General features: G+C 32.1%; 8 protein-coding genes and 1 long non-coding RNA gene across 19 annotated transcripts; 4 read left to right on the forward strand and 5 right to left on the reverse strand.

The window, feature by feature from the left end:
• The first annotated feature begins 5,014 nt into the window (after nt 1-5,014).
• On the forward strand, nt 5,015-12,912 carry LOC127732204 (uncharacterized). The gene is made up of 6 exons (XM_052241285.1): nt 5,015-5,756; nt 8,904-9,071; nt 9,613-9,698; nt 10,820-10,911; nt 12,019-12,128; nt 12,522-12,912. Exons 1-6 carry the CDS (start codon nt 5,373-5,375, stop codon nt 12,834-12,836), a joined length of 1,155 nt encoding a protein of 384 aa, XP_052097245.1. The 5' UTR covers nt 5,015-5,372; the 3' UTR covers nt 12,837-12,912.
• A 31,846-nt stretch (nt 12,913-44,758) lies between these two features.
• LOC127732203 (tRNA (guanine(10)-N2)-methyltransferase homolog) lies at nt 44,759-71,121 on the reverse strand. Of its 2 annotated transcripts, XM_052241283.1 has the most exons (13): nt 70,986-71,120; nt 68,827-68,904; nt 67,244-67,317; nt 66,775-66,856; nt 65,197-65,289; nt 63,629-63,769; nt 60,301-60,361; nt 57,866-57,961; nt 55,431-55,679; nt 54,609-54,681; nt 48,815-48,946; nt 47,418-47,538; nt 44,759-44,954 (listed from the first exon to the last, which is right to left on the reverse strand). In XM_052241283.1, exons 1-13 carry the CDS (start codon nt 71,082-71,084, stop codon nt 44,814-44,816), a joined length of 1,440 nt encoding a protein of 479 aa, XP_052097243.1. In that variant the 5' UTR covers nt 71,085-71,120; the 3' UTR covers nt 44,759-44,813. The 2 variants fall into 2 exon arrangements, with proteins under 2 accessions (XP_052097243.1, XP_052097244.1); XM_052241284.1 differs by lacking the exons at nt 44,759-44,954; nt 47,418-47,538 and adding an exon at nt 47,545-47,654 and having other exon boundaries at nt 70,986-71,121.
• On the forward strand, nt 71,097-84,561 carry LOC127732205 (proteasome inhibitor PI31 subunit-like). 2 transcript variants are annotated; one of them, XM_052241286.1, is made up of 7 exons: nt 71,097-71,269; nt 75,397-75,546; nt 78,385-78,464; nt 80,616-80,810; nt 82,618-82,767; nt 83,447-83,506; nt 84,435-84,561. In XM_052241286.1, the coding sequence occupies exons 1-7, from the start codon at nt 71,138-71,140 to the stop codon at nt 84,484-84,486; spliced, it is 819 nt and encodes a 272-aa protein (XP_052097246.1). In that variant the 5' UTR covers nt 71,097-71,137; the 3' UTR covers nt 84,487-84,561. The 2 variants fall into 2 exon arrangements, with proteins under 2 accessions (XP_052097246.1, XP_052097247.1); XM_052241287.1 differs by lacking the exon at nt 71,097-71,269 and adding an exon at nt 73,624-73,866.
• A 7,898-nt stretch (nt 84,562-92,459) lies between these two features.
• LOC127732207 (uncharacterized) lies at nt 92,460-99,090 on the reverse strand. Of its 2 annotated transcripts, none has more exons than XR_007996125.1 (2): nt 98,995-99,090; nt 92,460-92,921 (listed from the first exon to the last, which is right to left on the reverse strand). It is a non-coding gene; the product is annotated as an uncharacterized LOC127732207 (long non-coding RNA). The 2 variants fall into 2 exon arrangements; XR_007996126.1 differs by lacking the exon at nt 98,995-99,090 and adding an exon at nt 93,172-93,351.
• Nucleotides 99,091-99,095: 5 nt separating this feature from the next.
• Nucleotides 99,096-165,693, reverse strand: LOC127732201 (trafficking protein particle complex subunit 9-like). The gene is made up of 24 exons (XM_052241277.1): nt 165,593-165,693; nt 160,236-161,039; nt 154,976-155,121; nt 153,925-154,059; nt 152,656-152,780; nt 151,752-151,820; nt 137,802-137,873; nt 136,952-137,150; nt 135,643-135,736; nt 134,820-134,996; nt 133,777-133,919; nt 121,880-121,965; nt 120,355-120,481; nt 118,507-118,717; nt 117,396-117,484; nt 110,848-110,997; nt 108,587-108,642; nt 107,833-107,975; nt 106,287-106,397; nt 105,513-105,657; nt 104,170-104,263; nt 103,103-103,201; nt 101,979-102,088; nt 99,096-100,462 (listed from the first exon to the last, which is right to left on the reverse strand). Exons 2-24 carry the CDS (start codon nt 161,012-161,014, stop codon nt 100,301-100,303), a joined length of 3,522 nt encoding a protein of 1,173 aa, XP_052097237.1. The 5' UTR covers nt 161,015-161,039; nt 165,593-165,693; the 3' UTR covers nt 99,096-100,300.
• An 8-nt stretch (nt 165,694-165,701) lies between these two features.
• On the forward strand, nt 165,702-185,177 carry LOC127732202 (uncharacterized). 4 transcript variants are annotated; one of them, XM_052241282.1, is made up of 5 exons: nt 165,702-165,768; nt 169,628-169,749; nt 177,998-178,643; nt 180,132-180,380; nt 183,968-185,177. In XM_052241282.1, exons 2-5 carry the CDS (start codon nt 169,629-169,631, stop codon nt 184,446-184,448), a joined length of 1,497 nt encoding a protein of 498 aa, XP_052097242.1. In that variant the 5' UTR covers nt 165,702-165,768; nt 169,628; the 3' UTR covers nt 184,449-185,177. The 4 variants fall into 4 exon arrangements, with proteins under 4 accessions (XP_052097242.1, XP_052097238.1, XP_052097240.1 ...); XM_052241278.1 differs by having other exon boundaries at nt 169,628-169,740; XM_052241280.1 differs by lacking the exon at nt 165,702-165,768 and adding an exon at nt 176,491-176,537 and having other exon boundaries at nt 169,628-169,740.
• Nucleotides 185,178-192,434: 7,257 nt separating this feature from the next.
• Nucleotides 192,435-218,690, reverse strand: LOC127732216 (tumor protein D54-like). 5 transcript variants are annotated; one of them, XM_052241307.1, is made up of 8 exons: nt 218,550-218,690; nt 208,837-208,976; nt 207,844-207,992; nt 206,098-206,157; nt 203,413-203,472; nt 199,850-199,951; nt 198,791-198,851; nt 192,435-195,965 (listed from the first exon to the last, which is right to left on the reverse strand). In XM_052241307.1, exons 1-8 carry the CDS (start codon nt 218,587-218,589, stop codon nt 195,849-195,851), a joined length of 729 nt encoding a protein of 242 aa, XP_052097267.1. In that variant the 5' UTR covers nt 218,590-218,690; the 3' UTR covers nt 192,435-195,848. The 5 variants fall into 5 exon arrangements, with proteins under 5 accessions (XP_052097267.1, XP_052097263.1, XP_052097265.1 ...); XM_052241303.1 differs by lacking the exon at nt 218,550-218,690 and adding an exon at nt 209,968-211,105; XM_052241305.1 differs by lacking the exons at nt 203,413-203,472; nt 218,550-218,690 and adding an exon at nt 209,968-211,115.
• Nucleotides 218,691-218,860: 170 nt separating this feature from the next.
• On the forward strand, nt 218,861-229,190 carry LOC127732217 (splicing factor 3B subunit 6-like). The gene is made up of 4 exons (XM_052241308.1): nt 218,861-218,948; nt 221,922-222,040; nt 226,837-226,975; nt 228,016-229,190. The coding sequence occupies exons 1-4, from the start codon at nt 218,922-218,924 to the stop codon at nt 228,103-228,105; spliced, it is 375 nt and encodes a 124-aa protein (XP_052097268.1). The 5' UTR covers nt 218,861-218,921; the 3' UTR covers nt 228,106-229,190.
• A 28,014-nt stretch (nt 229,191-257,204) lies between these two features.
• On the reverse strand, nt 257,205-262,387 carry LOC127732210 (alpha-2C adrenergic receptor-like). The gene is made up of 2 exons (XM_052241293.1): nt 262,234-262,387; nt 257,205-259,053 (listed from the first exon to the last, which is right to left on the reverse strand). Exon 2 carries the CDS (start codon nt 259,041-259,043, stop codon nt 257,640-257,642), a length of 1,404 nt encoding a protein of 467 aa, XP_052097253.1. The 5' UTR covers nt 259,044-259,053; nt 262,234-262,387; the 3' UTR covers nt 257,205-257,639.
• Between the last annotated feature and the right edge of the window lie 16,891 nt (nt 262,388-279,278).

The raw sequence follows: 279,278 nt of genomic DNA on the forward strand, positions 1-279,278 counted from the left end.
AGATGTCCTTTATATGAATTTGGTAGTTTTATGACAGAGGACAGTGCTTAATGTTAGGTTGAAGAATATAAATTTTGTGAGTAAAACATCAAACTGGATAATTATTGAAGACAAATTTGTAACACCTGGTAAAAGAAGGTGTATAATTTTAATAGATAACTTGTAATAAAGTATTGTCTATTGTACAAAAACCCTGCACAATTTATAAATGGACTAGAAGGTGTACAGTAAATAAATATAAATTTTACATTTAATGAGTTACCATGGCAACAAGCCTTGACGAAATCATTTTACTTTATAAAATGTCTTGATTTTCCATTGTGTAAGTCAATTTTCTAGTGTATTCTAGATTGGAAAAAAATGTGCAAACCCAAGAAACAACCTTATTTTTGATGAGATTACGTCAAAAGTTATATTAAAGCTTCTCATAAATTATTTTGTTAATTCTTGGCTGTGCACAGTGTTTCCACAATGGAATTTTTGATGGAAACTGCATAAATTCTGTATTTTCCAATGTTTTCATGAAAACAGTACATATTATGACATAATTGTGACCTCATCAGATAGAAAATAAATATATTCTTATAAGTGACAACTCTATGACAGTGGCCTAGTGTTGAGTTTCAAATTTTCACCATTGCTACTTTCAATTTATAGCTATAAATATAAGATGTTGCATCTTTAAATTATCCTAAAGAATAAACAATGAATCCCATTTCAAATCATGCATATTCAAGGGGCCTGATGGGTTATTTTCGTTCTTCGTGATCGGCGCATTTTCGCTATCGTGATCTGTTTTTCTACAGATTTTTTTTTTTTTTTTATATATTTCGTGGTCCGTGATCATGGAAATTTATTTTCTGTGAATCGTGATTGACAAGAAATCAACTCGTGAATCGTGATGAGACCCCCCCCCCCCCCCCCCCCCCCCATCAGGCCCCTCATATTCCTGAGTCCAGATAAATGTTAATCTAAATTCCTGTAAAATCCAAGAGTGAACAAAGACCTAGCTGTGTGGTATCCAGTATTCTGAGAGTATATATATTGCATGGCAATTCAATAGTCCCGTAGTGATTGAAAAATTCATGGTTTCAGAACAAAATTTAAACTTGATTGGTTACTTGTCATGTACATGTTAAAACCATATACAGTCAAACCTTGTGTCAAAGTCAAGGGACCAGACAATAGTATTCCAATTATGCAGGTTCAACTCATCCAATGTTGAGTGTTGTCATAAATTTAGAATGAATGAAATATGGCATGACATTGCATAAACTAGATATTTTGAACAGTGTGCCTTTTTTAAATGAAACTTTATGGGTGTGTATTCTGAATCTTCATATGTTTTGGTTATTCATTAAATTTTAACACTCAAGGACAGGTTACAATACAATTCACAAATAAAATCAATACACAAATATTTACAAAGGTCAGTCCTATAAAACAGGGACGAAAGATACCAGAGGGACAGTCAAACTCAAAGATCGAAAACAAACTGACAACGTCATGGCCAAAAATAAAAAGACAAATAGACAAATAATAGTACAGATGACACAACATAGAAAACTAAAGACTAAGCAACACGAACCCCGCCAAAAACTGGGGGTGATTTCAGGTGTTCCAGAAGGGTAAGCAGATCCTGCTCCACAAGTGGCACCCGTCGTGTTGCTTATGTTATTACAAACCCGGTAAATAGTCTAATTCGGTAGGTCACATTCGTGAAAAGGGAAGGGTATTGTAGTTACGACATAAGGAACATATCCGATAGCATCTGTGAAACGGTTATAAATTATGAAATCACTCGCAAGTTCAGAAAAATTACTGATGATTGAGAGTCATCCTCTTTGCATTCAATTATTATGTACCAAATATAAAAACAGTGTCTTCAAACATGACAAAAAATGTGAGGAAAACTGATTTCTTGCATAATTTTCCAAGGATTACAACGTTTTAACTCTTAACAAAAATTTCAGACTAATACAAAATTCTAACTTAATCTGTAACTTCTGTCATGGTTAAAAACTAATTACTATATATATATACCAAATATCAAATCAATATACCAGTGGCTGATCCAGAAATTTTCATAAGTGGGGGGGCCCACTGACTGCCTAAGAGGGGGCCCGCTCCAGTCATGCTTCATTATTTCCCTATATAATCAACCAATTTTTTCCCACAAAAGGGGAGGGGGGCCCAATCCGCCTCTGTATACATTGTATCTTCAAGCAAGACAAAATAAATGGAGAATATGTCCTTGGGACACAGATGATGCCCCTTCTTGCATATATATATAAGGCTATTATTAAAGGGGCAAAACTCAAGAATGGTAAAAGTGCAGACACCACTGAATTTGAACTTCCACAAAACACAGATCAAGTTCAAAGTTTCATAACATTAGGTTAAGACAAAATAAAGTTATAGAACAGAAACCTATTTTAGGATGTATTGGTTTACGAACGGACGGACAGGTGTAAAACTGAATGCCCATTTCCCTAGCCAAGAGGGGGGGGGGGGTGGGGGGTGATGACAGAATGCAAACCTACAATCTGTTTGACTTTCCTGGTTGCGGGCCGGAATTATTTTTGAATAAGGGTTCAATACTGACGTCTCCAAGAAGGCCCTTCAGCACTTCATATATATATATATATACATGTATATGCATGTGTGAGCCAAAATTTGTTCCCGTGAAAAAAGTTCCAGTGGAACTTATATCACAGGAAATATGTTCTGGGAGAACTTTTTTCACAGGTAATTTCTATATAATTTGTTCCATCTCTATAAAATAAGTTCCACACTTTACCTGGTGAAATAAGTACCAGGTTGGTGAAATTTGTTCCTTACCTGGTGAAATAAGTTCTTAGTTTGTGAGATTTGTTCCTCACCTGGTGAAATAAGTTCCTTGTCTGTGAAATATGTTCCACTGGTTAAACAAGTTATCCTATATACTGAGCATTTGTCATCAGTGAGTTTAAAGTTATCATTCAAGTGCATTATAAAAGTGTAAACCATCAAGTTTGGATCCTATGGAGTATAGCAAATGTTTAATTATATACTCTGTAAAAAATATCTTGATACTTTTGAACCAGATTAGATTAGAACAAGAAAAATCATTCAGAAAAAAGTATAGTTTAAGAGGAACATATGTACTAATTTGAAAAGGACAAAGTGACTTGATCATTTATAAATATCAAAAGACATGTAGAAAAAAAAGACACACTCTTTTGAAACTCACTCACAGTGCCATGTCCTAAGTATATGTATGACTAGAACACGGGGCCATGACAGTTAACAGGAACCAAGGAGGAATACCGCATAAAACATAAATACAAATTATGATACATTACCATTGCTTTTATTTCTTATCTTCATCCTATAGTTACAGTCATGCCTTCAATTGCAAATGTATCCCATGCAAGTACACTCAGTACAGCATTTAGCTTGCATTATAATTTAAGTTTAACAAGAAAATGTTTCGGTGTGCAATAATGATTAAGGGGAACTTATTCATTAGTTTCTACGAAATATTAATATGTTCGTTTAAAACTAATGTCACAGGAACTTTTTTTAAACTTTTGATATGAATTGAAACAAAATTCATGGAGCTATGATTTTTGTTCCGGAACTTATATCACATTTGGCCAAAAAATTAGTTCCGGAACAAATTTTACAGTGCTGGAACATAATTTCTGTGATATAAATTCCAGTGGAACATATTTCCTATGAAATTTGTTCCAGAGGAACAAATGTCACACCGGAACAAATTTTTTGTTACACATGTATATACAATTCAGTCAGGGGTAAAACTTATACAATTAAATTTTATTTCTTTAAAGAGGTAAGCATTTTAAAACACTTAAATAGTCAATTTGTAAGATTTACATTTTTTATTTTAATATTCGCAATCTCCCCTTAATCTTCTGGAAAAAAATAAATCATTCAAGTAATTTTTGTTACAACCCCTAAAATTCTCAAGTTTTGGATTATAAAAACAAAACTTTTATTTTGCCTGGTTTGCTAACACTTTTTAAATAGAGTTCAACCTTTCATCTCATGATTTCAACAAAGAAACTATAATTGCACAAAGATGTTGAGTAACTGAGCAAGGCCTTCAAAATTACAACCTGGAGGCTTGTTAATAAGCAGTATTTGAAGAGAACAGACAAATCCATGAAAATATACTAATACATGTACATGTATGTTTTTGATTAATAAAGACAACGTACTGCAAAAGAAAAACAATTAAACACTCTATTAGATCAAAGCTTCATTAGCAGTCAAACGAATTTCAAGGAAAGAAAGAAGTATGCCTTTTTGACTTGTATAAGTCAAACAAATCTGAAAAAGTCTAACATTGTCTAAGGGATATTACTAAACCATTAAGATAATTTACCTCTACCAGTAAATAAAATACATTTAAATATTAGAAAAAAAACCTGACTGCAATTTGATTGATCTTTGCAAGTTATATTAATTTCATGAAGCTACATATATGTATTACAATGTAATTGCTCTCAATTCAAAATTTGTCTGAAAGAGCTTTTAGAGATTCACCTAATTTTTTACAAAATAAATCAAAAGGTTTTTGAAGGTATTGGTATACTCAACATGCTCAACATAACATTTGAAATTATTACAATTTTAATCTAATCTGTAGGGCTATTTATATAGGAAAAAGGGCTATTTAATGCAAAAATATAGGGATTGTAGCCAATAGGACATTTTTTAAAATAAGGATTTTATTATAGCTTTAGAAGTCCTGCACTATTGACATGAATAACTGAGATTGAGCATCTGATTTTAAAACAAATTTTCTTTTTTTAAATTGTTTAAATGAAGTCAGTTTTCTAAAGTTGTTCTTCTACTGTTCAGTGCATGTGTGACTTGATATGCATGTGCTAGCAGATATTATATATTGTTGTTTGACTCCAATGATTGTAATTGTGAATGATTTTTACAAATCACACCAAAGTTGCTGATTTGATCTATTCTACATTAATTTTGTGAAGGTGTTTGTCAATAATAGTGTGGCCATGAATGCAGCTGAACAATTTCTGGTTTGACAGTTCATAAGGAATCAAGGATACATGACTCCTCCCTCTGGGCATCAAAATTGCAGCTATAGCAAAAAAGTATAATTTACTAAGCTTTAAATTTGTAAATTAAATTTCACATTTAGCTTTCATTGGATACATATTTTGATTATATCTATACAGCCCTCCCTATTATTAAGATTAACTACATGTATCAGTGGACCATACATGATATTTAAGAGATTGAATTTTAGTTCCTATACCATAATTCGAGAATTTCTCTCTAAAACACAGTTGTAAAAAAAATTTGTACCTGAATATTATTTGCATCACTGTCTTGATATGTCGTCTGGAAGCTTCGCTAGTCTCTCAAGTTCTGAAGATGATGATATTCCTCAAAGTAAAATCATTAATACCAGTACTGCCAGTTTCCATCTCCAAATGGAGAACTCAGACTCCGGGTCTGATGAAGGTTCTAAAACAGTGGAAGATACATCTATACAGGAAAAAGGTCCTTCTGAAAGTCCTCTCCGTAAGAAGCAAAGGAATGCTCTGTTGGCGCCTCTGGATTTGTCGACCCCTTCAGTACAGTTTATGCCTGGAGCATGTGGTGGACCAGCAGATATCGACACACCAACTTCAGTTATTCGAAGAAGAACTTCAACACCTATCTCATTTAACACCAGCACTGCACACAATTATGTCAACATGGAGTCAGTAAATGAGGTAACATTAAGTTAAATTAGTTGTCACTATCTTGGATAATTCTGACTTCTGTATACAATGTGTGTAACTCACTAACTGTTCATTATACTTCATAATGCATGTATTGTATATATCAGTCACTGACACTAAGTTGAGTATAAGTTTTAACTTGCAATTTAGTCATTAATTTGAGAAAAATCTATCCAGGGGCATACTGATGTGTGAATGAGTCCAGGTAACTCGATCACCTTGATTTGTGTATGAAAGATAATTATTATAATATCTGTTTATATCTGGTCATGTACATGTCCCGCGGTTTTTTGTAATGTTGTTATAATAACAGTGTAAGTTAAGACCAAAAAGTAGACAAGGAAAACACTTTATTATATTTACTTGTCAATTTCTGAAGATACTATTTTCTGTCATTTATTTTATAATTCACACCCATTTAACAATTATAATAGTGTATAGTATATGCATCATCTCAATCTATCAAATAGGATACATTATCTTATTGGGCTGAATAATAATATTTTAATGGTATTTAGTTTGACTTCGCACCTTTTCGGTTGCCTCGAGGTTTTTCCATATAGCACTGTTCAAATCGTCATTGCGGGATTTTCAAATCCGCAAAGAAGAAATTTTCAACAACACTGTCAACACGACAACAGTCACTTCAAGTTCATCATGAGACTGATTTTCGATTTGGTGACCGTATTACTTATAATTCTCTAGACATAACACAATCATTTATCTTTTGAATCTCATTCTGACATTCATGCCCAATTTTCTTCCCAAAACCCAGTCCAAATAATATTATGACGTCTTGAAAGGCTATTATACTTTTTGCTTTGACGCCTTACAGCGGTCGTTGTAAGTCGTCAAAGAAAAAAAGTAAAATACATTTTCAAGAGGTCATAATAAGTTGGACTACCCAAAATCTATCAAAGGAGGCCGGCTAGGGGGCACTTAATTGTTTTGAAATACCTGGGAACACGTTACAATATATTTTGTCAATAATGACAATATATATGTTCCTGGAAATACGGAAACAATGTCACTGACCACACTAACAATTGGTGTCTTTTTTATGTGATGGTGTAAAAGTGGGGAGGTCGTGCAAACCCACTCGTTTTCTGTGGGAAACAGGTCTGGAGCAAATACATGTTGGAGTAAGTCTGTAAACAACTATAGAAACAATCAGCTACAGTACATTGCATTAATGTTTAAAGACTTTAAAGTCTGAAGATGTATGCGGATGCTGATATTGGAATATTAGCCACTTAGGCACTTGGTCAAATTGGCACCCAAAATAAATGCTCACAAACATCTTTTTAATTAAACCTGCCACATTCTTTATGAACGTGTCCCAAGTTAGAAACATGTAGTTCAGTAGTTGTACATGTATAGTTGGTTCATGACTGTTATATTTGTTTTCGTAAATTGTTTTGCTATTGACTATGCTGTTATTGTTCTCAATTGAATTGTTTCACATTTTTCAAGTTTGGGCCTTTTATAGTTACAGCCGACCATAGAGCATGGTTTTTGTCTCAACTTGACGGAGTCAAAAAGCGAGACATAGGTATGCTGTTTCAGGTGTCAGCGGCGTCAACAATGTATTAGTTTGTGATTAGGTGTAGTTTATGGTGAACCACAAGTGATACATTTGTAGGTCAATCATATTTGGTATACAGTTGTATCAGCATTAGCACATCTCATTTCCATGGAGATTATTTGGCCCTGCCCCCTCAGTCATGGTCTATTGACTTTGAAACTTTTGCTTTTTTTACATGTATTAGTTTGTGATAAGGTCAGTTTAGGGGGATCATTAGTGGTAGGCCAATGTTAATTGGTATTCAGTTGTGTAAACATTAGCACATCTCATTTCCATGGAGAATATTTGGCCCCATCCACTCAGTCATGGTCTATTGACCTCGAAACTTTTGCTTAGTTTACATGTATTAGTTTGTGATTAGATCAGTTTAAGATGAACTGCTTATGTTAAGTCAATGATAATTCACAGGTATGCAAATTTATTGGCATTTGCAAGTATCGTTTCCATGGAGATTATTTAGCCCCATCCCCTCTTCATGGTTCATTGACTTTGAAACTTTAGCATACAATGTATATAGTTTACAAGTTAATGTTTGTGGTTAGGTTTAGGTTTAAAGGGAATGACTTACATGACTTATAATAAGTCAATGCTATTTGGTATGCAGTTGTGTTAGCATTGGCACATCTCATTTACATGGAGATTTTTTAGCCATGTACATGTACTTCAGTCATGGTTCATTGACTTTGAATATTTGCATAACTTATTCAATATGATAAAGATTGCTATTTTAATTTCCACATTTGCATAATCAAAATTACAAAAAGGTGCGACATATCTCTGTGATAACAGTTTATTTCTTGTTGAAGGCTTATGGTTGCCTATAATTGCTTACATCCACTTCATTTGAACTTTTGTGGATAGTTGTCTCATTGGCAATCATCATGATCATATCTCCTTATTTTTGTATTATGGTTTGCAAGTAAAGTATTGAAGACACCATTTTTTTGCCATAATTTTTTCAAAAATAATTCACTTTGTTAAAAAATATTTGGTAATATATTATATAAGTTCATAAGTTTTTAACAATGTTTAAAGTGATAACCAATCAAAAACATTTTTAATAGAGTAATGAGAAAACTTTAAACAGAAAGCCAATTATTGTGTATTTTGAATTCTTACTTTTAATTACAAGTGCTGAAATTTTAAAGATTATTGGATAATTGACTTTTTCTATAGGTACCTAATTGACCAGGTGACAATATGACTTGTACCCATGATATTGGTATACATTCTAATTCATAGTGATATTTATTTATAGATTAAGAAGGTTAAAATCAACAATGTGGTATTTTTACAAAAAACAAAGGTATCCACCAAAGACCAACTGATGTCTATGCAATTACACATGTACTAGCCATAGGTCACCATACTTCCTTCATTATAGAGTAATTTTTGAAAACAGTTCAAAGCTATATAGTACATGATATATATATATGTACCATACATGTATATTAACAGTAAATCAAAGTTAAAAAGGCATTGATATGACAGAATTTTAGACTATTATATATAATGTATATTTACAATCTCTCAAAAAGTTTCATTTTATTTAGCTAATGAAGAAGATGATGGATTCCCAAACAGAAATTTTGATGAAGACCTTGACTGATCAAGGTGAAAAAATTGAAGAATTACATCAATTGTTACGGAGAATCGATTTGCATGCAGGAACTCAGAGAAAAGGAAATAAAACAGCCATCCATGTTCCTGCACATATAAAGGTATATACCATGTATACATGTATATATTTATAAAAATGAAGACAATATATTTATAAAAATAAATATATTGTCTACATTTTCTGATTTAATTATTAATAAAAAAATCTATCAAATAATATACATGTACATGTAAGTCATGCAATTCACTTAGAGACATGCCATTGATAGAAGATTGAGGAACACATACATGTACATGTATGTCTTTTTAGTTTTCTCAGCTCATATACTTGCTTAACCTGCTTAAAATCTGTAAATATACCTTATACATGTTATATGTATGTTCAACTGTCTGGCAAAATATATACATGTAATCATAATGTTTCAAATAGCCAAACATTGCAAAGTATATATTTCAAGTATTGGAAATCCTGGATCCCCCTGTCCACCCTTCCCTTTGCATAGACCAAGTTTTACAAATATAATATGCAATGTTCCTGATATAGACCAGTTTGAAAACATATAAATTCCACATATGATCTCCTGTCGGTACACATTTGTTCAATCAAAATAGTTTAAGATTTTTTTATGTTTTATTTTGCAGCAAGCTGTTCGTGATGCTTATAGGCATAGCACTACAGAAAACAATTTAGTCTGGACATGTAAAACAGCAGCTGGTTCTATTTTGAAGTAAGTTATAGTAATTACATGTACATGAATTTGACATGACTAGGCTGATTCTTAGGATAATGGTACTCAATGTACTATCTTTTAATTGTTTTAAAATTTTATGGAAAATACTGTAAGTTAACCACTGCCAATATGAATTAAGGAGATGCAGTGTGATTGCCAATGAGAAAACTAACAAATAGAGTTCTAATGAAGTGAATTTTACCATCAATAGGTTACCATTTATCAATTCTTAAACCTTGAGCAAAACCCATACCATATAGTAAGCTACATCTTGACAAAATGTGAAGCAATTGTCCTGATTTATGAGAAAGTAATTAATGAAAACAAATTTGACAGACAGTAACCAAGGACAACAATTAAAATCTGGCTCTTGAAATTTGCTGGCAGATATAGTAAGTCAAGTTTTAAAAAAAAACAACATTAAAGCAAAATATTTTTGACGATTCAGTAGTCCATTTTAAAAATACAATATACATGTATTATAACACCTGAGTACATACATTTTTAAACAGCTTACATTCTTGAGTGAAAGCAAATTTGGTACTTATTTAAGATAAGAGCAACTCAATAAAGTAGAATCAAGCTTACAATTGGTGTAATTTGAGAATAAAATGTTAATGTTTTCTATACATGACAAAATCATCAGAAAATAAATCATGTTTCCCCAAATTGCACAAATTGTACTAAGCTTAAATTTTTTAGGGTTACTTGACAGAGGCTCAGAATTTCCTACCATAGAGTAGGTAACCTGTCCAAAAAATAAATAATTCTAACCCTAACAACACTTTTTAACATCCAAGCCTGATTACATTTATATAGTTTTTCAAATAAGCTTTAATATTAATAGTCCATTTTCATACTTGTTTACTCCTGTTCAAAAGTGTTGTTAGACTTAGGAGTAAAAAAAGTATGAAAATGAACTATTACTATTTGTCAAAAGCTGATTCATGGTAAAAATCATTTTATGATCCATGCATGATTGAAAAATTAACTACATTTGTACTTTTATCCCTATAAATACCATTTATTGGTTTAAACTGGTATTTCCTCAAACCATTAGTGTTTTCCTAATATGCAATTACTTGGCCAATATATATTAACCTTTAATCTTCTTCTAGGTATTCCTCAGGAGAAAACAAAGAGTTGTCTGAGGCTATATGTGTCTATGTCAAAGGACAATATCCCACAACAGAAGAAGGTGTTATTAAAAGTAAGTACATGTGTTTTACAATAATAATGCAAATTTACTATGATATTTATGGTATATTTAAAATAATGTATGCCCTTGCTGCTAGTCAAGGGGCATAAAAGTTTAACCCTGTCACTAAGCTACATTGGAATTTAGTTTTAATCAAATGGTATAAAAAATTTACACAAGTTTTTTTACTACAAAACATAGTTCAGGTTCTAATTTAAATGGCATCCCTTTCACTTTTCTCCAGGTATTCCCCTTTATTACATATATGCAAGTGGGAAGTGGAGCATCTTTGTCCCATTCTTTTATTTTATATGGAATTCCAACATGTAAATCATTTAAACAGTTAAATTTTTATATGAAATCCATTCTTTGATATCTGGTAATTTTCCCGCATTTTAATCAAACGATTGAAACCTTCATTTATGTAATAGAGACGAAAAATAATTGCAGGAAAAAACAACAGAAAAATAATTCAAAACAATTTTTATATTTAAATGAATTAGCCAATCAAACAATGACTGACTTATTTTCTGTTTGAAATTTTGCATATTTATATTGATTTAATATTATTAATTAGATTAATTAGTAAATAGATAGATTAAGTTAGATTAAAAGGGCAGTAATTCAGTTTCTGATTATATTTTTGGGTTATATTGTATACAGCTGATTGTGCTATTTACAAATACTTCTTAAATGTCAAAAGAAAACAAAATGGGAGTACTTAATATTGAAATTGAAAAGGACAAAAAACTCAATGATGAGCTATTCCAATAACAATTCCCCTTGGCGGGAAAAGGAGGAATGCTATTTAATTTTTAGACCCCTCCTTTAGGAAAATTTTGAAAATATATGCCCCATCAAGTAAATGTCTTTTCTTCCAAGACTTGCCACCTATGGAAAAGATTCTGTAGTAATACCACTGTAATGACTGTCATTTAATCTAATTTACACCAGCATCAAACAGAAAATGAGTTGTGACTACCCCCACAACCTTTAATTTCACATTAAAATTTTACCAAACCCCCAACAGAAAAAAAAATTGTTAGTGTTCCACCCTTAGGTGGGAAATTTAAATTGAATAGTCCTATTACTGACTTGTACATTATATTCACTTTTCAGCTGGTATTGAGACATATTTCAATACCATAAAACAGAGGAGACAAATGGAGGAGGATGGAAAAAAGGCCTCACACAACAGAAAAATGGTTTTGTATGGGAGAAAGAACAGGGTAAGTACAAAACATTATTGTCACACTTGAGGAAAAAACACATGTGCCTTATGTTATGATCTAAAATTTAATGCCAAATTAAGAGTTTTGACCCCAATTTCATGGTCCACTGAAAATAGAAAATCATAATGGGAGCAGAGTATAAATGTACTATGAACCCATTTCTTGTTTTCTAATGCAGCTTAATTTCATTCATAGTCACAGGGATAATCACACCTTTTAGTTATTCTTTTAATATTAATTATTCCACAGGATATTTTTTGGGTCATTCGTTAGAATATATTTTAACATATGATTTTGATAAGTTAGAATTACTGCATGCAGAAAATTTTGCTTTTGTCTCATAGATATCACTAGTCAAGTTAAATCAAATTAAACAATTTTTTATTACAGAAGCTTCAAAATAGAGTAAAGGCCCTTCAAGCCAAGAAACTGCCAGTGTCGGAAGAGGACAAATTAATGAAGGCCATGAAAATAGATTTCATGTCTAGTGAGGACAGCGATTCTGAAGATGAAACTCGCCTAATCACAAGACCTCTGACTTGGCTGTCTAAAGATTTTAAATCTTACATGGATAAACTAGACAGTAAATACCAGAGACAGCTCAATGCACAGGGCAAAAAGCTGAGGTCTAAGAGAGTTGTTGGCAGGCCATCAGAGAGGCCTTGTCCCAAGAAATCTCCAGACCTTGCATGGGTTTTTGCTTAAGGGCATTTGACAAAAAAATAATCTTTAAATTTTGAATAGGGCCAATTCAAATGTACACTTTTGGAATTTGCAAAGAAAAAAATACTTTCATGATTTACTTTAGAATTATAGTTTACATGTTTTATATAAAGATTACCGGTAGATCAGTTTAAGGGGAACCTCTGAAAATAAGTCAAACGGAATATTATGGTTTATTGAATTTGACTTTGATTATTTTTTTAAGTATACAAGATAAATTATTGCTATTTAATTTCAACATTTGCATTTTACTATCAAAATTATTTACAGGTGCAACAAATCTGTGTCATCAGATTATGTTATTGTGTTTGGTTAACCTACATATTTTTTTTTTTTAAATTAACTTTCTTTTACCTTTTCTAATTAATTAAATGCTGAATAATAATTTGGGTGTGGCTCATTTGAGTGTCTCGGGTATTTGCTGTCTAGATTTTCCATGTAAGATTTCACCACATTATTTATATCTCTTGGTCAATGGGAGATAACTTTTTATATTTAACAGTTTACCAAATGTTATTTCTATTTAAGAGTTAATGAACAATTCATATTAATAAACTTATTATTTTCGTCAATTGTCCTAGTACATTTAATATTTGATAATTTTGTGCTTGAAATCATATAATTTTGTCGATAAAAGTTTATTTGTGTGCTATTTTATTCAATTGAACATATTTGAAAAATTTACTTAATGTTTAATTATTTTTGACTTGCATACAGCATTTGGGATGAGATCCCATAAAATTTTAATTAATGTCTGAGCAGCCTGATTGGTTTTGAAATTAGCAATTATGTTTATGTTTGTTGTTTTTTGCTTTTTGATGTATTTGTTTTTTTTTTTAGATTGACAAATAATGCTAGCAAGGGAGATTATTCATAAATAATTTTATGATGACAAACTTGAAAAAAAAAGCTGCTTATGTTTGCTATTTGTTATAACCTTATTGTAATGATTCTGAAACAAGCAAACTTAACTAGTAAGCATGTTGCTTTGCCACATACCATTATTTTATTAACTAGTTTGAATTTGATGTAGAACTGAACTTATTTTAAAAAAAGTGTATTTTTATATTTGTTTGCATAGTAAAATTGTAGTTCATTGATATAACAAACATTCTGACAGTTTTTTTTTTTATTGATAATCAAAACAACTCTGTTTTGTCAGTATCTGAATAAAATTAATTTGATAAAGACTTTGTTTCTTTTATTGAAGTATATACAAAGGGAGATAATTCAAAATTGTTTTTTATTATTCTAACTTGGTTAGAAGTGATAAAAATAACTATGCCCAAGACAGGATGACAATAAGAAAATGCAGGAAATTGTTGTGTATGATTATGCTTTGTCCAACAGTTTTTGTTATCTCCTGTATTATATATTGTAAAAATCCAAATCACACATAGAGATAGCCTTGTCCTGTAGTTTATATCTAGATTTTGTGTTATTTGTTTGTCTTAAATTCTAAAACTTCAAGTTCTTATATAAAATCAGAGGCATTGGCATTATTTACATATAGGTAAAGACATACTTACAAACTGGTATTAAGCTTTGCAAATGAATGACTTATGTTCTTTGGATTATAGTTGTAGTTTCATCTTTACAGGCTTCAATGGTACTGACAAATCATACATTTGCACATTGCCATTTGAAACCACAAATATTATTCTACTGTTATTTAACAGAGGAACAATCCATGCCTTTCACATCTTATACTTTGTAAATATGGATAAGAAAAGTTGGAGGATCCATGATTTGTTTCAATATAAGATATTTCCAAACCAGATATTTGAGTTAAAGTAAAAAAAAAAAAAAAACCCACACCCATCCTCCAGTAAAAAAAATCAAGCAGAGAGAAAAATTCTGCCTTTTCTTTATTTTTTATTTCCATGATTGTTTTGTAGGTACCTCAGATATACAGGATTTATGTTGACTTTAAATTGTATTAAATATGATGGAAGTTCTAATCTAAATAAGTCATAAACAAAACAAGAAATTTATTTGAATTTACATATAATTAAATTTTAAGAATATTTCATAAATAATCTTGAAATTTATTTGAATTTAATTTTTTTATTATACTGGAAATTTAATTCTTATTAAATTCTATATTTATTCAAATTTAATTTATATTAAAATTTCTTTAAAATTGAAATTTATTGAAATTTAATTTATATTAAAAATTCTTTAAATTTGAAATTTATTCAAATTTAATTTATATTAAAAATTCTTTAAATTTGAAATTTATTCTAATTTAATTCATATTAAAATTCTTTAAATTTGAAATTTATTCAGATTTAAAAATGTCTTTAAACTAGGTTGAAATTTGGGAATTTATTTGCTTTATTAAATTTAGGTTAAACTTATGTTAAATTAGAAATTTTCCAATGAAGTAAATGCATATAATTTTTTTCTATTTGAAATTTAATATGCATAAAATATGCATTTAATTTCCTATTAAATGCATCATTTCATGCAGTGTTGTTTGTGGGTATTTTGGCGATTTACTTTTTTTTTTTTTTTTTGTTTGTCTATTTCTTATTCAGCTGAGCAAAAAAAAAACATAAATTGATCAGAGGTTACTTAGTTTTTTTTCTGGTGTAAAGTCAATTAAACTACCGTATTTCCCATACAATGTAGTCATATGTGTTTAACATATCTTACTTATTTCTAAACGGACAATTTAAGAAGGTTCATAAAGAAAAAAATATGTTTATTTCCATAGAAACACATACACCGGTTTAGATGGACTTGGTAATTATTTGTAGGTTCTTTTTTGGTCATATTGCTCTTCATACTTTTCGGTTCTTATACATCCTTTGGTTTCACATATCCGGCTTGCAACTTCCGAAGCAAGGTTGTCGGCTCTCCGGACATTCCCGAAGTCCTGCATTGATTGCCGAGTTTATGAGCTTCGGTCCTTGCTTGGAAGTTGATCCGGCTTGGAGCGTTCCGGATGAAGGTAAATCCATAAAAATACTTTTTTAGAAAATCTATAAAATGTTATTCTTATTTTGTAATGTGCATTACACAAAAAAATAATAAAAGTGATAAATGAAGTTATTTTTATCCTTTGATGATATAACAATGTCAATTGTTTATTACCACATAAACTGATAAAAAATATAAACAACACATAATAAATATCATGCACCCGAAGTGCTTTTCTGGATTTATCTTCATCAGAAAAGATCTAAGCCGTTTTTTTGACAGCTGAGGACCTATAAAAACCGAAACAATTAAAGAGCTATATGACCAAAAGTGACCTAAAAATAATAGCATAATCCATTTTAGGTCAACTTTGCGTGAGGGAGTTGAAATCTTAGTTTCTTGATATTTTTTAAAATTAAGAACAGGACAATTTAAGAAAGGTTTGTTAAAAATCATGTAAGTACCGAAGCACCGAATACTGAGCTGATAATACTCTCGATGACCGATAGTCCAACAGCAGCGGCATCGACCCAATGCTGTAAAATTGAAAACAGCGCTTTATAAATTTCATGCATCCAAGCTGCTTCCTGAATTTACCTTCACTAGGAAAGTTCTCAACCGAAATTTGAAAACCAATGCTGTATAAGAATAGGGCTCTTCACGGATAATTCGGCCATATTGGATAGGGGGCAGATTTTCATAATGGAGGTAAAAATGGTGTGAAAAATTCGGGAAAACCACATTAAAACAGAACAGTTGCTTGGAAACATGCATAGGATTTCCCATACTTTCATACTATTTCCACCTCTTTCAAAAAAATCTGCCCCTATCCAATATGGCCGAACTAACCGTGAAGAGCCCTATTGTGTTTTAGTAGGTACATCTTATCATTTTGAGCCCCCTCCAGGTTATACATTATCTATTATGGTTATCAAATAGAATAATAGGATAATTAAAGACAATTTCTGCATTTTACCCTTATGGTCTATTTTCTAGCATGGGGACATGTTTCTTGACTGACTCACAAGTAGACACAAACTCTATACTAAATCCATTAAGGGTCATTCATACCAAGTTTGGTCGGTATTAGTTTAGTAGTTTCTACGGAGAGGATCTTTAAAAAAAATTCAAAAGACAATAGATGAGGGATGCCAAGTGATGACAAAAGCTCACATTGGTTTTTTGGCCATTTGAGCTAAAAACGTGAATTAAAAAGACCATACTGCAGTCGCTCATACCATTAAAAAGAGATTTAAGGATAAAGGACATAAGTGACTAGCCATGATATTTCCACGCTTCCATGCAGGTACCTAGGCTAAAATAGGTTTATTACATAGTTATCAAGTACAGACTAAGTTAAAACATCCTGTTAATTTATTTTGACAGAATCAAAAACAGGGTCAAAAATCCAAATTCTAAATACCCAATAAGATTCAGCATATTACAGAATCCCAAGAATTCAAGACTTTGAATTAAACCCCATTGAAATTGGTAAAAAAATAAGCAATTTATACAAAGTATTACACATGTATTATTTTTGGCCCCTTTTAACTAAACCATTAGGATCATAACCCCTAAAATCAATCCCAAACTTTATTTTATAGTATAACACCTTGTGGCACAATTAAATAGCAATCTATAGACTAAACTCAAGTTATTGTCCAGCAATCAGAAAAATACTAGTTTTTTTCCCCTTTCGGCACCTTATTATTGAACGGTTTGTACCATGACCCCCAAAATCAATCCCAACTTTCTTTTTGAAGTATGGAACCTTGTGGTAACATTTCAAAGAGGTCCATACTCTCATACACAAATTATTGCCCAGTAACATGAAAAATGCTTGTTTTTGGCCTTTTTTGGTCCCTTATTCCTAAACAGCTACGATAATAACCCCCAAAATAGATCCCAACCTTCCTATTGTGGTATGGAACCTTGTTCTAAAATTTAATAGAGATCCATAAATATTATACACTAATACCCAAGTTATTGTCTGCGAACCAGAAATATAATTGTTTTTAGCCCTTTTTTGGTCCCAAATTACAGCTACGACAATAACCCCCAAAATCAATCCAAACCCTCCCATTGTGGTATGGAATGCTAAAATATCATAAAGATCCATACACTTATACTCAAGTTATTGTCTGCGAACCAAAATGTTTTCGGACGCCGACGCAGACATCGTCATAACATTATACAAACGCAAAAAATGTTGCGGTCGTATAAACATAATTATTTATGAGATACATTCTAGTATCAAATAGAGTAAATGGAGACAATATGATAAGGTAAAAAGATATATTTTTATATTTATCGGTAGTTTGTACATTTTTCCTTTGATGTGTACTCGCGGATAATGTCAGTATCAGTGGACTGGTCGTGATAAAAAAAATATTGGGTCAGTTCGCAATTGGCATGCGAAATGCACCGCGTAAGGATTTACTTTCCCTTTCATTCACAAAATCGGACGTGTTTTTTTTTGGCAGAAACGCACGAGTTATTTGGTGAATGAAACATGCACTTTTCCTTTTTTTAATGATTGTGTTATCCGCAATATCATTAGTAGCCTGTCTTACTATTCCGATCTGAGTTTTCATTTATAAGCTTGAATGTTAAATAGTCTGGTGCTGTTCCAAGGTGTCTTCTTTCTCTGTTTCTTGAGAAGGATTTGTTCAACCTGTTCAGTCACTATTAAGTGTTACAATTCATATTTAGACGCAACACATAAACAGTGACCAAAAAGATATCGCTATCGCATGAGAGAAGCTAAAAAAAACAAATAAAACATACATTTTCGACATTTGTTGAGGGACTATCATATGAAATTAAGGAGATGTGGTTTCATTGCCAATATCTACAGTAAACAGCTATTTATGATAAGATAAAAGAACAAAAAATGCGAACAAATTCAGATGCGGATACAGGATTTTGAAAAAGAGGTGCCCGAGGGTCCCAAACTAGACAACGTTTGGAGTGGAACACGTTAAAAGTCTGCATTAACCATGAAAATAGCTCCATAAGGGGTGGCCCGGCCGCCTGCCTACTCCGCCATTTCCGCCTCTGATATTAAATGTTACCACAAGGCCTTCAATGTTCCTTTTTTTTGGTCCGGGTTGAAAAATAAATGACATGTCTTTGAAAAATCACGAAAAGCGAAAGTAAATATACCAAATTGAGTTTGAAATGATTATGAGGTCGACAAGAAATGAGCTTTCAGATAACTTAGTCCGCATAGCCATACAAACTCATTGCCCACACCTGAAAAAAAATCATTTAAGTGTCTGCTTAAACAGTTCTTTCCTAATCCTAAAATCAATGTGATCGTCTTCAAGATGAAGGCTGAGCGTACAGCGATAAGATAAATGTAATTTGTAAGCAATTTATACAATATCAAGCAAGTCGATAAAAGATTTTATTTCTAAATTAATGACAAATCTGCTGATTCATATCATATCGTAGCTTACTATGCTATGTGCAAAGAAATTTGACTTACCGGTATGTTAACATTATATTTTGCATTGTTTAATGCATGTTCAAAGTAGAATTAATAAAACACATGTAATAATTCATTTTCAATACTTTGTGCAAGAGAACGTCATATTTACTCCACTGTGACTAAATTCCAAATGACGTAATGCAGCCTGTGGCGTCAAGTGTGATTCGACGCGATAAAGTAGTTCGTTTGTTTATTTTCTCTATTATTATAGTTATTTTCTTTTTTGTTTCTTCATATGTACCGATAAAAGAATAAAGGACTTTTAATTTTGTTTTTGAAACTGCATGGCTTCGGGCTCACCTGATATTTTCCGTGATAAAGTCAGTATCAAAAACAAAAAAAGTTCTTTATTCTATATATATTAAGAGTAAAATTATGCCAGACAGAAATTACAGAACATAAAGCATCCATATACAAAATATGAAGTATTAGATTCTTTTTCCTTTAGAAATAATAAAATAAAAACACCACGATCACTACTTCGAAATGGTTAGCGTCGTATTTGCATCAATGGAATAATTCGACTGCATCTGAATAGTTGGCTAACCGATTATAAACTATTCATTTTAATGACTGTGGAAAAGACTTTTGCCTACATCATTTCTTCCTTTGAATGAATACGTTGTTTCCTAATGTTTTTGGACTACCTGCATATATATGCAGGTTTTTAAACTATCATTACCTCTCTGCCATACATGCAGATTGCTGTGGTTACCTGTTTAAATGCATCACCACACTTATCACTAAACAGACGAAGCAAGTACCTGCCTGATTAGTGGCCTGTCAAGCCTGAGATTACTAGAGGAATACAAATTTTTATATCATTAATATGTCATCTTTAAGTTGACCATAAAGAAAACTGTTCTAGTTTAGCTTTAAAATTTGAATAACGCCAGTGTCTATACGTGACCCCTCGTTGTAGACTACTGTTCTGCAAGAATGATACCAAGTTACGATTTTCTATACTTTCCTCTCAAATCATTTGATATTTGGCTTTAGTATGATAGGGTACTTAGTTTTACTGAAGGTACGTCAAAACAAAACACTTTGTTACCTCATATTAGGATATTTGTTGATCTTGATAATATGACGGCCATCTTAGATAAATCCGCCATATTGAAATTTAAAGTTGGGTTCAAAGCTGGTCTTGTTCTAGACACCCAGCACTACTACCATGCTAAATTTGACCTTATATAAGATATATTTGTTGATTTTGATATATTTTGACAGCCATCTTGGAAATAGCCGCCATATTCAAATTCCAAGATTGGTCCATAGTTAATATTGTTTGAAACACCCAACACTACTACCATGCCAAATTTGTTGCTTTTATCATCAAACCTAGAATTTTGTCACCGATCTGAAGGTCTATAAATAGATAGAAAGTTTAAAAGCAGAAATAATCAGTAAGCCATAGTTATACGTCAAATATTGCTGAAATCGTCAGATGACTCCTTATTAGAGTTATTGCCCTAAAATGATGATTTTTACCAATTTTTTTATTTGTTTGCCTATGATGCTGAAATTAGAATAGATAGATAGAATCTGAAGATAGCAAAAATGTTCAGCAAAACGAGATCTTCAAAGAATTTGATTTTGGTGAAATCATTGATCAACCTTTTATGGGAGTAATTGCCCCTTAATGAGGATTAATACCATGGTTTACGTCTTTGCCTTTTATATTACAAACTATGTTCTATAGATAGAAATCTAAATAGCAAAAATGATCAGTAAGACAAAACAAAATGGTCAAAGTCATTCTTATAGGAGTTATATATTGTCCTTAAATGACGACTTTCACATACTGTATTGCAAACTGTAATAGAAACTTTAAAAAGCAAAAATGATCTATAAATACGTAACCATGACTGAAATCATCAGTTAACTCTTTATTGAGGTATTGCTCTTTAATGATGATTTTTACCATAAGGTGGCCATTGTGGAAGATGCAGTTGTGCAACACAGGCTCTTTAGAGCCCTAATTAATCATTTTGTCTGGTAGTATTTGGATTGGCTTATTAATAGTTTTAAGCAAATGTAAGATGTTTATTATCCTTGTATTGACGTAGTTAATCTTATTTACTTGGAGAGCTCTGTCTGTTTATACTGTTTATGACGTTGCTTTATCCATTTTAAAATGGAACTACATCTGAAATTCTGCAGGGTTGTTATAAAGACTTCCCTGCTATACCGCTCCGAAATTTGTTAATCTAAGTTTGTTACTTTTGATAGCTGATAATTTATCAGTGATATCATAATGTTAGAACAGACTTAGTTGACGCTTGTGGTATATCAGTGTCAAATATACCGGACATATATATTTTTTCAAAAGTGTTATATGATAGCAATTTTAGACTGGGAAATAAAATAAACAATTTCTACAACTTTAATCATTTAAGATTTAGACATATATACTAACATTAAGTGTAAAATATCGGCTGCAACTCAAATGATTAGATTTTCTTATTGAGATAATTGAATGAGCACACAAAAATAAATGCATGATAGCCAATTAGCCCGACAACAGACAATTTCCTTTGCATATAATCTGTTTTATTTCGAAGAGTAACCTTTGTCACATTTTTTTATATAAATCATAAATATTATTCTATTCTATTCAAATCTCGATTCCTATTTAATATCAAATCAATATCTTAATAACATTTGTGTAGTAGATCAATTAAAAATACAAATGGCCAATTTTCATTTGTAATTTAGAAATTAACTGTATAGATTGATATGTCTACCATAAGTACTGAAACTAATAAAAAGAGTCAGATTAAGTCAAATGAGAATGTTCAAGCATATAATTAGAGTAATAGTTTGCTGTTATAAACCGTATCTCTAGTTAGAATTGATTTACCTGATAAAACTTTGTTCTCGTGCGACATTTATTTTTAACAGTTCAATAACCTAATATAAATTTCTTTCATATAATATACTGTTTCTACATCAACTTGACTGCAATAACACACCAAAAAAGGTAATAAGGCTAATAAGTGTCATAATGATTAGTATTTCGTTATTAGTGGTTGACAAAGTATACGGACTTTACTCTGAAATTTGATAGAAGTGTCAATCGATTTGTTTTAATAACATGTATAAATTCGGTTCAGTTTCTGACATTTTGAGAAGCACGAAGAGGTTAACACTTCATTAAGGATTGTTTTCAGCAGAGTTTTGTCAAATAATTTTATTTATTATATTATAAACATTCAATTCAGTTTATTTGGCAAATTTCTACCGTTTTCACGTTTATTTGATATTTATCTACTTTATTGCTTTTTTACAATGCCGTTCAATTCAATTCTGTATCTTCAGGATTTTAGTTTCAATTTAAATTTTCTATCAATTCTACATACAATAGCAAGTTTTTGTCACTGAAATATGTGTTCCCACAGAAATGCAAATGTTTATTGAATCAAATAAACGATAATGATTTCAAAATTTAGTCATTCACCCTTACAGAATATTTCAAGCTTTGGTGACTGTCCTTTAAAATTGATTGCTAGCTGCATTTATAAATCGACATTTATTTCATATAGAGAACGATGGTAAAGTTCAATGGTCAAGCTGAAAACCAAACCTATGAATTGTAATGGTCAGAATCATGACTTGTTTGATTATGGAATAGCAGTGTCAAATATAGCTCACAAATTATTTTTTATCAAAAGTGTTGTATTTGAGCAATTTAAGAGCCTCATCAACACTGGAAAATTAGGTAATTATTTCTATAATTTCATCCATATAATATACTGTTTATGCCATCACTTTGAATGAAATATCACACCGAAAATGGTAATAAGGCTAATCAATGTCATAATGATTAGAATTTCGTAATTAGTGATTGACCAGGTATTGGGACTTAACGCTATAATTTGATAGAAGTGTTTATCGATTTGTTTTAATATTATGTATAAATTCGGTTCAGTTTCGGACATTTTTTAGAAGCACGAAGAGGTTACCACTACATTAAGGTTAGTTTTTAACAGGGTTTTGTCAAATAATTTTATTTATTATATTATACACATTCAATTCAGTTTATTTGGCAAATTTCTACCGTCTTAACATTTATTTGATATCCATCTGCTTTTAAATTATTGCTTTTTTCAAAATACCGTTCAATGCAATACTGAATCTTCCGGATTTTAGTTTAAATTTAAATTTTCTATCAATTTTACATACATAAAGTTTTTGTTACCGATATATGTGTTCCCTCAGAAATGCAAATGTTTAGTTAAGAGTCAGACATATATATTAGAATCTTGTGTATAATATCAGCTGCAACTCAAACGCCATTTTTCATTTGTAAATAAAAAATTAACAGTTTTCATTGATATGCCTACAAGAACTCCTGATAACAATAAAAAAAAAAATTAAGATTAAAAGTCAAAATTTAAAATGAGAATGTACAAGCATATATCATAGTCAGAGTTCGTATATATCATATATTAACATACATCAAGGAAAAAAATATAAATTTGAAAAAAATGGATTTCTAAGAATTTTTTTCTGCAAATACATTAAAGTCAAATGGATAATAGCTGCATTTGATAATTGACAGTGATTGTATATAGAGAAAGATGGTAAAATATAATGGTCAAGCTGAACACCAAACCTATTAATTGTAATGGTCAGACATGGTCAAACATGAGATTTTGTTTGAGATAATTGAGTGGGCATACAGAAATAAATGCATTATAGCCAATGAGAACAATAACAGTTAAATCCATTTGCATATAATTTGTTTTTATTAAGACGAGTTACCTTTGTTATGTTTTTTTTTAAGTTACCGATACAATTTATATATGTAATTCTATTCTAAAAAAATCTAGATTGCTATTTAATATCAATATCTTAATAACATTTGTGTAAAAGATCAATTTGAAAACACAATATGCTCAATTTCATTCATGTAATTCAGAAATTAACAGTTCTATTTAATATGTCTACCATAATTACTGATAACAATAAAAGGAGTAAGACTAAAAGTCAAATGAGAATGTACAAGCATATAATAAGAGTAATGCTTTGCTGTTATAAATCGTTTTTTAAGCTAGCATGGATTTACCTGATAAATTAAAAAAAATCTCAAACTTCGTTTTCGTGCGAGTGTTTCTTTTAATCAGATAACAGTTCAACAAACTAAAATAAAATAAATTTCATTCATTTAATATACTGTTTATGCCATCACCTTGACTGAAATAACACACACAAAAAAAGGTGATAAGGCTAATAAGTGTCGTAATGATTAGTATTTCGTAATTAATGATTGACCACTTCGTGGCTTATGTATTAGGACTTAACTCTGAAATTTGATAGAAGTGTTCATCGCATTGTGTTGATTAGATCTATAAATTGGGATCAGTTTCCGGCATTTTGAGAAGACACGAAGAGGTTTACATTTAATTGAGGTTTGTTTTAATAGGGTTTTGTCAAATAATTTTATTTATTATATTATACACAATCAAACCAGTTTATTTTGCAAATTTCTACCGTCTTCACATTTATTTGATATCCATCTGTTTTATTTCTGTATCCTCAGGATTGTAGTTTTAATTTAAATTTTATATCAATTTTACATACAGTAGTGAGTTTGTGTAAATAAAGGCAACAGTAGTATTCCGCTGTCCAATAGTCATGATTCGATAAAGCAAAAACAAATCCGAGTAACGAACTAAAACCGAGGGAAACACATTAATTGTAAGCGGAAAACAACGGAACAACTGAAACTCTGAACAACAACAAAAGCAAATGCGAACATACATAGAAACGGAGTGTGTGATAACAACAGTTATATTCCTGACTTGCTATAGGACATTTTAAGAAAAAATGGTTTGGTTGAACCTGGTTTTATAGCCAGCCAAACCTCACGCTTATATGGCAATGTTAAAAATACAGCTAAAATGACAATACTACATGACAGGAATACAGTACAAACAAACACAAGAACAATAAGCACAGAGAAATACATAAATAAATAATATAATAGAACATTACAACATGTAAACCGCAGAATAACAACGGACAACTTCAATGAATTTACGACAGCACACCAGGATACCACAAAAGAAATATAAACTACGCGTCACATGAATGGACCAACGTCACAAAAAGTGACGTATTTTTTGTGACGTGTATATTATCACAGGTAAATTTCTAAAAATAAAATAGATTTGTTTAATTTATAGACACTTAATTACAAGAATATAAATTGGGATTGAGTTTTTAATGGTGTTATTTTATGTATTTTTTAACCATGACAAGATTATTAAAACGGAATTGTGTTTGTAATGGTGTTATTATTTGTATTTTCTAACCATGTTGGTTTTTCTTCTAAATCAAAACTGTGTATAAACAAAAAAATTCCTGTGCATATTGTTGTTTTACACTCAAAATCATACAAATGGAGTTGCCGATTTTTTAACTTAACTTTTACATACATATAGAAAATAAAAATAAAAATAAAATAACTGTAATATAAGGCAAGATCATGTAAGACCAAACAGTAAACACAAATGAAATCAAACAACATAAAACAAAAACCCTGTGTACGAATCACGAGTAACTCGACTATACTGACAAATAAGACATATGTGAAAAGTACCGAAAATACAGAATTCAAACCACAAACGAAATAAATAGACAACAACACAGCACAAAATGACCCACCGGACCCACACGTATAAGAAAGTAACAACAAAATGCCCGAAAGCGGGATATATAAATACCGAACCACGTCGTCTCTAAAAGCTAACATAAGACATAACAAAATATCCAACCGGACTTACAAAAAACACATTATAAATAAATACATGAATGTTGGATATATAAATACCGAGACACGTCGTATAGCAATGCGAATTCACACTCGGCAAAACCGTCATTTTCGGGAATAGGTCACGTTTGGAACTAAGCAGACCAGACGACGTAGATGGAAAACCACAATCTTAGACGTGGTAAAAATGTCGTTAGTTAGTTTAGACACAAACACATCGTATAGATCACCCAATTCGTGATAGTGTCCTTAAAATTTACGGAGTGTCATTTTTAATCTTTCCTCCTCATGACACTGTTGGAGCAGTTTCTGCGTAAGGAGATGTAACCATGATATGCGTTCTCTCAAGAATGTTCAAGCATACAATAAGAATAAATCATATTTCAAGTTAGCATGGAATTACTTGATAAATTAAAAAAATCTCCAATTAAGTTTTCTTGCGACAGTTTTGTAATCGGATAACAGTTCAACAAAGTAATATAAAATAAATGTCGTCCATATCATGGACATATTCACTGTTTATCTCATTAACTTGATTGAAATAACAAAAAAAGAATTTCATAATAGATATTTGACCACATCTTAATATAGATATTAAGACTTAACTTCGAAATTTGATATACTAGTAAGTGTTAATCGAATTGTTACACTAGATGCAAACATTGGGTTCAGTTTCGTACATTTCAAGAAGACACGAAGAGGTTTACACAAAAATATGGTTGTTTTTAACAGGATATTCAATTTCAATTACAGGGTAACTTGTTTAAAAAATGGTTCGATGACCCCGCCTGCCAATCAACATGGACGACATGGTTAAAAATAGAACAAAGGGGTTAAATGCATGTTTTGTCTATCATCTAGGAAACAGCTATCAATAGAGAAAATCTGACTGGGCAAAATTGTTCAACATATTGAGATCTACCTATTGTCTATTTATATCAAAACTGTCAGAACACTTTTAAAGGAGTTATTGCCCTTAAATGATGCATTTTACTATTCATGTTTTCATCTTGCAAATTGTTATTGGAAGGGAGAAACTTTTTCCAGCAAAAAAGATTAGCAAGACAAGATCTACAAATTAGTTTTCATTAATAAAATCCACCGAAGACTTCTTATTGGCGTTTTTGTCTAATATCATAACTATAATTAATAGATAAATACTTTCTAAATAGCAAAAGATTACTAACAAGATAAGATCTACAAATAAGTCAACATGGATAAAATCGTCAATCGACTCCTTATTGGAGATCATGGTCTTTAATGACAATTTTTACCATTTTTTTGCTTTTTACCTTAAAATTATTATCTTGAAAACTATAAAAGATATATCGACACTTTAAAAAAACAAAAAAGATAGGCAGGATCTACAATAAGTCAAATTTAAGAGAAATCATTAGTAGACTCTTTATAGCGGTGATGGCCCTTAAATGACGATTATGTTTACTCTTGTTTTTGTGTTTTGGACAAAAACTAAATAAAATAGAGAGAAACTGTTACAGTAAACATTAAAAAAATGATCAGCAATACAAGATCAACAAAAAAGACATTTTTGTCATAAATTCTATTTTGTCCACAATATTGGAGTGTCATGGTTGAAGATGCACTGAGACCTAGGTGAGCGACACAGACTCTTTATAACCTCTAGTTTCCTAATCTTTTAATAACTTATCAAAGATACAAGCCTCATAATGTGGTACGCCAGACGTGCGTTTAGTCTACAAAAGACTCCTCAGTAGTTTATATATAACTATGAAGAAACTGCTACACTGAAACGATCAATGAATTTTTGATAGATACCATGAAGCAAAAACCGTTAACTATTCCTGAGCACCTGAGTTTACTCCCGAATGCTTGAATTGATGCATGGGATTATTCTATTTCCTATTGTTTAGAGTTTAATAGTGAAGTTGTTATAATAGAAACATTCTCCGGTACCATATATTAACTGCAAAACTAACGTAAAAAGCTGGCAGAGTTTACATTTTCCTATGGTATTTCTCATTGTTGTGTTTATTGTTACCACTGACATATATTCTCGTTTCCAAAAAACAGGGAATTGCGGTAATGAACTTTTCTACTTGTTAGCACCCATAGTTAAACATTGACCGTTTATAGTACCCATTACCTTCTCATGTTAGATTAAAATTGTACTTGATTAAATTTGTTATTTTTCTTCAACTTTTTTTTTCGTTTTCGCATCTGGCCTTATCAGTAACAGAATTACACAATTTATATACTTTATTATGTTATAATATTTTGGTTTGTAAAAATGATATGGTCTGCGATATTTTTTTCCGAGTTTCTGCTCCACAAACAAACCTGTCAAGCTCTTGTCTTTTTCTAATAAAACTTTTGAAAGTTGTTGCACCAAATGAATGTGTGTTTATGTCATGATTCAAAGAGATTGTAAAACGTTTCTGCTTAAACGTTATGAAATTATTTTTTTTACAAAACTGTTTAATAATTTTTACTGTACATGACCCCAATACTTTAAGGGGACTATCATTTGATATTCGACAGAAATACATGATGATTTTGAAAAATAAATATTTTGATTCGTTAGAAATGAAAATTAATAACCGTGCCAAAAAAAACGAATGAAAATAACTGTTTCACACAACAAAATTCAAGACATAGATATGGTCTAAAGTGAAAAAAGATTTTCTCGAAAAACACCCCTGAAAATAAATCGAGACTTGGAAAAAGTAAAAATGAATATTCTGTTAGAAAACATCCTTCTCCCCTCCCTCTGACCCTAAATATAATATGATCGCCCCCTTATTGAACACTTTACCAAATCTGTTAAATGGGCATTGATCACCCTTCTGTAAATCCCGAATCATTGACCCGACTGTCAAGATTCCGACAAACAAAAACGTCTAACTATCAAGTACTGTTATCCATTTATTGTCATCTGTTATTGAAATTCTGAGTATGTAAATAAAAAAGATAGGCCCTCAATTTATTCCAGTTAATACTTTGTGTACAAGCTTTTCTTAAATTTTTGAAAACAATAGTATAACAATGCCATAAATGTCATGTCATTCACTAATGTCTTGTAAAAAATGTATGTATGCACTGTAGTTTGAACACCAAAAAGATCAATAAAAAATTTAAAAAAAATACTTTGTGTATAAGAATATGCAATAGTAAGTAGAAACACTCAATTTTTCTTTACAGATATCATTATGCCACCAAGAGATATGTCTGCATGGAGGAATAGGTTTGGTCAAAGTGTTAGTGATTTGAAGCTTCTACAAGGAATACATGAAAAAAGTTATTACTTACCAAAGAAAATGTTTCCCGAGGAAACTCATATATTCTATATATACGTTCAACCAGTTCTTATAATCTTTCTTATAATCTGGTTGGTACTATCTGTGAAACTTATTTGGAGCAAGAATTTCATTAAGCAGTATGGACTCATGACAGCATACACTAGTCTTGATATAGTTGCATTAGCGCTACAAGACTTGTTTTTGGCAGTCTTTCTTTCAAGAAAAGAAAATCATGTGCCGTATGAATGGTGCTACGCTTTTGAGGCAATTGCAATATATATTCCAGGAAGTCTACACACGGTTTCAACTTGGTTAAAATTGGCGCAGTCAATACGCGTGTTTCTTGTTTTCTATAAGCCATTGCACGTTAATTCCATTCTAAGTAAATATAAGATAACTGTATATATTCTGTTAACCACCATTTCTGCCTGTGTTATTAACGCGGTACTGTTCGAAATCGAAGTCAATTTTGAAAAAACAATGTTGTTAGACAGAACCACAGGGAAAGTCGTAGAAGTTTGTCGAGATGAAGATTATTTTAAACTGCAGTTGGAACACTCGATAAATTCTAAAGGTGTATTTGTTCTACATGTTGTCCATGAAATTTTTAAAGGGGTTTTGCCATGTTTTTTAATGATAACTCTTACTGGAGGAACCATTTTTTTGCTAAGAAAACAACAAAATATACGGAAAACTCTCAACCAACAACAGACGAATAGACAAGAATCAGAAGAAAGACTGGCAAAAGTGACTATTGCAGCTTCAGTAACATACACAATCGTTGTCTTGCCATCATTACCTATAACCTTCATTTTGTATTTTTATTCAGGTTCATATAATTTCGCAAGTATGCTTAAATTCCTGTCCATAATACACACCGGTTTTATCATATGCAATGTACCGATTACATTCATTCTATATAACTGGCTTTCAAGAGACGTTAGAGAAAAGATTATCAAATTGAGCAATCGTTTATGGAAGTTTCCTTGTTGAATTTTTTGTCATCTTGAATACCAAGCTAAAAATGTTAAGAGTGTTTAACTGTTAGTAAGTGTACCGCCGTCTACATAGAATAATGGGTTATAGGTTGCAAATATTTTAAATCCTAGCGCCGCATGTTATTTGGACCTATAAGTCTGGAATTTTGTCAATGGCTGTCTCTATTAATATCTTAATTTCTTATGACTTTAAACAATTTCACAGGTCTGTTGTAGTACCTTAGACATCTTTTTACTAAATTTCTAAATCGTGATTTCTAAAATTAAGGCACTTTTTTGCGTTTGGCTTTATCTTTTTAGATGTCTTATTTAAAATTGTAAGATTATACATTTTCTCAAATATGCCTGACCTCATATGTTCTGGATAAATTTGAGACGAAAAAATATATAAGGGTCTGTATGGGGGGCTCTTCATTTCTGTATTCTTTAATTTTTTAGACCATTTTTCTCTATTCTTTATAAATTTTGCCTGTTATTCTCTATTCTTTAAATTCTAGCACCCCATTATTCTCTATTTTTTTTTTACCTAGTTTTCTCTATTATTTATTTTTTTGGCCCTTTATTCTACATTTTGCCTATTATTATCTGTTCTATAAACCCCATCCACACCCTAATATATTCTGGACATTTATCTGCCATCGTCATGATTATGCTGTGCACGTTTTCCACTACTGGTCAATAATCGAACACCCAATCATGTGAGGCCTCACTATGCTATTTTTTACATCTAAAAATGTTGGAGGGTTCGTGTCATCACACCATTATTTTTTTCTGTTTTGTGGAAAATTTTATTTATCTTTTTATCTAATTATTTCTCCCGATGGTGATGTCTGCCCTTTTATACTTTTTAAGTAATGTGTTTGATATTTAGACAAAACAACAGAAAGTCATGTTAATAAGACGAAAGAAAATTCTGATACAAAAAAAAAATTCTTCTGTACTTTAATGAGAAATATTTTTTTAACATAAAAAAAATCCCCATATATACACGTGTAATGAGTAACTCGACGTGTGCCACTAGAGGAGAAGGAATTGTTTATCCTTCCGGAGCACATGTGGTATTGTTCATGTTGCCCAATATTTGATTTTCTGTGAAGTTTGTATTCATTATTTTCACTCGACGTGTGCCACTAGAGAAGAAGGAATTGTTTACATTTCCGGAGCACATGTGGTATTGTTCATGTTACTAAATCTTTGATTTTAGTGTAGTTTGTAATCATAATTGTCACTCGACGTGTGCCACTGAAGGAGAAGGAATTGTTTACCTTTCAGGAGCACATGTGGTATTGTTCATGTTACCCAATCTTTGATTTTCTGTGAAGTTTGTAATCATTTTTGTCACTCGACGTGTTCTACTAGAGAAGAAGGAATTGTTTACCTTTCCGGAGCACATGTGTTCTTGTTCATGTTACTCAATCTTTGATTTTTTGTGTAGATTGTAATCATTATTGTCACTCGACGTGTGCCACTAGAGGAGAAGGAATTGTTTACCTTTCCGGAGCAGATGTGGTATTGTTCATGTTACTCAATCTTTGATTTTTTGTGTAGATTGTATCATTATTGTCACTCGACGTGTGCCACTAGAGGAGAAGAAACTGTTTACCCTTACGGAGCACATGTGGTATTGTTCATGTTACTCAATCTTTGATTTTCTTTGTAGTTTATAATCATCATTGTCTTTTATTCGTGTTCTTTGTCCATAGAGTGGTCTGTTTTATTGGATATTTGATTGGTCCTTGATATCTTATCTTTCTTTCTACTTAAGTCAGTTTTTTAACTTCCATTTTATAAAAATGTTAGCTTGAAGGTACTCCTAATTGCACCTATTATGACAGTTGTTTTTAACAAAGTTCATTTGAGAAACAGAAAAAAGTTTCCAATTTGTGTTAGTTTTGTAGATTATTTACTAAATATTTCCAAAATTTTAATTTTGAACCCATACTTAATCATGGAATAATGGGTTTCAACCGACCTCCGAACGACCCATTATTCTGTAATGAGGAATATATCTAAATTACATATATGCTTAACTTCATGTAAGTAAAAATAGAATAACTAACGTATGCCTATGACATAATTTGATAGCTCATTTTTAAAAGTTGACTTTTGTGGACGTCGCATGCGACGTTTCCGTAAATTGTACTTTTCTCAATGGATACTTCATCTGTTGATATATAATGTGACTGTTTTGTGTATATTTATGCATATGCAGCTATGTCGAAAGAATTGTATAGTGTCAAATTATAAAAAATTTCTTACACAACTTGAATATAAAAATGATTTTGTGCTTTCACATTTCACTTATAATTAGTTCATTCCTGATATTTACACGAACCAATTTGTTATCAGACCTCAAATGACTTTCGCGTGATCTTCATTCATAGAAACTATAAATACTTGAGCCTTCATGCATAATATACTAAGTTATTCAGTTTAAATGCTGGCATAAATATTGTCGATTTCAACTATTTTTTTCTAAGGACTTTTTTTAAGGTGTTTTTTATTTTACACTTTTTTTTCTTAAGTGGTAGAATTCCACCCTCTGCTGTGGTTGATTTAACTTACTTCCTATAGCAGCGATCACACTTTGCTCCTTTGGTCTAGATTATGAGCCGTCATTTATTTCTTTTTTTAACTTAGTTGTCATTCGCTTGGTTGCTGGACTATGCAGATTTTTTTTTCTTCATTTTTTTGCGTGAACTCCTTTTAAGAGATATGGCATAGAAAGGCGGAAACTAATTAAACGTCATCAGGGTGTTTATATGTACCAATAAAGGCTTCTGGGTAATGCGTTGTTATCTGTTGTTTGATTTTGTTAAACTTTTCAGTCCTCGACAGAGTCGTGTTTTGTTGGTGTGTGTGGTCTGTGTTTCTGTTCAATATTTTTTGTAAGACTTGTTATCCTTGTTATGTTTTAAGGGGCTTCGGTGACCGAGTGGTCTAAGTGGTCGAACTACTGTATCATTAGCCTGTCAACACTGAGGTTCTGAGTTTGAATCTCGAAAGAGACAGGTCACCGTCAGCTATGGACTCCAATCTTAATTGATAAGAATCATCAGTTTTCCAACATATTTATAGTAGATAACGTGAAAAAAATTACAATTGTACCTTAAACTTAGTTCTTGCTTTGTTTGTTGGTAGTGCCAGTCAAACTCATAGATCGAAAACAAACTGACAACTAGGGGTGATATATATTCAAATATTCAAATTGTTAATGTTATTGTTCTGCAAAAACATTAACCATTTGAATATTGCTTTACCAACAAACAAAACAAGAAATAAGTTTAAGGGACAATTTATTAACTTAAACGTTATTCAATGTAGATATGTACTTCATTGGTTGTCTTTTGATGCTGAACATGACGTTTGTTTTTCTTTTATTGATTTCGACCTACAATATTGAAGGTAATTGTCCTTGTGATGACTACAAAACAAACCAATATTGGAAATCCAAAGGGTAAATTATTGTACTAATATATATAGTTATGATGTTGTGGGCTCAAGGGGCTTTTGGCAGACTGTGGTGCTTTTTAAAGTCAATGCAGAGTGCTTCCTCGCATTCAGGACACCAGTACGTGGACGATGTGATCGCATACAGCACATAGTGATGCTTTTGTAGCAATTGATTGAGTTTTTCTTCTGACTTAGTGTGTACTTTCTTCATATTATCTACTGTTTGTAATGTTTTGTTTACTTATTGAATTACTGTCAAACTTTGTAATCCTGAACTCAATTGATCCTTAATTAATAAAATAAATGAGATTGTATTGCATTGTAATTTACCATACCAGAGTGTTTGGCACTGCATGTAAACAGTGAGAAATGAATGAATACTTGTATTTTTGTAATAGTGATGAAGTAGTCTAAGTAGTTCATCTACAGTTATCACTAGCCTGTCCACACGGAGATTTGTAGTTTGAACCCCTATAAAAGAGAGCCGAAAGATACCAAATGGACATTCAAATGCATAAGTCAAAAATAAACTGACAACGCCATGGCTGAAAAAAAATTACAAACAGACAAACAAGAGTACACAAACAAAACAAAGAAAACTAAAGACAGAGCAACACGAATCCCACCCCAAACTGGAAGTGATCGCAGGAGCTCTGGAAGTGATCGCAGGAGCTCCGGAAGGGTAAGCAGATACTGCTCCACATGTGGCACCCGTCGTGTTGCTCACGTGAGTAAAGACCTGGTGATAAGTCTAATTCGGTAGGTATTAGATATAATACTTATACCGTTTTTAAAGATTGTGTTGCTAAATTATTGTTGTGATGTTAACTCAATGAATGCTAGCAAAACAAATGATTTTTTTACTCATGTTAATGTTTAATCGTAAATTGAACACATGCATATTCCATGAAAAACATTATACAAAAACAAAATCAAATAACGTTTACAGAAACATATAGAATATCAGTATATTACATATAGATAATATACTATTTCGTCTGCAATAGAGTTTTAAACACGGAACAGTGCACTATTTTTTATAAATCCCACAAAACATCATAACACATGTAAAAAAAAAGATTTTAAGTCTACGCAACTTCCTGTTTATTTTATATTATAAGAAGGAAGTTAAAAGTCTGAAACAATAATGAGTTCTTTTGCAGTCGATCTAATGAGTGAAGAACGTTTGGAAAATGCGATCCGATCAAATGATCTAACATTACTTCAAAACCTGTTGAGTCAAGGTGTAGAAATAAACATCAAGATAACAACGGCAATACAGCATTTCATGATGCTATTAGAATGGATGCGCACATTGATATTTTGAAAGTACTACTTTTAAAGGGTTCAGATGTAAATATTGTTAACAAGACACATTTTTCATCAATTTTGTTTGCAATTGTTTATGGATCTGACGATATCATTTACAATCTGTTTGCTCTTGACCATATCCATGTTGTTAATTATGATGACCCCAATGAAAACTCATTGCTACATTTATTGCCTAAGCGGAGTAATCTCACAGAAAGTTTTATAGAATCCCTCAAAGATTTTCAACTTGACATAAATACGACCAATAAATTTGGTGATACTCCTATTCACATAGTTTGTAAAGCCATTGACCGTTTAGGAAAGGGTCGTGTAGCTCAAATGAAGTTGTTTCTGAATGCATTTAACGGGCTTGACCCTTTGGTTGGAAACAGCGAAGGAGACACCTTTTTGCATAGTTTTTTCGAGTGTATGCAATTAATGGATGACAATGACGTTGATTTTATTGACTGCCTAATTGGCGGTGGGTTCCGTCATATTACAAAAGAAGTAACGGCAAAGTTGTTTGAGTACAAAAATAATATCGGAAACACCCCGCTTCACATATTAACAATGAATGGTGTAGTACAAGAACGACCGGGTACAAGTCTTATAATACTGCAAAATTGTTTTTCAGCCGGAGTTGATATCAATTGTATAAATAATCTAGGTGAAACCGCTTTACACTTACTTATTCAAACCCAAGACCTGAATACACTTTTAAAAAGCAGAATAAACAAGTTTTAAAATGTTTAATTGAGAACAGGGCCGACATTAATTTACAAAACGTGTTTGGTATTTCACCAATATTTCAGTGCTACACTGGTGACGTCAGGTCTGTTCTATTGGAAATGGAAGCAGACTTGAACACACACGACAAATTTGGCAGAACGCCGCTTTTGGCAATGTTTATATACAAACCATCTGCGGAAGACATTGAAAAATTACTCGTTAGAGACGTGTGTTTAAATCAAAGGGATTTTCATGGTAATAATGCATTACATTATGCCGTTTGGCATGAATTGGATTTAGATGCAATCCTTTACATGATCAATAAGGGTATTGAAAGTACCAAAGACAAACAAGGAACTCTACCATGTGAACTAGCTTTACAGCGACAAAACAGGGAACTATATTGTGTATTGTCGGATGAGGGCAAAATTATATATCAGAGATATATGTTTGAATTTCCAAAGCATGTTATCGAATACAAGGAACTGGTGAGAGACAATTTCGAGAAAATTGCATGTGTTTCTAGATGTTTGTATTTAAGCTCTACTGATGTCTTTACTGAGCTGTTTTGTTTACCGTTTATTGGTAAGCAATCTTGTGAAGAGGAAGCGAACCTTATCAGAAGTCATGTAACCAATTTGATTTAAGAAATAGGGAGAAAACTTGAAGGTCGAGAAAAAATGTTTTCTAACTATATTGTTCTGTCTGGAAGTATTGGAGAGGGAACTAAAATATGCTATCCTGACGAATTTGACTTCGTGTGTATTTTAGATATGTTTGGGAAAGTTTGTGAAATAGATAAGGGATTCTGTGGGGATTTAGAATGTACCAGATTAAAATTGAAAGAAAACACGGATCAAAGCAACCTTCGATGGTTTTTCGACAGAAAAGGCCGCCTCAATGTTAATACAGTCCGAGTTCGTTTCGCACAGCTTGTGAAGGAAATATTATACGATCAAGAAATATGGACTTCCCCATACATTAGTTTACATTTCGTAACTAATCAACATGCTATAGACGAAGAAATACTTCCTACTTGTCAATTCTCGATAAATTGGGTAGGTCATCGATATAAAGATATCATTATAAAAATTGATCTCGTTCCAGCTTGTCAGATAGCAAATTATTGGCCAGAAAACACGGATTTTCAAAAGTTATCATGCAACGTTGACAAGTTACAAAAAGATGGTTGCCTACTTTTATTTCAGTGTACAGACATATTTGAACAATCTGAAGTTAAACTACGTTTATCAGCCTTACCTGCCGAGAAAAAGCTCATGCAAACTATCTCGAAGACCGCAACTGATGGTTATATGTTTTCTAAACTTCTTTGTACCGATTGGGTCTGTTCAGCGATTGTAATAGGTCAAGAATCTTTCATGTTAAATGATTTCATCACAAGTTATATGTTGAAAAATTGTACATTTCACGTTTTTCATGACAACAAAATGAAAGGAATAGCAACTGAAAATGTCAAATTGCTTACTGTTCAAATATTTAAAACGTTACTATCTTTTTGTGAAACTGGTATCTTTCCAGCCTTCATATTTCCCTTCCAAAATATTTTTACCTTCCAATGTAAGCAGCCTATGGAGTCGATTCGAAAGGAATGTATTTATAGGGGTATATGTGCGAAAATAATACTCACTATTCTTGGAGAAAAACAAGTATTTACAGAACTTAGTGATGAAGACATATTATTAAGTAATACTATTCTAGAATCCGGTTCAGACGATGAGTTTTCCTTGAACGACTGCCAAGATGCTGTTGAGCCCTTCGAACTCTTTTCGAACCATTCTGACTTTGAAGGTGAAATTTAAAAACATGTTAAACACAACTTGAAATATTACTCCACTTAATGTAAATATTTATTTTGAATAACAGCAATGTTTCATTGTAGCAAATAACAAATTAACCCATGAAGACAAATATCATTAGAAAAAAAGAACAAAATTGTAGATACACATGACATACATGACTCTCTTTAAAACTGGGAATTAAAACCAGATGCTTTAAAATTGTAAGCTCCTCCTGTGTCATTATCAATATGGTCGTGGTTTCTTTGTAGCCATAATTAGATGTCAGTGAATTTCTGGACAAAACTATTCTAGTTCAAATAATCAACAACCATGACAACGTGCAACATACAACAAGCAAATGATGATATGGATCATAAAATAAAATTGATATGTTTAGTTTGTAAATAACTTTGACACAGTAGGGGCCTTTTTTATTTTTTGGTGGTGGGGGTTCTGAACTCGGATCCCGCTTATTGTTTTGTTAGATTCCAGTATCCCGCTTATCCTTTTCACAACAACGCTTGTAATTTACTTATTCCGACAGAATCGTTTCCCGTTTTCACGTTCAATAATTTTACTTTCATGTGTCACGCTTACAAAAAAATCGGCCAATCCCGCATAACTTTCAGACCCCAAGGAGACCCACAGAGAAGTGTGCGTGACTGCAAAATATATCTCTCAGTAAAGTCCGAGTGATTAACACAAGCAGGTCAACATAAAAAATAAAAATAGTTTTGCTAAAACATTAGTTGTTTCTTTTTCCTTAAAAGGGTAGCGATTTGGCTACAGTTCGGGTTAAAATTTACAGTTCTGAAAATTTAACGAACCATGTAATTCACTGCATATTCTGTTACTTGTTAACAAAAAGGTAAAACATGCTACACCAAGGAACAAGTGATTAGTATGCTGGAGTTTCATATTAAATTTTGTTGAATTTGGAGGTAAAATTTTTAAACAAATTGTCGGCATTCCTATCAGAACGAACAGTGTGCCTCTTCTTGTCCATCTCTTCCAATTTTTATATGAGTCGGAGTTCCTTGGACACTTGTTAACAACAAGAAGATCAAAGATGCCAGATCATTTAATTTCACATTCAGATATATTGACGATGTTCTTTCCATTAAGAATCCAAACATTTCTGATTGATAGAAAATAAAAGGATATGGAGTAAATGTACATGGGACAAAATCGCACACAATACATAGAAAAAATTAAAAAAATTCAATGAACAGGGCTTTTATTCCTGTTTTTCATCTTGACAGTTGCTGTAGGGTCTTCAACAATGAACGAATCATTAGTACCCCACAACAAGGTCAAGACGGCCCCTAGCGTCGACTTAAGCGGTACCATCAATATATTCTCTAGAACTAGAAATTAAAGAAACATCAGACACGGCTTCCTCTTCTTCATTTTTAGACTTATACCTTGAATTTGACATACGCCGTCATCTGAGTACAAGAATCTATGACAAACAAAACGATTTTAATGTTGAAATTATAAATGTCCCCCACTTTAGCAGCAATTAATATACCAAATCCACCTGTATATTAAATAGACATTTCCGAACTCATTCGGTATTCAAGATATTGCAGCTCATACTCAGACTTCATAAAACGTCACCAGTGTGCATGTAGAAAGTCTGAAAAAGTTCATCTGAAGATACGTATAACAAGACATTGATGATAAATATTCGTATCAACTTCACAAATGATACATGATGGTCTTGAAGTATAGATTCTAGGTACTGAAGTTGTTTATCATTTTAATCACATGTTATAGTATTCGTTTTTGTCTTTGAATATTTTAACCTTTACTGTTAAGTCCATTTTTATGGTATATACTTTTAATGTGGTTAGATATTTATGCATCCCGCCATTGTGTTATAGTGCTATGGTAATTTTATTCTTGTCTTTCATTTTTGCTTATGTACTTTGTCTAAAGAGTGTCTATATGCCTTTTATTTTTATTTGTTGAAATTATAATAGTTTTTTTTTAAAGTGATTATGGTTATAACACAATGTTGACTGCCGTACCCCAATTTTTGACATTTTCACCAATTAGTCTGGTTGTTTATTTATGACTTTTGAACACCGGTATACTACTGTTGTCTTTATTACTCACACATTAAAAATAATGGAATTATATGCGACTGTCATACAAGTGTAGACTATTTTAAAACATTGTTAGAAAAATACATCTCTCACTATTTTTATCTTTTAAATCAGAGAAAAGAACATTTCTTATTATAAAATATTTTATATTGGACAATCCCGTTATTAAAGTAAGAGATAACCATGCAGAAATATTGTATTAATTTTACAATAAACTAGTTGATATGAAACATATCTAAACGTTTGTTTAATTGCTGTTGATATTGTTTTAACTGACTACATGTAACTGCCTATCTGAGACACCAAGTACTGTCTGGTGAATTTTTTATTGTACATATTTGAATAAAATTTCATCAAGAGAAAAAAATCATGGCTTTGATGTATGCCTTTTTGTATTTCTTTGTTATATTTGTTTGTTTTTATAGTGATTAAGATGATAACACAATGTTGACTGCTGTACCCCTATTTTTGACATTTTTACTTATTGTGTCTGTTTGTTTTGTTCACGTATCGTTGTCAATATAATGGAATTTGATGCGACTGTCATACAAGTGAGAGGTTAAGCTAGCTATAAAACCAGGTTCAATCCACCATTTTCTACATAAGAAAATGTCTGTACCAAGTCAGGAATATGACAGTTGTTATCCATTCGTTTGATGTGTTTGAGCCATTGATTTTGCCCCTGATTAGGGACTTTCCGTTTTACAGTTAAGTCTGCTTCATATCTTGACTTACATCTAGAAATTGACAATGAGGGTCGGTTGAAAACAAAACTCCAATGGTGAAGTTGAAATCATCGTCCGTAAATTTTACGGACGCCATCACGAGTTGGTTGACCGTTATTGAATATCCGTTTCACAGATGATATCGGATATGTTCCTTATGTCATAACTACAATCCCGTTCCCTTTTCACGAATGTGACCTGCCGAATTTAACTATTTACCGGCTTTGTAATAACATGAGCAACACGACGGGTGCCAGATGTGGAGCAGGATCTGCTTATTCTTCCGGAGCACTTGAGATCACCCCTAGTTTTTGGTGGGGTTCGTGTTGCTGTTGTATCGCTATTTGTGACATTTTTACCTATTGTGTTTGTTTTGTTCACACATCGTTGTCAATATAATGGAATTTGATGCGACTGTCATACAAGTGAGAGGTTTTTAGCTAGCTTTAAACTAGGTTTAATCCACCATTTTCTACATAAGAAAATGCCTGTACCAAGTCAGGAATATGACAGTTGTTATCTATTCGTTTGATGTGTTTGAGCTTTTGATTTTGACATTTGATTAGGGACTTTCCTTTTGAATTTTCCTCGGAGTTCAGTATTCTTGTGATTTTACTTTTTTTGTATACTGAAGGTCTTGAGTTCGATTCCCGGCATAGACACTGGATATTTAGTGGATTTTTTCTACATACAATTTTGAAAGTGAGTCTGTATTCCGCATAAATGTTGCTAAGTTTTATTGTGTGTTTGGCATTGCCCCCAAAATGTGCAAAAGAACAAAAGAAAACATGCAGAACAAAGAAACTGAAGGTGGGGATGTTAACGCAAAAGCTTAATAGTAATACGTGTAGCTCATCAACTAGACTGCTGTTATAATTTTTACCAATCTATTATAGTTTTTGAGATGATAGGCATAAACCTGAAAATTCAAGGTCATGTTTTAGTAGGTATTCTCATAATTGTGAGACCCCCCCCCTCCCTCTCCTCGACCAGATTTTACATCATTTATAATGGTTTTCAAAATAAAAGACAAAAGGACAATTAAGGAGAATTATTGCATTTTACCTTTTTGGTCTATTTTAAGGCATGGGTCCATGTTTGTTAACGGACCCAAATAAAAACAAAAACTATTTACTTGGATCATTGATCCCAAGTTTGAGGCCCCTCATGGGGATGTCCCAGTAATCACATAATCACAAATGGTTTGCCAATATTATCACACAATCATTAATTTTTTTTTTTAAACAAGATAATCAAATAATCAACAATACAGTCCCATATTATCAAATAATCAAATAATCATAAAATATTTTGTCTGGTTATAAAATAATCACTATAAAAACGGCCAGCCAAGTAATAACATAATTAAAAACCCATGAGGAAGCTCAAGTTTGGTTGATATCAGTACAGAATAAACTGCTTCACCTAGCGCAGCTGGATACGACCGCAGAGGTCCAATCCTGAACAGTTGGGGCAAAAATGGACACAATATTCAAGCTTGATACATGTCTGAATTTGGATTGTAATTAAATATTTGACACATTATAGGTTTCGGACACAGAATAAATGTAGTCAAAGAACTTGAAATTGGTTGTATGATTTGAATTTATATTCAATTGAAGATTTCTTGCTGTTGTGCAATACACTGTGCTGTTGCGCAATACTTAGTAAATATGTTTTCAGACTATATACAAAGAATTAGAAAAATAAATTGTGACCCCCAATTTTTTTCTTTAGAAAATTGACAATTTCTTAAATCTTGAGGAAAGCAAATTGCCCCCCCCCCCCCCCCAAATAAAATAAATAAATGTGGATAATGTCCACATGTGGACACAGATGATGCCCCCGCTTGCATATCATATAGTAATAAAAGGACATAACTGAAGAACAGTAAAAGTGACACTACCCAAATTTGAACTTTATTTGAATTTTGTGGTAATAAGCATTGTGTGTAAGTCTCAGAACATTTGGTTGAAGCTAACTTAAGTAGAGAACAGAAACTAAAAATTCAGCAATTTTTCTATTTGTAAACACGCATAACTCTAGAACGGTTGTGTATAAGTTTTATAACATTTGATAGACACAAACTAAAGTTAGAGAACGGAAATGAAAAATTCAGCAATTTTTATGTTTATAAAGGGACATAACTTAAGAATGGTAAAAGTGTCGCCACCTAATTTCGTACTTAATCTGTATTATGTAGTAATAAGCATTGTGTATAAGTTTCATAACATTTGGTTGAGGCAAACTAAAGTTAGATAACGGAAACAAAAAATTTGTACTTGATCTTAGTTTTGTGGTAATGAATATTGTGTATAGGTTTCATAATATTTGGTTGGGGCAAACTTAAGTTACAGAATGGAAACTAAATATTTTGCAATCTTTTGATTTATAAAGGGGCATAACTCAATAATGGTTAAAGTGACACTACCCAAATACAACTTGATCTATGTTTTAGCAGTGGAAGTCAAAATAAAACATTGCATTGTATAAAGCATTGATTGTAGTTGATTCAACTATAATCATGGACAAAGGAAGATAACTCCAATTTTAAAGATAACTTGATATTTAGAAGAAAATAAAGTTTGCAATTTTTCCATTTATAAAGGGGCATAACTCTAGAACGGTTGAAGTGATGCCACCAAAATTCAAACTTGATCTGTGTTTTGTGGTAACAAGCATTGTGTATAAGTTTCATAACATTTAGTTGAGGCAAACTTAAGTTAAAGAACGGAAACTAAAAATTTTGCAATTTTTCCATTTATAAAGGGGCATTACTCTAGAACGGTTTAAGTGATGCCACCAAAATTCAAATTTGATCTGTGTTTTGTTGTAATAAGCATTGTGTATAAGTTTCATAACAATTGGTTGAGGCAAAATCAAGTTAGAGTACGGAAACCAATTTCGGGACGTACGTACGTACATACATACAGACGGACAAGGGTAAAACTTAATGCCCAACCGCATAAAAAATTCACCCCCCCTCCCCCCCTGCCCTTCCAAAAAAAATTAATTTTGAAGAAGTTTTCTTTTTGTAAAATGTGGTACAAATTAAGAGACATCCATACACTTAAACACAAGTGATTGTCTGAAAACTACAAAAATGCTTGTTTTAGACCCTTTTTGGCCCCTAATTCCTTAACGGTTGGGATCATCACCCCTGAAAACCAACCCAACCTTCTACTTGTGGTATTGAACCTTTTACTTAAATTTCATAGAGATCAATACACTTAAACTAAAGTTATTGTCCGGAAACCAAATGTCTTTGGACAACTCTAATGCCGCCGCCGCCACTGCCGCCGACGACGACATGATACCAATATACAACCGCAAAAATTGCAAAAAATTTGAAAAACTTTACGATGGACCACAGATGAGGAATGCCAAGTGATGACAAAAGCTCACTTTGGTATAGGCCAGGTGAGCTAAAAAAGTGAAGTAAAAAACCATACAGCAGTAGCTGATACCATTAAAATGAGATTTAAGGATACAGAAAATATATCACATGGAAATTACAGAACATAAGGAATCTTTATACTTAATTTGAAGTTTTATGGTAATTGTTCATTTGAAATAAAATAGAAAAACAAAGGATATGGAGTATCCATTCATGACACAAAATCAGAACATGCACAAGCTTGATAAAAAAACATCACCACCACTGATTACCTTCTCTTTGTCTTGCATTCAGCCACAGGCCAGACAACAATCATTATTAAAAGGCAAAGAACCCCGTAATATGATTTGGTCTTGCTGCTCACAGTATGTTCTTCATATTTATGCATGTAAAAGAGAAATTTTTGTCAAATTTTTCCAAGAAACTACTTCTTCTTTGCTCTTCACATTGATTTTCATATAGGAAATATTTTATGCATTTTGGCAGCAACTACAAATCAATGCTTCTTGCTCTTTGATACCAAGATAAATATTGGTAAGCTAAATGATGTAAACATCCACTGACTTTGTTTTGTATGCTTCCCCATTTCTATTCTCAATTTTATTTCATATTATTTGGTGTAAGTATTTCCTTTCACTCAAAATATAGAGCAGGAGAATAAACAAGTATGCAGTAAATCGCACTACATCTTGTTCAATCTTATGGGTTTTTCCAAGAAAAATGTAGGGGGAAGGGTTGTACAACACTTTTTTTAATTCCCCAACACCCAAAATTTTAATTTTTAATTGTTAAAAAAATACTTTTGCTTCCACCTCTATAACCAACAGAAAAAAAATCATGCCATGACCAACCCTCCAATATATCTGTCCCTGGAATAGCTCTATCTGTCTACAAACAAAATATGAGATTCAATTTTTCAAGCAATTTTAATATCACAGATAAAAGACTTCAGTTTTGACAAATTATGTATCATTTAGACTTGTTGTCTGTAATGTATCCTCTACTGATTGTGTATTACTTTGTGATTTTTTAAAATATAAGTCTCTAAATGGCTTGTTGTCATAGTGATCAACTGGTATCTGTGCTGTTGCCATGTCTTCATCCTACAGTAAAAAAATAATTATCTGAATTATATAGCTAGCCTTGGTGATGGTTTTAATGTAGCTTTCTGACCTCCTGTACAATATTAAAAGTCATGGAATTGATACAAAAAACTGATGACCTAATAGTTAGAAGCATGTGGATTCATGCAATGCAACATAGACCTAAAAAAGCTGGATCAGCACGGATGTGTACTACTTAGGATTGATATAAATATATCAAATTAATCATTCATATGGGGATCAACTGTGCCCCTCTGTTTGCCCAGATGTTCATATATTCTTTTGCTGCAGACTTCATATTGGGGCTTCTGAAGTAAAACAAAAAGATACTTGCATTAACCCTTAACTTCATTGTTAAGGTTCATGTGGATCCTTTGGCTAAAATGACTGCATTTTCACCTCAAAATTTACTCTGAGTACAGACAAACCTGTGTATCTGGAAAAGTTTTAAGGCATAGCATGCCCTAGATAAATAAAATTCAAATATATTTTATGTTTTAGAAAATTAAAAACTTAACAGGATTTTGCAGTGCACTTTTTTTTCATTCCTCCAGAAGGTGCCAAAATAAATTAAGTTGTGAAAGAGGTTTGAGAACTTCCCCACAGGTAATAATTGAAGTGAACTGTATTGATTGACATGGACAATAAATGGACAATAGATACCTGACAATAATTGGTGATTTAAACTGTGTACCTGAGTGGACCATATCAAGTGAAAATCAACTGTTAGTTAATTTTATCATCTTCTGCAGGGATGAAAAAAAGTGCACTGCAAAATCCAGTTAAGTTTTAAATTTTCTAAAACATAGAATGCATTTGAATTTTGTTTATCTAGGGCATGCTATGCCTTAAAACTTTTCCAGATGCACAGGTTTGTCTGTATTCCGAATAAATTTTGAGGTGAAAACGCAGCCATTTTAGCCAAAGGGTCCACATGAACCTTAAATTATCTAGATAACATCCTTTCTCTGAATATTTCATAAATTAAAGACTATTTTGACTGTACCTATCTCAATCAACTTGATAAAAAGGATATAATAGATATAGTACCAGTCAAGTCTGCATCATATCTTGTCTTACATCAAGAAACTGACAATGACAGTTGGTTGAGAAATAAACTTTACAACAAAAGAGACAATTTCAATTTTCCTATTATGAACTTTCCATTTCTGTGAAGCAACATTCCAGTGACACCTGCATATGGAGTATATATCTCCCAGGTGATAGGATATTTCAGACGTTTGTAGTAAAACATTAGATAAATGAACATAAACATTTTAGCAGGTAGTTTCTGTCACCTGTAGTATTTCTTGATAACAAAACTGTATGCATGCTCTACTCAAATTTTAAAGTGTCAATTTATACTACGTTAATAAACCTTATCCATGTTTTCCTGACTCTGGGTGCATCTGTGACAAAGTATAAGAGATACACCACAAAATAGGCATCCTTTTTAGTCAAATGTTCAATACACAAATTTTAAGCAATTCTCAAAAATCAAAACGAATTAAGCTGAAGGGGGTGTTAAACACCAACAAACAGTATTATTAGTAACATTAACTTTAAAATTAGTAATGTCGAATTTCAACGTTAGGCATACTGTACTTAAGTATCAGACCTATTATCATTTTCAAGGACAATTGGAAATGATTCACATTGGATTATCTCCCATTAACCAGAAAAAACTCAACTGAAATAATTTAAACGTTTCAAGTGGGAGATTTAGCTAGCTATTAAACTAGGTTTAACCCAACATTTTCTTTTTCTGAAAATTTCAGTTGTTTTCACTTGTTCTTTTGATTGATAGCATTTGAATTTGTCCGTTTTTATGGATTTCCTCTTTTTGAATTTGCCTTCGAGTTCAGGATTTTTGTTATACTTTTTTCCATTGCCAATTACAAATGCATCTAATAAGTCTGGGATATCATGATATGTTTATTAGTTGTTATTGGCTTTGAACTAGCTTTCAGTAAATGTGTGTATTTGGGTGCTTTGTGTCTATTGTTTTTATGTTAGTGGTTTTTGTGCCTCATTCCAATCTTTTGAGTTAAGCCAATTGCGACAGATTTTCAGTTTGTTCTTATGTTTGTTGTTACACCACTGCTCGAGGTGGAATGCTCACAAACATCTTTAACTCTGCCATATTCTTTATGTGCCTGTCCCAAATAAGGAGCATGTAGAACAAAGGTTGACATCGGTTAATGTTTGTCATATTTGTTTTTTGGTAAATTGGTTTGTTATAAATAAGGCCATTAGTTTTCTCGTTTGAATTGTTTTACATTTTTTGAGTTCTTTTGTAGCGGACTATACGGTATGGGTTTATCTCATTGTTGAAGGCAGACTGTGGCCTATCATTGCTTACTACCACATGTGATAGCATTTTGTATGTAATATAAATTTCAATATTTACCTTTTAATCACTTTATTAGCTACATATATGCACCATGTAAATTTTACACTAACCTTGAATTCTTTGCACTTAACCATGGTTATAAGTCTCCTAGATATTCTAGTTGATAATATTTGTTCACAATTAGAATCCAGTCTAAGACAGGGGTGTGTTGGCAGGTTTTCTTCTGTATAACTACAAGAGAGTAAACAATTAGCCATATAAGACTTTAATGCATTCTGGGTAATATTTCTTCACAATAAGGATCTAGTCTGAGACAGGGTTGTGTTGGCAGGTTCTCTTCTGTATGACTACAAGAGAATAAACAATTCTTATGCTATCATGAAAATGTTTTAATTAATAGCAGTTCTCTGTAACAACCAAATATATTGTGTCCCACATAGTCACAGATTTTCATAAAATTTATTTGCTGATAGCTATATATAAACATATCATTATTCATGTTATTATGATGACAAAATTTTTGTTTATATCATTGTTGTTATGGTAACCGGCTCAATAGGAAATGTGACTAAATTGAAGTTATTTTCAGGCAATCATTTCAGATGTTGTTTGGTTATTTTTGTCATTGGGGTTGCTGTCTCATTGAGGCATACGCCACATCTTCTTTTATGCAACTTATTAAGTATTATTATCTAGGTATGTTGACTGATCCAAATCGTCCTGATGATTTAACAGAGCTTTAAACTTTACCTATAACACCTCTGATTTTTTCATTTTTCAGTTATTAACACCACTTTTGGCAAACTTCATTAGATTTGTACTAATGAAAATCCTTCATTCTTTGGTACATAATGTAATTTAAGACTTATTGCAATGTTTTTTTTCAATGCGAATAATGGGACTTGGTGGGTATTGCAATAATAAGAAATCGCATTCTGATATCTGATACTTGTATCTGTAAGGAGATTTTCCAGAAATCGCAATAATTTATATAATACCACATTTTTGTCCAATCTTAAAAAATTTGATGTCTGATACTTATATCTGTATGAAGATTTTCTAGAAATCGCAATTATTAATACCACATTATTGTCCAATCTAAAAAAATCGCAATAAGAAATGCACACAATAATTTCTCAATTTACAGTATACAAGCCTATAAGTATATTCAAAGGATTCCTCATTCAAGTATATTTATCCGCTATTCGTTTTTTTATGGCAAAATTTTGAATTGATTTATAGGTATATGCTCATATTCAAAACATTATTAATGAAATTTACTTGTGAGCGCTGAAGGGTGAATAATTGCTTTCATTTTGCAATGTAAACTTAAAATTAAATATTGAATTGTATTTAGCAATGGAACACATCTCGGCAACATTTTGAATTGTCTTCCTTCGCCCATAGGATAAAGCTATTACATTGTAAGCCAATTACACAAGGGTTTTGATTGCATCAAATGCAATCTTAACCCCAATGAAGAAGTAAATTTCTAATGACTATAAACCTTTCTCTGCTAACAGGGAACCAGAAAACAACTCTGCCATTCATGTTCAGGAACCTTGCAGCAAAGTTTAACAAATCTTTAAAGATATCCGCCATCTGGTATTCAACACGTTGTGGAATGTGTCCATTCTTACTGGAAAAAATAAGGAGATACCTTTATTTATGTACATGTATCATCAAATCATAACAATATGTAATCCCAATCAGAGGCAAGGTCAATTTGGTCATATAAAAGACAGGAAAAGTGTTGTGTGGTAAAAAAAATTTGAAAATAGGAAACAAGATTCATATTTAATGTTAGTCCTTTAAGTTTGTTTAAATATCATTAAATTAGTAAACACTGTTGTAGAGGACTGCATGACACAGGGGTAAATTCAGAGTCTTAGGAAAAAAAGGGGGGGGGGGGGGGGGGGGGGGGCTAATTGTCAAAAAATGTGAAAAGAAAATTTGATGATATTATGCTCTCTAACTCTTATTGATTCCACCACTGGGACAAATATAAAGATATCTCATTGAATTCATACCATAATTGTCAACATGATCATTAAAAACACCAAATAAAAGTCATGCAAGTACAAATTCTATAAATAAACTCAACATAGATATAAGGATTTTAATTTTTTACACCTGACATGCGTCGTCTACAATATTTGTCAAATCAGCAAAAGGTAGCAATAACTTTCTTTTTTTTTTATATTTTTATTTATTTTCAACAAATTATTGTCTTTCACTTTCTTTTTTATCTTTTGTAACAAAATTTATAATCCCAACAATTTATTAAATAAACATCCTGAATGTTCTTTAATTCATGAAAGTTAAATGGAAAAAAAAGGTTTAAAAATTTCCCTTTTAATTTGTCAATTTATTTAAAGAAATTAAGGATAAATGGATAATTACATACAATTAAAATGATTTTACCTTGTCTATTTTCTTACATTATGTTGGCAAAACAAATAGTAAATCATCCTCTAATCTGATAAGGTATGAAAATTCATATTTATTTAAATGCATGATTTTCTATCTTTCTTAGTTGGGGTAATTATTTCCCAAAATCCTGCTTTTTTTCCACTACCCACTTTTTCAGTAATATTTTGCTTATATCCTTTATCCCACATTCTCACTTTTTATATCCCATATCCCCCATTTTTGTTACCCCCAATATCCCACATCCCTACCTTTTTTACACTATACCCAACCTACCAAAAGCATGCCACCCCTCTTATTTAATATCTTTTCATAATATTTCTATATAGACTGTGTGAAATGACTAATGCTGAGAAACCAAAACTCCAGCAGAAATTTTTTAAATCTCATCTATCTTTGTCACATGCATCCAATAAATGTACTTAAAAGTCCAAATTCACTGCCAATAAATCATTCCTTTACTAAATATTCAGTACTATTTTTTCATCTGAATGAGATGATTCACATGAATACACAGTACAGTTATGTACCTATTGACCTATATTAAAACTGTCTTCCTTGAATACTTTATATAAATATGGATCAATATAAAGTCAGTTAATTTTCTCATGGGTTGAAAAATAACAAATATTCAGGTTACTTTAGACTTTAATAAAAGGACATTTATCTGTAACTAGTTCAAACAATGATTTGACATGTTCTAGATATAAGACAACAGTGGAAAATAAAATAGATAAAAATAGCTCTCTTGGTTAACACAAGAAATAATTGATATAAATAGATTTGGTTAAGGCAAGCTACCTGTGTACCCTATTTATCAATGTAACGATCGGTTGGTTAACGCAAATCCCATAGACATAACACAAAATTGGTAGAGTCCATTAAATGTGTAGGTAAATAAATGATAATAATGTATAAAACTGGGCTCATATGAAAGAAGTCTGGTCATGCTTGACATCATATACAAGGGAAAATTGGATTTTGATAAAGCATATTTATTTGTGTCTGCTTTGAAAATAAAAAGTATCTGTTAAGATTTGCTTTAAATAATGTATATGGATTTTAACTATATGGTAAATCTGGAACTAAATTTAAATCTTTTTATCAGGTAAATTGTCTTCATTTATTAGTAATTGAAATTAATTCATAATCATTTTCATGAGTGCAACCTGGGAACCTGGGAACAGTATATCTAACATATATATGTTCCTGGTGCAACTTAATAAAAACATTTTTTAAGAAACTTAAATTCTTGGGGTAAATAGCAAAAAAGTAACATTTTTCTATTGATAATTTACATTCAGGGAAATACAAGATTTGACAGATTTGGGATTGTTTTTCAGTGTAATTGCAGATTTGTAATCAGCTTTTATTGAAATCATGCTAATGGACTTAAGGCTTTCTATTCAAAAATCTGACATAAATAATTTAAGACAAAATGATAAACAAATAAATAAAAATATTATTTTTTTGGTCATTTATCCATGTAGAAAAGTATTAAAAAATACAGAAAAGTGACTTTGTTAACTTTTGTCAGATATTTCAGGGCTATCACTCTAGACATCAATTCTGAATTTCGGAAATATCATTTTTTTCTTTTAAGTTTGACAGGAATTTATGTAGAAAGAGCGTTTCTGAATAATAAAGAAGGGGTCAATAAGAATAACTATACATTTGTGTACTGACAAAATGTTTGGAATGCTTACATGTAAAACCACTTCTGATTGCACTTGTTTATGATATCTTTAATCTGACATATTCAAAGAGCATGAATTTCTCAACTAGCATTTACCCTGTGCAATTTTCACCATTAAAATTAAAATGGTTTGTTCAAATGTACTTTCTTTTGGTGCACAGAAACTTGTTTTAATAATGATTTTCTGTATGGTCTACATCTTGTTTTGCAGTTTTGTTATAAATTGTCACTGTTTTTGGTTTTTTTTTTTAAAGGGGTACTAACTGTCAAATTCATGTTCACCTATTTGACTCAAATTCTCATATTTGATTTATAACAATGTAAAACATTTATCCAAATTATAAAAAGTCTAAAATAAACAATATTACGGGCATGGGCTTGACAATATGTAGCTTTTTTTCGTGTGTATTTTAGTCTAGACACCATCTAATAAACTGTAGAATTGACCCCTGAAGACCTCTGATTGCCATATAAGCGATATAAACATAAATAAAGATAGAAATAGATAGCAGACTCATGCATTGGGATTTTTCTAGGTCTGTTTAATTTCATATTATAGGTTAAAAATATATGTTATTCATCGTTTTTACCTGTATAAGAAAGATTTTTTTTGTGGATCGAATCAGTCAATCAATTGATTTACCTTTGTTTCACTTTCAATGTTGACATTCTTTTCCTTTAAAAAATTGAACACGCACAATGCATGCGGTATCCATCTCTAGCCAAGGGGTTAAATTGAAGTTCACATGAATACGGATTCAATGAGGTCGAATTATTCACTTGCAAGTGAATAATTCATCCTCAATGTTGTTTAGCTGATTTTGACAAAATTGAACCATACTGGCTGCTAAAAGCGATATATTATTTCACTATTTCACTTTCATTAATGATTGAACAAAAAAAATTTTATTGTATATTCTTTATATATCTCGTAGCTAGTGCCCCTTTAAGAAAAAAAGGATTATTACAAAAGACCAAAACAAAAAATTACAAATTTTAAGAAGTACCATCACATTAACATCTATGAACTGGTTTTTACGAAAAAGATATATTTATCTTTATTTGTCAAAGGATCTACTTATCAATAAGGGCTTTTCAAGACTTAAATGCATGGGGAGGATGTGATCGGAGGCAAATTCTAGAAAATTCTAAAGAAAATGCAACCCCTACAATTTATTTATTTGGTTGCCTCCCAACCCCTCAATGTGTTTCAATCTGGAACAGCTCTAATCATGCTAATAGCAACATAGTGGTGAAATTTTGGATTTTACAAATTTATAGTGAAACCATCATAACATCCTTCATACTTATAATACATGTACTTTAGTTTGTATAGCAGTCTCAAAGAAGTTGTTTACATATTTTATACTACAGCTAGAACACTTCCTGTTGATCTTATCTTCCAAATATAGTAACAAAGTGATATTTCATACCATGTTGATTTCATGTCATATCACTTTTCTTCACAATTAGGGGCTCAATCAGGGATGGAAAATAAGTTTTATTTTTTTTTGTTAACATTTTCATTACTAAAATTGTGGCCATTTTTTAGCAGCAGTAAAAAAACAATATCAGATCAATGTCAGAAAAAAATATGATTTTTTTTGTATTTTGAAACTAGTGAAGACCCAGTAAACCTAGTTTCTCCAACAAAAAAGTTAATATTTTTCCATCCTTGACCTAATATTGTTTATCTACTTGTATAAGTGCAATCTTGATCATGAATTTCAGATCATCTCACCAAATCAAAAGCTCTCTGATGGATAGTAATTAAGTCATTCAGGCATATAAGTTTTTAATGTTCATAAAATCCGTAAAACAGTTTCAATATTTACATGCTAATCTATTGAGTTCTATTTAAGATGTATTTCTAACTGGTCCTCCTCAAAAGATCTTAATAGTCTAGTGTATGAAATATTGTTCTCAGTGTTAAATTTATATTAAAATTGAAACTTACAACTAACACTTCCTACAATTAGATAATAGTCAGGAGGGCTGAACAATATATTGGCTTAATTTATCTTGTTCAGCCATACCCTCCTCCCAACACACACACACACTTTAAATTTCTATCAGTGAAATTACAAAAGTATATAAAAGAACATATAAAATATGCAAGATGGTTTGTAGAACCTGTTGTATATAAATGATTATATCAATTATGAAAAAGAAACTTAATTCACATAGGGTAATTCTACAGTAATTACCCTTTGACCCTGATATTGACATTTGTTCTCAAATTTTGTGCTAAATGTCCTGTGGGAAATATTACATCAATATCAGGAGGAGAGTAGATAATGTGATATGAATATGAACCTCGCTTTGTACATGACCAATGCGCTGAGATAATTTTTTACATGATAATTCAGGGAATTCACAAGGTAACAATCCACAGGAAACATGTTCCCCTGCTTAGAAATATTTATCTGAATCAGAGAGCAAACCCTGTAATAGCTCTTACTCCTAATTACTGTATGCTTAGCAGAGAAGCAGCAAATACCAATTTTCAAGTCTTAGGTTTGACACTAAATGTTGTTTGAATCCATCACCTGCTGCATTCAAGGAAAGCATGCTAACAATATTTAAAATTTCAAATGGGTGCCAGCTTAGGTCAAAGTTAACATTGAAACCCTATGGGAAATTACATTTTGCATTTCCTCAAGAATTAACTGATGATTTAGCAGTTAAATGAAAAAAAATCATGCCCTATAAAAAGGGCACTTAAATGGTGTTGTTTTCTTAGGTCCTAATGAACAGTCCAATATTGCCACAAGGGACCAAAAGGGGTTTAATTGGTCTGACTTCCAAAGAAATCTTTGCAAAGAACTACTGATCTAATTGAAACCAAACATATGTTTCTAGTTTATTTTTAATTGAAGGCATGTTTTTGCTATTTAGACAAATAATCTGGGTGAACTATTCAGGCCCCGGGAATCTCTAGTTATCTTACCCATTTGTCCTAATTTTTGCATAAGACATAAAAGATTTCAAATATTTTGCAATTATATCAAAAAAATATTAGATTTTCTTTTTATAATGGAAAAAGTGAATCAAAATGTTAAACAAAAAAGTAAGATGATGTACTGGTTACCTTTTAGAATTTCAAATCTTTTGTAAGAATTATCTCTCGTATTTGCATGCCAGAGGTTTTAAAAATTATCAAAAAAATACTCACACATCATCTGTTACCAAACAATCATCTTTTTCTGTGCCAATTCTTTTGGCTCCCTCTCTTATACCATATGGAGCTGAAATTTTGAATTTTGTTTTCATCAAAGTGAACAGAGTTTTAGAAAATGAACTTTGAACGAAGTGGGAATAAACTGGAAAGATCACTGACATGCTAAATAATACAAAACCTTATGGTCTTTATGTTAAAAACTGTTAATTTTGGAAATTTTTGCTTGCATTTATAATTGCTAATGTTTAATAAAACAGAGGACAAAAATAGCAATTTCAGGAAATGCTACAAACAAATAATGCTCTCAAAATTTAAAATACAAGTTTTTCTTAATGTGACACTTATCCAGTCCCAATTTTAAGAATAACAAAAACATCCCAAAAATTTCTGAAATTACAGTTTGCTAAATCAATTAGACTATTTAAAATTGAATATTGTTTATATTACACAATACATATACAAATTGTATGCCTATCAAATAACAAGCCTGGTTATTTATAGAATTTACTGTAGACAAGTGCTTTGAGTTGGCTTTTTGCCAGGTGAGCAAACAAATCTTTTTTTAATCATATATGATGCAAACAGAAGAAAAAATTATGAAAGAACTATAATAAAATTTATTAAAATTCTATATAAAAGTTTATTACATAAAGACTTGAAGAACTATATAAAAACTTTGAAAATTGTTGACTGCTTAATGTCTAACAACAAGAATTCCATCTTTTTTCAAAATTAATGAATGTTTTTCTGCAGAAAACCAACAAAGTGATAACTAAAGCTCAAATGTATGCTCTAATATATTCAAATATAACTTACGATCAGTAATGATAGCATCAAACATTGGCTGGCATCGCCACATTTTATGTTTCGATGAGTCAGCTACAAGTATGTCTAAATAATGATGACCTAAGCCATACTGAGAAAGGTTGCTTTGGATACTTTCGTCTGCTAATCTCTGTTTCTGATTGTGTCTGCTTGGTCTTGCTTTGGCATGTAAAAGTAAATAGTCAATATCTGTTCCCATAACATATCCACCATGATGAGCACAGGCGACTAACAAACTTCCTGTTGAAAGAAATATGGTGTATGGCTGTATGCTTTATTTTGTTTAAGTTTGAAAATCATCAATACCAAGATTTGTTGATTTTTTAAGGTCAAAATTATTTTAAAAACAAAATAAATGCACATTCCACTTAATTTTACCCTAGAATGTTACAACTGAAGATTTTCAACTCTTAATTCCACTGTTTTTCAATTAAAGGGGCACTAGCTACGAGATATGAAAAAAATTAAAATATGATTTCGTTTGGTTCAATGATTAATAAAAGTGAAATAATGAAATAGTAATTCCTTTTTAGTAGCCAATTTGGTATAATTTTGTCAAAATAAGCAAAGAAATATCGCTGATGAATTATTCACCCGCAAGTGAATAAATCGACCTCATTAAATCGGTATTCATGTGACCTTCAATTTAACCCATTCGCTAGAGATTGTTTACGCATGCATAAGTCGTGTTCAACCATTAAAAGGAAAAGAATGTCAACATTGAAAGTGAAACAAAGGTGAACCATTTAGTTGATTGATTTGATCCACAAAAAATCATTCTTATACAGGTAAAAACGTTAATTAGCTTATTTTTTTAACCTATAACATGAAATCAGACAGACCTGTAAAAATCAAATTGCACGAGGTAGCAATCTATTTATATTTATGTTTATGTTTATATCGGGTTATGTGACTGTTGGTAGTATTCGGAGGTCACCTCGATATAGTTAATTAGATCACGTCTAGACTAAAATACACACGAAATTCTGATATATATTATCCAGTACATGCTTTCTTAACTGTTTATTTCAGACTTATTGTAATTTTGACATAAGTTTTAGTATGTTATAAATCAAATATGAGAATTTGAGTCAAATCAGTGAACGTGAATTTGACAGCTAGTGCCCCTTTAAGAGACATGTCAGTATTTTTTTTTGAGGGGGAGGGGGTGTAGGAGTTGGTGTCATCCCAACTCCCAGAAAAAATGCATGCTAAATCCTGAAATACTGAAAAATAAAGCATTCTTTCCTTTGATTCCAAAAAATTAATCGTTAATTCCAAAATCACAATAAGAGTAAATCCTGAAATACTGCAAAATTAAAGGCCCCATCCTGAAGTTCAGAAAAGGTCCTTTCATCCCTCTATTTTACTGCCACAAGAAATATTTATTTTTCTAATGTTTGTAAAAAAAAGATCAAATAAACAGTTTTCACAAATATATATGTCTCACCTGTTTGACTTAATTATTCTTATATGATTTACATACTACAAATACTTGAATGGGATGTATCCATAAGAATTTCCCCCTGGTGTCAGCTGCCTGGTGTACATTTTGATAGACCATGTGACAGTAATTACTTTCCTACCGATGCTAACACTATGCCAATATCATTGCTATAATAGTATAAGACAAGTTTGAAAGGGAAACAATACTGTGTATTCATTTTTATCGCTATTTTACGAAATTTTCCTTTGATCTTGCTGACTGATAATTTCCTTTTTCAGCGGAGTCGAGTGATATGAAAAATTATCGCTAGAAACTAAGGGGGCATGTGGCGTTGTCAATGAAATTGACAATGTCGTCATAGGTAAAATAGCGATAAACAGATTATCATTGGTCATCTCAACTCGATTGCTTTTCTCACTTTCGCCGTACCGGCTCAAGCGAGAACATCAATCTCCTTGAGATGATCAACTATAATCTATAAATCCAAAGTTCATGAAAATAGTAATGAATCAACTTTATAGGATTGATTGATTGATAAATGGCTGCTTAACGTTCAGTGGAAAATTAAATGCATATTCAGGACGAGAACATGATAATGCGATATGAATATTAACCCTGCTTTGTACAAGACTGATATGGTGAACCATCTTTTTAACGTGCTAGTTCACAAGGTAACAGTCCACAAAACACTACCACAAGACCACCAAGGCAGTCAACATTATAGGAAAAATAAAGACTGTCAATTTTTGGAATTCTTTTACTTTAGGAGTCTCAAACAGTACAGAGCTAGTAATAATTATCCTCTATTCTCAACCTCACCATAACCCATACCTAAACCTAACACTAGCCCTAACCCTTAAACCTAACTTTGACCTAGAACAACGCCTGATCTATTCATATATCCATAAATGAACCCTAAAGTATAGGCACCCTAATTTAAAAGAAGATACAATTAATTTTTTTTCGATTCCATACATACCTGTACCTACAAATGGATCAAATACAACACTGTTCTGTTTCACCTGTCCTAAGTTAGACATGATAAGTGATAATCCAGCGTCCATACTAGTGTTTCCTATAAAACAAAAAATTCTTAGATTACTGTAAAATACTGATTTGTTTTAGTGCATTCATTATAGGGATTGTTGAAAAATGGACACAAATGCTTAATTAATTATCGCAATATCAGGAAATGCTATACTAAACCAAATGCTATAAAAATCTGTAATGTGAGTTTTAATTTTTGCCAAACATATCATGTCGCAATTTTTCGCTTATATAAACACAGCAAAACATTCTGAATTTACAGTAATTAGATGAACTGTTATAATCTTTCAGCCGTCCCAATATAATTAAAAAGAATAGGGAATACAATATATACTAAACTTCTTGTTATAAAATATTCTTCCTAGTTATCAATATGCTGTCATATAATAAAGATCTAATGATTTTTTTTCTAAATTTTAAGTTCTGATGGCCTTTATGGTTGAAGAGGATAACCAATTTCTCTAGTTCTTAACACTGATTCTGTGGAAATTGTAAGGAATTTTTAACAGTTCATTGAAATATACTAGAATTCCATACAAGTTTTAGAATGAATGTCGGGGGGGGGGGATATGTTAATCTGTCCACACTTGCGTCTGCAAATCTTTCTGATCAGACGACACTTTTAGAATATTCAGTACTAAAATGATATCTTTACTAATGATGAGAGGGTGGAGGTCAAGGTTATGAACTTGTGAGATCTGTGAGTTTTTCTTGTTCATTTTATTTTCTTATACACGTCAGTTATAGGAATTGGACACATTATTAGTTTAATGTAAAATGGGTAATTTTTGCATGATGTTTATTTTTCCCTTATTAACATATTTCAAAATCCTGAGTAATGTAAAATCATTATTATTGAAGGAATACCAATTATTGTGGACTGTGGGTATACCTGAACAACAAATTTAAATGTTCAGTAAAGTAAAAATTTTCTACTGGCTTGCCTGCAGAGTTTAGCAAAACCACAAATCAAATATCTATGAAACATCAATTTTACCTCAATTCACGAAAACATGTATCCACGATAAATAAATGCACCCAAGGTACATTTCTTCACAGAAATTTGATCTTTGAGGAAGATAAGAATGAGCAACAAGTAAAATACCAAGCTAAAACATCAGGATAAAACACCAAGATAAACTACATTTTACCAGGTTATAACAACAAGATAAAAAACCAGGATAAAAAACCAGAATAAAACACCAAGATAAAACACCAAGATAAAATACCAGGATAAATACCAGAATAATACATCAGGATAAAACCAAAATACAATGCCAGGATAAAAGACCAGAATAAAACATAAAGATATAATACCAAAATAAAACACCAGTCTAAGTACCCTGATAAAATACCAAGATAAAATACCAAGATAAAACAAATGTATAAAACACCAAGAAAAAATACCAAGATAAAACACAACGATAAAACACCAAGAATAAATACCAAGATAAAATACTAAGATAAATCACCAGGATAAATACCCAGTTAAAGCACCTAGATGAAAAACCAAGATAAAATACCAGGATAAAACACAAGGATAAAACACCAACATAAAATACCAAGATAAACTACCAAGATAAATCAACAAGACAAAACACCATGATAACATACCAAGAAAAAATACCCAGATTAAACACAAGGATAAAACACCAAGACCAAATACCAAGATAAATACCCAGTTAAATCACCCAGATGAAATATTAAGATAAAATACCAGGATAAAACACAAGGATAAAACACCAACATAAAATACCAAGATAAACTACCAAGATAAATCAACAGGACAAAACACCATGATAACAAACCAAGAAAAAATACCAAGATAAACTACCAAGAAAAATCAACAGGACAAAACACCATGATAACAAACCAAGAAAAAATACCCAGATTAAACACAAGCATAAAACACCAAGACCAAATACCAAGATAAAACACCAGGATACATACCCAGTTAAAGCACCCAGATAAAATACCAAGATAAAATACCAAGTTAAACTCAAGGATAAAACACCAAGAAAAAATACCACGATGAAACACCAGGATAAAACACTAATGTAAAATAACAAGAAAAAAAACCAAGAAGAACAACCAAGAAAAAGATTGCTTGGTAAGGTAAGGACTTTGAAATCGCAAAATTTAATCCTTGTGAAAAAAATAAAATTTTACAGTAATCTGTAAGCTAGAAAAACTGCTAGAACATCAAGTTGGTAGTAGAAAAATAGTGTTCTGCATACAAGCAAATTTACTTCATGTTTGTGGTAGTGTAATTCTTAAATTAAATTCCTCTTTTTCAAAGGAATTGTGAACTAAGGGTTTTGTTAGTCACAATTAAAGAGAGACAACTCATGATACAATAGTGCATACCTATAAAATGTCTTTTAGTTAAATGAAACTGTTGAATGAGATCTCTCTGTCCATCTGCTATCTGAATAAAAGTTTAAATTTAAAGATAACCATAATAAAATACCAAAAATTCCTACATTTGTAATAAAATACTGAAAATTTAAAAATTAAAGAATATGTTACCAATGCAATTCCAGATGTAAAAATAAATTGCAAAAACCAGAGATAATTGTTAGATGGTTAGAAAAAATGGAATATAAAATTATGCTGAAATTCAAAATGCATAACTTGATAATTGTGAATATTCAATAGATCATTTCTGTAATTAAATCAAATAAAATACCACTGATGCAATTTGTGAAATACATAAATCATGGTCAACTTCAATCTGGTTTTTAAACTTGCAAGTATAAGGTGTTTGCAAGCATCAATTTTTAATGGACCTGTCAATAAGTTGGTGCCCTATAGAAATCACTCATTTGTCCATCTCTCAGCACTTCAATGTTGTGTGATGAGTCAAGATTGTCTTCAAATTTTCAAATGTTTTTTTTTTGCACAGTGTTAATATAAAACAAGAGGCTGTCAGAGAGACAGCAAACCGGATTTTTCTGCAGAGGTCGAACCCTGAACAGTTGAGCAAGTATGGACACTACATTTAAACTGAAAACAGCTCTGAATTTGGATTGTGATTGAATATTTGACACATCATAGGTTTGTGACACAAAATGAATGTAGTCAAAGAACTGATATATTTGAAATTGGACATTTAAATACCTATTATGGTCCAATATCCAAAATCTAAGTACATATTAGAATCAGCATATCAAACCCCAAGAATTCAATTTTTGATGAAATCAGACAAAAGTTTAATCTTGGACCCTTTGGACCTCAATGTGGACCAATTTGATAAAGGAGCCCACAATCCAAAATCTCTCAATACATGGTTAGATTCAGCATTTCAAAGAACCCCATAAATTCAATTTAAACAAAGTTTAATTTTGGACCCTGATTTGGACAATCTTGAAAACTGGGCCTAAAAATCTAATATTTAAATAGAGTTTAGATTCAGCATTTGAAAGAACCCTATATATATATTTAATTTATGTTGAAATGAAACACAGGTTAATTTTATCCATAATATTTTCAATGCAAATGGAAATAACTCAAACTGGATAAATAGTTCTCTAAAATAAGATATGATGCAATTTTTCAAATTATAATCAATACTATAATAACAACAACCAGTGATGACTAAGTTCTCTAAAATTAGATATGATTTAACACTCAAACATTGTTAGAATCAGCATATCAAAAACCAAAGAATTCAATTTTTGATGAATTTAGGACCCTTTGGACCTCAATGTGGTATTATCTTATTAATAATGAAAAGCTCGACCGTTTACAAGTTTTTAAACAGGAGGGGGGTGGGGGTGACCCAAGGGGACTCGCCTTATATTTCATTTGATTTGTTTTATTGTCCCATACAAGAATATATATGGTTTCGGGGTGGGGATCTTGACCATTTACAAGTTTTCAAAAAGAAGGGGGGTGGGGGTTACCCCCATGGACGTCTTCTATATTTCATTTGATTTGTTTTATTGTACCATACAAGAATATATATGGTTTCGGGGTGAGGATCTTGACTGTTTACATGTTTCAAAAAGAAGGGGGTTGGGGTGACCCCCATGGACTTCCCCTATATTTTCATTTGATTTGTGTAATTGTCCCAAACAAAAATATATATGGTTTAGGGGTGGGGATCTCGACCGTTTACAAGTTCTCAAACAGGAGGGGGTTGGGGTGGCCCCAGGGGACTCGCCTTTTACTTCATTTGATTAGTTTTATTGTAACATACAAGAATATATATGGTTTCAGGGTGGGGATCTTGACAGTTTACAAGTTTTCCAAAAAAAAAGGGGGGGGTTACCCCAGGGGACTTCCCCTAAATTTCAATTGATTTGTTTTATTGTCCCATACAAGAATATATATGGTTTAGGGGTGGGAATCTCAACTGTTTACAAGTTTTCCAAAACCCTTTTTTTTTTTTTTTTTTTAATTCTATATTATTTTATTTGAAATGTAAAATATTTATAATATCTAATTGAACAGAACTATGGTTGTTTAACATAGTACTCTAACATAATTAATAATGTAATAATCTTCAAAATGTCTAATGATATAACTTAATCATTACCACTTAGGAAATAGATAATTTTCAAATAAATCTGTCACTCCAATTTTTATTCTGAGATAAGACAAATCATAACATGATAACAACAGTAAAATATTTAAAAATTCTACTTTTGGATATTAAAAATGGCGATAACTCACAAAGGAGATATACTAAAATCTTGAAAATTAATAGAGACCTTCATTAAGTCCCAGGAAACAACATATTTAAATTTGAAAAAAAAATTGTTAAAGCGTTTTCATGTTATTGTGCTGACACTGTTTGGCAGCCACCCGTAGAACCGCCCAGCCGCCCGCCGTATATCACCATTTTAATAACCGATATTTCCTTCGAAAATCCAGTTAAAAAGGATTAGATTTGTTTTGATTTTTGTGATGATGAGAGACAAAAAAATCTGCATTAAATTCTTTATGTTTATTAATAATAACTTTTTTTTCGCAAAATCTTAACCTGGGATATATCAGAAAATGAACAAACAACGTCAGACTAAAACGATTGATTGATTGGTGTTTAACACCACTTTCAACACTATTGTTCTATTTCGTGGCAGTCAGTTTTTATTGGTAGAGGAACCCGGAATGCCTTGAAAGAGCCACAGTCCTTCGGTAGGTAAACTGTAAATTCTAGTCAATTAAGATAGGGGTCAAGCGCACCTGCAACTTGCAGGATTTGAACTCACAACCTCAGTGTTGAATGGCTAGTGATACAGTAGCTCGACTACTTAGACCACTCGGCCACCGAGGCCCTATACTAGAACAAATATTTACTAAGTTAAAGAAAAATAGTTGATGATAAGGATCATTGTTCTAACACTCCATCCTGCAGAGATAAATATCTGGCAACATTCTTTATGTGCCTTTCCCAAGTCAGGAGCCAGTAATGCAGTGGTTGTTGTTGGTTCATGTGTCTGTCATACTTGTTTCAATAAGTTGTATTGTTATAAATATTAATTAGGTGGTTAGTTTTCTTGTTTGAATTGTTAAAAAAATTTTCATAATGGGGCCTTAATAGCTGACTACACAGTATGAGTTTTTCTCATTGTTGAAGACTGTATGGGGACCTATAAATGCTTATATCCATGTCATCTGGGCTCTGGTGGATAGTTGTCTAATTGGCAATTATACACCACATCTCTGTATTTTTTAAGTAAGGACCTACCCATCTTCCAAAGTAGATTTTAAATGGTTTGTCTGGTGGTTCCGTTTTATTGGCTCCATAGTATTCCAACAGACCAAATGTATTGTCAGGATTCTTCAAGTTTACTTTCCCTTTAAAACTAAATACATCTTCTGGAAGGCTCTAAAAAAGAAAGAAAAAAGTATATTTTAAATAAGTATTAATTAGTTGACACTGGAAGATATTAAAGTTAAAACAAGGATAGCCTATTGCTCTTTGGACATTTCACTTCAAGCCAGCAAAAACTAGACCAGCACTGATGCAAAAATTCCACGTTAATAAATTAAAAAATTTTATTAAGAAACAAAGTTTTCAATTACCTCAGGCAAAGTTGACCTTAGAATGAATTTGGCTATTCCATTTATGTCCCTTTTGGTCATAAAGCTCCTGATAGTTTTTTTTGTAGTTACAAATCCAATTCCTGGATTATAAATGCTTAGAATGCAGTGTCTGATGAAGGTAAATCAAGAATAGAGTTGGTTTCGATAAACACAATATTAAAATCTGATTGAAACATATACAACACAGGGTTCCACAAACAAAATATTCAAGTCAGATCGAAACATACAGCACATAATTAGACAAACAAAATATTCAAGTCAGATCAAAACATACAGCACATAATTAGACAAACAAAATATTCAAGTCAGATCAAAACATACAGCACATAATTAGACAAACAAAATATTCAAGTCAGATCAAAACATACAGCACATAATTAGACAAACAAAATATTCAAGTCAGATTGATACATACAGCACAGGGTTAGACAAACAAAATATTCAAGTCAGATCGAAACATACATTTCCATTTCCATTCCCAATTTTATATTTTAGCACATAATTAGACAAACAAAATATTCAAGTCAGATCTTTTATTAGTCATTTCAAACATAATCATGATAATGTTTATGAAGATCTTTTTTGTAGTCTATGCATGCTACAAGTAGTTATTTATCATGTCCTGAAAACCAATGTAAATAGGCCTGTTTTCATTGAATTTGTTTTCAAATTGAATTTAATGATAATTATTGATGTCATAAAAAGTTTGCAAATACATCAATTTTCAAAAGTTAACATATTTTTTATTTAGTTATTGTATTAACATGATTAACTATGATTTATTGTGATCATAGACATCAAGTACTAATTTGAGATTTTAGCTAGAAATTAGGGCCATTTTCGTATATTTTTCATAGTTAAATGCCTGTGGTGAACTTAATGGAAATAAACTACATTTCTATACTTACAGCACATTCCTATACAAATTTCTATATGTAAAGCTGCTTTACATGTGATAGACTGTGAATCCCAGATCAAGAGGTTTTAAATCCACATTTTTTTTGTCGGAAATATAACTGTCTGATGTAAATAATTATTTGTAAAATAAAAAAGGTTAGTAAAAAATGGTGTCTTGATACACAGGATTTTTATCTCTTCAACAGGAGGACAGAAGGAGATCCCTGAAAATGGGATTATTGTACTCCCAATGGAAGGTTCACATGTATGAAAGCATATACCTATACCTATTTCTATATTTACAGCACATACCTCAATAATCTTTATTTTATCTTGTTGCTGTATCTTCTTGTTATATGTATCCACGTTTATTCTGAATGACTTCTCAGCACTGAAACAGGGTTGCTATATAAAGAAATGGGTAAATAATATATATGATATAAGCAAAAATCTAATACTATAAATTCAGAAATTATTACAAGGTTTTTATTAATGCGAATAATGTGACTGGGTGAGTATCGCAATAATACGAACTCACATTTTGATAACTGAGACCTAGATTTTTTTGTTATCGCAATAATTAAACTCGTGATTTTGTCCATTCTTGAAAAATCCCAATAATAAATGCATGCAATAATTTCTGAATTTTCAGTACTGTCAGTCTTTTGAGCAAAATGTATTCATAGAGTAAGTAGTATTCACTATTTAAAACTTCGTGTTTGAATTCTGAACAAGCAACAAATTACTTTTCAGCCATTTTGAACATATTTATTGTACTGTGTCAAAATATTATATAATGCCAGAAATAAAATATGCATGTTTATTTTTGTTTCCTACATGTATACCTATCCTAAAGAAAATAGTCTTTTTCTGTAAAGCTATGGTAAGAATTAGATACAGATTTTGAAGAAAAAATCACAATTTTTGCAATAAACTTTTTTAAACAGCACAGTTTTAGGTGGCATAACAAGTAGTATGAGTTATGTCACGTGCATGCATTCATATCGGTTAAATCTTACAAAATCTGCATTCAATGAATCAACAGCTGATTATCTTCAAAAATGCTTAGGGGATACAACTCCTCTTTCAACTACTTAATCAGTCAGGTGTAAAATGTATATAAGTAACGTTTGTTATGTATGTCTAAATATGTGACAACTTTACGACAGACATTCTCCATTCGATAACCAGTGGTTATACAGGGCTAACACCATAATTTATATATACTTCCCCTCAGATTTAGTTCCCTGGCCCCCATGCTTGTAAATACAGCAGTATTTTGAAAAATTACAAAAAACTTATAAATGTCCAAGAAATTGTACTTTTTGAGTAGTAAAGACAAACAAAAATGAGAGCAATGCAGTTGGGAGAAATTCCAGATGGGAAGGAACTTCTGTGGATTCAGGATATTTCCAGGGGTACCAATTTGTGGATTTCAAGGTTAGAGGTGAACCATGAATTTAAATGTTCAACGAAGTACAAATATTCCACAAGCTTGTTTGCAGACTCTGGCAAAACAATGAACAAAAATATCCTTGAAAATAAATGAATCCACAGTATTACTTTCTTACTTTAATATAAGATGTCTAAGAGAGATAACTCTACTTCCAATATTAGTTACTTGTATCAGTGTATGATTTACTTGTAGCAGTTTTACCCCTGACCCTCATTAGGGGAGTGTTTGTGTGATACATGTTACTTTTTTAAACAAAACTAATTAGGAAAAAAAAAAATCATTAAGAAATGCACATTTATACCCAGACGTGTTGAAGGCAAACAAAACAATAATATAAACATTTCAACATTTCAACATGATTTTCTAATCGTTCACATATCAAATTCAAAATCTTATATAAGAAAATTTTGAACCCCTGTTCCTTAATTTGTTACCTTAATTTCAGCTGGTATTGTTTCTACTTGTTCGGAAACTTCTTTATAAGTTGCTCCATGACCCCATACTTCGTACAGAGACCTAAAATATACAATCTCAATATTTTTAAGGACATAATTTTATCTTTTTGCGGTGCTAAATGTATTTTTTCAAATTAATAAGTGTAAATACACAAAGTTTATGTGTGTAGTTGTGCCGAAAAAAAATTAAGAAAAAAAAACTTAAGAAAAATTAAATAAAGCTTTAATCGGAAAAAAACCATTCAAATTTACCATCACTTTTTCCACACTTATGCATAACAGAAAATCGTTTACCAGTTATGTGTGAAATAATGTTTAAATTGATTTCTTTGAAGATGTCCAAAAAACTGATTTATTTAATGCAGAGAATGACCAATTGGCAAATAGCCCTCACTAGCCCCTACTAGAATGTGAGATACACATTTGTAAAAATTATTATTTTGCATACTTGATTAGGACTGTTCTACTCATCAACTTTCTAGCTTCTTTCTCTGAATTTAGCTCTACCATCAAATATGGCGACTACAAAATAATGATTATCAAATTATACAAGGTTCATTGTTCAATAATTGAGGTCCATCATTAAAATGGAGGTATCTAGTAATCATGGTAATTAGATAATCAATAAATTTCTGTTAGGGTAATCGCTTAAAGAGTTGTTTTAAACTCCATGAATGTATATGTTTACTATTAGGTGCATTCAAGCAGTATGCATATCTTAAGATAATTGGAAATCCATCTGATAAAGCATCAATACATTGATAAGGTAACTGCACTTTCATCACAAGATGTATGAGGTCATTGTAATCTTAATGAAAAAGACACCCTTCAAATAACTGTCAAAATCTATCTGACAGGATGGCAATCTACGAAGTTTGAGAACTTAATTTTTCCTGTGTATTGGGATGAACTTCAATAGATTGTTTACTGTTTAATAAACAAAAATAAAAGAACAGAGTTCCAATGTCCCCAACGTTGCACATATTTTATCTATCAATGGATCAAGGGCAATAACTAAAAAATGCACTTTTTTTGTTTGTTTTTTAAACTGTTGATAAATATCTTAGAGAAATGAATGCTTCAGAGCAAATTCAATGTGATTTCCAATATAATTAATATTTCCAAGGGGCACAACTCATTAAAATTTTTTGATCAGCATTTATTTTTGAAAGTGTCAAAGACATTGCTGATATAAACCTATGATATAAATTTCATAAAATTCTGGCAAGAATTGTACATATGAGAGGGCTAACAATGCAATTTTCCATATAATTAATATATCCAAGGGGCATAACTCTTCTAAAAATAATTGATCAGCAAAGATTTTTGAACTCATCCAAGACATTGATGATATAAACCTGTAATATAAATTTCATAAAAATCTGGCAAGAATTGTACACATGAGAGCACTCACAAGGCAATTTTCCATATAATTAATATTTCCAAGGGGCATAACTCTTTATAAAATAATTGATCACCAGATTTTCCAACTTGTCCAGACATCGCTGATATAAACCTACAATATAAGTTTTTATAAAAATCTGGCAAAAATTGTACACACAAGAGCACTAACGATGCAATTTTCCATATAATTAATGTTTCCAATAGGCAATAACTCTTTTAAAAAAAATGGATTGGCACTGATTTTTTTACTCGTTAAAGATATCGCTGATATAAACCTATGATATAAGTTTCATAAAAATCTGAGAGCGCTAACAAGACAGGACAGACGGACGCCCGGTATTTCTATGTCCCCAGCAACGCGTTGCACGGGGATAAAAAAAACATATTTTGTCATACATGTAGCTTATATTTTTTATTTGTTGTACTTTATATTAGACGCTATAGTTACTGTAAACCAACTAACTTTGGTGAGCAATATTTTTCTGACTTGGAAAGTAACACAAATATAAATCGTCATGAATTTTTAATTTGAGTCTTAGATTATCATGATTATTCATAAATTGCAGCAAAGCAACTGAAAATAAAGTATCCACAAAAATAAGTTGGTTTACAGATTTAAAGACTTACGCCAGGACTTGAACTACATTTATCTTCTGCCAGAGCCTTTGCGGTAAAACCAAACAATTCACTTATGGCTTTTATCTCCTGAAAAAAAAAACAGAAATAGAAAGGAAGCAGATGTATTTGTTTTGGTAAAACATAAGTGTGCTGTTTACAATCAACATGTTTTTCATATACATGTGTGTACCTATAACAGTTTTCATGGCATGTTATTTGTCACATTGCAGGTATAATTCTTGATAATATACAGTAGAACAGAGAATAGAAACAGGGAATGTGTCAATGATACAATCAGACAACAACATGACCAAAAAGCAAAAAAACAACCCAATGCCACCAATGGGTCTCCAACACAGGGAGAAAATTCCATACCTGGAGGCGGGATTCAGCTGGCCCCTAAATAATTAAGTTTACTAGTTCAGCAAAATGGAGGACATACTAAACTCCAAAACATACAAATGAACCAAAATTAAAAAAAAACAAACAAGACAAATGAAGGCTAGAATTTCCTGACTTGGGACAGATGCAAAAATGTGGCGGGGTTTATGTTGTTATAAATGAGGGCAATAGACCATTAGTTTTCTCAATTGAATTGTTTCATATTTTTCATGTCGGGGCCTTTTATAGCCGACTATACTGTATGGGTTTTCTCGTTGTTGAAGGCTGTACGGTTACCTATAATTGCTTACATCTACTTTTTTTTAACTTTGGTCGATAGTTGTCTCGTTGGCAATCATACCTCATCTCCTTATTTTTATACTTAACATGTTTTTTGAGATCTCAAACCTTCCCCTATACTTCTAGCCAATATAGCTATATAGAATAACTAAACACACAGCAAAATGCACAGTAAAACAGGTATTATTGTTTTTTGAATATTTGACTCTTGTTTTCCAGTTTCATATATATGTTAAAGAAAAATTACAAATTGGTAAATGCTCAACAGGATAGAATCCCTAAAGTGCATACCTTGATATGCAGGGTTATGATAAAAACATAAAATATGAAGTGTGTTGTTGTTGTAACAGTCTTCACATTAAAGAAAAATGTTAAATGCAATAATTCAATTGCCTTATGCTGAATAGCATTATATCATTATATTTTATGTTTTTACGATTGCTGTATATATAATGTACATGTGTATATGTATTGATTCTACCACTGTATCATGAGCATGATGATCCGACAACATGATAAGTGTGACACAATATTTCTCCAAGCAATACAGTTCAATTTCAAAATTTAAAATTCAACTGTCGAGAGTGGATAAAATGTTGTTTTTATTTTGGCATACAATTTGGTGGTAGAATCTAATGATTTTTTTAACGATTTGAAGACAAACTTAATCCTTCTTTTCTAATGATCAGAAAAGATGTGTTCTTTCTATGTGACGTTATCAGGCATGAAGTCATGACGTCACAAGTGGGAATTCAAAGGAAATAAAGAAATTTTAACTTCATAATTGAATTTTAACCAATGAAGAACTGAGATAAAACAAAACCACACACTGAATAAAAAAGAAAAATTAACAGATCAGAAAAAGAATAAATCAGCTAAGAGTTAAGACAGAGAATGAATGATAATTTTGTGTTTGGCTGATGATGGAGTTAATATTATGTTATGCATGTTATAAGGACTGATTTAATTGATTGATTATTGGCTGCTTAACATTCAGTGGCAAATAAGTCATGCATATTCAGGACGATTCGGGCTGATTTGATAATTTATGTAAGTTAACAAGTTGGTTGATTTAAAGTGTACATGGTGTATGCATAATCTTCTCTGACTGCATGTATCAAGTTTAAATGTACAAATAGTTCTACGTTCTGCTAACATGATCCATGTCATTTAATAATCAGTATGAATAACTGTGGTCATCTCTGTTATATCTCATAAATGTAAATATTATGAAAGCAAATTATTTTTGATTTCTGAACCTCCTGGTGTGGCAATCTTATTAAAATTAAATCTCCACACTCACTCACTTCTTTTATTCTTGGTCGCTGCGTTAGACCAAGAATAAAACTAGAGGCTTTAAAGAGCCTGTGTCGCTCACCTTGGTCATACAGGACCAACAAAATTATGTTCACTCTAGGAAAACCAGATATGAAGCTTAAGTTAATCAGTTTTGCCTCAACAAGATAGGATGTTTCGAATTAACTTACAGCATGTCTGAAATCAACATGTTCATTTGCAAATTGCAGCAGATACTTATTGATTTTAGTAGAATTTGATAAACATGTTTTATTTATGGGCGCTGACATCTTTGTTTACATCTGAAAGGAACTTTGTAAAGGGAGACAACTGCGTGTAAAAAATGGCTGGACAAGAAGTTTTATTTTGCAGCGTCATTAATCAATTACGATCGCCTGAAGATGCTCTTGTGACAGTGATACATTGGAATTTAATCTCAAATGAATTTAAATGTTGTGGAGTAGGAGATGATGAGGTGTTCTTTTCGGTGTTGTCAAAATAATTCTATTTTCGCTTTCTTCCATTTCTACTTTCTCTTTGGGGTGCACTAATGACAGGACGATTGCCCGGATAGTGACAGGACGATTGACCGGATGAGATATAAATAGTCAGAACTTTTTTGTTTTTCGGTAGACTTCTTTAATATTTGTAGACCTTGGAGATATTAAACTATGTTTTATGAAAATCAAACAAAAAAAGTGAAAAAAATTATTGTTGTGCAAATAAAGTTGACCGGACGGATTTCACACTCGCCGGTATACGCTATACATGTATTCAACTGGTCGACAACAAGTGTTACTATCTCTTTTGTTTTACAATATATGTCCATGAAATTAAGGAATCTGTGAGATTTATAAATATATTATATGAAAATATAAACTTTATAGTAAAAAAAATTGTTTTTCTGCAAAAAAAGTTGACCGGACGGTATTCACATTCGCCGATATATGCTTTAAATATATTGAACTGATCGACACAAGTGTTAATATCTCTTTTATTTTACAATATATGTCCATGAAATTAAGGAATCTGTGAGATCAAGGATTTGTATAGTGAGATCTCACTATACAAATCCTTGGTGAGATTAATAAATATATTATACGAAATATAAACTTTATAGTAAAAAAAATGTGTTTTCTGCAAAAAAAGTTGACCGGACGGTATTCACATTCGCCGTTGTACGCGTTGATTACATTGAACTGATCGACAAAAAGTGTTAATATTTTTTTTGTTTTACGATATTTTTTCATGAAACTAAGGAATCTGCGAGATCAATAAATATATGATATGAAAATATAAACTTTATAGTAAAAAAATATATTGTTCTTCAAAAAAAGTTGACCGGACGGAATTCACATTCGCCTATGTATGCATGCACACGTATAAAAATTGCGGTTTTTGTCCAACGCAATCATAGGTTTGAACGTTGTTTTCAATTTAGACTTGTATATATATCAATTATATTTGAAAAATGTCTTCAAAAAGACATGCTATTAAACCAATATATAGTAGCACTATAATTTGTGAGATCTGAACTCGTTGAAAGTCAGAGCATATATGACTGAACAATTGAGTAGTTATTTAGGAATTAACCTGTATTATATATTCATATTATAGTAAATTGTGAGTTTTGGTTTTTTTTCCTTAAATTTAATCTTGATATTTAAATCTGAACTATGGTGTGTATTTTAATTATCTTAATTATCTTGTGGTTAATTTATAGTGAGAAGAAAAAATTTTATGGACTTATTATTCTGTTATTTGTAACTTAGCCTGCTTTGTTTGTAAATATTAAATGATTTGGTAAGTAGGTGTGTTTGTTGTTTATACATGAGAACTGTAAGTATCAAATACTCTTGGATAGACATATCTGACTTTTCCAAATATGCAAATCCTAGAAGGGGTCTGACATATTCCCGTACATGGTATATACATTAATACAATTATACCGCGGCTCGTATGTCCTTGGTAAATTGTGATTCTCTGTACAATGTATTATATGTCTCTGTTATTACTAGGTGAGTTAAAACTTAATCTGTAATCTCGCACTTTATCAAATTTCTTCTTTGATTGGATTCTAATTGCCAACTGATTATATAAGGTAATTCAATTAAATGTATTTGATGTCTCAGGTGTGAAAACTTTAATGACATGTTATTTGGCTTGATTGGTGATTACGACAAGTGTCAAAATTAGATAGTAATCTAAATAAATATCAGTACTTCTAGTGTGCCGGTGAACTCACTCAAGTCAACATTTTGGGCTCAAAGTTTTTACTATAAAGTATATATTTACGTATAATATATTTATTAATCTCACAGATTCCTTAATTTCATGGACATATATTGTAAAATAAAAGAGATATTAACATTTGTGTCGATCAGTTCAATATATTTAAAGCATATATCGGCGAATGTGAATACCGTCCGGTCAACTTTTTTTGCAGAAAAACATTTTTTATTACTATAAAGTTGATATTTTCGTATAATATATTTATTATTCTCACAGATTCCTTAATTTCATTGACAAATATTGTAAAACAAATGAGATATTAACACTTGTTGTCGACCAGTTGAATATATGTATAGCATACATCGGCGAGTGTGAAATCCGTCTGGTCAACTTTATTTGCACAACAATATTTTTTTTCACTTTTTTTGTTTGATTTTCATAAAATATAGTTTAATATCTCCAAGGTCTACAAATATTAAAGAAATCTACCGAATAACAAAAAAGTTCTGACTATTTATATCTCATCCGGTCAATCGTCCTGTCACTATCCAGGCAATCGTCCTGTCATTAGTGTAACCCCTCTTTCTCTTTGATGTTTGATTTTGTCCACTTTTTCAAATAATTAATTAAAACATTGGACTATTAAGGACAAAAATTTTAAGACAAAAAAATTCATTATACTGTATCTCTTTCAAATAAAACATCGTAGATTGTACAGTGTAATATTTTTCTACAATGGGTCTCCATTGTAATATCATAAGAGTGTGATATGGAATGACATCATAGTTGGGCATGTGATCTCACAGACGTCATGCTACAGTATTTTCTGGCACACGAAATGTAACTATATTGAATTAGCTGCAGCAAGTGGGTTAAATGAACGAATGAAAATGTAGGCCAAACAAAAATTGACAACAACATTATGACTGGCAAAAAAACCCAAAATAACCGAAAGACAAACATTATCATGATTATGTACTACATAAGAAACTAAAGACTGATCAAGCAACACTATTTCAACTTAGGTGCTTCAAAACAGAAGTAAAGCATAACCTGCTCCACATATTGCATCCTTAAGTGATGTTGCTGATGGCAAGTACAATTGGTGATACTAAGGTTCATCAGATGATCCCTGTCAAAATCTGACAATCAAGGATGAGAAGGCATGGTTGTAATAAGCTACTACAATTGGAAGATATCTGTGGTCATCTGTGAGACAGACATGGCAGATACATGTACATTTGTATTCCATCAGTCAGGGGACTTACTTAAATGAGTGATTTTCTAAATCACTGATTCAAGTAACATTTTGTCCATAAAGGTTGGAAGTAAGGGTTGTCTTTCTTTAATAATCACGTATTTAAGTAGTACAAATTAATCACTAGACTAAGTGATTTAATTTTATTGTAGCTTTAAATATAGAATACTAATGATCCAGGCACTAATTATGTTGTTAAAATTATCAGAACCAACATCTGTGTTGATAGGATGACTGGGTCATGTCAGGTGATGACCTTGTACTAAATCTAGGATAATGACATAAAAATCACTTGTTTAAGTATCATACCTCAATTTCCTTCCAAAAAATCACTTCTTTAAGTATCATTATTTTAATAACCCCCACTAATTTCAACACCCCCGAACAGTGAAATTTTTATCGCGAACAGTAGAATTTTATTACATAATCTATAAGATGAAACATTGAATTTTACAGGAAAATTACTCCCACTGCAGGGAAAAATCTGTTAAGAAAGTATCAGTTCATTATGTAAAGCCATTTTTATAGCATTTTTTCAACTAAAATATAATTTGCAGCTAAACGATTGCACCAAAGGCATAAACCTTGCTGCACAAAAGAAGCAAAAAGTTCATTTTTTTCAATTTTACTAATGAAAAGATATTATCTAAACCTACATGACCTATGTGTTTAAAATTTTGGTAAAACTACAAAATCACAATTTGTGACAAAACTTTGAATTTGCTACTTAAATAAGTGATTTAAAAATCACTTATTTCAATAAGTCCCCTGACTGTCCATATTAAAACAGTCAACCAAATCATGCAAATCATAATGGCATCTATACAACTTGTTGAATTAATCATCAACATTTTCACACTCTTGGCATCTTAGATCCTGGCATTGAACATCATGAACATATGATACGGAAACTTGCAGTCGTCCATCATTGAAGGCCAATATCATGAATTTGTTAACCCCTAAATGTCTTCATTTGATTGCTTATTTTGTTTGGTTACATTTGGAAAAGATTGTCTACATTTAAAAGTAATAAAATTTATAATTTAATTAAATTTATCTCGTATATAGAACATGAAGAATAATTTTTCAGTTTTATTATTTACTATTGTCAGAAAGCAAAAAATCAGAAGAAGAGTGAAATGTTACCGAAAGGTTGGAATGATAATCAAGACATGTATACACTGCAATACAAGGATTCCTCCGACAAAGTTTATATACTAAAGATTATGAGAGTTGATGAAGACTTACTGGTCCATTTCATGGTTAGTATATAAACTTTTATTTATGTAATTTTTGTTCCGCTACTGTTTAATTCAATCCACAATAGACATGATAGACATGATAGACAAGTTTATATTCAAGTTTTTGTGTAACTTCGGAATTAAGTCCCAATATTGAATTCCTGAAATTAATATAACCAGTCAGGGGACTTACTTAAATGAGTGATTTTCTAAATCACTCATTTAAGTAACATTATGTCCATAAAGGTTGGAAGTAAGAGTTGTCTTTCTTTAATAATCACCTTTTTAAGTAGTACAAATTAATCACTAGACTAAGTGATTTAATTTTATTGTAGCTTTAAATATAGAATACTAATGATCCAGGGACTAATTATGTTTCTAAAATTATCAGAACCAGCATCTGTGTTGATAGGATGACTGGGTCATATCAGGTGATGACCTTGTACTAAATCTAGGATAATGACATAAAAATCACTTGCTTAAGTATCATACCTCAATTTACTTTCAAAAAATCACTTCTTTAAGTATCATTATTTTAATAACCCCCACTAATTTCAACACCCCCGAACAGTGAAATTTTGATCGCGAACAGTAGAATTTTATTACATAATCTATAAGATGAAACCTTGAACTTTACAGGAAAAATACCCCCAATGCTGGGAAAAATCTGTTAAGAAAGTATCAGTTCATTATGTAAAGCCATTTTTATAGCATTTTTTCAACTAAAATAGAATTTGCAGCTAAATGATTGCACCAAAGGCATAAACTTGCTGCTTAATACATGTAATAGAAGCAAAAACTTCATTTTTTTCAATTTTACTAATGAAAAGATATTATCTAAACCTATGAGTTTAAAATTTTGGTAAAACTAAAAAATCACAATTTGTGACAAAACTTCGAATTTGCTACTTAAATAAGTGATTTAAAAATCACTTATTTCAATAAGTCCCCTGACTGATAACATAATGATATAGCTACCTCGATAACACTGTTTTAAAGAGATGATATCCAATTTGAATTGTACAAATAATTATAGACATGATAGAATAACCTTCAATGCTAAAAGTTTTCATTCATATAACATCATGTTTTGCTGTGATATGAATTAAGAAATTATGCTCATTTTAACCATGTTAACAATGTTATGCAAATAAATATTTGTCAATATATTTACACCTACTACACTGTACTAGGTGCAAAATGGTGAAAAATATAATCTAAACCATGCTTAAATGAGTACCATGGAGTATAGAGTCCCATATGAAAAAATTATTTCGATTCTAATAGGAAAATTAAGAATTTTTGTATTTCTAAGCTGTTCATAAGGCAGCCATTTTGAAGTGATGAAGCAAAAACTATAATTAAAACCAGCCATTTCATGATTAAAAAGTGTAAAAATACATTTAGCTTACTTTTAGAACGATTTTATGTAATTTGCTAGTAAACAGCACCAACAAAAATGTCCTTTTTGATCTCTGGCGTCATTCAAAATATAACTGACCCATTTTGATTTTGACTTCATGCAAGTCATCAGTGCACAAAGGGGGGGTTCCAATCCAGGATAAAGGGGGGTGGGGCCCCATTCATAAGCATTGATCGTGTAAATGACCTCATGGAACAAGCTTCTCTTACTGTGACTTAATAAAGGCATTTTGATATTTGATATTAAAGTACAGGAAAATGCAAGAATGTGAAAATTGTATGTAGGAATAACTGAAAATACTGTATTTGAAGAGTCACCACTGTGAATTGTGGATTTAAAGGTTGCAAATATCTGTTTTACTCTACATGCTCTACTTGCTTTGCTCCACTCAGTAAAACTGCACTTTTCTGGTAAAATTACCTATTGCAATGGTAGCTCTTCAAATACAGTACTTATTTTCCTTAGTTTTGCAATCTAAAAAAGGTGTATATATAGTGCTGTCATTGGTTTTGATCTGTAAACACATTGGTTTCCATGCAAAAGTTTTGTTCTATTTGACAGATTATTCTGAAATTTTGCACAATAAACCTTGTAACTAATGCAAAGGGTTGTGTTACATATTTATATTAATTGTTTAAAAAATAACAGAGGGATATTCAAACTCATAAGTCGAAAATAAACTGACAACTCGCCATGGCTAAAAAAGAAAAAGACAGACAAACAATAGTACACAACATAGAAAACTAAAGACTGAGCAACGAACCCCACCAAAAACTGGGGGTGATCTCAGGTGCTCCGGAAGGGGAAGCAGATCCTGCTCCACATGTGGCACCAGTCGTGTTGCTCATGTTAGTAGAAACCCGGTAATAAGTCTTAATTTCGGGAAAAGGGGATTGGATTGTAGTTACGACATTAGGAACATATCCGCTATCAACTGTGAAAATGCTGAACACAATTCTGATATCTGTCATGTTAATCACTGTTTAAAATGCTGAACACAATTCTGATATCTGTCATGTTAATCACTGTTTAAAATGCTGAATACAATTCTGATATCTGTCATGTTAATCACATTTATTGAATTGTAATAAAATATATTGTGACCTTCTATAATCAAGGAGATGTGGTATGATTGCCCATGAGACAACTATTTATCAGATTCAAAATAAGATGGATTTAAGTAATTATACTACTTATAGGTCATCATATGGCCTTCAAAATTGAACAAGATCCATACTCTAATAGTCAACTATAAAAGGCCCTGATATGAAAAAATGTGAAACGAAATTCTCAAACAAAACAAAAAAATTCCATTTTTATACACACTATTTTGCTATTAGGATCCCTATGAACAAAATGTTGAGGAAGTATAGATTATTTAAGGTAATTTTTTAAGTTCATGTATTTATAGCTTAAACTTTTCATTGAGTTTTCAGGATATTAAATCCGAGAAGGTTACAAGTATAAACATCAGCACTTCAGACTATACAACTGGTGACCTGTCATCTTTTGATGAGTAAGTATCAGAATAGTAAAGCTACACAACTGGTGACCTATCATCTTTTGATGAGTAAGTATCAGATTAGTAAAGCTGTACAACTGGTGACCTGTCATCTTTTGATGAGTAAGTATCAGATTAGTAAAGCTGTACAACTGGTGACCTGTTGTCTTTTGATGAGTAAGTATCAGATCAGTAAAGCTGTACAACTGGTGACCTGTTGTATTTTGATGAGTAAGTATCAGATTAGTAAAGCTGTACAACTGGTGACCTGTCATCTTTTGATGAGTAAGTATCAGAACAATAAAGCTGTATAAATGGTGAACTGAATAGGAGCATATTAAGTTTGCAGCAGGTCATTTTATATGTAGAGTCCACAATAGGTTGTAACTTGTTACAAATGTGCGTGCAGAAAGGTCACCTCTTCCAGTACAGGCATAGGATTAAGCAAAAGTTTTACATTCATTTCTACTGAAATAAAGTATGATAAAATCAGTATAATATAAGGAAAAGGGACAAAACTAAAATAAAAGAACAGAGTTCCAATGTCCCCCTATTGCACATATTTTATATTTCCAAGAAGCATAACTCTTTTAAAAAAAGTCAATCTTCCACCATTATAGAACTTGTCTGAGATATTGCTGATATTAACCTATAGTATAAGTTTTATAAAAATCTGGCAAGAATTGTATCCGTGAGAGAGCAAACGAGGCCATTTTCCATAAATTTAATATATCCAAGGGGCATAACTCTTAAAAAAGTTGATCGGCCACCATTATAGAACTTGTCTGAGATATTGCTGATATTAACCTATAGTAAAAGTTTTATAAAAATATGGCAAGAATTGTACCCGTGAGAGCGCAAACGAGGCCATTTTCCATAAATTTAATATTTCCAAGGGACATAACTCTTAAAAATAGTCGATGGGCTACCATTATAGAACTTGTCCGAGATATTGCTGATATTAACCTATAGCATAAGTTTTATAAAAGTCTGGTAAGAATTATACCCGAGAGTGCGCTAATGAGGCCATTTTCCATAAATTTATTATTTCCAAGGGGCATAACTCTTTTAAAAAAAGTTGATTGGCCACCATTATAGAACTTGTTCGAGATATTGCTGATATTAACCTATAGTATAAGTTTTATAAAAATCTGGCAAGAATTGTACCCGTGAGAGTGCTAACGAGGCCTTTTTCCATAAATTTAATATTCCCAAGGGGTATAACTCTTTTAAAAGAAGTTGATCTGCCACCATTATAGAACTTGTCCGAGATATTGCTGATATTAACCTATAGTATAAGTTTTATAAAAATCTGGCAAGAATTGTACCTGTGAGAGTGCTAAAAAGACCGAACAGACGGACACCCGGTATTTCCATGTCCCCCACAACGCGTTACACGGGGAACAAAAAAATAACGAAAGGTTTGTGTCAACCATTTTCATAAAAAAAGTTAGCATTTATAATGAAACCGACCATAACATACAGATTACTTATTATTATAGAGTTATCTCCCTTAATACAGATCTACCCATTTAAAATTCGCTGTTCTAATGACTTTTAATCATGACAGAATTAAGACGATATCCCCCAAAGTCCATATGATATGGATTTAAGCAACTTTAGGTCCCCCCTACATCAATAATGAGTAAAAGCCATTTCATAAAGTCTGCTGTAAAATTCCAGACATGACAAAATGTGAAACAATTCAAATGAAAAAATAAACATGTTGTTCACCATTTAGAATCTAACACTACATTCAATATAGATTCTAACGCTACATCCAATATAGATTCTAACGCTACATCCAATATAGATTCCAACACTAAATCCAATATAGATTCTAACACTACATCTAGTGTCATACCATATTTCTCCACTCAAAAGTATCAAATTTTCAAATTTAAAATGTGAGGCTACAGGCGGAGCATTTCAAATATATCATATAAAAAATTTAACTGTCAACAGCGGACAAATATGGTATTGTACTGTATTCTGTGGTGGAATCTGTTTCTCTAATAATTATCTTAGACCCAATGAAAAGCAGAGATCAAGTGAACTACCTTTTAATTATAAAAAAATAATGAACCCTTCGGGAAAAGTATAACTCGGTTAAGAATTAGAAAAATAAATTGATTTAATAATTCTGCTTTATCATGTTTATTTCAGGGCATTTAAACATTTAGGGAAGCTGACAAAGCAGTTAAAAAAGGATATTATTGATGAAATAACAAAATCACCAAAGTCAGGAAGTTCATCTGAACCTTCCAGTTCAAGGCCTCAGAGGTCAAGGTTGCATGATGATGACCATGACCCTTTACGTGTGCCACCAAGACATCCACATAGACAACCTGTTCCTGGATGGTGAGTTTAAAAGGTTATTGTTTCTTATGTCAGAAAAATTTTCATGTCAGCCTAATGACAACCTGTTTATGATATGACCTTTAGTACATTGAACTTAATCCTATCTATATAAACAAAAATTGTATAGCAGTATCTAAATCAAGTGATTCTATAACATTGTTGACAAAGGTATGGAAGAAGTTTATTTAAATTTTAGTTCAGTACTTTCATCATCCACCCTAGGGAGCTCACTTGATACAAGGCTCCAGAAGGGAACCCCCCCCCCCCCCCCACCCCCACCCCCCAATGTCAGAAGGTCACAAAAGTGCTTAAGGTCACCAAGTCACTTTTAAGCAAATTTGACTGGTTAATGGTCATCTTTGGATGCATTGGGCCTTACTGATCTCGATTATGAGACATTTCACCTGCCAAACCTCCTTAAGTCAAAGGTAGGATTAAACCATGTTTAAAGCCACTGATACTCTTTCTGATGACGTCAGTATCAAAAACAAAAATGACATTATTCTATGTATATAGATATATATCAATTATGCTCATATTAGACTTTAAAGAATATGACATATCCAATTAGAAAACATATCTATCTATATATCAAAACATTGTATTTATTTGTAACTCTTAAGTGTTTCCTGATGATTTTTATGCTCCGCCTGCAAAGGGAGAGGGCCATTATGTTTTTTGGTCTGTGCTATCTGTTTGTCAGTCTGTTTGTTGTAATTAAAAATGGAAACAGAAAAATAAAACTTATTTTCATCTTTTAACTAGCCCAAGATTGTAAAAAAAAAGTTATGGGGTGTGAAATTGAAGTTGTTTGAAATATTACTTCACTAAATTTGCTTCTGTCTTTAGCTGTGTATAATACACACTTTTTTACCCCCAAAAAGAAGTTGGTAGAGGGGGTGCGTATTATAATTGATATAATAAATATAGATGATATTTGTGAATTTTTTTTATTATTAATAGCGTTTTTTTTCTCTTCATTATTGTATGTTCAAGACATTTTATTTAATTTCTTTATTTTTAATTTTAAAAAAGTTTGTTTTCCTTCTTTATTGAATACACAAGTACTGGTGTGACATCCTGCATGAGTGAGCTTAAAATGTAATTAAGGATAAAGTATGGGTGTATAACAATTGAATAATCATGTCAACTTTTGACAGGTGTTCAATATGATAACCTCAGGCAGTGCTCTACATCAACATGATCACTGAAAAGGAAATATCGGATTGAAGAGTCATCAAATTTTAGTTACTGCTAATCAACTTTGAAAATGTTTGAGGTCTAATTTCTTTTGTTCCATAACATTCTTATTATTACTTTTATAATATTTGAACAGTATTCAGCTTGGATAAGCTTAGACAAACATTGAAGGGATGTTTAATTAATAACTTTACTTTTATAAAATTAATAAATGTTAATTACATGATAAAAGCTCTACCATTTAATTGTTTGTTACTCTATAATAATTTGATTGAACAATCAATATTATTATTTAGTTTTATCTTTCAATTGACTTAAATGAAGATTAAATACATGGTCTAATTGTTCCCTATAAAAGGCTTTTTACAGTGAACTAGACTTTATTTACTTTTTTTGTTGTTTTACCTTTCTATTTCTATTTTTATTTTTTTTACTAATTACTTTTTTATACCTTTTTTTTTTACTTTTTTTAAAAAAATTTTGTCAAAACTTTTGGAGGGATGAAAAGGGGGTGTATATTATACACATCTGTGTACTATACACGGCTAAATACGGTAATTAAAGACACACAGAAGTGTGCTAGCTGCAAAGTTACAATCTATTTTAGGACAGATCCAGATGATCCATTTTCTGTTGGAAGAGGTGACCTTGACCCATTTGGTAGAACTGGAGGTGGTATGGTGTTTGATCCATTCCATCCTGGTGGTAGAAGAGGGCGACCAGATCCCAGTGCTGGTCTTCCTGGTAGATTACCAAGGTAATAAGACCAATAAAAAATTAAAGTATGAAATACTGTACCGCAGTGAGTCAATTTATCAGTATATTCCATATTTTCTTAGTGATGTAGCCTTTAATGCACGCACTCATCAATCAACATATATATTCAATGAAGTTGACAATAAGTTTATGCCTCTACCAGACCGTGGATATATATCAGATGAAAAATATCATAAACTATGTAATAAAATGAATATGGCAAAGGAAAATCCCTCGGAAGGCTTGTCTATGATTTTGAGTTGAACCATGACAACAAATGAAAAGTTTTTAAAAACATGCTTTTAAAATTTTGGTAGCATTATTTATATGCAGCATTTCCTGACATAGCAATATTTTATTTGCATTTTTTTCTGACCATCTATCAAATAAAATTTTTGTTGCATTTTCCTCAAAACTACAAATTGGAACTTCCTGAAATTTGGTATCAAGCTTGTGAGCATGCTATACTGTGTGACGTGTTTTCATCTCTCATCAACTTCCTGTTTGTTGTAAATTATAATGGGGTATTAGTAGTCGGCAATAACTCACAGTTCAAATCTTTTACTCTTGATCACATTTATGTAGTCAATTGACATGTTAAAGAATCAGACAAATATAACTCTCATGTAAGCGAAACATTTTTTGGCTATTGATATAAAATGTAAATTTCTTGTTTTTAGAGGAGCAGTCCCACCTGGTGCTCGATTTGATCCCTTTGGTCCACCTGGAACTGGTCCAGGGTAAGTATACTATAATTAGAATTTAGTTAACTGTTTTATTGGAAATACATAATAAAAACATATGAGGGAATCAACTGATTCTTTTTCAGCCATTAAAGATCTGCATTTGTATGAATTGTGTGTGTGCTTGTTTATTCTACATTGGCTAGAGGTATAGGGGAGGGTTGAGGTCTCACAAAACATGTTTAACACCGCTACATTTTTGCGCCTGTCCCAAGTCAGGAACCTCTGGCTTTTGTTAGTCTTGTATGTTGTTTTTGTCTCTTTGACACATTCCCCCCATCAATTGTATACCTACTGTAAATATCAATGATTGATTGTTGGTTTTTAACATTACTCTATGCACTCTTACCAATTTCATAGCAGCTAGTTTTTTTGGTGGAGAAAGCTGAAGTACCAGGAAAAAACTACAATCTCCTACTGGAAAAGTGGCAATCCTAGTCATTTAAGATCAGCGTCAAAAACACCTAGACACAAGTGGGATTTGAACTCTAAACTTTTATGTTGACAGGCTAGTTATCACTGTAAATGAATTACGGTTGTCGCCTTCAGACATGTTTAACCCCGCCACATTCTATATGAGCTTGTACCGAGTCAGGAGCCAGTAGTTCAGTGGTTGTCAGACGTAGAACTGTTTCATATTTTTCAGGTCGGGGCCTTTTATAGCCGACTATACGGTATGGGTTTTTCTCATTGTTGAAGGTTGCCTATAATTGCTTACATCTACTTCATTTGAACTTTGGTGAATATATAGTTATCTCATTGGCAATTATACCACTGTTTAACAAATCTGGTTTTGCCCTAGATATTGAACTCAACTGTTTACCAAATCTGGTTATGCCCTAGATATTGAACCCCACTGTTTAGAAATGTGGTTTTGCCCTAGAACCCTGCCATGTACTTTATAGAAACATATTTTATATTTCAGACCTGATCCTGATCACTTACCACCACCTGGATATGACGACATGTTTATGTGAGAGAGATCTGCTAAAAGCAAGACATTTCATTAGTTGTATTTATGTTAAATTGAATATTAAAGTTATAGTTGTTAATGGTCTTCAATTTTATGCACCTGTCCTAAGTCAGGAGCCTGTTGTTCAGTGGTTGTCGTTTGTTGGTGTGGTTCATAAGTGTTACTCGTTTCATGTTTTTTATATAGATTAGACCGTTGGTTTTCCTGTTTGAATTGTTTTACACTAGTCATTTTGGGGCCCTTTATAGCTTGCTGTTCGGTGTGAGCCAAGGCTCTGTGTTGAAGACCGTTCTTTGACCTATAATTGTTAACTTTTTATACATTGTGACTTGGATGGAGAGTTGTCTCATTGGCACTCATACCACATCTTCTTATTTATATATACAATTTGTTTTACTGTGGCAACCTTTGCAAGGAAACTGTTCTACCCTACTCAGTATCTAAATTTTCTTTAACCTTTTCCTCCATAATGACTCCACAGAAACCTCTATATCATTACTTCAGTTGAAACGCTTTGTCTTGGGAAAATTTGTATCAGACTTCATAAAAGATGAATTTTGATAAATTATTTATTCCTAAGCTCAAAAACAAGGGTGCACACACTGAAATGTCTCATGTGCTTCAGTTCATTCTCAAATTCAATATGAAAGTACCGGTAAGTAAGATTCTATGAAATTTTCACTGAAATAAGGTGATTGGTTCTGGAAGAGCTGCTGATACAAGATGTCTTTTCCTTTTTGTAGATATCGAAACGTCCGTGTACTGCTATAGGAAACCCAAAAATCATTTGAATTATAAATAAAATAAGAGCTGCACATTACCAGTACTGCCAAGTTTTCATGAAACAAATGCGTGAGATTTGGCCAAAATTGTAAAGATCAAAGAGAAAAAACAACAGTTCAAAGGAAAATGCCGCCAAATAAGGATTAAAATGTGCGAGTCGCACGCTAATTACGTGCGACTTTGCAGCCCTGCTTTACTATGATATACTATCAACAGATTCTGTGAAATGTTCATTGAAATAAAAAAAAAGGTTGAAAAAGTTGCATCACATGACTCTTTAGAGACATCTGCCTTCATAAAAATAAGGAGACTTGGTATGGCTGCCAATTAGACAACTATCTATAGTTTATCTTCTAAAAGATCAGAGGCAACGATATAAACAACTAAAGGTAACTCTACAGCCTTCAACAATGAACAAAACCCATGGAATACCCTATAATAAAGCTATAATAAAATGCTTCGCTGGGCGCAGCTTGATACGACCGCAGAGGTCGAACCCTGAACAGTTGGGGCAAGTATGGACACAACATTCAAGCTTGATACAGCTCTGAATTTGGATTGTGATTAAATATTTGACACAGCATAGGTTTCTGACACAGAAAGAATGTGGTCTAAGAACTTCAATTTTTTTAATTTACCTATTATGGTCCAATGTCCAAAATCAAAATACATGGTTAGATTCAGCATATCAAAGAACCCCATATATTCAATTTTTGTTGAAATCAAACAAAGTTTAATTTTGGACCCCAACTTGGACAAACTTGAAAACTGGTCCCATAATCAAAAATCTAAACACATGTTTAGATTCAGCATATCAAAGTACCCCAAGAATTCAATTTTTGTTGAAATCAAACAAAGTTTAATTTTGGACCCCAATTTGGACCAACTTGAAAACTGGGCCAAAAATCTAAAATCTAAATACATGTTTAGATTCAGCATATCAAAGAACCCCATATATTCAATTTTTGTTGAAATCAAACTAAGTTTAATTTTGGACCCCAACTTGGACCAACTTGAAAACTGGTCCCATAATCAAAAATCTAAACACATGTTTAGATTCAGCATATCAAAGAACCCCAAAAATTCAATTTTTGTTAAAATCAAACTAAGTTTAATTTTGGACCCTTTGGACCTTAATGTAGACCAATTTAAAAAACGGGACCCAAAATTAAAAATCTAAATACACGGTTAGATTTGGCATATCAAAGAACCCCAATAATTAAATTTTTGATGAAATCAAACAAAGTTTAATTTTGGACCCTTTTGACCTCAATATGAACCAATTTGAAAGCGGGCCCACAAATAAAAAATCTAAATACATGGTAAGATTCAGCATATCAAAGAACCCCATATATTCAATTTTTGTTGAAATCAAACAAAGTTTAATTTTGGACCCCAATTTGGACCAACTTGAAAACTGGGCCAAAAATCTAAAATCTAAATACATGTTTAGATTCAGCATATCAAAGAACCCCATATATTCAATTTTTGTTGAAATCAAACAAAGTTTAATTTTGGACCCCAACTTGGACCAACTTGAAAACTGGGCCCATAATCAAAAATCTTAACACATGTTTAGATTCAGCATATCAAAGAACCCCAAGAATTCAATTTTTGTTAAAATCAAACTAAGTTTAATTTTGGACCCTTTGGACCTTAATGTAGACCAATTTAAAAACGGGACCCAAAATTAAAAATCTAAATACACGGTTAGATTTGGCATATCAAAGAACCCCAATAATTCAATTTTTGATGAAATCAAACAAAGTTTAATTTTGGACCCTTTTGACCTCAATATGAACCAATTTGATAGCGGGTCCACAAATCAAAAATCTAAATACATGGTTAGATTCAGCATATCAAAGAACCCCAATAATTCAATTTTTGATGAAATCAAACAAAGTTAAATTTTGGACCCTTTTGACCTCAATGTGGACAAAGTTGATAACGGGGCCCAAAAATCAAAAATCTAAATACATGGTTAGATTCAGCATATCAAAGAACCCCATATATTCAATTTTTGTTGAAATCAAACAAAGTTTAATTTTGGACCCCGATTTGGACCAACTTGAAAACTGGGCCCATAATCAAAAATCTAAATACATGTTTAGATTCAGCATATCAAAGAACCCTAAGAATTCAATTTTTGTTAAAATCAAACTAAGTTTAATTTTGGACCCTTTGGACCTTAATGTAGACCAATTTGAAAACGGAACCAAAAATTAAGAATCTAAATACACGGTTAGATTCAGCATATCAAAGAACCCCAATAATTCAATTTTTGATGAAATCAAACAAAGTTAAATTTTGGACCCTTTGGACCTCAATGTGGACCAATTTAAAAACGGGGCCCAAAATCCAAAAACTTAATACACGGTTAGATTCAGCATATTAAAGAACCCCAAGAATTCAAGAATAAAACCCCATTGAAATTGATCAAGAAATAAGCAATTTATACGAAGTATCTTCTTTTGCACAATACTGTGCAATTGAATATTTCTTGCTATTGCGCAATACTGTACAATTGACAATTTCTTGCTATTGCGCAATATTGTGCTATTGGATATTTCTTGCTATTGCGCAATACTGTGCAATTGAAGATTTCTTGCTATTGCGCAATACTGTGCAATTGAAGATTTCTTGCTATTGTGCAATACTGTGCAATTGAAAATTTCTTGCTATTGCACAATACTTATTAGATAATAATTTACACATCCTGTTTGGTGTGTATCTCCTACCATATCATTATTATTTGCTTTTAAATATTAATCAGAAATAACCAACTTAAAATGGAAAATTTTAAAAGAAAAAAAAAAGGAAAAAAAGAAAAAAAAAGAAAAAAAAAAAATCCCCCCCCAAATTTTTTGAACCCCCTTATGATTCATCACCCCCAAACTCAATCCCAGCCTTCCCTTTGTGGTATGGTACCTTGCAGTACAATTTCAGAGAGATCCATACAATTGAACACAAGTTATTGTCTGGAAACTAGAAAAATGCTTATTTTTGGCCCCTTTTTGGCCCCCAATTCCTAAACGTTTAAGGCAATTACCCCCAAACTCAATTCCAGCTTTCCCTTTGTGATATGGAACCTTGTAGTACAATTTCAGAAATATCCAAACACTTACACACAAGTTATTGTCACGAAACTAGAAAAATGCTTGTTTTTTGCCCCTTTTTTGGCCCCTAATTCCTAAAATTTTGAGGCAATTACCCCCAAAATCAATTACAGCCTTTCCTTTGTGATATGGAACCTTGTGGTACAATGTCAGAGAGATCCATACACTTACACACAAGTTATTGTCTGGAAGTTACAAAAATGCTTATTTTTGGCCCCTTTTTGGCCCCTAATTCCTTAACTGTTGGTACCATAACCCCCAAAATCAATCCCCACCTTCCTTTCGTGGTATTGAACCTTATGGTAAAATTTCATGGAGATCCATTCACTTAAACTAAAGTTAGAGTGCGAAAACCAATGTGTCTTCGGACGACGCCAGACGACGACGACGACGACGACGACGACGACGACGCCAACGTCATACCAATATACGACCAAAAAATTTTCAATTTTTGCGGTCGTATAAAAAGGACCTGGAAATACAAAATGTTGAACAGTGCAACAGAAAAGTCTCTCTCACAGGTAAATGAAGCAAATGGAATGATTTTAACAGGTTTCTACTTGAAATATTCACCTTTTCCCTATTTGAACTCCTTCACACTGCAAGTGACACTTTTCATCTGTGATAGTTCTAGCAGACAATGTTTTGATCCAAACCATTCCTAACTTTTGAGGTTTCAAAAATATCTGTGGTTGAAAGTATGCTCAGACATAACTCCTGTGAATCTAAGGTACCATTACCTGAAGCAAGCTGTTTCACTGTATCAATATTGATTTCATTACCTTACTACATTTTAAATTTGCATTGTTTAAATTAGTCAGGAACCTGTTTCAGTGGTTGTCGTTTGTTTAATATGTGGTTCTTAAGTGTTTCTTGTTTCTCGGTTTTTATATAGATTAGACCGTTGGTTTTCCTGTTTGAATTGTTTTACACTAGTCATTTTATTGCCCTTTATAGCTTGCTGAGCCAAGGTTCTGTGTTGAAGGCCGTACTTTGACATATAATTGTTTACTTTTTACACATTTGTGACTTGGATGGAGAGTTGTCTCATTGGCACTTATACCACATCTTCTTATTTCTAGTTAGAGAGAAGTGAAAAATACGAAAGGGACATTCATATTCATTAGCCAAAAAAAAATGACTGCCATGACAAAATAAAAATCAAAAGACAAACAACAGTCTACAAAACACAAACATAGAAAACTAAAGGTTCAGCAACACCAATCCCACCAAACACGAAGGGGTTATCTCAAGTGCTCCGGAAGGGTTAGCAGATCCTGCTCCACATGTGGCACCCATCGTGTTGCTCATGTTAGTACAAACCCTGTGATAAGTCTCGTTCTGTAAATCACATTCAAGGAAAAAAAACGTGATTGTGGTGTATACAACAATTGGAACATATAAGTCATCATCTGTGTATAATTTCTGTTGTAACACTGAAAAATATTGCTGATGTATAAACGAAAACAAAAATAAAACTATGCTTTAATAAAGAAAACAATTTATAACAAAGATCAATACATAATTCTACACAAATCCAATCTGATTAAAAAACAGATCCTGTGACCACCCTTCAAGGATATGAAAACGCTGGGTTCTACTTTCTGTTTTGAAGTTTTTCGGGATCCTCTGGTTTTGTCATGATGATACACACCTTCAAAATTTGAAGGCTGACACTTCATTGGCTGATGTTATAATTATCAGAACAGAGTGTTGTCAGATCCTTGTAAGCAAATCGTGGACACAGGATCAGTATTTCATTCAGATTGACACAAATCAATCTCAATATTGCATCATCCCATTGTTCACTATACCGTATAAGATATTTTTAGCAGTATATTTCATAAAAGGTGTATCTTACATTTGAGCTTATTGAAATTCAACAATTCTATAAATATGGGGTATTTAGCTTTATACAAACTGAGTTTTCATTTCAACACTATACTTCTGAAAAATAAGTTTTCACGACAACTTTACACTTCTCCTCGTTCATTCACAAATATTTTGTTTCCTTATTTTTATATACTGTGGATTCATTATAATTCGTGTGATACTAATTTTTGAGGATTTTATAAGTAAAGATGAACTGAGAATTTAAATGAGATACAAATTTTCTATACGGTTGTATTTAGACTTTGGCAAAAACCACATAATGAAAAGTCCTTAAACATACAATATTTTGTACATCCATGAAAATTTGTACCCATGAAAAAACAAATGAATCCACAATAAATTAATAAGCTTTAAATCAGCAATTTATGGCAATAAGGTTCACCTTATACTCATCATATATTCAAAACATGTTTGTATAACATTTGAAAAAGGGTTTTTCATAAGTATATTATGTCAGTTTACAGTCATTTGTATATTTACACTTACCTGTATCTTTTTACCTTATTTCACAACCTTGGTATAATGTTTAACATGAAAAAAAAATTGATATTGAAGATTAGCACTATAAAATGGCAAAGCCAGAAAGTGACCTGGATTCCATTACATATAAATACTACTGACCAAGTTTAATTCAAATACATCATGGTTTATAATAAATGAACATGTTTCTGCCTATATGAAGTAAAATTAATGCCTTATAATTCAGTAATAAAATGCTCCGCAGGGCGCAGCTTGATACGACCGCAGAGGTCGAACCCTGAACAGTTGGGGCAAGTATGGACACAACATTCAAGCTTGATACAGCTTTGCATTTGGATTGTGATTAAATATTTGACACAGCATAGGTTTCTGACACAGAATGAATGTGGTCTAAGAACTTAAAAATTTTTAAATTGGACATTCACCTATTATGGTCCAATATCCAAAATCTAAATACATGGTTAGATTCAGCATATCAAAGAACCCCAAGAATTCAATTTTTGATGAAATCAAACAAAGTTTAATTTTGGACCCTTTCGACCTCAATGTGGACAAAGTTAATAACGGGGCCCAAAAATCAAAAATCTAAATACATGGTTAGATTTAGCATATCAAAGAACCCCATATATTCAATTTTTGTTGAAATCAAACAAAGTTTAATTTTGGACCCCGATTTGGACCAACTTGAAAACTGGGCCCATAATCAAAAATCTAAATACATGTTTAGATTCAGTATATCAAAGAACCCTACGAATTCAATTTTTGTTACAATCAAACTAAGTTTAGTTTTGGACCCTTTGGACCTTAATGTAGACCAATTTGAAAACAGAACCAAAAATTAAGAATCTAAATACACGGTTAGATTCGGCATATCAAAGAACCCAAATAATTCAATTTTTGATGAAATCAAACAAAGTTTAATTTTGGACCCTTTGGACCTCAATGTGGACCAATTTAAAAACTTGGCCCAAAATCCAAAAACTAAATACACGGTTAGATTCAGCATATTAAAGAACCCCAAGAATTCAAGAATAAAACCCCATTGAAATTGGTCAAGAAATAAGCAATTTATACGAAGTATCTTCATTTGCACAATACTGTGCAATTAAATATTTCTTGCTATTGCGCAATACTGTACAATTGACAATTTCTTGCTATTGCGCAATATTGTGCTATTGGATATTTCTTGCTATTGCGCAATACTGTGCAATTGAAGATTTCTTGCTATTGCGCAATACTGTGCAATTGAAGATTACTTGCTATTGTGCAATACTGTGCAATTGAAAATTTCTTGCTATTGCACAATACTTATTATATAATAATTTACACATCCTGTTTGGTGTGTATCTCCTACCATATAATTATTATTTGCTTTTAAATAAAAATCAGAAATAACCAACTTAAAATGGAAAATTTTAAAAGAAAATATAGGAAAAAAAGAAAAAAAATGAAAAAAAAAAAATCCCCCCCTAACCAAATTTTTTGAACCCCCTTATGATTCATCACACCCAAACTCAATCCCAGCCTTCCCTTTGTGGTATGGTACCTTGCAGTACAATTCCAGAGAGATCCATACACTTACACACAAGTTATTGTCTGGAAACTAGAAAAATGTGTTTTTTGGCCCCTTTTTGGCCCCAAATTCCTTAAATATTGAGGCAATTACCCCCATCATCAATCCCAGCCTTCCCTTTGTGGTATGGTACCTTGCAGTACAATTTCAGAGAGATCCATACACTTGAACACAAGTTATTGTCTGGAAACTAGAAAAATGCTTATTTTTGGCCCCTTTTTGGCCCCCAATTCCTAAACGTTTCGGCAATTACCCCCAAACTCAATTCCAGATTTCCCTTTGTGATATGGAACCTTGTAGTACAATTTCAGAAAGATCCATACACTTACACACAAGTTATTGTCATGAAACTAGAAAAATGCTTGTTTTTTGCCCCTTTTTTGGCCCCTAATTCCTAAAATTTTGAGGCAATTACCCCCAAAATCAATCCCAGCATTCCTTTTGTGATATGGAACCTTGTGGTACAATGTCGGAGAGATCCATAAACTAACACACAAGTTATGTCTGGAAGTTACAAAAATGCTTATTTTTGGCCCCTTTTTGGCCCCTAATTCCTTTACTGTTGGTACCATAACCCCCAAAATCAATCCCAACCTTCCTTTTGTGGTATTGAACTAAAGTTAGAGTGCGAAAACCCCTAATTCTTAAACGGTTTGAGCAATAACCCCCCAAAGCAAATCCTAACCATCCCTTTGTGGTATGGAAACTTGTAGTATAATTTCAGAGAGATCCATACACCGTTCCACAGTTATTGTCTGGAAACTAGAAAATGCTTATTTTTGGCCCCTTTTTGGCCCCTAATTCCTTAACTGTTGGTACCATAACCCCCAAAATCAATCCCCACCTTCCTTTTGTGGTATTGAACCTTATGGTAAAATTTCATAGAGATCCATTCTCTTAAACTAAAGTTAGAGTGCGAAAACTAATGCGTCTTCGGACGACGACGACGACGCCGGACGACGACAACGACGCCAACGTCATACCAATATACGACCACAAAAATTTTTTTGCGGTCGTATAAAAAGGACCTGGAAATACAAAATGTTGAACAGTGCAACAGAAAAGTCTCTCTTAAAGGTAAAAATGGAAGCAAATGGAATGATTTTAACAGGTTTCTACTTGAAATATTCACCTTTTCCCTATTTGAACTCCTTCACACTGCAAGTGACACTTTTCATCTGTGATAGTTCTAGCAGACAATGTTTTGATCCAAACCATTCCTAACTTTTGAGGTTTCAAAAATATCTGTGGTTGAAAGTATGCTCAGACATAACTCCTGTGAATCTAAGGTACCATTACCTGAAGCAAGCTGTTTCACTGTATCAATATTGATTTCATTACCTTACTACATTTTAAATTTGCATTGTTTAAATTAGTCAGGAACCTGTTTCAGTGGTTGTCGTTTGTTTAATATGTGGTTCTTAAGTGTTTCTTGTTTCTCGGTTTTTATATAGATTAGACCGTTGGTTTTCCTGTTTGAATTGTTTTACACTAGTCATTTTGTTGCCCTTTATAGCTTGCTGTTCGGCGTGAGCCAAGGTTCTGTGTTGAAGGCCGTACTTTGACATATAATTGTTTACTTTTTACACATTTGTGACTTGGATGGAGAGTTGTCTCATTGGCACTTATACCACATCTTCTTATTTCTAGTTAGAGAGAAGTGAAAAATACGAAAGGGACATTCAAATTCATTAGCCAAAAAAAAAATGACTGCCATGACAAAATAAAAATCAAAAGACAAACAACAGTCTACAAAACACAAACATAGAAAACTAAAGGTTCAGCAACACCAATCCCACCAAACACGAAGGGGTTATCTCAAGTGCTCCGGAAGGGTTAGCAGATCCTGCTCCACATGTGGCACCCATCGTGTTGCTCATGTTAGTACAAACTCTGTGATAAGTCTCGTTCTGTAAATCACATTCAAAGAAAAAAAATGTGATTGTGGTGTATACAACAATTGGAACATATAAGTCATCATCTGTGTATAATTTCTGTTGTAACACTGAAAAATATTGCTGATGTATAAACGAAAACAAAAATAAAACTATGCTTTAATAAAGAAAACAATTTATAACAAAGATCAATACATAATTCTACACAAATCCAATCTGATTAAAAAACAGATCCTGTGACCACCCTTCAAGGATATGAAAACGCTGGGTTCTACTTTCTGTTTTGAAGTTTTTCGGGATCCTCTGGTTTTGTCATGATGATACACACCTTCAAAATTTGAAGGCTGACACTTCATTGGCTGATGTTATAATTATCAGAACAGAGTGTTGTCAGATCCTTGTAAGCAAAGCGTGGACACAGGATCAGTATTTCATTCAGATTGACACAAATCAATCTCAATATTGCATCATCCCATTGTTCACTATACCGTATAAGATATTTTTAGCAGTATATTTCATAAAAGGTGTATCTTACATTTGAGCTTATTGAAATTCAACAATTCTATAAATATGGGGTATTTAGCTTTATACAAACTGAGTTTTCATTTCAACACTATACTTCTGAAAAATAAGTTTTCACGACAACTTTATACTTCTCCTCGTTCATTCACAAATATTTTGTTTCCTTATTTTTATATACTGTGGATTCATTATAATTCGTGTGATACTAATTTTTGAGGATTTTATAAGTATAGATGAACCGAGAATTTAAATGAAATACAAATTTTCTATACGGTTGTATTTAGACTTTGGCAAAAACCACATAATGAAAAGTCCTTAAACATACAATATTTTGTACATCCATGAAAATTTGTACCCACGAAAAAACAAATGAATCCACAATAAATTAATAAGCTTTAAATCAGCAATTTATGGCAATAAGGTTCACCTTATACTCATCATATATTCAAAACATGTTTGTATAACATTTGAAAAAGGGTTTTTCATTAGTATATTATGTCAGTTTACAGTCATTTGTATATTTACACTTACCTGTATCTTTTTACCTTATTTCACAACCTTGGTATAATGTTTAACATGAAAAAAAAATTAATATTGAAGATTAGCACTATAAAATGGCAAAGCCAGAAAGTGACCTGGATTCCATTACATATAAATACTACTGACCAAGTTTAATTCAAATACATCATGGTTTATAATAAATGAACATGTTTCTGCCTATATGAAGTAAAATTAATGCCTTATAATTCAGTAAAAAATAAAGTTTTTATTTCTTTTGAAAATAGTAATTCATGTTGTGTTTGGGGGCTTAAGGCTGTTCCAAAATTTGTCAGGATGGGAGGCAATCAAATTAATTAAATTTTTGTGGTCACATGTGTTTTGGAATTTCGTAAAAATCATAAGTAAAATGAAATTTTTAATTTTATTCTTGGTCAGGGTCTCCCATGCTCCCAATGCATTTGTTTCTGGAACATCCCTTAAAGAATGAAAGTTTATTCATTAAGTTAACACAACAAAACAAAATTAATAGCAAAACTCCTAAACAATAGCAAAGATCAATTTGACAATTAATATTCCAGAGAAACAAATTACCATATTCTATGTGACCTAATTAAAGATACTTTCATTTAAAAAATATAAAACTACTATATATTAAAAATTCTATTGTATAATACATTTCATAAGTTGTTGAAACTCTGTACAGTTAACAATTATAAATGTGAAATAATTTAAACAATTTTTTTACAAAATGAAATATCTCAAAATTTGACCCCTGATTCAAAATTTTTTTACCATAAACCTTGCAGATCTTTTCCTTCAGTGAATGCTTTTTTTTCTAAACCTGACAACTGCCTCAATGGTCATTTGTATGCCTCAAGTTGTGAATTTGATTTCCTGGTCAAACCAAAGACTTGAAAATTGGTATTTGCTACTTCTTTACTACCCATTTGACATTAAGGAATACCAACATTAGACTGGATGGCTCAGAGTTAAAATAGTGTGTCTTCAATAAAAGTCGGAAAGATGGTTGACTAATAGTATACTACTATTACTATTTCTTATTTCCTATCCTCTAACATTCTTTCAAATAACTAATGGTGAATCGACAATATATATAGAAAGGTTTCAATTGACACAATTTGAGCAAGAGTTACTTCCCTTTTCTCACCATGTTGGAGGTTTGTTTGCACAAATTCCTTATTAAATCAGCAAAATTCAACTTGTTATACTGACCGCTAGACTTTAGAAAAAGTTTTTTGAACCTCTGGCCATTGTTAGTCTTGTGTGTCTTTTTAATTTCGGTTCATTTATATGTTTCGGAGTTAAGTGTGACTTCCATTTTCTATGAACTAGTACACATTTTTGTTTAGGGGCCAGCTAAAGCCCACCTCCAGGTACGAGATTTTCTCGCTGTGTTGAAGACCCATTGGTGGCCTTGGCTGTTTTCTGCTCTTTGGTCAGGTTGTTATCTCTTTGACACACTCCCCTTTTCATTCTCATTTTTAATATTTTGAACAATTTTAATTTCTTTTCGCCTTGCTTGATTCACTTCAGATCTTTTATCAGACTTGTTTGTATTATATGTTTTAATTTGGTTAATCAAATAAGAAAATCAACCATTTACACCTCCAGCATGGCAGCCAAGGGAAATAACTCACACTCAAATTACACAAAAACCTTTCTACACAGATTTGTCAGTTTATGGTAGAAAATTAGTTTATATCAAGATTCATTAAACACACTCTGTAAAATTTCTTCAGTACACACTGCTAAATATTTAACTATCATCAGCATATACATTTTAAAGAATACACGGCAAATAATTTATAAAATATCTAATTAATAAAATACCATTTGTATCTAAACAGCGCATGCAGCAGATGAAACTATATGGCAAGATTTGTTTTGTAAAAAATCTAAATATTTAAAATCATCTGTTGATACTGAAATCATTGATATGGCTCAATAAAATGCTTCGCTGGGGCGCAGCTTGATACGACCGCAGAGGTCGAACCCTGAACAGTTGGGCCAATTATGGACACAACATTCAAGCTTGATACAGCTCTGAATTTGGATTGTTATTAAATATTTGACACAGCATAGGTTTCTGACACAGAAAGAATGTGGTCTAAGAACTTGAATTTTTTTAATTTACCTATTATGGTCCAATGTCCAAAATCAAAATACATGGTTAGATTCAGCATATCAAAGAACCCCATATATTCAATTTTTGTTAAAATCAAACAAAGTTTAATTTTGGACCCCAACTTGGACAAACTTGAAAACTGGGCACATAATCAAAAATCTAAACACATGTTTAGATTCAGCATATCAAAGAACCCCAAGAATTCAATTTTTGTTAAAATCAAACTAAGTTTAATTTTGGACCCTTTGGACCTTAATGTAGAACAATTTAAAAAACAGGACCCAAAATTAAAAATCTAAATACACGGTTAGATTTGGAATATCAAAGAACCCCAATAATTCAATTTTAGATTAAATCAAACAAAGTTTAATTTTGGACCCTTTTGACCTCAATATGAACCAATTTGATAACGGGGTCCACAAATAAAAAATCTAAATACATGGTTAGATTCAGCATATCAAAGAACCCCATATATTCAATTTTTGTTGAAATCAAACAAAGTTTAATTTTGGACCCCAATTTGGACCAACTTGAAAACCGGGCCAAAAATCAAAAATCTAAATACATGTTTAGATTCAGCATATCAAAGAACCTCATATATTCAATTTTTGCTAAAATCAAACAAAGTTTAATTTTGGACCCTTTGGACCTTAATGTAGACCAATTTGAAAACTGGACCCAAAATTAAAAATCTAAATACACTGTTAGATTCGGCATAACAAATAAATAAATGTGATCAAAGATTTTACAAATCTAATGCGCCATACTGTGCAATTAAAGATTACTTCTTGAAATTTTTCAATATTTGAAATTTGAAAAAAAATAATATTTGAAGAATAATTCTTTTTAATTTCTGAAATCTGAAATGAGAAAAAATTGATCCCCCCACAATTTCTTTTTATCCCCCCCCCTTTTTTTCCCCCAAAAAATTCTTTCCCTCAAGATATGGTCATAATCTCAATTCAAATTTCCAATGGAGTTGGCAACCATAATTACCCATTTAAATTTACCATAGTGCTAACTTAATCTATTTTATAATAGAATTAAAAATATAGTGTCAAATCTTTCATATGGATTTTTTTGTTAAAAAAAAAGATGCAACATTTGCAGATATTTTTACTGGTCTTCCTTTAGTTATGCATTTCTTTAAACATAATTTAAAAGCAGTGTAAGGGAAGTAACCAAAACGTTGTATTTGGATTACCTCCCTTACACTGTTTTAAATTATCTTTATCGTTCATTAACCATTACTTTATACATAATTTAAAAGCAGTGTAGGGGAGATAATTTCAATGATGTATTTGATTTATCTCCCTTACACTGCTTTAAATTATGTTTTGTACTCAAGTATTTGTCCATTAACCAGGACAACCTTGTTTTTCCCCCTTTTTTGCCCCTTATTCCTAAACGGTTTGAGCCATAACCCCCCAAAGCAAATCCTAACCATCCCTTTGTGGTATGGAAACTTGTAGTATAATTTCAGAGAGATCCATACACCGTTCCACAGTTATTGTCTGGAAACTAGAAAATGCTTATTTTTGGCCCCTTTTTGGCCCCTAATTCCTTAACTGTTGGTACCATAACCCCCAAAATCAATCCAAACCTTCCTTTTGTGGTATTTAACCTTATGGTCAAATTTCAAAAAGATCCATTCACTTAAACTAAAGTTAGAGTGCGAAAACCAATGTGTCTTCGTATGACGACGCTGGACGACGACGACGACGACGACGACGACGACGACGACGACAACAACGACGCCAACGTCATACCAATATACGACCACAAAATTTTTTTGCGGTCGTATAAAAATAAATCAGCCTTAGCTAAACACCAGCATTAATCAATTAATGTGCTTAATTTACAATGAATACATTATAAAAGGGTTTCAAATTTTTATGGATCTTGTTCTTCAGAAAAGCAAAAATGTCTATAGCCAATTCAAACATGAGTGCAAATCAAATTTTCTATGAATAATTCATCTGAATAATTAAGTAGAAATCAAGCTTTTCTAAATAAATGTCATCTAAAAACTTGATAAAATGAACAACTTGAGATTTAAATGGTTAACCTGGTCAATTTCTCAACTACTGTTAACTGAATAAACATGTAACAGCCGTCTATGGTTTCACCCTGTAAACTTCTATGATTGGTGTAAAATGATCTGAAATGTACATGTATGAAGATTTGTATATTTTCCATACTGTGGATTAATTATTTTTTGTGGGATACCAACTTTCCTGGATTTCGTATGTAAAGTTGAACCACAACTTTCAATGTTCAACAAAGTAACAATTTTTCTATAGGCTTGTATACAAACTTTGGCAAAACCACGAAATCAGATATCCACGAATATACAATTTTCCTCAAGCCATGAAAATTGGTCACACAAAAATATATGAATCCACAGCCATCAAAGTAAAATAAAAACTTCAGGGATATAATTTTAACTGACTGGAAGGAAGGAAAATCCCACAGGGGCTATTCCATTAAAATTGATGTGGGACGGTAAGAAGGGAGGTTTCGTTTTTTGATATGAATTGTGGGTAAAATTATGTTTGTTGTAGCTGGATATTGGAAATCCCTTCCTACTCTCACACATCCATTTAAACAGGAATTCCCTTTCACAAATATTACTTTTTAACTGGTTCATTGATATTTGATGACACTTGGCTTTATAAATCAAACCTGGAACAGATGATTTCAACTGTAAAGTGCACATGTCACTTCATGAAAGTTCTCTATAGTCAAAAAATTACTTTTGAACAATTTCATCGAAATTTTGGACAATTTCATTGAAATTTGAAGACACTTGGTTTCATAAATCACACCAGGAACAGACAAATTCAGCTGAAAAGAGAATGCATCACTTCATGAAATTTTTCCATGGTAAAAAAATTAGTTAATAAATTCTATCTATCCTCTTCGTCAACAATCAACAGAATCTTATAACATTTGAACACTATACTTTCTGCGTTAGTCCGTCGAACAGTGAATTTAACATCTAATGTATAATGTCCACTAACATGAAATAGGAATGATGTTGAAAATTTCACAGCACTAGAAACATCAACCTGAAAAATAGTTATGAATTATAGATTAATAGCACACATATTTTACTCTCTAATGTAGGCCTGTACATACAAGTCTGGTACACATACATATTTATTAAGCTTCCTTAAAAATCTTTTCTCTCAAATATGTTATGTTTTTATCTTTCCAATTTTTGGGTATCTAATGTCCTTTAAGAAGGTTGTTTCATGAGCAAGCAATGTTAGCTCAGAAAAAAATCAGAATTGTTTGGGTAAAATATCATGTTTCAGGTGATTTTCTTAAAAAACCTTCCTTAGCTATTTTTTTTCAGTGCACATTTTCTTAAATTATTGAATTGTGCATTTCCTGAACCGATTTTTGTTATATGCTTGTTTTCATATATACCTTTTGCAATTGATACAAAAAAAATAGTTAAACCCAACCACATGTTCATGTGCTTGTATAAAGACAGAAACTATCTCAATGATTGTCTTTTATTATATCTTAATGCTTTTTATGTCTGTTTGTTTTGTTCACACATTGTTGTCAATATAATGGCATTCAATGCGACTGTCATACAAGTGAGAGGTTTAGCTAGCTATAAACCAGGTTTAATCCACCATTTTCTACATAAGGAAATGCCTGTACCAAGTCAGGAATGTGACAGTTGTTTTCCGTTCGTTAGATGTATTTGAACTTTTGATTTTGCCATTTTATAAAGAACTCTAGGTCTTGAATTTCCCCTGGAGTTTGGTATTTTAGTTATTTTACTTTTTGTCATCTAGAGAATTTGGTTTTTATTTCAAATTTGGGTAGCATCAATTAATTTTATTTTTCAATACTCTGAGTGTTTTTGACCTCAAATATATCATATTCTAGACACTTATCTATTGTTAAAGACTGCATGTGGACCTAGTTAATTCTTTTTGTCATTGGGTTGCTGTCTAGTTGGCATGTACTCTTACATCTTATTTTATTCATACTTAATAAAATAAGAATAAAATGACTATTTGCAAACAGTTTACACATGTAAGATTTAAGTTGTCATATGTACAGAGTTTTAGGAACTGTACATTCAGAAATTATTGCATGCATTTATTATTGCCACTTTTGAAGAATGTACAAAAATGCAAGATTAACAAGTGAAACTGCGAGCTTCTGCTCACTGATAATACCCCCTCCGCAACTGGATAATTTTAATAGTGTAAAAATATGTAAGTGTTGGTAAACAGGAAGTTGTTGAGTGATGAATCTGAAAACGTATCACGTGGTATAGCTGACTTATATAAACCCTGAAACCAAATTTCAGAAATCCTTATGAAATAGTTCCTGAGAAAGATGCAACAAAAAATATTCATGGGAGGGATGGACGGACTGACGGATGGACAGATGGTAAAACAGTATACCCCACTTTTATAAAGTGGTAAAAATTCTAAACATATACAGATATATGTTTAGAATTCAGAATACAAGTTATTATTATTGTGATACTCCCCCAGTCGTATTATTTGCATTAATAAAAACCTCGTAATAATTTGTGAACCTACAGTAACTCACATTTGGCACTAAAAGAGAGTCTGTTCCCATTAATGTACACATACTGTCTATTTCACAATTAACTTTACTACAGCATGATACTTCAAGTTCACCTTCACTGGCTTCTAAATCTGGTCAAAATATATTAAACATAAATTGAATGCTCCACTTGTTAAACTTTGAAAACATAATTTCATTTCAATTTGCAAACATACAAAATTAATAAGTAGTTGTTATCAACTAAAAAATTTACCAACTGTCATAGAAAAATCATAGTTAAAAAAGTAAAAACATAAAAAAACGTTTGGTTTTCTAGTTCAGATTTTCCAAACATCCAATTTTCAGTGTACTCATATCTTTATAAAATCAACAAATGAAAATACTGGATTTGGTGTTTAGAGCACAAATTTTATACTGTGAGTACAGAGTAAATTTTAAGACTAACTTAGTAAAGAATTCTACTTTAACAAATGCTAGGCACAACCTTGCCCTTGCATTGAGGTGTCAGAAAATGTTCTATGCACGGATTCATTGTTTTTCTTCTTCTTAGGGTTTGTCAATTATGTATACTGTAATTATTTAGTTGATTTCTGTATGTGCCTGTCACAAGTCAGGAGCCTGTAATTCAGTGGTTGTCGTTTGTTGTTTTATATTATTTTGTACATAAATCAGGCCGTTAGTTTTCTGGTTTGAATAGTTTTACATTTTCATTTCGGGGCCTTTTATAGATTATGCGGTATGGGTTTTGCTCATTGTTGAAGGTTGTACGGTGACCTATAGATAATTTCTGTGTCAATTAGTCTTTTGTGGAAAGTTGTCTCATTGGCATTCATACCACATCTTCTTATTTTTATATGTAAGGATTTTGTGTCAAGAATTAAGTGCCAATCAGGCAGTGGTGAAAACATGACAAACAAAAACCCACTCACGTTGACATTATTTTATGTTCAAATTGTATAATCATGATAATGGTGCACGAATATAACATTTGTTTCCTTTTCCTGTTCTGGTAATTCAAGATATAATTTGGTTGAAATGCACTAGAAATTAACAATTACGAGGAAACTAACTCCATAATTTGCTGTCATTCTAACCAAAAATTATCTAGAGTTTCTCGAATTACCCATTTGTTATGTGACACTTACCTTCTTTCAAGGTCAGCTTAACATCCAATAACATCAGTCTACCAACCAATACTTCAGGATTACACGTATCTGTATACATTTCATCATTTATTCTAATATCTAAACAAAATGCAAACCTATGTTGTGAAATAGTAAAATAATCAAAATACCGAACTCCAAGGAAAATTCAAAACGGAAAGTCCTGTATCAAATGGCAAAATTAAAACCTCAAACACATCAATTGAATGGAAAACAACTGTCATATTCCTGACTTGGTACAGGCATTTCCTTATGTAGAAAAATTGTGGCTTAAACCTGGTTTTATACCTAGCTAAACCTCTCACTTGTATGACAGTCGTATAAAATTCCATTATATTGAAACAATGTGAGAGCAAAACAAACAAACATAATAGGTAAAATTGTCAAAAATGGGGTACAGCAGTCAACATTATTTTATAATCTTGATCACTATAAAAACAAATAACTATTTCAACAAAGAAAAACAAAATGGCATATAGACAAAGTAAATAAGCAAAATTGAAAGACAAGAATGACTTTCTGGACCATGTGTTGTTTGTTGTTGTTTTGTCTTTCTTGGTGCCTTTTTTCGGTGGAGTCGGATGTTAGTGGGTTCAGTTGTACTATTAAGTACTCATGTACTCACTTTTGATGATTTTAACGACTTACAAATATTAAAACTGAAATGTATTGCCAAAATCTTGTGGTGATTTTTCAGATATCTTTAGCTCTATATTTGGGAGGAATTCGAATATAAGATACTACAAATGTCAAAGACAGATTTGATCACTTAAAATGAGAAAAAATCCTATGAAAGTTCTGCATTTAGGGCTATTCCAGGGGGAAAAAAAAATAATGTGGGTGGGAGATGAACAACACTTCTTATACCTAATTACCCTCAATATTTTTATGTTCATTTGTAACAGAATTGTTTTTGCTTCCACACCTAAATGTATTACCCACAGAAAATACTGTGATTAACTCTAACTTACCCCAGGAGACCTGAGATACTGTGATGAACACTATCTTACCCTAGGAGACCTGAGATACTGTGATTAACTCTAACTTACCCCAGGAAACCTGTGATACTGAGATTAACTCTAACTGTTCAATAGTCCATTTTAGGTGTTCTATACTAGCTTTTCCACAACATGTTTCTGATGGCTATTTTTAAGTCAAGGTAATAATGTTTTGTTTTTTTCTAATATTATATACCTAATTCAGGCTTGTATAGGGCACTCTTATCATCTTCAAAACTAATAATTTACCTTATCCATATCATGCATATCAATATGCAATTTTTATTCAATAAGTAATATAAACTGATAAAATTTCAAAATTAAATGCTTCATAACAATTTTCCCCTTTCTTTTTACTGCCTTGCATAAAATAAACTGGAATCCACTTGAATTTACTGACAGAACGGAAAAAGTGTATAAACTACAAAACTGGTCGGTCATTCATTCCGTTTCTTACTGACGTATTTGTTTTGTTTAGCTTAAGATCTTTCGTACATTAATGTGATTAATATGTTAAACATTATTTTACTTAAGGATGGAACTGTTTTACTTTCAAAGTTGTATTCTAGTGATATCTATAAAGTATGGATTTCCCGTACACTCTCACCATATTTATTTTCATTTACACATGCTATTCGAACTTCCGGTTTAACAAACACAAGTTTCTCATTTTGTTGTTGTGATTTTGACTAATTTTAACACTCGTGAAGTGTTCTAGAATCATTTACAACTTCTAATTGATGATAGAAAACAGGTTTTTCCATGAAAATATCACAAACGATCACACATGATTTGAATTTACTGGACTTTCTTAAGACGTTTTCCAACAGTTACAAAAAGTTTTATTACCTGAATTCTCGTGGCGAGAAGGGTGATGCAGACAATGTACTAGTGGGAACTATACATGGCCGATTGCAGTAATCACAATACTTAATACATATCAGAGTCTAACATCTCAACTTGCAAAAATTGTAAAATTATTAAAGCCTTTCACATTTATATTTATTTTATTCATAAATGAACAAGTTGATATTATCTGGATGCTTTAGTGAAAACAGGTCACATAATTGACCTGAAATTGCCATTTTATAAATAGTTTTTGGACACAAACAGATATGAGCCAAGGCTATTTTACACACATTAGCTTCTTGTTAAACACTAATTTCAAGAATTTTGAAACCTTATTCAATTATGTGAATCAAAATTAAAACAAGATAAATACTAATTCCGAAGAACATTCTTAAAGAAAATATAATAACAGAATCTGATTGGCCCCTCATCTTTTCCCATTGATAAAAAAATTTGTTAAAAGTTTACAAATTTACTGTACAAGATGACATGTGATCTGTTTCCCTGACAACTTCATCATAACAGACCTACTATACAAAGGATACAATATTCCATCGAATGTCCACAAAACTAGCCAAGAATTGACTATAGTGATTGGAATGTCCTATATGTTTAATCACAGTGTTCTTCAGGTCTACAGAAGGCTCTGGCTCAGGAGGAAAAATACATCTTTCTACCTGTACAGATACCCTGTAATTATATAAAGTTGAAGCATGTAATATTTGTCATAATTAATCCCATATTTCATATCTGCAAATTTGTCACAATCAATCCCATATTTCATATCTGCAAATTTGTCACATTCAGTTCCATATTTCATAGCTGCAAATTACATGTTTTGGTGACCAGACAGTTGATAAAGTTAACAGAAAACACATTATAATGAATTTCTGATCTATGAATAAAAACATAATAGTCAAAAGCTGTAATTACAGAAATTTTTAAATAACTTATTTTTGGGACCAGACAGTTGATAAAGATAACAGAAAACACATAATTATGAATTTCTATACTATAATTAATAAAGTAATTATTAAAACATAATAATAAAATACTGTAAATTCAGAAATTTTTCAATTATTTATTATTGCTAAAATATATAGCCACAGGATAGGTCCCCACCCCCAAAAAAAACTCACTTTAAATTTTAGTAACATTATTTCTATGCAGCATTTGCTGGCATGGCAATATTTAACTATGCATTTGTGTCGATTGCTCAACATTTTTCAATTCTATACGCCACAAAATTTTCGATTTACAGAAATAAAAAATAAACTTAAGTGACTTTAATACTGGGTTTTATCCTTTTTTATCCATACCTTCTCACTTCTTCTGGTTCTAAGATAACATTTTGATCAGCAGTGTACTGTACTTCTATCTGATGACCACTCACATTCTTCACATCAAATACTAAAACACAGTGGTCAGGGCTGTAATATAAAAATAAATGTGTCATCAATATACTCGGACATAGTGATAATAATAAGAAATAATGATTAAGTTTTTGTTTAGTGTCCCGAAAGCACAATTGTAGCACAAATACATTGGTGTCTCAAACAAATTAGGTTGACCGATAAACAAAAATTATCATAAGGAATAACAAACAAATTTATTCCAAAAGATGAAGGCAAATTATATAAACTATAAAATTTTCAAACTTTGTGTTCAGTGAGTTTTTTTTTAATAAGATTGTAAAGCGAAATTAATATTGCCAATCAATATATGATAGATGTAATAGGCAGAATCAGGTAGGGCGAGTAGACAGTGTATGCCCAACCCTCCTATTGTTCTATAATATAACATTCTTAACAAGAAATCTTAAACAAAATTGCCTCCCTACGCTCTACACTATTATTTAATACCATGACTGAAATTTATGTCTCCCTTTACCTGAACCTTGGATCCACCTTTGGATGCTACACTCTGTTCTAAGCAGGAACCTATGTCAAATCAGGAATATAAGGACTGTAAAATCTGAACATATATTAAGCCACACTTAAACTTACACAGCCATGCTGATTTTGACCTCAGGCCTTTTCCACCACTTACACAGTGGCTTCACTCACCCCTCAGGCCTTTTCCACCACTTACACAGTGGATTCACTTACCCCCTCAGGCCTTTTCCACCACTTACACAGTGGCTTCACTTACTCCTCAGGCCTTTTCCACCACTTACACAGTGGCTTCACTTACCCCTCAGGCCTTTTCCACCACTTACACAGTGGCTTCACTTACCCCTCAGGCCTTTTCCACCACTTACACAGTGGCTTCACTTACTCCTCAGGCCTTTTCCACCACTTACACAGTGGCTTCACTTACTCCTCAGGCCTTTTCCACCACTTACACAGTGGCTTCACTTACTCCTCAGGCCTTTTCCACCACTTACACAGTGGCTTCACTTACTCTGCAGGCCTTTTCCACCACTTACACAGTGGCTTCACTTACTCCTCAGGCCTTTTCCACCACTTACACAGTGGCTTCACTTACCCCTCAGGCCTTTTCCACCACTTACACAGTGGCTTCACTTACCCCTCAGGCCTTTTCCACCACTTACACAGTGGCTTCACTTACTCCTCAGGCCTTTTCCACCACTTACACAGTGGCTTCACTTACCCCTCAGGCATTTTCCACCACTTACACAGTGGCTTCACTTACCCCTCAGGCCTTTTCCACCACTAACACAGTGGCTTCACTTACTCCTCAGGCCTTTTCCACCACTTACACAGTGGCTTCACTTACCCCTCAGGCATTTTCCACCACTTACACAGTGGCTTCACTTACCCCTCAGGCCTTTTCCACCACTTACACAGTGGCTTCACTTACCCCTCAGGCCTTTTCCACCACTAACACAGTGGTTTCACTTACCCCTCAGCAGGAAGAACATCCCAATTGACAAATATCACAGACGGTAAAATATCTACAGTAAAAGCTATGGAACAGAGTCTACAGAATCCAGACATTAATCCCTCTCCACCACTATACTGTATCTGGAGTGTTGTCTCAAAACACTGAAATATGATACATGTATTGAAATCTTGTTTTAAAATTATTAATACCATAAAGCATACCTTTATCTTTTAGTTTATAGTTTTTAGGTTTAGCTAGCTATAAAATCAGGTTTAACCCACCTTTTTCTTCAGAAAATGCCTGTACCAAGTCATGAATATAAAATTGTTTTTCACACGTTCCATTGGTGAATTACCCTTGATTTTGTCAGATTTTATAGACTTCACCTTTTTGAATTTACCTTACAGTTCAGTATTATTGTTGTACTTTTTTATGTTTGGATTCACCTAATATAAGTATCAGTTATTTGTCCATCACCGTCCTTCCTTTAGGTTCAATCACTTTGGAAAACATAAAACATTGTGCAGAACATTGTTATTATGAATAAAACAAGATGCAGCATTTATGTCGATGAGAAGGCAACCCAAAAACCCAGCTCAATTTAGGCAAACTAAACATTTCTAAACTGATTTGATTCTCGGTTTTGAACATTTTCAAAGGTCAAAGGTCCTTTTAAATGAGATTTTCAGGTTGCTAGCAAAACGCCTTAAGGTCACAGGTCGGAATTTGACCCAGTTTCTACTCATACAGCTGTATCCCTTGATGTACTTACCTTATGAACAACAGTGTCTTTTATCACAGCACTAGTATTTTCACTTACTTCACTACCTGTTAAACAAAAACAATTACAGAGTCAGTGCTGAAACCTTTCGTCTTTAATTTTTTTTTAATCTGACAAAACATGTAAAATATGCAGTTAAAAGTTCTCTTCTAATTTAAAATCTGGAATTTTACAAATGAAGAACACAAATTTTCTTTGTATTGAAATTAAAACACTTATTGCTTTTATCACATTTTTAAAATATGATAAATAAACTGCTTCACCGAGCGCAACTGGATATGACCGCAGAGGTCCAACCATGAATAGTTGGGGCAAAAATGGACACATTATTCAAGCTTGATACAGGTCTGAATTTGAATTGTAATTAAATATTTATATTTGACATATTATAGGTTTCTGACACAGAATAAATGTAGTCAAAGAACTTGAAATTGGTTACATGATTTGAATTTATATTCAATTGAAGATTTCTTGCTTTTGTTCAATACACTGTGCTGTTGCGCAATACTTAGTAAATCTGTTTTCAGACTATATACAAAGAATTAGCAAAATAAATTGTGACCCCTAATTTTTCTTTGGAAAATTGACAATTTCTTAAATCTTGAGGAAAAAATATTGACCCCCCAAAAAAAATACTTATACACAAGTTATTGTCCTGAAACTGGAAAAATGTTTGTTTTGGGCACCTTTTGGCCCCTAATTCCTAAATGGTTGGGACCATCACCCCAAAAACAATCCCAACCTTCCTTTTGTGGTTTTGAACCTTTTTCTTAAATTTCATAGAGATCCATAAATATATATGACAAAATTATGTCAATGAACTGATAGACAAAACACTTTCAGCCAACCAGAAGACGTGTTATATCCAAAATTAAATTATTCTTTAATCAACCTAATGCAAGGTTTTTTACAAGGTGGTACATGTAAGTATCCTTGATCAACCTAATACAAGGCTATAATTGTATTATATCTCTATGTGGTAGGTATCCTTTATCAACCTAATACAAGGCTATAATTGTATAATATCTCTATGTGGTAGGTATCCTTTATCAATCTAATATAAGGCTATAATTGTATAATATCTCTATGTGGTAGGTATCCTTTATCAACCTAATACAAGGCTATAATTGTATAATATCTCTATGTGGTAGGTATCCTTTATCAACCTAATACAAGGCTATAATTGTATAATATCTCTATGTGGTAGGTATCCTTTATCAATCTAATATAGGCTATAATTGTATTATATCTCTATGTGGTAGGTATTCTTGATCAACTTATACAAGGCTATAATTGTATAATATCTCTATGTGGTAGGTATCCTTTATCAACCTAATACAAGGCTATAATTGTATAATATCTCTATGTGGTAGGTATCCTTTATCAATCTAATATAAGGCTATAATTGTATAATATCTCTATGTGGTAGGTATCCTTTATCAACCTAATACAAGGCTATAATTGTATAATATCTCTATGTGGTAGGTATCCTTTATCAACCTAATACAAGGCTATAATTGTATAATATCTCTATGTGGTAGGTATCCTTTATCAATCTAATATAGGCTATAATTGTATAATATCTCTATGTGGTAGGTATTCTTGATCAACCTAATACAAGGCTATAATTGTATAATATATCTATGTGGTAGGTATCCTTTATCAATCTAATATAAGACTATAATTGTATAATATCTCTATGTAGTAGGTATCCTTTATCAACCTAATACAAGGCTATAATTGTATAATATCTCTATGTGGTAGGTATTCTTTGCTCTCCAGATCAAAACTGATCTACTTGTGTAAAAATAAAAGTAGAATGTGTCTGAGGAGACGAATGGTCCCCCTCAAGCTTTGCAATTTTCAAAGTTAAAAAGGGGCACAATTCTAAAACAGTAAACTACTCACAGCCCGAATTCAACTCTGTCTGCGTGTTCTGGTTCTTAGCATGTGTATGAGTTTCATAAATTTTGGATGAGACAAACTAAGTTAGAGTGAGGAAACTAAAATGGGACGAACGGAAGGACAGAGAGACGGAAAAAAGGACGGAAGGATGAACAGTCCAGGGTAGCACTTAATGCCCCTGTTGCCTACAGTGGGGGCATAAAAATCATATACAATATAAAAGAAAAGTTCAGATAGGAATACCAGTGCTGCTTAATTCTATGCTTAATATAGACCTCTCATTTGAACCGTTTATGTTAACATTTGCAGACCTAAATATTTAAGAGGTGTGTTTTTATCTTTCTTACCTGAAGTAGATGAATGTTTACTGAAGGAAGACAGAAGAAAATCAGAATGACCAGAAACACACACACTAAAACACATCTTCTTTGATGACTGTATAGGTAGTTGTGATTTTATGTTATCTGAACACCAGTTAAATATCTTGGAGAAATACACTGCAAAGAGAAAAATAATAACTGTATAGGCAGTTATGATTCTATGTTATCTGAACATCAGTTAAATATCTTGGAGAAATACACTGCAAAGAGAAAAGAAAATAACTGTATAGGCAGTTATGATTCTATGTTATCTGAACACCAGTTAAATATCTTGGAGAAATACACTGCAAAGAGAAAAGAAAATAACTGTATAGGTAGTTGTGATTCTATGTTATCTGAACACCAGTGAAATATCTTGGAGAAATACACTGCAAAGAGAAAAGAAAATAACTGTATAGGTAGTTGTGATTTTATGTTATCTGAACACCAGTTAAATATCTTGGAGAAATACACTGCAAAGAGAAAAGAAAATAACTGTATAGGCAGTTATGATTCTATCTTATCTGAACACCAGTTAAATATCTTGGAGAAATACACTGCAAAGAGAAAAGAAAATAACTGTATAGGTAGTTGTGATTCTATGTTATCTGAACACCAGTGAAATATCTTGGAGAAATACACTGCAAAGAGAAAAGAAAATAACTGTATAGGTAGTTGTGATTCTATGTTATCTGAACACCAGTTAAATATCTTGGAGAAATACACTGCAAAGAGAAAAATAATAACTGTATAGGCAGTTATGATTCTATGTTATCTGAACACCAGTTAAATATCTTGGAGAAATACACTGCAAAGAGAAAAGAAAATTACTGTATAGGTAGTTGTGATTCTATGTTATCTGAACACCATTGAAATATCTTGGAGAAATACACTGCAAAGAGAAAAGAAAATAACTGTATAGGTAGTTGTGATTCTATGTTATCTGAACACCAGTTAAATATCTTGGAGAAATACACTGCAAAGAGAAAAGAAAATAACTGTATAGGTAGTTGTGATTCTATGTTATCTGAACACCAGTGAAATATCTTGGAGAAATACACTGCAAAGAGAAAAGAAAATAACTGTATAGGTAGTTGTGATTCTATGTTATCTGAACACCAGTTAAATATCTTGGAGAAATACACTGCAAAGAGAAAAGAAAATAACTGTATAGGTAGTTGTGATTCTATGTTATCTGAACACCAGTTAAATATCTTGGAGAAATACACTGCAAAGAGAAAAATAATAACTGTATAGGCAGTTATGATTCTATGTTATCTGAACACCAGTTAAATATCTTGGAGAAATACACTGCAAAGAGAAAAGAAAATTACTGTATAGGTAGTTGTGATTCTATGTTATCTGAACACCAGTTAAATATCTTGGAGAAATACACTGCAAAGAGAAAAATAATAACTGTATAGGCAGTTATGATTCTATATTATCTGAACACCAGTTAAATATCTTGGAGAAATACACTGCAAAGAGAAAAGAAAATAACTGTAAAGGCAGTTATGATTCTATGTTATCTGAACACCAGTTAAATATCTTGGAGAAATACACTGCAAAGAGAAAAGAAAATTACTGTATAGGTAGTTGTGATTCTATGTTATCTGAACACCAGTTAAATATCTTGGAGAAATACACTGCAAAGAGAAAAATAATAACTGTATAGGTAGTTGTGATTCTATGTTATCTGAACACCAGTGAAATATCTTGGAGAAATACACTGCAAAGAGAAAAGAAAATAACTGTATAGGTAGTTGTGATTCTATGTTATCTGAACACCAGTTAAATATCTTGGAGAAATACACTGCAAAGAGAAAAGAAAATAACTGTATAGGTAGTTGTGATTCTATGTTATCTGAACACCAGTGAAAAATCTTGGAGAAATACACTGCAAAGAGAAAAGAAAATAACTGTATAGGTAGTTGTGATTCTATGTTATCTGAACACCAGTTAAATATCTTGGAGAAATACACTGCAAAGAGAAAAGAAAATAACTGTATAGGTAGTTGTGATTCTATGTTATCTGAACACCAGTTAAATATCTTGGAGAAATACACTGCAAATAGAAAAGAAAATAACTGTATAGGTAGTTGTGATTCTATGTTATCTGAACACCAGTTAAATATCTTGGAGAAATACACTGCAAAGAGAAAAATAATAACTGTATAGGCAGTTATGATTCTATGTTATCTGAACACCAGTTAAATATCTTGGAGAAATACACTGCAAAGAGAAAAGAAAATAACTGTATAGGTAGTTGTGATTCTATGTTATCTGAACACCAGTTAAATATCTTGGAGAAATACACTGCAAAGAGAAAAGAAAATAACTGTATAGGCAGTCGTGATTCTATGTTATCTGAATACCAGTTAAATATCTTGGAGAAATACACTGTAAAGAGAAAAAAAAATAACTGTATAGGCAGTTGTGATTCTATGTTATCTGAACACCAGTTATAAAATATCTTGGAGAAATACACTGCAAAGAGAAATGAAAATAACCGTATAGGTAGTTGTGATTCTATGTTATCTGAACACCAGTTAAATATCTTGGAGAAATACACTGCAAAGAGAAAAGAAAATAACTGTATAGGTAGTTGTGATTCTATGTTATCTGAACACCAGTGAAATATCTTGGAGAAATACACTGCAAAGAGAAAAATAATAACTGTATAGGCAGTTATGATTCTATGTTATCTGAACACCAGTTAAATATCTTGGAGAAATACACTGCAAAGAGAAAAATAATAACTGTATAGGCAGTTATGATTCTATGTTATCTGAACACCAGTTAAATATCTTGGAGAAATACACTGCAAAGAGAAAAGAAAATAACTGTATAGGTAGTTGTGATTCTATGTTATCTGAACACCAGTTAAATATCTTGGAGAAATACACTGCAAAGAGAAAAGAAAATAACTGTATAGGTAGTTGTGATTCTATGTTATCTGAACACCAGTTAAATATCTTGGAGAAATACACTGTAAAGAGAAAAAAAAATAACTGTATAGGCAGTCGTGATTCTATGTTATCTGAATACCAGTTAAATATCTTGGAGAAATACACTGTAAAGAGAAAAAAAAATAACTGTATAGGCAGTTGTGATTCTATATTATCTGAACACCAGTTAAATATCTTGGAGAAATATATGGCAAAAAGAAAAAGAAATTGTATGTAAATCTGAGATTCAATGTTATTTAAACATTTGTTAACAAAATTATACATCTTTTAGATTAAGAAAAAAAATATATTTGTAATGACAGTTGAAATTTCATTTATAATACCTAAGATCCATATAAATACATTAAATGAAAGTACAACCATACAGGGTTTCCAAGATTATCTGTTTCTCTGCATTCAATCTCATTTTACATACACTACCCACCTGATTTTGTCATAATTTTAAAGCTTTTTATTTTGTTCATGGATTTCTTAAAGCTCTCTGTTGCAATTTTAGCAAAATTAAGGCAAAACAAAGTTATGAGTCCATTTCATATGTACTTCACAGACTGTGCAAGACCCTCATGGGTAGTCAAGTTTATCAAGTGTAGTAGTACACACCTGTATGTATCTTTAAATCTGACATTTATTCACATTGTATTTTTGTAAATAATTACATTACATGTATGATTCATTAGAATCCATATTTTTGATTGGCTGACCACAATCGCGAGGCACTTCATTATCATATCTTATTTCTGTATAATATACAACAGCTAAGACTACACATGCTATCCATGACAATATTAAGCTAATGCTTTGAAAAACAAAGGAAAAGCTTGATCTAACTCTTAATTTCATGGTTGTGGCATAAAAATGTAATTATAAGACTTGAATGCTTTTGGAATTAATATTGATTCACTCATAAGGTCTTTGCATCGGAAATAAACACATTTACTCTAAAACCAGTTGTTGGCATGATACGGGTTATGTTCTTCTCATATATTTTATGATGGCATGATACTAATCCCCTAACAGGAGGGATTGTACTTGATTTTCATATGATGAAGACATAATCTTTCAATCAGTTCAATTGAGGTCTGGAGCTGGCATGTCAGTATAACTGATGGTAGTCCTTTGTTAATTTATTTATCATTGTCATTTTGCTAAGTTTCTTCTGTTACCTATTCTGACATCAGACTCAGACTTCTTTTAGACTGAGTTTTACTGTGCTTATTGCTGTGTGTTTGTTTATTCTAAATTGGCTAGAGGTATAGGGGGAGGGTTAAGATCTCACAAAACATGTTTAACCCCGCCACATTTTTGCGCCTGTCCCAAATCAGGAACCTCTGGCCTTTGTTAGTCTTGTACGTTTTTTAATTTTAGTTCATTTATATCTTTCTGAGTTTAGTGTGACATACATTTTCATTGAACTAGTACACATTTTTGTTTAGGGGCCAGCTGAAGGCCGCCTCAGGGGGTGCGGGAATTTCTGGCTGTGTTGAAGACCCATTGGTGGCCTTGGGCAGTTTTCTGCTCTTTGGTCGGGTTGTTGTCTCTTTGACACATTCCACAATTCCATTCTCAATTTTATTCTATTCATAATTTTATATGGTTGTAAAACATTGAGGTTGCACCCATTTTTAATATGAAGCACAGCAATGTACTTCAGTTAACGCTTTAACACCCCAATAAAATAATAAAAGAAGCATCAATTCAATCACCAATCAAGCAAATGAACAAAAGTATTAACTCCAACAAAAAATAAGCCAGAAGCTATCAAAAAAGGTTGGGATTTCAAAACTAACTTACATGTAAAAAATTCGTAAGGGTTCCGCGGTACCCAGTGTCTCGCCTACTTTTGCTGTTAATCACAGGCTCAACAAAAATGAGATGAGGAAAAAATTTAATAAAAATATTCCTCTCGATACAATTTTTTTGTTGTAAGAAGCTTCTGTCCAAGTTTGGTAAAAATCCAGGATAGTTTATGAATCTAATAAATGTTTTAAAAAATTTAATTGCAGACTGTATCTAATGTTAACTGCAAGAAAAACTTTCATAGTTAAAAGTCCATTTATAAGTAAAATATGGATAAACAAGTACAAAATTTTAATAAAAATTTCCTTCTAGATACTAGCTTTTGATCATAAACAAACTTCTGTCCATGTTTGGTACAAATCCAGGATAGTTTAAGAAAGTTATTAAAATTTTAAAAACTTTAACCACAGAGTGAATGTAATGTTTCCTGGCAGAAAAAATAAGTCCATTAATAAGTAAAATACGGAAAAACAGGATTTTTTTTTTTTAAATTTACTTCTGGATACTATCTTATGATCATAAACAAGCTTTTGTCCAAGTTTGGTAGAAATCCAGGATAGTTTGAGAAAGTTATTAAAATTTTAAAAACTTTAACCACAGAGTGAATGTAATGTTTCCTGGCAGAAAAACTAAGTCCATTTATAAGTAAAATATGGAAAAACAGGAATTTTTTTTTAACAAAATTTACTTCTGGATACTATCTTATGATCATAAACAAGCTTCTGTCCAAGTTTGGTAGAAATCCAGGATAGTTTAAGAAAGTTATTAAAATTTCAAAAACTTTAACCACAGAGTGAATATTTGTGGTTGACGCCGACGGAATGTAGGATCGCTATGTCTCGCTTTTTTGACAAAAGTCGAAGGCTCGAAAAAAAACAAGCATTCTGAGAGTATTGCATGGCAATACACAGTCCCCTACCGGCTAAAAATTAATTGCACTGGAACAATATGCTAACTTGATCTATAACTTGTCATGGTGTAATTTATATAACAAATATCAAGGCAATATTTTCAAGCAAGATGACAAAAAGTGTGAAATCTGATTACTTAAGTGAATTTTCTAAGTCCAATGACCATAACTCTGCACAAAATCATCAGACCGGAACAAAATTCGAACTTGGTCAATATCTTCAAGCATGATGACAAAAAGTGTGGAAAACTAATTTTGTAAGTCCAAGGACCATAGTGCACAAAATCATCAGACCTTAACAAAATTTGAACTTGATCTGTAACTTGTCATGATAAAACAAAATACCAAATATCAAATCAATATCTTAAAGTACGAAGAAAAAAAGTGTGGAAAACTGATTTGCCGGACTGACGGATGGACGGACGGACAGACAGACACACACACAGATGGAGTGCAAATCTAAAGTCCCCTTCGACTTCGTCAGTAGGGGACTAATAAACTAAAACAGAAAATTGTGTATAACTGTTGCAGCACTTTTGTAGTATGTCTCAAAAATGGTGAGGGGGCCTCGGTGGCCAAGTGGTTTAAGTAGTTACTACTGTAATCACTAGCCAGTCAACACTGAGGTTGTGAGTTCGAGCCTCGCTCGTCCGGGTGCACTCGACTCCAATCTTAATTTAGGATTGTCAGTTTTTCTATCCAAGGTCGGTGGTTTTCTCCAGGCACTGCGGCTTCCTCCATCAATAAAAACTGGCCGCCACAAAACAGCCCAAAAGCGGTGCTTAAAAGTGGCGTTAAAACAGCAAAAATCAAATCAAATCAAATCAAAAATGGTGATAATTTTTTTCCTGTACACTTACTCTTCTCTTCAGATTTACACCTAAGTTTGACTTCAACTCTCTCAACAGGCTGAACACTAGTGTTGTGAACTGTTATCAAACATTCTTCACTGAAAATTAAATAAATTGTTATCAAACATTCTTAAATGACAATTAAATATATCTAGTAAGTTTAAAACTATGTATACTTGTATGTGCCTGTCCCAAGTCAGGAGCCTGTAATTTAGTGGTTGTCGTTTGTTGATATGTTACATATTTGTTTTTCATTCATTTTTTTGTACATAAATTAGGCTGTTAGTTTTCTCGTTTGAATTGTTTTACATTTGTTATTTCGGGGCCTTTTATAGCTGACTATGCGGTATGGGCTTTGCTCATTGTTGAAGGCCTTACGGTGACCTATAGTTGTTAATTTCGTGTCATTTGGTCTCTTGTGAAGAGTTGTCTCATTGGCAATCATACCACATCTTCTTTTTTATATAGAATACTTAAGATGAAATAAAACATACTTTAAGATACTATTAAACAGCTTGTTTATAAAATATTGTATTCCTGTAAATTCAGAAATTAATGCAAGGTTTTTATTAATGCGAATAATGCAATTGAAAGAGTATCCCATTAATAAGAACTCGCATTCTTATATCTGATACATATAACTGTATGCACATTTTTTCTGAAATTGCAATAATTAATCTCACGTTTTAGTCCTTTCTAAAAAATTCGCAATAATAAATGCGTGCAATAATTTCTGAATTTACAGTAATTAGATTCTTATACACAATTTTATTTTCAAGTACTTATCATTTGTGGTAAACTTAATATGTTTTCAAGCAAAAAGTTTTGCCTTCGACTATGAACCCATTTTAACTATTTGTAATAATTAATGGATTTCATATATATTTCAAACTATTCCAACATTTAACTATTTGCCAATGATTTGACAGTACATGTATTTACTATTAAAAAAATATTTCTTAGTTTTATCAAGATTTTTTTTCATCCTTTTTTAGCCCTTGCACATATTTCATCATATGAATTCATCATAGATGTTGTGGGTCTTTTTTTCTTTGGTGCCTACCTTCAAATCATTTAAGAATTCTAAAAGACAAAACATCCTAGCTACCAATAAACTTACCTTTGACCTGCATATAAAGAGGCAGAAGCAGTCGTCACAACATTCGCACCATCTGATTCAGTAATAAACATGGCTGACTGAGGAAAAGAGGATTTGACTTGAACATTTGGTAATGGAGGTATTATTTCAACTTTTGATTGTGTTTCATGTAAATGAGGAATGTCTTTTAATCGGCAGTTACTGTGGACACCATACACTAAAGTTGTGTAACCTGGAAAAAAAATGGAATTTACATGCTGCTGTATGTACCTCTTCTGATATAACTGATATTTTTATATATTTCATTTAATCTTTATAGATTTTAACAATGCACTTTTAATCATAGTATCTATGATGACATTATCCAGTGTGATATACTATTTTTCCTCTTGAGACAGTTAAATAAAAAAAAAAGAACAATTCTGTGGTTGAATCTATTTCTCTAATGATTTTTATAAAGATATGGAGGCAGATCTAATCTTATTTTTCCCTAACCATATGAAAAATTCGTAAGGGTTCCGCGGAACCCAGTGTCTCACCTACTTTTGCTGTTGTCTATGTTTTCAGTGTGATAGGGGAATGCACATAATAGATTTACAGTTAATGAAATAAAACGTTTGAAATGTATGACAAAAATTATGCTTGTAAACTAGAGGCTCTCAAGAGCCTGTGTCGCTCACCTGTATTTACTGATGCTTTGGAAATCATGTAAAATAAGGTTAAAATCATAATAAATAGTATTAGATATTAGATATTATAATGATATCTAAGATAATAACAAAAAACTGCAAAATTTTTGTAAAATTACTAACTCAGGGGCAGCAACCCAACAACAGGTTGTCGGATTCGTCTGAAAATTTCAGGGCAGATAAATCTAAATCTGATGAACATTTTTGCCACCTGTCAGGTTTGCTCTAAATGCTTTAGTTTCAGAGATATAAACCAAAAACTGCATTTTACCCCTATGTTCTATTTTTAACCAAGTCGGCCATGATGGTTGGAAGGTGGGGTCATCGGACAAATTTTTTATAATATTGCATGAATTTATGATGTTATTACCTGATGCATGTGCATTGTATTGTCAATAACAGCCAATATTTATGGAACAGAAGTATTCTTCTTTCCAATAAATAGCTAAAAGTTTACATTTTAACAAATTGGTAAAAATGCTATATTTTGGGGCCAAAAGGGGGTCTTACCGGGCCTACTCCTTTGTTTATGAATCTAGTAAATGTTTTAAAAGCTTTAACTGCAGACTGTATGTAATGTTAACTGGAAGAAAAACTAAGTCCATTTATAAGTAATATACGGAAAACAGGAAATAAATTTTCACAAAATTTCCTTCTAGATACTAGCTTTTGATCATAAACAAGCTTCTGTCCAAGTTTGGTAAAAATCCAGGATAGTTTAAGAAAGTTATTAAAATTTATAATAACCACAGAGCTCGAGTGAATGTAATGTTAACTGGCAGAAAAACTAAGTCCATTTATAAGTAAAATACGGATAAACAGGATTTTTATTTTTACAAAATTTACTTCTGGATATTATCTTATGATCATAAACAAGCTTCTGTCCAAGTTTGGTAGAAATCCAGGATAGTTTAAGAAAGTTATTAAAACTTCAAAAACTTTAACCACATTCCGATGACGGAATATAGGATCGCTATGTCTTGCTTTTGCGACAAAAGTCGCAGGCTCGACAAAAAGGATCCTGTTTTTTCTCTATTGTTACGTCACAATAATGAAGTAAGGGGAAAGCATGACATCATTCAATAATCAATTTTGCTTTGTTGCAGGAGACAAGATATAAAAATCTTAACTGAGATGCCAAGTAGTGGCAGCAAATGGTTATAAGGTGTTATTATCATACCTAATATATTTAGTTCTCCGTGAGACTTTGGTCGACATAACATTTTGACTAGATAAGGTCCAGATTCAGCAGGTATCACTGGATTAGTAGGGTACATCTCCATTTCTACACCCTCTATCAACAAACCCTATAAAGAATAAAAAATCATGTCTGTAAATTGTAAGTCTATAGAAAAACAGTTTTTCGAAACATTAACCTATGAAGTATGACACTGTCACTCATCAGTGATTGTCTTTTGCCATATCATGTTTTTCTTCCTTTTGGGGAATTAGCTGTGTAATGGATCATCTTTCATATAGTCTCTGTTTAAATTAATTCACTACTTTTGTAGACTCTTGGGGATTTAGAAAATAGTCTTATCATTGATGACCACATGTGGCCATCTAGATATCTTTGTTTACTGTTTGGTTGCTGTCTTATTGATGTAAACTCAACATCTCCATGAGAAATACCAGATGGTTACAGTCTTCGCACTCAACCACAGGCCCACCAGCCCAGGCTTGTAAACTTCTGTCGGGCCTGTAAAAATCATCACCACAGGCCAAAACAATCTAACTAAAATTTTCTTAAAACTCAGCTTCGGGTCTTTAGATTCAAAAGTGTATTGTGAAGATGGTGGTTAAAAATACACACATACACGTCACTAACTATCATCATTTTAGCTTTTCTCTCTTCTTTTTTTCAATTTCTTTATTTTCCTTAATTAATATGCCTTACTATTATCACATTTGAAATTGTCGGTAAATATTTCCATGCATTCAAATTTAAATTGCAATACTGTGTTCAACGAATTACAAATTTTCTATAGGAATGTATGCAGACTTTATCAAAACCATGAAATTAAATATCCACGAAAATGCAAGTTTTCCTCAATCCACGAAAATAGGTACCCACGAAAATAAATGAATCCACAGTATACTGTTTACTGTGGAATCATTATTATTTGAGGGATATCAATTTTTGTGGATTTCATGGGTACAAGCTAACCTCAAATTTAAATGTTCAACAAAGTACGTATTTTCTATAGGCTTGTATGCAAACTTTTGTAAAATCAAGAAATTAAATATCTATACTATAAACTATCTCTTGCATAACTCTTAAAGCTGTTTTCCTTATGTTAGCAAGTTAAAGGTTTGATTGACTTGCTTGCTTTGTTTGTATAAATGTTTGCTCAAGCATTGTAATTAAGATTGACATCTGCTATCAATAGATAGCGGGGCTTCAACTTGTATACATTGCTTAACTTCCAAAAACATTTATAAGTATAATGTATACAAGCTGAAACCCTGCCTATCTATTGATAGCGGATGTCAATCTTAGTTACGATGTTTGAGCAAAAATTTATACAAACAAAGCAAGCAAGTCAACCAAGTCTTTAACTTGCTAGCATTAAGAAAACAGCTTTAACATAAAACTAATTAACCACTTTCAAGAAAACTGGTAAGTGAATAGATGAATTGTTCTGATTGTAAACCACATGTTTTTAGATATATTGTACTAAAGCATGTTTATGAAATCATCATACCATTTGCGTAATTTTGAGTTCTTCTGGCATAGGGTTAAATACTTGTAAATGCACTTCACATATGTCTTTAGCTACCCATCGGAAATCTGAAAATGAAAACATTCACATGTATTTACAAAAAATGATTAAGTTTTACCAACATACAGACATATTAGAATAGAAAATATGCATATCAAAAACAACAAAGCTAACGAATGATGACAACGGACAACATGATTGGATGCCTGATGCCAAGTGATAAGAGTAATAGAAAAGAAAGGATATGGGATATCCATCTAGGACACAAAACCAGTACATGCACAGCAAAAAAAAACAATGTCCATAAACTAGAGGCTCTCAAGAGCCTGTGTCGCTCACCTGACTCTACTTTGGTTTTAGAAATCATGTAAAGATAGATAAAAATCATAACAGATACCCAAATAATGATTGAGGCCAAATTTTGATTAATATTGGTCCCGTTATTTAATAAAATATCCTGGTGGCCATCTTGAACAGTAAATCGGCAACAAAGTAGCAGCACTTGGTCAGCACTTCATAAGGAACATTCATGCCATGTTTGGTTTCATTCCATTCAGTGGTACTCTAAAAGAAGACATTTGTATGTATTTCCCATAGGGTCCTATGTTAAACTAAGCCCCCCCCCCCTAGCGGCCATCTTGGATGATGGATCGACTGCAAAGTAACAACACTTGGTCAGCAACTCATAAGGAACATTCATGCCATGTTTGGTTCAATTCCATTCAGTGGTTCTCTAAAAGAAGACAATTGTATGTATTTCCCATAGGGTCCTATGTTAAACTAAGTCCCCCGCTGTCGCCCATCTTGGATGATGGATCGGCTGCAAAGTAACAACACTTGGTCAACATCTCATAAGGAACATTCATGCCATGTTTGGTTCCATTCCATTTATTGGTTCTCTAAAAGATGACATTTTTATGTATTTCCCAAAGGGTCCTATGTAAAACTAAGTCCCCCGCTGGGGGCCATCTTGGATGATGGATCGGCTACAAAGTAACAACACTTGGTCAGCATCTCATAAGGAAGATTCATGCCATGTTTGGTTTCATTCCATTCAGTGGTTCACTAAAAGAAGACATTTGTATGTATTTCCCATAGGGTCCTATGTTCAACTAAGTCCCCCGCTGGCGGCCATCTTGGATGATGGATCGGCTACAAAGTAACAACACTTGGTCAGAACCTCATAAGGAACATTCATGCCATGTTTGGTTTCATTCCATTCAGTGGTTCTCTAAAAGAAGACATTTGTATGTATTTCCCATAGGGTCCTATGTTAAACTAAGTCCCCTGCTGGCGGCCATCTTGGATGATGGACCGACTGCAAAGTAACAACACTTGGTCAGCATCTCATACGGAACATTCATGCCATGTTTGGTTCCATTCCATTCAGTGGTTCTCTAAAAGAAGACATTTTTATGTATTTCCCATAGGGTCCTATGTTAAACTAAGGGATCATAGATTTATTCTTACGAGGATGCTCCGAGCATGCTTGGAGGATGCTCGGAGCTTTTTAAGTAGGCTCTTTACAGCAGTTTATGTGACAATAATTATCATGATCCATTAAGATGTCAATCAAATCTACACCACTTCTATAATAAGGAAAGTAAAGCATTATAGAGGAAGCTCAATTAACACCTGTGTAAACATCTGGTCTATTAAAATACATTTTGCATGAAATTTTACAAAACTATAAAATAGAAATATAGACATTCTTCAACAGTACTGTGTAATGCTTGGAAAGAAATCTCAAGTCTCAACAAAAAGTAAAAGTCATTTAATATTTTCTTATTATATTTAATAATCATTACTTTTTTATAATAAACACTTCTCAAATTTTATAATTAGATGATACTATTTAAAAATAAATATGCTACATAAAAATTATCAAGACACAAACAGCAGTCAGGTGTCGATACTAAACAAGTTATTTTTTTTAGTCACTTATATAAGTATTTTTTTTTTAACTATATAATATTTAAACTCAATAGTTATTTTTAATGTCAAATGAAGCATGGACTAAATGTATATAAGAATTTTTATATCATTTAATGAAATAAAATTTAGTATTTACCCAATTTGAGATGAGTATAGAGAGGTAACTTTAAAAATAATGACAAAAATATTACTTTTATAAATTATTTTATACAACTTCAAAAAAATTAGTATTTACAATTATTTAAGGAACATATATGTAATTGTTTTTGATTAATATTCAATTTATAAATAACTTCAAGTTTTAATTAAATCACAAGGTTCCATCTAGTTATATCTGTCTATCTCTAAGATTTTAAGGGGAAATGGTATTTTAATAGCCACAAGAGGCCAATCTTTGACCAAGAAGTGTGGCATCAGAAAGGTAATTAGTGCTTGTGAAGGATTTAAATAGTTTTATATTTCATGGGGAAAATAACCAGATGTCTGTGAAAATTTGTTAAATCTATTAAAACCTGTATGAATGGACACCTATAAAAATAATATTAACAGAAGTTACTTATTCATGATATAGAAGTAATATTTGAAACAGCCTCATTTTCCACATTACTTGTGTAGGTAATTTTGAAAATTACTTGTTAAAGTAGTAATGCCCCTAACTAAACAATGGAAATATGTTTTTTTCTTTAAATAGCAAACTAAGTTCTTTAACAGAACATTATGGCTACTTTATGAAAAGATGTAATTCATTCGTGAAACCTGGTTTGAGGGGGTAATACCACCATTGTTATCCCTCTAGTATGTCTATCTTTAATTGATTTTTTTTTAAATTGTGCGGATTTAGCTTTGTTTTAAATAAAGAAATATATGGTATGAGTAAAATTATTTTCCCCCTATAAGTCTTTGTTTAATTGTTATATTTCAAAAAAAAAATGTACAGAATTTATCCATGTTTTAGATAAAGAAATACTTGACAAATAAGTTTTATCCTGTCCTGTATTACAGTAAAATATAACATAACTTTTCAGTGCATATAAGAAAGTAGACATCACCAAAAGTTAACCAATCAAATCCTCTCCCCCTTTTTTCCCTGTTTACAAAATAAAATATTTTTATTACTTTGAGACACCCAAGATACATGTTTACGACTCAAAACAAAATTTTCTGCAATGAAATGGAGGGTTCATTCCCCTCAACTGTAAAAATAAATGGAATATAAAAAAAGATCAATCCTTTTTCGCATGAAACTGAATAAACTATGTTTTGGTAGTATGGTTATAAATCAATAACCATAGTTTGTGTCTTTGATGACTTTTATATTTTCATTTTGTATAGTAAAAATTTAAAATATATTTATATTTCAAATATAAAATTTTAGTATTTTTTTGTATCATGTGTATTGAAATAGAATGATAATTATTAAGAACCCATTTTCTTTCTATGCAGACTTGATACCAAGCATTGTACAGTAATATTGAAGAATTTCTCATCTATTTTATAGTTTTGTAAAATTAAAGCAAGATTTGTTTGAATAGACCAGATGTTTTACACAGGTGTTAATTGAGCTTCCTCTATAATGCTCTACTTTCCTTATAATAGAAGTGCTATAGATTTAAAAGTAATATGTTTGTCATTATTTTTATAGTAACCTCTCTATACTTATCTAAAATTGGGTAAATACTTAATTTTATTTAATGAAATGATATAAAAATTCTTATATACATTTAGTCCATGCTTCATTTGACATACGACATTTAAAATAACTATTGAGTTATTAAATAGTTTAAAAAAATATATACTTATATAAGTGACTAAAAAAAATAACTTGTTTAGTATCGACACCTGACTGCTGTTTGTGTCTTGATAATTTTTATGTAGCATATTTATTTTTAAATAGTATCATCTAATTATAAAATTTCAGAATTTTTTATTATAAAAAAGGAATGATTATTAAATATAATAAGAAAATATTTAAATGACTTTTACTTTTTGTTGAGACTTGAGATTTCTTTCAAAGCATTACACAGTACTGTTGAAGAATTTCTAATCTATTTTATAGTTTTGTAAAATTTCATGCAAAACGTATTTGAATAGACCAGATGTTTACACAGGTGTTAATTGAGCTTCCTCTATAATGCTTTACTTTCCTTATTATAGAAGTGGTGTAGATTTGATTGACATCTTAATGGATCATGATAATTATTGTCACATAAACTGCTGAGAAGAGCCTTTTTAAAAAGCTCCGAGCATCCTCCGAGCATGCTCGGAGCATCCTCGTCAGAATAAATCTATGATCCCTAAGTCCCCCGCTGGTGGCCATCTTGGATGATGGATCGGCTACAAAGTAACAACACTTGGTCAGCACCTCATAAGGAACATTCATGCCATGTTTGGTTTCATTCCATTCAGTGGTTCTCTAAAAGAAGACATTTGTATGTATTTCCCATAGGGTCCTATGTTAAACTAAGTTCCCCGATGGCGGCCATCTTGGATGATGGATCGGCTACAAAGTAACAACACATGGTCAACACCTCATAAGGAAGATTCATGCCATGTTTGGTTTTATTCCATTCAGTGGTTCTCTAAAAGAAGTCATTTGTATGCATTTCCCATAGGGTCCTATGTTAAACTAAGTCCCCCGCTGGCGGCCATCTTGGATGATGGATCGGCTACAAAGTAACAACACTTGGTGAGCACCTCATAAGGAAGATTCATGCCATGTTTGGTTTTATTCCATTCAGTGGTTCTCTAAAAGAAGTCATTTGTATGCATTTCCCATAGGGTCCTATGTTAAACTAAGTCCCCCGCTGGCGGCCATCTTGGATGATGGATCGGCTACAAAGTAACAACACTTGATCAGCACCTCATAAGGAACATTCATGCCATGTTTGGTTTCATTCCATTCAGTGGTTCTCTAGAAGAAGTTCAAAATGTAAAAAGTTAACGCCGACGACGGACGACGGACGCCAAGTGATGAGAAAAGCTCACTTGGCCCTTCGGGCCAGGTGAGCTAAAAAGTACTTTTTTTAATAAGCCCAACATCACCATACTTTAAGCTAGTTTTGCACTTTGAACAAACATGCCAAAAAGAAATATTTTAAAAAGCTCTAAATACATGGTGTAGACTGCAAAATAATGGACCATTATGAGGATCGTAATGGGAGTACCTTCATGACTGTTGTGAACATTCAATAACGCGGTTTTACCTTTGTGTTGACGTAACGTCGTTCCCGGCAAAATTGGCAGTTGCCGATTTAGCGTTACGAAATTCCGCCAACATGTGGCATTCGAATAACATCTTTGTTTTCTAACTTGTTATTAATCCTACATTTCTTTAGTTACTTGTGTTTATATGCTTTATATTGATAAATCGGTGTCGAGACGTATGAAATCGTGATTGCTTTCTTTATAATCCAATATTTACGTATGTATTGACAGTGATTTATATGATTAACCTTGACCAGTAGCGACCTATTTTCTTACGCGCAAGGATAAGGCGTGCTAAGGATTATAAAAAGGGGATTTTCCGAATAGCAAAACGAATTTGAACTCATCTTTACAGAAACTTAATAGGTAAATACTTCACGCACGAAAATCACAGAAAACCGTTAAACATATTGTACTTTCATTCTTTGTAGTTATTTATAGTAATAATAATAATTTCTATTTCTTGAAATAGTAGTTTAGTTGTTATTTTATTTAGAAAACCTGGCTAATGTATTTCGAAAAGCTATTGAATAGAATAAATATCTACAGACTAAAGGTATTGTAAGAAAGATTGAGAACAATCGTTACACTGGTGGCAGCGAATTTAGTTTTCTTTTTAAAGAAAATTTTAAGAATCTACGTGAATATTTTATTAGGCACGCAATTGATAAGTAAAAATATTTTAAATTGTTACTGTCCATATTTGTTTACACTTAAAAAAAAAAACTGAACATAATAAAAAAGGACACTTCAACAAAAGGTGAAAGAAGAGAAAAGTACAGTTGGTGAGATTAATCAAGCTTATAGTATATCTTTCAGTAGTTTTAAATTCAACAAGGATAAATATAAATCCAAGTTGAAAAGAAATAATATAGTTAATCAAAATCTATGTCAACAAGGATAAATTCTTACCCAAGTTGAAAAGGTTATAATTATTAAATTTGAGTATATATCAACAAGGATAAATATGAATCTATAAGTTGAAATAAAATAGTTAAGGGGTATACATCAACAAAGATAAATTCTAATCTAAGTTGAATGTTAAAAGATAAAAAAATTTAAGTCAAATTTCAACAAGGATAAAATAAAATCCAAGTTGAGCTAGATTAATATTGAATACCATATTCAATAAGGATAAACTTTAATCCAAGTTGAGTTTTAAAGTTAGGAGTCTATTTTTAACAGGAATAAATCTGAATCCAAGTTGAATAATAATATTAAAACCATAATTTTTTCAATAGGGTCCAGTTGTAAAATTTATAGTTTATTTCAAAGTTGTAAATTAAATAGTCCATTTCATAAGCTTTTTTTACAACAAGGATAAATATAAATCCAAGTTGTAGCTATAATAATTTTTCGATAGAGTCGAAGTTTAAAAAAAAAAAATTATAGTCTATTTCGAAGTTGTAAATTAAATAGTACATTTCACAAAATAAGTTTTACAACAAGGATAAATATAAATCTAAGTTGTAGTTATATTTCATTAAGGTCAAAGTTGAACGTCTATAGTCTATTTCAAGTTTGTAATGTATATAGTCTATTTCACAAAGTAAGGATAGATTTATAATCCAAATTGTGTTTTAAAAGTAAGGCATAGGAAATTCTTTATCAATTTCAACAAGGATAAAATTTAATCCAAGTTGATTGATAAATTGAAACTCTTGATTCCATTTAACAGTCAAAAGTAGGATGTATAATTTGAGAAATAGACAACCTAGTATGTCTACGGGATCAATGTCTTTAGGAAGGGGAAGAGGAAGGGGATCTGGAATAAACCCACCAAGTAGTTTAGCCATTCCCAACCATGCCATATCATCTGGGAATATGGAGGCCCATTTTTCAGGGGAATCTAGAAACTCTCATGATTATTTTAATGCAAGGTTTAATATCCCTGAATTCAGTAATGGGGAGACAATAAATAAGTATCCAAATATATTGCCTACTTCAATTAATGAAGGAGAAAGGGAGATAACTCATTTGACTGATGAAAATCCTTGTACCATGGATCATACTATCAACTTACCTGTTATAAGTAAAGAAATTGAGAATAACACTAATCCGTTCCTTGTTCCAACTCAAAGTCGAAGTGATAGCGCTTTAATTTCAAGATCTACCAATTCTGATAGTGATGAGCTCACACAATTAAGAAGACAATTAGATGCCTTAAAGAATGAAAATTTTGAATTAAAGAGAACAGCCAAACAAAACAGCTTTCAGATACCAAGTTCAAGTCAAACAAACCCTAATCAAAATCTGGTCAACACAATTACCCAGTCAACAGAGTATATAGAGCCGAATGTATATGCTGGTACCCATAGCCATGTAAACCAGGATATTGTTAGCAGCAGCATTTCACAGAATCCAGTTCTTAACAAGGACTTGTATACTCAGAGACAATTTGTGAGCAACACCTATCCTTATAATACAATGCAAAGAGGTAACTATTCGCAAAATACAGTACAGAATAGCCGATATATACAAAATCAAGCCCCGAACAGTAATTTTTCACAATATCCAATTCAAAATAGAAATTTCCAACAGTATCAACCAATCACAGAGCTAGACTTGTTACCAATGCAGCATCCCAGTGGACCACAGTATATCAATACATCAGAAGTTCCAAGATTTAATGATAATGGACGCAGAACAAGAGTGCCATTCTATAACGGAAAGGATCCATGGAACGCATATGTGATGCAATTTGAACTGATTGCAGAAATGAACAATTGGACTCCATCAACCAAAGCCATGGAACTGGTTACAGCCCTCAAAGATGAAGCAATGGTATATGCCTCATTTCTTACACCAGAGACAAAAAGATCATTTTCAGCACTTTGTGCAGCCATGTCAAATAGATTTGGAGATCATGGGTACCCGGAAACATACAGACAAGAGCTTCATACTCTGAGAAAGTATGATAGAGAAACAATTCAGGAGTATGCTTCAAGGGTCGAGATGTTGGTCAGGAAGTCTTTCCCCACAATTGACACAGCAACACACAGTACACTCAGTGTGGAGTATATGCTTAGAGGATTGCCGGACCAGAGTATTGCTATTGAGCTACTGACAAAAAGGATTACTAGCATAACAGAGGCAATACACCAAGTAACGCTATATAAGACTTACAAGAGAGGTTCAAGAGACAGAAACATCCGTCAGCTTGGTACAACAGAGGACAGTTATAGAAATAATTGTGGGTCCGAAGATATAGAGGTCAGAAAAGTAGGAGGAAAAAGATTTGTAACAGAGGAAAGATTGACTCAGTTTGAAAGAGGAATTTCGGAGTCACTAGAGACAACCATTAAAAGAGAAATGGCAAAGTATTATACACAACAGGATTATGACAGTAGTCCATGGCAAAATAAGCAAGTGTATAGAGACCATACGACCAAGATGAAGAACTCCAGATGCTTTAACTGTAATGAGGAAGGCCATTACATACGAGATTGTCCAAAAGAAAAGAGAAGCCCCTATCATAATCATAAAGAAAATAGAGGTGGTTTTATAAGGAATAATGAAAGGAGTCAAAACCAAAATGAAGAGTCTTTAAACTGCTAAGGGTTGAGACTATCGGCCAAGTGTCAGCCCCTAAACATGGTAAAGAAAAAGTTAAAGAGAATAATTTGAAATATGAAGAGAAACATTGCCAAATGAAAGAGCATTTGGTTGAACCGAAAAAATCAGTGAATACAGCTTATATAAAGAGATCATTTGAAGAAGATAGCCTAGATATACGGGACCTAGATTTAAGCCTAGAGAAGTTGTTTGAGGAGTCTAAGGAGATACAACAGAACACACAAGAGAACACACCAAAGGAGGTAATGGGTAGTGCAGAACCGATCAACGGGTTAGAAGGAAATATTATCATTGCTCGGGTGACAGCAGCTAGCATTACAGTTCCAGTGGTCATTAACAAGATTGTGACGAATGCAGTTATTGACACTGGAGCAGAGGTGACGGTTCTAAGTGAGAAGTTGTATAATCAGATTCCTAGGAGTAAACGGCCAAAACTAAGGAGAGCAGCAAGAAATTTGGTAGTTGCTGAGGCCGGTAAGAACTTGACAACAAGAGGGATTACAGAGGTGGAAGTTAATCTGGGAAGTGAAACCTTCAAATGGCCAGTTTATGTAGCACCCATTGGAGATAACATGTTATTAGGTTGTGACCTAATTGATGAAATGAATATCACAATCAATCCTATGCAAGGCTTACAGTTTAATGGTCAGCGGATTGAATGTGAGACTAAGAGACAAACTGATAGAGAAGCCAGAGTCGGAGTAAAGGACACCAATTCTGGGCTTATCGTTGACAAAGAAGCGGAAAGAAGTGAGTTCCTGTCAATCAGAGATTCAATGGTAGAGCCGGTAATGGCCGATGACAGAAAACCCATGGTAGCAAGTACGCAGGACATGCATGTACATGTACATATAGGAAATATTACCAGTACAAGTTATAAGGGTACACAGACGGACAAGGTCGATGTCCAGATGTTGCCTGAGCTCTTGCAAGAAGAAAATGTAAATGTTACAGAAGAAAATGTAAATATTAAAGGAGAAAATGTAAATGTTACAGAAGAAAACGTTAATGTTACAGAAGAAAATGTTAATGTTACAGAAGAAAATGTAAATGTTACAGAAGAAAACGTTAATATTACAAAAGAAAATGTAAATGTTAAAGAAGAAAATGTAAATGTTAAAGGAGAAAATGTTAATGTTACAGAAGAAATTGTTAATGTTACAGAAGAAAACGTTAATGTTACAGAAGAAAATGAAAATGTTACAGAGGAAAATATAAATTTTACAGAAGAAACTGTAAATGTTACAGAAGAAAATGTAAATGTTACAGAAGAAATTGTGAATGTTCCAGTAACAGAAGAAAATCTAAATATTCCAGTTACGGAAGAAATTGTAAATGTTTCAGTTAAAAAAGAGGATGGAAACTTTTTCTGTCAGGTGGAAAAAATAAGTCAACTGAAAGAAAGTTTCCGTAAAACAGATTTAGACCAAACTAAGAAAGAACATGAGAATGAAAAACAGGTAACTCAAGACACACAAAAAGATTGGAGAAAAAGGAAGAAAAGAGCAGAAGAGGACACAGAAAGAGAAAAGAACAGAAGAGGACACATAAAGAAAAAAAAAAACAGAAGAGGATACAGAAAGAAAGACAAAAAGAGACGAACCAATAATACAGTGAAGTTGTTGGACAAAGAAAACATTGAAAATTTTATAAACAGTTTATTTATTATATTGAAAGACACAAAACTACAAAATTGTTGACATTATTTATATGTATATTGTTTTATATATCATTGGTACACTTTTATTATTATACGTGTCAAGAATTGTGATATATTCGTGATCTAGTCAACATTGACAAAAACAAATTTTCTTAATTTTAATATTCTATTGAGATAGCAGGTGCTTGTTTAGATTTTGTTTAATTGTATCTAATGATTTAATATTTCGCAATTATTTAAATTTCGAGACGAAATTCTATTTTGACGGAGGGCAGTGTTGTGAACATTCAATAACGCGGTTTTACCTTTGTGTTGACGTAACGTCGTTCCCGGCAAAATTGGCAGTTGCCGATTTAGCGTTACGAAATTCCGCCAACATGTGGCATTCGAATAACATCTTTGTTTTCTAACTTGTTATTAATCCTACATTTCTTTAGTTACTTGTGTTTATATGCTTTATATTGATAAATCGGTGTCGAGACGTATGAAATCGTGATTGCTTTCTTTATAATCCAATATTTACGTATGTATTGACAGTGATTTATATGATTAACCTTGACCAGTAGCGACCTATTTTCTTACGCGCAAGGATAAGGCGTGCTAAGGATTATAAAAAGGGGATTTTCCGAATAGCAAAACGAATTTGAACTCATCTTTACAGAAACTTAATAGGTAAATACTTCACGCACGAAAATCACAGAAAACCGTTAAACATATTGTACTTTCATTCTTTGTAGTTATTTATAGTAATAATAATAATTTCTATTTCTTGAAATAGTAGTTTAGTTGTTATTTTATTTAGAAAACCTGGCTAATGTATTTCGAAAAGCTATTGAATAGAATAAATATCTACAGACTAAAGGTATTGTAAGAAAGATTGAGAACAATCGTTACAATGACGAATAACAGTAAAAATTCTTGCCAAATGACGTTTACGGTAATTTTTTATGGATGACAATAAAATGTACACTTTCTTTGAGACGATAAAAAAATAGACTGATTTTGACGAATCAGGTTAAATTTTTTCCAAAAATGACGGTAAGGATAATTATTTGAGACCTCTGACGAATCACGATAAGGATATTTTGACAATTCATGGTAAAAATTAAAACCAATTGGACGCTAACGGTAGCCGAAAATGACCGTTTGACGCCTGACGGTAAAGGGCATTACTAACCTCCATTATTGATTGATTGAACAATCTGGTAACTATTTCAGAGTAATGAACCTATATGGTTGATATATATAAGGTTATTTTCCCAAAAGGTCTTATTTAGTGGTATAGGATTTAGAATTAGATGATAAATCTTGCAGGAACAGTGAAATGTTTGTATAAGGCAAATTTCACAGTAAACTGCCTGCCTGGAAAATTTAAAAATACATGATAGTAAATGGTAATATATTACCATTTTAGCTTTCCATTAATTGGCAGTTTCAATGTGTAATTAGCAAATCTTATAATTGGTTTCCTTCAGACTGAAATAAAGAATATTATAATACCTACCAACTTTGTTGGTTTTCTCTGGGGTGCTATTCGATCCTATGGAAAGAGGTGTGTAAATAAATAAGTCTTTCTCTGCTGATGCAGACTTTGAGACAATCTTGACTGGTTCCAAATGTGGTGCAGCGGGTACCAGTCTAAATGACCTATTAAAATGGATTCATAAATAGTTAAAAAATTTCAAAAATTAAGGCTAACGCATATCCCATAAAAACATACATGGAACTCATGGAAGGCACTTGGAAATCTCAACTATGAGCAGGTGTCAAATATTATTTTGCTCTGTAAAAATAAAAGTGAAATTGCATCTACAGGTGGTTAACCCAATTTTCAAAGAGCCTTCCATGGGTACCATGTTTGTTTTAATGCAACAGCCCAAAATTCTCCCTCATATAAGAGGTACACTGTAATAAGTTTTTTTCATATTTCTGTTTAGTTTTAAATTTATTAAAACAAAATCTCAACTTAGCACATCATTCCTATATTAAAATTAAGTTACCCCCAAACTCCATACTTTAGATGCAAATATGACTGGAAAACAGACAGATGACAATTTTATAAAAGGAGTTATTATGTCTCTGTAATGTCTTATCTTAATGTACTGTTCTGAAAGTCTGTTAAAAATAGATCTCCAATTGAAGAAAGTACCAAAAGAATTGACAAACGTTTTTGTTTTTTCGTTTGTTGTTTTTAGCATATATCAGGCCATTGATTTTCTCTTTTTTATTGTTTCACATTTTGTCATGCTGGAACCTTTTTTTTAATTATACAGTATGGAGTTCTGCTCATTGTTGAATGCTGTACAGTGCCGTTTAATTGTTTACATCCAAGTCATTTTTCGGCTCGCAAGCATAGAATGCCTTCGCTTTATTTGGCGCAACTTTTAGGAAATTTCGTTTTTAAATGCTCTTCAACTTGGTATGTGATTTAGCCATCCAACTGTTTTGAGATTAACTAATGAGTTTTATGTAGGCCAAACAAATGTCATGCATTCTAAATTATAAGCCTGGTACCTTTGATGATTTATTTTCATACTAATTTATTACCTGACATGAGGAATCTCTGTTAACGGAAGTGGTGGTAATATTACACCATTATCTAGAGCTAGAGCTTGTGTGGTCCCCGCACATCGAGCTGTCAATGATTCAAGAGAAGACACAATCTCTGACTTCTCTGGAGATGATAAATGCTTGTGTAGAGTTTGCAGTAGGAATGTTGAATGCCTGAAAAAGTTCAAAATAGAAGCTGCAGAATTAAAATATATCATTCTATGATATAAAATGAAATGAATCTTCTATTAAGGTGGTATTTGATCTTATTTATCTGCTGTACAATATGATCACACAGTCACATTTCATTTTTGAAAATTGTTTAATTATTCTTTAACTTTACTATTTTAAATATGGACCGACTGGCAAATAAATAGTAAACAGCCATCCAATACTAAACTACTGGATTTACTTCCCTTTATTGTGAAGTGAACACATAGCTGATAGAGAATGCACTTGAAGTTTGTCTTATATGATAAGATTTGTTATTGGTGGTACATTAATAATGGAATGTTACATTGAGATATTCCACAAGTCACATTTTCCAAACAAAGCATTTTAAATAGTAACACTTGGGTCAAATCAAACTACCTTTAGCAGGGTTCTCACTAAGGATTTTTGAAGGTGTCCAGGGACTCATACTTTTTTTTACCATGGCAAATCCAACAGTGAGAGGGTGATATTTTTGTCAAAATATTTGATCAGCCATCCACAGTATAATCAATATTCTGAACAGCTATTTGTTTCAATTGATCAACTAATTTAATAGACTTTACAGCCTAAGAATCAAGAGAAATAGGAATATATGATAATTATTTACCTGACAGCTAAGGGGATGTTACCCATTCTTTTAGCAGAGTAGATCAACTCATTAAGTACTCTATATTGCACTATAGGCCATCCATATGTTGGCACTGAAAAAGAAATGTACTTAAGGTGGTACATAACACTACAGGGAGATCTAGATAACTCTGTAAAAATCAGCTAAACGTTTTAATCATGATCTATTGTTAAGGAAATATTAAGCTTCTCAATGAAAATAAAACGAGCCAAATTAATTTTAGTCAAGGTGTTTGGTACCAACTTAAACAATCCAATAATTAGCAATCATAATTTTAATCAACATGTATTTCTAAAATTTAAAATGCAAATTTTTTTGTGATGTTCGCACTGGGTATCGAATTTACTATTTTAAGGCATTTAACAGGAAACATTTTGCAATGATATAAAATTAACTGAATTCTTGAATTCACTAACAAACATGTAATTCTTACCCAAATAACAGTCTGTTTATCAACATATTTTCCACCACAAGATTTGTATGAGAAAAGGGAGATGATATCATATTCATAATTCAAAAAAGAGCTATGTCATGAGAGTATGATACACTGTCGCTTTTTCTACAAGTTCTATTACTTCTCAATGTCATATCTGAAATTTACCAAAAAACTAAAAGGAGCTTTTTTTGATAGATATAAACCAGCCCCCAAAGTTTCATGAAAACTGCACGTAGCATTTTTGAGTTATTGTCTGAAAACTGGAAAATCTCCCCTTTCTTATGAATAAAATCTTGTAACTGCGAAAAGTAAAATCGAAAATTTATAAAAAGCGAAAGGTAGCTTATGTCAATAGATATAAATAATTCATTAAAGTTTCAGGAAAATTGGTTTAAGTATTTTTGAGTTATTGTCTGACATGTTGACAACGGACGGACAGACGGACAACGGTATACCATAATATGTCCCGTAAATGGACGTTTAAAAATCCCCATACAAAATCTGATGTATTCTTTAAATCTGGGTAAGTTTGTCATTTTCAACCCAGAAAACTTTCTGATATAAAAATATGGAGATGTAGTATGATTGCCAATGAAACAACTATCCAACAAAATTCAAAAGAAAAAAAAAATGAGAAAAACCCATATCATATAGTCAGCTATAAAAGGCCTCAACATAAAAAATATGAAACAATTCATTTGAGAAAACTAACAGGCTAATTCATAACAAAACAATTTGCGAAAACAAATATGACCGGCACGAACCAACAACAACCACTGACCTACAGGTTCCTGACTTGGAACAGGGTTGAGCATGTCATCATACATTATTGAAAGACTAAATTTTGTTTACCATCAGGAATGTCCTTGATATCAAATATGAGTTTGTATCCTTCCAGAGACTGCATCATTAAGTGGTAACATTGTTGCCAGTTTGGTCTTGGGTTCTGTGGGGTCACACACTGCATGGCTGCTATTCTTCGGAAAAATGCAGCCTTCCTCAGAAATCCTAACTGTGTATAAAGCTGGGATAGTGTACAGTATCTGTCTATCTGCAAAACACAATTTTTTGGCAAAAACTACATGGATAATTTTTTTTTTTTCATTTTACATTTTTCATCAGTGTGTGATATTTTTGACATTTTGAGAATATAACTTTTTGAATTTAAACCATCACCTTGTAAAAAGAATAAGATACATTTGAATTATATCTTATAATCTTTTAAAAAAAATTTAATGTCCAAGTTGTTTAATTATTTACTTTTGAAAATAAGATTTTTGAGAATAGGTGAAAAATAGACGAAGAAAAAAATTAAGGTACAAATTTAAAAGGTCATTTCGATTCATTGGTTGGTTCTTAACACCCAATGGGAAATACTACATGCATATTGAATGCTGATCTAATGTGTATATTTCCTGCTTTATGATAAATGCTGTGTTCAGATTTCATTGTAGTAGCTAAATAGGTAACATTCTGCATTGAGATGTGTCCCATTATTTTTCCGCTTCTCTGCTAAGCATCCAAGGAATAAGGGCAAACAGATCAGCTCAGAGTCAGAATAATTAGTCCGTGTTATATATCCAGCTGGAGTGATCTACTAATTACAGCATTCCCACCCTCTATGTTTACTCATATTATCTAAATGCTAAAGTGACAAATAACATGACAACTTCATCAGAAATCTTTAAGAATATTTGCAAACCTTATCTTCATCTGTTGACTGTATGTTGATGTAAACGACATTCTGTAGGAAGTCTGCAGCCTGTAATAGGTTCTAAAAATATAAAAAAAAATAAAATTAATATAATTGGGTATCAATTTTCTTAGTACAGTAAAACAATTAAAATCTTTAAGTTTAGTATACATGTAATATAAACCACAAGCTATGGTATGAAGTTTCCTCATAACAGCTGTGGTATACGCAACCTTCAATAGGTTAAGCCCTAATGTTGATTAAGATTTGAACAATAATACACATTGTACAAATGATTTTACATTGTGTTTTGCATTCTGTGACTTTCGTCCCAGGCAAGACAAAAATGAAAAAAAAAATCAATTTAAAATTTTACTCTGGATGCTAATTCTCAGAAATGTTTGACAAACTTTAACCAAGGACTCAACTTAGATGAAGATGTGATGGAAGCCAAACCCTGATGGCAGAATATGACTTATTGTCGCAGGCAAGACATAAATCACACTTGTCTGTGTTGAGTGAATGCTTGTGAGACAGGGGAGTTCAGTTGCCAGTAGCTGAAAGCAATAACATTCTGACTTATGACCCTGTCTATAAAATTGCTGAAATGTTCAGATATTTAAGAGAAAATCACTAATAATCGTTCTCTTTCACAGTGAAATATCACCACAACATTTGTACACCATTAGTGACTTTTAAACTCAATAACCTTATACTGGGATTCATCATTATTAGTGGGATACCTATGTTTGTGGATTTCATGTGTATTGTTTTAACCCACTTTTAAATGTTAAACAAAGTACAAATTATATATAGGCTTCTCAAATACATTATATTCTTTTTTTTTTTATTGGCTTGGAACTAGCTTTCAGTAATTTTGTGAACTCTAAGAAATGAGGCTCTTTTCACAAAAAATCTTAAGAGTAAAAACACTCGTAAGTCATACACATTTCAGTATAACTTACAATCAATTTTAATCGTCAGATTTTTTGTGAAAAGAGTCGCTGTATTTTGTGTTTAGTGTTTTTGTTAACTGTCGTCTCATTGGCAATTATAACACATCTTATTTCATATATGTGTTGTGACTTTGGCAAAACCACAAAATCAAATATCCATGAAAATACAATAATTTTTCGTCAATTCACGAAAATTTATATTTACGAAAATAAATGAATCCATGGTATTTACTGTACAATTATTCTTATATTTTCAGTAATGGCAGTCAGATATATTGGTTACTTAGGTCAATAGGATGGCCCTATTATAAACCATAGACTGTCTTAACTAAAGCGAAAAACTCTATGACATATATATACCGGTAGGTTGATCTCTTTACAAATACTCAATTGATTGATTGACTTTTAATGCCACTTTCAACACCATTGTGCTATTTTGTAGCTGTCAGTTTTTATTGGTGGAGAAAGCCAGGGTCACAGCCCAGATAGAACCACAACCTTCGGTAGGATAACTGACAACCCTAGTCAATTAAGATTGAAGTCAAGTGCATCTGCCCAATGCGGGATTCCAACTCACAACCTCAGTGTTGACTGGCTAGTGATACAGTAGTTCGACTACTTAGACTACTCTGCCTCCGAGGCCACTACAAATGCTCAAATTGAATCTCAAAGTTTTAGGTGTCAAGTTGTTTTGATTGAAGCCGTAAGCAGGAGATTGATTTCATTCATTTATCTCAAATGTAAAGGCAAGCCAAACTTATAAGCTGAAAGCATGGACTAAAATATATTCACTCAGCAGCAACCGAATTTAAATTATGTACTGCTGTAAGTGCTATAATACAATTTACTGGTCGACCAGATTTAGGGTTTTTTTTAGCACTTTTATCTTTCTTTTTGCTTAATATACCTAAATTTCTTGTTTGAAAGTTTCTTTTTTGTTTGAATAAAAGTTATTTTCATTTTGGTATGAGAGGATTTTAAATTGTTGCTTTGTACCTTTTTTTACTGTATTTCAAATATTTTTTTATCATAAAAGTCAAGGGCAAATTCTCATAAAAGAGTGAAGCTTCAATTTTGCAAAAACTTCAAATCAATAAAAAGTTGTTATCATCTTTCTGTATGAGAAATATGTCATGTATGTGAAATGCAACTTCTTAAACATTTCTTTATATTTCTTCTTTTTTTATTCTTTAGAAGTGTTTTGTCATTGAAATGGAAAACGCAATATTGAACCTTTGTTTGACCTCTGTTTGTCACCTTTCGCTGAATCACATTTGAAATCGTCCACTTGATAATTTAAGAGTCTCCTCGAAATTGACAATATCGACAACTGTGATAAAATTTAACCACTCAATATTATTTTAACTATTTGAATAAGCACTCGCCTAAACTCTGTATTATCAATCAATCAATTAACTAATCAGTCAATAATGTGACAAGAGACCAATAATGAGCAGAAGTCCAGATATAGTGTCAAGATACAATGCATGTTTCTATTTTCTCTTTTACCAGAAATTCGACCACTAACAATATGAAGATTAGTATCAATACAACCATTTGCAGTTGCTCCATGTACTTTTTTTAAATCATTTATTTTGTGATACGAGTTAGATTGGTGTCCAAAAATTGTTTCCTTCGCAATTTTTAATTTTTTTATTGTTTTGTTTGGTTGCTGTCTCATTGAGATACCTCCATTTTTTCTTATCTTATATCAATTTTTTTAGACTCAGGACTATTTAAAGCTTTGCATATTGTATAAACTGTCTTTCGTTAACCCCTGTATGCTCATATCTAGATGTATTTTGTTATCAGCTACTTTAGCGTCATTGGGTTGTGGTCTCATTGACATTAACCCTGCATATCCTTATCTTATATCAACCTTTTTTTTAGACTAAGGACTATTTAAAGCAAGACATATTGTTTAGACACCTATCTTTTGTTAAACCCTGCATGCTCATCTCTAGATGTAATTTGTTATTAGCTTTAATTGGGTTGCTGTCTCATTGACATAAACCCTGCATATTCTTATCTTATATCAACTTTTTGAAAACTCAGGACTATTTACTATAGCTAGACATATTGTATAATCATCTGTCTATTGTTAAAATTGTATACTCATCTCTAGATGTAATTTGTTATTGTCGTCATTGGGTTGCTGTCTCATTGACATAAACCCTACATATTCTTATCTTAAATCAAAATTTTGAGACTCAGAACTATTTAGGGGTTAGACATATTGTATAAACACATGTCTTTTGTTAAAGACTGTATGCTCATCTCAAAATATACTTTGTTATTGTTGTTGTTGGGTTGCTGTTTCAATGACATATACCATACATGTCTTTCTATTCATATATAAATAAACTGTCATTCTCTCTTCATTTATCAGAGGTACAACACACAATGAAATATAAAAACATCAACCACAGTTACTATATAATTGCTTACAGCCATGTCATTTGAACTCTGGTGGATAGTTGTCTCATTGGCATTCATACCACATGTCCTTATTTTTATAAGCAATCTATATATACATGATACACATCTCCATTTGATATTGAGCATGCTGAGCCTGCTTTTACTTAACCAAATTCCATTTTTTGTAGTAAAATTGAGAATGGAAATGGGGAATGTGTCAAAGAGAAAACAACCTGACCAAAGAGCAGAAAACAGCCCAAGGCCACCAATGGGTCTTCAACACAGCAAGAAAATCCTGCACCCAGAGTCGGGCTTCAGCTGGCCCCTAAACACAAATGTGTACTAGTTCAGTGAAAATGGACGTCACACTAAACTCCAAAACATATAAATGAAATAAAATTTAAAAGACATACAAGACTAACAAAGGCCAAAGGCCAGAGTACATGTATATAAACCATTTGAACCAAGGAACTGAAGAAAAGCAAATGAAATAATTATCTTAAAACTGGTTTATATACTGCAATACAACAACATAAAGTGTGTTCCCTATAGGAATAGATTTCTACATTAGACTTTTTGAACAAACCAGGTAAAAGCCATAAGAAAACCTATTCTCAACAAACAAGAAATTAAAATAAAATCTGTGACATATCTCTTTCATTGAAACAAATCTAAAAACATCAGGTCATTTGTTTTCTCATTTTCATTGTTTTACATTTTGTTATGTCAGTGGTTTTTATAGCTTGGTTTGCTGTATGGATTTTGCTCATTATTGAAGATGTAAAGTGACCTATAGTTGCTAACATCTACATCATTTGGTCTCTGATGGATAGTGTCTTATTGGCAATCATACCACATCTCATACTAAATCATCATTATTTTAAAACTCAAAAACTTGCCCTCTAAATGTCTTTCTGTTTTTTGTCATTGGGTTGCTGTTTCAATGACATATACCCTACATCTCCTTTTAAACATTGATATTTAATTAAAACAAAATAAATTTCAATTATTATCTATTTTAATTCAAAATAAATTGTTGAAAAAACATAACAAAACTATTTATAATATAACATAAAAAAGAACAATTCATTGAAAAAAAAAATGAATATGTTATTGTAACACAATTAAATTTGAAAAAAGAGTTGTTTCATCAAATTTTCCCCTATTTACAAACTATATGCATGTACAATTTAGCACTAGGTCAAATAATATACTTCACAATTTCACATATAGTAATTATTCTGGTAGAAAAACTCCATATGAGAGTCCTGTTTCTTCTGTTTCTTACGAGCTTGTTCTCTCTGAATACTGACCATATGAACATGAGGTGTATATTCTGGAAACTTTTCTATGAAATAGTTCGGTATTTGTTTCCTTGTATTATTAGCACGACTCCTTTTATTAGCAAACCATGACCTAATTTGTCCAACAGATATTCCACATTTATCTGCCAATTCCTCTTTCTCTTCATCTGATGGATAAGGATCATAAAGATGCCCCTCATACCATTGATTTAAGATGTCCCTTGCTTCAATAGTAAGCTGCTGATAATTCGGACGAGCATTTTCGTTTTGTTGCTGTTTACGTTTTCCTTTATACTTCAATTTGATTGGATGCTGGTTACCAGAAATTGACAATGTATTAAAACACCTGACACGCTTATTTGCCATCCATTTTTTCACTTGCTTTTCACTTAGTCCACTGTCATCAGATAACTGTTTGACTTCAAGGTCAGAAGGATAAGGATATCGAAGGTGTGCATCATACCAATTAGTTAGAACTACAGTAGCTTCTGGTGTTAGCAGACGGTTTTTAGAGTCTTTTTGATTCTTTGGTGATTTCTTTTCAATGTCATCATCATCTTGAACTTTTTCCTTCAAATTTTGTGCTTTTGAAGTGTCCTCAGGAGAAGTGTTCACATTATTATTTTGTCCATCAAATGATTTTCTGTCTGACAAGCGTTTAGGGTTTGACTGACACTCTTTCAAGTTGTTTAAATCCATATGCAAACTTCCATTTTTAGTAGTTTCACGCTGAATCAATACTGTTGAAGATGTCACTTGGTGTATTGAATCAGGGGAAGTAACTGGAGTGATATATTCAGGGGAGGTAATCCAGGTTGATGGTGATGATTCACACTGATCAGAGACTGTTTGTTTATTAAATTGTAAATGTCTCACTGCCGGAAAATTTACACTAGCATACAAATTATCAATGGACGATGATGGCTTCTGACAGAAAATATGTCCATTTGCTGTTTTATTGGTTGATGGAAATTCGGGTAAACTTTCATCAGAGAGAATGCCAGAATCATGGCTAGGAATATCAGGTGAACACCTGTCAGATCCAGATCGGCTGGAGCAACGACTTCCAGGACTATTAACCACAGTACATAATCCAGAATCATTAGCATTTTGTCTTTTCACAAATTTATCTACATGTCTGTGTACTTCCTTAATTAGACCTAAACGTTTTTCATCACAACTTGAGTTGACTTTTTCTCTTGCAGCCTCAGATGTCCCTGCTGAACAAAGTCCCTGATATCTAGACACTTCAATTTTGCCAACCTCACAACTATAATCCGCTTCCAGTTCCAAGGCTTTTGATGTCACGGTTGGATCAGTCCTGAGAGATAAAAGTCTTTCTTGCAATTTCAGATGTAATGAGTAAACTGTGGCACCATTGTCAACAACTCCAGGCACTTTCAGAGGCGTAGAATTCCAAGACGTATTAATTAAGTTAGTTGGCACTTGCATGTGTAGACATTCTTGTACAAGTAAAGTCTGAAGATCTTGAAACATGGGATTACTTTTTAGTCTCTGTAGATATAGACTGTCATTTGGTGATGAGAATGCTGATATACGATTCGACTTCAACTTTTCAATACTATTACTTAAATCCAGAGGCTGATGTTGATGCTGAGGAGACAGATAAGACGGAGAATATCCTAGCGGTGACTGGAACCCTGTATACAAAGGACTTGTATTAAAACCAGGTCTAGTTGCTGACTGCAATAGAGTTGATGGCGACAGGAACACAGGCCTCTCTGGTGTAGATGCTAATCCATCATAAAGGTATGGTGATGATGAAGATGAGACCCTCTGTGGTCTGTAAGGTGTAGAGAAAAAACTTTGATAATCCATCATGCAGTACCTCTCATTAACAATCACAAATTCAGCCTATTTTCACTTTCAGTTCTATATATAGCTGGATGCACTTTCACTTTGCCAAGTACTGTTTAGCTTTATGTGAAGTTAACTCTTTGAGAAAAGTTTGTAAAATGAAGACCATTTAATAAATCACAGTATATAAACCCAGATGAGACTACTTACACACCTCAAAGAAGAGCAACTCATTGGATAAACAGTGGCACCTAAAATTATCATTTTTACTTAATTTGTTTTGATAAAAATTAGCAGATGGGAGGCTACTAAATATACTGAGCTTTACAACAAACAAATTTATAAATATATTTCTGGAATGATGAGAATCTTATCTAAACAACTACCTGGCCAATATTAATTGCTAATCTCTTTGATGTTTACCTATATCTTACACAGGTGTAATGGATAGGGATAAGACAAATGCTGTATAAACATCTAATAATTACCTTGGAAAGACTTAATTGATAGGACAATAGAATAACATGTGTTTCTCATCTCCCATTGCAAAACAACCATGATTAGAACAATGCAATGCAAGCTAAGGTATAAAGACCATTTGTTATAGTCTGAGCAGTTTCTGTCCCAACTCCATTAGGAAACTTCACTAATCCTTACTCTAGAGATTCAAAGTTATAAGTATTTCTCCATCTTATAAACATATTACTTCCGAATTCCAAGCTGCAAAATTTTGAGATATTTTTCACAATGTTTATTTTTCTTGACCAAGTTGACAGTGAGTTAATTCTTCCATTATTATCAAATTCTAGCTAAAGCTGTTTGGAACTTTATCTGAAAATATTGATAACTTCAATAATCTCACTATTTATGTTTTATTCAATCTGTTAAAGTTTAAATTTTTCACATGCAATGTTGCATTTCAAATATAAATTCAATACTGAATTTTTGCTTTTTTTTCTATTATCTAGTTATAAAATATAAAACTGATATGGTCAATGAATAAAAACTCTTTATCTATTTCAAACTACAAAGGAAGATATTTTTTCCTTTTCTGCTTTTCTAATTAAGGATCTGTCATACTTTAAAAAATATAAACTTAATTTTCCATCAAATAAATTTTAAAAAATTAAATAAATATCACAACAAGAGTATGTGTCCATAGGACACCATACCCTGCTCAAATTATTATATTTCTTTTTTAAAGTTCATATAATGAACATTTGTAAAATATAGTACAAAATAGAAGTCAGTAGGATCCAGAGTCCTCATAGTACAAAATGGAATTCCAATATCTATTAGAAGAAATTGGAATTTTGATCTTTACTAATTTATCCAGATCAAATCAAAATTCAAATATCTACTGGTAGAAATTGGGATGTCCAGATTTGTACTAGGAGGATTCAGGATTGTACTAAATTTTTAGTAGGATCCAGGATATTACAGTATGATTCTGGGTTCTACTGGATTTTTTTTTATATTATTTAATATTTTTACTGATACACTTGGTAAGTAGAAAAACCAAAACAAATGCTAATATAATGCCACTTTCAATACTTTATAACAAACAAAATATGGTAAAAGACATAACCTCACATGAAATTCTTTTATTTATCATAACATTTGCTTATATTTTGTTTACAGTATTTTGATAAGCTAACAATTTTGACTATACAACATGAAGGTAGTTCAGGGAAACAGATTTTACGTACTTTAACAAGATTGTCTTCTGAATATTAATTCTGAGACATTATTGAAAATCTAACATGTTTTTGTTATATTTTGATTTGAAAGACATCATTAACATTAATGTATTAATTTTGATCTATCAGACATTTTTTAAAAGACTTCTAATAAAATTTTAGTTTTGGTTTAATAAGAATGTCCTTAAAATTACTTAAAATTTGCAAAAATGGAGGCTATTAACCATATTAAAAGGTATCTATAATTTTTAAAATGTTCTGAAATACTGTAAGGTTGTTAAAACTTTTAAGAACCTTATTTGAACTTATGATAGTGTTAATTTTAGTAAAGATTGAAGAACTTTTAGAAAAGAGATAGAAAATTGGCTCTACCATTTTTCCTTTTTATTCAGACAGATTTGATTTAACTAGCTTATTTCATTTTATAGAAAAACAAAGTATTTCTTTTATTGTCTTTTTAGTAATCATCGAGTGCAATCCATGGAAGATCCTGCTAGTACAAATCTGGAAATGTTAATTTCTACCAGTAGATATTGGAATCTAATTTGTTCTGGATTTAAAAATATAATTCAGAATTCCAATGTCTATTAGTATATATCAGCGATTCCATTTGTATTAGGAGGATTCTAGATCCTACTGAATTCTAATTTGTATTGTAACATGTAACTGTACTTCATTTCAATTTCATGTTAACAAAACTTCATCATGTCCATGGTAATTTACCTTAACCAAAGACTTTGTTAATTTTTTATCAACATTTATTTTTTTCCCATGATTTCTATTTGGCAAAATAGGTACATGTATATATAGTGCTAATTTGTACAAACTGACAAGGCAAAAAAAAGCAGACAATAATGACATTTATATTAAATTCCCAGACGAAATAACTTCACCCCTTATTTAGCATATAATGTTGTTTTGACTTATTTCCAAAAAAATGTTCACTTAATTTTAAATAATTTACCAAATGGGGAAATATTTACACTACAACGTATCAAATATAGAAATTAATCTTTATCTTATATATTATCATGTATTAAACACACAGTAAAACAGGGAATTTTTTTATCAAATAGTCCATCTATGAAAATTATTAAAAAGATAAATATTATAATACATTTATTTCATTGAATCTGTTTTGTTCTTGGTGTGTCATGATAAATATGATCACAAAATATTTATATGTATTTACATTTTATTAGAATGAATTGTTCAACAACAATAAAAATCTGTTTAAAATTTAACACCAACAGATAAGTAAATCACTGTAAAAACACAGGCACAGGTCCCAAGCTAACAACAACCTGATCAAAGACATAGGTAAACAAGCCATTAACATAACCAAGACTAAATGTGTTAATTAGTAAATAATATTATCTGTAGAGTGTTTGGAGGTTTAAGATTAAGAACAACTCAAATATTTTTTGTTTATCTATACACATTCAAAATATGTTTTTTTGTTATAATTTAATATATCATAAATTTGAGGTTTCGATTTTATTTTTACAGAAGAAAAAGTTATAAAAAAATAATCTAAAAATAGGCCTTTTAAATATTAGTTTTTTGTTTCATGAGTTTTATATTCATGATATTGTCCATTTTAAAACATATAAAAATTAATACTTAGTCATTAAAAATAACTACTTATAAATAAAAGAGACATAAAAATACTAATTGGAAACTTTTGCAGTAAATATGTTGCATATAAATACCCCCAAAATTGAATATTTTTCCTAACATTTTGAAAAATTTCAAAATAAAAAGTTTTTTTTTTTTGTATTTACATATATAATTTAATAAGATTTGAAACTTTTTTCATTTTGTTTAAACTACCTACACTGCTGAACTACATTTCAGATAATCTTTAAGATATCCATATAAAATGTTGAAAATAGGTTTGAAATTCAAGAAAAACACACTATTTTGCAAATACTCAGATGCAATCATAAAACAGAATATTAGCATGATTAAAACAGATTAAAATGTTCCGAAACTGTTAATTGATCAAGAGGACAACAAAAAGTATAAATTTTAATTCATTTACTCAGGGATTTTTCAATTCAATATTCTATTATAGTCTCACTGATTGCAATACATAAATTTACAGACTATTACAGTACATACAGAGTATATACACAATATAAAACAGACAATTAACAAATATAAAATATAAATACTATTCTATTAAGAATTATGAGAGACTGTAAAATAAATTCTATATAAAACTATTTTATTACATACGACTGTTAAAATAATTTCATTTTAAGAATATAAAAAGGTATTTCTTCTACTTTAAATATTAAAGCAGGTTTTGAAAACCATATCCTAACAATTAATATTTTGAAATAAATACACAATCTTATCATTATCAGACAAATCATAAAAATCTACATTATACTTCATAGCCTCACTATATAACGGGCATGATAATATGACATGTTTTTCATCTTCAATTTTATCATTACACATAAAATACACTCTTTTGTCTACATTTTTATTTTCATACCGCCCTGTTTCTATTCTCAACGGAGCTACTCTGCATCTAAATTTTGCAAATGCACTTCTATATCTATACGATAGATTTTTAGATGAATATAATTCACTTCCATAATTGTCTTTAAACAATTTATTAGTCCGTTATTTTTTATCAACATTTTGTGTCAATATTCTATTTTGCCAGTTTTCTATATAATTATCAAATCAGGGATCAGCTCATGCTATTTTAGGGATGGTGCTGCTCCACTCATCAATTTATAGAACCACCTTTGGATTCCAAGAATCATTCTTGATTTTTAAACACACATATTTATGTATGTAATTTTATTGTAAAAATTATAAAATTTGGATATAATTACCCATTAAGAAAAATTGTACCAAATTTTAGTTTCAAGCAAATTAAAACTAGATTTTAGAAAGTCATGCACCTAACCTCACTTGATACCTAAATCAATTGTTTGACTGATTTATAGTTGTTTAACGAACTTTCAGCACTGTTGGCTATTTTGTGATGGCCAGTTTTAAGTGGTGTAGGAACCCTGAGTGCCTGGAGAGAACAACCAATCTTTGACAGAAAAAAAATGGCAATCCTAGTCAATTAAGATTCTTGAGTCCAACACACCTGTCATGTAAAGGATGCAAACTCACAACCTCAGTTAGTGATACTGAATTACTTAGACCATTCGGTTACTTAGGCCCCTCTATCCTTGTATGGATCACCATTAAATGAACATTCTCATGATAAGACAAGAAATGATTGTAACAGGATGCTGTTACGAAGTCTCCCAAACGAAGCTCCCATAATTCGTAATTCCCAGGGTCGCCTGACATTGGGCAACGTCCAGTGAAAATTGGTTTGGTCCAGTAAAGTTATATGCATTAGTGATGCCTGGGGACTAACCTTGTATATCATTCAAATCATCTTGGCATGACAAACCAGAATATATATGGTTTAGGGGTGGGGATCTCGACCATTTACAAGATACTAGAACATTGGGGGTGGGGAGGAACCCCTGGGGACTGGCCCTATACGTCATTCAAATGTTCATTACATGACGAACAGGAATATATATGGTTTAGGGGTGGGGATCTCAACCATTTACAAGATATTAGAACATTGGGGGTGGGGGGAACCCCTGGGGACTGACCGTATACGTCATTCAAATGTTCGAGACATGACAAATAGGAATATATATGGTTTAGGGGTGGGGATCTCAACCATTTACAAGATATTAGAACTTTCTCAAGGGTAGGGGGTCGGGATGACCCCTGGGGACTAACCCTGTATATCATTCAAACCATCTTCGCATGACAAACCAGAATATATATGGTTTAGGGGTGGGGATCTTGACCACTTACAAGATATTAGAACTTTCTTAAATGGCAGGGGGTGGGGGTGACCCCTGGGGACTAACCCTGTATTTCATTTGATGTGCTTTATCATGACAAACCAGAATATATATGGTTTAGGGGTGGGGATCTCGACCATTTACAAGATATTAGAAACTTTCTCAAATGGCAGGGGGTCGGGATGACCCCTGGGGACTAACCCTGTATATCATTCAAACCATCTTAGCATGACAAACCAGAATATATATGGTTTAGGGGTGGGGATCTTGACCACTTACAAGATATTAGAACTTTCTTAAATGGCAGGGGGTGGGGGTGACCCCTGGGGACTAACCCTGTATAACATTTGATGTGCTTTATCATGACAAACCAGAATATATATGGTTTAGGGGTGGGGATCTCGACCATTTACAAGATATTAGAACTTTCTCAAATGGCAGGGGGTCGGGATGACCCCTGGGGACTAACCCTGAATATCATTCAAACCATCTTAGCATGACAAACCAGAATATATATGGTTTAGGGGTGGGGATCTTGACCACTTACAAGATATTAGAACTTTCTTAAATGGCAGGGGGTGGGGGTGACCCCTGGGGACTAACCCTGTATTTCATTTGATGTGCTTTATCATGACAAACCAGAATATATATGGTTTAGGGGTGGGGATCTCAACCATTTACAAGATATTAGAACTTTCTCAAATGGCAGGTGGTCGGGATGACCCCTGGGGACTAACCCTGTATATCATTCAAACCATCTTAGCATGACAAACCAGAATATATATGGTTTAGGGGTGGGGATCTTGACCACTTAGAAGATATTAGAACTTTCTTAAATGGCAGGGGGTGGGGGTGACCCCTGGGGACTAACCCTGTATTACATTTGATGTGCTTTATCATGACAAACCAGAATATATATGGTTTAGGGGTGGGGATCTCGACCATTTACAAGATATAAGAACTTTCTCAAATGGCAGGGGGTCGGGATAACCCCTGGGGACTAACCCTGTATATCATTCAAACCATCTTAGCATGACAAACCAGAATATATATGGTTTAGGGGTGGGGGATCTTTACCACTTACAAGGTATTAGAACTTTCTTAAATGGCAGGGGGTGGGGGTGACCCCTGGGGACTAACCCTGTATTTCATTTAATGGGCTTTATCATTTAGAACATTTTCAATTAAAAAGATTGTGTCTATCACAAACAGTTTTCAATTTATAATCATTTGAAAATTTTAAAAAATAAAATCCCATAGGGTTCTATAGTAAAACCCTCTTTTCTTTTTGCCCCTCAAAGTACCCCATTGCACAAACAAAACCCTGATTGCACCACTAGACATGTTAGTCTAACATATTGTGAAACCCTAAGTTAATCTGACAAGCGGTTTTGGAGAATGGGTGCAGACAAGTTCAAATTTAAAAGCGGCGGCGGAAGAAGAAGAAGAAGAAGAAGAAGAAGAAGAAGAAGAAGAAGAAGAAGAAGAAGAAGAAGAAGAAGAAGAAGAATAAGAAGAAGAAGAAGAAGAAGAAGAAGAAGAAGAAGAAGAAGAAGAAGAAGAAGAATAATAATAATAAGAACTGAGCAAAAACAATAAGTCTTCCCAAACTTCGTTTGGGAGACTTAATAAACATACAGAGGCCTACATAAAGTAAATTCGGAAATTATTGTGTGCATTTATTATTGCGATTTTTGAAAGATGGATAAAAATGTGAGATTAATTATTGCGATTTCAGGAAAATCTGCATATAGAAGTATATAATTAGATATCAGAATGTGAGTTCTCATTATTGCGATACTCACTCAGTCACATTATTTACAATAATAAAAACATCGCAATTATTTCTGAATTTACAGTATATATATTCCCATCTTAAATGGGCCAATTTTGGTTGTACATGAATGACATAACTTACCCTTTGCTGAATAAGAAATCTACAAGCTTTTAAACATGCTTCCAACTCAATTACAGCTGCCAGCTTGAACTACAAAATTAGAAAATAATTATTTAATGTATTTTTTTTAAAACATAGAGTTTATTGTTTAATATTTATCAATATTCCTATATATGTCACAATCAAAAGTAGACTTCTAAATGACTAAAAGTATTGTTTTATATTTTAATTTGACTTTTAGTTGACTTTATGTGCCTGTCCCAAGTCAGGAGACTGTAGTTCAGTGGTTGTCTTTGGTTCATTGTCTGTCATATTTGTTTTTTCGTAAATTGTTTTGCTATAAATTTGGCCGTTAGTATTTTCAATTGAATTGTCTCATATTTTTCATGTCAGGGCCTTTTATAGCTGACTATATGGTATGGGTTTTTCTCATTGTTGTAGGCCATACAGTTGCCTATAATTGCTTACATCCACTTCATTTGAACTTTGGTGAATAGTTGTCTCATTGGCAACCATACCACATCTCCTTATTTTTATATTGCAAGCATTTATTTTTATATTGAAAGCATAGATTTAGATTTATATGTATGGTGTGTTCCAAGGGTTGTAACCCTCCCCCTTTTCTTTTTTGTTTTAATCATGCTAAACCAATGAAATTAGGCTTGAAACACCCGCTTTTTTATATCTTAATCCACCCTTTTGCCATTTCAGAGTCTTTAATAGCTTGGTATTCAGTATGGGTTTTGCTCATTGTTGAAGGCCATACAGTGACCTATAGTTACTAACTTCTATGCCATTTGGTCTCTGATGGAGAGTTGTCTCATTGGCAATCATACCACATCTTTTTATTTCTATATGTATACTGTATCTGTGCCTCTCATAACGAAGGATTTCAAAGTTGAAAAGGATTGATTGGGACACTTACCTTGCTATAATTAAGTATGCATTCTCTGTATTTATCAATGATATCTGCAGGATTAAGTGCAGTCTTGGCCACAGGGTCAGCTAATTCCTGCAAGCCATTGGTAGTATAATTGTGCTTTAAACTTCCTACAAAAAATATACAGGTTAATATTTTATATAATTGTGTTCAAAACTTTACAATTGTCAGCTGATAAATAAATTCCAAACTGTTAGCCATTTTGAATGACAGAAAAAAAACTCACAACTCCAGAAGAGACTATTCAATATTTAATGTTTATGCTACCTGCATCTATAAATGTTTTCAACCATTTTGACATACTTTGATCGTTTCAACAAAAAGTGGCATTACTTTATACACAAGCAACTTTTTCAAATTCAAATTTTTATTGAAAAAGAGGTTCTTTTAAAAATTACAACCAAACATTTCTTTTGTAAATATTATTAACCATATGTTAACAGAAGTGCATGCCTATTCTTACAGATTTTAATAGCATACAAAATTTATCAGACATCTTGTTAATTCTTTCATGAAGCAAAAAAAATTATCCTCATGTAACACAAATTGCCATCCTTGACACATTGAATTAAAGTTAATATTGACACCTTTGGGTCCAAGACGGGTCTTTTGAAATTATTCAAATATAATTATTACTGGTTTTAGTTATTTTAAGTTTTAAACCTATAAGAGTTATATGTAAAAAGATAACCAAAATTAATTTGTTAAAGTATATTCCCCTGTCTGAACAACAGAAAATTAGGTGTCAACTTTCAAAAGTGAAGAATTATCTGTATATAGCTTTTTGACCCTATTTTACGTTTAATTATCATAGTATTTAATTTATAGCTTTTGAATGTTAATTTCAACAGCAATTAGAGCAAGCAAAAGATTAATAATACCTCTTTATTGACATTAAACATGTTAAAAAAAACTCATCAGAAGTAACAGTACTACTCTCTATTTCAACCCGAGTTATTGGTCTATATTTTCGAAATCTCTAAACCTTTAATCAAACTGCTTAGAATATTTCACAATTGATATATTTAATTTTCAGTCGTAACTCGAGTAAATCGACTATACAGATAAGTAAATTAAATACTTTTTTTTGCAATATCTTTCAAAAAGAACCTTCTATATCTTTTTGGCTCTGGTGGAGAGTTGTTTCATTGGAAATCATACCACTTCTTATTTTTCAATTAAAAAAAATAGACGGTGAAGGATTTTTTACACCGTTGAGACATTCCATTTAAAAATGCAATCAAAAGAACACACCTGCCCTGATTTTGGTTTCCTTCCCCATGGAAGAACCTGGCTTGATAGACATAGACTCCACCCGTCGAAGTGTCGGATTTTTCACTCTTGGATAGACTAGTATTACTGAGGCTGAACACAACCCTTCAAAACACGCTGAAAATATAAGCAAATAATTTCTAATATTTTTATAAACCTTGGATTACAGATTTATCCAATTCATTATAGCAAAGACCCCCGAGAATTTCGAGTAAATACAGGTCATGATTTTTTTCCAAGAAATTAACAGAAAAAAAAAGCAAGAAATTTTCTGACAGATTTATCCTGTGTTTGTATATTTAATTAAACATCAGAGCCCCCCAAAAATATATAGAAAATCATTTTACTAAAACATACAGATGTCTTTTTTGTGTGGCGTTGGGTTACTGTCTCACGGACTTATTTCCCACAGCCAATATATGCTTATACAGATGGCTTTTTGATAATGTCATATAATTACTTTTATTGTGATGTCAAGACTCTTGACATAAGTACTCTCTTCAGTTATTAGTATCTAAATTAATATAAGTATAAAGTTTATAGATCATAATCGCATTAAAAGTTTAAATTTCAGACAAAAATTATGGCCTTACTCGACTTCCCTCATTTCAAGTTTAAACCATATTCATATAATCATGGTAATCATTTCATCAATAAAATAAATATATCTAATTATAATTTGTGTGTATTACAATTATCCCAAAAAATCTATGTAAATTTGAATTATCATAATAAATGTAAGACGTCATAAATTTTGTACATCTGAAGGGCTTATTTGGATCCACTTTCATCAGGAAATGCTAAAATAAATAAATTGAAAGCTAAGGATGTATAAGTACTTAAAAATGTGAGGAGGTAAGAAGCTTTTTGATCAAAATGGGACATAAAAAGAAAAGCTAAATCCATCTAAGGTCAACTTTGCCTGAGTGAGTGGGAACTTTACTTTCTTTAAAATAATTTCCAAATTTATCAACAGAGAATTTAAGAAAAATGTGTAAATGCCTTCATAATGTTTTAATCTATTTTAGCTTACCACCAATCCACAGCCAGTCATTCACTGGTTTCAGGATATCAATAGCTGTCTCATAATGTAGAATAGCCTCCCCTGATATACCGGCTTGTAAACACAAGTCTGCCAAATGTTTACGTAGACGACCCTGGCATTTCTTTCTGAATGATCTATAAAATATGGAATAAATTTACATATATCTATGGAAAACATATGGGAAATAATTTGGTATTCGGCGTTTGGTTTCTTTTTGTATCTTTTTTTTTAAGTTCTAAAACTTTATCTTTTATTCTGTGGGTTGTGTTGGTGTGAGAATAGTATTAATGGAACAAGTGGGTTTTTCAAGCAAAAATTAATCCATTGTGATTCACCGTTTTCGTGACAGGAAACCAAACAGGAAACAAAACTTTATTTTCTTTATTTTGCACAATTTATTTCAAAAGACATAAGTGAACACAATTACTAGTGTTACTTGCTTCATGTTAATATTTAAAATCTATTTTCAATGTTAAATTAAGGTTATTTTTAAATGCGACAGGAAACCATAAGAAACCGAAAGCATTTTTTTCAGTTTTATTTTATTGGAAAATCAGCTTAAACATGTTAAAATAATCTGAACAGTAAACTTTTTTTTGATAATGTTACTTATAACTTTGGTTTTTAAATTTAGGACTGTTTTTGATAATTTTTTTCCAATAGACAATAAAAACTATGAGAATATAGAAACTTTGGTGTCACTAAAATAAATTATTTTTTGGGCGCCAACTGATTTTGACTACCAATGTATTTTCTCTTGCTTTTTGTTATAATTCTTATACACTTTTATATGTAGCACATGTGCCTACTAACCCTTAGAAACCCAATGCAGTGTGCTAGCTAGCTCTGTAACACAATTGCATGGTTTACACTTTGTGCTTATGCGTCACTAACCAGAAAATTCAAGCACTGTATAAACTGGGAGATCTAGCTAGTGCTATTTATCTTATATAATGTATTTTTCTATAAAGGGCTGTTCCAGAACTGAATGTATGGGGGTGTTGGGAGGCACTTTCTCAGCTCTCACTTTTGATTCAATTGGAAAGATGCAGGACATTTTAAATTTCTAAATTTTATTGAACACAAAACAAAAAGCGTGATCCAACAAACATATTAATGTTTGGAACATCCAATATGTTAGTGATAAATATAAAATTGAGAATGGAAATGGGGAATATGTCAAAGAGACAACAACCCGACCAAAGAGCAGACAAAAGCCGAAGTCCACCAATGTGTCTTCAATGCAGCGAGAAAATCCCGCACCCGAAGGTGGTCCTCAGCTGGCCCCAAAATAAAATTGTGTGCTAGTTCAGTGAAAATGGATGTCACACTGAACTCCAAAACATATAAATGAACTAAAATTAAAAAACATACAAGACTAACAAAAGCCAGAGGCTCCTGACTTGGGACAGGCGCAAAAATGCAGCGGGGTTAAACATGTTTTGTGAGATCTCAACCCTCCCCCTATACCTCAAGTCAATGTAGAAAAAAGAAACTCATAGCAATACGCACAGTAAAACTCAGTTTAAAAGAAGTCCGAGTCCGATGTCAGAATAGGTAACAAAAGAAACTAAGCAAAATGACAATGATACATAAATGAAAAAAGGACTACTAGCAGTTACTGACATGCTAGCTCCAAAGTTGGCAAACCTCAATTAAACTGATTGAAAGATTAGGTCTTCATCATATGAAAATCAAGTACAATCCCTCCCGTTAGGGGTTTAGTATCATACCATCATAAAATATATGAGAAGAACATAACCTGTATCATGCCAACAACTGGTTTTAGAATAAATGTGCAAAGACCCTATGATTGAATCAATTTTAATACCAAAATATGCCATCCTTAATGATTTTGATGTCCATTTTATCCACAGTATAAGTAGTATCTTGTAACGTCCACCCTGTCCCTTGCTTTTTGTAAAATTGCATGTTTTTATATAGATTAGACTGTTGGTTTTCCCGTTTGAATGGTTTAACACTAGTAATTTTTGGGGCCCTTTATAGCTTGCTGTTCGATGTGAGCCAAGGCTCCCTGTTGAAGACCGTACTTTGACCTATATTGGTTTACTTTAATAAATTTTGACTTGGATGGAGAGTTCTCTCATTGGCACTCATACCACATCTTCTTATATCCAATAAAAGTTTTAATTGTTTTACATTTGTGTATTCAGGACCTTTTATAGCCGACTATGTGGTATGGGCTTTGCTCATTGTTGATTAGGCCGTACGGTGACCTATAGCTCAGCTGTAAATTTCTGTGTCATTTGGTCTCTTGTGGAGAGTTGTCTAATTGGCAATCATACCACGTCTTCTTTTTTATATAGACAAGATTCCATATACAAAACATTATTTTGCGGGTTTATAGAAATTCAATGAAATCCTATAATTGTTCACACCCATTCATTACAACTGCTGGAAAATTACAATTAAGTACCATGGATTACAGAAATATAACCAAAAAACTCATATACCAAAATTAATAGCCCGATTTATTTCACTCAATTTCTTACCAAAATTTGTGACCACAAATATATAAATCTGATTAAAAAAAATTCTGGTAAGTTGTTATTGGGCTCGTTTCTCTAAAGGTCACAAGTTTGATTGTAACTTCTTATCATTCAATACAAATTATGACCGATCTTCAAAGTCACAAGTCCTTAGATTAAACAGAACCCTAGTTCCTTTCAGCAAGGGCAACTGTAAAAAGCTTATTTTACATGTCAACATTAAAGTGACATGTTATTTCATGCAATGTTTTATCATGGCAAATTTGATATAGGTGAACATATTTTCAAAGCAAAATGTTACTTTTAAGTTGAAAAGAAAAGTGTTTTGATATATTGGCCATGCAGGCAGTGAACCGGCACTATTTACCTGAAGGGAAATAACACTTTTGAAAAGCTATGAAATTGTGAGGCATACAACTGAACTGGATACAACATTGGCGGTTTCCATGTATTGATTTACTAATGGCATACTTATGCATTTAGATTTGCATCTCTGGTTAAAATCTGTCTTAAATGTAATAGTATTACTATAAAACTCCTAAATATGTGTTTGTTTTGAAAAAAAATAGTGCAATTTATTCATAAATTTCCACGTTTTCTTAATTGATACAGGATACCATAATCGTTGTATCTTGATGTTTTAGCTAAAAAAAATGTAATTATTGGTTTTGAAATTCCAGTTTTATACAATTTATTCCAAAGTCAAATTCCTATTAATCCAGTAAAGTAAAAAAACTTTTAACTTGGAACTAAAATCTTATAGTAGGCATCATGTGATATTTGTGACCTGTACACCATCTACATGGTTTCCACATGTTAACCTTCTTTAGTGGGCTAAAATCGATAAAGTACTTCCTTTTAAGTCATGCATGGTAAAAGTATACTTCTCCTTTGACAATATTATTGCATTTTTGAAAAGTGTTTGCTGAATATTATTAAAATTAAAAAAAAAAAAATTGTTACAAAGATACCAACTCTGTACATTCCAAGTGTAACGGTATATCAACATGTATTTTTTTTAAAAATTATCTTCATTTACCTAAAATATCAAGTACAATTTACTGCTAAAGTAAAATCAATTCAACGAGCACCGGCAGAATGATAAGAGACGTAATGTTGAATGAATTCTCCAATGAATCTTTTCATCGTTATCCGGAAACAAAGTGTGTTGTAACGTCCCTCGAATAAGAAATCGATTTTGTCAAGTCATTGGGCATTTATTTTCACTTAAGATAGTATGTAACATTATGCACGTAGGAAAAATAATAGACCCCCGTCGCGATCTCTTTGAAAATTGTATTTTCCTTTTTTAAACAATATGAAAACAGTCTACAGAATGTGCTTGCTACTATCCCGTTGGAAACAAAAAATGATGTTTAGACCTAATATTTCATATACCCGGCCGTAAGCGCTTAATCACATGTTCGCCACATGTTTCACGTATGACCAGAAATGATTTGGACTGAACGACAAAAACAATTTTAATAAATAAAAAGTAAATAACTGGACTTCTGTTTCGTGTGAAATGTAACGCATAACGATAATGCATTTTCTAACTTAATTATTAAGAAGAACAAAACTAGAATGTAAATAATCACTGATTTACCTGTTTGAACATCTCGCGAGAGTTCATATTTGCATATTGTTATGAAGAATTCATTTACAATAAAGCAGACTACACCATCTAAAATTTGCGTTACGAAATCGGAAACCAAAGTAACGCTACTTTTCTTACACCTGCTACAAAAATAGTTATAGTTCTCGGCAATTTCTTCTGACTATTCTTTTTGATCGATGTTCTTTATTATTTGAAAGCAAAATTTACGATTTTGCAGGCGACGATTATCTTTAAATCGAGCAGCGTTACGCACTTCGGAAGCGAAAATAACGCTAAGAAACGACACACAAAAGTGGCCTAATAATCTTAAATATTTGTTTATTTCAAGTTCTCTCTAGGGGAGATTAGAAAGCACCTATATTTTAATAGAAATAATAGCATTTGATGGTGGAGCAACAACTGCTCTCAACAAAATACAATATTTTATCACTTTTTGTATCGTTATCGGAAACGGTCCCAATACCAAATTATTGCCCATATCATATATAAATTACTTCATACAAGTATCTTGAGGGGAGATAACTTACTTTGTATTAATATTTTGAGGTAAGATAACATACTTTGTATGTGTATCTTGAGGGGAGATCACTTACTTTGAATCAGTATCTTGAGGGGAGATAAGTTACTTTGAATCAGTATCTTGAGGGGAGATAACTTACTTTGAATCAGTATCTTGAGGGGAGATAACTTACTTTGTATCAGTATCTTGAGGAGAGATAACTTACATTGTATCAGTATTTTGAGGGGAGATAACTTACTTTGTATCAGTATCTTGAGGGGAGATAGCTTACATTGTATCAGTATCTTGACAGGAGATAACTTACATTATATCAGTATCTTGAGGGGAGATAACTTACATTGTATCAGTATCTTGAGGGGAGATAACTTACTTTGAATCAGTAACTTGAGGGGAGATAACTTACATGGTATCAGTATTTTGAGGGGAGATAACTTACTTTGAATCAGTATCTTGAGGGGAGATTACTTACATTGTATCAGTATCTTGAGGGGAGATAACTTACATTGTATCGGTATTTTGAGGGAGATAACTTACTTTGTATCAGCATCTTGAGGGGAGATAACTTACATTGTATCAGTATTTTGAGGGGAGATAACTTACTTTGTATCAGTATCCAGACCAACATAGTCTTTTTTCTCAAATGGAGCACAAATAAGCTGCATTCTATCAGCTCTTTCAAATGACCTGTCCAAGCGCTTCCCATCCAAAACAAAAAATATGGAAGAAACGAATTCCTTTAATTTCTCTTCTAAATCCGGACATTCATCAATGCATGGGAAGAAAACAACTTCAGCTCCAGTACTTTCTTTGGTTAAACTATTACTATGGGGTCTGCCACTCATTTCTGGATCATTTTGAATTTTGTTATCTTTGGTACAGTCTCCTTCACCACAAACTTCTGTTGGACTGAGATCAGAAGTTACTCCACTGTCTTCACTATGTACAGGTGAAGTCTTTCCACTTTTTAAAAATTTTCTTTTATCTTCTTCCGACAAAGGAGAACCATCACGGTTCATTCCAAAAATAATTAATCTTGAATTAAATAGAGTATCTGAATATTCCTCCTTCACCTTTTTGTAACAATCAAATAATTCTTCAAATTCTTGAATATTTGAGCACTCTCCAACTGAAACAAGTCCAAGAACTTTTCTATGAGCTTGAAAATCTCCCCATTCATTATTTTCTTTCGGGTAAGATCTTTTGTACCTAACCCATGCTTTTCTTTTTTGTCCTGGTATCCCGATACAATTACATTTGTGTATCCTTTCCCATGCTCTGTTAAATGTCTTATTATTAATAAGGGTACCAGTCTGGTTTACCAGTACCAGTAAGCTTTGATGATCTTCTGCTAGTTGACCATAATCAATGATGAGACTCATGATGAAAATCAAGTCGTCATTGTATCTAAAACAAAGAAAACTCATCATCAGTTGTTACAGATAAGATAATAGTTACTATTTAATAACAAAAAATTAAACTCACTCAAAATATTTTCTAACTTCACAGACATGTATAAATGTACATGTAAATTATGAATAAAATATGTAACATTGTGTAACATCCACTTTTGAAAACTAAAGTTCAGTTTTTTAGTTCATGCTATACTCAAATTGCTGAATTGTATTTGATGAGGCAGGGAGGCTACTATTCTTTTTTTATCTGGTACACAAGAAACGACATGTAATCTGGATTCATTTATTTTTTGTGTACCAACTTTGTGGATTGAAGAAACATTTTTTTTCCATAGACACTTGATTTCAAGATTTTGCTTGCATAAAGCCTGTAGGAAATGTATGTGTCATTGAACATTTAAAAACCAACAAAACTTGGAACCCAACAAATAAAAAATAATCTGCAATTCCTTGCATCATGTGCATGATACCAACAAAGACATTATATTATCTTGGTAATGTGTGTTACAATATACTGCTGGATCACATTGGAAATTGAATAATGATAATACTTTACACCATTCACATAAATCATGTTAATGTTTCATTGACCAAGATCAATACACAATTTGTAATAATCATGATAATATTCAAAGAATTTCAAGAATTTACCCATTTCAAAACTCCCTATCAAAATCAATAATTTTTCTATACCCATGATACCCTACAGTCAGCCGTAATATTTCAAATAATACTGTAGATTTATTTATTTTTGTGGATTGAGGAAACCTTGCATTTTCATTGATACTTGATTTCATGTTTTGCCAATCCCTGTATACAAAGCCTATAGAATGTTTGTAATTCGTTGAACATGTGAATTCCAGGTTCACCTGTACCCATGAAACCCACGAAAATTGGTATCCAACGAATAATAATTAATCCACAGTATATATACTTATTTAAAAAACAAATTAAAAGGTTTGAATTATCTCCCCTATTCATGCTTATGCCTCTAGAAAATTTACATGTATAAGTAGTTTTTTTTATGACCACTGAAATTCTCAAGTTATCTAATCGGTCAAAACATGTCTCAATTTCAATTAGTTCATCTTTTTCATAAAAAAAGAAACTAAACTTGCTTTTACTTATGTAAGAATAAAAAAAAATGACTAAGCAGTCAAGGGCACAACCATGACAACCCTATAAAAATATTACAGAATATATCGGACAGTTTTTATATGGTCAAAATGTACATTGTACAACCATGACAACCTTATAGAAATATTACAGAATATATCGGAGAGTTTTTATATGGTCAAAATGTACATTGTACAACCATGACAACCTTATAGAAATATTACAGAATATATCGGACAGTTTTTGTATGGTCAAAATGTACATTGTACATGTACTTGTTATGATATCTGCTAGGTTTTTGTCAACATAGGATAACAGATGTATGTTATAACTTATACCTTCAAAGTATCCTCTTTAATAATGTTCTGAAATGTTGGAGGATCAATTAACAAAATAATACAAGTTCGGTATTACCAGTGAATTGCAATGAGTAATTTCACTAAAAATAACGACAACACAACTCAGTGTTGTGGAAGTACACCACTAATTCATGGCCCCATTGCTTTCTGTGTTAAATTCCTCAATTTCAAGCAGACACAGCTCTTTTATCATGTTTATCTTTAAAAGTTCAAATTAAGTGGCATTCATTGCAGGTCAAAGCAACACCTTATGGTGTATTGTACTGAAAAAATCAACATACCTTTAATGGCATATAACATTATAAGAGAGAACTGGTTCCCGGAACTTTGGATGTACCAAAACAGGTACTTCAGATCTGACAATAAGCAAAATGTATAGTACCCTCCTTTTTAAATTTCATGCAATTTTTTATTATTCAAAATTATCAGTCAAAAAGTATTCTACAATGATCACCAGTCGTTCAGCTTTCATTTGATACCAAAATTACTAAAATATTCTACATATTTTGAAAGTTACACCCATGCGTAGGAACTATTTTGTATTAAATATGTACTACTTTCTGGTAGGTGTTACACCTTATTACAGATATTTTTTTAGATGTAATAATCACTGTACATTATTTCATTATGTGACTAAGCATCATTTCAAAAGCTTCCTCAGAAATTTAAAAGTTTTTGCTAAAAAAAGTTTTGACTAAAATACATTCGTTAGTATCCAAGCATTTGTATAGTAAGATTACTATACAAATCCTTGTCAATATCCAAGGAATTTTGCCAGTCCCTATCTTCTCAATAATTTTTATATCTTAAAACATATCAATGAAAAATCACTAAATTTCAGTATTTAAACTTCTTAAACATGTAAAACTTGTTTTAGAAACAACCAGACTAGCATGTGATATTGAAACATGGAGATTTTAATGGTGTGCACACACTGAAACAACAACAGTGATTTTCCTACCCTTTTTCAAATGGGGTCTGGGCCCTAGGCAATTGGGAAAAATGTGTTGTATAACGTATGAATTGGGAAGAAATAAATCATTGTGTTCAACATATTTTAATGATGTTATTCATTATTTTAAAATTCCATGTTCTTATTTGAACATATATATCAACCAGTTTGTTTTACAAGATTGCTAATTCATGAAATAAGAAATTGAAAATTTGACAGAAATAAGTAATTTTTCAGAGACAAATTATTAGAAAAATAACTGAATATTTTTACTTGCGTCCTTTTTTGCTATATATATATATATATATATATGATATGTGTTATTATAGTTTAACTTAACTCAATAAAGAAAGAGTAGACATGGTAGGTAACTCATGATTTTTTCCTGTAATCATGGTAATAGTAACAGTCAGAATTTTTCTGTTGTTACTCTACCACCTCTAAAGGGGTAATACCAGCACTGTTATTCACCTATTAGTTTTTGTTAAATTTGTACAATTGATATGGATCCATTTAAATCTATAAATTGTCGTTTATGAAAAAAATTTAAAACATGTAAAAAATGCCTCAAAAAAAATTCAAGTATGGTACTAAAAATTATTTTGCAGCATAAAAAAGCAACTTTTTCAAGGGTGTTTTTTAAATTTTTTAGTTGTTTATCTTATGTCATCAAAGCAATTAGACACCTAAGGCTAAAGTCTGAAACATCAAGATGTATAAAGCTAAATTTTGCATGTATAATTTGGTAAACCTTGAGCTTGTTGAGCATGTTGAGGGTAAGAGTGCACTGTAACTGCTCACAACTAATTGTTTTTCTGAAAATTTGACTTTGAAGTACCCTACAAAATATCAGTTGGAAGAGTTTTAAAGCCTGGTAGGACCTGCACAGTTTTACCTGTACTCCATGTTGTTAACAAAGCCTTTTTTGCCACTTTGTTATGATAAACCTTATCTTAAAAAGAACACAAATATAGATACTTGTTCAAAAGAATTCATGCTATATTAAAAAATATTCCAGTTTCCACCCCTTGGGATTTTGGACATATGTGAAGCTGTGTGTCAGACCTCTACCTTTAATAATGCATAAGCATGATGAGAGGTATCAACTCTGAACAACTAACTCAAAACTTATGCATGTTATGTGTGGACTCCCCTTTGTACATTAGTCTCTTGTAGTCTTGATCAAAGTTGATCAAAACTGATCTGATCCACAGAGGCTTATACAGACAGGTCCTCATCTTAAACATAAAGAATTTCTCCTTGCATACATGTAATACAAAATGTTAACCCTCAAATCTCTTCTGTCTTCATTTTGTTAAATGAACGGAGTTTAACAGACAGACAAAATAAGCACCATAAAGGATTGCATCCTATATGATTAACTCAAAGAACAGCTGGTATTTTCACAGGTATTAAAATTGTAAAATGAAAGGTGATGTGGGTCTCAATGGGGTCTAAGCGTGACCCGGGATTGCCGATTTTTTTGTAAGCGTGACACGTGAAAGTCAATTATTGTGCTATGAAAACGGGAAATGAAGTCTAGCGGGACACGGGAAATTACAATAAAAATGAGAATTGCTTACGTACATTGTGTAAGCGGGATAAGGGAATCTGACAAAACAGTAAGCGGGATCCAGGATCAGAACCCCCCAATGAGACCCCCACTGATGTTTGCAGGTATTTTCATAAAGATACAGGGTAGGTATATTCATAAAAATATGGGGCAGGTATATTCATGATAATACGAGGCAGGTATATACATAATGATACAGGGCAGGTATATTCATAAAGATACAGAGCAGGTATATTCATAAAGATATGGAGCAGGTATATATATATTCATAAAGATATGGGGCAGGTATATTCATATAGATACAGGGCAGGTATATTCATAGATATACCAAGCAGATATATGCATAAAGGGTACGGAGGTAAGTAGTAATACACCTAAAGTAAAATTAATAAGGACTTATAATTTGTTTTATTTCCACCTATAAATTTGACAAATGTCTCAAGTGACATGTCTGATATTGTCAGACGAACAGGGGTTTTATCTGATTATTCTACAGTTTCAAAACTAAACATTGTGAGTCATCATTAGTTTATCAACTGACATACAAGGAAAATATTGAGATTTGTCGTCAGCTACGTTTCATTTCTGCAAATTTCAGGATCAAATCCAAAGTCTCGCCTCCTCTCGTGAGACAATCATTTTCCGGTACGTGTCCGAAGTTTACTATCACGACAGTACTTCCGGCAAAAGATTTTCCAGTCCATTTTTCCACTGACACAAAGTATGGATAAATTTGCTCACTCGCCTAAAAACTACAATAGTCATGCATTCCCACATAAGCAGTCTTCCGTAAATATACTGTCTGAAAAAGAATGTACCCCGTTTGATCAGACGTACGGGTGCCATATTTGGAGCACGATCTTCCTACCCTTCCGAAGCACCGGAGATCATGTATCCATAGTCGAAATGTTTATGACTCTAAACACCCTACACAACACTCGCCCTAATCCTAAAACCTATTTCTTACCATAACCATAAATAAACCTTAAAACCTAACCGCATGGCGTATCCATAATTCGACATAAAAGAACCGAATCCGGGTCCGTTCGCCTAAAAACACATTCGCTCACATTCACGTTCGCCCCCTTTCATGTTCGCCCTCTTTCATGTTCGCACCCTAGATGTTTGCACCCCAGGTCTGTTCGCACCCTTTTTACATTGTTTTATTGGTTTTGTGTTATATTATTTCTCAATCGTTTTTTGGTTAGGGTATTGCTACATGTATAAATGTTTTTTTTGTTCATTGTTTCAAAATGAAGTACTTTCTAAAAACTATTTTTGTGTTGAATAATTTTTTAATCATGTTTTGGTTAGTGTATTGCTATCAATTTTTTTTTTTCATTGTTTCAAAATAAAGTGACTTTCTAAAAAGGTTTTTTGTGTTGATTATTTTTTTAATGTTAAGATACTAAACAGCTATTAAAACTCAACAACAATAACATTTTGAATCTTCATTGTTTTTACTTTTACCAAGCTAAACACATGCTAACTACATGCAGAATTTACGTCAAAGCTAGTTAAAACAACAACAGTCAGGGGACTTACTTAAATGAGTGATTTTCTAAATCACTGATTCAAGTAACATTATGTCCATAAAGGTTGGAAGTAAGGGTTGTCTTTCTTTAATAATCACGTATTTAAGTAGTACAAATTAATCACTAGACTAAGTGATTTAATTTTATTGTAGCTTTAAATATAGAATACTAATGATCCAGGCACTAATTATGTTATTAAAATTATCAGAACCAACATCTGTGTTGATAGGATGACCGGGTCATGTCAGGTGATGACCTTGTACTAAATCTAGGATAATGACATAAAAATCACTTGTTTAAGTATCATACCTCAATTTCCTTCCAAAAAATCACTTCTTTAAGTATCATTATTTTAATAACCCCCACTAATTTCAACACCCCCGAACAGTGAAATTTTTATCGCGAACAGTAGAATTTTATTACATAATCTATAAGATGAAACATTGAATTTTACAGGAAAATTACTCCCACTGCAGGGAAAAATCTGTTAAGAAAGTATCAGTTCATTATGTAAAGCCATTTTTATAGCATTTTTTCAACTAAAATATAATTTGCAGCTAAACGATTGCACCAAAGGCATAAACCTTGCTGCTTAAAAGAAGCAAAAAGTTCATTTTTTTCAATTTTACTAATGAAAAGATATTATCTAAACCTATGTGTTTAAAATTTTGGTAAAACTACAAAATCACAATTTGTGACAAAACTTTGAATTTGCTACTTAAATAAGTGATTTAAAAATCACTTATTTCAATAAGTCCCCTGACTGAACAATCACGATTTTCAAACACATAACAATAACACCAAGTTTAGCTGTGTAAACAACATATTAACAGTAATCATACATAATTAACATGTAATAATCATCAAATCAATTTAAAACAATATTTCATTTAAAAATTCCCAAATATTTATTTATGTAAATAAAAATATTTTGATATAAACATCTGAAAAGCATCTAATAATTCATCAGGTTTTTGAATAAAGAGAGGTGCGAACGGACCCAGGGGGCGAATGTGTGGGGTACGAACGTGTAGGGTGCGAAAATGTATTATGCTCGAACAGACCCGATACCAAAAGAACCCTACCCCTAAAGTAAAAGAAGGCCCTTAAAGGCTATTTTATTATTTTTCCTGGGTACAATACCTCACTACATACATCCAAATATATATGACGTCTTGATTTTTTTGCTGTGACGCCTTCCTACCATGTCATAGCGTCTAAGCCAAATGCCCATTTTTTTCCAGCTAGACTTTGATAGAGAATTTGGTCTCAACTTTGAAAACTAATTTTCCATGATATCTTCACTGACTACTAGAAATGGTTGCAAATATACAAATTCTTACCTTTTGTGTGCATGTTGGTGCAATATCAACAAAGAAATATCCAAAGGTAATGATAATATAAGTTACAATTCCATGACCTACGTCTTTGTTAGAATGATTTCCCAAGATCCTTTACTTTTTGAGAGTATAGAATAAATTTTCATACCAAACTCTGTGAAAGTTGACTGACCCAAATTTCCGGAATGGTTGATTAATATTATCATTATTATAAGGAAATTTGGGTCCGTCAGATTTTACAGTTTGGTGTGAAAATTCAATTTAAGGTGGTATGGGAGTATAAATTTTAATTAAAAATGAAAGGATTTGTTCATACTTTGCTTTTAAAGTAGTACATATCATTTGCATATTGTGATATGCTCAAAAATATAATAAGAATGATGGGTCACCAAGTTTTTTCTCAAGCTACAGGTTATGAAAAAAATGACAAATTCTGTATGGGTTATACAGGAAAAAATATCATAATGTGAATAAAAGCTAAACCAAATCATAGAAATGAAATATAAAATACTAGAAGATAGCTTTTAAAAAAATGCATTCAGAATATCAAAAGAAAAGATAGGGTCACCGTATGTTTTTTCCCTGCTAACATTGGCTAAAACATAAAATAGCAAAGTTCCATGTAGATTCCTTTATAAAATATACTATTTCAGAGTTACCTCCCCTTAATACCCCAATTTAAAAACATTGAAAATCAAGCAAAAATAAACTTTGTTTGTAAAAATATTAGTAATAATAAGTTAAAATCTTATAAATTTGTTCATTTAACATGCTTAAATGAAAATTCACATTAGTCATTGTTAGTTAATTGCATTCCTCATTGTTCCTCATCAAATTTTGCTGACTTGATTGAAATTCTGGACCTATTGTGCTCTGCTATTTTACAATCCAAGATGGCGTAAGACACCCATACTTCCTTAATCTCTCGTTTAGGTTGAGTTTGCATATACAGTTATGAATTGGCTCCTGTAATAAATAATCTCAAGATAGGTTGACAGTTTCATATTCATACATGTTTAATAAACAAAGACAATGAACACCATGAACATAGACATTACAGTATCTCCTCAATATGAAATTTTGAACCTGAAATTTTTCCAAACCTAAAATAAGGAGGTGTAGTATGAATCCCTGTCTGATTGCCAATGAGACAACTATCCACCAGCATGATTAGAGACCAAATGAAGTAGATGTTAAGAACTGTAGGTCGTTGAACAGTCGCCAACAATAAGCAAAAACCCATACTGCATAGCAGGCTTTAAAAAGCCTTGACATAACAAAATGTAAAACAAATCAAATGAGAAAAACTACATCCTGATTTATGTACAGAACAACGAACAAATATAAATATGATATGTGGTAACAAATGACAACCACTGACATGACTGAATTACAGGCTTCTGACATGGGACAGGCACATGCAGAATGTTCATTTTTAAATCTCACATTTGGACAAGGTTTTCTTTTTGCAATCAATTTACCTAGAATGAAAAAAACTAACATGACCCAATAAAATTATTGTTTTGTGGAACAATCTTATTCTGTTAAGATTATCCATGCATTGGAAGTTCTAGGCATTACTGATCACTTGAAATCAGAAATTAAACTGTGATCTTATTAAAAAAAAAAGCTATCTTCAATTAAGCAAGTTCATGATATCACACTATTTTGTAGTTATAGATTATTGTTTCTAATTATTTTTTAGAATGGATGGAAATGAGAATCATTTAATAGTTAATACCACTGGAAACAGATCAGATATTATGTACAGTATTAATGGTGAAGATATCAATTCTACAACAGAAAATCTAAATTCTGGTAAACATGGTAAATAGTATGTTGTGTGTTGTTGGAAAAGGAAAAAGTTAAATGATTTAAATGTATACTCATCCTTGATACCAGGATTAAAATTTTGTATGCCAGAGTCAGACACACGTTTCGTCTACAAAAGACTCATCAGTGACACTCAAATCAAAAAAGTTAAAAATTTTAATACCAAACAAAGCCTCTAAAATGACAACATTCTTTTATATTATTACTGTACATGTCAAGGGTCTAACTTAAATAAGTTACTAGAGAAAAATAACATACATGTGTTATTATGGATGCTTTCATGAGTTGTCTTCTCTTTATTCCTGAAATGTTCTTAATCTATAGTAACATATGTTTGTTATTTGTTCAAACAAATCTTTAATATTTTACTTTTTATTGGGAACCAGTGAATTCTTGGAACTTTGCAGAAAGTTAACACATAGACTGGATAACTCATTTTCCAATTAAATTAAATCATTTTTGATCAACCATGGTAAATCAATTAGACAAGGCTTTTATGATTAACTTTAGCTGTAATAACAAGGCTTAGTTTTTACAGGCATATAATTTAGAATGGGACACTTGGGAATTACAGCTTGTGCAGAGTTCTAGATAAGTGGTGGTCCTAGGGATTTGACCACCACATTTTTGGGAAGGACCAACACAATTTTGGTAATTTGCAATAGAAATGATAGTGAGGACTTGCATATTTTCTTCAAGGACCACCAGGCAAAAAAAGATTTCGAGAACTCTGCTTGTGCAGTACCTCATTTTATGCTCTGATCATTATTTATTACAATAAATTAAAATGCATTGTGATTAAGCATGATAGATGTCTGAGCAAAGGCTTTGAAGTGGTCCATGACTGAATTAAAGTACCATGCCTTATTTTGAGCCTGGATTTTTATACCCCTGCTTTAAAAAAGTGGTGGTATACTGTTTTACCTCTGTCTGTCCTTCCGTCCATCCGTCAGTCCATCCATCAGTCCATCCGTCAGTCCGTCTGTCCCATGAATATTTTCGTCGCATTTTTCTCAGGAACTACTTGACAAGGATTTCTGAAATTTGGTTTCAGGGTTTATATAAGTAAGTTACACCGTGTGATGCGTTTTCAGATACATCACTCAACAACTTCCTATTTACCAAACACTTGTATTATTTTACACATGATAGCCAAGTTGAAAATTTTCGTCATATTTTTCTCAGGAACTACTTGACAAGGATTTCTGAAATTTGGTTTCAAGATTTATATAAGTAAGTTACACTGTGTGATGCGTTTTCAGATTCATCACTCAACAACTTCCTGTTTACTGAACACTTGTATTATTTTACACATGATAGCCAAGTTGAAAATTTTCGTCACATTTTTCTCAGGAACTACTTGACAAGGATTTCTGAAAATTGGTTTCAGGGTTTATATAAGTCAGCTATACCGTGTGATGCGTTTTCAGATTCATCACTCAACAACTTCCTGTTTACTGAAATATTTCAGCGGGGGTATCATTAGTGAGCAGTAGGTCACAGTTTTACTTGTTAGTATTGGTATTGTCATCTGATAAAGTCATGCTGATAATAAGGTGCACAGTTTTCTCTGCTTTCAAAATCCTTCTTTTTGAACCCGTCATGGTTCTCTTACTACAACAAAATGTCTTGTTGCATGTCGATGAGAGCGGATGTGAAATTTTTGCATAGAGAATCCTTCAACATCTTTGAAATTGCTTTGTCAAATCGCATTCATGGATAAATTTCTTTTAACCTTACATCGTATATGTTATGTTTTGGATTACATGCTTTGGCACTCATACCACATCTTCTTATATCTATTTACTGCAGGGTTTGTTGCTCGTGCTGTGTAGATGCAGTAGAATGTGTCCCTGTGCTTGTGGTGTATGCCCTTATATTTTTTAATTATGGGTTGTTTGCCTGTGAGAGAGCTTTCACATGTTTATATCTTTGTTTTTAATTGTCAATTATATATTATGGTGTTTGGATGTATGAATACTCATCCACGCCTGCTATTTTTATTATTGCCCCCTGCTATGGTTTTACTAAGATTTCTTACAATCTCTGTTTTTGCCCTGTGTTTGTTATATGTCAGTATTGTAATACTTAAGTCTTTACGTCGGGCCTTTTATAACAGTTTTTGTAAGATTTCTTTTACTGCTTTGCCTTTTATTTCCTATTCCGTAATTGTGATCCTTATTCATTGTTACAACCTCCGGTCTTTTTTATTTTTCCTATACCCCTATTTTATTATGATTTTACGCAATGGAAAGAAAATTATTAACAACACAACTTCTAGGATATCCACGTGCTTAAACAAACGTATTCGTAATGCTTCTACAGCCAGATTGTTTTAACAAAAATGCACGTGGATATCCACAAATTTTCCCGTGCAATGCCAAAAAGTGACTAACCTGTTTTAGATTAACTTCACAAAATACTGTACGGTCAACAGTGAACGGGAGAGCTTTTTCGCTCTCCTTTTCCTGTGACATTACCTGAAAAACTCAAAACCTTATATATGTGGTAACTTGAACCCAACCTAAGTGTGGTATTCAATATGTGGGACAGACGGGACGAGCGTATTACAAAAGAAATCAAGAACACCTTTACCGCTTTCGTAGACCTAAAAAATTCAAAAGTTTGATATATCAACATTTAGATAAGCATAATCACAATCTAAAATTTATTAAATTCCAACCACTTGAAACCGTTCAGAAACAACCAGGAGAATCACACTAGCAATTTGAAAAATCACGTGAAGTTCGCGAATTATTTTGGATAAAAAGACTTCAAACAGCTTATCCTCTCGGTCTTAATGACAAAATATTAGGACAGGGGAACATAACTAAAACTTCAATTGATGTCATTAATATTGTCGATAAACGACTTAGAAATAAAAGGTCTCATGGCAAACGCAAAAACCGTAATCAACGTATTAAACATCGTATAAATTATACACTTGCTGATCTGTTATCTATAATAAAAAATAATGGCAGACATCAAGTATTATGCAAACTGGGTCAGATACCAATAAGTAAATTATATGCTATTTTTCTGGAGTGTGATACAATTTCTTTTTTTAGGCCAATGTATGAATACACCCGTATTATTACAGCCTTTTGTCATCATAGGCTATTTCCTAGTATCGATAAACCTGAAAATCATAAACGGCATTTTCTTAAATTAAAATATATAAATAGAGGTATTGATTTTATTAACTTATCTAGTATATTCAATGACTCTACCATCCAAAGCCAAATACCTCCATATTTTGATAATATAGAACCACCTATTATTTCGTATTCTTATAAAAAACCCAGCAGAAGTTTGATTTTTAATTATACGTCAGTTACATCAGACGTCAATATAGAAAATAATGATCCTTCCACTTGAGATTGTGAAACATCTAGTTTTAGATATGTTCCCTATGGTCATGTCCTTACAGGAGACCTCAACATCGTCGAAGACCGTGAGGTCATAACTTTTCTTAAGAAAGGACTGAAATATCGTCCTCCATCTAAAATAGATTGGAAACAGTGTCGTCAGATCATTAAAGACGCTCTGTCTGTCTACTGTAAAAATTGGTGTAAACGTGAAAAATCTGATAAAAAATCTCTAGACAGTTATTTGAATAAAATTATGAATACTGTTAATATTCGTATATCTCATTTTGAAAACAATTCTGAAATTAGTAATAGGGTCCATGATATTCCCATTTCCAGAATAAAAAAAAAACTCCAAGTACTTGCAAAGCGGTTTGTGTTCGTACCGGCAGACAAAGCAGCAAATAATGTAGTGGTGATGTGATGCATATACTACACGGAAGTTCTCCAAAACGAAATTACAAATTCATCTACATTCAGGTCCGTACGCTCCACAGAGAGTCAAATTGTAAACAAGCATATCACTGCCACTACCCAGCTTGAGGCCTCTTCCGAACATTTGAAAGTCCCTACTATGTACTGGTTACCTAAATTGCACAAAAAACCATTTAAATTCCGTTTCATCTCCGCATCTAGTAAGTGTTCTACTACTAATCTATCAGTCCTTCTAACTACCTCCCTTACTACTATCAAAGAACTTGTTATTAACTTTTGTAATAAAGGTTATGAAAATAATGGTATTAATTATTTTTGGAGTGTTAAAAATTCTTTGGAGGTTTTAGATAAAATACATGCTTTTGATGGTCCTTTTAATTCTGTTGACAGTTATGATTTTTCTACTCTCTATACTACACTTCCACACAATCTTATCAAGAAAAAGTTTTCATATTTAATTAAATGGTCTTTTGAAAAATCTCATTACAAATTTATTTGCTGTAACTCGTTTAAAGCCTTTTTCTGTAACGAAAAAGGAAAGTATGCTAGATACACTTACTGGAAATGTGAAGATATGATTGAAGCTTTAAATTTTCTCCTGGACAACATATATGTACGTTTCGGCGATAGAATGTATCGACAGGTAGTAGGTATTCCTATGGGCACTAACTGCGCCCCTTTAATAGCAGATTTATTCCTGTATTGCTATGAATCTCAGTTTATGACCAAACTCAGTAAAGACACGTCATTGTTACATTTGGTTGATACATTCAACAATACCTTCTGTTATCTAGATGATATTTTTTCGTTAAATAATCCAGAGTTCTCTAAATATACTACCGAAATTTACCCAATAGAACTTACTTTAACTAAATCTAACATAAACAGCAGTAGTTGTCCTTTTCTGGATTTGGACATTTCAATCTCTAAAGGAAAACTCCATATGAAAATTTACGACAAAAGAGACGATTTTTCATTCCCTATTGTTAATTTTCCTTTTTTAGACGGTGATGTTCCTTTGGCTCCATCATACGGTGTATATATATCCCAACTCATTCGTTATGCCCGTGTGTGTAGTGATGTCATAGATTTTAACGAACGTAATCAATGCATCACTGGTAAATTATTAAATCAAGGATTTCGTTACCATAAATTACGTAAAACTTTTGCTAAGTTCTTTCATAGATACAAAGATTTGATTAGTAAATTTGGCTGTACTTGTAGAAAACTGATTAAAAACGGTATTTCACATCCTAAATTTTACGGTAATATTGTACTTAAAGCGCGGAAATCACTATGTGATCCGTGTAAACTCATCGAACCTTTAAACAGGCTTATTAGTAAAGGTTATCTTACCAATGTTGTAATTAGATCTTTGAATATAGTTTACATTGGCACTAATATCGAATTTGTCATCAGCAAATTAAAACATAACTAAATTTGTATTTTTTCAAGTGGGATGTATAAAGACACACCCACGTTCGTTTAGATCTATAAAGAGGTTAAACTCCTAACTATCCTACTGTCTGTCTATACATTTATTTTTGGCATTGCACTAGTCATGTCTTCTTTGACTGTCCATGACGTTAAAATACTAAATCCCTGGAATGTGTTTTAGTTGATTTTAGTCTCTGATGCATGATTTTTTATTATTAATTGTTTTGGCTTTTAACTAGCTGTCAGTAACTGCGAGTACTCTCAAATCGTACTTTCTTGTTTATTTGACCTGTTGATACTAATTGTATTGCTTTTTTGTTATTTAATGTTATTCAGGGTTATATCTGGTCTATATACCAGCTTTGATAAGTGTTTGGTATAACTATAAATTTTCACTTCTTACTATGAACATCAAAATTATTTATTTTGTAATAATATTTCCTTTCTCTATTGGTACTGTACAGGTATACCTAACAACAAAATTATTTTCATTTACCTGTGTTTAAAGTTATTGCAAATGGATGGTATTTTTGTTCGAGCATATTGTTTTTCTTTAATTGATTAACATTTCTTACCGATATAACATGTTACTTTTATTATTCTTCCCTTAGTTTATTTATTTTGTATTTACATTGTGTCATAGGTCAAATTTATTTGTTCAGTGTATGTTCAATGGTGTTAATATGTCCTTTGATTGAGTTCAGCTATTTCAGTTGATATTTTATAGTGTGTCTTTCTATGTTGTGATGTTACACTATTGTTTCAGAAAAAGGGTGAAGGTTTGGTACCATAAAAACGTTTAAACCCGCTGCATTTGTTTGCACCTGTCCTAAGTCAGGAATCTGATGTTCAGTAGTTGTCGTTTGTTGATGTGGTTCATAAGTGTTTCTCGTTTCTCGTTTTTTATATAGATTAGACCGTTGGTTTTCCCGTTTGAATGGTTTTACACTAGTAATTTTTTGGGGCCCTTTATAGCTTACTGTTCGGTGTGAGCCAAGGCTCCGTGTTGAAGACCGTACTGTGACCTATAATGGTTTACTTTTATAAATTTTGACTTGGATGGAGAGTTGTCTCATTGGGACTCATACCACATCTTCTTATATCTATTTTGTTGAGGAAAGTTTCTGCAGATATTTTCAGGTTTGTTTGAGACACATGCTCATGGGTTCAGTAGTTAGTACAAATGTAGTTTCAATGTGGGAATCTATCAGACCAATCTATTTGATGTCTGAGGGTTTTAGCTGGTCCCCTTATGGATCCATAGTTTCTTTCCGAGATCCTTTTTATTAGGATTTTCTGTTTTTCTCTACCAGGAAAACAGCTGGGCATCTAATGGTATCGGTTTGGAATCCAAGTATGTCCTGTCCGGTTTCCTGTTCGTTGCCATGTTGTGACCTTATCCCTTATTTTGTATATAATTGTTTTTATATTTTGCATTATTCATATTTTGAGGATGAGCAAATCAGGTGAATGTGTTTGTATGTTTTATTTTAAGGTGAACTTTCTGGTAGTAAGACCCGTCACAGCCAGGCTGGGAAACTGGTAAGGCAAATGCTCACATTAAATCTTTACCGAAACAGTGTGTCAAATGCCCTCCTTTACACCATAACCCATGGTGGTGCTCTTAATAAAAGAAGACACATAACATACATATAACCAGAAATTATTGGTATCGGTATCACATTTGACCCGGAACTTATTAATTATTGGTAAGGTATCAATTATGTGGAAAACAAAAGGTCCCGGAATGGTGTAATTTTTACTCAACACCATTGTCCTATATTAGTTATATTTAAAGTTAAATTCTTTGATTTGTCATTTTATCGTCATGCCGGCTAACAAATTGGACCTTGTTATTATAGTAGTATAGATTTGTCTGTAATATTTAAGCAATCAATCTAGTTGCCTTCCTTGCTGATCAAAAGGAAGTTTTACTCTGGACTTTTTTTTAACTTTAATATTTAATTTTCATAAATTATCTAGACAAGTTATAAACAATGATAAAACAATGTCATCATATGCAATTCTAGATCATTTGGTTGGTTGTTTTCTTTGGAATATATACATGTACCTGTATTTACAAAACCTAACAAATACAGCAGATCTGCAAAGTATTCAGTCTATACACTCATACATCATGTTATAATCTAAATAAAGCCAATGAAGAAAGGCATTACTCATGTGGTTTTGTGTTGAACAGTATATCTTAAACTTTATCATAGTCAACTAAAAATTTTACTGCTTAAGTCATTTTTGCAACCTCTCATATAATCTATTATTATTATATTAAAATATTAGAGTTTTGTGCTGAAAAAAATTAAGATTGGGGTTGGATTCAACAACAACAACAATACTTTATTTTAAGAGGGTTAAACAGTTACTTATATAACTAATCTTCCTTGGGGCCCTTATCATAGAAAAGCATAAACAAAAAATGGTCGAAAAAGCACAATGCAAACAGTGACAGACATGACATACATTAGTATACAAGTCAAGTAAAATTATCAATGTTCAATACAACTGAATAAATTGATAAGAAAAAATAATTGATATTTTACATTTTTTCAATTGGTTGATTTCATTAAATTATCTGTTAATTTTAACATTTGTAATATTTCGTAACGATATTGGTAAATTGTTCCACAAGGACGATCTAGAATGCGTAAAAGATTTCTTGAACAATTTGAATTTTGGTATTTCTCATTCCAATGAGAGTAATACAATTCCAAGGGTGGAGGAACACCACCCATAAAAAGCCTGTGGTGTCAAATCCCTATGGCTGAATAAATAATTTTTAGCTCACATTTACAGTTTTGGCAACAACCAAGAATGCATAAAAACATTTGCCATGATTTGGTAAATGTGACATTGACAATAACTCAAATTATTCACTCTCTCTCCTTGTCCTGATTTTCTCCAAGCAGAATATAACGACTGAATTATTTGGGTTAGCTTGACAATAATTTATTTGATCAAAACTGATGTCTGTTTCTTTTTTGTAGGAATAGGTCAGCGAGGAAATGTAACTTTATTTTCTGGAGAACCACAGCATAATGCTATACCTGATATAAGTTTAAATTCATGTGGATCACAGTCAGACATTTCCATTATGTCTGATGTAGATCTTAATTGTTTGCCTGAAGGTGCTGTTGTCATAGCAACAATGGATGGAGAAATTGAACAACAGGCTATCACTTTGCCTACAGGAAACTCAAAAGATGGCAATGAAAATACTGTTGCCATGGCAATAACAGACAATAACCTAAAACATAAGGTTGCAGACATTGATGTGGGTACACAAGTCATTTCAGTTCCTATAGATATGTTGCAAAATATGGATGGCAATGATGGACAGGTTATTACCATACCAACAGAATATACAACTTTAACAGAAGGTGAACATCAACAGGTCATCACTGTGCCAACAGATTATGCAACTATGAATGATAATGACTCTGGACATTTTGTCACTGTATCATCTGAATATGCAGTTACAAATGAAGATGGCCTTGGACAGGTCATCACCATACCAACAGATTCAGTTAGTGCAGTTGACCTTGAAAAAATCATATCTATGCAAAGTGAAGGATCAGTAATGGAATCTCAGCCCCAAATTATTTATGTTTTGTCAAAAACTGAATCAGAAATGTAAGTTTGTTTCTTAAATGTATATTTGGTAATTTTGGAGTGAAATATGTATATATATGTGTGTGTGTTTTATTTGAAAGTTAGGAAATAGTAAACATATTTAGTTGATTATAGTTACATAAAGAGATTCAATTAGAAATCACTCTTGCTGCTTATCAGTCAAAGGTCTAACTTAAACAAGTTATTACAGAAAATAACAGGCATACTGTTATTGTGGGAATTCTGACAGAGTTATCTCCTCTTGTCATGAATTGTGTTGAAATAACTGATGTCCATTATTGTTCAATCTAATTAAAATAGATATTTTCAATCAAGCAAGTCCAGGGCATCTCACTATAGATGTCATTAATTTAAACAACAAAATAAACAGCGGTAAATTAAAAAGTATCTGACCCGTATCACCCGACTAAAATGTCTGTGATAACCGAAAGGCGTTATTACAGACATTGTTTCTTTGTGCATTAACGGAGATGTTATTTTAATACTATTATGACAGTAGGAGACAACTCTGTCAGAATTCCCTCAATAATAGTATGCCTGTTATTTTCTGTAATTACTTGTTTAAGTTAAACCCTTGACTGCTAATTATTAAAAATGAATAACTTCTTTGGATTATTCACTCTTGCAATTTTCTATTTAAGTTTTCTTAAAATTTTCAAAGTTATTTCACATTAAGGAATGTGCCTCCATCATTCATAGCTCTGATTCCTTGTCTGTGGTTTGGCTTCACTTTTGTTCCACTTTAGTTTTATCAGTTCTCATTTCTATACAGAATAATTATATACAGTGTTGCTGTTTAAATTTCAACCTTAGTATTATATATATATATGTGTTATCAAAATTGCACACAGACAAAACACATCTTTGTGTCATCAATTTATTATTTCCATTAGTTGAATATTAAAAGGTACAGACGAAAATTAACAGAAAACTTCATTTTCAAAAAAGTACTTTACCTTATAATATCAGTATTACAGATAACTAAAACACTACATCATGTACATGTGCATGTTAAATAGTTCTAATATTAAGTGAAGAAAACTACTCTCAGAAGGAAATTCAAAGAGTCTGTCAACTGGAATTGTGGATTCATTTACTTTCGTGAGTTGAGGAAACCAAATATTGTCGTCAATATTTAGTTTCATGGTTTTGCCAATGTCTACATTATTGAAATTATTCTGCTGAGAAAGACTTGATTTTGTTTAATTGTTAAATAATCAATGTAATCAATATGTAATCACTTGTATGAAATTGAACTTAATTGTACTGCTCAAATTATTGGGTGGCATAATTGACAATAAAAAACTTTGTATTGTATTGTATTGTACATACATACAAGACTATAGAAAAGTTGTAATTTGTTGAACATTTAATTTTGTAGTTCCCCTGTACTATGTGTACCCATGAAAATTGGTATCCAATGAATAATAATGAATTCACAGTACATTAAAATTGTTTGCTGGACTAATTTTATAATTTACATTTCAGCGATGACGAAGGTAACAACACTTCCTTTGTTGCAGTAGTGCCAGAATCAACAGAAGATGCTGTGACCATTGCATCCAATCAAATTGAAGATGAACGTTTAGCATATGTTGCATTGACACCAGACTCTACCCAGAATGCCCTGCCCATTTCCTTTCAGGAGGAAGATTGTACTTTATCCTTGAAAGAGCTCTCAGCCAGAGAGAGAAGCAGATTGATAAAAAGGGCACAGAGACAGAATACAGTTTTCAGGTACAGGTAACATAAATGATATATTTGAATATATAGAATAACCATATATTGTCTTGAATATAAATGTTATTTGTACAAGGCTTAGAAACAGGTAGAAAGCAGGGCTGTGCTGAGCCTTTCTATCCTGTTTTGAGCTGAGTACCGGTACAAATAAAATTTATATTTCGAGAAAATTTATGGTTATACTTTATATACTGCAACTCCTATAACTGTTCCAAATGAAATATTTAGGGTAAAAACCATCATTTTTATACGACCGCAAAAAATCGTATATTGGTATGATGTTGGCATCGTCATCGTCGTCTGAAGACACATTGGTTTTCGCACAATAACTTTAGTTTAAGTGAATGGATCTCTATGAAATTTTACCACAAGGTTCAATACCACAAAAGGAAGGTTGGGATTGATTTTTGGGGTTATGGTACCAACAGTTAAGGAATTAGGGGCCAAAAATAAGCAATTTTGTAACTTCCAGACAATAACTTGTGTGTTAGTGTATGGGTCTCTCTGACATTGTACCACAAGGTTCCATATCACAAAGGGAGTGCTGAGATTGATTTTGGGGGTAATTGCCTCAAAATTTTAGGAATAAGGGGCCAAAAAAGGGGCAAAAAACAAGCATTTTTCTAGTTTCAGGACAATAACTTGTATGTAAGTGTATGGATCTTTCTAAAATTGCACTACAAGGTTCCATATCACAAAGGGAAAGCTGGAATTGAGTTTGGGGGTAATTGCCTAAAACATTTAGGAATAAGGGGCCAAAAAGGGGCTAAATTTAAGCATTCCTGTTTGAATGGTTTTACACTAGTAATTTTTGGGGCCCTTTATAGCTTACTGTTCGGTGTGAGCCAAGGCTCTGTTTTGAAGACCGTACTGTGACCTATAATGGTTTACTTTTATAAATTTTGACTTGGATGGAGAGTTGTCTCATTGGCACTCATACCTCATCTTCTTATATCTATTTTTCTAGTTTCCAGACGATAACTTGTGTTCAAGTGTATGGATCTCTCTGAAATTGTACTGCAAGGTACCATACCACAAAGGGAAGGCTGGGATTGATTTTGGGGGTAATTGCCTCAAAATATTAGGAATAAGGGGCAAAAAAGGGGCAAAAAACAAGCATTTTTCTAGTTTCAGGACAATAACTTGTATGTAAGTGTATGGATCTTTCTAAAATTGTACTACAAGGTTCCATATCACAAAGGGAATGCTTGAATTGAGTTTGGGGGTAATTGCCTAAAACATTTAGGAATAAGGGGCCAAAAAGGGGCTAAATTTAAGCATTCCTGTTTGAATGGTTTTACACTAGTAATTTTTGGGGCCCTTTATAGCTTACTGTTCGGTGTGAGCCAAGGCTCTGTTTTGAAGACCGTACTGTGACCTATAATGGTTTACTTTTATAAATTTTGACTTGGATGGAGAGTTGTCTCATTGGCACTCATACCTCATCTTCTTATATCTATTTTTCTAGTTTCCAGACAATAACTTGTGTTCAAGTGTATGGATCTCTCTGAAATTGTACTGCAAGGTACCATACCACAAAGGGAAGGCTGGGATTGAGTTTGGGGTGATGAATTATAAGGGGGTTCAAAAAATTGGGGGGGGGGGGATTTTTTTTCCTTAAAATTTTCCATAAGTTGGTTATTTCTTATTTATATATAAAAGCAAATAATAATGATATGGTTTGATTTCATCAAAAATTGAAATATTGGGGTTCTTTGATATGCTGAATTTAACCGTGTATTTAGATTCTTAATTTTTTGTCCCGTTTTCAAATTGGTCTACATTAAGGTCCAAAGGGTCCAAAATTAAACTTAGATTGATTTTAACAAAAATTGAATTCTTGGGGTTCTTTGATATGCTGAATCTAACCGTGTATGTATTTAGATTTTGGATATTGGACCATAATAGGTAAATTAAAATTTTTTAAGTTCTTAGACCACATTCATTTTGTGTCAGAAACCTATGCTGTGTCAAATATTTAATCACAATCCAAATTCAGAGCTGTATCAAGCTTGAATGTTGTGTCCATACTTGCCCCAACTGTTCAGGGTTTGACCTCTGCGTCCAGCGGAGCATTTTATTAGTTTGGAGTGGACGACGTGATACATCTGTGAACCTGTATTATTTATTGACGTCATAAATAAAACTCTACGGAAACGCATTGTCAACGTCATAAACAAGGTGACATAGGGTCAGTGACTGTATATCACAAATGAATTTACAGTCAATGCAATTTGACTGCGCAAATTGCACAGCTGTAGTATATAATGTTTTAAATTCAATACTCAAAAAAGAGTAAGATTTTATGCCCTACCTAGGATATTAGTGGGCTATAGGTGTTTTCCAATCTGTGCATTTGTTCTTCCATCCGTCCTTCTGTCCCATATCAGGTTATTGATTTGGTTTAAGATAGTTTGTGATCACAGCAGCTTACTATTCATTATAAAATGAAGGAGATGTGGTATGATTGCCAATGAGACACCTATCCACCAAGACCAGAGTTCAAATGACATGAATATATGCAATTATATATATAGTACTATAAGCACATGTTCATTGTGAAGTGATCTGTTTAATATATATTTCAAATCAGGGTTTATACCAAGATTTCGTGATTCACTTTGATCTGTTTATCACCAATTTCTGTTTTCTGATTCTTTGAATTACAAGTGGGAGTATGGTTAGCGCCATAACGCCTGCATTCTTGTTTCAGATCTTTAATATTCTCTTGGTGAATTATATATTTCATAGGTAATAGGGAAACATTCAAAATTAAAACATTTAGTACAAAAATACAATGTCTAAATATAGATGTATGAAATCAGGAGACGTCATAAGGAATAGAGCAATGAAATTCAGAAATATATTGCATGCATTTGTTAATATGATTTCTGAACAAGGGACAGATAAAAAAACAATTTCTAAAATTGGCAATTAGAAATACAGTGCTCCCTCACTATATTGCGTATCATTAACATGGTTAAAACACCCAACATGTACATGTATATCAATATTCCTCAGTCTCATTTTCTGTACATTATCATTCACCCATTCAGTCTGGTACAGATGAGGATTAAACCTGTGCATATAAAAGTGTCATTGGTAGACATTCTTCATAAAAAGTCATCTACTTGACATTTTACTCTTTCAATGTTTTGATTGTAAAAAAGTAATTGTAAATAAAATCATATATATGTACAGGTAGAACATGTACCATGATTCCTTGCAGTTTTGTAGTATTTGTTTAATTTATTCAACCAGTAACATGATTAAGGTGACAGTAATTTATGCATGTTCAAATCTTGTACTAAGATTAAGAAGACACAAATCAAGGTAACAAACAAAAACTGACAACAAATGATCAGTCATTTACGTTTACATCTTCCTTGTCATATCTGTCTTCCCTCAATATATGGTCACTCTTGTATATTGACAAAAACTACCTGGTCCAAAAGGTTGAGATTAAATGAGGAAGAACTGTAGTGCTATAAGAACATGAAGAATATAAAATGTGAGTTCTAATTATTAAGAGGCTGATCTTATTACCTTCTTTGCAATTTTTACAAATAATTTATTCTTTACAGAGAGAAAGAAAGAGGAAAAGTAAGAAAAAGTATGCAAGATAAAAGAAAAGATCCTGCTTACAGAGAATTGGAAAGAAAAAAGGACAGAGAAAGAAGACGTTTGTCGAGACTTACAAATGCCTCTTTACGGGAAAAAGAAAGATTAAGGGACAGAGAATATAAAAGAAGACAAAAAATCGATGATATAAAAATTAAAAATAAAGACGATGACCTTCAATGTGATTCTTTAGTTAGATACATGAATGATATGGATGAAAAATGTCAACTAACTATCAGCTGTAAGCTTGATGATAGCTTAGAAGATAATATGTATAGCTTTAACGACAAGAGTTCTTTTGATGAAGATCTGCAGACTTCTAGTTTAAGTGTTAATGGTGATAGAACAGATCTGATTGACCAATATGGAGATAGTGTTCTCCAATCAGATATCTTGTCTGATAAAGACTCAGATTCAAGACATTTTATTCCATTTATAACTTAACATAAGTGCTTTTTATGTTGATATGTAGACTTCTAGTTTAAGTGTTAATGGTGATATATTAGATCTGATTGGACAATATGGAAATGGTGTTCTCCAATCAGATATCTTGTCTGATAAATACTCAGATTCAAGATATTATATACTGTTTATAACTTACGGTATAAACATAAGTGCTTTTGATGCTGATATGCAGACTTCTAGTTTAAGTGTAAATGGTGATAGAACAGATCTGATTGGACAATTTGGAGATAGTGTTCTCCAATCAGATATCTTGTCTGATATCCGATAAAGACTCAGATACTAGACATTATATACTATTTATAACTAAAAAAAAAGCAGTAAAAATTTCATATTACAATTATTTATATGAATTAAATGATAAATTGCACAAAATGTATATGATTTTGCCAAAAAATCAATTAATAAATATCAATGTGGATTTAATATCATATGATTTCTTAGCATGCTTAGTGGAGCTTCATGTGCATATTTTAACTTGAATTGATTCATTTGTGGATCTTGTACTTTTGTCAACCACCAAACTGTTAATTGTAAGTTGAGGAGAAAGTTCAAGGTCATAACTCATTATTCAAAAGAATAGATCCATAGAACAAAAATATATGTTGCCTTCAGTGTATTTCAGTTCACTCAATGATTGTTATTAAATGTGTTGTGTTTGTCCCCCTTTCATCAGAATGTGATCTGATCAATAAAAGTTTTGTTACTTTATTATTTTTTTGTAGACCATGTGTTGATATAGATGATGCTGTCTCTAGCATACAATATAAAAATATGAAGATGTGATATGATTGCCAATGAGACAATTATCCACCAGAGTCATAATTATGTGCATGTAAGCAACTATGTCACCCTACAGCCTTTAACAATGAGCAAAACTCTTACCTTATATTCTGCTTTAAAAGGCCCCAACATGACAAAATGTGAAACAATTCAAATAAGACAACCAAGGTACGACTTATGCTAAACACAATAAACGAAAAACATATGTTGACCACTAGATATTGTTTGTATCGTCTGCAATGAAATTCGCAGAATGTGAGACAAAGATGAGTATCCTGCGGTGACGGCTTGAACTATTTGTATATGCTTTATTTTTCAAAAGGTAGACAACCTGGATTCTTCATACCTAGTAGGCAGATGCCTTATGTTACGAAGTTTACGTTTGTCACATGTCAATTGTCCATGACCTCAATTTCATGGTTCAGCTTCTGCTTGAAAAAAAATCAGTTTGTTATGCCCCACCTAGAATAGTAGTAGGGGCATTATGTTTTCTGGTCTGAGCGTCTGTTCATTTGTTAGTTCGTTCATCCATACGTTCGTCCGTCTGTCTGTCCTGCTTCAGGTTAAAGCTTTTGGTCAAGGTAGTTTTTGATGAAGATGAAGTCCTATCAACTTGAAACTTAGTACACATGTTCCTTATGATATGATCTTTCTACTTTTAAAGCCAAATTAGAGTTTTTACCCCAATTTCACGGTCCACTGAACATAGAAAATGATAGTGCGAGTGGGGCATCTGTGTACTATGGACACATTCTTGTTATTTGTAAAATGAAATACCGTACTTTCTTATTATGAGTAATAGGATAACTAAATTTTGTATATAAGTACCTTGCAAGGCCTTCATGTCAGTCAAATAGGATTCACCTGACCTCTACCTCATTTCATGGATCACTGTTCATGGTTAAGTTTTCTTTAGTTGTCCGTATCTCAGATACTGTAAGCAATACGTCCACTATATTTGGAGTATGGAATGTATCCAACTGGCAGGTTTCATCTGACCTTGACCTCTTTTTCTTGGTTCATTCGTCTGCGGTATTTTTTTCTGATTTGGTCTCCATTTGTCAGATACTGTGGATTCATTTATTTTCGTGGGTATCAATTTTCGTGGATTGAGGAAAACTTACACTTTCGTGGATATTTAATTTCGTGGTTTTGCTCAATTCTGCATACAAGCATATGGAAAATTTGTAATTCGTTGAACATTTAAATTCGTGGTTCCCCTGTTCCCACGAGATCCACGAAAAATTGGTATCCAACGAAAAAAAATGAATCCACAGTAGTTAAGCAATAGGTCAACTATATTTTGTGTAACAAATGATTGTAAGGTGTACACGTTATTGTTGGATCCCGAAGGACTTAAATACTATGTGCCCACTTGATAGTGTTAACAGTGGCATGTACTACCGTATCAGACTAGCCTTTGGCTGTGTTCACTTTGAGATAAACCCGAGTGTAAGAGTACTCTAGTATAAGCAATAGGTCAACTATATTTTGTGTAAGGTGTACACATTTGTCTATCTGGTAGGGTTCATCTGACCATAGATATAGAAATGCATCTGTCTGTTGAAAAAAAATCATCCAAATATGATTAAAAAATAAAATGCTCCGCTGGGGTGCAGCTTGATACGACTGCAGAGGTCTAACCCTGAACAGTTGGGGAAAGTATGGACACAACATTCAAGCTTGATACAGCACTGAATTTTTAAAGAAAAAAAAGGAAAACAAAATCCCCCCAAATTTTTTGAACCCCCTTATGATTCATCACTCCCAAACTCAATCCCAGCCTACCCTTTGTGGTATGGTACTTTGCAGTACAATTTCAGAGAGATCCATACACTTGAACACAAGTTATTGTCTGGAAACTAGAAAAATGCTTGTTTTTTGGCCCCTTTTTAATTTACCTATTATGGTCTAATATCCAAAATCTAAATACATACACGGTTAGATTCAGCATATCAAAGAACCCCAAGAATTCCATTTTTGTTAAAATCAATCTAAGTTAATTTTGCACCCTTTGGACCTTAATGTAGACCAATTTGAAAACGGGACCAAAAATTAAGAATCTAAATACACGGTTAAATTCAGCATATCAAAGAACCCAAAATTTCAATTTTTGATGAAATTAAACCATATCATTATTATTTGCTTTTATATATAAATAAAAAATAACCAACTTATGGAAAATTTTAAGGAAAAAAAAAGGAAAAAAGGGAAAAAAAATTCCCCCCCCCCCCCCAATTTTTTGAACCCCCTTATAATTCATCACCCCAAACTCAATCCCAGCCTTCCCTTTGTGGTATGGTACCTTGCAGTACAATTTCAGAGAGATCCATACACTTGAACACAAGTTATTGTCTGAAACTGTAAAAATGCTTGTTTTTTGGCCCCTTTTTGGCCCCAATTTCCTAACCATTTGGGGCAATTACCCCCAAACTCAAACCCAGCTTTCCCTTTGTGAAATGGAACCTTGTAGTACAATTTCATAAAGTTCCCACACTTACACACTAGTTATTGTCCTGAAACTAGAAAAATGCTTGTTTTTTTGCCCTTTTAAGGCCCCTAATTCCTAAAAGTTTGAGGGAATTACCCCCAAAATCAATCCCAGCCTTCCCTTTGTGGTATGGTACCTTGCAGTACAATTTCAGAGAGATCCATACACTAGAACACAAGTTATTGTCTGGAAACTAGAAAAATGCTTATTTTTGGCCCCTTTTTGGCCCCTTATTCCTAAATTTTTTGGGCAATTACCCCCAAACTCAATTCCAGCTTTCCCTTTGTGATATGGAACCTTGTAGTACAATTTCATAAAGATCAATACACTTGCACACAAGTTATTGTCATGAAACTAGAAAAATGCTTGTTTTTTGCCCCTAATTCTTAAAATTTGGAGGCAATTACCCCCAAAATCAATCCAAGCATTCCCTTTGTGATATGGAACCTTGTGATACAATGTCAGAGAGATCCATACACTTACACACAAGTTATTGTCATGAAACTAGAAAAATGCTTGTTTTTTTCCCCTTTTTGGCCCCTAATTCCTAAAATTTGGAGGCAATTACCCCCAAAATCAATCCCAGCATTCCCTTTGTGATATGGAACCTTGTGGTACAATGTCAGAGAGATCCATACACTTACACACAAGTTATGTCTGGAAGTTACAAAAATGCTTATTTTTGGCCCCTTTTTGGCCCCTTATTCCTTAACTGTTGGTACCATAACCCCAAAATCAATCCCCACCTTCCTTTTGTGGTATTGAACCTTATGGTAAAATTTCATAGAGATCCATTCAATTAAACTAAAGTTAGAGTGCGAAAACTAATGTGTCTTCGGACGAAGACGCCAATGTCATACCAATATACGACCACAAAAATCTTTTTGCGGTCGTATAAAAATGAGCCTCATGTGATGTCAATTTCAGAGAACATTTTGTTTGAACCAGTGTTTTTTTATGCCACCATAATCACCGAAATTGGCTTACAGCAGATTCCATTGAGTGTGTAGCCAAAGGTAATATCTTTGGTTAGCTTGCTTGTTAGCTGAACCGTGAAGTCATTGTTAGGTTAGGTAAACTACCCTACTTTAAGAATAGACTAGTCCAACAGAAAACCAATCGATCTGTCTGTTGGACTATGCTACTTCGAAAGGAGGGTAGTATACCTGACCTTATAATGACTTCACGGTTCAGCTAACAAGCAAGCTAACCAAATATATTACCTTTGGCTACACACTCAATGGAATCTGCTGTAAGTTTGCTTCAACCAAATGTTATGAAACTTATACACAATGCATATTACCGCAAAGCACAGATAAAGTTTGAATTTGTGTGGTGTCAATTTTAACATTCTTGAGTTATGTCCCTTTATAATGTTATATGCAAGCGGGGGCATCATTTGTGTCCCATGGACACATTCTCCATTTATTTATTTTTTTTAATAAATTATGATTAACCTCGTCTAAAACAAAACATTTGTATCCAATTTTGTTTATTTTTCATAAAATAAAGTTAGACATCTTCTTTCCATGTGTCTATGTTTAGAATGAGGAATACTTCAATGGAGTCAGTTTTTATACGACCGCAAAAAAATTTTTGTGGTCGTATATTGGTATGACGTTGGCGTCGTCGTCGTCGTCGTCGTCGTCGTCGTCGTCGTCCGGCGTCGTCGTCGTCGTCCGGCGTCGTCGTCGTCGTCCAGCGTCGTCGTCCGAATACGCATTAGTTTTCGCACTCTAACTTTAGTTTAAGTGAATGGATCTCTGTGAAATTTTACCATAAGGTTCAATACCACAAAAGGAAGGTGGGGATTGATTTTGGGGGTTATGGTACCAACAGTTAAGGAATTAGGGGCCAAAAAGGGGCCAAAAATAAGCATTTTCTAGTTTCCAGACAATAACTGTGGAACAGTGTATGGATCTCTCTGAAATTATACTACAAGTTTCCATACCACAAAGGGATGGTTAGGATTTGCTTTGGGGGGGGTTATGGCTCAAACCGTTTAAGAATTAGGGGCAAAAAAGGGGGAAAAACAAGGTTGTCCTGGTTAATGGACAAATATTTTAGTACAAAACATAATTTAAAGCAGTGTAAGGGAGATAAATCAAATACATCATTGAAATTATCTCCCTTACACTGCTTTTAAATTATGTATAAAGTAATGGTTAATGAACAATCAAGATAATTTAAAACAGTGTAAGGGAGGTAATCCAAATACAACGTTTTGGTTACTTCCCTTACACTGCTTTTAAATTATGTTTAAAGAAATGCATATTTATAAAGGAAGACCAGTAAAAATATCTGCAAATGTTGCATCTTTTTTTTTACAAAAAAATCCATACGAAAGATTTGACACTATATTTTAAATTCTATTATAAAATAGATTAAGTTAGCACTATGGTAAATTTAAATGGGTAATTATGGCTGCAAATTCCATTGGAAATTTGAATTGAGATTATGACCATATCTTGAGGGAAAGAATTTTTGGGGGAAAGGGGGGGGGCGGGGGTAAAAAGAAATTGTGGGGGGTCAATTTTTTCTCATTTCAGATTTCAGAAATTAAAAAGAATTATTCTTCAAATATTATTTTTTTTTCAAATTTCAAATATTGAAAAATTTCAAGAAGTAATCTTTAATTGCACAGTATGGCGCATTAGATTTGTAAAATCTTTGACCACATTTATTTATTTGTTATGCCGAATCTAACCGTGTATTTAGATTTGTAATTATGGGTCCAGTTTTCAAATTGGTCTACATTAAGGTCCAAAGGGTCCAAAATTAAACTTTGTTTGATTTTAACAAAAATTGAATTTTTGGGGTTCTTTGATATGCTGAATCTAAACATGTATTTAGATTTTTGATTTTTGGCCCAGTTTTCAAGTTTGTCCAAATTGGGGTCCAAAATTAAAATTTGTTTGATTTCAACAAAAATTGAATATATGAGGTTCTTTGATATGCTGAATCTAACCATGTATTTAGAATTTTTTATTTGTGGGCCCCGCTATCAAATTGGTTCATATTGAGGTCAAAAGGGTCCAAAATTAAACTTTGTTTGATTTCATCAAAAATTGAATTATTGGGGTTCTTTGATATGCCAAATCTAACCGTGTATTTAGATTTTTAATTTTGGGTCTCGTTTTTTAAATTGGTCTACATTAAGGTCCAAAGGGTCCAAAATTAAACTTAGTATGATTTTAACAAAAATTGAATTTTTGGGGTTCTTTGATATGCTGAATCTAAACATGTGTTCAGATTTTTGATTATGGGCTCAGTTTTCAAGTTGGTCCAAGTTGGGGTCCAAAATTAAACTTTGTTTGATTTCAACAAAAATTGAATATATGGGGTTCTTTGATATTCTGAATCTAAACATGTATTTAGATTTTAGATTTTTGGCCCAGTTTTAAAGTTGGTCCAAATTGGGGTCCAAAATTAAACTTTGTTTGATTTCAACAAAAATTGAATATATGGGGTTCTTTGATATGCTGAATCTTACCATGTATTTAGATTTTTTATTTGTGGGCCCGCTATCAAATTGGTTCATATTGAGGTCAAAAGGGTCCAAAATTAAACTTTGTTTGATTTCATCAAAAATTGAATTATTGGGGTTTTTTGATATGCCAAATCTAACTGTGTTTTTAGATTTTTAATTTTGGGTCCCGTTTTTTAAATTGGTCTACATTAAGGTCCAAAGGGTCCAAAATTAAACTTAGTTTGATTTTAACAAAAATTGAATTCTTGGGGTACTTTGATATGCTGAATCTAAACATGTGTTTAAATTTTTGATTATGTTACCAGTTTTCAAGTTTGTCCTAGTTGGGGTCCAAAATTAAACTTTGTTTGATTTCAACAAAAATTGAATATATGGGGTTCTTTGATATGCTGAATCTAACCATGTATTTTGATTTTGGACATTGGACCATTATAGGTAAATTAAAAAAATTGAAGTTCTTAGACCACATTCTTTCTGTGTCAGAAACCTATGCTGTGTCAAATATTTAATCACAATCCAAATTCAGAGCTGTATCAAGCTTGAATGTTGTGTCCATACTTGCCCCAACTGTTCAGGGTTCGATCTCTGCGGTCGTATCAAGCTGCGCCCAGCGAAGCATTTTATTATACTATTAATTAAGTGGAGGGACTTGGGAGTACTCCAGCAGATCTTTGGAATTTATTAGTATCAACACCGCCCTAGATTTAGGTAGTTTGTCATTAACTTTGAAGCCTGGTTTTGGTAAGATATTAGTTTTGAAAGAGGTTTCACAGAGCTTTTGGCAGACCTAGCAATATACTTTTGTTTGTAAGAACAGCTATGTAACATGAGGGTTAAGTGTTTTGAGATTGAAGGATATATGTTGACCCCTTTACATGTCTTTTCTTTATGTTGCTGAGCTGCTTTCTCATCGATGTATACCCAACAACTCCTTTTATTCATATATAAAAATTTTAACAATATCAAATTTGTAAATTTGGGTTTACTTTCAACAAAAGAATTATGGATAATAATTGTTGAAGGCCATATGGTTGCATATAGTTGCTTAAATCCACTTCCCTTGAACGTTGGTAGATAGTTGTCTCATTGGCAATCATATCACATCTTCTTATTTTTATATATAGTATTAAAAAAGAAGCCCACTATAAATACTGAGAAAGGGAAATTACAAACAATGGTAAAATAATTAATAAAGACTTTGTTGTTCAATTTGTGTGTATTGCATTTTATTATCTTGTTCACAAATAAAATGTTTATAACATAATACAATTAATAACAATAACAAGATAAATACATAACAGAAAATTGTCATTCGTAAGAAGGATCACACAAATCTTTAAAATAATCCACTGCACCTCCGAAAATATTTAGCAATCTTTTGAGTAAAAATACCCGTAACTCATTATCATTCAAGTATGATTTGTTAAAAAGATGGGACGATACCTATACAGTTTTGTGAGCCATCCAATTGAAGCAAAAAACAATTTTTTGTTGAAAAGATTGGCAGATGCCTATACAGTTTTTGTTTAGTGAGCCATCCCATTGGTGCAAAGTTTTAATGTTAGAACCAATGGGAGCACAGAACAATTTTTTTGTTGAAAATAATTGGCAGGTACCTTTTTACTTTGTGAGCCATCCCATTGGAGCAAAGTACAATTTAGACATAGATGGTCTTCACTTTGAAGGATAATACATTTCTATTATTATAAATTAAAGGCTAGGAAGAGTCACAAATTTTTCTGGAAAAATTTCATCATAAAACATTGAAAATATAATTGTAGTGATTGTGATAATATTCACTCTGCACCCTCATGTAAAAGAAGTGTGTGTTCCTTCTAATAAATTTACCAATTGTAAAGATTTTCTTTTTCAAAGTCAGGCTCTGATGAAAGGATAGAAGATAGAAGCAAAAATGACATTTCATTAAAGCTTGTGCTACAATAAAAGTTTATACATATATCTAAGACAGTTACTTTTTTTTAATATTTTTTATGGCTTAAATGAAGGAAATTGGGAAATGCTATTAAACATAGAGCATTAATTTTTCAAAATCCCTAACAGTATGAATATTTGAAGCAAATTCAAATGGAAAGTAAAGGTTTAAATTCGGTGTTACATTTGCTGTTTTAATATATATATACTGGTATATAAAAGCAGGGAGCATATGAAACCCAGTACAATACAGCATGCATTTATTGCAAGAGATATATACAGCACTATGAAACAAACAAATCCACCCTCATTCATCAAAATATATAAATACACAACCAAAATATACAAAAAATATGAAAGGTTATAATTATTATGTCTTGTTGGCCAATGTTAAAAGTTTCAAATTTGGGAAACTGTTTATTTTCACACCTAATGAAATGAATTTAAGACTGAAACCATTCTGAAGTAAGATTTGAGTTCCAACTAAATTTATAAAGTCAAACCTTAAAAACAAAGAAAACAAAAATTATAACAGAGGTAACCTTTGAAATGAGGCTCAAAATAGTAGTTTTACTACAATAGTACAAGAGGGTGACCTGACAAGACAGTTTGTGGCTGAAAAGAGGTGACCTTTAGAGCAGGTTTGACTGTACTTTGAAAGAAGTAACCTTTATAGCAGGTTTGACTGTACTTTGAAAGAAGTAACCCTCAGAGCAGGTTTAACTGTACTTTAAAAGAGGTGACCTTTACAGCAGGTTTGACTGTACTTTAAAAGAGGTGACATTTAGAGCAGGTTTAACTGTACTTTAAAGCATTAACTTGGCTTGTTATATACTTATTTCTAAGTTTACATTTTTTTCACTACAAAGAAAACAGCTAACTTAATATTTATAGGAAAAGTATTGGCTATTGTTCATAGTGACAAAAATTATCATATGTATACCAAATAAAAAAAAAATTATGTATATATATTTATACCCAAAACAAGGACTGGAGCCTAAAATAAAAACTAAACCAGACATTACAGACAATGATTTTGCAATTAATTTTATTATATTGCACTACGATTTTGGCTAAAATTGTGTAAATATTTCCTCCATTTTTTCTTGATGAACACATACTTTCATGCTACAAATACACCAAGAATAAGCTTCGTATTATGACAAGCAAGTCAGATTAAGCTTTGAATATCACTATAATTGTGAAATCAGATGTTATTTCTGTATATGTATACAAGTCACTCAAGCACTTACAAAAAGCTTATAATGACAAGACAATCACACTAGATGGTATCAAATCTAACAAATAAATGTACTAATTTAATTAGTGTGCTACTCCATCAATTCAATATTTATATTTTTCTAACATTTAAAGCGGTTTTGTTTGGATAAAATATGCTATTTTCTAAGACAGCATTAAAATAAATTATACTTTGGACTTTAATTTATTGTGTTTCTCAATAGTTTTTTGTTTCTGATGTTCATTTTCATTTACACCGCATTCACTAATGAGACTTTAGTTAAAGATTGGCATTCATTATTTCAAGATTATAATCAGTTGCGGATCTAAGATTTTGAAAAAGGGGGCCCACCAAGGCAACTTTAGGAGGGGGCTTGCAAAAAGTTTATTTGCATCAACCATATATGTAGCTCCATAAGGCCCCACTAATCCTACTGTGATAATCTACTTTCATGGCATTTCTTTTTTTAATTCTTACGCATTATTGTATGGAAAGCGACTCTTAGCACCTGGACAAGAGAGCTACTGAATAAAATATCAATGGCAATTCGTCTTTTCAGCAAATGAACTTTTTGATTTTGTCATCAAGAAAAATCATTTTTACATATAGTTTCATTGAACCATAATAAAATTTAAGTAAAAATGAAATGGATATTAAGTGATACCAATACTGATTCTGAAAACCTAAATTTTTATTCAAGAACTTGCCCAAATTTAACACTATTTCAGAATTTACACTTTTTAAAGATGATGAAACTGGAATGTTTAGGTATATATAAAATTCTGGTACCCTTTCAACTTCAAGTATAAATATAAACCTACCTACAAAACTAGATGTTTTACGTATATTTTTGTTAATTAAATTCACATTAGTAAATGCCCAAACAAAATACTAAAATTATGATCCCAGTTAGAAAAATAACTTTAAAAATATTGACTAGGAAATATGTTATACTAACTTATACAAAATGTCTCACATTTATTTCGAAAATAACAAATTTCCAACCTGTAATTTTATAAAATTTTATTTTCTACCTTTTTTTCTACAGCTGAAATACATTCACAGCATATAGTTGAAACCATAAGGACTTGATTACCAAATGATATCATTGAACAATCGGTTTCCTACTGTGATGTAATAACATAAGCATTGTGACATAGAAAATGTACGGGAAGTTGCATGATATTGAAATTTATCTATATAGTAAACCCTTTTCCTTGTACAAAGTGGGTTTGTTAATTTATTTTCTTAAACTGGGAGTCCACATAATAGTTTCCATATGACTTATAATGAAGGACATAACATATAGCCAAATATACATAATTATTATATTAATAAAAGATAAAATTTACTATATACTAATAATCAATTGACTTTTTCACTTTTACATGATCATATCTCAATCCACATTTGTCATAAATATTATTTTTCACAACTGGTAATAAATTACAATGGAATTTTTTCATCTGGCTTAGATTCTGCAGACTCAGAGTTAGCTCCCTTGGTTTCTTCAATTAATGCATCTTCAAAATTGTTCTCCGATTTGCTACCAGCTACTTTGGCCTGTAAAATAAAATAAATATTTTCTTTTAATCTTAAAATGTTCATGTCAGGGGGACCCTTACTTTTTTTACTCACTCTCCACTAGTACTATGTATGGCTATGAAATTGTGATTAGAATCGATAAAATTCTTTTACAGGTCTTCAGACAAGATAGTCTTATATAGACATGTTTGTCTTCAGATAAAACTGCAGCATATTTTGGATATGAATTAAATGACAAGTATTTTTTAATAAACTTCTTGTAAAGATAAAAGACTACAAGTTCAGAAAATCAAATGATACGAAAAATTTCACAAAATATACATATATGAATAGAAAGAGATGTAGGCTACAGGTCAATTATATATACAATGATAAAAAAAAATATTTAAAAAAAAGGAAAAATCTAACATTCTCGTCAACTACATTAACTCATTACAGAAGAATTTCAATAGATTTACACAAATATATAAATATAAAACAATTTGGTATAAATGTCTATAAATCAAATAAGTGACTACTAATTTAAACTTAATAAAATTACAGACAATATTGATATATTTACATTATGGGTGTACTGAAAAGAAAATATGTAAACTTCTTTTTATCTCAGTCATCCATTGCCAGACAACAACAGTGACAAAAGAGTTTACATTGGAACAAGAATTCTTTTTAGTGTTTATGGACCAAAAAGCCCAATAAAATGTATAAAACTTGCCATACATTTTTTTTAACGCAAAAAGTATCAACTGCTGTATTTATTATTTTTATTCTTTTCTATCCAATGTAAACCCTTGGTTTCCGATCATAGGAGACGCTGTAATCATTAATGAAAATACTTCAGATAAAAATATTTCACTTTTAAAAAAGCTTAGTACTTCAATAAATTTTTTTAAAATCACTTCAAGCCTGAAGTGAAAAAAGCAAAATCTCTGAATAAAAATTGAAAAAGAATAAAATAGCCAAGACAGAAAATTCAAAGTTAGAGGTATAGATTTAAAGGTATAACTTTACCATTTTTTTATCATGAACATGATGAAAAAGCAAATAAATAGATCTAAATACAAAACTTGGCATTACAAATGAACATTAAAGTAGCTCTGCAGTAAATAAACATAAAAGTAGCTCTGAACTAAATGAACATTAATGCAGCCCTGCAGTAAATGTTCATCTTTGCAGTTCTGCAGTAAATGAACATCATTATAGCTCTGCAGTAAATGAACATTAATGCAGCTCTGCAGTAAATGAACATCATTATAGCTCTGCAGTAAATGTCAGAACATTGATGAAGCTTTGCAATCTCCTGTAATCTTAACAATAAAGTGCACACCACTCACCAAACGTCCTCTAAAACTATCTATTGATCGTGATTTCTGAACAAAAATAATTCATCTTTAAAGAGTTTTTTATTGCTTATGCTTGCATGTATAACCTGCTTTGCCATGTATGTGCTGTGCTTAGTTTTATGTGTGCTTTATGAATTTTAAATTTGCTTGCATGATTGTGTTTTTATATGTTTGTAGCTCTAGATTGCTTATAACTATACCAAATTAAAATAAAGGTTACTTCTTGTAAAGTATTACATTGTATTTATATGAGTGCCCGTCTGCCAGATACAGCATTCCTGACCAATCAATACTCCACTGTTTATTGTTTACTATATCAGGTAAGTGTATCAAGTGAAATAAAATTCTGAAATTGTTGCTAAAAAAAGAATGCTTCACTTTAATAGGAACTGGCAAGATCCAAAATTGATGGCGCCTTCCATTTCTATCAGTGCATGGTCCTTATTATATACAAACTTTCAAGAATTTAATATATTTTTACTTAGCAATTTCCAAGTCAGGAAACCTGTAATAAAGTGGTTGTAGTTTGTTGACGATTATCATATGTTTTTCGTCTGTTGTTTTTAACAGTATGTTCTTGTGTTGTGCTGTTGCACTACTGTCTTAGGTTAAGGGGACGGTGGAGCACTTGCTAACATGTTTAACCCAGTCACATTCTGTATGTGCCTGTCCCAAGTCAGGAGCCCTTGATTCAGTAGTTGTCGTTTGTTGTGGTATATCGTATTTGTTGGTTTTTATTCTTCTGTACGTAAATCATGTTGTTCGTTTTCTCATTTGAAATTTTTATACATTTGTCATTTTAAGGCCTTTTATAGCTTGCTATGCTGTATGGGTTTTGCTCTTTGTTAAAGGCTGTGCAGTGACCTATCAATCAGTGCTCTTTGAGTACATGTACAAAATTTGTACTCAAAACACCAAATTCAGTATTTGGATAGGTTGATTTCTGAGTCTTAGTACTCTCAAGACTCAGGAAACACATGCAATTCAAAGTTCAAATTAATATATCTAGTTAAAAGATTTTATTGATTGAAATAAAAAGCGGCCCAGATACTTTTTAAAGGAGTTATCTTCTCATTTTTATGCAAAAGCAACGAAATATTTTTTTTTTTCGATCTCCTGTCTTGTCTGTTGAATTAATTCCCAACTTGTCAAAACTCTGGCGGCTAAGAGCTTTCCACATGGTGGAATTACTTGTCTATCACAGAGACATCTTTTGGAAAACTCGTGTCGTCAGAAGGTTGTCTTGTTTACAATTATCCAATATCTCCTTCAAAGGTGGGTTTACACAGTACGATTTTCCATCCTTTTTCTTATCTATAAATGTTTTGACAAAAATCTCAACGTATGAACACTAAAGTCAGATGTTGTTTAATTGAGTGGAAAATAGTATTCTGAGAACTGAACGTTGTATGATTATGTGGGCTAAATTATCAAATCAGATGGAAAATCGTACTGGTATAAACGCACCTTTAAACACATCTATATGTATATATATCTTACTTTAACATTTGCTACTGCACCTCCTACTTTTTCTTCCATTGACTTAAAAGCTGTGGAATTTCTAAAATTAGAAATATGACAGAATAAGTTTTAAATTTATCTAAATCACCAGCATGTCTTTTTCATATAGATCATGTAGTTCTCTTAATGAAGTGAACTGCTGAAATTCATAATAACATTTTCAGGAATGAAGTTTTTTTTTAATTTCCTAAAAATTTTTGCAAAATAAAAATAGTCCGAGTGCTTTTTTTGAGATACAAGCGTCTGAAAATCTGTTTGGTGGGGAATCCGGTTAAAAACAGTCCTGTCTAATCACCACCTACTAAAGTAATACCTATGTATTTTGATGATGATGATGATGATGATGGATGACTGCTTAACGTCCAGTACCAAATCAATATGCATATTTAGAATGAAAACATGTTATTTTAATGTGAATATTAACCCTGCTTTGTACTAGACCAACACAATGAGCCAGATTTTTAATGTGCTAGTTCACAAGGTAACAGTCCAAAGGTAGACATGTCACCTAACCCAGACACATTATTCTTACTCCAAGCCTACCAGTCTTTGCTCTTACTCCTTAATGCCGCATGCTTAGCGGAGAAGCAGCAAATACTAATTTTAGTCTTTTGTTTAACCTGGCCGGGGTTCAAACCCACGACCTCCCCTACTCGAGGCGAACTTGCTACCACTAGACCACCTAGGAGGCTTATGCATTTTGAAACTCCATTCAAATGTCAACCCTCTTAAAAGGTAACTTTTCTCTTGTCCCAATGGATCTCCTTTATAAACTGTGGAATCATTTATTTTCGTGCGTACCAATTTTTCGTGGATTGAGCAAAAATGGTATTTTTGTTGTTATTTGATTTCGTGGTTTTGCAAACGTTTGTATACAAGCCTATAGACAATTCTTCAGTAAAAAATTAAAATTTGTTGTTTCCCTACTCCCACGAAATCAATGAAAACTGGTACCCCACAAATGATAACGACTCCACAGTACAGGTTTGACTGTATTATCTACACAGATAAGGTTGTACCAAAAGTAGTAACATTTACCTAACATCACTAAGTTTCCTTGATACAGTAGAACCTACAGTTGTGAATGCAGCAGATGTCTTTTCTGATGCTGTTTTAACTGCAGACGATGTCTTTTGGTATCTAAAAAATAAATGATACATTGTAATCTATCATATGCATAGCTTTCCAAATATTCTTATTTATGGGGTATTTTCTCCATGGGAGGTGTTGACCGGACTCTTGACTAAGCCTCCATTATATTTACAAGATACATCGATCAAAACAAGCATTCAAAATTTAAATGACATATAAGCATGTTTACATGAGGGGGATGACGGGAGAGTTCTCGTTTCCCAAATCTAGTTTTTTTGGGAATGTTTTCCCCAACTCCCTCTTTTTTTCCTTCTAATTTCCCAGATCAACTTTTTTTTAACCCCTATATCCCACATGATGATGGGCCACATCCCCAAGTTTTTTACTCCCTATCTCCCATGTCCCCAAGTTTTTTACTCCCTATATCTCATATCCCCAAGTTTTTTACTTCCTATATCCCACATCCCCAAGTTTTTTACTCCCTATATCCCATATCCAAAAAACATGTCATCCCCTCATACATATTCAAAACCATAGCAATATGGCATACTACAATAAAACAAGTGAAATGTATATCAATGCATTAGGTTTAATTATAAGCTTAAACTTTAAATCCCCTATGGAAATTTTGAGAAGTTTGCAGGTATGTATATGTAAGTATAATTTCATTGCTGTATGTAGCACTACTGGTACTTGATACACACTACAGTTTTCCTTCTTCACACTGGAATATTCTATTGGAAATGATACCCTAGGGCAAACAAACTAGGGAATTTTTACACTAGTGTACACTAGAGTACACTGTCAGAAAAGTTCAACTATTACATGTTATGTCGTGTATGATACAAAAGTGCAATGAAATGATACCGATTCACTTCCTAATTCCCCAGTTTCAACTCTTAAGAATTGTGGGTAATTTTATTGTTTGGTACACCAAAATATAAATTAAACATTACATCTTTGGTTGCATTTCCACTTTTGAAATATTACCCAGAATGAATTAAACATAAAAGATTCTTTTAACTATTTCCCCCCCCCCCCCCCCCCAACATTCTTCAAAGGGAGACAATTATTTTCAAACCTTATCTATTTTTAAAGTTTTATAATGATAATGATAAGGAACATCTAAAAATAAAATAAACACAGAAATATGAGGAAATCTGTTTCTAACAAAAGTGCTAGTGTCTGAATCTCAGCTGTTAAAATAACTGAGGCCAGATCAAGCTTCAATAAACAGTCCAGTGAAATTCAACTGCAAAAGCTGGCATGTTTGCAAAAAAAGTGGTTACCACAGAAATATAAGTGAAAGATAAACTGTTATCACAGAGATATGTCTCGCCTTTTTGTAATTTTGATAATGCAAATGTTGAAATTAAAATAGCAATACTTTAACATGTAAGTTATGCAAATATTCAAAATCGACGAACCATGACTGAAGGTACATGGCTAAACAATCTCCATGGAATGAGATGTGCCAATGCTAATACAACTGCATACCAAATACCATAATATTGACTAATTATAAGTCGTTCCCTTTAAACAAACCTAAACACAAACATTAACTTGTAAACTATGTAAAAGTTTCAAAGTCAATGAACCATGATCAGGGGTGGGGCTATATAATCTCCATGGAAACGATACTTGCAAATGCCAATAAATTTGCATACCAAATATCATTGACTTAACATTAGCAGTTCATCTTAAACTGATCTAATCACAAACTAATACATGTAAACTAAGCAAAAGTTTCAAAGTAAATAGACCATGACTGAGGGGGTGATGCCAAATATTCTCCATGGAAATGAGATGTGCTAATGCTTATACAACTGAACACCAATTAACATTGGCATACCACTATTGGTTCCCCTTGAACTGACCTAATCACAAACTAATACATGTTAACTTAGCAAAATTTTCAAAGTCTATAGACCATGACTAAAGGGGCGGAGCCAAATAATCTCCATGGAAATGAGATATGCTAATGCTTATACAACTGCATACCAAGTATCATTGACCTACCACTAGTGGTTCCCCATTAACTAGACCTAATCACAAACTAATACATTGGTGACACTGCCGCCGTCGCCATCACCGCCGCCAACACCAGAAACATCATACCTATGTCTCGCTTTTTGACTCCGTCAAGGCTAGACAAAAATCATTGACTTAACATTAGCAGTTCATCTTAAACTGATCTAATCACAAACTAATACATGTAAACTATGAAAAGTTTCACAGTCAATAGACCTTGACTGAGGGGGCGGGGCCAAATAATCTCCATGGTAATGAGATGTGCCAATGCTAATACAACTGCATACCAAATATCATTGACCTACCATGGCCACTAGTGGTTCCCCATAAATTGACCTAATCACAAACTAATACATGTAAACTATGAAAAGTTTCAAAGTCAATAGACCTTGACTGAGGGGGCGGGGCCAAATAATATCCAAGGAAATGAGATGTGCCAATGCTAATACAACTGCCTACCAAATATCATTGTCCTACCACTAGTGGTTCACCATGAACTAGACCTAATCACAAACTAATACATTGGTGACACTGCCGCCGTCGCCATCGCCGCCGCCAACACCAGAAACATCATACCTATGTCTCGCTTTTTGACTCTGTCAAGGCTAGACAAAAATCAGGGAAAATACACAATACAAATAGAAAATATGAAAACTAAACTTGATTATTTTTAAAAGAACTATCTATGTGTTATGTCCTACTCTCAAATTAGTTCAAAGCATGACCAATATAAAAAAAAAATCAATCCTCACATTGAATTTGAAGGCAGAGATTATTTCTTTCCTGTGAACATTGTAAATTCAGAAACTTTAGCGATGTTTTTATTAAATAAATGTAAAAACAAGAACTTAAGAATCTTGGAAGTAGTTAAAACTCTCATTTCACTATTTAATGTAGCAAATCTTGACATCCAATCTTCACAAAACATTGATTAACTAATCTCAAATTAGTTCTTTGTTCAAAAATAATAATGATAAAAATTAACACAATATTTCTGAATTTACAGTATATTTATAATGTTCTATGAACAACCAATGGATATAACAATAGTTTTTAGAATTACTGAAATACATGTTATACAAATGAATTATAGGAAAAAAAGGAAAGTGTTGGTGCTCAATACTGGTTATATATCATTAAATTATAAACAAACAACATGAACAAAAGTGATTTTTCTTAGGATGATTTTAATGAAAATGATTGAAATTTTAATGCACTAATTTTTAACATTAGTACAAAACTTGCAATTAAAAAACAAAGCAATAAAAATTAAAATTTCGAACGTTGTAAAATAAAAAGATAACATTAAAATCCTCAAGTCCTTTGGGAACATTTCAGCTGCAAAAATCTCAAATAAATAATAAAGCAATAAAAATTCTGATTTCCATAACTGAAAAGAAAATAACCAAAGAAAAATCCTTGTTAAGTTAGTAATAAAGGTTACATGCTATACACACATGCCAACATGTAATACTTACGCTGTGGAATGTGTAATCTTATCATTTATGTCATGAATTTTTTCATTTGTTTTTTGATACCTGAAAGATATAATCAATACTAGAGCCTACTGTGGGGTCATTTATTTTCATGGATTCAGGAAAAAATTGTATTTTTGCGGATATTTATTATAGGTGGTACATAACATTACAGGGAGATAACTCTTTAAAAATCAGCTGAACATTTTAATCATGTTCTATTGTCAAGGAAATATTAAGCTTTCCAATGGTCAAAATTAGTGTTTGTCAAACTGCTATATATCCAATGAAATTTTTCCAACAAAGTGTGGGGTTCAAGTTTTTTGAAATTTTGAAATTTTTGTCAAAGGGTCAAAGCAAATATTTTGTCAAAATTTTATTAAAATTAAACGAGCCAAATTAATTTTAGTCAAGGTGTATGGTACCACCTTAATACTTGGTTTCACAATAGTCTGTTTACCAGAGTACAGAAATTTGTGTTTTGTTGAACTTTTAAATTCGTGGTTTACCTCTACACACAAAATCCATGAAAATTGATATCCAACGAAAATTTTTCTAGCAGTTTTAATTACAGTACAAATAAGGTTGCCTTATGGTACAAACAATATTTAAATTTGTATTTGACTTCTAAAAGACAATATACTGCATAGGAACTACCAATGAGAAATTGATACTATGAAGAATTCACACGAAAAGGCACACAATGCATACAAAGCAGTGTTAAGGGGATAAAAAAACTACAGGAGTCTTATAAATTTTGTTTCTAAATTTCAGTTTTCATTTCAGTAACAGTTGCATAAAAGAGAAACTTTGAAAAAAAATTACTTAAATTAAGGACAGACCTGTCATTTGTCCTAGTTAACTAGCCTAGAATAAAAAAGCTGATCATTCAGGAATTTTAAAGCACTGCCCTCCCATAGCATTGGGGCTTTTGTTGCCTTGATCTGGCAAACAAACTTAATTTGAACATGTTCAATTATGTCCTGAAACATTTTTTGCTAAAATGACAACTATTTGGACAAAGAGGAATTAAATGAATGTACTCTTCTTGGTCATTTTAGGCAAAGGGAATTGAAAAATAACTTAAGAATAATGCAAGATATGTATTAAAATACTGCTTAGGAACAAAACAAAAGAAAAGATTAACCGGAAATTATTTTCTGGATTATTCATTAAAATTTTTTCACAAACTTAATACATTTTTGCCCCAACCCCTGTCATAACCTATCTTTCAGTTTTGTAGCTATTTAATAAAACGTAAGAAAAAACACAGATGTTCAATCAAAAACCATGCCAATAAGAGACAAAGGACACCATGGCTTTCCATGTCCTAATTTCAATTTAAAGAGTTGATGTGCATGCATTTGTATTTTCTTAATGTTGATTTCATGGCAAGTACGCTTTTGTGGAAAAAAAAAAAAAACTAGCGAAAAATAAATCTGATTAGAAACTTAAAGATATTAAACGTAATGCTGAAATTTATATACTTTAAGTGTGATAAGAAATGCATCAAGTCACCTATATGAAAGTCACTACACCACACTGTTAGTATCTACTAAGCAATTTGAACTACCCAGTCTCTTAAAACCAAGATAGAGCACATAAAAGGGAATTCAGTTAAAATCACTCTGTGTATTGATTTTCAGCGAAAAGTGGTGACTGCATAAGCTTCACTCTAAATTATCTCTCTATATATTACTTCAGAAATATGTGAGAGTGTTGTTAATTTACCAGAGTGTTATATATATATATATCATCTGCCATCATTCACCCTGTTTAATGTGTTAACACCACACTAGTAAAAGTGATTTTAACTTTATCCACTTGTAAGTAGTTTATAAAGTGCATTATTCAATATAGAGATATTATGGGCAATCATCATTTAACCTTCATTTTTACGATACAAAGAAAAGAAATTTGAAATTGTGTTTAAATGCTGCATTTAAATATGTATCAATTAAATGCATGATTTTTTGTTTACACGCTATATCTTGTTTTAACAATTAGAAACATAGATATTTTTTGGTTTACCTGTATAAAATTTCATACATGGTTTAAAGAGAAGCTGAGTTGTTAGCATTTCACTGCAAATCAGAGTTCTCCTTTGAATCTTGGTTTCATTAAAATCTGGCTAGACTCATCATTTCAGAACTGGCTAATTCAACAATGCATCCATATTTTATTTCTGGAGCCCAATAATTATCATAATTCAATTAATACAAAAGTTTAAAGTAAAGAAAAAATTGATTTTTTAATCATTTTGTTGTGACATTTGACTTCATTGATGATTTAAAGGATACATAAAATATTTTTTTTCTTTGGACTCACATATAGCCACAAATGATGAGTCCCACTACTACCCAGAAGAGAGTCCTTCATGAAAACCTGCTGATATCTTTGTAACCTGAGACATCACATATTTCACAAAAAAATCTATTTTTAAACTATATCTATTTATTAATCACTATCATGTCTACAATGAAATCATTAAAATTCAAGCATATTCTAAGGTTAAACACTCACAAAAATTATAATAATAGGAGCAAAATAATGATGACATGTTTTCTACGGTTGAAAATTTGTGCGATTATAATTACTGAATGAATAAATTACATGGCCGAAAATTTCATGAAAAATTCAATGTGTCAGACTACAAAGTATGCAAAAACACAAAACAAAGAGACTCACGCTGACGTAGAAGTAATTCTTTCTTTCATGTGAGTTAATCTCTCATTTGTTTTCTGCATCCTAATTACAATATAAAAACAAACATAGCACTGAAGTGCTGTAGGATAGATGGTTTTTTATTACCCAGTACTTGAAAAACACAGCCAAAAGTTTTAAAAACGTAACTTTAATTGAACAATCTAGACCAAAAGGCCTAAAAAACAAATTAAAAATGGCTGCAGTCTGTCTGCACCATTAGCTTCAATGCCCCAGACTAGTAAAACTTTATTCAGACTAGTAAGTATTTGCAAAACTTTGTTTAGACACATAAGAAAATCATCCGAATATTAGTCTTCAGAGTAGTAGTTGCAAAAGATATTTGTACAGACTACTTTGCTTTGAATTTGGTTTTGTCAAATATCTAAAGGGATTTTGTGTCATTAATTAATACACCATATCACTTAATAAACTTTTCCAGTAAATAGAAATATTTTGAAAAGTAAAAGCTGTTTAATACAGCAAATTATTTGTTTATAGAATTTCAACTTTATTAATATATTTCAACATCCGTCATTTTTTGACATGGCTTCTTAACAAATCTGACCAATCAATGACTAGAAAACATGTGACCTCTGACACAACAAATTTCTTTCTTTTAACACTGTTCAACATAAAGAATACATTTCTTTCATACAGAAAGAGTATTTAATATGTGCTGAAAGTTCATATGATAATATGATAATATTTCATCAATAAAATTTTAAAAATAAATAACCCAAGAAAGTTAAAACAATAAAAAAATATGTTGACAAAAATCACAACATCTCTACATTATCATGCACTCAGTTTAAAATTTAACAAAAAAACATAAAACAAGTAATAACAATAAAATAAATTAAATTTTACAAAAATTGTTAAAGCTACTGATTGTAAGCATCAGGACTTTCGGAGAAATTATAAGCAGTAAGCAATTTTGGGGCTTCCCCTCAGGTGGCAAGGTCACATTCAAAAATGCCTCAGGTTACCAGGTGACTTTTTTTAAACAAGTTTTAAGTAAAATCTAAAAAATTGTATAGAATGCAGTTGATTTTAAATGAGACATCAGTTTGTAAGGTAGCCTGCCACCCCACTTATTAATCAAATGCTTTATATTTTTTATCAAGATATTTTTCTGTTGGCTGCCATAAATTCAGACCCAGAACTATCCCAAACTTATTTAAATGTTAAATTCCCAAAGTTTTATAATTTACATGTAGATTTTACACGGGAAGTTAAAATAATCAAGGCAAATAACAACTTCCACAAGGATGTTACAAATGTAACTTCAAAAAAAAAATATAAACATGGTGATAACTTTGCATCTAGCACTAAAAGTGTATCTTGGATAAAATATAAAAGATTTGGATACTAGAAAGAAGAATTTCAGTGTTTTGAAAGAATGCAAAATAAATCTAAATATGCCTGTCTTCACACTTGGCCACAGACCCACTATTCCAGGGTTGTTAAATTTCTTCCTTGCCTGTTTGAATTTCTACTACAGACCAATAGAATCTATACAAAATTTTCCAAAAAATAAGTGTAAGTGGCTGCAAAAGTTTATCATGAAGACAGCATTAGCTACTAATCAATAAAAATTCTTCTTTAAACATAGATGTTTTTTTTACAAAAAGATTGATGCAGAAAATTGAATGTACCCACATAGAATGATTTTATCTATTCAAAGACATGATTGCTGATCTTAGAATTACATTTGTCAATACTACTTACGCATCTGAATCTTGAATAGATTTAAATCCATGTTGGAGATCTTGTTTAAATTCTTGAAATGGCGTTATACCCATTTGTCTTTTAATTTCAGCAGCTCTTCTTACTTTGGCTCCTAAAACTTGTCTTAATGTAACAATTTCTTCTTCGACCTTCAATAAATACATATATTTCTCTCTCTTTCAAATGAATTTTTATAAATATTGTATGTACAAATGAATCTTTTTAAATATCATACTCAGGAACTAAACCACTTGATAAATACCTTGTTTCAATCATAATTAATTTGGTTATTTTTTCTATCATTTAAATTTTAGAAATACTTTTTTAAATATTCAATAATTTCCTTAAAAACAACAATTTATCTAGGATAACAAATGTTTTAAATAAATTCAATAAGAAAATTCATTCAAAAAACAGAATACAACCATATTTCTTACAGTAACCTAAATCATCATTTTTGAAATTATTGAAATTTTAACTTGCAACACTTTTAAAACCCAACATAAAAAAACAAAATTATGTGTCCATAGGACACCTTGCCCTTCTCACACTGACACATTTGCATGTTATAGTGAAATAAAAGAAGAATGTGTCTGAGGACACGATGCCCCCGCTCTAACTTTGAAACAAAAATAGGACGATTGGAAAGAGGGAAAGACGGAAGGGATAACATTTAATGCCCCCGTTGCCTACGGCTGGGGTAAAAAAATTGGGTCAAAATCCTTATCTGGTATATAATTCTAAAAGTTCACATCATAATGAATGTGAATACTAAGTTTTATGTTGATGTGACACAGCTTCATGGTAAACTACCTTATAACCTCAAACTTGAACATGATACTGGACAGATCCACAGACCAGAAAACCTAATGTCCCCTTTTAACACAGGCGGGGCATAAAAAGTAAGATCTTTTTAATTAACAGTAATATGAACATGATGAATGTGTCAGAGAATTTTTCTCCAATTTTCCAATTATAAGCATCCTTTTTTACTTTTTCTAATTCCTCCTGCAAGACTTTCAGTCTCTCTGCCCTTTCTTCTGGAGTTTCTACAATTACTGGTACCGGCTCTGTTCCTGTTTCAACAGTTTCATATGATGGTGAATTCAAACTACTGTCATACAAATGTTCATCTGAAAAGACAACAACAAAGTATAATTTAAATTGAAATGTTTCTCATATACAGATTCTCCTTTTTAAGAAGTGAGAAATACAGTTTCTGTAATTCTTCATGATTTACATTTTCCATAACCAGTTGATATATTTTTTTCTCTAATTCTTCGTCAATTTATCCCTTTCTGCACCCATTGTATAAAAAAAATTTAATCAACGTGTGGTTTGTTTGATCTCAGTTCTTCATTGGTTAAAATCTGTTTATGACGTCGAATTTTTGCTTTTCTCTGTTTTTCCTATTGTGATGGCATGAAAAAAGGCAACCATGCCTGATGACGTCACATAGAAAGAACACATCTTTTTGCAGATCATTCGAAAAGAAGGAATAAATTTGCCTGCGTATTGTTTGAAAATCATTAGGGAAACAGATTCCACCACCAAATCTCGTGTAATACGATATTTATCCACTCTCGACAGTTAAATTTTAAATATTTAAAACGCTCGGCAAGCCTCGCGTTTTAAATTTGAAAATTTAACTGTCTCGAGTGGATAATATCATATCACACTCGATGCAGTGGTAGAATCTATATATATTCAACATGCGATCTTTGATCTCATTTCTTCATATGTCAAAATTTCCTTGATTTCCTCCGGCTCTGAATTTGTTTTTTTAAAAGACGTCACCAAAAAAGGCAACAATACCTGACCATGCTGACCTGTATCAATAATTATTTCTTAAGGATGAATTCTAGTCTCATTTAATTACCACTCCACCTAAGACTACTAGCAGTTACTGACTTTTATTGTTTAGAAACTAAACAAACTGATGAGACACAAGTTTCACAACTAGATTATATTAAACACACTATGAAAATTCTGGAAAGGGAGATAACTCCATTATCTGCAGTGCATCAAAAGGGAAATAGCTCCATAATATGCAGTGCATCAAAAGGGAGATAACTCCATAATCTGCAGTGCAACTTGGATTAATTTCCATTCCAATATCCTTACCTACTTCTGGCAAATCTGAAAATAGAAATTCTCGATCAGATTCTGTTCTTACTATATCTCCAACAATATCGTCCTCATAGTACCCTTCAGAATCGTAATGTCCTTCATCTTCAGAATGGTGACCATCATGGGTCAGTTTCAGAAATTTTAAATAATTTGTAGATTCACTGATTTTTGGTTCGTATTCCAAATCTTCAGGATTTGGATAACTTTCCATAATAATGTTTCACTACTGTCGAAAGATCAGGATTTAATCTATCATGAGTTACAGTTCAATTTGTATATATATATATTTCTTGAATGTATATTAATGTATTTCCAATTATCATCCACTTCATAACACACTTCAACAGTATATTTTCCTTTTTCTTTTCCACCTCTAATAATTTATATTTTTCACATCCTTACAAATGATAAAATCTTATTTATTATTTTCCTTTTCATCTACATCCCAACTTTTTCGTCAAACTTATTTATTGTCAAATATTGTCAAACTGATGTTGACGTGGACTTTCCTAAATAAATCTTCCTAATTAATCAATTCATAAATAGAAAGTAAACACAATGTTATCAACAAAGGATCATACAGTGACAAATCATTATCCCTTATCAGCTAATCAGTGCAATAGATTATATAATATATTTCGTCAACTGTATTTTTCAACCTGGTCAGTAAGATGGAGTTAACATACACTCCCAAATGTTCATTTTCCAACTGTCATATATATCATAAAGTTCAATTAAGTTGTCTTAGAAAAGCTGTCACATGTAGCTGACTGGACATTTATTTGATTTATAGTCTGTCGAAATATTCAGTAGCCAGCATTTATGTTATTTTAACTGAATTGTCTGATAAGAACATGCATTTTTTTTTAATCTGCACTACAAATTATAATTATGACTCCCCAGACTTTATTTATAAATGTTCTATTATGTATAGATGTAGTCAAACGTGTGAACTTGTCACCTTAAGGTCAATCATAACACCTAATGACCAATGCTTTATCTAGTTAAATAATTCTACCTGTAACATGTATGTAAACATAAGTAATATTTCAATCATATAATGATCATGATTGTCACATGAGAGATTAGATTAAATCCAAAAAGTTTGCAAAGTGATACTTCTCATAATAAATGTACGATAGATATAGATCTATCTGTCATCCAAATTTACAATAACTATAATTTTCTATCCTTGTCGTTCATCTCTTCCTTCCTGTTGATTGATTTTCATACAATTTATAGTTATCATAAAAAAAATTGTCACTAAGGAATAAAAAATATTGCAGATTTGTGCCACACTCTTAAAATCCTATCCACTTGAAATCAATATGAATAAATCCAATCAACGGAACAAAAATCACAATTAACACAGTTAATAATTTCAAACTCCTCTGACATGAAAAAAACATTCTACACATATTCTATCTCACAGTTTCCCACATGAATTTCCAATCATAACAATTTCAATAAAATTTCCATATGATGAAAATCTATAAAATCATATCACAGACAGCGACAGGTAGAATTTCATTCATCAACGTGGACTGTCAGACAAAATCAATGACGTCATGAATTTGTCATCTTCCTTAGGATCTTGTTATATCATTACATGTTCTATTCGTCAATCAAATTTACAGGTAAAAGTAGACAAATACGAAATCAAATGCCATATCAATTAATTAAAGGTATGATACAATAATTTCTTTAGTTCTCATTGCAACCCAACTCTGCAGTGACATTTGCATTAAATGTTTTCCCACAAGACCTTTATTTCAATTTTTGCATATTTATTCATGAAACTCTATTTTTATCAATCATATATATGTTTATGTGTTCACTCCAGGTAAGAAATTAAACTTGAAAAGTGAATATACATGATATATTTCCAATCTATTTTTAGAAAATTTAGAAAAATTGTTTCTACAGATTAAATTTAAATGAACAGTTAATAGAAGCCCATTCACCATTTCTATAATTAAAGGTACAGTAATTCTAAATTTATTATTTTTACATAAATGTGTGATACTGTTTAGACATTAACCATTCACTTTTTGTAGGGGGCATGATTTCTTTTTAAACATATTTCAAACATATTGTTGATTCTAAATTTCTTGATTAAAAAAAAACAAAGAGAAGTACAAATAATACTTTGATTCCCACTGAAAACATAAAGAGGGAGCAAAAATGAAGCATTAAAAAATTGTTTTAAAAGAAAAGCTCTTGTTTCTGTATTTTATTGAAAAAAAAAATAGTTTGCTTTTTATTATTAGAGTCCAACCAAGAAAAAAACCTAGATGCCCCCACAATAATGACAATAGATAACAGTGTTTCCAGTAGCACTGGAATTAAGCATGATGACTATAAAACCTGCCGATCTTCATGAGGGTCTGGATGGCGATGTTGCTTCATTTCTATGTTCTTAATTTCTCTAGGTAATTTTTCTCTATACTTTTTATTTTTTCCCATTATTCTCTTAGACTCTATTCTTTATATTTGAGCTCCCTATTATTCTCTATTCTTTATTTTTTTTTCTAGTATGATATATTTTTTGGTCCTTTTTTCAGTAGATTTTGCCCATTATTCTCCATCCTGTAAATCCCATCCAGACCCTCATACATGATATAAAAGCTATTAAACCAGAGCTTACTGCAGGGGCAAAGACTCAAGAAAAGGTTCAAATATTTAAGTCAATATGAAGATCATTAATTTCTGTCACATTGCTTGGCATGCTGGGTTCAGGAAAACTTTTTTTATCATGATATAATACTGTACGATCAGAAATTATTGCTTACATAAATTTATTATTGGGATTTCGACATGACAGACCAAAATGTGAGAATAATTATTGCTATTACAAGAAAAACTGCATACACATATATGTGTCAGATTTCGGAATGTGAGTTCTTATGGTTGTGATACTCACCCAGTCAGATTACATACAGTACGCTATATAATAAAAACCTTGCAATAATTTCTGAATTTACAGTAGATAATATTGCACAACTGTCAGACTAATTGCCAGCATAAAGAATTATCTCCCTTTCATAGAAATCTAAATATCTAATACCGCAGATGTTGGGGTATAACATCAAATGCACAGCAAACAAACAACAAAAGAACCCAAAAGACATCAAGATGTTTATTTCTGTTTCCAAAAACTCTTATAGTAAAATTAAGGTCAGCCATAAAAGCTGCTGACCTGCAGGTTTCTAGGAGGATCTGTAAATTGGTTTCATGATAGTGCATTCCTAAACACAAACACAATAAACACAATGTTTTCCAAAATTTTGTGATTTTGTCAGAACTTACTGATAACTGTCATGACTGTGAAATTCCAGTATAAAATTAGTGGAAACAATATTAAAATGATGATGGTGACAAATAAAATACATGATTTTGGCAGTAAATTAAATATTTGGTCAAATCTTTTGTTTACTGGACACTTAAACCAGGTGAATGACCAATATTTGTCTGATCTACAGTATAAACTTTGGACAAGTCACTATTCTATAAATAACATTCTAATATGAATTGAGATTTACAAAATGATTCATACTGTCATAGTGTGTCTCACAAACTCAAGGCATTCTAAAAAGATCTGTTTAATTACTTTCAGTTTCCTGAATCATTTTGTAAATCTCAATTCATATTAGAATGTTGTTTATAGAATAGTGACTTAAGTTTGTGATTTCCTTATAAAAATAAGGAGATGCAGTATGATTGCCAATGAGACAACTATCCACCAAAGTTCAAATTAAATGAAGTGGATGTACGCAATTATCATAAGCAATTATTGTACATATATTATAACGAACATGTCAAATCTAAAATACAAAATTCCCCCATACTTTTCCAATCCAAAATAAACTTTATAGCTGACTATGCAGTATGGGTTTTACTTATTGTTGAAGGCCGTACGGTGACCTATAGTTGTTAATTTTTATGTCATAAATTTGGTCTCTTGTGGAGATTTGTCTCATTGGCAATCATATCACATCTTCTTATTTTTATATCAAAAGTAATGCAAGTAAGAAAAATCAAGAAATTTTACAACAAATAAAAATGTCATGGTTGGTTGCCATGAAAACTGGTTTAATGTGAAATTATTTTTTATTTTCTTACCACTTTATATTAGTACAGTTTGGACAAATGTAAGAACTTAGAACATGTATGGTAGCTTTTTGAATTGGGCAAAATGAAGGCCTTATTGCCATGATTGCCCTTCTCCTTTGTCATTAATAAAAATAAATTTTCAAGCCAATATTCAATAAACAGCTGCGCCATGAGCGCATGATACACCCGTCGCTTTTTCAAAGAATTAAGTTAAATAACTTCTCAATGTCATATCAGAAATTTAAAAAAAACTAAGGGAGCTTATCTTAATAGATATAAACCAGTCACCAAAGTTTCACGAAAACTGCTCAAAGCACTTTAAAGATATTGTCTGAAAACTGGAAAATCACCCCTTTTTATGAATAAAATCCCATTACTCTGAAAAGTAAAATCTAAAATTTATAAAAATCAAAAGGTAGCCTGTTGTCAATAGATAAAAACAATTCACCAAAGTTTCATGAAAACTGCTGAAAGCATTTTTGAGTTATTGTCTGAAAACTGGAAAATCCCCCTTTTTTAAATGAATAAAACCCCATAACTCGGAAACGTAACATCAAAAATTTATAAAAATCGAAAGGGAGCTCATGTCAATAGATATAAACAATTCATCAAAGTTTATTGCAATTTGGTGAAATTGTTTTTGGGTTATTGTCCGAAAAATGGAAAATCCCCCTTTTTTTAATGAATAAAACCCCATAACTCGGATACGTAAAATCTGAAATTTATAAAAATCGAAAGGAAGCTCATGTCAATAGTTATAAACAATTCATCAAAGTTTCTTGCAAATTGGTGAAAGTGTTTTTGAGTTATTGTCCGAAAACTGGAAAATCCCCCTTTTTTAATCAATAAAACCCCCATACCTTGAAAATGTAAAATCTAAAATTTATAAAAAACGAAAGGGAGCTCACGTCAATAAATACAAACAATTCACCAAAGTTTCATGCAAATTGATTTAAGTGTTTTAGAGTTATTGTCTGACATGTGGACTACGGACGGACGGACAATGGTAAACCATAATTATATGTCCCGTAAGCAGGCGTATAAAAAGATATACTGACATTCATGAACTGAATTGACTGAATGTTGACATTTAAATAAACAATATCTATCTTGATATTACTGTAAGAAATCTATTTCTCAAGATAAGAATATGCAAGATATTCATTATTCATCGCCACTAAATTCTTTTTTGGTGGAAAATTACAAACAACATTAAATTCTATTGACAAATTGAATTTTTCTTCATTGTAAGATATGAGGCGGAATAATAAACCCTCTAATGTAGAGAAGCAAATACTGGGCTACACCTGATCCTTATTCCAATCTGTATCATATTTGTTTACATACTTAATTGAAAGAGAAAGTTTTTTTCTCTATGATTCTATTGGCCTGTAGAAGGTTTCTTTTCCCAATCTTGCATTTCAAGGATATTAATGATGTTCAAATTAGCTATACATGCTTTATGAGCAACTTTGGAAATAAAATCACAAAAATTTGCTGCATAGGCAAGTTTTATTAGTTAAAAACAGGCAAGCATATCTGTTATCGAGCACTGACCAGAAAAAAAAAAAGTATTACAAAAACATCAAACTCCAAGGTAAATTCAAAAAGGGGGAAGTCCATAATAGTGTAGTTTTGTTGCCAGCTTTCCTCCCACGGCCTTAGAGCTTATTGGTAAATTGATTAAATGTGATTCTATAGCTATCTGATACATAACATGCATGTACCTCATAAATTCTCAAAAAAATTTTACAATATGATGGTGGATCTTTTCAGATTTTCATTCCTTTTTTATGTATGTACGTTCAAGACAGTAAACATGATAAATAAGAATGACATTTCCCTTACATTTGTATCTGAGGAGCATATGATTTCAAATAAATTTAAATATTTGATTACCGAAAAGAATTAAGTAAAACACAAATGCACAAATAAACTTTAGGAGCTCATCACCTGCCTCATATAAATTAAGATACATTGTATTGATGACAGCAGAAAAAGGTTCCAATTCAAATCGTTGAGGTGTGCCACCCTTTGCCTGCTCCTTTGATATTTAGAATAGTATTTAATCTACAGCTTTTTTAATTTTCGGTTTTCGTTCGATGTCAGAAATATGAAAATAAACTTTAATGCAAATTTTATGCATTTCATGGGTCTTAATATACATGTAATAGGAATATGTTCTTGCTGATAAATTATCTTAAACCCAAAAATGGCAGTGAAAAATACGGCATGGTATGTTATTATGTAGGGTCTTGTTGAACCTAACAATGTAAATGACACACAGGGTATAAGTGTGGGAGCAGATAAGTACCCCTTGAAAACATTGTGAACCGATGCAAGCAGCGGTTGATTATTGTTTTTTTCTTGGGGTATTACTCTGCCCTTGCACCCTCTTTATTTAATATACAGATGTGTTTTGATTTTAGACAGAATGTGATCTTGAAGAGTGGGTGGTTCTGGTAATATTAAAAGGTTTTGAGAAGAGTGAGAATGTGAAATCTTTGTCTTAATCTACTGCCTACTGGTCTAATTAATTGCAGATATAAACACATTTTTTTTTCTTGTAAAAATTGTTATGGGACGCCTGACATTATATATATATATACAAATATTAAAAAAAATCTTGTCTTGTACCTTAGCAAAGAAGTTGAGGAAAACGCTTCAACTTCATATTTTTTTCGTCAATAGGTCAATCATGATGTTCCTCAAAATGGTTTATCATATCATAATTATCCAGAATTGATGTCATTACATTTTGCATCCATGTGATCACATTTCGCATATTTGACAGCTAATACGCTACACAGGTGCAGAAAAGCCATGCTTGTTTGTAATTTTGGTTCTTGATACGCTTTACTTTAATATGTGTATTGATCTTTATTATCAAACGTTTTGAAGATCAATAGTATTCTAAACAAATCATCGGATATGGCCAGACCGAATAATCCGGATTTTTTTATATTTTTTTTATTTCGTCAATACATCGGAAACGGAGGAAGGGTCCGTAAACCAGAATAAACTGCTTCGCTGAGCGCAGCTAGATACACCCGCAGAGGTCCAACCCTGAACGTTGGGGCAAAAATGGACACAATATTCAATTTCAAGCTTGATTCAGGTCTTACTTTGGATTGTAATTAAATATTTGACATATTATAGGTTTCTGAATAAATGTAGTCAAAGAACTTGTAATTGGTTACATGAATTGAATTTATATCATATTAAAGATTTCTTGCTGTTGTACAATACTTAGTAAATCTGTTGTCAGACTATAAACAAATAAAGTTCAATTAATTCCCAATGTCATATTAGAAATTTATGAAAATAAAAAGGGAGCTTACATCAATAGATATAAACCAAAGTTTCATGAGAATTGGTGACCGCATTTTTGAGTTATTGTCCGAAAACTGGAAAATCACCGCTTTTTTTAATGAATAAAACCCCATAACTCGGAAATGTAAAATCTAAAATTTATAAAAATCGAAAGGGAGCTCATGTCAATAGATATAAACAATTCACCACAATTTCTTGCAAGTTGGTGAAAGCATTCTTGACTTATTGTCCAAAAACTGGAAAATCCCCCTTTTTTTTAATGAATAAAACCCCATAACTCGGAAACGTCAAATCTAAATTTTATAAAAAAACGAAAGGGAGCTCACGTCAATAGATATAAACAATTCACCAAAGTTTTATGCAAATTGGTTTAAGCATTTTTTAATTCATGTCCGACATGTTGATGACAGACAGACAGACGGAAATGGTATACCATAATACGTCCCGTAAACGGACGTATAAAAACACAATTTATCTATTTTGGCCTAGGTGTACAGAATGGTGCTGTAGTTATAAAATGCGCAAGTTCAAGGTGAGTAATTTGGTAAATAATTTAGAGAAGAAACAATATAATAGGGCTTAAATCAGAAAATTGCTTCAGACTCAAAAAAGGTAATCCCTTAATTTTAACTGATTCAAAAAGGCTGATATCATGGATATGTCTTCTATTCAATTCTTACTTGCTTCAGGCATACAGAATGGTGCTGTAGGCGTAAAAGGTGCCAGTTCGAGGTGAGGTAGTTGGCAAAAATTTTCCCCAATAGGCTTAATAGGACTTGATAAGGGATTCTGAGGCGGCCAAATCTGAAAATCGCTCAGGACTCAGAATCCCAAAAGGGATTATCAAAATGGGATTACCTCATATTTATTGTACTCTTTTACATGTTTTGCAAGCCCTTTTCAATGTTGCCCTTCAGTCTATAGTTAGATCCTGAGTGCATCTATGTCAATAATGAGCACGGATATTATATATGCACATTTATATGACTTTTGTACACGTTGAAAGCTTTTTGCGTGTTGTTTATATTTTTGGTAAGACTGGGCAGTTTTTCTTTGTTTTTGGCATGTAGCTCAACATTACGAACATAATTTGGGTATATACTGTTGAAAGACTGTGAATTAAAGCCTACCAGCTGATTTGTCTGGGGTGTCACTGGTTGGAGTTGACATTTTCAGTCAGTTTTTCTTTCCTACACCTGAGTGTGATTCACTGTGTTGCCGGAAGTTGCTAAATTGTCATTACGGGTGACGTCACATCGACGAATACTCTCCTGACTAAAATTTAAAAAGAAAAATCCAAGATAATTGTATATGAATATGATGCATATCATGAATTTTCATCTCGATTTAATTATTATATCTTAAAAGTTAAATTTCAAACTTATCTTTCATTCATGTTCCTAAGCTAGTTCAAAGGCTAATTCATAGCGTTGCTCAAACGTTTTAAATATTCAAATTACATTCGTTACTGAAAGCAATTTTACAACCTTGAACAGCAAAAAATGGCATTAAGCAGAAAAGGGGGAAATGCAAGTTGTTTTAAGCATTATCTTCATGGATTCAAATTCTATACGAAATTAATTAGTATATATTTTTTTTCACTATGATTCAAGATATCTAAAACCCTTAACAAGATCGTTATAAGAGAAAAAACAAAATCTATTTGTAAATATGTCCCCTTGTCGATGCAATTTTAAATAAAATTGTTTACTAAAATTTTTATACTTACATTACATGTTTCTTGGTAAATTTTACTACAGATAAAGCTAAACCATTGCATGAATTATGTTGAGAAATAACCGTGCTTGGGGGAATTGACCTTATTGGGTCAGCTCATTACCGTCTCGTGTTCACCTCAAGTGTTGGGAGGTTGTGGATTCGGACCCAGGCAGGGTCAAACCAAAATTGATATTTGCTGCTTCTTTGCTAGTATGAGGCAGGCGTTACCTGTGAAAGGGGACGAAGTCTGTATGAATTATTTTTTTTTAATTCAAACATATTTTAACTTCAAAATCTGTTCAAAAAAGAAACGGAAATACCCTTACGTTTCCGATTTCGGTTCTGTTGTTCAGAATTTTAGTTGTGACGTTATTTATGTTATGACGTCATATTCAATGTAAACAAAGAAACGCTATCAGGTAACGTTTTTTCATATCAAGCCATTCAAGGAATTATTAAAAATGGAATTGGTATTGCGTTCCTTCCTATATTTTACTAGACTGATAAATATATATTTTACTCAAAGACTCATGCAAACGAGACCTGAAAAAGGAAGTAGATTTCTGCGCAAATGAGGGAAAATAAAAAAGTCTGAAAATAAAAAAATTAACGATTTTGAGTTCATTAGACATGTTAGAAGAATGAAAAATTTGGGAAATTTTCCCCGATTTTTTTTTTTTTTTGATTTTTTTATTGATTTTTCTACCGTAATAGGGGACTTCGTCCCCTTATAAAGGATTAAGAGCAAAGAGTGGTCAGCTCAGAATCAGAATAATGTTTCCGAGTAAGGTGGCATGTCTTCCTGCGGACTGTTACCATGGTTACCTTGTGAATTAGCCATGTTAGCACGTTAAAAATTCGACTCAGCTTGTCAGGTACAAAGCAGGGTTACTATTCATATATATTAACATGTACTCATCCTGAATATGCATATTAATTTGCCGCTGGATGCTAAGCAGCCATCCATCATCATCATCATCATCGTAACTGTTTGGATTATGAGGCTGTTGTCAACAAATTTTAAGACTCTTCGGCATAAGGAGTTTTGGGGACAAATCAACACCTATGAATGTCATTTCCATATTTTTCTTTTAAGAATCTATTAAAAAAATAATCAGGGCTCGACAATAACGCTTGTCCAATTGTCCAGTACCAGAGGAAAAAAAAGGTCAGACAAGTAAAAGCCATATCAAGCTTGTCTGATGGGACAAGTAAAATCATTCTGCGGAAAATAAATTAAATCCAACTATGATGATCAAAGTAATAAACAAAAAACAAGAAAAGAAGATAAAACAAATATTAATTTGACATGTTTACTTGCGATTGATAATTTAAAACTGGTTATAACAGATGAAAGGCATACAATTCTCGGAAACCAGTCTTACCAATCGTCAGCGGTGCCCTTTGTATATAAAAATATAAGGTAACAAGACATTTCCGCACCAGTAGTGTACGGAAACGAATCGGCTCAATTTTTAATAGACAGTTCGGCACTGTTGGAGACATTTCTGGACCAAGACAAACCAGAACCTAATTTCCCTACTTATTCTGTTGCTTTATAATAAATACATGAAATATATGATAAATTTTTTTTTATCAAAAATATTTAAAAAATTTTGTCATATTAACCATAGAATTCAGAAAATCATATTTAATCATATTTAGACAAACAATATTTGATTGTGTTTCAACATGTTCAATAAACATTTAAATATATTAAAAACAAAGCTGATTGAAGTAAAATATATTAAAAACAAAGCTGATTGAAGTAAGGCATTAATCCTAATAATCAATATTTTATCAACATAAACATGATAGAAGACCAGGATACAAACCAGACTGTGCCTGATGTGCAGTCAGATGTCAGTGATGAGACTTTAATTTGGCATTGGTGAAAACTAGAACCTAAGTCCTGTAACTAGACATGACTAGATTCAGTTGTTCTTGACTTGGATATCATGAGATATAAATCAAATTCTGTTCTATTGTTTTAATTCATTTTGTTCATTGAATCAACCTAAAATACAAAAAGAATAATATAAAGGTGTTTTTTGGACCAGCTACAATTCCATTCAGACAAGTAAGTTTTGGTATGTACTTGTCCTATTGTAGAGGCCTGATAATTGTCAAATGCGTTACTGTTCACATTTAATGCATTTATAGTTACAGATCCATTTTTATACGAGGGTTATCATGGTTATGGTTTTAAGTTTTGTCACATCTGTAAAGGACAGAAAATTTACAATATTTTATAAGTGAAAGCCCATGATGCCAATTGCAATTGACTAACAACATGTGTAGTTTACCTAAGGTTCTTGGAATTTTTCATATAAATTTGCCAGTCATGACCGATGAAGATTACAAATGACTTTTGAGAATGAAATTTCAAATTTCATTCAAATTGAATTTAAAAAAAAAGAAAGAAAAGCTGCCAAACATGCCAAAGCGACAATTAAAAATCAGAAGTCCAACATTTGTCCAATAAACATGATAAAAACAGACAACACCATGGCCAAAAAGGCAAACATCAATAACAAAATCTACATATACCAATAATACAATACAATGAAAATGAAAGATTGAGCAACAAGAACACTACTAACAAACAGGGGTGATCTCAAGTGCTTCGGAAAGGTTAGCAGTTCCTGTTCCACTAGTGACACATGCTACACATGTATGTTAATCTTGTTAAATTACGTTGATGAGTCTTTAAGGCAGAAAAGGTCAATGTCAATAAAAGCTTATATATTTATTTATTTATTGATTGTATTTACACATTTCAGGTTCGACTTCCACCAGAGGTCAACAGGATCTTGTATATCAGAAATTTGCCATACAAGATAACAGCTGAAGAAATGTATGATATTTTTGGAAAGTATGGTGCTATACGACAAATTAGAGTGTAAGTAAACAAATTGCATATAATTGACATGATTGAGGCTTAGCTACAAAATATATCCTATCATATCCTGTTCTTACAAAGGAATAATATGATTCAAATTATTTTTCCATCACAGTTTACATGTGTACTTTAGTGTGCTAACAGTCATTGATTAGGCAATATTGGTTTCTTATGTGTTTCTTTAAAAAAAGAAAAACATTACATAAGAATGATGTACATTTTTACTTGATGTAGATGAATATATTAAAAATAAAACATTTTCTCCCAGTTTGTAAAGCTGGTACACTATTTATATTCATATGCAAATTCTATCACAACACACCTTTGTGCATGATATTTATCTACTGATCAAGATACACAAAAAATAATGTAAACTTTAATTTAAATTAAAGGGAAAATTCGCGATTTTTTACTTTTCATCTTATTATGTTCATAATACCATAAAAAACATATTTACCAAGTTTTATCTGGATATGAACACTAATAAAGAAGAAAATTGGGAATTAATAATTTAATTTATTCCAACTTCCTGACTTATGTGACGTAGTTTAAGTCTTTTTGCATGCCGGGAGTGAATAAATCTCGTTGTAAGTCTTGTTCGTTAATCATCTAATAACGCGATTTAAAGCGCATCGACGACTTTTGGCGTAGCTATTAACCAACTAATAATTAAGAAAGTAAAGTGATCCGCCGTGCAACTTTCAAAATTAAAATGTACAATTTATATTTAAAGGATTTCTGATATGATTATAGTAATAAAAGTAAATCATACAATAGAATATATTTTCATGAATTTTTTTTCCGACGGATATTTTGAACAAATATATATAACTGATATTGTTTTACAAATGCATGTTTGTATTCTCACCTGAAGGCTTTTACTTCAGTCGAGTACTGTGTAAATACAATGTGTATTGTACTGTGACACTAAGTGAGAACCTGTTGAATGCGTGGTTAAATTCAAGGTAATTAAAAGATTAGCATTCTGTAATTCTAATCTTTTGATCTTCACTCGGTGAATTTTAGCCAACACGGTTCACCCTTACAGGTGTGAACAACATTTCGTATGAATGATAAAAACATTAATTATTTGGGGAGGAATATGGTGGCAAAATACCTGAATCGCCGTTATATACATGTATATCTTTTATATTTTGCGTAAGCTTAATTTTAAAATAGATAGGTGAGTATTTTGTTGTAACATCGAAATTCTGAATTACTTCCAATTAAATAATTTTACAAATAAAAATAGCCCACGAAAACGAGCGTATAAACCAAACACTGTACTTACTTTTTCAAATTATCATGGGTATTACCGTGAATATTTCAATGTTTAGAGAAAATTATCGCGGTTACATGATTAATATAGCTTGGTCCGTCCACAGCGATCCACATTTACCTAATCGGGAATGCCCTTATTAAAATATTTAAAATCTCACAACGTATACATACTTTAGCTATTTGACCAACGATGTTTAAAAAAAATAACAGAATCAATCTAACGTCAACTTTCCTTTTTTGAATGGAGACAGACCGGAGGAATCAATTTTCAATGTGCTTTATATCTTGTACCTTTGCAAGACTTATCATTCATTCATAAACCCACTTTATACCAGAGACATATATGTCAGTCTTAACTGACAAGAATACACCTAAAGCGGACAAGCAGTATTTTCTTTAAGTTTCTGTGATTTAATACCAAGAAAGAAAAAAATCCCGAAATTAATTTGATACTTTGATACTCAATATTTTTCCTGGAAAATATTCATATCCTCGTTTGGTCTGAAAATAAGATAAGAATTTGGTATACAGAACATGCAGAAGTGTGAATGTCATAAAACCTTGTTATATCAGAAACCATTATAAATGTGAACCTGTATACGTAAGACCTCATGGGACGTCACCTAACCACATACAGGTATTATACAAGTAGCTCTGTTATACCCGGAAATGTCAAGGTAAATCACTACCGATACAGAATGTACCAATGCAAAGAAAATTCTGATGATTGTGAAGCATGACCATTCATGATTTTAGAGGAGTCTTAGGTGGAAATTGCCGGTACGATTTAGATTCTGACTATATTTTTTTCTCTCAATTTAAATCACTGAACTTAAAAAAAAAAAGAAACATACGCCCAAGATCAGAATAATTCTTCATGTAAATTCATAAATACAACGTTCTTATTTTGTAACTTTCGATATACTTCACCCCCAACCACCGCCCCCTCCCAACCTGGGAACAGTATATCTAACATAACACTGTTTGTGTACCTGCCCAAATAAAAAAAAAAAAGATGAAAAAAGAAAGAGATGAACGGTAAGTCACATCAGATTCAAATATTTATATGGTTGATTGTCGTTAACTAGAGATGTAAAGTTACATGTCTCTGCGTTAACTTATAAGAATGACAGGAAAGTATATACTTGAAATAGATTTATGATGATAATATGCAACTGCAGCACCCCTTTTTATCAAAGTGTACATGCATGTATTTTAATGACTGTCCTTTATTTCGATTAAGAATGACAAGTGTACGTGAAATTCTATAGTTGCCAGTGAAACTTTTTTTTTACCAGATATGCGACTTTTCGTATTTATATTTTCTCTTATATTACTCTCATTTAATATTTTATGCATAAGTGCAATATTAGGAATGGTTTATCCCCCATCCCTATTAAGCTAACTAAATAAATTAATCAACCTTCTAGCTGACCAGACGTTAACACATCTACTATCAGTCAATTCGGAGTGAAGTTTCCGTTTATTTCTTCAAATAAGCTTTTTGGGGATCATTAGTGTACGTCCAGTGGCATATATATTACATGCATGTCGGAACAGGAAAATTGACATGAGGTATAATAGAACCATGTTCACATTATTACATTATTATATATAATACACAACCATTGAGATGATGACGACTTTCTTAAACTGTTCAAAATAATCTTATGGAAATAAAAATCTGTGATTTTACTATGTGCATAACTTTGATGAACCAAAGCAAGTTAGATATACATAAATTAAATAAATAAAATAAATAAAATAAATAAAATAAATAAAATAAATAAAATAAATAAAATAAATAAAATAAATAAATAATTATTTTATTATAGTGTCACATATTTGATCAAACAATATATATATACAACAATTCATAATAAAAACAGAGATCAAATATCCAGCCTTAGAATAGACTTATGAGACACTTAGATATCGACCTGTATTTAAATCAGATTGGTTTTGGATGTTTCTTTTCGTATATTCAATATACATGTATATATTCTAAATTGTGACTATCTATAGTTCCGTAACCTTCTATCTAGGCGTATAATCCAATGATCGACAAGTGCGTACATTTTGTTAAACCAATATTTGTACGTTTCAAAATGTCCATAATTATCGACAACGAGTAATTACTTATATTTTCCCCAATTAACGTTTGGAAAATATGTAAATATATTTTTATTTTATCAAATCTTTTTTTGGAATTATTTAGATTTTCATAAATGTTCTTTACACCATAAATGTTATTTTTAAACAAGCGTATGAGTTTAGTCATATATATAATGGCTATTATATCTATGGTTTAGTAAAGACTAGCATATCACTATCGGACACGCAAGACAAAGATGTATATTCACCTGATAGTTTAAAAATGGAAAGTTACAAGTTATCGGCCGTGTACACTTCTCAATACCCTCAGAGGTGAAGTGATGCACGAACTTGCTTTATGTAATTCTGTAATAAGAGTTTAAAAGCCCGACAGGAAATCGCTTGATTACCTGGACGTGTCAACTCACAATACCTCTGGGAACAATTCCTTTAGCAATGCTGGTGATCAGATAAGGGAAGGTCCGAATTTATTTAAATAAGATTATTACATAAATGAATTATGAACACACTAGATTTTCGAAAACATTTTTACACGGAACACTTAATTTATCACTTTGAACTTTTTAACTAATTTCCATTAACATTTCTTGTTTCAAAAACTTAGTAAAAAAAAACAGTTTCAAAACGACAGACCATAGTACTAGTTATTCAAAAAAAATTATATATAATTACATTTTCCGTATCAAGTTAGTTAGGAAAGGTTGCATGCACAACCATGTCTATTATAATCTTTTTTTGTGACCCGGGAAACTGTTTAGGCTTTCCTTGTCGGGTAAAACAACCGTACGCTTGACAAGATATCGACACTCAATTACGGCTACGTTAGGTTACTGCTTGTTTTGGTCCTTTGTGGTTTATAGATATATCGTGGTTTCTATTCAGGGATGATGTCAAAATGGCCGCACGCGGAGAAGTGATACTCTTAATTTAAAATCGATGGTGATCTCTTATCTAGCAGAATTAAACTTTAATATTTATGAATTTGTGGTTTTTTATACATAATCAACATAATATCAATTTTTCATTTTTTTGCGAAGTTTCCCTTTAAATATTTAAAATTAATTTTATTTCTTATGTTTCTTTGAAAATAAGAACATTACAGGATGATGATGTTAAAACATTGTGTCTTTGACAACTTTAATTTTAATTTATATTCTTAAATCACTGAAATGTATCCAGGAAATGGAAATAAAAGCCTACATGGCCTAAAACAATAAGAAATAAGAAAAAAATTGTTTATGGAATGGGTATTGCTCATTGTTGAAGCCCGTATCTTGACCAATAGTTGCTTACATCCGGGTCATTTGGACACTGGTGGATAGTTGTCTCAGGTGACAATCACATCACACCTCATTTATATTTTTGTATTGATTGATTTTGATGTATTTTGACATTTACAGAGGAAACACACCAGACACAAAAGGAACAGCATTTGTAGTGTATGAAGACATATTTGATGCTAAGAATGCCTGTGATCATCTGTCTGGATTTAATGTCTGTAATAGATACTTGGTGGTGTTATATTATCAAGCTAACAAAGTAAGTACATTTACAGATCCAATCATTAGTTACAAGAAAACTTGGTGCCATCTCAGTAAAACAAATTTTCTTGATGGATTTACTTTCATTTATTAGTCGACTTGTCCCCTACTGACAAAGTCGAAGGGGACTTTAGGTTTGCACTCTGTCTATATACAAAAGAAGATGTGGTATGATCGCCAATGAGACAACTCTCCACAAGAGACCACATGACACAGAAATTAACAGCTATAGGTCAACGTACGGCCTTCAACAATGACCAAAGCCCATACCGCATTGTCAGCTGTCTGTCCATCCGTCAGTGTGGCAAATCAGTTTTCCACACTTTTTTTCTTTGTGCTTGAAGATATTGATTTGGTATTTGGTGTATTGTTTTATCATGACAAGTTCGAATTTTGTTCTGGTCTGATGAATTTGTGCAGAGTTATGGTCCTTGGACTTAGAAAATTCATTTAAACAATCAGTTTTCCACACTTTTTTTCGTCATGCTTGAAGATATTGATTTGATAATTGGTTTATAGTTTTATCATGACAAGTTACAGATACAGTTTGAATTTTGTTCCAGTATAATGAAGTTTGAACTCGTAGGGGACTATGTATTGCCATGCAATACTCTCAAAATTCTTGTTTTTAATTGATGAATAGAAAAATCATAATTGGTTACATCATAGAAAGCTATACAGGTAGTTGATACGTGATAATGTAGCCTAAGAATACTTCTTAATTCAGCTTTGAACCATAAAACAACAAAATTTTATCCTAATGAAAGTAAATAGTCATTCATACACTGTTGTTTCTTTTCTTTTTTATGTTGTATTTTATCTGTTTGTTAGGGTTTATCTTTCCCCGACCTCATTTACATGGATCGTTGTTAATGTTTAGTTTTTGTGATACTGGTATTAATATCTTATAAAAACTTTTATCTTAAAGACTTTCAACAAAAAAATCAATTATGATCAGTAAAGCAGCTGAGACATTTCGGCATGTTCACTTGTGTGTATATATATCACTCATAACTTAATAATTATCTATTGTTCCAGGCTTTCAAGAAGACTGATGATGTGAAAAAACAAGAAGAAATCACAAAAATGAAACAGAAATATGGACTGACAACACCTGAACGGAAATAACAAAAACATAATACTCATTCTCACTACTTCATTATCAAACTTTTCATTGTCAATCATAAAATCACTTGATAGGAAAGAAAAAGATTATTTTAATGTGTGAAATCACTTGATAGGAAAGCAAAATGCTTGTTTGTTTAAAATTGAACAAACAGCATTATTTACATGATTTAGTTGTATTTGAACTTGTGAAATTTTAAGAGGAAAATCTGTTTGTTAAGAAGTAAACTAGAATCATTGTTGACTTCCAGTTTATTCTGATATTGTAATCTCTATTGTTTGATATTGTTATTGAAATAAGGAGAAATGGACATTGGAAAGAGAGCTAATCATAACTTATGAGTACAGTTTTGTATTTGAAGATAATTCAATATCACAGATCTAGAAATAAATGTACATTCCTATATTTATTAAAGTTGAACATCAGGATGTGTCATTTGTGAACAATTTATATAAACATCTGCATACATTATCAAAATGTAAAATTTTATAAATTCATAGTTGATAGATCAACTTTCATAAACACCTTGTCCATATTTTGTATACTCAATTTACGTAACATACTTTTAGATGAAAAGTTTTGAGTTAGTAAACCAAAGGGTATTATTTATATATGATATCATGTGCAATATAAATTGAATTTATGATTTCTTACCAAACATTACTAAAGACAACTTCACATGTATCTTTATAACTTATACAAAAAACAGAGATATTAATGAGTTAATTCCATTATATTTTATTGAAAGGTTCTATTTTGTAATATAGATGTGTTGTGTTGGTGTTTATTTATATAAAAAAACAAATTACAGAATTTGTCATGGTGTTTTATTTATGAAAATATGAAATTGACAATTATAAGCTTTAAAAAAAAAAAAAAAATCTTGAAATTTAATGAGTATTGTGATACCATCATAAATTTCAGTTCTTCAGAAAAATTTCAAATTCTAGAAAATATTTCAGTTTTGAAATGTTTGTTTACTTTTAACATTAGCACATTTCAATTTCAATTTCAATATCTGATATTTTGTAGTTTGCAAATGTATGATTATTTTAACATTCTTTTATAATAAATATATACTAAACTTTACAGTCTAATATTATACCTTGTTGTTAACGGCAGCAAAAATAATAATGATAACACATTCCTTTTTCCACATGTCTTAAACATATCTCTGGTTAGAAGTATACAAAATAGTTATAATGCTGTTGTCTGTCAATTGCTAAAAAATCTAGTTTAAACCTGTCAGATGTTCATGTAATTACAATATGTTGCTACTTTCATTTGGTTGGTGTACTTCAAAATAGATTTAATTCATCATGAACTGTGTTTGGAAACCAATGTCCAATGTAAATATACAGAATGTTAGATACGGAAGAAAGAATTGAATGATTTCAGTCATGTTTCAAACTGTGATAAAATAAACAACTTCTTTGGTATTCTTCCCTGCAAAACAATCAGATTTAATGAAACGTAACAATGGTTCCAGGTTTTTACTTACATGGGCAACACAACAGGTGCAATATGTGGAGAAGGATCACCTCACCCTTCCAGAACACTTAAAATAACCCCTGGTTTATGATTGTGTTTGCATTGCTCACTCTTAAGGTTTCTATGTTGTTTTGAGTACTGTTATTTGTCATTTTACATTGTTTGGTTTTTTTTTGTCATGGCATTGTCAATTTGTTATTGACTTATGAATTTAACTATTCCTTTGGTATATTTTGCCTCTCTTTGTCAATGGCCTTTCAGTCCGTCAGTAGAAGTGAAAACTTGTTTGGATGGTGTATCCTAAAGAAAGAGGCATGTAGTTGAATGAATTTCATACTTTTGATAAATATCAGAATTTCTGGGAATCTAAATCAGAGGCGGATTTAGGGGGGGGGGGCCCTTTTTGGGGAAAAATTTGGTGGATAATATAGGGAATCACTGAAACATGACTGGAGCGGGCCCCCTCTTAGGCAGTCAGTGGGCCCTCACTTAAGAAAATTTCTAGATCCACCACTGTAAATATTATTTACTGCATTTCTGCAGTAGAGTGTATCACAGTGCTTGTTTAATCTTTCTTTACTGCTGTGCAATATCTATTTTTAAAGGACAACTATAATGTTCCTTTATTACCGTGGAGAAAAAGGGCTTACTTACCATGTACGCTTGGTTACCAAACTTTACCTGAATGTTCCTTCGGGAATCTACTGATAGTAAAAAAATGTATCTGGAGAATCGATCCTGCAATTAACATGGCCACAGTTGGTACATGTATAAATAGAACAAGGATAAAACTCCAGTAATTGGCTGATATCTCTAAATTTAAATCATTTAGAGTAAACCTATCGGGGTATAAATTATCTGCAGTGCAATGTCTGAGGGTGTGGATGGGGGCTTACAGAATAGAGAATATTGGGCAAAAAATATAAAGAATATAGAAAAATGGACCAAAGAATAAAAAATAGAGAAGAATGGGGTGGTTAAATATAAAGCATAGTGAATAATGGGCAAAAAATATTGAAAAATGACCTAAAAAATTAAAGAATACAAAAATGAAAGACCCCAATCCAGACCCTCATAGGACTTACCAGAAACACTCGAATTAAAGCAGTTGAAAGGTCAAAACACATGAGGTTGAAGAGCATTAAAAACTGAAAATTCTGAAAACTTGTACCAAATACAACTTAGACAATCTATTCGTGGGAGTAGAAAGGCGTTTGTAGAAAATGAACATATTAATGATAATACATATCAGCACAAATATACTGGCAACTGGGATGGTAGCATAGGTATACTTGGGGACAGGATAATTTTTGTTCTGCCCCTCACAGCAGTCACTGATATATTATATAGAGATATATAATAATATCAGTCATGTCAGTGACCGCTGTAAATAGTAAACTTGGAATTGATAGTAAATAGCAAATATAAGTTATTTCTAGTATATTTCTGTCCATATAATACAGAAAAACGCTAAAATAATTGAAATTAATAGAAAACAAAAAATAATGGATTTTGGAAAAAAGGTTGAGTGCAAAACAAATTGTCCTGTCCCCAAGAACCTATGAATGGTAGTACATTTTTGTAATTGAAATCTACATACAATTCAATATTGACGTAAGTTGACACCTTATAAGAGTAGTTGGCCTTGAATGACGTAGATAGTTCAAATAAAAGAAATAAGGGAGAGTTTCCCTTGTATTAATTTCGCTTTTAAATGTTCCCCTGTGGAATACTGTAATAATGTTGTGTGTTCCGCAGGGGAACATTTCACAAAATGATTAAATGATTATGAATAATTACGCTTGCAAATGCAGAACTTGCCGGTTCCCCAGGGAAACTCTCTGTAGTGTGACTTTCATCTACGATCTAACTAATAATACCGCTCCGATTATACTATTTAAGGGGTACAATTAATGCCATTAACTGGGACTATTATACTAAGTAGTTAGTTAGTATCATGAATACTGTGGATTCATTTATTTTCGTGGGTATCAATTTTCGTGGATAGAGAAAAAAAGACGTTTCGTGGTATACGTAAATTCGTGGATCGCTGATTACAAAAAAAAAAAAATCAGATACGTAATTCGTGGATTTCTTTTTGATTTTGGAGATCATATAACCTCCTTGGTTTAATCAATAATAAAACAAACAAAAAAGAAGGTATTCATTGAAAAAGTTTTGAATACACCTTATCGCTAATCCCGCTTGACCCGAGAATCAGTCCCGCTCGAACTTTTGACGTCATACAACAATCACTTTTCCATTGTGGCGTCAGATATTTTCTATTATGACGTCAAAATTTTACGGGAACTTGTGTGATGTGCAGTAATGGCGGACAAATAGCGATAAGGTGTATTGTCAAAATCCTCGCTTGGTCATTCTAGGTTAAAGTGTTCATTGAAAACTTCTTTTACAATAATGGACAGAGACAACTAATTATTTGTTTGTTTTACAATTTATAAATTCTTGTCGGAATTTTATAAGGCATTCAAAACTCTATGATTGAAAGCTCATTTCCCTAATCACGATATAATTAACAGTCATATAAGTAAAAGGTGTGAAAATAAATGTTCCTGTCATTAACAATATTACCTACGGGCAATATCCCCGTACTTAATCCTATCGATTTTTTATCACCAGTAAACCAAACTATGACACGGTAATTAACAACTTGCAGTTATTTTCCATGAACAGTTTTAATCAATTTCAAAAAGTAAATTATTACCGATATTCGATATATTTATTATTGATTTAATCAAAATACTTGTATCTTCTTTCAATAAAAACACGTGTTATGTTACAATGTTTATCGCTAGTCAACACTATACTAGAACAGCATAACATAACCGGAAATAAACATCCGACTCCATACACATTTCTCGGGACTATTCTTCGTTGAATTCTTAAATTCGTGGTTCGCTGTGACCCACGAAACCCACGAAAATTGGTATACCACGAATAAAAATGAATCCACAGTAGTCCCAGCCATTAAGAATCTCCTCAGTGGCGGATCCAGGGGGTTCCGGGGGTTGGAACCCCTAACTTTTTTTTTTACGATCAATGCATTTGAATGGGGACATATAGTTGGAATCCCCCCTTTATCCTGGGTTGGTACCCCCCCCCCCCCTTTTTTATACGACCGCAAAAATTAAAAAAATTTTGGTCGTATATTGGTATGACGTTGGCGTCGTCGTCGTCGTCGTCGTCTGGCGTCGTCCGAAGACACATTGGTTTTCGCACTCTAACTTTAGTTTAAGTGAATGGATCTCCATGAAATTTTACCATAAGGTTCAATACCACGAAAGGAAGGTTGGGATTGATTTTGGGGGTTATGGTACCAACAGTTAAGGAATTAGGGGCCAAAAAGGGGCAAAAAATAAGCATTTTTGTAACTTCCAGACAATAACTTGTGTGTAAGTGTATGGATCTCTCTGACATTGTACCACAAGGTTCCATATCACAAAGGGAAGGCTGTAATTGATTTTGGGGGTAATTGCCTCAAAATTTTAGGAATTAGGGGCCAAAAAAGGGGCAAAAAACAAGCATTTTTCTAGTTTCATGACAATAACTTGTGTGTAAGTGTTTGGATATTTCTGAAATTGTACTACAAGGTTCCATATCACAAAGGGAAAGCTGGAATTGAGTTTGGGGGTAATTGCCCGAAACGTTTAGGAATTGGGGGCCAAAAAGGGGCAAAAAATAAGCATTTTTCTAGTTTCCAGACAATAACTTGTGTTCAAGTGTATGGATCTCTCTGAAATTGTACTGCAAGGTACCATACCACAAAGGGAAGGCTGGTATTGAGTTTGGGGGTGATGAATCATAAGGGGGTTCAAAAAATTTGGGAGGGGGGATTTTTTTTTTTTTTTTTTTTTTTTTTTTTTCCTTTTTTTTTTTCTTTTAAAATTTTCCATTTTAAGTTGGTTATTTCTGATTAATATTTAAAAGCAAATAATAATGATATGGTAGGAGATACACACCAAACAGGATGTGTAAATTATTATATAATAAGTATTGTGCAATAGCAAGAAATTTTCAATTGCACAGTATTGCACAATAGCAAGAAATCTTCAATTGCACAGTATTGCGCAATAGCAAGAAATCTTCAATTGCACAGTATTGCGCAATAGCAAGAAATATCCAATAGCACAATATTGCGCAATAGCAAGAAATTGTCAATTGTACAGTATTGCGCAATAGCAAGAAATATTCAATTGCACAGTATTGTGCAAAAGAAGATACTTCGTATAAATTGCTTATTTCTTGATCAATTTCAATGGGGTTTTATTCTTGAATTCTTGGGGTTCTTTAATATGCTGAATCTAACCGTGTATTAAGTTTTTGGATTTTGGGCCACATTTTTAAATTGGTCCACATTGAGGTCCAAAGGGTCCAAAATTTAACTTTGTTTGATTTCATCAAAAATTGAATTATTGGGGGTCTTTGATATGCCGAATCTAACCGTGTATTTAGATTCTTAATTTTTGGTTCCGTTTTCAAATTGGTCTACATTAAGGTCCAAAGGGTCCAAAATTAAACTTAGTTTGATTTTAACAAAAATTTAATTTTTTAGGTTTCTTTGATATGCTGGATCTAAACATGTATTTAGATTTTTGATTATGGGCCCAGTTTTCAAGTTGGTCCAAATCGGGGTCCAAAATTAAACTTTGTTTGATTTCAAAAAAAAATAAATATATGGGGTTCTTTGATATGCTGAATCTAACCATGTATTTAGATTTTTGATTTTTGGGCCCCGTTATCAACTTTGTCCACATTGAGGTCAAAAGGGTCAAAAATTAAACTTTGTTTGATTTCATCAAAAATTGAATTATTGGGGTTCTTTGATATGCTGAATCTAACCATGTATTTAGATTTTGGATATTGGACCATAATAGGTGAATGTCCAATTTAAAATTTTTAAGTTCTTAGACCACATTCATTCTGTGTCAGAAACCTATGCTGTGTCAAATATTTAATCACAATCCAAATTCAGAGCTGTATCAAGCTTGAATGTTGTGTCCATACTTGCCCCAACTGTTCAGGGGTCGACCTCTGCGGTCGTATCAAGCTGCGCCCTGCGGAGCATTTTATTTTAAATGGCTGGATCCGCCCCTGCTCCTTCTTGTCAACTTTATTATCAAAACGTTCATAGAAGTTGTCAAAGAGAACATTAACAGCTCTCATCACAGTTCCAATAAATGTATCTAGCATATTTTCCTTTTTCATTGCCGTAGAAGGCTTTATATGAGTTGCAAAAACTATAAATTTGAATTCGTTTTTCAAAGGATCAATACGAAAGCTTCTGTTTGATTAGATTGTGCGGAAGTGTGGTGTAGAGTCGAAAAATAATTTTTGTTAAACACATTGAAAGTCCATAAAAATACGTTACGTTGTATCTAAAACACACAAAGATTTTTTACACTTCCATAATAATAAAATTACTTATTGATTTTGACATGTTTTATGATGAGGGTGGTTTTTAACGACCTTAACTACCCATGAGGGTCTTGCACGGTCGGCATGTTTTATTACAAAGTAGTTTGATGACATTTTTTTTAAATTGAAGTCAGGGGACTACGTGTAGTTATAGTCATAAGATTAAAGAGATAAGATATTTAATTTTTGCAAATTAGTTATAAGATCAGTTGTAGAAGTTAAACACTTACTAGAAGCATAGATGACACTATTGTTGAGGTTTTTTTTTGTGTAGTTTAGGTAGCTAATACATAGTAAGAACCTTCAAATGTTCAAAAGAGACATTGTTGTTGTTTTGTATTTTGTTTTGTTTTGTATTTTGTTTTGTTTTGTTTGTTTGTTGTTTGAGGCGTACATCTAGCAGTGTATCAATTTTAAAACTATCACTATTGAGCAACGCTCGATAAACTATCACTATTGAGCAACGCTTGAGAAACTATCACTATTGAGCAACGCTTGAGGAACTATCACCTTTGACATGAGTGAGCAACACTTGAGCATACTAATCATAGGTGGATCCAGGTGGGGGGGGGGGGGGGGGGGGCTTTTGTGGGAAAAATTTGGTTGATTATATAGGGAATCACTGGAGCGGGTCCCCTCTTAGGGCAATCAGTGGGCCCCCTTATGAAAATTTCTGGATCCGCCACTGCTGATTGATAGTAAATATATAAAGATAAAGAGATGTGGTTTGACAAGGATCATTGGGTAAGGTTACAAATGAGACAACTATATCCACCAAAGACCAAACGACAAGGATGTGAACGACTTAAGGTAACCATACAAGAGTGTGTCGATGGGGGATCCTTTAATTCTGTATTCTTTATTTTTTAAACCATTTTTCTCTATTCTTTATATAAATTTTGCCCATTATTCCCCATTCTTTTTTTTTCTTTTTTTTTCCTATTTTTCTCTATTCTTTATATTTTTTGCCCTTTATTCTGCACGTTTTGCCCATTATTCTCTATTCTGTAAACCCCATCCAGACCACCATACAAAACTCTTGCCGTGCCGTAAGCTATAAACGACTCTGTGATGATAAGATGTGAAACAATCCAAGAAAATTTTGAATCACATCCTTTTGAAATTCAAATGCTCCATGTCCAAATTTAGGTCATAAAGTTCCTAAAAAACAACGGACAGACAGCAACCAACGAAAACCATTGGATTACATGTTGGTGGTGGCCCCTACGTAAACCAACATTCGTCTTCGTAAATATTACAAAGAGTACGTACAAGTTGTATCTGTCTAGAACATTAATATAAAAATAATTTCTTAAATGCAGAGACAGTTTGAAAATACACGCTTCATACAAGTAACATGCAGGCAATTCGTATTTAGGAACAGATGAAAAGCGAAACCCATTTTAGCGCACATAACACGTTGTTTGTTCAAATTTTGCATGTCACTTTAAGCAGATTAAGAATGCATACAATTTTTTTTTCAAAAATTCTTTCTTGTCTGTTTATCTGTTTCGTCCAATTCAATTTCAGATCTTAAAAATAGTTATAAAATTCAAAATGTCATTAAATGTCATGGGAGACTTCAAAAAGGTTAAATCACAAAAGGCTTTTTCTGATAAGTAGTTTATGGATCTGCTTACCCTTCCGGAGCACCTGAGATCACCCCCAGTTTTTGATGGAGTTCGTGTTGCTTAGTCTTTAGTTTTCTATGTTGTGGCATTTGTACTATTATTTGTCTGTTTGTCTTTTTATTTTTGGCCATGGCGTTGTCAGTTTGTTTTCGATCTATGAGTTTTACTGTCCCTTTGGTATCTTTCCTCCCTCTTTTATGCAATATTTTTTTTAAAAGCTGTATCTAAAGGCAATTACATTAGGTTCTACTATAGCGGTCAATGTGTAGTAGTATTGTGTGTGCTTTTAATTCATGCAATTGCGAAGTTGGCAATGTCTCTACTTAAGCAATATTCGAAATTTTATATATTCTAAGCTCTGTATAAAAACAAGGCGATATGGTATGATTGCCAATGAGACAACTATCCACCAGAGTCCAAATGACGTGGATGTAAGCAGAAATAAGTCACCGCACGACCTTCAACAACGACAACGCCCCCTTTTGATTGGAATATATATAATATATTCGCCTTTTTAGTTTGTTCAGCCCCCCCCCCCCCCCCCCCCCCCCCCCCATTTGCCAAGTACGTCAAATGATGGACTGACGGGGATCATTTCTCTAGTACTGCCACGGAAGCCGGTCAGTTTCAAACCATATTTCACTGTTACATTTACTGTCAAATGGTATGGCTTTGTTGTAAATTTGCCTCGTTATTATTCTCTATTTTATTCAGATATATCGATTAATTAGTTAATTAAATATATTGTTTGTTAGTCGTCCAGCTGCAAATATTTCATGCATATTTTAATAACAAAATGATATGCATGTTATTTGATGTAGAGCAAGTACAAAACTTTCCCTCTGTAACTTGTCAGCCAGACACTCTTCAAGTTGTCTGGGCCAGGAAATAAATATATGATCAGTTCAGATTAGATTCAGTTTGCTGTAATTAAATATATAGAGATATCAGGAACATGAGGGTGTTGATGGGGGTTTACAGAATAGAGAATAAAATGGACAAAAAGTATAAAGAATAGAGAAATGTAAGGTGCTAAAATATAAAGAACAAAGAATAATGGGCAATAAGTATACAGAATACTCGATAAAACTTGCCTAAAAAATTACAGAATACAGAAATGGAGGAACGATACTGTGGTCTATTTGACCATTTCATCAGACAGCGACTGCCATACACTCCAAGAAGACCTGGACAAACTGGCAAAATGGGAAGAACTCTCACCAACAGAACCCAAGTAGTAGTTGTTGAAGGCAAAACATCTGACAAAGTAAAAGTAGAATCCGGAGTACCGCAATGATCAGTAATAGGACCCAGTCTTTTTCTGTTTTACATCAACGACCTACCAGAAGGCCTACACTCCACAGTAAGACTGTTTGCGGACAATACTGTGGTCTATCTGACCATTTCATCAGACAGCGACTGCCATACACTCCAAGAAGACCTGGACAAAATGGGAAGAACTCTCACCAACAGAACCCAAGTAGCAGTTGTTGAAGGCGAAACATCTGACAAAGTAAAAGTAGAATCCGGATTACCGCAAGGATCAGTATTAGGACCCAGTCTTTTTCTGCTTTACATCAACGACCTACCAGATTGCCTACATTTCACAATGAGACTGTTTGCGGACGATACTGTGGTCTGTTTGACCATTTCATCAGACAGCGACTGCCATACACTCAAAGAAGACCTGGACAAACTGGCAGAATGGGTAGAACTCTGGAAAATGGTGTTCCATCCTGAAAAATGCAGTGTCCTCACAGTCACAAAAAAGAAAAAGCCAATCAAGTGGGACTATAAACTCCACGGCCATACTCTGGTGCATGAAACATAAACTAAATATCTAGGCTGCACCATTGCAAATGACCTAGATTGGGGAGAACATATTAACAACATCACAGGAAAAGCCATCCGAAGCCTTGGTTTCCTACATCGAAACCTCCACATTAGCTCAAAATCCATCAAAGAGCATGCCTATAAAATATTAGTAAGACAGCACATGGAATACACCATGACAGTATGGGACCCGTACCAGCAAAACCACATAGATAAAATTGAAAAGGTACAAAGACGAGCTGCACAATATGTAACCAGCAGACATAGAAATAGATCAAGTGTCAGCAACATGATAACTGAATTAGGATGGAAAAGCTTACAAACAAGACGAAAAGAAGCTAGACTCATCATGTGTTACAAAATAACAAACGACCTTGTAGCCATAGACAAGAATAAATATCTACAAAAACAAACAAGTAGCTCAAACCGGACAGGACAACATACTTACCTATTAGTTACAGCCAGCCAACAAAGACTGTAGGAAATGGTCCTTCTTCATAAACATCGTCAAGGATTGGATCAAACTGCTATAGCTACCTGGCAGATACCGCCACAGCGAAGTCTCTTGAGATATTCAAGTCTCAAGTGACCAAAACCAAAAACTAAATCAACAGAACAATTTGTTTTTATCCTGTTTTATCCCTGATTTTTAATCATGCGCAACTTGCCAGAATATTCATCATGTTGAATGTGGGCAGTATTTGGAAGAAGAAGAAGAAGAAGAAGAAGAAGAAGAAGTGAGTACTTTAGTGCCGAGGGTGTGTCTTGTTTTGTGGGTTTTCATTGGTTTGATGTTTTGTCACCCTCAATTTTTGGCCAGTGGAAAACTTCACGCCGAATTGCTTCAAATAGACCTTTGTCTTCAGACGAACAAATCAGATATATCTAAAGGAATCAAAAGATTTGATGTTAGATTTGAAGCTGTTTGTAAAACCACACAAGGTGGATATTTTATTGTTCATACTTTTCCAAATTATTTTCGTTTTATGTTAGTGATGGATCAAAACACGACTTTTTCAATCTTTTCTCATTTTCTCAAACATTTAGGATATGACACAGAATACTATCTGAGGTTAAATTTTCGATGATGTTATGACTAAAATATATATGATATGCACTCACTCAATATGGAAAGAAAAAAATATGCTTTCATGGCTCGAGATGTTTCGATATATGGTTTCGAATGTTTGATTTAAAGACGTAAAACTTCGGATTAAACTGTTTACTAGTGCTTTTATGATTCTGGGTCAATGCAGTAAAATTAACTTAATTCTCAATAGCAAGTATCTTGATATTTTTAAAGTGGCACCAACTGAAAATACATATTCATTAAAACAGAGCATATGTTTGTCCAACGGTGGTCTTATATACTAAATGTCCCTGCCCTAAACCCTCATTTTGGGTCATTATAAAAAAACATGCATAGCCAAGGCTCCGTGTTGAAGACCGTACTTTTGACCTATAATGGTTTACTTTTATAAATTTTGACTTGGATGGAGAGTTGTCTCATTGGCACTCATACCACATCTTCTTATATCTATATATTTCGATGAGGAAAATTTCGGAAAACTGATGTCATTGTTTTAAAAATTAAAACATGTCCTGTTATCTGAAATATGGTAGGAACTATATTCAGAAATATGCAATGGGCAAAATTAAGAGTTCCTTCAATTTTAACAATTTTAGGTCATCCTATGATAGAATCATGTCAATGGTGTTACCAATATAAAAGCATGCATTTAGTTATTAAAAAATATTTTTAAATACCAAACAACTGTTCCAATTTGTTGTTAAGGTTTAAATTACTACTTATTTTTATAGGTATGCATTCTATTTGAACATGAATTTCAGAATAAATTGTTGTAAAAATAAAAAAACATAGCTGTCCTAATTGTGGCTGTTGTTAATATCAAAGAATACACTAAAACTGAATATATGTTAAATGTGTTAGACTGAATGATTAGATAATGCCTAATCCTTCGTATATGGCCTAAAAAAACTTTCATTTGTTAATAAAACATAAAAAGTATTGCTTTTTATATAGTAACACCACTGACCCTTCAGTAACTACAATAACACAAAAGTATCACCATTGACAACGAAGTTCAAATTTTACTTTTATTAAGTACTGAACACAAAACAAAGAACACTAAGCAAAAGAAAAAGGAAAAAATAATTCTTAGGCTAAAAAATCCTAAATTATATAACATAACATCAATAACTAAAAATGTCAATAGTGTTACTAAATGGTGTCATTGGTGTTAACAGCATACACCAGTTTGTGAAAACTTGGTATAGGTAATACATTATATTGTTAAAACATTGTTCAATAAGTATTATATTTCATAAATAATATGATGTTTCGGTTGTTAAACATGAAAAAACACAAAAAATTGCTGATTGTCATAATATATTCAGTGGTGTTACTCAGTAAACTGGTCAATGGTAAAATTGAGAATGGAAATGGGGAATATGTCAAAGAGACAACAACCCGACCAAAGAGCAGACAACAGCCGAAGGCCACCAATGGGTCTTCAACGCAGCGAGAAAATCCCGCACCCGGAAGTGGTCCTCAGCTGGCCCCTAAATAAAATTATGTACTGGTTCAGTGAAAATGGACGTCACACTAAACTCCAAAACATATAAAGGAACTAAAATTAAAAAAAAAACATACAAGACTAACAAAGGCCAGAGGCTCCTGACTTGGTGTTACTTTATTAAAGTGGCCACACCATTGACAGTAACACCAATGACAAGGTGTATGGCAAGCCAAAGTGGACAAAAAGAGTTGTTTTTTATGCTGCGTTCACACGTAATTCGAATTAGTCTTGTTCGCATTCGAGATGTTTTACGTCCGAACGTTAATTTTAGTACGAATTACAATGCGCGTCAAATTCGCTTTGCTGTCCGAACGACGTTAACTTTTAATTCGCATTATCAATAAACTAATTATAATTTAAAACAAAACAACCATTTTAAAGCTAATTAATATTTCCAAACTTGATCTCTTAGTCTGATATAGCAATTATCATTTCAAATACAGGGCTAGGGTTTTCCTATTTTTTTCAAGAACATTTTTTTCCTGTTGTATTGCACTATCCATGCTCCTTCATTTTATATTATATTTTTCGTAAACGTGTCGGTTTCTGTGAGTCCCAGATTACTCGGCCTCAATAGCATCACCCGCTCAGCACTCGAAAAGACAGCATGTCTCCAATAACGACCAAGTGTTACCCTTTGTAAATTATAGTTAGACATGTCGGACTTGTCGGCATATACGCATATGACGTCATGACCACAATGGTTTTCGCCTATGTTATTTTCGCGGACACGAATTATTAGTGTTACGTTTTTAATTTTAAAGAATCAAGAAATATATAGTTTCTACACCACAGTTTAATTCGAATTGAAGCGAATCAACTAATTCGCATTAACGAAAACGCATTTCTAATGCAATTGGATAATGCGAATGAGCGAATTCGAATTCGATTCGAATTAAAAAAAAGAAGAGTGTGTGAACGCGATTAGCAAGTTCCATTCGCATTCGATTCGAATTCAATTCGAATTAATTGTACGTATGATCGAGGCATAAATATTAAAAAAAAAATCGATTTTTGATATTAAGAATTCATTTTTTAATATTAAAAATTCATTTTCTTATATTAAAAAATCCTTTTCTAATATTAAAAAATCCTTTTCTAATATTAAAAAATCCTTTTCTAATATTAAAAAATCATTTTCTAATATTAAGAAATGATTTTCTAATATTAAAAAATCATTTTTTGATATTGAAAAATACCGTATTTTTTACTATTAGAAAATGATTTTTTTATATTAGAAAAGGAATTCCTAATATTAGAAAATCATTTCTTAATATTAAAAATTGATTTCTTAATATTAAAAAATAGCTCTTTTTGTCCACTTTGGCATTGTAATTTTTAATATTTACAGTGTTGAAGCGTCTGAATGGAAAGTAATGCTTGGGTAAAAAATATTTTCTCCCTTCTTCTTTTAAGATAACACGATACCATTAAATAGCATATCTCCTTATTTCTAAAATTTTTGGCACAATTGTACTTTGATTCTAGTTACCTCGGAATATGAAATAAAAGATAGGGGTCACCATTTTTTTTTTGTAATTTAAAAAAAAAAACGTCAATTTTGGCGTCAAATTTACATAGATATATATATTTAGGGAATATGCCTTTTTTTTACTTAAATTTTTAGATTACCATTGATGTATGGTCTCATATACGGAGAAAGACTAAAAACTAACATAATATCCAGGATTGTATACTGAATCTATGCATGTATAGAAATACATAATGTCATTATTTTTATTCAGAGGTATTGAACAAACTAGAATTGACGGGATCTTAATGGTGTTTGTTATTTTATTTTAATTCCCCCTGTCGTAAATTTCCTATAAATTCAATATAACATTCAACTGCAGTGGCATAGCTACTATTGACGCAACGACGCACTTGCGTGCACAAACATACAAGCAAAAAAAGGTTTTGAAAGACTTTTTTTTTAAAGAATGATTGAGAAAGAGTGTGAGAGTGTGAGAGTGAGGGAGTATCGATAAATACAATTTATTCATCGATACTTATAAGAATACCCCGACTTTTCCATATTTTACCATCAGTTACATCAGTTCATATACCATCTTCTAAACGAAAGATCGATTGACCGGTTAATTCAGAGGAAATGTTTCTCGCCCACCTTCTAATTCCACAGAATGTTAAAGAGTTAAAACTCGAAAATCAGTTGCGTATATAATCACGCCAATGAGCCTCTCGAGATCCAAAGATATGTTGCTCGTTGAAATATTTATCCCTCAAAGATACCAGATCAACCATGTGAAACATTGGAAACGACAAACAAAGAACTGCATTCTAATGTATACTGTAAAATTCTTCTTACTATGCCACCAAAACCTGCAACTGAAACGGGTTAAAACCTATCTTAGATATACAATGGGACAATAATGGCTATCTTCTCTAATACTATTGCACATTCATGCAGATTTTGAAATTGATTTAAAAGAAGTTGTTGACATATTTGATATTTTTGTGTCGTTTGGTTGCTGTCTTATATATACACCACAATTTCGTTAATTCACATTAAAAAAAATTGGAGGATACAGATTTCAAAAATTCGTTTGACATCGCTTCATGATTATGTGCTTTACCCAAGATGAAGTCAGGAAGTCACTCTATCTTTATAATTTTGTCATTTTCGAAATTTGGTGTCAATGACAGATCTTTTATAGTCTCTACAAATTTTATTCACAACTTTGTTGCTCTGGCCGGTTTAGAGCTTCATATATATTATTTAGACACTTGTCCATTGTTGAAGGACGTTTGTTAATATCGTTTGACTTTTTTTTTTTATCTATGTCGATAAAATGCTGTCTCGCTTGCGTGTAACTATTTCTTTTTATTCCCATTTATCGGTATGTCAAGCAAACTTGATTTGTTCTTCAGACTCCTTTTCCTCGTACTAATCAACTTTAAAAATGCATAACTATTGGTTTTATTGGTGCACCTTTTTTGTATTGACTTGTTCGTGATCAGCTGACTGCTTTGGTCTCGTCATAGCGGCCAAAAACCAGCAACGATCGGGCCTATGACTAAGCCAATGTATTATCCATTTCATATTATTATGTTACGGCCTACATATTTCAAGATTGTTTGCATCACTCCTTGAAGGTCGATTGTCTCCGTCGAGTTCTCTATCATACTCAATAGGACTAGAGCAGCATTGTACTGGTTTATAAACAAATTGTCGCCGTCACTGAATCAGTCCAACACTCAAGTCCGTTTATCGAGGTATAACTAGACCCTGTCATTACATATAATTCTAAGGAAAATTAGACAGAACAGATAAATTTCCAACAACAAAATTCTTCTTGTGTTTACTTAATTCTCTGAGCTTCAGGCGGGCTTCGCCCCCTGCCCCCTACCAGAGCTTTGCCTTGGACCCACTAGGGGCCTTAAGCGGCCCTGGCTCTTATCGACAGATTCTGCGTGCACTGCACACAGAACCTGGCTACGCCACTGCAACTGAGTTAATTTTATTTCGTCCTGACTAGGTGCACTTTTAGCTTTTCAAAACTGAATTTTCAACCTAACCCTTCCAAACTAAAAAAAGGTGATGTCACCGTTGTATCCATACATGAATAAAATAAAGTTCTTCAAAAATTTAATTTGGTAAATAGTGATCTCAGACATTGATGATGAAGTACAATTTGAATTGATTGATTGATGGTTGCATAATGTCCAGTGTCAAATATTTCATGCATTTTCTGATAAAATATACCTTTTAAATATAGTATACTCTGTATGGTGAAACGTGCGAGTTGTGTGCGTAGCGGTTAGTCGGACAAACCTTGCAAACGGTATGCAAAATTTCAAGTAAGAAGATAAAGTACAACAGTCTGTCATTCGTGGAATATTCCTGAGAATATATTTGCACCCCCAATATAGGTAAAGCACTCGGTGCAATATTAAAAAACAAAAATCTGACAAGATGCGCATTTTTAGTATATGTTCTAACACCAGGTACATAATATAAAAGTTTAAGCTTAAAACTGTAGTCCTAAGAAATCAACCGTATATTCCCTATTTACAAAGTATAGGACGGACTGTTGAACGAACATGGGTAAATCAATATGCTCGCAGAATTTTGTCGAGGGAGCAAAATATATTATAGCATATTTGATGATGTTCTATTTTATAAGGCATTTGGTGACAAAATATCTTTTGAAAAAGCAGTTCATAGTGGAATGGTAATTGGGAGATATCAAATGTAACAATGTAAGCATGCTACCATCTACGTCATTTGGTCTTTGGTGGAAAGTTGTCTCATTGGCAATCATACCACATCTCCTTCTTTCATAATGATTTGAGTTTTCTCCTGAAATACAAGAAGTTTAAAGAATAACAAATACGTACTAGGAGACTGAAATATGTTGCTGTTATAGTTAAAATCTGACTTATGTTGTGAACATGTGATGGTAGAATACTTGCTATAATAAAACTACAAATTAGCATTAAAAAAATACTCTTCCATCCTGCAATAGTCACGTACTATATGTCTTTGGTTTTGTGTGTCGTTAATTGGTCAGTTGTGTCAGTTGCTGTTTTATTGTATATCCCACATCTCCATTCATGCACACAAATAAATAACAACCATTTTAATTTACATACACACTTGTATACTTGTTGTAAAAACTCCTTATAAGACTGAGAATACTCTCTGGCTTTTCCCGAAACCTATGTGAGCAATATGCCCATACCCTAAAAAGGCACCTTTGCTAATCATCTGTGATCATCTGTGAGTCGTTTTGTCTCCGCACTTTTTGAAAAAGTGCGTTTTTTATCAGCTGCACCCGTACATCATCACCCAACTCAAAACACCAGAAACCAACCAATCCCCGAAGACCAAAGTGTAAATTAATATGAATCTATAATCAAAAAGATTATAAGAACTAGGTTTTTCCCATGCGACGCGTTGTGGGGGACATAGAAATACCGGGCGATCGTCCGTCCGTCCGTCCGTTTGTTCGACCGGTATTGTTAGCTCTCTCATGTGTACAATTCTTGCCAGGTTTGTATAATAACATTGAGAATGGAAACGGGGAATGCATCAAAGAGACAACAACCCGACCAAAGAGCAATACTTATATATTATATTTACAAAAACATTGTGGCTGACAAGTTGGAAAATCAGTTGCCGATCAATTATTTTTAAAAGAGTTATGCCCTTGGAAATTTTAATTACATGAAAAATTGCTTTGTAAGCGCTCTCACGTGTACAACTCTTTAGTTTGCATTCTTGTTATACTTTTTTTTTATTCAGTTGGCCGAAATGTCCGAGAAAGAAACATCCATTGGTGGAAATGTCCCAGGCAAAAAAGTCGTGCCCGAAACGTCCGTCCACCGAATTAAGAACCCTTAAAGGGGACTTATGACCTATAGTAGTTTTAAAAATCAACCTTGCGACCTTATGGGGTACCATGCTGGAGTACCTGCACTTGTCTCGATTACCCAAACATGCCTTCATCATAATATGTAATCCCTTCTTAATTTTACTGAATAGTTCATTTTCCGGAATAGGGTCGCTATGCTACCCAATCAGTATCTGGATTAGACTGCTTCAACTTTATCTGATTCGAGACTTTTACAACATCATAAGCATACACATGCAAAATATTAAATGAAGGCACACCAAAACTCATATATTATATTCCTATGTTTTAAGTTTTTTTTAAACTTCCTTTCGCTTGTAAGGATCATTATGGGTATGTTTCATAGGAATCATATGAGTTGTGGTGTGCCAGCAACAGGTGCAGATCCAAGAGGAAACGTACGCCCCCCATTTTAGTTGAAAAAAACATGAAAATTACGTCATATTTAAGTTAATATTCTGCAAAAATACACAATTTTTCCGCCTCGATACGCTTTGTATCTTTCATAAGACTGTGCCCATTCCATACCTGTCTTATATAGGTCTATCAGCTTTGTAGTGCGACGTAAATTTCTAGCCAGAATTTACAGAAACATTCCTCATGTCTCTGGCGTCTTGACATGGATGGCAGTGACGATTCCAGCAGCTCAACAGTTTCCTCATCTAATTTTACTCTACTATTTTCCAGTTTAACTGAGGCATCTCTAAACAGGATTTCATCTTCTTCGAAATTATTTGATAAAGCTGCCCCGTCCTTAGCAAATTCTGATTGAGTTCATTCTTTCTTTCGGTTACGTTTTTTTTTATTGTTTGAAAACAGGGAGGAGTTATTAAAAAGATAATAAACAAGTGATTAGTCAAAGTTCTTTAGTGAAGAAGATTTTAATTTGAAACTCTGAAAGATGATTTTTTAATATTAAAAAATAATCTTTCTATTATTAGAAAATGATTTCCTAATATTAAAAAATTTAAAAAATGAATTTCTAATATTAAAAAAATATTCATTAATATTAGAAAACGAATTTCGAATATAAGAAAATACTTTCGAATTTTTAATATTAAAAAATGAATTTTTAATATTAAAAAATAAATTTCTAATATTATTAAATGATTTTTTAATATTAGAAATTCATTTTTTAATATTAAAAAATTAGTTTTTAACTTTAAAAAATGAGTTTTTAATATTAGAAATTCATTTTCTAATATTACAAATTCATTTTTTAATATTAAGAAATAGTGTTTTTCTTTTTTAATATTAGAAATTCATTTTTAATATTAAGAAATAGTGTTTCTCTTTTTTAATATTAGAAATTCATTTTTTAATATTAGAAATTTATTTTTTAATATTAGAAAATGAATTCTTTATATTAAAAAATAGCTCTTTTTGTCCACTTTGGCTTGCCATACAGGTGTATTTTTAGATTTAGTTGCAAAATAAGTGCTCCATTCCCCTATTTTATATGTTGTTCCTAGTGCATGTTTCTACAATCAATATCTATTCATAAATCAAAGTGTAGGAAATCTTTCGGAAAATGATTTTTTATAAGGGTACACCATGGACACGAATTTCATTTACGATATAGCTTTTACTTACTTTTAAGATTTTTTCACTAATTTTTAACATAGATTTTTTCTTGTCGTCTGCATTACATGCTTACAGGTAACATTGCTAGGGGAGAAACTATTGTAAATGCTGAAATCTTGAGAAAAATAACTCTTACCCAACCAATTTGTCTGTTGGTTACACCAGTGACTTTAAAAAATGAGACTCTTCTTTTTGTCGAGCCTGCGACTTTTGTCGCAAAAGCGAGACATAGCGATCCTACATTCCGTCGGCGTCGTCGTCGTCGTCGTCGGCGGCGGCGTCCACAAATATTCACTCTGTTGTTAAAGTTTTTGAAATTTTAATAACTTTCTTAAACTATCCTGGATTTGTACCACACTTGGACAGAAGCTTGTTTATGATCAAAAGCTAGTATCTAGAAGGACATTTTGTAAAAATGTATTTCCCGTTTTTTCGTATATTACTTATAAATGGACTTAGTTTTATTCCAGTTAACATTACGTACAATCTGCAGTTAAAGATTTTAAAACATTTATTAGATTCATAAACCTTCTTGGATTTTTACCAAACTTGAACAGAACTTCTTACAATCAAAAGATAGTATCTAGAGGAAAATTTTTAATATTTTTTTCCCCATTTTTGTTGAGCCTGCGACTAACAGCAAAAGTAGGCGAGACACTGGGTTCCGCGGAACCCTTACGAATTTTTGTTGAAAATTTTTATTATAAAACCAACATACACTTTCCAAATCGTTAAAAAATGTTTGTATATATCAACGTGCAATAAATAACGATAAATCCTAATAACAAAGGATATGAATAATATTCCTATTTCAGGTCTGAAAGGTACAATAGAAAAAAATAACAGTTAATTCTGGCTATATCCAAGGGTTTCAGAAAACATTAAGGATGTTTTTATAACATTTCATACTGTAAACTTTATATAGTGTATCACAAAACATTCATATCTAACATATACAAGTGTTATTTTGATATATTTTCATGTCTGTGACTTAAAAAGACCAAATAACATATATTTGCATGTTTTTTTTATAATGACCCGTATAAGTCATATTCCACTGCTGAGCTTTCATTTTAGACATCTGTCTTTGTTCTTATGAAATCTATTGAATAATGTTTTGTTCGATCAAAATTTAGACCAATTTACATCTGGTGCTACCAGTCTTGTCACTAGCCCTTTAACTTTAATGCTAAAGATTTGTGGTTCTCTCCGGGTACTCAATCTCCCTCCACCAATTATAAACTGACTATCGTATATAGCCCAGATCACTGATAGTGCTGTTAAACACCAACAAACTTATCAACTGGCTTTGTATTTATGGAGGGAAATAAAAAAAGTCATATTTTTTTCTGATTTTTTCTGCAATAATTTTTTTTTCTGTTTGAATTAAAATTTATGCTGAATTGAATGATTGATTGATGTTTGCTTAAACACCCAGTGGCAAATATTTCATGCATGTTCAGGACGAATGCTGAATTATATCTGAAGGGGGAAAATTTGGTTTATAGTCATACACGGAAAGTGGAAGAATATCATGTTACCGAAAGTGGTGCGGCCTTTTAAAAGTGAAAACATATGATAAGCCGAATGTAATCGTTGTGGCTTGTGGCACTTTTCATGCCACAGTTTAACACTACAACATAAATTATTTGAGCATGAGAATTTTTTTTTCTGTTAAGCATTGTCTTTAACAATTACAAGTCTTAAGACTGAACATTGGGTAGGAAAGCTTTTGCAGTATGTTCACTGTAAAGAAGTTTGCAGCTCATTGGAGGTATTGGTTACACAGAATGTTTAAAAAAAAATGTTTAGTACATTCTGGTCCCGTGTTAAATAAACTGAAATTTTTCTATGATTATGAACTTTTAGAAAAGACACCACACACAAGGTAAAAAATATGATGACTATTGAACAGTGTTGAATATGGAGCTACATATGATAACTGGGATTTTTTTTTGTAATATTCTTGATTCTGTGGTTTACATATAAGTTAAATACATACAAGATGAACTTGTATGAAAAGATTTTCACAAAATTTGAATTTTTCATGCATCTTCGACCTCTTTTCCATACTGCAACATTACACAATTCAGTCAAAATTCAATTATTTTGGCTAAAAAGGTGTTTTAACAAAATGCTGCTAGGGATTTTTTTCTAAGAAGTTCATAATTTCACCAAATTCTAAAGCCCATGCATCATGTAGGGCGAATGCCACACACACTGCACGTTATAGAACCTCTGAAACAGAACTATAGAGGGTGGTGGGGTTAGTGGGAATTTTTCTGTCTCTATGCAGTATTCATCCTCAGTATCAATCATTTTCCAGTGGCTGTCAAATGCAGTTCATTCTAGTCTACCTATCATGTAGACTTTTACCTACCTCTGGTATAAATTATACCCCATGCTATGATTTTCTTGTCTGTCTGTTATTTTCTGTCTGTTTGTTATTTTCTGTCTGTCAGTTATTTTCTTTTCCAGATGCTTATATACACTCAAATTCTTTATATCAGATTCCAATTATACCGGGACATATGTCACATATAATGAGAGGAAGATCCCTATTGATTTTGAGATCATCATGACAAAGGATGAGATCATAGTTACTAAAAGTAGACTGCAATTTGTGCAGAAAAGTGGTTTTCAGATGCCATATAAGACATTACATATCACATATTGGATTCAAACCTTACTTGGATACAATGATCACATATAATGGGAGGAAGATCTGTATTCATTTTGAGACCATTTTATCTAAGGTTAAGATCATAAGTTACTAATCTAAGCTTGCTTACAAGTTTACTAAAGTTTATTTAGTTTGCAAAGAACTTTTCTCAAATCGGTGCTAGGGGTTGTCTTAAACTTGTAGTGAGGTGAGCGTTTTTTAGTTTGCAAAGAATTTTTCTCAAATCGGTGCTAGGAGTTGTCTTAAACTTGTAGTGAGGTGAGTGTTTTTTTGCTCCGTGTTGAAGGCCTCACTGTGACTTTGAGATGAAGAATAGCAATTTAAGCTGTTCCTTTGCTTTTTGTGAGTTTACTGAATTTGTGTCGTGGATTAATACTCCATATCCATTGTTTTTTTTTCTATTATTGGTTCTTTAACTGTTTTAATTTGGTCTATTAGTCCTGAATATGAATGAAATATTTGCCACGAGGATTACAGAAGCAAAATCGATCTATCGTTATGAAAAACGTATTTTGGAAGTTTTACAATTTTAAATTAACTAAAACTAGAGTCACACCTGGGTATTTTTTCTGGTTGAAAGAAATTGTTCTTTTTCAGTTAAAATCAAGAAAAATACTTAACTTTATAGCGAGTCTATTTGGATAAGGGCCAAGCGATTTAATATATACCTAGTTTCTTTGATGCTTTCCTGTAGATCGTACTATTATATATGTGTATCAAAACTCAGTTAATTATAGTGGATGTCAATTGATAAATGTTATACAATCACGAATATCATATGTAAGTTCACAATTTTTGTCTCGCCTAGACGGAGTCAAAAAGCTAGACTTAGGTGTGCTGTTTCTGACGGTGGTGGCGGCGTCGTCCATAACTTGTTAAGTATTGTGATTAGGTCCGTTTATGGGGAACCACTAAAGGTAAATCAATGATATTTGGTATGCAGAAGTTGTATAAGTATTGGCACATCTCATTTCCATTTAGATTATTTAGCCCAACTCCCTCAGTCATGCTCCATTGACTTTGAAACTTTTGCATAGTTTACATGTTAAAGTTTGTGATTAGGTCAGTTTAAGGGGAACCATTTATATTAAGTCTTTTATATGTTGTATGCAGTTATAAAAGCATTGGCGTATCTCATTTCCATAAAGCTGGTTGGTCAAGTACTTTCAGACATGTTCTTTTGACTTTGAAACTTTTGCATAGTTTACATGTTAAGTTTGTGATTAGGTAAGTTTAAGGGGAACCATTTATGATAAGTCTTTGATATTTTGTATGCAGTTATATAAGCATTGGCGTATCTCATTTCAATGAAGCTGGCCATGTACCTTCAGACATGGCCTTATGACTTTGAAACTTTTGCATAGTTTACATGTTATAAAGTTTGTGATTAAGTCAGTTTAAGGGGAACCATTTATGATAAGTCTGATATTTTGTATGCAGTTATATAAGCATTGGTGTATCTCATTTCAATGAAGCTGGCCATGTACATTCAGACATGTTCTTTTGACTTTGAAACTTTTGCATAGTTTACATGTTAAATTAAACTTTGTGATAAGGTCAGTTTAAGCCGGTGGAAACACTTATGAGAAGTAAATAATATTTGGTATGCAGTTGTATTAGCATTGTGCATTGACTTTGAATATTTTGTAAATTTTACATGTTCAAATATTGCAATTCTGATTTCAACATTTCACTATCAAAATGACAGTTGTATTCCATTCGTTTGATGTTTTTGAGCTTTTGATTTTGAAATTTTATGAAGGACTTTACGTTTTGAAGTTTCCTTGGAGTTTTGTATTATTTCACTTTTTTCGAATCAGCTTTTAAAAATATTATTATATATATATCTTGAAAACTATTACAGAGAGAAACTTTAAATAGCAAAAATGATCAAAAGATCTACAAATAAGTCAACATGGCCGAAATCCTCAGTGGACATCTTAATACAGTTCTTCCTCTTTAATGACGATTTTTACCAATATTTTGCTTTTATATATAAAACTAAGAAGATGTGGTATGATTGCCAATGAGACAACTCTCCACAAGAGACCAAAATGACACAGAAATTAACAGCTATAGGTCCTCGTTCGGCCTTCAACAATGAGCAAAGTCCATACCGCATAGTCAGCTATAAAAGTTCCGGAAATGACAAACGTAAAACTATTCAAACGAGAAAGCTAACGGCCTGCTTTATGTACAAAATAATGAACGAAAAACAAATATGATATACAGCAACTAATGACAACCACTAAATTACAGGCTTCTGGCTTGGGACAGGCACATACACAATGTGGCGGGGTTAAACATGTTAGCGGGTGCCCAACCCTCCCCTAACCTGGGACAGTGGTGTAACAGTATAACATATGAACAAACTATAACAATCAGTTGAAAAGGGCGTATGCATATTATCTTGAAAACTATGAAAAATAGATATACACATTTAAACATACGCAATACAAGATCTACAAATGAGTCATTTTGCCGAAATCTTTAGTAGACTCTTTATAGGAATGAGTGCCCTTTAATGACCATTCGTTTGCCCTTTTTTTAGTATTTTGGACAAAAACTAAAGAAGATAGAAACTGTTAACAAACAAAAAAATAGCTCATGATATTGTAAGAACCTGAAAAGTCCACATATGGAGCTATGCCACTTCGAATTAAGTAGAGATTGGGTACTCGTATTGTTATGAATTATATTTTGTGGCCAAACTAGATAATTATCTGTCCAAATTCCATTTCATAAAAGAGCTTAAATCATTAACTGGTACCAAGACATTTTAACTGTAAATAATCAATATTTCTCTAATAAAACGATAGACTTTAACCCAAGTGAATTGACTTTGAATACTAGAAAATATTTTATAAACAGAAACAATTGTCATTTTCAAGATTTCAGATTCACACGGGAAAGTTATGAACAATATTTTTCTTCATCCTGTCGATACTTATATTTTTGCAGTGCACATTGTTCTAATTTGCTCAAACTGTTTATAATTTGTTTGACAATTAATCCGTTTGATATGTACTTAATTGATATCTAAGTCTGAGAAAAAACATAGTTTATTTATTTAGTGCTGAAATTAGCCTTGAACTAACTTCCAGTAACTGCGAGTGTTCTTAAATGAGTATCTTATCTTGTGTTTTTGTGTTTTTATTGGGTTTTGGTGTGCTCCGTTCTGATAAGGCAAGCTTTTTCAAAGAAGAGACAGAGGACACCAAAGGGCAATACACGTAGCACGTCGAAAAATCGACAATACCATGGAAGAAAAGGAAAAACGACGAACAGACAAATAACTACATTGAAAATTAAATACTGTAAACCAAACTTATTTTCGCGGATACTTTATTTCGCGTTTATCCCTTTCTAGACCACTTCGCGGCGATTTAATTTCGCGATTTTCAAATTTACTTGATGTATTTTAATCAGGGTAGATCCAAGTTTTTCATATTCGCGACGATTTATATTCGCGTTATTTTTCTACTCGCGAAAGTCGCGAAAATAAATCGTTCGCAAAAATTAGTTGGTTTACAGTAGCAAGAACCTCACAATCGGAGTTATCTTAGGTGCGCCAGGTGGGTACGTAGATACTGCTCCATATGTGCCAACTGCTTTTGGCAAATAAAAATGCAACTTATCTTAACAGTTTGTTCTTGTGTTGTGCTGTGATACATGTACCACTGTTCCTTGTTAGGAGGAGGGTTGATCATTCACAACCATACTTAAAGCTCGCCACATTCTTTATGTACTTGTGACTAGGTCAGGAGCCTACAATTCAGTGGTTGGCAGTGGTTGATGTCTGCCACATTTGTTTTTGATCATAAATGTAGTGATTTGTCTTTTCGTCGTTTTTCCTTTTCTTCCATGGTATTGTCGATTTTTCGACGTGCTATGTGTATTGCCTTTTGGTGTCTTCTGTCTCTTCTTTGAATTGTTTCACATTTTTAAATGCCAATATTTATACAAAAGTATAAGAAGATGTGGAATGATTGCTAATGAGACAACTCTCCACTGAAGACCAAATGACATGGAAATTAACAACTATAGGTCACTGTATACGGCCTACAACAATAAGCATAACCCATACCGCACAGTCAGCTATAAAAGGCCCCGAAATGACAAATGTAAAACAACTTAAATGAGAAAACTAACGGCCTGATTAATGTAAAAGATCATGAACGAAAAACAAATATGATATATATAGATTCTACCACTGTATCGAGTGTGATACGATATTTATCCACTCGAGACAGTTAAATTTTCAAATTTAAAACGCGAGGCTAGCCGAGCGTTTTAAATATTTAAAATTTAACTGTCGAGAGTGGATAAATATCGTATTACACGAGATTTGGTGGTGGAATCTGTTTCTCTAATGATTTTCAAACAATACGCAGGCAAATTTATTCCTTCTTTTCGAATGATCTGCAAAAAGATGTGCTCTTTCTATGTGACGTCATCAGGCATGGTCGCCTTTTTTCATGCCGTCACAATAGGAAATTCAGAAGAAAGCAAGAAAATTCGACGTCATAATCGGATGTTAACCAATGATGAACTGAGATCAAACGAACCAAACGTTGATTAAATTTTTTTTATACAATGGGTGCAGAAAGGGATAAATTGACGAAGAATTAGAGAAATATAGATTCTACCATTGCATCGAGTGTGATACGATATTTATCCACTCGAGACAGTTAAATTTTCAAACTTAAAACGCGAGGCTCGCCGAGCGTTTTAAATATTTAAAATTTAACTGTCGAGAGTGGATAAATATCGTATTACACGAGATTTGGTGGTGGAATCTGTTTCTCTAATGATTTTCAAACAATACGCAGGCAAATTTATTCCTTCTTTTCGAATGATCTGCAAAAAAATGTGTTCTTTCTATGTGACGTCATCAGGCATGGTCGCCTTTTTTCATGCCGTCACAATAGGAAATTCAGAGGAAAGCAAGAAAATTCGACGTCATAATCGGATTTTAACCAATAAAGAACTGAGATCAAACGAACCACACGTTGATTAAATTTTTTTTATACAATGGGTGCAGAAAGGGATAAATTGACGAAGAATTAGAGAAACAGCATTAAACGACAACCATTAAATTACAGGCTCCCGACTTGGAACAGGCACACACGGAATGTGGCGGGGTTAAACTAGTTAGATGGCGCTATACCCTCCTCCTAACTTGGTCAAGTGGTGTAACAATGCCTTTTTTACTGTACTGGTTAATATCTCAGTCTGGGAAAACAGAGTTAAATTATTAATACAAATTGGACTGAACTGTGTTTCAGTAACAGAGAGAACTCTCATATATTTTGTCTTTTCATGGTTGTTTTTGGTGAGTAACCATCGATACCAAGTCTTTTCCGACTTTTTTGCGGTATGGACTTTGCTCATTATAACCGAAGATTTTTCAAGTTTGTCTATAAAATAAGATAAGATATTTTTATTCCAATTAAAGGACCAACGAAGAGCAAAGTAATTTATTACAATGATTTTGATAATTGACACAATACTTTTGACAATCATATATAAATATGAATATAATCATCTCAATTCTAAGACCTTTAACCACAGCCAGACCAGATCCATACGCATATACGTAAAAAAAAAGCATAACAGTTATATATAATATATGTCTATATGTTGTGCCGTTACACTACCGTCCACAGGGGGGTTCCGGGGGGGTTTGAACGATCACAAACATATTGAAACCCGCCACATTCTGAATGTGCCGGCCCCAAATCCGGAGCATTTAATCGAGTGTTTGTCATTTGTTGTTGTCTGCCAAAATTGTTTTCCGTTTATTGTTTTATTATGAATATATTTTGGATTGTTTTTTCATTTGTTATCCCGGAAATTTTTAAACTGTTAAACTGACTATACGCTATGAGCTTTGCTCGTTGTTGAAGGCCGTTCAGTGTCTGTAGTTGTTCCCATTCTTGTATATTGTTTGGTAGCTGTCATATCAAAAATCATTCCCTTTTTATATAAGTTTTCAAAGTATATTATCAAATTCGTACATATTACACTATTATTTGTTTAATTAGGTGAAAATAAATTTAAATAAATAAAAATATTAATGCATATTTGCTAGAAAAAAACCCACAACAAACAATATATATATAGAAAAAGTGGGTCCATCACCCAACCGCCTGTGAATATATACTTAGTTTGCTTCGTGTACAAAGTGCATTTTCCGAATTTTGTGCACCATGTTCGTTTTCTGAATTAAAACTCATGTTCAAAGTTCGAATAACCGATGATGAACTTGAGAACTTAATAACAAACACAATTTTAGCTTCGGTTGATAAATTATTATTTTCAAATCATAAACGGAAAAGGTACTTTTTAGTCTTGCATATATCCATGCCTCATTATTTGCGGTTTTCTGTTCTGAATATTCGATTGAATGAAATAATCATATGGTAAATGTGTAGTTGTTCACCTTTCCAAATATCTAAAACAAAATATGTCTGCATATTTATTAAAAAAAACTAGCATACATGTAAGTTATGTATATTTGAAAGACTCTGGTTTGTACAAAAGCTAACATCATCCCATAAAATATGTTTCATTCTATGGAAATTCGGGAGAGAAAAAAAGATATTTGACAAACTTTTGTTCAGAGAGTATGTGTGTTTGATGCCAGGTGTATATCGTCTGCATTGCTCTAAATCCAGCTATATTTGTGTTATTGTTATTAGGCACTGACTTTTTCTAAATTTTTGTCCGAACTGCGCGAAGATTGAAAGAGCTAAAGTCAATATTAATAACGCTTCATATACAATTTGGGCATATTCATCATTTGTTCTTTATTTCGAATTCAATCGAGAGAAAAAGATGTCATGCATATTCAGGAAAATATTAAGTTCGCGAATGAATCAGTCGGCAAGTGGAGTAATGTTATAACTTTTTACAGAACACTTTCTTAAATTCCCGCCGAAATATTTTACTACAAAACCCGTACACAAACGGATTTACTCCACTACTGATAAAGTGTGATAATATACCGATATTATATGCAACTTGAGTAGGTGAGTTAAGCGAAAGCAGAAACTCCGGAATGAATCTTTTGCAAATGAGCAACACAATAAACGGAAGAAAACTGAAAATTTGAACAATTGTTATCACAAACATAGCTATTGTCATTCGGCGTCTGCGCACCATGTTTCTGTTAGATCGTGTGGAACCATTACTTGACATACTTATTGAACCTAAGAACGATGATTTCCTAATAAAACGTTTACTTCGACTTTCCTGTGTATTTGTTCTTGGTCGCATGACCTCTGTATCTCCCTTTTCATTGTTATTGGCAGAAACAGGACAATTTTGTTTCCTACTTTTCTGATCTATGGAATTACTTCTCGAAATATCGGTCGAAAAATCGCAAGAATCGCTTTCATCTAAATTTGACCTGTGTCGTCTTCTGTCCAACGTATTCCTTCTTGTCTTCCCATTATCTTCTGTTTGTTTAAGAGAAAGTATACACGTCCCATCTAATGATCCATTCGTTGACTTATTTGCTGGGTCAAAGTTTAAAGTATTTTGAAAATTAGAAGCGGTTAATTCAGCACTTTCAGATCCGGACTGTCTCTTTGCAGTTGACATTGCTGATGACGTCAGATTCGGGAGTCGTAAAATTCTTAACCAAATCAAAGTGTAAAACAATACAAGCGATATCGTTATGCCGAAAAACAGAACAAATATAATCCCATAGTATATGACCGGATATGGCGTATTATCATAATCATTTAACGTTGAGCATTGCGTTTCTGCAATCACTTGCTTATCGGGACTTCTCATGCCAAATAAAATAAATGCTGGCCATGAAAATATCAATGCCAATACTACGGAAACCACGCATAACCGTCGTGCTTGTGAGGGTTGTATGCGCGTGCGTGTGTGCTTGCATATACTAATATACCTATCAATAGCAATAATGACAAGCATTCCTCCGGCAGCTAAAGATGTCACCGCACGTGACCCTCGCTCTAGTTTGCAAAGAATATCATTATCAATCAAAAGAGGTTGTCGTAGCATAACTATTTCTATCGGCATACAAATGCAGCACGTGAGCAAATCAAAAGTTGCAAGAAAACCGATGAAGTATTTGATTTTCCTTTCTTTCCATTTCCGGTAACAGACGTAACATACGAGAGAATTGCCAATCACACCGGAAGTCATGAGAACGGAGATATACGCAACAATGGGAGACAGGAGTCTGGCCACTTCTTCTTCCCTCTTAATCCAGTTAAAACCAGTTGTGTTGGTTGTTTCATTGCCACTGCTGGAATTCATTGTATCCATTTATATAAATCTAAAATAATGTAAAAGAAGTCTGTTAATCAAACGTTGATGAACAAGAAAATTGTTGCAATTACTAATGCATTCTGCAATATTTAAGTTCTAATGTGTAAATTCTAAGTGTCTAAGTGTTACAAATCTTGTTAGTCTTTGTATTCACAAGTCCTTCATATATATTGTGTTTCCTCTACTCTCATACAATGCTCATATTACACCAATTCGAGTGTCAACCATTAAAAATGATAAGGAAATAAAACGCTTTCATATCAGCAAATATTTGAATTCAAATACCAAAATTATTGTTATAGGTCAACCGGCGCAGAATCGAGGACAATCGTAGTAAAATCCAGGAACTCGAAAAGTAAATCAAAATATGAAAACGATTCAAATTGACAATTAATTACATTAATTTCTATCGCAAACTTCTGATTTTCAATTCTCCACCCCCTCATTATTAGGAGAATAATACTCAAAATCAAAGTAAATATAATAAATGAACATTAACATTATAGTACTTTCCTACCTATCAAGCAGCCATAGTCATACCATGCATACGGAAGTAGTATCCTTGCTGTCATAAGACGATCGATCTTATGTCAAGGAATTGGCACTAGTCTTACAAGAAAATTTATGACCTCGTATAAAGTAGTTGTAATTGACTTGTTTTAAACTAGCGTTTATCAAATTAACTATATCTTTATTCTCATAACCATTGCAGATCATATATTTATACGATGCGTTTTAATTGGAGAATGAAGTTGACAAAAAATTGATTTGCAGTTTGATTGCTGATAAAACAATAAAGAAAACAAATATGACAGTAAGCAACTAATGATAACCATGCACTATATTACAGGCTCTTGACTTTGGACAGGCAAATATAGAATGTGGCTGGGCATAACAAGTTTGCGCGCTCAATCGATCCTCGGTCGCCTTGCCGAAGATAGTGGTGTAACAACAGAAGAACAAACTGTAAAAATCAGCCAAGAAGGGATTTATTCATAGGATCGGCATAAAGCAGCAAAAACAAATAAACGATTAACAAAAAGACATAAAAAAGTGAGTTTTGCAAAAATAAAGTAATCTCGGAAAAGTCATTAGCAAAACTCACAAAGTTTCATCCGTGACCACACTACATCAAATACTCAGATGATTGCCAACCTGCATTTTTATGATAAGCCTTATCAATGGAGATTATTCATTATGATTGCAATTTGCCATCCAGAGTGAAAATTTAAAATAAAATGTTTCAAAATATGAAATTTAGAACGTAATAGAATCTCTTAATTCGGAATTTTTATCATATTGCCAGAAATATATGCAAAGCATAAGAAATCTTCAAAATCTATTATAATTGGTTAACTTCATAAACAGGACTAATTTTTTTTTAATTTTGATTAAATGAAAAATACACTCAGGTTACCGTAGTGCGTTTCTATTGGCACTCAGTATACGTCCAGTTATTTTTTAGTACGTATCCGAGTCAAATGAACTGTTTATTATTATCAGTTGTTGTTTGTTGTTGTTGAAATAAATCACAAAAAGATCAAAAACTGTTCAGACGGCAAACAAATGATAAAATGAATAAAGCACTTGAAACAATTTAACTGTTTCCGTATATATATTTTTCTTGTTCTAGAAATTAAACTTTTTTTTGAAAGTGCAAAACGTTTGAAATATGTTCATGTAGAGAACGTGCGTGTATTCATTGATGTTGCTTTTTACTGAACTTCAAAACATCACTTTAAAATGGTTGACATGTTTATCCCTTTAAGGGCATCCGATACAGTTTTGATCCCACGATGATTTTTTTACGAAACTTTGCATACAAGCTATTTCTCACTTAGATAATTCAAATATGTAATAAAACATATACCTGCATGTGCTAAATTTAGAGATAAATGGGGTCGAAATTTTAGACATTTACTTAAAATTTCGGTTTCTTAGACATTCCTATCCTTTGGACATTCCTATCCTTTGGACAGACATACTTAACTTTTTTTGTTTCAAAAGATAAATACATGCGGATTTTTGTAAAAAGATTTGGAATATCTGCGTTACAAAATTGTGCTCTTAATTTGTGTCGCAATTCTTTGAAAACAATTCATTTTTATTAAAATTTCATGATTTTGGTAAAAAACGGCAGTTTTTGCTGCACATTTATCTAATTTAAAAAACAATCATAGGTGATTTTTTCATAAAAAAATGGTACAAGTAATCACCAATACAGTATCAAGTCAAATGTTCTTTAAAAAAGAGGGGTTCATGTACTCGTTTTCAAGCTAATGATTAAAATCACTCGAAAATGCATCTTTTCACGATATGTCGCCGTTTGACGTCGCGAAAAGTAACATATAACGTTAACAACGTCATTTCCTCTCCTGTAACTGTATCGTATGCCCTTAATGCATGTTTAACGCACCCGCTAATGTGACACGTCGTGTATATGTTATTACAAAGGAAGTATTTGGCATGAACCTTCTTAATTGTTAAAAAAAATGAGATGGGAAATAATTGTGAAAGAGTTTTTGGCTGCTTCTAGGCAAGGATTATCATTTAAGGCTAGGTGGCAATTTGTGAGGGTCTGGATGGGGGTTCCTTCATTTCTGTATTTTTCTCTATTCTTTATATATATACTGCCTGTTATTCTCGATTCTTTATATTTAAGCACCCGATTATTCGCTATTCTTTGTGGTATTTTTTTTTGCCTATTTTTACTATTCTTTATATTTTTTGCCCTTTTTTCTGCATAATTTGCCCATTAATCTCTATTCTGTAAACCCAATCCAAGCCCTGATTTGTATCTTCAAAATCCCTCCCAAAGACAATTTCTTTTTAACTTAGAAGGTCTATATTTTCTGTATTTGGATTATTTATCAATATGCGTAAAGGATTTTTTAAACAGATTTAGTTATGCCAGAACGTTGGCAAATCCATCGGTTGCGTCAAATTGCATAAAAAGGGGTTCATCTTCTAGTAAATAATTTTTTGAATTATGATAATTATTTTTGAAAACTTATTTTTTTTATGAACAACATTCAAAATATAACATACTTATCTAGATTTATCACTGAAAATGTAAGGAGTCTACTTCACCATCTGTACTGGTCATTCCAGTACATACTAATTAAAGTATACAGTTTTATCATTCATACAATATCGGATATCAGTAGATTATTATTAAATTTCTTACCCTTTGATGCACGATACCATCTTGAATCATACCATTCAGAAACAATGTGTCATTTGATGGTAAAAAAATAATAATTTGGTAATTTAAAGTAGTCTGTGCTTATATCTTTGATGTCAGATACCATCTTTTTTCATACCATTCGGAAACAGTTCACATTCAGTGTCATTTGATGGCGAAGAAATAAATTAGGGAATTTGAAGAGTGTGGGCATATCTTGTTGTCGCTAAGCGGATCTCTCGACGTTAGTACTTCCTTTTTTCAAGGACAGTGGTTAACTTTTATTAATGGTACATATCATTACGCTTCACACAATAATGCATTGTACTTAATTGGCGGGAAAACACTTTTCATTTTAACAGTTCTATTTAATACTATTGTTTTGTATCTTGTTTTGTATTTTCTGTCTTTGATACGGAAATTCTTGCATACCGGTTTGTATTCCAATTTTTTTTCATACACCATTCAAATTTATTTCTTCCTATATTATGCATAAAATAATAATTAGGGAGATGAGATAAATTGGTGATTTGGTCCATTTGAAAAATGTCAATAATTAGAATGTCTGAAACTGCCAAACTGAAGTAAAGACCACCTTAACATAGAATTATTTATGGTTTGAGTTAGAGCTGGTAGACCTTTCTATAGTTCGATACAGCTTCACTGTTAAAATCTTACTGATAAAACGCAGGTGATATCTTTAAACTTGCCTTGATTGTTCATACAGGAACTTCTTAGGAAGAAAGATAAGAAGTTAGCATTATCCTTTAACTTTACGTTCCGGTATATAGATGATGTTCTTTCACTAAATAATACAAAATTTGGTGACTATGTTGAACGAATCTATCCCATCGAACTAGAGATAAAAGATACTACAGATACAGTTAAGTCTACCTCATATCTTGACTTACATCTTAAAATTGACAATTAGGGTCGGTTGAAAACAAAACTTTACGACAAAAGAGATGATTTCAGCTTCCCAATTGTGAACTTTCCATTTCTAAGTAGCAACATTTCAGCAGCGCCCACATACGGAGTATATATCTCCCAATTGATACGATATTCCCGGGTTTGTATTTCCTATCATGATTTCCTTGATAGAGGATTCCTGCTTACAAGGAAGCTATTAAACCAAGAGTTCCAAATGGTGAAGTTGAAATCATCCCTTCGTAAATTTTACGAACGCCATCACGAGTTGGTTGACCGTTATGGAATAACTGTTTCACAGATGATATCGGATATGTTCGTTATGTCGTAACTACAATACCCTTCCCTTTTCACGAATGTGGCCTACCGAATTAGACTATTTACCGGATTTGTAATAACATAAGCCACACGACGGGTGCCACATGTGAAGCAGGATCTGCTTACCCTTCCTGAGCACCTGAGATCACCCCCAGTTTTTGGTGGGGTTCGTGTTGCTTAGTCTTTAGTTTTCTGTGTTGTGTCATCTGTACTATTATTGTCTGTTTGTCTTTTTATTTTTGGCCATGGCGTTGTCAGTTTGTTTTCGATCTATGAGTTTGACTGTCCCTCTGGTATCTTTCGACCCTCTATGTTCTAAAGAAATGTACCACAAAATAACTGTGTTCTCGGGCTATTCCAATATAAAAACAAGAAGATGTGGTATGATTGCCAATAAGACAAATCTCCACAAGAGACCAAATGACGTAGAAGTCAACAACTATAGGTCACCGTACGGCCTTCAACAAGTTCGTAATAACATCTTTTTTACCACACGTTCCAAGGAAGTATAGATAAATGATAAATCATCCCATTTTACATTAACGCGAGGATTTATAGGTTTGCACAATTTGAAGTTCACATTTTACACGACAATCTTGTATCTTCAAAAGCTCAAGAGAAATTTAAATTACATAATCATTGATTTTCAAACAGTAAGCTAGGAGTATTTAGTTTATCTAAAGAAATATATATGGACAAGGTTATCTTGTACTGAAAAATGTTTTTAAAAATATTTTTTTTTATGTTATTATGAAACTTTTGTAATCTTCTTGTTGTCTGAAGCTTTCCGTGTATATTTTCAAAAGCGTACACCAAACGTTGTAATTGGTCATTCAAACAACGAATTAGAGTTATCTTCAATAACTGTCGAGTACGGAAAACGAAACGATAACCATAGTCCTTTAAAAAATGCAATGGCCAATTCAACAGGCTATTAGTTACTGGTCTGTTCTGTAAAAATTAGGAAAATTACTACAAATATTATGTAACTTTAAGATTACTATGCATCATTTTATGTATTATATTCTTAAGGTTGTCAAATACCTCAAAGCTCAAAATGAATTAAATACTGCAACGAGTGTCTGAATGGGGTTTACAGAATACAGAATAATGGACAAAAAATTCAAAACAAAGGGCAAAAGAAATTTAAAAAATAAGGTGAGAAATAGGCCAAAACATAAAGAATAGAGAATAATGAGGATTCTAAAATATACAGAATAGAGAAAATTAACCTAAAACATTAAAGAATACAGAAATGGAAATCGAAACACTCTGCTTAAAAGTTCTCCCCAACTTGAGCCTCAACTGACTCTACCTCTTTCGCTTGATTAATTGTTAATTTTTGTTTGCTTAATGTGCAGTGGCAAATATTTCATGCATATCCAGTACGACAAAAACTGCTTAAAAATATCTCATAACAATTTGCTTTAATTTTTATATACGATTGGTTATATAGAAGACTTGAATAAACTCTTATAAATGTTAATCTATGAGTAAAAGGAAAAGTAAGTAAAACGTCAACGACAGCCACCCAGCAACAATTACAAACATACACATACACACACAAACATCAAGGTCAATGTATGGTCTTTAACAATAGAATACACATCAAGACCATCTTCATTAGCCAAGGGTTACGATCCGATCCCCTCCTCTCCATGATGAGGCCTGATTGGAACATTAACTAGCAAAGTTGAGTCATGACAAGTTTTGAATAAATTTAAAAACTATATAACGTTTGCCACTATACGCAAAATTGTTTTAACGACGACAAAAATAACTAAAGACAAACACTGGTTATGTTCCTGACAGAGGATAGGTACATTTATGTATGATGCTTTTATAGCTAGTTGTTTTAGTACTCAAACCTCCTAAAACTTGATATGATAGACAAAGCTCTTTGCTCTTGTACATTACCAGATACGCTAAATCGCAGTTATTTTTATCTCAAATCAACACGTAATACTTATAATTATGTTAATCATCATGGTCTATTATTAGTTAACTACATGATCTATTCATAAAAACAAATTTAACGACAAATTTTATAAAAATGTATCGTCGTAAAATTTGAAATGAATCCAAACCATATAAAATAAATTATTTACAAAAATTCATTTTTCCAAAACAAAAAAAAAGTATCAAAAATAAAGATAACCACCGGAATACACTAAATGACAATGAATTAATTAGTGGGAAATACTATTTCAGAATTAATTATGTAGGTTGAAAAGTACGACCGAAAAAGTTAAACAGGTTTAAAAATCTATCATCGGAAAAACAGATTGTGACATCTCAAATCTTATTGAAATACAGACCATGTGCCCATGATTCACTTTCAAGCAAAGCGTGTACAAAGGATCTGACTTTCATCAGATTTACACATCTCTGACATCCGAGAGAAAATAACCAGTATTTCGATGCTTGGCCGTGGCAAAGTCGAACTTGATGATATTTCGAATGATCAACCTCATTCTCTTAATTGTTCTTGTTTCTTTTCCCAAATCCCTTTGTATTTTCCAAATCCCTTTGTATTTTCCAAATCCCTTGTATTATAAAAGGAAAGGATTAAGTCACTATAATGCACGGTAGGAAATATTTCAGGTTTGTGGCAGCACGAGTGTGAAACTCATTTTCAAATGAAACCCGAGTCATGACTTCATTTGATCAGTTACAACATTATATAAAAAGCTGGTGCGAGTGACAAAAATAAAAGTGTAATCCATTCCAAATCCAACTAGTGCTGCATCAAAGTTGATTTGTTTTGACTAAATTCAACATTTTGGTTTGTTTCTTGATTTTCTTTTTTGTTTGCTTAATTCAATTTTTGCTTGCTAATTGATTATTTTGCTGAGCTAATAACTATTTATCTGATTCTTTTCTAAACAGGGACCCAGTGTCCGTTGAAAGGGAAGACGTAATTGTCCTAAATGGTAAAAATAATAAAAGTACCCACTAAAATAAAACCTCCCAAAAACGATGCATAGTTTGTGCACAAGCGACCTTGACCACTTCTGATTTGTAAAGCCCTTTTAAACTCTAATCATATTTGTATTTTTGAGTTTCTACAACCCCAGTCGATACTAGGCTGGTACAGACTTAGTTCCGGGTAGAAATGTTTTATAATTTGCTTTCTGTGTTTGTTTCGATAAGATTCACGGTACCAAATTTACTGAACGAGATACTCATTGCGGCAATTAATGTCTTAAGGTTTTTCATTCTTTTTTGTTTGTTGTGTTGCAGTCTTAAATTACCGAAAAAATATACAAGTCTAATTTCAAAATTATACAGGTAAAGTATATAAATTGGTTATGTTGCCAATGAATTTCAAATATTTCTGAACTGATTTCTGCGTTATACAGACATTTATGTAGTGAACCGTCTTTTGTAATTTACTAGTACCTGTGCATACCAACATCATTTCTATTCCGAACAAACCATCAGAGCCAAATAGATTATGGATAGACAAATTCAAATGTATGCAATATAAACGTTTTACGTGTTGACATTATTTTCATAATGACTTACCTTTTTGAACACGTACAAGTGAGTAGCTCCTCCGCTCGCACAATTCTTTTAGAAATGAATAGTTGCTCTACTTAATAAACAATTTATAGGGGGGATGAATCATGACAAACTAGGAAATGACCCGCTTTAAATAGCTCATTTATTTATGAAAATCAATACTTATAAATATGAAGATTTCGTAATGTTTGTTTTAACCGGGAAAGCAATTTGTATTGTCACATGGTACATGACACTACCTGTTACATGATGTTACAAAGAAGGACAATCGTATGAAAATTATCAGATAAGTTTTTTTCTGTTTTCAATTATTTTATAGATATAATAACAATAATATTAATTATTGTTATTAATATTATTGTCATAATAATGATAATAATTAATTATATTACCCGACGATACCAAAGGGACAATCAATAATCTATTCTTTATATTGTAACACCCCATTATTCTCTATTCTTTAATTTTGGGGCCTATGAAGTACTAGCCACAACCTTCACGATAGTCAGTCTACTCCTTGTAGGAGTTATTGACGTTGAACGATTTCTATACACATCTTTTGCGTTTTTAGATAAATCATAGAAGATAAAGTGATTATAAATAGCAAAAAAAACAAAAACAAAAAACAAAAAACAAAAAACAAACAAACAAAAACGTCCTACTAAGAGCATTTAGCTGTTGTGTATAATGTTAAACACATCCAAACTACTAAATAAATAGCAAAACTGATCAGCCAAATCAAGTCTACAGATAAGTCAACCTGGCTAAAAACGTCACGTATCTCCTTGTAGGAGTATGTACCATTGATTGATGATTTTAACCAATTTTTGTTGGTTTTTTATGGGTTTTTTTTTGGCAAATAGAATAAAAACTCTGAAATAGGGGTCGTCTGTCTTAAAACATAAAATGAGATGATAGGTAGATCTATAAGCACTAAAAAGTCTGTCAAATTCTTTCATATCTATTGTAGTTTGCAAGATATTATTATTTACATAGTGTGCTAGTGACCCCATATATACCGTATTACGTCATTAGCACACTATGAAACGAATTTATCTTACCGACTATCTTAACGTGTGAAAGTTAGACTAGTGACCTATGAGCAAGTCTTCAATACCGTTAGCATTAAGAAACTACTTCCATTGATCCCACAAAAACAGATGCCAACAATAACAATTTGTAAGGTTTAAATGTGTTTTATGAATTTATTTCAATCTTTATCATCAATTTCTTCCGTCTGTTGAAACCTTTAAGATTTTTTCTCAGTACCGTTTTGTTTTATAAAAAGACGTAACACCACTACTAACCGTGTGTGAAATAAGCCCCGCCTCCCTACTAACCTAATATGGAATATACACGGTCTCCACGCGAACGCTTTTAACCAATCATATTCCTAGAAATGTATAGGAGGTAAGATAATAGACTATTACTTGCATTTTATCTTGAGATACTTGAGATTAAGGATACAACAGATACAGTTCAGCCTGCCTCATATCTTTACTTACATCTAGAAATTGACAATGAAGGTCGGTTGAAAACAAATCGTTACAACAAAAGAGATGATTTCAGCTTCCCAATTGTGAACTTTCCATTTTTATGTAGCAATATTCCAGCAACGCTTGAATACGGAGTGTATATCTCCCAGTATAAGACGGATGCCAAGTGATGACAAAAACTAACACGAATGAAGTGTGTATTATACAATATATTGCTCACACTGACACTTTTGATCACACGAGCTAATAAAGGAAACTTGAACAGCTGAAATGATAAAAAAATATTCAAAAACTCTGTAACACAGAAAAACGGAATCCATGCCGCATTCGAATCGGTACTTATACATGCATGTTTATTAGACTTGCATACATAATTGTCCCATACCAAGTCAATTTCTCGTTATTATCATCCATCGTCATCAATATAAGGAAAACAGGGGGCGGAAATATCCAGAAAAGTTATTCATATCATTCCCTTGTCAATTGAATTGCGTTTGTTTTAAAATTTCCAGTGTATATCGATATTCAGGTCAAACTAAATGTGAGTGTAAATATATATATCACATTCCAAAAGTCTTGTTATATGAAATGGTTATAAAGTTTTAACATTCACTCAATATTAACTATTAATACATGTAAAATTGATGTCAACCCCATATGTCACATAACAACCGATGTATTATCGCTAACAAGTGTATGTAAGTAAGGCTTGAGCCATGACCGGTTTTTTTTTTATCAGATTACAGTGCAGATATACTCTGTAATTTTTGTGTTTCTGTTTCAAATCAAATCTAATTGGTATCATATCTGTATTTGTTGTTGTCAAATCCGTATGTTTCAACTACTTGTATAGTATAAATGCAAATACTTTAGGTTGTCTGACTGAATGTCACAATGCCGTTACAATGTGGTGTTTGCTCAAATATGCCTATATCATTGAGAAAATGTTAACACAATGCTTTGATAGCATCGTTGTTTCGTTTCACATTCTTAGAAGAGACAGGCGTCACTTTTTTTATTATCCTGAAAACATGGAAAACATGAAAAGAATAAGCTAATAGATAACAAAATGTTTTCTTAGAAATCGTACATGTTAACGTTTAACCAGAAAAAGACGATAATATGATAACTAAATTATCTGGTTATATTTTTTTTAAATTGACAACATTGCGTCATTTCAAAATTGTTTTAATTTTATTGACAAATAAACAGAATATTATCTGGATATATACTTTAGTACACACAAATTCAGGTATAACGTCTCTTTGATGTCATATACATATAAACATATGATATGAGGCACCGCGTTTACCGAAAGATGTAGTACCCACAATCTAATTCTAAGATACCGGGTTGCATATTACCTTTTTTGGGTAAGGTTTAAGCTGATATCTAAATACATGTTTGCAATTTTCAGTACTTGAAAGATGTTGAAAATTAAAAAAATATGAGTACTGAGATCTGATACGCTAGTGTCTTGGTAAAAACCGGAATGATGCTATTCGCTACGTTATACTACTTTTTGATTTTTTAGTTGAAAGGACAAACATGGCTTTATCCTACTCTCTCCTTTTTTACTTATCTTTATTATTTTTTAGGTGAAAGGCAAAAACGACTAGAAATACTGGAAAGACAATCCGAAATATTTTTCAGATATCTTTGTTTGCAAATAGGTACTTCCACTATTATTAAAACTCGTCGTTTTATATATAATCGTTTTGTGTTTCAATGTAATGGAATTTGATGCGACTGTCATACAAGTGAGAGGTTTAGCTAGCTATAAAACCAGGTTCAATCCACTATTTTCAACATAAGAAAATGCCTGTACCAAGTCAGGAATATGACAGTTGTTATCTATTCGTTTGATATGTTTGAGCTTTTGATTTTGCCATTTGATTAGGGACTTTCCTTTTTGAATATCAATTATATGGTCATTTTTATAAATTTCCTGTTTACAAAATTATAAATTTTTCGAAAAACTAAGGATTTTCTTATCCCAGGCATAGATTACTTTAACCGTATTTGGCATAACTTTTTGGAAATTTTGGGTCCTCAATGCTCTTCAACTTTGTACTTCTTTGGCTTTATAACTTTTTAATCTGAGCGTCACTGATGAGTCTTATGTAGACGAAACGCGCGTCTGACGTATTAAATTATAAGCCTGGTACCTTTGATAACTATTATCCAGATATATACTTTTATTTTTTAAGGAGTTTATGCTTCCATAGACTGGGAGACAAGCATAACTCTGAAATTGAATATAGACAGATGATGTCTGAAGATTATATTTGTTCTGACAATATGAAACTGTCATACCAACTTGAACACATTAGGATGACATTATGCTTTAATATCACACGATATCATATTAATATCGATCATAAAAACATGTTAACAGGCGTTTGTTCCATAATACCAAATTAACAAAAGTAAGATTTAACAGATTCTGATTGTTTCAAAATAATGAACATTCCCGAAATCTTGTTTGAACAAGGATTTCATCCTGATTTCGCTGCAGATTTAACAGGAGTTCAAGGAGACTTTCGGACTAAATTGAACGATTAAATGAAATTATTTTGAAAAGCATTGATTTTGTTACATGTAGACATCAACTGTTTTTCATAAATCTTGTTTGTTATATAAACTTCGATATCTTAGTTTTGAAATTTTGTTTTGATTAACTTTAAAAACGTACCACTATTATGTCTGTTGATGATTACAATTCTCGTGATGTTATATATGTCACCTAGATCTGCCCAAAATATGGGGACTGGTAATTTTTTGTATGTGAAGACGTATTTGTTATTTCATCGACAGTGTATTCTGCAGAATCATTTGCGTTGAGTTTCGTCCAGAAATCTTTCCAAACGCCACATTTTAATTTTTGTTGTTGGGTATTATACAATTTGAATTCTTTTTTTTAACTAAAGCGCCATTTCAATTCATTCGAGAATTTATGCATTTTTATTTGCATTTCAAGAAGTACGAATTGTAAGATCCTCTGAAAACAGTTGACCTTGCGTTTTTTATTTAATTACAAGGGTTTCTCTCTTTGAAAATTAAATCCATAAAGCTGCCAACAATTGTTTTCCTAAATTTAAGAGGCAGAAAAAAGTTTTCCTTACCCATTATATAATCCGCCTCAAGTAGGGACAAATTTGACTCAGCGGCCTCTTGGTAGCACGGTCAACTCGAGTGTGAGAAGTCGTTGGTTTAATCCCCAGTTGGGTCAAAGATAAGCTTTGCTGCTTCTTCTTACAAAGCTTGACAATCAATAAGAAGAACGACTGGTCTGGTCGGATGACGAACAATTTACTCAGGTAAGGACATATGTTTCCGTTGGGGTGTTACCTTGTAAACTAGCACGTTAAAAGTCTGTGTAAGCGTGATGGTCAAGTACAAAACAGGACTTCTAATCATTCCACATTAACATGTTCTCGTCCTGATATGCATGTTATATGTACAAATGACGCTTACCACTAATCAATATTTATCAAAGATGCATCCATCGAATCCACTATCGCGGATTTGCAATTATTACTGTTTTCAATGTTTTCTGGTCGTACATACTTGGTGACCTTGTATTGCTGTGGTTATATTAAAGTAACATTTCACCACAACTTATGGAATTATGAATTTCGAAAGCATACATTAATCGCTTATACGAGGATGCTAACCTTGAATGTATCATAATGCGGTGGCTACTGTCCGACGATTTGAGTTGTAAAATGTAGGTTATCACTTCAGATGGCGAGGATGGTACCAAAATAGTAAATCCACGAATTTTAATAGATGCAGTCAAAGACGAAAAAATGTCGCTAAAAAATTCTGACAGACGCCAGTCAGTTAGCATACGGAGGTTGTGTGCTTATTTAGAGACTTTTCACTCCTGGCAATACTAACATTTCCCTTTATAGACATGCAACGATACAATTTGTTACAAACAGCAATAATGGTTACAGCATACGTCTTGCGTTTTATCCGAAACTAACAAGATTCTAAACAAGACGGCAAATCGGATTTCTCGGTGTAAAAAACGATATAATGCATGTCACGTTGTTATAGTAGCCCTAAAACATGAAAGATTTATGGACTAAATTCATTTTTATATTCCCAGAAAAAAGTGCCAAATTAATTATATTTAGACAAACATGGAATACTACGATGTACCAGGAGATTACATTACGCACCTGGAGGATACAAAATATCCGTTTTTGTTGCTTACGTATCACAGTTTTACATCGTTTTTCGTTCTCATTACATTCCAAACTTGACAGTACAATTGCTTACATTCAACCGAGTAATTGGATACACCAAATAAAGCAGTGCATAAAAATCACAACTACGTAACTGCATTCAATGCTTCATGATATCAAGACTGTCTGACCGCATACCCAATCCGATAACGATGCAAAAAGACAGATTTAACTACGGTTATCTGTTTTGAGAACCCGATTTGATTTCACAGGATCTTTTTACACAAAAGGAGAATAAAACGAACTAAACAAATATGTATATTTGGTTATTTTACACACATGCGCCGTAATCCGAGCTGTATACTTGGAGATAGTCACAGATTTAACTGAGGAGTTTTATAAAAAAAATTAAAAAAAAAACAATTAACACTTTATAAAAAGTGAATTACAAGAATACTGAACTCCAAGGAAAATTCAAAACGGAAAGTTCCTTAACAAATGGCGAAAACAAAAACTCCAACACATCAAACGAATGGGAAACAACTGTCATATTCCTGACTTGGTAGGGCATTTCCTTATGTAGATAATGGTAATGCGTCCGAAGCGCTTTTCTGGATTTTCCGTCATCAGGATCGCTAAATGACGAATATTTGAAAGTCAAGAATGTATATGGACCGAAACAGTTGACAAGCTATGTAACCAAAAAGACCTAAATAATAACCGAATCCACAAAAGGTCAACTTTCCCTAAGGGAGTTAAAACCTTAGTTTCTGAATAATTTTTAAATTTATACACGGAGGTAACTTGCATTTTTAAAGATTTTTTTATAGGAGATCCGTTGCCAGAATTATATTGTTCGATAACGCAACACCATTCTAGGCAGCTGTCGAAAGAACAACAATATCGAACCTAGACAACCGTATCCAAGAAAAGCTTGCCGATATTGGAACTGAATGGAAATGTTTACCTAATAGTAGTTGTTTGGAGGTGTTTTGGAACGTCTAATTGAACTCACGAAAATGTTAAATACAATTGTAACTGAAATCCAAGGAACTCTAAACAATCATCCGATAACTTACATTCATGCTGCGATTCAAGATCATGCGCCACTGACTCCAGTATACCTGTAATATGACATCCGACTTGACACCAATCGGAATTTGTACAACATATGCCAAATGTTTCATCTGAAGATTTACACGTTAAACTATATAGAATTCTACATCAACCACGTTTGATTAAGATGGAAACACGAATATCTGACGTATTATTTTATATTCATTTATTTGTTTATTTAAACATAATATGCAATTTATTCAACTTGGTATATTTATATAAAAGAATGAAGTACATGTAAATGCAAGATGATAATAGTTTTTTTATTTGAACTAAACATTGAGCAGGTTTGTCTGTTGTATTGTTACTTATAATACAAGTGCCATTGTTGATATTTTGTCTTTTCGTTTTAACAACAGTCAGGAAATACAAACGAAGTTACCCATATGATATGTTAATAAGTTGCCAATAAGTGACTATCATTTAGAAATCGACATTTTCAACAACTCTCGACACCGACTATTGACACATACAGTTGACAGGAGAAATAGAGGGGTCGTATCAAAGATAAAAAATAACTAAGGTATAACATGCATGTAACATATATACGTGCATGCATATTCGATTTGAACGGTATTATTTTTTTAGAAAGAAAGGATATTGAGCAAATAGCTATTGTGAATTTTCTGTGTCTTTCTTTCTTTCTTTCTTTCTTTCATATGATACTTATTTATAGGATCGTCAAGGTTTTAACTTATTCCTTATTCATTACTTTTTTCTTATTTCTTATTCGTTACTTATTCCTCATTCCTTATTCGTTACTTATTCCTTATTCCTTATTCGTTACCTTTTCGTTACTTACTAGTATTCCTTATTCCGTATTCGTTCCTTATTCGCTTTTTAATATGTTGCCCTCTTTTAATACTTTCTTTTTACTCTGAGTTAAGATATTGGTTCGAGAATGTAATATTACCCTTTCAGCGCGAATATACCCGTTTCTGCGCTCGATGCATACCCTGTTACTTATTCGCTTTTAATACATTGCCCACTTTTAATGATTGTTTTCGTTTCTAATTTAATCTTTCGGGTTAATTATTGGTTCGTAAATGTGACAGTACCATGTAAAGACGTATGTACCCGTTCCAGCGCTCGACTGATACCCTGTTACTTATTCGCTACTTTTTTGTTCCTCATTCGCTTTGTATACGTTTCAACTTTTTAATGCTTTCTTTTCTTTCCTCTGGTGTTAGCTTTGGGTTCGTAGACGTGAAATAACGCTATTAGCTCGTATGTATCCGTTTCAGCGCTCGACTGATACCCTGTTACTTATACTCTTTCATTATTCACTTTTTATACGTTGCATTTTTGTAATGCTTTCTTCGATTTTATCTTCTTGCCTTAGGTATTAGCTCTGGGTTCGTAGACATGAAATAAACAAATAAGATATTTCACCTCTTAGAACGTACACCAGAGACAAGAAATCAAAAGAAAAGAAAGTTTTAAAAAGGTGCAACGTATAACAAACGTATAAAAAACGTATAACAAACGAATAAGTAACAGGGTATCAGTCGAGCGCTGAAACAGGTACATACGCGCTAATTTGGTTATTTCACCTCTAAGAACCCATAGCTAACACCAGAGACAATAAAAAAGAAAAAGAAAAGAAAGCATTCAAAAGATGTAACGTATAAAAAGTGAATAAGGAACAAAGAAGTAGTTATAAGTAACAGGGTATCAGTCGAACGCTGGAACGGATATATACGCGCTAATAGCTTTATTAAACGTCTACGAACCCATGGCTAACACCAGTGGAAAAAAAAGAAAGCATTAAACAGGTGCAACGTTTAAAAAGCGAATGAGCTAGCCCCAGAGACAAGAAAATGAAAGAAAAGAAAGTCTTAAAAAGGTGCAACGTATAACAAACGTATAACAAACGAATGAGTAACAGGGTATCAGTCGAGCGCTGAAACAGGTACATACGCGCTAATAGGGTTATTTCACCACAAAGAACACATAGTTAACACCAGAGTCAAGAAAAAGGAAAAGAAAGCATTGAAAAGATGCAACGTATAAAAAGTGAATAAGGAACGAATAAATAGCAAATAAGAAACAGGGTGTCAGTCGAGCGCTGAAACGGATGCATACGCGCTAATAGCTTTATTTTACGTCTACGAACCAATTACTAACACTAAAGGAAAGAAGAGAAAGCATTAAAAAGGTCACTGGTGCAACGTATAAAAAGCGAATGAGGAACAAATAAGTAGCGAATAAGTAACAGGGTATCAGTCGAGTGCTGAAACTATACATACGCGCTAATAGGGCTATTTCACCTCTTAGAACCCAAAGCTAACACCAAAGACAAGAAAATAAAAGAAAAGAAAGTTTTAAAAGGTGCAACGTATAACACAGGTATAACAAACTAATAAGGAACGAATTTAGATCTGGAAAACGAATAAATATAGCCACATAGCATCATTACGATCCTTATATGCCAGTCGTATTCTAAAAGACAAATGTATCTACTAGCTATTTAGTATCATTTAATGCACTTTAATGCATTTGATCAACTTAAAACTATTATCTGAGCGGTTGTCAGGGGGAATTTCGAAAGTTCAAACATATTAGAAAAAATTCTAATTAAATATTTCGTGGAAGGGCAGACTAAAAATTTTCAGAGGTTGAAAACTAATTATCCTAGATAACACACACACTCAAAATGAATTTTTTTTGAAGATATGCATTTTTAAGATCCACTTGAAAAGTCTGTCGTCAATTACTTTTAGTAAAAATTTGTTATTCGTACACACATATTCTGTTGTTATGACTCATTAGAAAGGTATTTATTTCACTTGACCCATATATTTCATTTTTAGTACTGTAAATTTTAATGTTATTGTATCAACCTAGAGCCTAAATATATAATTATAATATAATCTGAAGCCAGATGATGTGTGAAATGTTTTTCTTTTATACGTTTTCAAGACATAATAGTCAACTCAAACACGCATAAACATAAAAAAGGTGTACCCGACTTTCTCTTTCTGATGAAATTATTGCCCATTTTGGGTATTTTTTTTCAAATAAAAACTGTGGCCGGAGGCAGAGATGCAAATTATTGCTTTAAAAGGATATTAATCTTTCTTTGGAATTTTTTTCGGTGGAATCTATGCTTATGCACAAACAAAATCCAAATGTATTTGCACCTACCACAATCGACTGTTTTGTGAAAATTTGCCTATAATTTAAAAGTTTACAAATATCTCGAAGCTCCATACTACAATTCAAGTAAAAACACGTTTGTAAGATGCATAAAATCCTAAATGATGCACCTTTATTAAACTTTTAGAAACAAATGTAAACAATTCAAATATACCAAGTTTGCTTTTTTACCTTCTCTAACAAAGAGTTCTATTTCTTTTGTTTAATTTCAACTGGGTTTTATCCAAGAACAACAAAGAAATGCCAAACCCCTCTATCATGGATCATGTTAAAAATATTCGCTCCTTGATAAAACAGTAATTAGACCTATTATTTATAAAACTCGTACAACTAACTTCTATACATTTAGCTTTTATGAGTTTGTATATATCTATTATTTTTTTGTAATGAAAAATAAAAAAGTGCTGATGAAGAAAATGGGTTTAGATAGATTATAAAAAAATCCTAGAAAAGTGTTTGTCTGAAGTTTGAAACTCCGGTCTTTTAAACAACACATGCGGGCATTATTAAACGTAAACAACTCCATGCATTTTTTTCATAATCATACCTCGAAAATCTCATCTACATATACAAATATATATGATCAATTAAACATCAGGAATTCACTACAAGAAAATTCCGTCAAGAAAAGGCCCTTTACATCAGTGTTACCATGTACAGGAAAAAAACTGAATTCTTTTTTAACTTGCATTGTGTTTAATATAATTGCACTACTTTTTCAAACTTCTTTCAATTGATGCAGAACCTGTTAAATAGTCTCATTTTGAAATCTTGTCGTCCATATTTAGGTATGAGCTTATGACTTGTTACAATTTTCTTATCGCATTATGAATGAATGTTTGATACAAAGATGTTAATGTAGGTCGAATATCTACTTTGGCTTGGCTCATGTTTAATTTTACCAAAAAATATGCGTCAAAAGGGTCTTTTGTCGATACATTTGGATGTCAATGTCAACATGTTATGATTTCAATAACACATTACAACTAAAATTTGTATACTAAAGCGTCCCGACAATATCATTTTAATCACAATCAAATACACACAAAAAAATATAACAGACAAACCAACGGCAAGGTCTCTTCTGAACATTTGAAGGTCCCTATTGTGTATTGGCTACATAAACTACACAAAGAAACCATCAAAAAGAAAAGTTTAATCTCTGTTTCTTGCAAGTGGTCTAAAACTGATTTGTTTACTAATTCCCCGACTTCAATCTTTACCAACTTATTACCAAACTTTGTAATAAAGCATATATAAAATGAAACTAATTATTTTTTTAAGTGTAAGCTTTAGATAAGTTGCATAGTTTTGATGTTCTTTAAATTCGATTAATAGAAATGACTCTTCGACACGACGGGTGCAGGATCTGCTTACCCTTCCGGAGCACCTGAGATCACCCCCAGTTTTTGGTGGGGTTGTTTTCTATGTTGTGTCATCTGTACTATTATTTGTCTGTTTGTCTTTTTATTTTTGGCCATGGCGTTGTCAGTTTGTTTTCGATCTATGAGTTTGACTGTCCATCTGGTATCTTTCGTCCCTCTTTTCAACTCTCTTCAATTCACTTCCACACAATTTTATCAAACAAAAGTTTTCGTTTTCAATAAAATGATCGTTTGATAAATCTGATTGCAAATGTATTTGCTGCAACACATATAACATGTATAAAGCTTTTTTCTAAAGGAAAAAAAATGTTAATATGCACTAGATACACTAGAACTGTGATGGGATGATTAAAGCTGCTAATTTTCTCCTTAACATCATCTTTGAACGTTTTGGTAATACAGTTAATCCACAGGTAGAAGGTGTTTCCAATAGCACTAAGTGTGCCCTTTTAATACCAGACTCGTTACCGTATTGATAGCTCGTAGATGAAAGCAATATTGTTATGATTCAAAGTGTATGGCCAAACTAAGTAAATATCCGTCCAAATTGAATTTAATAAAACTAAACGTTACGTTGATGATATTTTTGCTAAAAATAATCAAGAATTCTTTAATTAAACGGTAGACTTTAACCCAACTTGAAGGGAACTGACTTTGAATACTAGTAAATTTTTTTATAAACATCAACAATTGTCCTTTTCAAGATTTCAGATTCACATGGGAATGTTATGAACACTAATAGTCCTACATCCTGTCGATATTTTGATTTTTTTATTGCACGTTGTTCTGCATGATTTGCTCAAACTGTTTATGACTTTTTTTACAATGCATCCGTTAGATAAGTACTTAATTGATACTCAAGTCTGGGAAAACATAGTTTATTTATTTAATGCTGACAGTAGCTTTGAACTTGCTTTTAGTAACTG

Source organism: Mytilus californianus, unplaced genomic scaffold (assembly GCF_021869535.1).
Source record: "Mytilus californianus isolate M0D057914Y unplaced genomic scaffold, xbMytCali1.0.p SCAF_22, whole genome shotgun sequence".
NCBI classification, from domain to species: domain Eukaryota; kingdom Metazoa; phylum Mollusca; class Bivalvia; order Mytilida; family Mytilidae; genus Mytilus; species Mytilus californianus.

What these genes read in the sequence shown, in the direction of transcription:
- LOC127732204 (XM_052241285.1), top strand. Translation starts at nt 5,373, where the DNA reads ATGTCGTCTGGAAGCTTCGCTAGTCTCTCAAGTTCTGAAGATGATGAT. An exon ending in AGAAGAAGGTGTTATTAAAA is followed by an intron (nt 10,912 to 12,018) that starts GTAAGTACATGT and finishes TTCACTTTTCAG; the next exon opens with CTGGTATTGAGACATATTTC. An exon ending in TGTATGGGAGAAAGAACAGG is followed by an intron (nt 12,129 to 12,521) that starts GTAAGTACAAAA and finishes TTTTTATTACAG; the next exon opens with AAGCTTCAAAATAGAGTAAA.
- LOC127732203 (XM_052241283.1), bottom strand. Translation starts at nt 71,084, where the DNA reads ATGTCAGCGCCCATAAATAAAACATGTTTATCAAATTCTACTAAAATC. An exon ending in ATAAAATAAAGATTATTGAG is followed by an intron (nt 63,770 to 65,196) that starts GTATGTGCTGTA and finishes TTTCTTTTTTAG; the next exon opens with AGCCTTCCAGAAGATGTATT. An exon ending in TGTTTGGTAACAGATGATGT is followed by an intron (nt 48,947 to 54,608) that starts GTGAGTATTTTT and finishes TATTTTTTCCAG; the next exon opens with TAAGAATGGACACATTCCAC.
- LOC127732205 (XM_052241286.1), top strand. Translation starts at nt 71,138, where the DNA reads ATGGCTGGACAAGAAGTTTTATTTTGCAGCGTCATTAATCAATTACGA. An exon ending in GTGGAGTAGGAGATGATGAG is followed by an intron (nt 71,270 to 75,396) that starts GTGTTCTTTTCG and finishes TACTATTGTCAG; the next exon opens with AAAGCAAAAAATCAGAAGAA. An exon ending in CTTCCTGGTAGATTACCAAG is followed by an intron (nt 82,768 to 83,446) that starts GTAATAAGACCA and finishes TCTTGTTTTTAG; the next exon opens with AGGAGCAGTCCCACCTGGTG.
- LOC127732201 (XM_052241277.1), bottom strand. Translation starts at nt 161,014, where the DNA reads ATGAGTCTCATCATTGATTATGGTCAACTAGCAGAAGATCATCAAAGC. An exon ending in GGAAACCAAAATCAGGGCAG is followed by an intron (nt 152,781 to 153,924) that starts GTGTGTTCTTTT and finishes TATTTTTTGTAG; the next exon opens with GAAGTTTAAAGCACAATTAT. An exon ending in CGGAGAACTAAATATATTAG is followed by an intron (nt 118,718 to 120,354) that starts GTATGATAATAA and finishes TTTTTTTTCCAG; the next exon opens with GTTACACAACTTTAGTGTAT.
- LOC127732202 (XM_052241282.1), top strand. Translation starts at nt 169,629, where the DNA reads ATGGATGGAAATGAGAATCATTTAATAGTTAATACCACTGGAAACAGA. An exon ending in TCTAAATTCTGGTAAACATG is followed by an intron (nt 169,750 to 177,997) that starts GTAAATAGTATG and finishes TCTTTTTTGTAG; the next exon opens with GAATAGGTCAGCGAGGAAAT. An exon ending in TCAAAAACTGAATCAGAAAT is followed by an intron (nt 178,644 to 180,131) that starts GTAAGTTTGTTT and finishes TTTACATTTCAG; the next exon opens with CGATGACGAAGGTAACAACA.
- LOC127732216 (XM_052241303.1), bottom strand. Translation starts at nt 210,184, where the DNA reads ATGGAAAGTTATCCAAATCCTGAAGATTTGGAATACGAACCAAAAATC. An exon ending in AAGATTACACATTCCACAGC is followed by an intron (nt 199,952 to 203,412) that starts GTAAGTATTACA and finishes TTTATTTTTTAG; the next exon opens with ATACCAAAAGACATCGTCTG. An exon ending in AGGAAACTTAGTGATGTTAG is followed by an intron (nt 198,852 to 199,849) that starts GTAAATGTTACT and finishes TTCTAATTTTAG; the next exon opens with AAATTCCACAGCTTTTAAGT.
- LOC127732217 (XM_052241308.1), top strand. Translation starts at nt 218,922, where the DNA reads ATGGCATTAAGCAGAAAAGGGGGAAAT. An exon ending in TAAGCAGAAAAGGGGGAAAT is followed by an intron (nt 218,949 to 221,921) that starts GCAAGTTGTTTT and finishes TACACATTTCAG; the next exon opens with GTTCGACTTCCACCAGAGGT. An exon ending in GCTATACGACAAATTAGAGT is followed by an intron (nt 222,041 to 226,836) that starts GTAAGTAAACAA and finishes TGACATTTACAG; the next exon opens with AGGAAACACACCAGACACAA.
- LOC127732210 (XM_052241293.1), bottom strand. Translation starts at nt 259,043, where the DNA reads ATGGATACAATGAATTCCAGCAGTGGCAATGAAACAACCAACACAACT.